We start from the raw sequence: 288,358 nt of genomic DNA on the forward strand, positions 1-288,358 counted from the left end.
TCAGCTATTGCCAAAGGAAATCATGAAAACAGTCATCAGACATATGGGAAGGAAAGGCGTGGGCACTTCCTGTTCACACAGTGCTGTTACACCCTAGTAGGACCACCTTGGGGATTGCCGGCTTAAACTTCACTGATGGTAACCTGCAATTAATGAAATAAAGGTAGTGCAGGGATAACTTTATTCTGGGAGCATTTCATCCAAAATAACATGGACAGGACTGCGTAGTTTTACTGCCAATTGTTTTTAACAGGGAAGTGATCCGCTGTTGCATATCTGGCCTTCAAGAATGCTTTCTTTTCAACTGGCTCATAGGGAAGTCATTTTCTGATTCCTCGCTGGATTATAATTTGGCAAACTCCAGAAGTGATGGAGACATCTGTACTGTCAAGCCAACCTCCCACGCTGAATTATTAGTTCCCGTGTGTTTGTTTCTTCAGCAACATTTTCTGTGCTGAAGTAATATTCGCAGACAAAGGACTCATCATGGACTTTCACTACAAAACTGCAGCATTTACATCTTCTCAGGAGGACCAAGGATGCTCGCCACTTGCTACTACACACACTCCTACTCTGAAAACACTGCCCTTATAGCTGCATGATATCCCATCGTGAGAGGATTATATCACTGACTTAGACCTGCACTGTAAAAATGAATTCTTCATCTTCTTTGTGTTCTTCACTGTTTTCCCAGCAGGGTGATACAGCGAGCAGACTGTAAGACATGGCGATGTGCTCAAAGCTAAAGACCAATGGTAGCACCCCTGCGAAGCCCTGCGCATGGTGACTGGTGATCGCTCCCAGTCAGGTCTTGAGATGTCACATGTTGTGCACGGGTGACAAATGAGACAGTCAAAACCAGCATTGTGTCAATCATGCCTCTGTGAGATATTGGGAAACCTTAAATTTTCATTTTGAACATTAAAATACGTGTGAATCAACATTCCAATATTTAAACAAGTGCTGCCATACTGTCTAGAATCAGATTACCTCATAGCTCATTCTGCTTACATTCCAGCAGAACAGGCACCGCTGGGGTCATGGAAAGCACGCCTGTCAACTGACAAGCCCCCTGAGATCACAGGTGCTATTGTATTATTATCTTTTGGATATGAGTATGTATTTATAAATATGACTTCATAGACACTAGTATTTATAGTTGGAGCCACACTAATTTCCCCTCAAAGAAGCATAGCCATAAAGGAAATTCACTAATTCATGATTTTAGCTGGCAAATATCAAAGTAGTTATAAGTATATACTGAATAGTTGTCCCCCCCCAAAAAAATGTATCTTCCTAAGCTGTAAAATCTGTAAATAAGTTACTTCATACCGTCAAGGAACTTTGTAGAGATGGACAGAAGGATCGAGGCAGAGAGGTGGACATCAGTTTACAGTTTACAGAGTAGGAATGTTGACACAGCATTTTAAGCCAGGACCAAGGGTGGAGGCTGAAACTGACCATGGCTAGACTGTGGGGCACACACCCTCCATCTGTGCTTCTAGTGAGTGAGGATGCTTCTAGCATCCCCGCAGAAACCAGTGGAACAGACACGGGGCCTGCATAGCTCACTGCACAGCCGTGCACACGCACCCAGTGCTCAGTGGCTACCCGTTTAAAAAAAAAAAAAAAAAGGAGAAATCCTTACCTAAATGATTTTAACCTGAAGAACTTGCAGAGCATAGACTAAATTATATTTGAAAGCATCTCCCTCAGAGAACATGGGGATTCAAATAGAAACCAAATTTGACCATATGGGGAAAAGAAGTTAAATGTTCACAGCTGTACTTAATAGCGAGAAAACGCCATGCACTATCCTACTTTGGACAGCCCTGGCATTTAGAGCGCTCAACACACCCTGATATGAACTCTGCGAGGCCACTTTAATCTGTACTCCTGAGACAAGGACTCAAGCATTGTGGGCATTCTAAACCCTGCCACTGACCTAAATCTCAGATAGCCTCTAACAGGGCGTTTAGCTTCTAAGGCATCCTAAATTGGATTGGAAGTAGGAAGAGCTTACATTACTCAAGGATTTGAACTCAAAATCCCTCAGGCTCACATCAAAGGACTTTCCCTGAGTGCTGTATAGTAGGCCGAAGGGGCAAACACGCTCCTAACAAATGGAACGGTAACGCTATTTAAATGGAAACGTGGATAATCAGTGTCTCACAGGCAAACCTGTAACACAGCCATCTTTAGAAGCTAATAAAGAACTTCACCATTTTAAGAAAGGCAATAGCACGCAAAAATATATCAATTCATAAATTGATAGGCTCTACTGTGGCATTTTCAGTAAATTCTATTTTTTACTGTATAATCTGCTTGGGATAATCCTCTCCAGAAATAAGTTGTGAAAAATAAATTTAACTGTCCATACTTGAAGGGTCTTTATAGCATAAGTAGCAAAGAGCTTCATCGAATTAGAAAGCAGAATAAGAGTTAACAAGTCACCTAAATGTAGCAACTGAGACAAACCTTATGAGTTTAGAATTTAACTGCAGGAAGAAAATACTCAGTCCATGTGTTGCAGTCCTGACATTTATAAAAGAAACTTAAAGATGAAATTGTCTTTCAAGGACTTTAGAGCAGGTGTTTGCAAAGTACCCAGGTTTCTCCTCACCATCGCCCTGAGCCAGTCTTTTCTAGTTGGTAGAACACATGCCATTTGTGACTAAGGAACATGTCCACACATGACCTTTGCCCTGTCTCCTTTATGTATTAGTTCTTAAGAAGCTCCCAGAAATCAAGATAAGGTATTCTGAGAATTCCTAAATGCTAACTATAATAAACGCTGCAGTTGGTACCCCAACATTTATTCCATCATAACCTCCTGGATTAACAAGAACATGGCTGGAGGCTGTTCTGACAAGCCAGGGTAGGAATCCTGATGGACATGAATATAAGATCACCCTTGGTTGGAAATTAGCAAATAACTCAAGCTCTATCCATAAATTCTGGTGTTCTGATGAAGTCTTCTGGGAAGTCCTCCTACACAGTGGAGAAATACAGAAAATCAAGTCTCATTTTCAATAGACAAGGAAGTGCAAACCCTTCAGCACTCATAGTATCAGTTAATTAGACTTAGGATGAGCCTACGCTGTGAATGCTCACATAGGCTGAGATGAACAAGCAGTTCTTCAAACATTATTGAACTGTGACGGTAAATCAAACGTCTTGATTACCTGTTGAGTAAAAAGTCAGTTTGCTTATATTCATGTCGACATGACCGTATAAACTCCACACACAGGATAAATAGCATTTTCTCCTGCTTCAGCTCAATCCCTTATTTGCAGCTTGTCTCTTTTTAAGCTACCTTGTCTCCAGCTCTCTGGGTCCCAGCATGCTGGTGGGCTGAGTCCTCTCAGTCACCTACCTAACCTGTCCACCTTGACATGTCTTTTTTTTTTTAAAGATTTATTTATTTGTTATATATAAGTACACTGTAGCTGTCTTCAGACACTCCAGAAGAGGGAGTCAGATCTCATTACAGATGGTTGTGAGCCACCATGTGGTTGCTGGGATTTGAACTCAGGAACTTCGGGAAGAGCAGTTGGTGCTCTTAGCCACTGAGCCATATCTCCAGCTCCAACATGTCTTTTATTCATTGCTTATTGTCACCTACTGTGGCATTATTGTTTGTTTGTGATGAGGTTTCCCTTTGTAGCTCTAGCTGTCCTGGGACAGCTATACAAAATGGAAAAATGTACATGGATATGGAAAAATATGCATGTACATAAAATGTATATGGAAAAATATACAAAGTAATTACAGGCTGAAATGTACCCTAAAGTCATAAAGCTGCCTCAGAGGAGGACTCCAGCTGGTCACCAAAATCCTCCTAGATGACATTTGACAAGAAGCCTACAATGAGGATAGGCCAGTTGTCCCTCTCCGGGAAGAACTTCTGGAACTCATTTGGTCCTGTGACATCTTCTATCTGGTATGTGTAGACCCATAAGTGTATTTTAAGTGAGATGATCACTGTGCAGATTTATGGGATTTAGCTCTGTGCATATCTACCATGCACAATGAATGAGTCTCTGATAGTTTTATCTTCTTGAAACATCTTCTTTGTGTTGGGACCCTTCAAACTCCCCATTTTCTTCTGTTCTCTATGAAATAAGTACTAAAATGTTTTAGAGAATAGCATCCCACTGCCCAGGAGAATCCTGGAAAGGGCTCCCTTTCTCTTTTGGTATCATGTCAAATGAACAGTCTATCACAGAGCTGCTGGCCAGCCCATTCCTCTGCAGAATCGGCAAGACTATGTGACATTTTGGTGAGGATACAAAAGAGAGAAATCCATAGGATGTGGACTTGACACAGAAATGTATTTTTTCTCCCCGAATGTTAGACCTGGTTAGAATCATACCTGCTCTGAATAAAATCAAGTAACAACTCTGTCACAAAGATATCTCTACTCCTCCAGCGACCACAGCTCTCAAGATTTCACTTGAAAAAGGCTACGTTCCTTTCCCAGCCCAGGTCTCCTTGACCGTAGACTCAAATGACTGTGTCCGTGAACTTCAGAACTCACATGTTTTTAAATTAAAAACAATCACCTGAAAGTTGCTTTCTTGATTATACATATATTTGTGCACAGATTAGTTTTTAATGCCATATTCATTGGCATGATTTTCTGTGAGCATGCCTTTTTAATCCCTTTTGCAGATTGCCAAGAAGGATGTTACAGTGCTATTTAAAATAAATAAATAAAGCCCCAACAACACACTCTATTAATCGTGTCTCTCAACTACAAACACCAAAGGCAGCTATTACCCTGTTACTCACTGAAATTCACAGTTCCATTTTTGGTGTTAGAGATTAGAAATCACTCTGATATTGAGGAATATTTCCAGCAAAATACTAAGATTAAATTCTTAGAACAAATTTAGTCTGCATGCTACTTTCCTTCCTTAATTAGTATCAAAGAAGGCTCACACTTTAACATATGTATGGAGTAAAAGCTTCTTTTATGGTTCACTATGTTCATGCCTACTTGTGACTGGAAACACCTTCTAAGTAATGCTGGACCAAGAAGCCATCCCTTCTAACTTCCCTCCCACACGTCTACCACGGCAGGGAGGCACAGTTTGCACTGTGTCTGTAGAACAGAGTGAATGTTAGGAAATGCCACTCGCACACACCCTGAATGAGTCTCGATGATTCTGCAACCTCACCTATTGAGTTGCTTGGCCACAGATTATCAGTCTTTTCTGCTTTGCAAGATTAGTACACAAGGAGGGAAAAGAAATCCGACCTCTGCATCAGCCATGTAGCTTGGAAATTGTCCAGCTGTAATACACACCACACACACACACACACAAAGACAGAAAGAAAGAGGAAAGAGAGAGAGGAGTTATGAGAGAGGTTGTGTGTGTGTGTGTGTGAAAGAGAGAGAGAGAGAGAGAGAGAGAGAGAGAGAAGGGGGGCTATATATGGGGGGTTATATGACCAAAGGACTCAACTCCTGAGGTTATACCCAAAAGACACTTGAAGGAGATATTTCTATGCAACTCTGTTCATAATCATCAAATTATGGACTAAGCCTAGGTGTTCACAAACACATGAATGAGTAGAGAAAATATGGTGTACATATACAGTGGTGTTTTGTTTGCCATAAAAAATAAACTGAACTACTATATTAAGAAAATGAACACCACAGGGGTTAGTTGGTATTGCAGATAGTAAAGATGCTTGCACTGAGCCTAGATTGTGGAAGAAGAGAACCCCTCTCTCTCTCCACCCCCTCTTCCTCCCCCACTCTCTTTCCTCTTCCTCCCTCCCCCCCCCATCTCTCACAGGCATACACACAGTGGCACTACATTCTTACGGTTACACACTTACACACACGCGCACATATGCACACACAAACACACACACACAATGTAGAAGAAAATAGCTCAAATAACTGCAAATGGAAACCATCTAATTGAAATCAAATAACTCAAGACAAACATCACGTTTTTTTCTTATTTGTAGACGCTACATTTTCTATACAGTGATTTTTTTTATATATGTTCTATTGTCTGGGGAACAGAGGGGACATTGAAGGTTGAACACAATCGAAGCATGTGTTCTCCTGGATAAAAGTATCTTCATGAACCCATGACTGTGTATAATAAACAAACACCAATTAAAAAGAAGCAGCAGCAGCAGCAGAGGCCTAGGGGTGTAAGCTGGGGCAGAGTGCTGTGGTAGAAAAGGGGAGAACACGGAAAGCTCACCCAGTGTCGCTAAGAATGCAGGATAAACATCCGCAGGCAGAACGAGTTCAAGGACAGCTGCTTTCACTGGAGTCTGGAGCTGTGAGCTACATTCTAAATGCTGCAGGGAACGTGGCAAAATGCCCTGCATAGGCACATATTATTTTAATAACTGGAAATAAAAAGAATTGCGCAACAACCAAGAACTCTGAAGCTGATCTTTATTAACACTTTATTATATATTGTAGGCCTCCTCTGACACAGCTCTCACACTATTTGCATTTTTACCAAGGAGCTGAGAGTACTTTCATTTTTATTCAAAGCACACTAACATTTTAAATTACTTAGTTTTGATCCAGATCTCTTGCTTTAAAGCACCGCTTTTGCTCTAGATATTTTCCCAAACATTATTTCCCCCCCCCCTAGGAACAAAATAATAGATTTTTAAAAGCTGACCCAACAGCCACTTACATTGCCATAAAAATGCATTCAAAATCATAACATTATCTGAAATAAAATTATTGATTAAAATTAAACTTTTTCTACCTGATCTTCATGGTTGTGGTAATAGTTTACCAGGAAGTCACACACCAAACATTGTCAAGCTATACACACTGAATATAAACGTATACAGTTTATGTTATGTCTCAATTGCACCTTAATAAAGATATATAAAATGCAATCAATGAGGTGTGCATACTTAAATATAACTAAAAGGCATGAAAGGGGAGCTGGAGAGACAGCAGAGCAGGTGGGAGAGCTCAGTTCCCAGTCCCATTATGTGAGATGATGGGCATCGCACATCCACCAGCTCCAGAGAATCCAACACCCTCCCCTGGCCTCCACAGACACCCACGTGCTCGTGATAAACACACGCATACACACACACACACACACACACAGACACCACACATACACACACATACATACACATACCACACATACACACGCATATATATACATACACACATACATACAGATGCTGTACATATACCACACATACATACACACACACACACACACCACATGCCCCCCTACACCACATCCTTTTTAGAACCACAAACTCATTAAATAATTAGAGACAATAAATAGTTTTTAAAAAGCATTCCTTAAATGCATCACCAATTTTATTTACAAAGGCAGCAGAAGAGAAAAGCTCACTAGTTTCTGGAGGACATTACTGGTATACAAACCACGGTTATTTTTCATTATTGAAAATAAACAGCCTTCTCCTGGCATTTGCTTAGCAACGACAGTACTTGTAAAGAAAATCGAGTGCCTTCCTTAAGCAAATAAAACATTACAGAAGCAAAATTATTTTTCAATTGGATTATTTCCGTGTAAAGAAAACCACAAAAAAAAAGCAAATTTATGGGTGGATTTAAGTGAAATTTTTCATATGGTTCCACATTAACTTAGAATACATTATAATAAACAAACACAATTACATATTTATATTAACTATTTCAAATAATGTTTAAGAACTTTTAAAAAATTAAAATAAAATACCCTCTTTGAAAAACCAGTAAGGAGTCAAACTAGATCATCATATCATCAGCATGAGAAATATTTTTTTAAGTTCTTGAGCTCTTTTGTTTTGTCTTTCCACTTGTGCTTCTAGGATGCTGAATTCAAAAGGTAAATACCACACTCCTCTCCCCCCTCCCCACATAATTACCTTCTTATAAATAAACAACAAAAATACAGGTCCTACCAACACCACAGTGTTCCTATGTCATCTAATGAGGCAAAGATTATTCTTTTTGGGAAAAAAAAAAAGAGGGGGAAGAGACATACAGCATCTTTACAGTTGTGCATCGGGGACAACTGCCTCCTCTTCTATCTGCAACAGTGCTTTCGAATGGAGGCTTACATCACATGGCGGTTGGCCGTCCAGCTGATTAGGCAAGGAGAGAAGAGAGAAAAGCACTCAGACTCAGAAACATGAATGCCAGCTCAGGAGTACATACATAAGCAGTCATCACTCAGAGTAGCCGGTGAGGTAGAAAAGCTGTTACCTGCTGCTCAGTCTTAGGATAAAGGTAGGCAATTGTGCCTCTGCGGTCTAGAATTCTTTATTTGCAAAACACAGAGGATAAATGATGGCTAAGTCAGAACACAGAAAATAAAACCTTCAACTCTCTATTACGTGTACTGAAGGAGAGAAAAGGCATGGGCAATGGTTCCAAAAATCAACTATCTTTGGCTTTGGATTAAAGAGAGAAAAGTGCACACACACACACACACACACACACAGTCCCAAGACCCCATCCCATGCCCAGCCTTGGCATTCTCCCAACTTCAGGGTCAGCATTTCAGGAAGGCCTGGACACCCAGGAGAGAAGCTGCTGACAGATAAAAGAGAGTTGACCGGTTCAAATCATTTCCAGACACTCTGCACGTAAAGGATCATATAAATACCTCTGAGTTCAAAAGCATTAGGTTTGTAGATAGCACTTGTAATACCCTTTCACAACAAGGAAGAAAAATGTTACCAGCATCAAAGTTCAAAACTACATATCCAGCAGTAGCTGTTGTCTTACTGAGGCTATGATAACACACAACAGAGTTTGCTACCTTACACTTTATGATGCTCAAACACACACTTAGAAAGTAGCACTTAATTTTGTTTTAAATTCAGTAACACTGAAACACCATATAAACAGATTTAAAGTTCTCTTTTTCAAAATTTTATGTATGGATACATGGTTATATAGTAACATAAGCATTTTCAAAGTTGATTACATTATAAATCACATTAAGGTTTTATCATTGGATGTGGAAATAAGCTGATGATGAAGACTTAATCAGGAGGCAGACCAGTCTGTTCAGAGGACTTGCCTTAACCCTGTATCCGGTTTCCATGTGTCATTAGAAGTTTCTCCAGGTCTTTGCAAACCAGAGTCAATGTCCTGATTTCTGGATACAAGCCCCTCCAGTTCCCCATCCTGACATCCTCTCCTAAGGGGCTGAAACTCATTACATAGCCTCTTTGAAGAGGACAGGACAGGCTATGATCCCTGAACCCAGGACCCTATGGCAGGGATCCTGGGGAAGAGGAGGCAGCTGCAGGCTCAGGGAAAGACATAGGAACCCGTGGTCGCCTCAAAAGACAAGAAATTTTCTCTCTGATTTGCTCTCTTACATTTGAATCGGAGATAGCAGTCATTGCAGTAGAGTTGGTGGTTTCGGATTCTGACTTCGGCTCCTGAGGAAGAGCCTCCAAGGTCGCAGCCACAGGAGACACACTGACAGACAACAGAATGCACACAGTTAGGCAACTCCAGAGAGCCCGGAGCAAGCGCTTGCTCTCAGAAGGTGAGAGATGCAGGGGTGAGGGGATAGGCAGAAGAGGGCAAGAGGATTACAGGGTGCAGCAGCTCGGGGTAAACTCTTGAGTATACTACAATAAAGCAAAGGGGTGGGGGAAGCCAAAAGGCAATTAGTGGATTTAAATCAAGCCTACTAGATTAGACACTAAGAACTCAGCAAGCAAATTTTAAGAGCCAAAAGGATCATTCTGAATATACTGGGGGTAAAGAAATTTTAAAACAAATTGATGATTGGCTTAAAGAAATCCAGTCTTCATTGCTCCAAGGAAATGAATACTAATGCATATATAAGAGCAGGAGAGAAAAACAATCTGGGTTTTCTGGCATTTCAGTCTGGAACAGACCATTCCCAGTGTCCTAACATCACTGACTGATCAAGTATTCTACAAGGGGTGCTTTACGTCAAGGCGAGGGACTTTGGTGTTCTCTATCTCCCCCATTTGTCTGTCTTTCTGTCTCTTTGTGTGTGTTTGTGTGTGTATGTGTGTATATGAGTGTGTGCCTGTGTGTGTGCCTGTGTGTGTGCCTGTGTGTGTGTGTGCGTGTGTGTGTGTGTGTGTGTGTGTGTCTGTGTGTGTGTCTGTGTTGGGTGTGTTCAAACACTGTTCTAACTCATTCTGCTCTGCATGGATACAGCAGAAACTTACATGCTTCGGCAAGCTGCTAACTTTGGAATTCCAGGATCAAAAATGGGGAGACTTTCTTCTGGCCCAATGAAAGTTCAAAAATTAAACCTGTTGTGTGTTTATAGGCAGACACTGTAAAACAAAGAATTACAGCCTGAACCCTTTCCTATATAGAAAAAAATATATATCAGGAATAGGCAGGCTGTGCAATTGTAAAAATATTTACAGTGGTTTTCCTTCCAGACACTATTAAAAGCTATCATTTGAGAAGCTGATAACTGCATGTCTCCCTGTTGCTAATAACACTGGTAAATTAAATTTAAGTCTACCCATGGCAGCATGCTAGAGAACACACGGTGTACTGTAAATTTTATTTATAGAAATCCCAGCAAATTAGAACTACAAAAAGCATAGGCCTTCCAGACTGACTTTTATAAGAAGATTCCAGGTTTGAGAACTAAGTAGTAGCAAGCCATGTGCAAGGCCAGTATAGCACAGACCGACAAACAACAGCACCAAGCTGATTAGTGGCACACCCACAACCCTGGGGCACGTAGAAGCCATGCGCTCTCCAAGCAAAGCGTGGCGTGGCGTGGCAGGCCGGCAAGCTCTCTGACACAGGCTCACCTTAAAACAATGTAAATGATAACAAAGACCCAGGGACTCGATGATCATGGCAGCTCCTTTGCCCAGAATATTATTACAGTAGGAGCACACGCGCTTCCCACTCACTGACCTAGATGTGGAACAAGAACGGAACGGAGGCTTTCACACATGCTGTACAAGGTTGGCGTGTAAAGTCACACTCGGCATTGGCAGCAATGATGGTAACTTAAGAAAGGATCTAGATATCTGGAGGAGAGAAACCTTCAGCAGCCAACCAAAGCATGCCTTCATGGTATCCTGACCTGTCTCCATGGAGGCTCTAGGGATGTGACTGGTCCATTTGGGACTCGGATGGCATTCGCCTTTAGCTACATATGGACTCACCAGTATCTCTGATCTGTTACATCTGCTAGCTAATTAATTCAGTTGGGCTGATACACAAAATTCCACTCGGGGCATTTCACGCTGGGGGCCATGTGATTCTCTGTGGTTTGCCGTCTCTAAACTACTTTTCAGCCCTTCTTATTCATTTTTCGGGTTAGAAATCAAAACAAATTCTTGACTCCACCTCTGTTGAGAATGATGTCATCGCTGCCATGAGCTGGGGATGGGGTTTCCGCTACCCCCACATCTGGGGCTGGTTTCCTACTGCTTAAGGGTCAGTCCCTTCATCACCATCCACACTTCCCCACCCCTCCAGAAGGAGCGTAGTCCCGCAGTCCCACTAAGGAGTGCGGGGGTGGGGGATGGGGGTGGGGGTGGTGCATAGCTAGTGAGAGTTGGAGAAGAGAGCGATCTGCTGGTCAAAGACCTTCCCTGGGCAGAAAGTCCCAAGACTTGTCCCAAGCCCTCCCCCGTCCTGTTCTCACATATGGAGCCCCAGTGGGAGAGCCCGTCAATGGTGGATCCTGTTCTCTGCAGACTCCATCTACCCCAAAAACCTGACCGGAAGCCCTCCTCACCCCTTTCCTTTCCTTTAATTCAACTCCCTAATGTATTCTGTGGATCTTGGTAACTGTAACATTATTTTGGGTTGATAGATATTTTCTTATCTATTACTTAACAGCTCAAAAGTATCCAGATATAAATGGATTTCTACCTCTTATCATTACATTTGCAACGAAAACTCCAACTTCTTTGGGATGACAACAGAGGACTGTACAGATCTGAAAACACAACCCACGTGGACATCAGGGCTTCGCCCCACAGCCCAGAGGCAAGTGGCCATGCAAGATGCCGGCTAACTTTCCCACCTCCCTGTAACACAGGAACAAGCTGCAGGAGCCAAGTGACAAGGCCTGAGCAGAATGCTAGCAGGTCGGCTAACAGTCAAAGCAACCCAGGACTCCAAACACAAGATCAAGTCTACAGGATGGTTTTCTTTAAATACAGTTTGCTGAGACTGCCCAGGCTGTGCGGCCTTTTCATCATGCTCTTCCTTCCCATTCCGTTCCAGTGAGTTTCTATTCGAGTGCCATTAAAAGTCCAACGCTTCATAATCCTGCTCTCACTCATAAATGTGAAAAGCATTCTCGGACTGCTCTATTGTTCGGTGACACCGCATGGTGATCTATCCAGAGAAATCTGCCATCTGAGACAAGGACCCAAAGCACGGGCAACAGAGAGCCTGGCAACGTGCAGACATGCCAAAGGTCTCCGGTGCCTTTACCAGACATCTGTAAACACTGGGCAGGCAGCAGACAGAGGCAGGAGAAAGCCTTCTCAACGGCTTTGATACAAGAACATCAAATTCCATGCACTCGAAAGGACTTGTTCTTCTTTCCTGGATGATTTGGGGAACGTTTTAATGAAGGAACACCCTTAAAGCTAAGACAAGGGGCCTTACCTGTTACGTAGCTGAGAGCCTGACTGCGTCATGGAAGGGGAGTGGCTGCGTGGCGAGGGAGACCCTGGGGAGGTCTTCACGGAGCCAACTGGAGACTGCGGCACCGCAGACGATGGGTTCCGCATATAGGTGCGGTTTGACGTAGACACCAGCTGTGGTGGGGGGCGACTGAAGTCTTGCACAGAGGAAGACGCATAGACTCCTGCAGGCTGGCTGTGCCAAGGGGACTGCCTCCAAGAACCCGGCCGCTGGGAATCCAGATTGTCCAGAGACTCCCCTCTGAAACACAGGAGGTGCGGGGGGGGGGGGGGTCACAGAAGTAACAGGAGTCATGTCACGCTGCTGGAGATTGCCTAACAGATGCATCATTGGGGTGAATATAAGACCCCCTTTATGCACTTTCTAGGCTCGACTAATCTGGTTCCAGTTATGTATACCTTTAACAATAAAACTGTTCTGCACCAGAGGTACTGTAACATTTCATATTTCCATAACTTTCTTTGGAGAGGTCCTTAGACAAAAGACCAAGTATCAAAGTGGGAAGAAAACTACTTTTTAAATACAAGCTAATGCTCACAGTCACTCAGTCCTTAAACAGTTTAGACTCGGTCTTTTAAAATTCAACCAGAAAACATATTTAAGTACACAAGTATTGAACTATACATTTTCACAGACACATTTAACTTAATCTTCATGTATTTTTAATCTCATAGAAGTTACATTGACCAAGCCAGAGGTCCCTGGCTTCAAACCAAAGTCCCCTGACCCCAGTGCAACCCAGGCCTGCCTCCCTGACACTGCCATTGGCCACCCAAGCCCTATGGGTCAGCAACTGTTCAGTGTCTACATGACAGGAAACAGAAGACACCCTGAATACGGGACTGAGCTCTTCTATGAAAGCTCGCTCTGAACGGTGAGTGCTTCTCTAGCTGTCCATCTTGTTAGTGCATTTAAATCCCTCTTCCTAGCAGAAGCTTAAACAATAATTGTTTTGTTTTGTTGTTTTGTTTTTCTTTTTACCTTCACATTGTAAGTAATGTAGCATCACAATATAACCCTCCCCGGGGAATGGATTGAGAAGCACACAATCATCTTCTGAGGGTGGACAATGGTTCCTCCTCCTTCCCTTACTTTCTAAGTCTGCCCTAATCCTCTAAAGCAACAACCCTTAATTGTGAGTCCTTACAGATTTTTCTCAGATATGGGAGGAAATAATTATCCATACATACAAATTTGCATATGTAAGCTAATACAGGCTTACCTAGAGATGTACTATGTAACAGTCATCAAAAATGGGGACAATGTGGTTTTTATTCTTTTACACCAGTTTAATGCAGAGCATCAGCAAATGTGATATACATGGGTGAGGGGTAGGGGGGTGGGGAGGGGGGTCAGAAGCATTTTCATGTCCAGAACTGTCTTCTGAACAATGCCTTTTTGGATGTTAGTGCCACACCATGAGGTAGCTCCAGCAGTCGCTGGAGGGAATTACAGTCCAAGAGCTCTGGCTGAGCCCCATGACAGATCTCTTCAGGAAGTCTCACCAGAAGTGCTGTCCATTGCTAAGACACGTGGAGCTCTGGGACACTCAGAGTCATTAAAGAAACAATGAGTATGTGGTGCAGACCTGAGCTCAGAGGCTCCCAAACCATTACCATCTCTTTTGTTTAAAAGAAAAAAAAAATTGTCAACTCCGGATCTTCGGCTGCTCAAGCCAACACCAGGCAAAGAACAAACCAGACAACCCTCACATGTGGGAGAGGAATTATCTTAAATTTACTGTGCTTGGTTAAATGAGGAAAAAGCACACAACATATACTCCCTCCCCAAAGCACAAGAGTACTGGACTCCTTCCTCTGTACCTCTTGAGGTGGTGATCACACACAGTGCAGCATGTACTTTTTACAAGAATACTTGTACAGTATTCTAACTGCGGTACCGCTATTAATTAGGTGCACCTTTAAGAATAATAGTGTATTTTGGGTGAGGTGGTTTGAATTTCCTGGTTTGGTTTGGGTTTTTTCACCACTGTCCTTGTCTTTTTCTTTGTATGCTTGCATATGTAACAGAATCTAAAAGATAGAGCCCTGGTAAAGAAATGTATACTTGATTTAATTTACCGTGAGAAAATGATTGAAACTGGTGGAGAATTCTTATTTTCTTATGCATTGCCAGTACCAGTTTAAATCAAAGTCTTGATGCTGTACAAACTTCAGAAGCAAAAAGACATACTGCAGTGTGACGGTGGTGCTGAATTTTATGTATTTACTGGCTTCGTTTCTGTTTCTGATAAACTATCTACTCACACAACTTGTGAAGCTTAACTACAGACCCAGATAGACAGATGTAAATACAAACATAGAGGAAGTTACTTGGGGTTGCCTTGTGGGGTGGTTTTTTTTTTTTTTTTTTTTTTTTTTTTTTTTTTTTTTTTTTTTTTTTTTTGGTTTTTTATTTTTATTCTTTTTGGTTTGGTTTTTGAGACAGGGTTTCTCTGTATAGCCCTGGCTGTCCTGGAACTCACTCTATAGACCAGGATGGCCTCAACTTCAGAAATCCACCTGCCTCTGCATCCCAAGTGCTGGAATTAAAGGCATATGCCACTACTGCCTGGCTATCTTGTAGGTTTTAAATAAGCTATTTGTATATCGAAACAATTAGTTCTGCAACTGAAACATGTTACAAATAAGTCTCCATAGCTTAGCTGATAGAACACAGAACAGAGTAACTGCAGTATTGTTGGCGTCTTACAATGCCCATCACTCACTCCAATTCATATCTACATAGTTACCAGCTAAAAAGTTACAAAATTATGTTTTCACACTTTTTTATGAACCCAACTATCATGAGTCCAACCTAGTCATTAATTTCATTATGAATATAAGTATGTTTAATTCTCTTGAAGTTTAATATGCAAGAGTCAAAAGTGTATTCAATTATCTGAATCCCATTTCAAAACCCCACATGCAGATTTAGAACCTCTTCATGATGTGATCTTGTCCAGCTGGCTTCTCTGCTTCACAGAGAAAAACAGAGTAACTGTGCCTACTTCAAAACACTGTTGTCAGTTTAATTGAGAAGGTTCAGATACAACTCACTGTGACACACAAAACAGCACTCAATGACCTCCCCCTACCCCAAGTCTGTCTGTCTGTTATCTGTATGTCTGTCTCTGTCTTTGTCTCTGTCTCTCTCTGCCTCCCTCTTTCTGTCTCCCTCTCTCTGTCTCCCTCTGTCTCCTTCTGTCTCCCTCTCTCTGTCTCTGTGTCTCTCTCTGTATGTGTCTCTCTCTGTCTCTCTCTCTGTCTCTCTCTCTCTCTCTCTCTCTCTCTCTCTCTCTCTCTCTCTCTCTCTCTCTCCCTCCCTCCCTCCCTCCCTAAGGGAGTGGGGAGCTACAAATGAGACCTTTGTCTCACAGTGAAGAGGAAGTGATGGGGAACTGTCTCTTACCTCCTCATGATCCCAGGCAAGCAAATAGGCTCCTTGTTTACACTGGCACTGCGCTGTCGGATCCAGCTATTGTCATTGTGGAGAGACGTTCTCTTCCTCATTTCCTGAAGGATTTGCTGTCTCTCCAACTCTGCTTCTGAGGGGCCTTGATCCTTCTTAGAACTCCTTTGTGAAAAGCTAGTGGTCCCAATTCTCTCTGAATATTTGCTGCTTCCTAAATGAAAACCATACCAAAAGCTTCACTATAAGGATACAAGAAATGACAGAGGATCAGCCTCCAAAGACAACACAACTTCAAACCCAATACTGTTCACACGTGATGATACCACCATCTCTGGGGAGATGTCTGCAGGAGGACAGACAGCAACCTGTGGAAATTCCAGTATACCCATTGGGGTGCACACAAGAGAACCATCAAGGCTGCCTGCAAGAGCCAAAAAGAAAAGAAAAGAAAAGAAAAGAAAAGAAAAGAAAAGAAAAGAAAAGAAAAGAAAAGAAAAGAAACCTACAGACTCCAAAATGTTCATCGAAATGTTTCAATCAGCACACTCATTGCTACAAGAAGTCTGCAGGGAAACAGAATCTTCCCATGTATTTTCTCTGCCCTATGCCCAAGTGTGGCGAGAAACAAGACAAATGCCCACATCTCTAATTGGCTTGGGGGCTAAGCGTTCACAGTGTGAATCACAGAATAAGTCATGACTGCACTGTCTGCACTGTTGGATTTTTCAGTCACTGACATAGCCCTGGTGAGGAAAAAAAAATCATCCACAATGTTATCAAATTTGTTTGTACTCTAAGAAATGTATATGACTGTAATATAACCATTATATTTATTAGTGATAATTATTTCAGCTTTCAGCCCCAGGGTTTGTTGACTAATTTCTTATTTATGTGAAACACAGCCTGGAGGTATCATCGTACCTTTAGTCTGGATAAGAACATTTTAACTAAGGATGTTCTTTCTTCTCTAAATCACTAACTCATTCTAAGCTAAATCAGAATATTTAGCTTATCTAGGTATTTCTTCCATGTGAGCAACGATCAGGACCACAAAAAAAACTTATATACAGCCACACTTAGTATATTAATAACAACATCAATGTGTTCACATTCAAATTAAATGTTTTTCATTTAAGTAAAACAGTCTTCACATAACCAAGTCATCGTCAAATATGTAACAATGTCTAATGTTTGCTAATTCAAAATCTTGGGTCTAGTAAAGGAAAGAAAACACATGCTAACTACTATCCAGGTGAGACAAAACCAGAAGAATGAGCAGCTGTTTCAGGCAGTCACGGTGCTGCAACCAGGTCTCACTTTGGGCAGAGCATAAACACCACAAGCTAAAAGCACACCACACAAGACAAGTGTACTTAATCTGTAATTTTAGCAATAGCTAAGGCCGAGTTCAAGAGAGTTGAGAAATCCAAATAGAAAGAGACCCAAAGACCAGAGGCCCACATTAGAAGTATCTGCCAGGCAAGAACCAGGAGAGGGCATGATAGTTGTGAGCGCTGTTTCCTAAAGGGAAAGTGGCTCCAAAATGCTGGCAAGTTAAATAGGGCCAAGACCACTCAAGAGCCTACTTATCTAGTGGGAATACTGCCTCCTACCCCAGTGGCAACCAGCTCCCACCGGACCACCCAGGTCAACAGGGAATACAAAATGCTTTTCTTATAAAAACTTCCTCCTCAGCAATTCAAAGATAACACATGAAATCCAGATTATTATTTCTTCATTTTAAGAACAGAATAAGCTAGCATTCGAGACTTGCATTGCATCGTAGGTAGTTCAGTGACGGGCTGAATCCGAAGCCTGTCTGCCTGCCCCAAGCCTCACCTGAGCCTTTCTTCAAGTACAAAAACTAACCAATAATTTGCTTATGCATTCCCTTATGCAAATCCTGTGGAAACGAGGCTTACTGCTTAGGGCTTTTTCCTTGTGTAATTCCAGTCAAGTGATGTTAACCAGAACCATACTCTGTCATGCCCCAGGCCCCAAATAATTTTTGTGAAATGAAAAAAAAAAAAAAATCTCTATCACTTTGGATTTTCAGGCCTTTTGCCATTTACACGTATGATTTCAAATTTATATGTAATCTTTAAGTCCTCTACACTATTTTTTGTCCTCATTCTTCAGATGTAAGATAGTCTTCTATGCAAAGCTGTGACTACATTTTTCTTTGCAAAGTCCCCACATTTCCTTAACTATTCAAATGCCCAATACAGAGTTCTTTCCATTATAAAGAAAGCCATAATAGAGCTGGAGAGAGGGCTCAGTGGTTAAGAGCACTGGCTGGGTTCCTCTTACAGAGGAGCTGGGTTCAATTCCTTGCACCCACAAGTTTACAACTGTCTGTAAGTCCAGATCCAGTGGATCCCACAGCCATGCATAGACAAGCATGCAGACAAACACCAATGAGCATGAAATAAAATGTAAAAAAAAAAAAATTAAAAAACAGAAACCCAAAATAAGCAGAAGATAGCTATTTTATTATACTCAAAAAAGCATGTTAACTATTTAATATTAATGTATCTAAAGTTCCCTGCACTTAAAAGAGCCATAGTGTATGATCACACAAATAAGTAATTGTGTTTTAAAAAAGACGATGATGAAGAAGAAGAGGAAGAGGAAGAAGAAGGAGGGGGAGGAGGAGGAGAAGTTTGAATACAAAAAAATCACACTTACCATTTTTCTCTATGAGGGGGTCATTTAGTTCTGTAGTAGATCTTGATTTACTCCTAAAATAGAATATATTAAATGTCTTATTAAAAACATTTTTATTTTCATTCAAAAAAAGATGGTTTTGGTTTGGTTTGCTGTTTCCTAGCTTGCTTGTTTGTTTGAGACAAGGTTTCCCTGTGTAGATCTGTAACCTAGGCTGGTCTCCAACTCCAAGGTCCTCCTGCCTCCGCCTCCTGAGGGCTGGAATTAAAGGCATGTGCCCCTTTCCAGTTTCTCCACATCCTTGCAAGTCTCCCCTTCCTAAGACAATGGAGAGTTCCCAGCAGCTCTGCCCATGCTGGCTCCAGCCAGATCTCAGTTTTGCTAGGTTTACACAGCACCAGCTACCAGACCACCCAGAGGCAGTCTGCACTGCCTCCCCCACACTGCCAGGACCTAGACGTGAATAGTGAAGGCATTAGGAGGCCACAGACCACTCACCAGGATGCCAGATGCTATCCTGGCATTCCAAACAGATTGTAAGGCATAATGCTGACTGTGCAGGCTACTCTGAAAATGGTATTTTCTTTCAGGTCTATAAAAGTACACAGGCTCATTTCCTCATTCTCCTAAACTAAGTGAACTTCAAAAACAGCAATAACACCATATACAGATGTATATACCATGTATATACATCCTGTGCAGTGACCTATAATGCATAATAATGTGCAATAACTGCAGTATATATATATATATATATATATATACTGTTTATATATTATATAGTACTATTTATCATATATTATATAGTATAGTAATATATATAATAGTATATTATATATGCCCTCATTATAAATCCAGTCACACGTTTAAAAGATAGATGTAGATTAAGCTGGCCTTGAATGGACAGAGATACCCCTGCCTCTGTCTCCAGAGCACTAGAATCACAATTCTGACCTTTCACTGGTTTCTCTTGGTTTGATTGCTTCCTTAGTTACTGTCTCACTACCTCCACTCTAGGCAGGCAGTGTCTAAAGGTCAGAACTTTGAAAGTTGATACAAGAGGGTGACTTTCGTATCCTGAGGCTCTTAGCAAGGCATTAACCTTATGTAAGCTGCTGTTGTGTCACATGTTACGTGGGACTAAATACGCCTTCATAGATCAACTCTTCTTAGAGTGCACTGAGAAATAAATTATGTGATGTGGGTGAAACAGCAGTGAGAGGCCTGGGGACGTTTGGATGATCTCTAGGTTCTCTGGGAGGTTTGTCACTATCAGGTCGTTTATCAGGAGGCCTTTCTATCCTACTGTGGGTCCTTGCTATCCCTGCTGCTCCTGCTCTCCTCTGAGCCCTTTCACTCACCCGGGGAAATGTGCCTGTTTCCTTATAGCTAACAAAGAAGGCAAGCATCTGACAGGAAGCATTTCAGCTGGGTAAACAGAGGGGAAAGATCCTACCGCCTGGATATTCATATATGCGCTACTCCAAAGTCCTTACAGATTTCAAAGCCGCAAAATTTTTCTTCTTTTTTTTTTTATTTCTTTTTTTTTTTTTTGATTACTTGAAAACATTAAAGCTTAATGCTTTAGTCAAGTTCAAACACACATTCCTTTTCTAATAGGTGAAATCCTATATTACTGCCTAAACCTCACCAGTGGTCCCCACCATACTGTCCAAAAAGAGGTCACTATTCCTATCGGATGTCCTAAAAACATCGTCATTTTGGTAACTTTGAGCCACTCTTCATGACCTCTCAAAGCAAAGGGCCTCCTGGATACGGTAGGAGTATGTCTCTGTAGTCCCAAAAGCCAGGAAGGAGGAAGGAAGAATGCTAGCCGGGACTACAGAGTGAGCTCCAGGCAAGCCTGAGCTACCTATCTCAAACTTTTATAACATTGTTCTGAGTGACCAAAAAAGAACAACTTTTTGTTAATGTCTAATCTTCTTATAAAGTGACTCCTCCCACAAGGAAGAAGAGTAATACACCTGTTTCCCTTTGGGATTTTTTATGGTTGGTTGGTTGGTTTTTTGTTTGTTTGTTTTTGATTTTTGAGATAAGGTTTTGCTTTGTAGCCTAGGGTAACCTTGGTTTATTATGTGGTTCAGGTTGGCCTTGAACTCACCTTAGTCCTTTTATCCCAACCTCCTAAATTCTGAGATTACAACATCTGCAGAGACTCTAGCTTGGAATGGCCTTTGACTTTAGTTTGCACGATAACTTAGATCTCTGGGGTCTCAGACACTTTTCATTTCTATTTCTTCTCTGCCCATCCACCATGTATTTGGATTTCACTGGCTTACCCGATGCTGAAGACTGCAGCTCTCATGTCCCCCAGATTCTTTGACCAACTCCCCAAAGCAGAGCTAGCTCTCTGCTAACTAACAGCAGATGTGCGGCCAAGCCCAAACAACCGGAAGTTCATGAATGAGCTCAGCACAGAATGCTGACCCACAAAATCATAAGCTAAATTTAAAGATTATTGTTACACATCCAAAACAAATGGATACAAAGAACAGTTTTCAAGATTTCCTTGTATTCCACAAGCCCACAGAGGGCTATAGCAGCTCTACAAATCATCTAGGTAAACTGAGGAACACTCCTCTGAAGCCAACTAGGACTACCCAAGGAAAAGTAAACAGTCCACACACCTGTCAGCCGAAAGCAACCCTGAAGAGTCGTCTTCTCTCTTTGGTAGATCGTAGGAATCAATAGGCCTAAAATGTAAGGAATTTTTTTAATTGAAATATTGACATTTAAGGCATTCCCTGACTTTGGGAATATCAAAATAGTATTCTGGTCTCTTCAGGTAAATTGTTCACGGCTTAAGAGCCGTGCAGCTGGGCAGTGGTAGTGCACACCTTTAATCCCAGCACTTGGGAGGCAGAGGCAGGCAGAGGCCAGCCTGGTCTGCAGAGTGAGTTCCAGGATAGCCAGGGCTACACAGAGAAACCCTGTCTCAGGAGAAAAAAAAAGGGGGGGGGGGGGGAGCCAGACATGCATTTTAATCAGTTTCTACAGAAAATGGACCTACAGGAACTTGATAATCATATATCCACTCGTCCATTTACTGTGTAAGTATACACGGGGTGGGTGGGAGCACCACGTTCTGGAATAATCTAGGGCTACAGAGATGTATTTCAGGAGTTGCTGCTTTGTAATACATCTTCTTAGGGTAGGCAGGCCAAGAGGAAAATAATCCAGGCTAGTGGGGGTGGAGAAAGAAATGGTGGGGAAGCAGAATCCGGTATTCCAGAAGGCCAAGCTGGTGATGTTGGGGAGTTTACATCAAATAATCGGGTTACACATATGTGAGGGGCGTTCTTTCCAGAGGTAACAGAACATACTGAAATCCAAGGCAGAGGGCTATAATTTTCACAGAAGGCAAGTAAACAAGGGACACAGAAAACCTGGCAAGAGCCAAAAGGTTAAGGCCTTAAAAAGACCAAGACAAGCCCGGCAGTGGTGGCACCTGCCTTTAATCCCAGCACTTGGGAGGCAGAGGCAGGGGATTTCTGAGTTCAAGGCCAGCCTCGTCTACAGAGTGAATTCCAGAACAGCCAGAGTTACACAGAGAAACCCTGTCTCAAAAAACAAAACAAACAAACAGTTTTGATGTCAGAAAGCCATCCAAGAGAGGAGGTAATCAAAGGGGCACAATGGTGTTTGTGGTTCAAAGGCTCAGTTGAACTGTTAGATTCACTTGTATAAAGCAAAGATGGCAGAGGAGAGAAGACATACAGGGGAGACAAAACAAAGCCACTCCTTGGTTTGGGGACAACTCTTTCATCTATGGGAACAGACCTCCGGTACTGGTATATTTTGACCGAAGTTTCACGTTCCCTCTCCGCCTGGAGCTTCTGTGCCTCAGCGCGTTTCTGAGCCTCAGCCTCCGCCTGGGCCTGGGCCTGGGCCTGGGCCTGGGCCTCTGCCTCCGCCCGGGCCTGGGCCTTGGCCTCCTGCTGCTTCCGGAGCGCCTCTTCCTGAGCCTCTTGCTCCTTCCATTTCCTCTCCTGCTCAATCATGAGCTGTTCCTGCAGCTTCCGACTGTGGTCCTCACACACAGCATCGTCCTCCTGCTGTCCCCTGTCCTCCTCTCCCGCTCGGGTGCCTTCCCTGTCCACAGACTTGGACCCTTCACTCCAGGTGTGTTCCCAGGAGGCCGCCACGGGCTCCGGGGAGGTCAGAGAAATGCTGTTGGAACGTAGGACCATCAGCTCCTAGGCGGCCAGTAAAAGAAAAAGAAAACCACGTTACCTCTGTCTCTATCATTTCGCACAGATTCGGCTGCAAATGAGAATGGCAAGCAGCCAAAAAGATAGTTACAGCACTTTAAAAAAGAAAAGGAGAAAAAAGAGTCACATGACTAACAGTCTAAGAGCAGAAAGACCACTCCAAAATTCTAAGGAATAATTTTTTGATGCTACATTAGAAAAACTAGGAGAAAGGTTAAAATAGGAAGGCAAATTTCTAATATACTAGGATTCGATATTTTTCCAGAGAGCTTAGAGGTGAGAGCGTGTCTAGGAAGATGGGCTGTGGTGTTCTTCGCTGGGTTCTCCAACAAGGTACAGAGGATGGGCGGGAGAGGCGGCTCGTTGTCCTACCTCATTCAGGTACTTGGAGTTCTCCCTCTCAGCCTCCTGCTGCGCTCTCTGCCACGCCTCCCTCAGCTTCTCCTGCTCACGTTGGTATTTTTCCTATGAGGAAATATGGCGCAATGATTAATCAAGGTCGCCGTCTCATGGGAAGCAGAATAGTTTTCATTAACGATTTTGCTATCTCTAAACCTCCATGTCAGTCAGCCTTTCATGTGACCAAAGTTTAGCCCCAAAAGAAAGATTAAAAAAAAAAAAAGTTCTTGCATTAAGGTAAATACAGATGTCAAGACAGAGTAGTCACACAGATGGAGACTTATGCGCAAGCTTCACTGCTGATGTCGCTTATCGAGGTCTCCAGCTAGGAAAAGGGAGACTGGTGGCAAACCAGATCTCATCTACTGCTAGCTAACAGGGACAAGCGCTCACAGGCTGGGCCGCTCACTGCCTGTGTCCATCAGGGTTGATCCCTCAAAGTTTTTTAAAGTCATCAAAATGGAAAAGAAAGGGTTAGTGCAAACTATGCACACAATACACAAAGTGTTCGCGAGCGCTGCGGACCGGAGCTTGCTTCGGCCCTTTTTAAGCTTGCTTCTCCACGCCCGGTGGCACTGGCCAGAAGAGCTCAGCTGAGCCTCTGTCCTGCAGGCTGTGGCGCTACCTGCAGTAGGCGGTCTTGCTCTCTCTGCCACCGCTCCTGCCGCCGTCTCTCCTCCTCTTGATCCCAAGCCCAGCGACTCGGGGCACTGAGGGTTGGAACCGGAAGCTAACCAGTTTGTGGCACAAGAGAATATGAACACAGAACAACATAACATCACTAAGTCGTCTATTGAAACACACCCACCACACTCGGCAATCATTCATCCCTCGCTGACTTAAACCACAAGGGCGCAGACATGGTCTCACACATCAACAATCTTTCCAGCTTAAGACAATGCAAGAAATATTACTGTGTGGTAATCCAGGCCCACCCAGCTTCCCTTACATATTGCCAACTGCAAAAGTCTAATACTCACATCAGGAGCCACAGAATCGGAGCTTCCTGCATTTCAGCACACCCGCAAGCAAGGGAGAAAAGCACAACGTGAGTTTCCATTTCTCCAAAGTAATTCTTTTCACGGCATTAGACCACTAGCTGTCCCTGCCAGTACACGGAGTGACATCGGCCTTCTGTGTAATGTAGCCACCTTACCCTTCCCTTGCTTCGAGAATCGTCATCCAAATTCAAATTAATAACAGAGGAAACCAGAGGTGCCTCAGACTCTAGGAACAGAGCCGACCCCACGAGTCTTTCAGAAAAGATTTCAGTGACAACTATACTAAAATCAGGGTCTGGTAGTTTGGCTCAACACGGGGAAAGAACACAAACCCAATTATTGCAAATAGTCACCAAAAGTATGACAGGAACCATTCTCGTTTTCCAGGTTTTTTTTCAGCTTTCTAATCGATATGATGTGAGAAGCAACTTCAAGACAGCTTTACCGCTTCTAGTATTTGAAAAATGAGTATTCAAGTTTAATGTGTAATCCAGCGGGCACTGTATTATTATTATTACTATTACTATCATTATTATTATTATTATTATTATTATTTGTTGTTGTTGCTTTCTGAGAAATGAAACCCAGGCTGACCTCAAGTTCACTGATGAAGCAAGCATTGACTGTGAACTTTGAGTCCGTCTGCCTCCATCTTCCATGTGCTGGGATTATGTGTGGACTCCCCTGCCTGGCTAATTTTGTTCATTGATATTTTAGGCACTATTTAATCCAGGCTGGCCTTGAACTTTTAGTTTTACTGCCTAGCCTTGGCATTCTAGCTGTGTATAACTGGCTACACTAGGATAGCTTTTTTCTTTTTTCATCAGAGAGCTTGCATAATTCTAGAAAAGTAAAATTTCAGAAATTATACTACTACCCAGTATTTAGAAATTTTCCTGAAATCTTGGCTATCACATAAATTATTCACTTATATAACTTTTTTTTAAAGTTGTCTTAAGACCTAGGAAAATGTTCATCCCTAAAATAGCTCATTGAAGAAAAGTGGGAGAAAACTAGAATAAAGACAAGGAATTATTTTGTTTTAGGGGGCTTGAATTAGGTGTGTATTGTCACTTCAATTCAATAGCCATTGGGGGGGGGCTATAAATCAGAATCACCAAGAACAGCTGATAAACTCTATTTATGGTCTGAGAGGAATCTTAATCTAATTTAAGAAGAATATTAGGTAATAAACACAACAGACACAAACTCAGTAGGTATCATAAAGCAAATTTTTAAATGTTTCATGAATCTTTAAAGAAATAGTAACATTTCAGATAGCAACAGTAAATCTCCTGTGATGTTGCAACTAAAATGTTAGTTATTACTTTTAAGTTCTTTGTAGCAAAACGGAGTCAGACCCACATTCAGGAGACAGAGGGTTAGACAGATGTGAGGATGAGGAACAGCTGCATGCATCACAACTCACGAGGCAGCTCGTGCAGCTACACCAACATAGAGGATTTCTCAATGCTCCTGTGTTTAGATGCAACCAAATCTCCTTTATTTTAAATTTCCTTTGACATCAACAGAGTCATCATTATCAGCCCCTCCAGCCCCATCATTCCAAAAGCAACAAGTAACTCTGTTCTTCAATAATAGTATCTCCCATGACCAAAGCCAGGGTTGTTTGTTTTGTTTTTATTGGTTTTGGAAGTCTACCACACATATGTTGGTGTAATCTAACGAAAACGCTGTGCAAGTGACAGGAAGCAGGAAGCTGAAAATGAAATTCCTCATGTCTTACTGTTACCCAGTGGAAAAACACAACACGTGTGTGTAACAACATCTCAGTGCTTAGGTTGTTTTGCTTTGTTTTTGTCACAAGGTTAAAAGAGAGAGAGAGAGACAGAGACACCTGGAAAGCTAGACAAAGGACACGCGAAACCCCATTACCACAGAGGTAGACCCATGAGCTGTAAGAAAAGCCTGGCGATCCTGGGGAAAGAAGGGAGATGGGTTACGGTGCTTGGTCACAAGAAGAGCAAGATGGACGGCGGCTGGTGCCGGGAAGCACAGACTACAGAAGGCTGCAGTGAGAGATGAAATCATGAGAACCCAGGAGTAGTTCAGCTTGGCGGTTTACCTTGTTCAAAAAATTGTGATCGCCTTTTTAAATTTTTCAAAGAAATGGATTCTGATGCTAGTTGGAAAATAAGAAAATAAAAACCATGTCATTCATTTTTAATTTCTTACCCCGGGTAAATTAAATGATCCTTGCTATACCTTTCCAATCCTTAGCAATATTATTTTTTTCTTAAATAACAAAATTGGTTGCCACTGAAGAGATTAATTCAAGGCAGACACACACATTTGAGCAGTCTACACTACATTCCAATTAGTAAAAGGAACAAATACTTGTATTAATTATTTTTAGTAGGTCGCATTGCACTTTCACAGCAAGGAGAGGCATACTGTCTGTCATCCTAAAGCCCAAGGCTCTGAGAAACAGAAATAAGCAGTTTTTGTTTAGATTAATCAACCTAAAATTATCTCTAAAAGCATCGAGAGAAGAAGTCAACAAAAAACAAAACAACATAAAGAACAATCAATGAAAACAAATGCTAAAATTAGGGTATGTCTGATTAAAATATTTTGTGGTATTTAAGAACTTGTGCTACTTTAAGTATTATTTCTTTCTTAATTTGTGTTACTCAGAAAGATTAAGAAAATATGATCTCTCCTACAGATCGGTCCCCAAGTCTATGGGACAAACTGGAAAGGTGGAAATACCACCTGATAGTTGTTGATTTTTTAACTAAAGTAGCATAGGGTCCCATGGTCACCATGAAGGTGTCGTATTAATTGGCTGTACTATTTGGGCCACTGGCAGAATAGAACTGGGATTCCTTAGATTTTTAGTATCATGAAGGGACATAAGCAATTTTAAAACTATGTGGATAAAGGGGAAAGAAATCCCAGTTTCTAATTATAAGAAATGAAAGACATGGATAATAATCACTGATAAAAGGGAAATCCACAAATTCTGGTCAGCTTTGTTCAACATATCTATGAACTGCCCAAGCAAATCTAAAGTCACCAAAGCAAACACAGCCCCACTACAAGAGGCCCAAGCCTCACGCTGTGAGAACTGTAGCTTCTTCTGGCCTCTTTCCTGCCTATATCGCCTGAAAACTCTTCCTGGTATGTCTAAGGAATAACATTCAGCATTCAGTAGCTAAATTATTTCTGAATGGTCAAAGCAGAGAGTGAGAACTCTAGCATGGCCGTAGACACTCTGCCATCTCTTCCAAGACAAGTGTGACTTCCCTCAACTGTCACTGCCACTGGTGATCCTATGCCAGGGTCCACTCCCTGCACGGTTGTCCTTTTTAGAACAATGAGGAGGGGGAGGGGCAGCCTCGCCATTTTGTGTTTAATGAAGATCCTTCTGCCAACACTCCATAGCCAGGAAGCTGCTGGGCCTGGGAAAACCTGTTCTCCTTTGGCTTAGGCACCCAGAGACCCAGAGCTCCGAGCTAGCAGTGCAGCGAGCCGGCAGGCTGCTGAACTTGTTTGGCGCTCCTGAAGCATTCCAGGCTGAAACTGACTCCCCTCACCTGGCTGCAATTGCACCGACATGCCAGTCTTGGTTGAAACTTGTATCCAGTTTTCCTTCACCTACAGATATTAGTTTTTATGCCAGATCTTGAGCTGGTGACTTACCATCACAATGGAACAATCACAAACAATCTAAGAGTGGTCTTTACCTTTTGAATCAAAGGTGCTGCTTTCCTCATGAATTCCATTGATTTCTTTGGATTCAGTATACTGGAAAGGGTTAAAACATTAAAAAGAAGCTAATTAACATTCTGTCCGATTGGACTTCTGGATTAAATAATACATATGTCTCATTAGGGAAAAATATCTTTAAACAAGATGGGTTTTTCAGGGTATTGATAAACTCCTCATAGCTTATATATAGTAAAATCTTAATGTTTTTCATTACTCTCCAATACTTGGGAAAGGATTAATGACTAGCTGGAGGCAAAGATGACCATAAGTTTAATCAGTCATTAATATTCTAAGAGGCATGATAGATAAAAAAAATCATTCATTTGGTTTATATTTATGAGTAGTAAAACAGACATTTATAATTCTTTAATATTTAAATCCTTCAAAACTGTACTAATACTTCCTTATGTTAGATAAGTTTATTCAGGTCAAAGTTTAAATTATCAACTGAAATGAACAATTATCATTAGAAATAGAAACATTTTTTTTCAAAAACTGTAATGAAAAAATTCTGCTTTTAATGTTTTGAAATTTCATGCATTATACTTTTTGAATCAATTCACAAAACTGATGATGTCTCAGTCACACAAGCAATCCAACCTATCAGAGTCACCACATAAGAATTAAGATGCTTTGTGAGGCTCCATGGTATGCACTTTGCCAGTAGACTAGAGAGCACACAGATAACCTATAGCATGTAATCGTCCACATTTGCTCTTCCTCATTCACACAGATCTGAGAGGCTTGTGATGATGATGACATTGGTGAGAACCACCGGCAGAGCATCATTATGGGATGTCATTATCATTTCATAGCTCAATGATGATAGGCTGCTAATAAAAACGTATTTTCAAAGCTACACTTAATCTACATATTCAGTATACCCAACTCTATTTTATATAGTATTATATAAAATACTAGTATTATATTATTATATTATTATCTAGTGTTACTCTGTTCTACTTACAGGACTCTGAAGGCTTTCAGAGAAATCAGTTGTTACTGAGAGACTTGAAGACTTGTCTGTGTTGTAAATTCCTGATGTTGTATCGATCCACTTTGTTTCAGGTGAACCTATAATTTTGGCCACACTGGTAAGATTGAGGGTTTTATGCCGTGTAAATGGCAGGGAAGGTTGGTCTTTGCCCCAGTCTGATTGGCACATGAAGATCAAGGAATGAACACACGTAGACAGTAAAGTGGAAAGAATACAGTTACTGAATGCACAGATACAAAATGTACACAGACAGATGTACAGTCAGACAGACAGATGAATCAAGTTGTGTGTAAATGACATGGAGACTTTAGGGCTTTAGCCAGCAGACCACCTTCCCAAGACACAAAGGTTAAAAATCACGGTAGTTAGTAACAAGAAAACTAGCAAATGTGCTGATTCTTTTCTTAAATTGGGACTACATGTTATATGCCAACACCAAAAACTGGCTGGTCTGAAAAGACTCAATGCCCCCTCCCACCTGACCATCATCTTTGATACAAAAACACAATGGTGTGAAAAGCAGATTAAAATGCTATGAGAATAGGCAGGAACAGGTCCTATTGGGAGCTCAAGGAGAGCACTATAGTTAAATATGTACAGAACATTAAATTGGACAGCTGTTCTTGTTTTTTTGAGACAGGCTATCCTGGAACTCACTCTGTAGATCAGGCCGCCCTCAGACTCAGATATCCACCTGCCTCTGCTTCCCCAAGTGCTGGAATTAAAGGTGTGAGCCACCACTGCCCACCTCACTCTGCCATTTTTAACGCTTCCCGTGGTCATGAAGAGCAAGTACCAAAGACACACAGATGCTAAAGTAGAAAGAATCGTTGTGACACCCAGGTACAGGGACATTTGCTTCTGACATGTTCACTCAGACAGACCAGGTACAGAAATAAGCCAAGTGATGGTGTCGAATTCAGTAGATTTGCTAGCGAAGCATTTTCAGAAAGAAGATTCAGAGGCACTGTTCGTGATTTGTCCCAATAACGATAACAAAACAATTGCAAGCACAAAGTTATGTAAAATGGGAGTGGGGAGGGTTAGTGAAGCCAGCTGTTAGACCCACCTGCCCAAGCTGGGTTTCCCTGTTTAGAAAGCCAGACATGGTGGGGAGCGAACTCACCGGACTTTCCATGGCGCCGGACGTCCATTACTAAGTTTCCAGTTTCTTGGGCATTCGCCATAACTTCCTCCCACGTTTTTGTATCCTTATATGAAAACTTGGTGTTATTGATGGCGAGAATTTCATCATCTACCTGCAGCTGAGAAAATTCTGCTGGGCTACCTACACAACATGAAGGGAACAGTTTCAATGAAGAGAAACCCGTACAGTCGTCTGCCCTCTATTACTTCTTCAAATTAAAGAGAATGACTTTTTCATCTCAGCGAGTTCTATTTGCTTCCAGTAGAGAAGCAACACTAATATTTTTATATCTAATATATCATCTATCAGATGTCTTTATATCTGAATTCCTACACCACATGAAGTACCGATGACATTATTTATTTCATAGTCTCTATCTTCAATCACATGGAAAGGAGAAATGGTACTTTCAGCCAATAAAAAAATAATTTAACTATCCAAGGGACAAAGAAAATAAATGTAATTATTTTTAAATTAAAAATGTGAAATACATTATACTTTAATTGAGCATCATTTAGAACTCTTGGGGTGGGGAAAACAAGAAAAAAAAAAAAGAGTTCCTTCAAACCACATAAAACTACTGCCAAAGCACCATGATTACGACAATCTTAAATTTCAAAAGAGTCAAATCAATACACAGTGTGTATAATAAAAAATATGTAAAAAGAGACCTCCTCATACATAGACTGAATATCACTGTAATTTTCAACCCTGAGGGCATATTGAGCAGTTTCTGGTTTTGCCTTGGCATACCCTGGCTATGGAAGAAGTAATCAGCCAGCAGAATTCCAAAGCACCACGAACAGATAAAAAGTGACGGATAAAATACGAACTAACAACGCTTAGAAAACACCATTCTTCGCTGGAGGTGATGGCAGACAGAGAGCCTAGCATGTGTGACACATTTGGGCCAAGACACTGCAAGCAACAACATAAACAACCCACGCATTGGTCTATTGTCTGCCTTATACACCTACCACAAAACACAATAATTCACAGAAAATTTAAGCTAAATTTTAGTATTGCATGTTAACATTTCCACAAATTGAGTCTTTTTTTTTAATTCTCTACAGTTACAAAATAGAGATTCCTCACAACTAAAATGAATTAGGAAGGGAAAATAAAAGATATGCAATTTGTAATTCCAACTCTTTGTCTCGGGGAAGAAACTTCATCTTTTGCCTCCACTGAAATGCATCTTTCTCATGGGTACCCACTACGTTCTAAATCCAGTTGCTTCTCATTTCCCACAATAAACGGAAGAGAAGATAGCACAAGATAGGTCTATAGTTAGGTTTATAGTTAGTTACCTTTTTCAACTGATGCTACGAAGATCCCAGAGACATCCCATTTTATTGTAAACCCAAAGGCATGTTTGTTCCCGGGCGTCTGGTTTATGCTGATTCTCATATCGCTGAACTGATCCTGAAAGTAAAACATGACACGCTGGTATCAGGTGTCCCTGGCACCCACCGGGAGGAAAACCTATCCATGAAAGACGGGAGGCTACACCAAGGGACGCCCGCCCGCCCTCGCTACATCATTGTAAAGCGGCAGCTTCCCACTTTCTTCCTTGGGTTTGATAAAATGTTCACTTATATGTGTATCACTAAGTAGTTTTTTCCACTAAAATAAGGTAAGGGCAAATTTATCATCAACCAACATTTTCCCTCCTTTTAATATAATCCTGCAAACAGGTTGGCCATAAATAAAGTATAGGCTGTTGTTCACCATACAAACAAGTCTAGTTTACACTTATTCATCACCTAAAGCAAAAAAAAAAAAAAAAAGAGTATATTATATTATTTGTTTTTAAAATGACAGCACATTGAAAAATAATCTATCTCCAATATTAAGCATTTATAGCTGAAGCAGGCAAATGCACCATAGTTATCAGTATGGAAATCCATCTGGAATTGACTGGGCTTGTCTCACTGAGCATATTTGTTGGTTCAACCAGTTCATGGGGACACCGAAGCAATGATGTTGCTGGTACCCATGCTATAAAATACAGAACTCTAGTCTCTTATCTGAGAGAAATGAAACACAAAGACCCCCAGAGTAACAGATCACGGCTCCTTTAAAGCATCAGTACCCACCAGCGCCCAAGAACAGCAGCATCTTGGGAAAAGCAGAACATTATTTCCACCCTCCTTGCTATATTACTTAAAAACAAATCCTAAACTGCCCAGGATATGTTTATATTTGCATTCATATTCATATTATATTCTCTCTCCTCTCCCTCCTCACTCTCTTAAGATACTTTATTATTTTAAGTGTGATTTATCTTTATGTGTGTATTTCCTGTGTGCCATGTCCACAGAGGCCAGAAGTGGTTATTAGATGCCCTGGAACAGCAGTTACAGACAGTTGTGAGTCACTCTATGCGTTCTAGGAACTGAGCCTGGGTCCTCGAAAGAGGACCTAGTGCTCTTAACTGCTGGGCCGTCACTCCAGCCCCCAGAATTTTCATAAATCATTTTCTAAACCAAATTTCAGATTCACAGTAAGCTTCCATTGTTAATTCATCTTTCCCTGACCAGCAGATGGCTCAGCAAGTAAAAACATTACTAGGAGCCTGACAACCGAAGTTCAGTCACCAGGCATGAGAAGGTAGGAGAGATCAACTCCTCCAGGTAGTCCTTTGAGTGACACACACACACACACACACAAATAAATGTAATTGAAAATTTTAAGCATCCTCTTTATTTGAGGTAAAAACAGATGCAATGAATTTGCCAGATTAGTCATTTTCTATACTTTCTAATCATAAAGAACTTAGGCACACCAATTTGAAAAATAAAAATCTTCCCAAATCTACTTTCCTTTCTGGATCACAGGCTGCCAATTCTTCATTTTAATTTGTCAGTTACCCTCAAACCTAGAGCTAACCAAAGCAGTCATATGTTTTCTGACTATGTTTTTCACCCATAAAGTAAATTTAAGATTCAAGTGACAGTACTCTGAGAAAAACTGTATATGTGGGAATTACAAGAAATGAAAGGAAGGCAAAGACATAAGCAGGTGCTAAGCTTTATGGACACATGGAAGCAGAGTAATACAGTTCAGTTATTCACTGTGCAACATACACTATTGTGTGTAGATGCTGGAAAACATGGTGCTTAGCACTTGAGAAAAGAAAGATGAATGACGCTTGATCCTAGTTCTTAAGAATAATTGTAACTCTTCAAAATTAGATATGAGGGCTTTCTAAAGCAAGATGGAAACATAGCTAATAGAAGTTTCAGAACGTAGCTAATAAAGTTTCTGTTGGGAGGCCTTCAGAAAGAGTTTAAGTAGAGGCATCCAGATGTCAATGTCACCATGACAGGCATTTCTGATGAGCCACTGAGTCTCAATCTGAAGGTAACAGCTTGGCTGGGCATAGAGCAGAGAAAGTCACTGGTTCGTTCTCCTGCTTCGCAAGAACCACCACACACCTAAATTAGAGGGGACCCAGTGCAAAGAAGTGGTCGTCTTTACCACACAGACAAAACCAAGGGCAGTACAGAGTCTATTGTCATACAAAGACAGAGAGACAAATGATGGGCTACACAGTGAAACCACTAACTAGAGTTTTATTAGTTGAAGAATAAAAGAGGAGAGGGTGTTTTAATAATAGTCTCAAACTACATGTGAAAAAAAAATGCTCTATAGGAGACTGCTATTGAACATCGTCCTTTTCTTCTAAATAAAGGATGAAGGAGGAGCTTCACCCATAGAGGGACGAGCTGTGCAATTACAGTAAACCAGAGAGCTCGTTCCAAAAGGCTATTCTGAGCTTGAAAATAAAGAATCTCTGAACATGTTGAATAAAAGAACAGATGCCCACCTCTCTGAACCTATTACCAGGAGGATGGTTTTGACACGGCTACAGGCTGCCAGACTGCTGTATCTATACTCAGGACATGACACCAGCAAAGAAAGAGCAAGGCAGGAACAATTACTGGTGAATCTCTAATAATATTCAAGTTACCTCATGTATGACGCTGAATGCAATGTCAGAGCCTGCTCTCTCTGACAATGGTTTTCAAGTTTTTCATGGTTGAAGCCCTCCTTTCAAATGAAAATCTTATCCTTCACAAAACATATACATATGTATATGTACACACACACACACACAGTTTTAGTAGTTAATGGTGGTTTGAGGATAAGGGTTATAGGTCACAGGCTCTCAGTTGTATCACCTCTTCTCATAGAATTCTTTAGGGCATTCCTATGAAGCACTAGGTTCATGTACTATTATATCATGCCTAAGACTTTTTACATGTAAACATAGCTACAGTTTGGCTGTGTGTGAACTAGTTAACAAAGAGTTCAGGCAGGACCTCTAATTTCTTAACTTTCTCTACAAAATTTAAGTGTGGTACAAAGGATCTGAGCTACAGAAGACAATCGAGGATTTACCTCTTTGAACTAGATGGAACAAAAGTATAAATTATGAAGGGAGGCCTAGATTATTTTGATGACTAAGAAATGAAATTACCCAAGGAGTTTCAGTTGTCCATGCCAGAAAAGAGAAAATAATAGTTACCCATCAACGGCTCAGCATTTAAGCTAAGAGCAGTTTCCCTCACACTGGCTACAATTGGGACAGAATCCCACTGAACGTGAGATTGCACTACTCCCTCTCAGACTGATGAGGCAGAAGGAGACTTCTAATTGTCTAAGGACAGACAAAAGTGGCCTGATGTCACCAGAGTATGAATTATTTCTCCTAGAGTTGATGAATTATAATTTCCATGGCCCCCCGCCAATGGGAATTAATGAAAATCAGAGTCAGTCTTATGCACAAAGAAAGCTATTCCTTTCCAGCATTTCCAACTAGATAAATGTGTTGGCTTAGGAAAACCTATGCATTTGATAAAATACAACACTACAAATAGATTTGGGTGACACAGTCCAGAGGAAATAATCTTTAGATTTCTGTCCATTAGGTTCCTTAGTGCATGCCAGGTTCTCCTTGGAATGAGAAAAGGAAGGAAGTGGCCTCCAAGTCACAGTCCTGCTCTAACACTGGAGCCATCTCCCCTGACCAAAGACAGACCTAAATCTTTGTACATCCTCTGTATATTTACTACTGTAGAGCAGCAGGCAGCTCACCCTCCCCACTACTGACTCAAGCCTTCCAAGCTTCTATCTACAAAACCCAACTAAAGGGCATGGGTCCTATCAGACCCTACCAATGCTTCTGAAATTGGAAATTGCCTTCAGAAGAGGGCATCAAATCTCTTTACGGAAGGCTGTGAACCATCTAGTTGCTAGGATTTGAACTCAGGACTTTCGGAACAACACTCTTAACCACTGAGCCATCTCTCCAGCCCTCCTGTGGATTTTTATATCCTTGGTTACATGCATCACTACCCAACAACGGTGAGAGTTAGAAATGCCTCTCTCTGCTCTCTTTCCCTTCTGCCCTCAAATACTCCTCTGCTGCCTTGCTTACACTTTTAGTAATGTGCTCTCAAATTTACAGACTATGACCTTGAATGAACCCACCTTCTTTGCCCTTCTGTACAACCCCATCAGAGTTCAGAGGCATATTTCCCCTCATTTCTCTTATCATGTATCTCCAGCCCTTCTTCCCCACAGCTGTCAGAAATCTACTTATAGAACATTCTGATTATTCTACATCCAAATTTTACAATGCCAATATCTCCCTAGTGCCAGCTTGGTTGAATTCAAATTCTGCATTTCTGAAATAGGTTCAGTTCAGGTAAGTTTCAAAACATACACGCCACCTCTCCACAGAATAATTTGAAGAATGATATCATTGTCAGGCATGAGGGTGATGGTTAGAACCACAATACCTGGAAGGCTAAGGAATGGGAATTGAGAGGTTGAGGCCAGTTTGAGATAATTTTATTACTTTGGGCCAGAAGACATTCCAATGTCTATTGGTTTGAAAAATTTGAAAAGCATAGCAATGTTAAAAATAAGTCAGAAGTGGTTGAGATGGATCCGTGGTAAAGAGTGCTTGCTGTTTGTATAGAAAACCCAAGTTTGGTTCCCAGCACCCATATCTGGTACTTTACAACCATTTGTAAATCAGTTCTGGTGGATCCTATACCATCTTCTGGCCTGTGGACACCTGCACACATGTGTCATGCACACACACACAAACACATGCACACAAATTTTTTTTTAAAGAACAAGTCAATGCCAATGTCCTAAGTGTATAAGGCAACCCTCACCTTTGAGCATGTCATATTGGAGGAGGAGGAGGAGGAGGAAGGGGAGAGGAACTGATCAGGATTGGTGCTTAGGGTATAGAAAAATGGAGTGAGGGCCATGGATTTCACTGTCCTGAGGCATGTCATTAAGTGAACTTTCAAGTATCTCACAAGCAAAGCTGGAGACAATCAAACCTCCTTTGAGGGTCACTGAGATTAAATGAAACATTTAAAAGGTGCCAATGCCCATGACCGATGCTCAAGACTTACTGCCTTTGTTTTCCTTGGAAATACATTAAACATGATATACATGCCAATTAAGCTGTTTCCAGATGAACTAAATAAAATCCTATATCACTCATGCATTGTAGTTTGAAAGTCAACAAGACAAAGTCACATTCGGATCCCATGCTAACAGGAGAAAAATTGGGCTTGCTGCCCACCTTCACGGGAAGCTGGCTCTAGTTAGAGGTGTAACAAACAAGGCATGGGATTAACAAGAGTAAGAAACACTCCTGTTATTTAAAGGGATTCCTTGTCAGCACTGGGGAATTGAGCTTACGACCTCATAGTGGGCAAATGCTCTACCACTGAGCCATATCCGTTTCATAAATGGAATCAAAATCACTTAAAAAGTTTCCTACTTTCAAATGTATTGTTATTGTTATTCTCCTTCTATGAATTGTTCTCAAAGGCTGAGGCAGAGATTCTGGAAGATGGATTGGTGTGGAGTTTGAGAGCAGGAGGCTCTGAAAGGATAGAAAACAGAAACTTAAAAGTAAAACAAGCTCTTGAAAGCCAACTACCCAAGGCAAGGTAGTTGAAGAATGTGGAAGACTCTGAGTCAAAACTTTCTCTTTTCTTTGGTCCCTGGTGACCTAAACTGTCCTAGGAAACCTGTAGCTCAGCCACGGGAGGAACAGGAAGCTTCTGTGGGGGGAGGTGAATGCAGCCACGTTCAAATCTTTTCGTGGCTGTACCTTCCCTGCTTTATGATCCAAACCACCCTGTCAAAGATGGGCTCCCATCCTCTGTCTCCTCACGTGCATTCTTAGTATACTTCTGTGTAGCATCACAGAACTTGCATTCCAAAAGCATCCTTCAACCCAAGAGTCCCCACACTCAAGGACCAAAAAGCATCTGAAAGCGCCTCCAAGATCAGGATCATACTTGAGGCTGGTAACAAAGGCCTTGAATGTAGCTGGGGCCAGCCCTGATGTAGGTCAAGTCAGCTTTAACTGACAACTGTATGTTGACTGAAAGGTACAAAGGAGGAGGAAGACAAGGATATTTGCAACAAGGAAGAAGTTAACTTTCGAGGGTGGTTGGTTCAATTCCAACCAGGAAGATAAAATACAGGGATCATGAAAGAGGTGGTTTTGCCTGGCTTTGACGAACTTGAAAGGCATTAAACAGAGATAAGCAGAGTAAACATCTTCAAATAGAGAAGAATAATGACTAACGTATCTGATGTGCCCAAACAAAACTAGCTTTCTTAGACGCCTCTCTTTTTCCCTGATGCAGTAAGAGGTAGGCAATCTTGGATAAAACTCTTGAGTTTGGATCCCAACTCCGATACTTAGTGCCCTGGATGACCATCTAAGCTTTCAGTTGTCTGTGGGTAAGAATAAAAATGATGGTGCTGACATCACAGGGCTGTGGTAAGAGTTAACTTATGTGAAGCCCATCTAACCCACAGCACACACTCATTCAATGTGTTCATACTGAGCATGATGAAGGACTCTGAACTTCATGAAGAACACCAGCACTCTACAGAGTTCCATGAACTTCATTCAAAGGACAGTATGCTTCAGGAGATTCTAGAAGAGCAAAATTACTGAGTCTTTGGTAGAACAAACACACCTGAGGCTACTTCTAACCATTTGCACTGACAGGAAAAGGTCCTGGATTAGAACTGACATTAAACTAAATAACAGCATGGGAGATCCTAGAGGCACAAGCATAAGGCCTTTAATAGCAAAAGCCCAGGGGAGTGGAGAGAAAGACCAGAAGAACATGCTTTTCCAAAGCTACCAAAGCATCGAGGTGTTCAGCCATGAACCTCTGGAGTTACAGAGAGAGCTTGGGCACAAATTTGATGGAATGATGTGCTAGGACTCTGACCATGGCACACATCAGCTGCTGTGTATGCTCAGACTCTCTGGAGTCAGCCAGCTTCCTAAGACACTCTCTTGGTAGCATAGAAACGGATAGGCCAAATAGAGACAAGGAAGTCACCATGGGAAACACAAGACTGCTCAAGAACTCCACCAGCTCCCCTGGCTAAATGCAGCGGAATCCTCCACAGCAGAATTATGACGGCATAAATCCATTGCGATGAAACCCGGGAACGAGCCAGGTTCATCTGGGCTTCTTGCAGTTGCCAGAGTCTAGGACACACCCATGCACACACCAGACACACCCTCTTTTTCTTAATGGGTGAAATTTTCCAGTCACCACCTTGAAGGAGGGGCTCAGCCTCTAGCAGGCAGCACATTCGTCAAGCTGTTTTGTTACATTTGATCTTTGAAAGCCAGAAGGCAATGAACAAATGCATTGGACAAGCGACACCTTGCCTCTGTTTTTAATATTCACCTATTGATACCTTACGGTCCCCAAGCGTAGCACACAGAGGCCCTGTTCTTATCCATTGAGACCTATAATGATGGTGACAAATTCTGAATTCCTTAAAAATGCATTTGTAATTTATAACTGACAATTTTTATAAGCTGGAAAAAAATTGTCTTAGAGATACATTTGTAAATATGCACAGGAAAAATAGCTAAACAATAAGAACTAGAAAACATCTAAAATCAAACAAAAACAGAACAAAAAAAGTTATGTAAGTGCTAACACTGATTATTTCTGAACAATATATTCATCAAGGATTTTTCCCCTCGTAACCCTCATATTTCTCAGATACAAAGTAACTGTCATAGCCAGGAGGCAGGGAGGGAGGTTGAAATTTATTTTTTAATTTTCCTAAACAATTAAAAATCTAATAAACCTAAATAAATATCTATGTAAAACTAATTCATATAAATCTATTTTATTCACATATTCAAGTGACATTTTATCATTTGCCTTGGAAAACAACTATGTTCCAATCAGACTGCAAGGATTTCAGGACCAAGCAAGCCAAGGATTAAAAATGCCTCCATGGGAAAGCCGGGCAGTGGTGGCACTCCCCTTTAATCCCAGCACTTGGGAGGCGGGAGGTAGAGGCAGGCGGATTTCTGAGTTCAAGGCCAGCCTGGTCTACAGAGTGAGTTCCAGGACAGCCAGGGCTACACAGAGAAACCCTGTCTCAAAAAAACAAAAAAGGAGAAAAGAGAAAAAAATGTGTCCATGGGAGGGGTTTATTCTAGCAAGTTGCTTAACATAAGTGTTGTTAAGTTTTGGTTTTTGGTTTGTTTGGTTGTTTTTGTCTTTGCTGGTTTTTTTGTAGAGGCTTTGTTTGCTTGACAAAGACTTTTAGTAGGTTTTATGAAAAGACTGAAAAAAAACATATATCGCCTAATAATTCTGTTGAAAGCCATCTGTTAGAGTATTAAACAGGAAAAAATTACAAACATTCCATTCGTGTGTAATCTGCTGGTGCATTGCATTTGGAGTCCAAATGTTCAGAATCACAGGTGTCAGGCTCTGACTAAACCTCGCTGATCCCACTGAGAGACAGGAGTAAGGGCAAACTCTGCCATTCTGAAGTACAAATTAGTATGAGAAGCCACACAACATTTACGAGATAACAAAATGCTGTGTCCCTAGAGACAAGCATCCAGTAAATGGGACAATTTCTCTTGGCAGCTGGTTGATTTCCACAGAGAAGGCCTTCGCTTACTCACACATACATTACTGATCTGCAGCAGAAACTGGAGACGCGTGGAATAATACAAACTTCAGGCAAACCCTCCAAAAGATTGGTCTACCAAGTCTCTAGAGACACGGCGCACGAAGGTTGTCTGGGATCTACAAAGTGAGAGCTGGAACAGACCGACTGTCCCCACACCCTGCTAAAAATAGGCCATACTATATCTTTGTGTAATATAAATAGCAACCTGTACTTTAAAGCTCCAGGTGGGAACAACTGTTCCTAGATTCAAATCTTGAAGTATCAGAGCCACAAGGCTAAGAAACCTCCTAAACTTACCAGGGACCTGGAAACTTCGCTCAGTGGTGAGCTTCTCCCTTCTCCAGAGTCAGACACTGAATCCAGACCAGACGTCGATGAGAACGATGAGAACGTGGCTTTGGAAGAGGCTGCCTGGTTGTGGGAGAGAGAGGAGGGAGGGAGTGTGGGGGAGGGCAAGCTGGCCACATCTTCTCCTGTGGCTGCCTCCTTCTCGCTGGAGGAGCTGGAAATATGGTGGCTGGAGCCAGGCTTCTGGCCGGTGGCTCTGCCCGAATCAGCTTGCTCTCTCTTGACAACTTCGACGTGGCCGTTGTATTTCCATCCGTCATCCATCTGAATGGGACACGGCATTTTAAACTCAACATTCTGCCAGCCTTAGGGCCAGTCTTTTAAACAGACTTAGTAATATTTCAAAACTGCTAAAGGGACATACATTTGCCACCGCAAGGGAACTACTGTCAAAGGCTTGGAATGCGTTCCTTCACACTACCAAATATGCGTCCCCGCAGAAACACTTGTTCTGATAAAAGCATTACTATGTGTAGATTTCCAAAACTCGCTTTGTGTGTTCACGTCACTGCAGGTCAAAAGACACAACTCCAGACTAGCTCTTTGAACTGTCAGAAATGCCAGAGTGTGGATATCAGTCGTTTATCCATTTGATATCTACTTAAATTGTTTCGAGCTATTCATCACCCCCCAGAAGCACTGCAGCCAACTGGAGCAAGCCATTTTAAATGGAGCTTTTACTTTATAGCCCAGATGCTCAAAAAAAAAAAAAAAAAAAAAAATCACAGGATCAAAGGCTTTAGATATGCAATACCTGCCTGTCATCTTTACAAAGAAAACAGACACCTGTATTTCAGCCTCCTCAAGACCGAATAGTTTGAATGTTGAAAATCTTTGTAAGTCCAATGAGTGAAAAAATTGTTTACCTTGTCCTCACGTTGAACACAAGATTGACCATGCTTTTTCATGCTTCAATAAATTCCTTTGCACTAAATTGGCCAGCTTGTTTTTCTACATCCATTGCCAGTATTTATCTTTATTTCTTATCAAATTACAGAAATGCCTTGCATCTTGGAATGGTCAACCCTTTATTTGCAATGCCTTTTAATAATAGCAGTGACTCAACCTGTCCTGTGCTAATTCTGCCTGCATATGTATATATTCAATCAAATAGGTCTATAGGTCTGTATTTTTCTTAGTAGGCCGGTTGGTAGCCAGGGATTTCCTGGCTGATTTAGGCAGGCTTTCTGCATCCCAAACACTAATTATTTTAAGCCATAATTCTTCTCATCTGAATGTCAAGACTTTAAGATCTTAAATGTAGATGGGCAGAACCGACAGAACCAAGAACTTTAAATATTCAGACCATGCTGGTTCATGTGGGACATAATTCTAAAATGTCCCACAAGTGCCAAACCCCATTAGAGATACAAATGGCCTTTTTTTTTTTTTTTTTGAAAGTGTGCTCAGTCATCAAATTCTAAGGTAGGAAGGAAGGATAGGGTAAATCCTTACATATATAACTCTGAGAACATTTAACAAGAGCCAGGTAAAATTTCAGTATCGTAGGTCAAACAGAGCTGACCACTGGTACTTTCATTAGGTTCAACCTGATACTTCAGAATCAAAAATATGACAAGAAAAAAATTAAATGTTCTGCCTCAAAATGTATCATATCTGGCTCTTTAAAATCAAATCGCCTATTTTTACTAGCTCTAAACTGTTGTGAAAGTTGTTTACGTACATCATCTACATCTTATACATCCGATATCTGCGTCCAACTCAGCCTCGTGCAAACTCCCCAACTCATTGTGCTTGAGGACAGATTAAATGAGCCAGAGGCATTTTTACCGTGTAGGATCTGGGCAGTGGCGAGATTCCCCTTGATGATGTGCCAAAAGGTCTCGCTGTGACCACAGATGTTAACCTGGCTGTATCGGATCTCTGGTAACTTCTAGGGAGAGAAGCTGAAATCCGAGTTGACTCTGTTCTTGTACTCCATGACTGCTGAGAAGAGAGTGAGGATGGACGCTGTAGTGCGGAAGAGGCCTGGTGCGGTTCTGCAGAAGATAAAGAGGCCTGGTGCGGTTCTGTGGACATCAATGGGGCCTGGCGTGGTTCTGCAGAAGGCAATGGGGCCTGGTGCGGTTCTGTGGACATCAATGGGGCCTGGTGCGGTTCTGCAGAAGATAAGGAGGCCTGGCTCGGTTCTGCGGACAGCAACGGGGCCTGGTGCGGTTCTGCAGAGGATAAGGAGGCCTGGCGCGGTTCTGCGGAAGGCAACCGGGCCTGGTTCAATTCTGCAGAAGGCAACGGGGCCTGGTGCAGTTCTGCAGAAGATAAAGAGGCCTGGTGCGGTTCTGCAGAGGATAAGGAGGCCTGGCGCGGTTCTGCGGAAGGCAACCGGGTCTGGTACAATTCTGCAGAGGATAAGGAGGCCTGGCGTGGTTCTGCAGAAAGCGAAGGGGCCAGACGTGGCTCTTCAGGAACAGGATGAGCAAGCAGCTGAACCTCGGCTGCTACACTGTCCTCTCTATATGTAATTGTTATGGAATCTTCTTTGGGCATCTCAGCGGGATGAGCTCTTGTCTTGTCTTCTAGTCTCTCCATCTGGTAACTAGTTTCTGACAGAGTCACTGTAGGAGGGAGCACTCCATCATCCAGGATGTCATCAGAGGAATAGATCCTCCTCCGAGACGTAATTGTAGAACTTTGAGATTCCCTTAGCAAAGAGAAATGTGGCATTATAACAGAATTACGCATTTGACCCCAGATGGGGTAAAGCTAATGATCAAAATGTAAAGCCAATGCAAAAATCAGCACAACACTAACGTGATCATGCATAATTTTTAAGCGTCAGCTGAGAAACTGATCTGACCTTTTACTAAGGAGGGTCTCAAAATGGGTATTTTTAATCATAAAGCTTTAATAATAAAATAAGGAAGGTTTAACACTTGATTATTCACAGGCTTTTAGCTACAAATTTATGCCTTTCAAAATGCTTGAGGTGGCTGACAACTAATCTGATTCTGCCAAGTTTCGCTTCATAAAATTTATAATGTGTTGATAAAAATAATAGCACCAAAGACTCGAGCCTTTAGAGAGATCCAGCCAGTTCATGGAGTTTGACAGAGTCCCCGTGGGCAATTATACTAGGTTCCAGGTTATTATCCAAGCTTACAGAACTGACTGAAGAGCTTCATCGAGCACTTAGGCGGGAGTCACCAGCCCCTCCCTCCCCCAACCTCTGGAGTCACGTGACGGAAGCGCTTCATCACGGCATTTCAGAGACAAGGGAGCTTTGTTTAATTTCACCTGGCGGCATATTTCCCTTGCGACATTATTTTTAAAGCATATTTGCTTTCTCTCTGACCTATCAATCTCCTCCAGGTCCACACAGTTAACTTCTCACGTGAAGTTTATGATTTCACTTCTATCCTGCTATTATAACGCAGAGAATAAATAAGCCCACACATCCACACATCCACACATGCACACATGCACACATGCACACATGCCCTTAGAAATCTAACTTTCCTCTACCACTACAGGTCAACAACGTGTTGTTAAGAGTTCATAAAATTCATTTAAAAGTAAAGCTTTATTTTACTTGACTAATCCTATCTTTAAACTCACTTTAAACAGAGAAATCTAGTGGGTTTTTTACTCCCAAATACTGAGAATACCTCCCTTGTTCTATAGAAGAGCAGAGAATATTGCTCACCAAGGCTAAATAGTATTTTCTTTTGTTAATTGGGATCACTAATTCAGTAATATTGTTTTAATACTTCAAAACCCTGGCTGCTACAGTGCATATGTGGCTACAATTTAAAGCTGGTGGCCACCCGTCCCGCCACACGCAAAGCCTGCATTCCTGACACGGGACCCTTCAAACACGAGGGCTGTCCAGCTCCTTACCTGTCCTGCAGCATTTGCCTAAACGTCTTGGAGCTTCGGTCAGACTTCTCGAGTGCCTGCTTCTCAATCTCTTCCCTCTCTTCCTTTTTCTTCTGCAGGTCTGAAGTGTAACTCTTCCGACGATCTTTCCATTTTGCAAGGTCCTGACAAGAAATCACATCAGCCCGGTCATACCTGAATTTCTACACGCCCTTTTCCTTGCAGCAAGAGCATGCGGGAGTATCCTATTACAATGCTGAAACCGTTTACTCCCACTTGTGCCAAGGTGCCCTAATTTTGCTTTTTATAGCCAGTGTTTCTGTACTAAGCCTTTATCTCATGTGTCTGCCGGAAAAACCTGACCTAATAAGACAGAGCCCACTTTTGTTATCCTAGAAAGTATCACATCAATGTCTGTTTCTCAAAGAATGCTAAATGCTTGCAATTAGGTACTAGATCTGATTGACCGGGAAATATTTTAAATTCAATTTCACAGCACTCCAAACCCCTGATTCACACGCTTACTGTGATGAGGACAGAAAAGTCCTTGGAACAGTCTAGCTCAAGTGAATGTCCGATCTAGTTCAATCCCCAGAAAAATGCATAAGATGTGGTTCCCCTAAACAAGGCAGACTACACAAAAAGATCAATGCCTTGTGTGGCAGTTCTACCAAAGAGAATGAGGGACTAAAGGAAAAAAAAATCAGTTCTCCCTACAGAAGGTGAAATCATAGATTAAACTGGACTGCCCATTAGGTTCAGAGAATAAAGTCCACCTGGAGGAAGCATCGGGAACATCATGCAGGCGTAAGCCCAAACTTGCTTCCCACATCTCCGGAAACATGTCCAAAGGCAGCCAGAACAACACACCTAATGCAGGTTCTCAATTATCCCTAGTTACATAAACCAGTTGTGACACTTGGGGATTGAGGCATTTTGAATGCAACAACTATTTCTCCATTTCCAAATCAGAGAAACACCATACTAAGAGTTCCAAGAGAAATTCCAGTTCAAAGGGAATTTGGTATACCCAAGTTTTCAGACCAAACCAGACCTCACCCCACACCCAGGGCTTGGAAAGCCAGTTTGTCCACTAAGCTTTGGGGGCACCTGGGGCCTCTCCTGCTTGTCTACAACCTGAAACTGATATGAACTCTTTCCCCAAAAGAAATAAAATAACCCAACTATTCCTCTGCCCTTCCCTAATATGCAGCCCACCCTGATAATTATTTTATCAAAACCTCACTGAGTGAGTTGTAAAGTGATGCTGTGTTCTTTGCTGTGTTTTGCAGAGATGGAAATAAGGTTCAGCACACAAGGCAAGGGTCCTAAGATAGAGCCACGCCTGGGTCCTGTGTGCTGTTTCCTGCTCATTAAATCAACTTTCAAATAAGAGGACACTCAAGTTTAGCAAAGTAGTGCCTTCGTACATTAGCACTGACTTTCTCTGGCGGTTTTGCTCCTGCTGTTACTCAACACTTTTACTATTCCTACTATTCCTCCAGTTTCTTTGGGCTGGGAATACGGTTATCAATTACAGTTCTTCATACTCCTACAGCTTACAGTAACTGCTTCATCCAACTGGAAGGGTTAAACCTTCTTCTGTAAGATTCAAGATGCATCTAGGTGTACACCTATATAAATAATTGTATAAGCCAGCTCTGCTGAAATGGTTAATTTTGAATCACACTAGATCCTGACTTCAACCAAAATATTACTCTGAGTTATATTTCATCCTTGTCTCCAAGTAACTTTTGAGAACTCTCCCCACTAATGCCAAGTTCTGAGCTACACATCCTGTTCCTCTCCTATCTGGATCTTGAGCAATGCTCTTTTTCTAGCAGAGGTATAATTAGCAGTCACTCCCCAACTCAGCCACTCCCCCAAGTAAGCAGCCCACTCTCTCCCTAGGAAGAAACTTCACACTCTTTGAGAATTCACAGACTCTTAGATGATAAGCACACTTCTGTATTTTTTACAATAGTCTTTAAGACATATGACAGTACTTTGGTCTCATTTTCTATAATTCTGTACACTATAATAGCAAGGAAAACTGCCTCTTAAGTACACTTCCTTTTAAGAGAAGCAAGAAGTGCGCACCCCGCCCCTCATTGTAGAATACTCACATCCTGCCATTTCTGATCTTGCTCCTTCAACTTGGATTTTATTTTCTGCATCTCCTCGTAGCGCAGCTGACGCAGGCTCTGAACATCCTCTGCGCTAACATCACTCATCGACTTGCTCCTGTCACAGAAACACCCACAGTCACAAAGGTTCTCGTGGCTGGCCGGAGGGTTCACATGGAGACTGGGCTTATATTTAGAAATTCCACCTAAATATCTACTGCCCTACCCAGATGCTTCAGTGATAGTGTCCCTGAAATAGCACCACACCGATAAATGGTGTTTTTCCAAAGCACAGAAACAAGAGCCTGGTGTTCAACTCAGATGTGAGATGTTTTTCTTCTTTTCCACAAAGCAGTCAAAATAATCTTGAACAGTTCTAAAAGTGATAATCCGGTGCTTGCATTTAGAGGGGTCAACTGTAAAATTATCTTGGGGGGAAAAATATCAGTCATTAACATCACCTGTCTGAATTTGTCTATATTCGCTCAACGATAACCTAGTAAAAGTTTGGCTGTTTTTTTTTTTTTCTTTTTACTAGGCCCTTACTAAATAATTTAGTGACTACCTGATATTTTCTCCTCAAGTTCAACACCATGAAACAATGTTCTCAACCATTCTCTAAGATCTGCTCTGCCACTGTGCAGCTGGACTCATTCACAGACCAGGAGGAGTTCCCTCAGCCCCGTGGGAGCCACCTCGGAACCCTCTCCTTGATGAGGCAGAGTTCACACCCTAACTTGCAGCCCCTGTACACGAGTGTGTGCAATCAGGCAATAAAGACGGAGTGGAGGATTTCAAAGTCTTTTCCTCCCATTATTGTAAAAAACGATCTTCTAACAGGCTTCTAATTCTCAAAGAGTATAATGCTGCTCCCTAGCAGTAAAGAGACTGTTCATGTGAGTTAGCGACTGAGTTGGGATACTACCCCTGTGCAGACCTCACAGATGAGAAAGACCTCTCAGGAAGGCTAGGGCCAGCTCAGCCCTGAGAGCAGGGAGTCTAAGACAGAATTTTAAAGGCAGGCTAGCAGAAGTTCTCTTTATTGTACTCTGAGCTTATTATATTGTAATTAACCATATTTTCCCTAATATTACTATATCCTTGGGCACCTACATTTGGTATTCTCCCCAAATCTACTATCACACTTTTTTTAAAGCCATTCTTAGCAGGCTCAGGAATGCAGTTGTAACTACTGTGCAAATGCCTCTGGAGGCAGCAGCCAGGATCGGCCCCTCTTTGACTCATTTCCAATGACTTGTGAACAGGCACTTATGCCTGAGTAGGGACCAGCTGAAATGCTACCCGGAAAGGACTTTAAAAAAAACAAAAACAAAAACAAAAACCAGGCCTCACCAAACACGTTGTTGCTGGTACATCCCATCTCAATCTGCTTGTCCTTAGTGATGGTTAATAGTGGCTCCTGTGCCCCAGCCATCCGCCTTTGAAAGCTAAGACCCACTCTTCACTTTGGTCCCCTCCTTCTCCTCACTTTCAAATACTTATCTTCTCATTTAATGCGCTTTCTTTCCACCTAGACTGCCAGCAGTCTAGGTCGAGCACAACCCTCCCCTGCATTTCCAAACCAGCTGCTTACATTATCCTTGGAAAAGGCTTCCCTCAAATGCTCCCTCCAACTCAAAGGCCGTTTGCTGGTCCCTCTCTGCCTTTCATACCACCACTTACAACCACAGCTAAGCTCTCTCCACTCTTACCCGCTCACCGGCTGTCCTGGCTGGTTGTGTGTCAACTTGACACAAGCTGGAGTTATCACAGGGAAAGGAGCTTCCCTTGAGGAAGTGCCTCCATGAGATCCAACTATAAGGCATTTTCTCAATTAGTGATCAAGAGCATAGGGCCCTTTGTGGGTGGTGCCATCCCTGGGCTGGTAGTCTTGGGTTCTATAAGAAAGCAAGCTGAATGAGCCAGGGGGAGCAAGTCAGTAAAGAACATCCCACCATGGCCTCTGCATTAGCTCCTGCTTCTTGACCTGCTTGAGTTCCAGTCCTGACTTCCTTTGGTGATGAACAGCAATGTGGAAGTGTAAGCTGAATAAACCCTTTCCTCCCCAACTTGCATCTTGGTCATGATGTTTGTGCAGGAATAGAAACCTTGACTAAGACACCATCCGTTTTCCTTATCTCAGTTAAGGTCAACTCCATCCTTCCTCTCTTACTCTCGAGACACTTGATTCATTCATAATGCCTCTGCTCTCTATTTCTAGGATCCAACAACTTCTAACCTCCTCCCCACCGTCAGACTGATCAACGCTGTCACATCATCCACTTGGAGAATCCCAAAGATCTGTCTGCTTCCACTATTCACCTCAACATGCTCAACAGAGCAGGTTTCTAAGTCACAGTCGGTCAATGAACCCTCACCCCAAACTCGAGTATTGGGAATTGGTTCCAATGCTTTGAAGTAATCTGGCCCCCAAAGTCAGGAATCTGGGTGTACAAATAGGTAAAAGTTCTTGTTCCCAGTTGGTTTTTGATGGGTCAATAAAGAGCCAACCAATGGTTGGACAGATAGACTGAGGCAAGAACTTTAGATTTGCACAGGCTAGGAACTAGGAGAAAGGAAGTCGGAGAATCAGCATGACTCCAGGAAGAAGGATGAGATGTAAGAGCTGCAGGAGAGAAAGCCAACCAGCCATGTAAGGCTCTGGGTGAGTGGCCCCTGGCCACTTCCCCAATTGGGCCTGGGGTAGTAGAGGAAAGTTTAAGAGTCTCAGCAGTGAGTACTGGAGGGCCACATTTGTTAGTAAGGGAATGTTTATGAGTACCCAGCCTAGCTATGGGTGTGTGTGTGTGTGTGTGTGTGTGTGTGTGTGTGTGTGTGTCTTTCATTCAAGAATCCAGGCAGTTTCTGAACAGGTGCAGTTTACTCAACTACCACTACACCTGAGCTTCTTTTCCCCAACAAAGTTCTAAGTAGAATCTTCAAGATCTTCAGGGTCTGAAACAATCTGGTCCTTGCTGCCTCTCCACACTCATTTCTAATACTCTGTCTTATTCTCTTGCCAGTGGCTGTCTTGCTTCTCCCCTTGTTCTTCAATCTGCCCAAAATGCTTTCATCCATCTACATGACTTCTCTTCATTTGCAGGTATCCATTTAAATGGTATTAAGTGTTTCCGTCTTCCCATCCTACAAATGTCTGTCTCTCTGGGCTGACTCCAACCCCAGTCCTCTTTTCCTTGGGCATTTACTGGCATTTAAGTCTTTCTTACTTCCCTATTACCTGCTGAGTCCTGTAAGATTTTCAGACATTACATCTGACTGCTGACAGATCACTAGGCTCACAACAAAGCCCAGTCCATAGTATGTACTCCATAAACACATTCAGTCGATGATCTAGATAATATTCTACCACTTGCATATGGTCTTCGTGGTTCTTCCATGTAAAAAGTGAACTACCCTTCCCTCACCTGCTCTAGTACATTAGCTATAGTATTTCTCATGTTTACTAATTCTTGACTTCATCTTCTATAGTATGCACAAGCATGCCTAGATCATCTCTCTCACAAGCCATATGCTACTTGGAAAGGAAACATGAGTGCAGTACCATGCATACAGATACACTCAGTATCTGTGCTAAGAATGAGATAAATCTAAACATAATCAAGCACAGAAAATCCAAATTGACTCTGTGGGAAAGCATAACTGCTCTCCGAGTTTTATAGCACTATATAGATTTAGTAGGGAATCAATTACATATAGACTCTATACAAAAACATGTGTACCTATACATGTATAAAATACTTCTCACTAGGTATAACTGCATGCCAAATTGAATTGCATGCATTTGAAAATATATAAACTCACTGAAGTCATGCCTACATGGTCAAAGAGGCTTTTTGAATTAAAACAAAAATATTCAGTAAGAAAGAAGGGAATTTGCAGGTTACAGGCATGAGAGGGGGTTGGATATGCTACACACGAAGCTGTATAAACTATAAAACAAGAATAAATACTATTTGATAATCCCATAACCTTTCTGTGGGAAGAAAGTCGAACCATTTGTATGAGTCCAGAACCTTCCATGCACTCTTTATTCTCCTCCTGGGCTGGAAAGCATTACTATGCCCTTTCCCATAGTATGTACCCAGCAAAGGTAAGACCGCCTCTCTCCCGAGCAACACCTGAGCACTGAGCTGGGTCTAGCAGCCCAGACACACACCACAGGATCAACGTGAGCCAAACATGAGCTCGGGTAGACGAGGTTTTGTATAGGCAGGGATGTGAGCACAGTCTGTTCCTGGGGTATATAAAGTTACCCCCATTAAAGCAACAGCACAGGCCGTAACAGTCTCCATTAGCTCCAGCAAAAGGCAAGAAGGGAGGACTCCAGAGCTGCTGCCAGACAAACATCCACCCGCTGAACACACAGCAGGTCCCTTCTCCAGCTCCTCGGCCACTGGTCTATGATACCTAGGTAAGGCTGTGCTGGTGCACGTCTTTTAAAATCTGGTGCTATATACTAATTCTATAATCTTAATTTTATTAAAGCGCACATTCTAACTAAATGGAACCTCAGATACTAACTCTGTAAAGCTGCTTTACATTACAAAGGTTTGCCCCAGACCATGGAGATAAAATCTAGAGCTCCCGGAGCACACAGATGAGGAAGTCTTGCGCGTTATCAGCATTCACCACATGACATTAGAGTCTCACGAGATCCTTGAGTGGCACCAGCACTGCCAAGCAGTCTCTGTGAGTTTTCTCCTGAGGCGTGGTCCCAGTCCGGTTCTACCACCTGAGAGCCTCCGTGCTTGGGAAAGCTGCAATCTCTGTCTCTTTCTCCACATCTGTGGAATGCAGATAACACCTCCCTGTCTGCCTCCCAGAACTGAGATAAGTCCTGAAGACTGCATGGGGGACTCATGGAGGACACGCCTAGCAGGGACCACGCACAGGTGAGTCACGCAGCTCTCTTAGCGCTACCCCGCTACAATGGCTTACACTCCCTCACTCAGAAGGCTTCATTTAGATCTTCATTTGTATCTGCTCCCTGCAAATGGAGGTGTATCTTGTCTTTCTGATTAATGTCATCATATTAGGGAAGGGCAGGAGGAAGTTTAAGAAATCATTGTAAATCACAAAGATATCATTTTCTTGTGCTCCTCTGATTGCATATGATGCTTCTGGCACTTTCTGCCGGAAATAAGGACTATCCTAAATTCCAACTTCAGTCAACTTAGAGATGGCTATCCATAGAATAGAGAGAGTCCACAGAGCCAGTATCAGACGCTTTTTCCTAAATGAGAATTTACTCACAGCCTTCATAGAAATTCAGAAAGAGTCAGTTAAGGGTCTCTAGCCTTGAAAGCAATATGAATATGCTAATTTATCTATCTGAACATATATTTTCATTAGACACTATAGAATTTTGTGATTAATAGCCAGTGTCCAAACCTATGTGGAACACTTTGAAATTACCATCAAGTAGAATGAAAGGGTGTAAGGAATTTTCATCTATAGATGTAGGGACTTATTTGGGGAACACCAACTCTATTCACATTTTAGCCAGAAAATCATTTCCTGTAGTGGACTAGCCTGGGTATTGTAGGGCATTTAAAACATACTAAGTGTAAATAGCACACATGCTTGGCTGTAATAGAAGAAGTACTTCTAGCTATACCTAGATGCCATCTGGCATGGAAGAGAAAATCCTCAGAAAATAGCCCCAATCAACTCATCTCCCCATCCCTTTTGCCTGCCTTGATTATATGTTCCGATTGTTATGACCTGATAATTCTACAAAGCCATTTGACCAAGCTGTAGAAGAAAAATATAGCTGCCTTAGCGGTCTTTGACTGTTAATTCACAATTAATTGGTATTTATTTTTTTGATACTAATAGCTGATTTGGTGGTTATTATTTCATTGAAAGGTCACGTACACATGTTTTTAAAAACTGTTGTCAGTAGCACCTCGCTTATATCATCATATATGACCAGATTCCAAACTTCATAAAACCAAACAAATGGAAATTCATGCAACACAAAGACACACACATGAGAACTGACAGTTCACACACAAAGCGTCTTAATAAACATGACGGACTGCATGCCAACCAAAACGTGGAAAAACACTTACCCAGCATGCACGAGCACCCAAAACTGCACAAAATGTAAGCTGGGGTTTAATAGGCAAAGGACCCCCCCCCAAAAAAACAAACAAACAAACAAACAAAAAAACCACTACATATTCCCATTCAAATTGCTCTGTAGCACAAATAAGGCATGCCTATCACGGGTACTTAGTTTTTAATTACAAAAGTACCGAACTTTTCCACTATATTATGTTCGGAGAAAGTTCACCCAGCATAAATATGAAATGGAGTCACTATAAGTAACTCATTTTTAATTTACATTTTACTCTCGTTGCTAGAAATCAATATAAGGAAATCACTAGTAACTTGAACAAAACAACAAACCCATAGGAGAAAAGGGGTGAAATTAAATAAACTTGCAACTGCTTCTAAACAGAGCTGCATTTTCTAAGACACATGAGGCCCCATTATCTGAAAGTCATGAATTATTCATAGTCTCAATTAACAGATTATCTTGCTGTATTTGTGTAGTTACCTTAGCACCACACCACAGGATTTTTTAAATAGCCTTTTCAAGGGAACGCTGATAACCAATACAATTACTTCAAAATGCACGCACGTGAGGTTCCGAACAGGACCCTCGGCATTCTGAGGCTGAATCTTTACTCTTTCTTCAGGGGTGTCTGTGGTAAGGGTGTGTGCACGTTGCTGGGGACTGAACCCACAGACACAGGCAAGCTAGGCATGAATTCTACCATGGAACCCACTCTTGCCCTGGATAATTCAAGTCACATCACAACCCATACACTAAGAAAAAAATGGGTAGGGCCAAGCCAGAGGGAGTTATGTGCTTACACACCTCCAAGCATTTACACTCTTGGTACTTACACCTGCTTTAGGAAACCTGTGTCAGAGATGTGTTTATGCTACAAAGCCAAATGCGATTACTAATGAAAAGTCCTCATGAAAGTTAGTCAGGATGCTCGAAGCTTCACGGGGATTTTAAATCAAGTTAAAACAGCCTTCATATGATGAACTGATGAACAGATATTGAAGTGTTAGTTATGCCAAAGACTGATTTCTTCACCCTCAAATGCCACACTGCCAAGAGTAGGCAATAGCTGCCTATCTGTCAATCATGTCTTCCACATCTAGAGTTCTTACAGTGAATTTTGTGACAATCTTGGTAGCTTCTAAAACTTCCAAACTAGTAACATTAATAAATACTATTAAAATTAGAGATTCAGAGAGCTGAGACAAACCATGGTAAGGAGACAATACCCAGCTCCTGAGGCTGATTAAAATATTGGGTGTCCTTCACCTCTCTTCCTCAAAAACTACTACCGACTGATTTCAGTTACAGAAAGCCAGGTAATATCGCATTGAGAATGAGTAACAGTTTTAAATGGTCTAGAACTGGAAAAAAAAAAGTGAGAAAATCAGCTTTATATTACATTGCCATGTTTATCCACTGAATATTAAATACCAGTAGACCAAACCTAAGAAATGACTTAAATATCTTCTTGTAATAATACTAGAGACTACCAAGATTATTTTTACAATTTTTAAAGTGTAGTTTGTTCTTATAGCTAGCCACATGATACTTAAATTTTTACCCTTGATTCTATAGTCAAGAATCTTGAAAATATTTCCTAAAACTACTGACCATCCCCACCCACAAAGCTCCTCGTGAGTTGAGTGAATTTTGGCGGCTACATGAATTCTCCCATCAAGTGAGCAGTAATATCATGTTCTATCACAGACTTTCTAAGAAGTAATTTGTGGGGGAGACCTTCAAAAAACGAGAAACCAGAAGTTTTGTGTATTGTAGGAATTAAATACCAAAGCAAGCATAGTCTCAGCCCCATGTTTTTGTTACTTTCAGTCATTAAATTAAAAAAGGAAAAAGAAAAAAGGGATGGAGTTAAATTTTAATACAGAAAAAAAAAGCTATTGCTTTATACAACAGTTCATGCATTGGACATTTAGATACAAAAATATTGCTATGGGGTTACAATGTTAATAAAAAAGTAAAATAAAAGTCCCATGCACCGCACACAGCACCCATTTAGTAACATGCCAGGACAGAGGTGCAGTGGGTTACAGAGGAGACGAACAGATATGAGGAATTATTTTTAATGGGAACCATAAACTTACCCATTCTCACCATAAATCTTTTGAAAGAGTCTAAGAAACCAAAAAAAAAAAACCAAACATTAAAAAGGGTCATCCTCTCCGGTGGTGTTCGCTTCTAAGTATTCATCATCTTTAACTTGAGTCTAACTGGAAATGGGCAAATCGGAACAGGCTGTCTTTAACCACTTCTTAATTATCAACTTTTAGTCAGTCTCCTATGTCAACGAACTGAGGTCAAATAATATCAACGTTTTCTAAATGTGCTCTGAGCCAACAAGTTCTTAAGAGAAGAAGGCCTCCGCATGCCAGGAGCTAAGTCAGACCGAGGGCCATTCAGGGTATTCAGCCTGATCAAATCTGCCCGTTCCCACCACAGAGAACAGAACGGCTATCAGGAAGCTGTATGGATCGTTTTAACCAAAATGGCCACAACGACAAACTCAAAAAAATTTGACAGACTCATGCATTTTAATGGAATTTGCACTCATTGAACATTGTAAATAAAAGCGCTATAAACTGGTAGTTCACAAAACCTAGATTGACCACAAAAAATCGAATTAAATGAAATCTGCAATGACATATTTTTAAGAAAATATTTAGCTCAATTTAAAAAAAAAAAGACACTGCAAGATATGAACACATAAAATCGAACCACAGCAAGACTGCCACAAAAGTGCCAGACATGATGATAAAAACCTGCAGACACAATTAGAAAATGCTTTTATCCAGTTTCACATTGGAATGTACTAATGGACGCTTTCAAGCCAGAGGCAAGCTTGGCATACACCTTCTCAAATCATCCTAAGACGTGTAAATATGGATTTGCACTTCTTCCATGAACTGATTAAAAGTTTCTCAAAGCCAAATAATTTTTTTTTTTTTACACGATGCTTCAAAACGGCACACAGCATGCAGGGCTGAAAACGGATGCAGATTTTTTTTTCTATAAGGAAAGTTACACACGAGCATCCATCACAAGCCAAATCCTTGCAGAAACACACTCTGACCTCTCGACCATCAGCCGCTTCCTGTGCCTAAGCCTGCTGGCCTCCCGGATGGCCTCCCACTTCCGTAGGTCAGCCTCGCTGCAGGGACCAGGCTTGAAGCTGACAGGAGGCACAGCAGTGCCCAGCTTCCAAGACTGGATCTTTCGAGTCAACATGTCGTCTTTCTTCTGCCGGTAGGAAGGCACTAATACTCTACAGCTACTGCTTTTTTCTTTGGGCGGGCACGTCCTTTCGAGCACAGAGAGAAATTTCGCTTGGATTTCCGGAGGCAGGGTCCAGGGTTCAGGGAACGGGACTGGTTGGTATCTATCGGGGGCCCCGGAAAGGGGCACTTCTTTCTTCTGAGCTGGGATCCTGCGAACAACCATATCATCCTTTTCTAAATCTGGAAGCACGAGTTCACCTTCCCGACACTGCAAAATTATATCTCGTTCCACCGCATCGTCCGGCTCCGAGAACCGTCTAAAGTCTTCAAAGGCTCGAAGAACACACGGGTTTGCGTGGAAAGCCCCCGTTTTTCTGACAAAGAAATCGTCATTTTCTAAGTCGGGATCCAGGGCTGGCAGCTCAAGGTCGTGGGCTCGATAGCCTGGTGCGGGTGAGAGATTCTTCCTGCGAGTTATGAGCCGTGGGCCAGAGGTAGGATCGAGTTTGACATTTGTTTCCGAGGACAAGATGTCATCAGAGTAGGTTTGGAGGGCCTGAAGCAATAAAAACTGACTGATGCACAGAAAAGAAAAAAGGGAGGGAGAATCGGAGTGAGAATGAGGAGAAAGGTACTTAGGCGGCAGAACAACCAGTATTTATGGGAGGAGGAGGAGAGTTATTTTAGGAGCAACGGAAGGGAGTGCTACAAACAAGACAAACACAACTATTCTGACTTTTCCTGGGCTGTCATCTAAAGAAACACCAGGCTATACCTCCCAGGAAAAGTGAATACTATGAAGGTCAAATGATTGACCTTCAACTCAGATCAAGTATCACACACTGTATACCACAGTGCACATCACAGCAAGTAGAAATAACAAACCGGTCTAGCCTTATAAAAGACCCACGAGGTGGGTTTTGTTTTGTATTCTCCAGACTTTCCCTTCCCAGTGTCTACCAAAAAGTATTTCCTTTCTCCACATCTCCATACACAGCACAACAGTAAATTTAGATAATATCTTAAAAAAGCAATGTTGGAATGGTTTCTCAAAAGGATTCTTGCATATTAACCATGGTGCACGCTGTTGTATTAATAGCACGTTGATTATTCTATAGACTTTGCGATAGCACTCTCACGCGGAAGGCAGTAGGTTACACACTGCGCCTTTACCCTGTGTCATTATGCTCCCGTGACTCGGTACTCAGGGCCTAGGCTGATGTAGCAACAGAAGCGGTCAGAGAAGCCACAAGCAAGTAGCTCATGCAGACAGGTGCACCTGGATTCCTCCAAAGCACTGCTGGTCCTCCTGGCTGCATGGGTGTCCCGTGACCTCATAGCATGTTTGGTAGCTAGTTCCAGCAAGAGTGAAGGTCTTCGGTAGTTGCTGCCTGACCTATGTTCTACCTTTTCTAGTCTACTAAAAATGGTGGAGCTTCGGAAAGAGCCTGAGTCCTCATCCTCAGAGTCTGAATTCCTTCTGCTAGGAAGTGACGAGGAGAAAGGAAACAGAGAAGAGTGTAAGCTTTGAAATCAATGCTAAGATAGAAATAAAGGGGGCCTTTTAAAGTCTAGAATCTGAAATGTTTTATTGTGCTGATGTTATTGTTGTGTTTTAATAATAGAAACACAGGCCACAGGCAGTTTATTAAAAGAAAAAAAAGTATCTCAGGGGTGGAAGGGAGCTTACAAGTAGGTCAAAAAGTCTTTTTTGTTTTGTTTTGTTTTGTGTTTAGAGACAGAGCCTCATTCTGAAGCTTAGACTTGTTTCAAACTTTTAATCCTCCTGTCTCAGCCTCCAGAGTGCTAAGATTCTAGGCATATGCCCCCACGTATAAGGATAAAATCTAAACATCTTTCTTTAATTATCAAAGTTCTACAGATATTAGCAGGCAAATAAACCTTTCTCGCTCCCTAACTGAAAAAAAAACAAGACATAAGACTCCACCAGACTGGTATAGAGAACAAACACTGCATACCAGGAACATGCATGAGACAAACCTGAATCCCTGAAATTCCTTATACCATGGCTTATAAGTCTCTCTTTTTATTTTTTTCCAGTTCATATCCTCTGGGGTCCAACATTTAGGAAGGAACTGATCAAAAGAACTCCCTGGGCTTGGCGTGGCCGGGCTAAGCTTCCGCACATAGAGATCGTCCTTCACAAGGTTGGGCATGCGTGTGATTCTTTCTTCTTCCTCTTCTAAACACCAAGAGGAGGTGGAAGTTTCTTGGACTGTGTGCCAGTTCTCCATCTTGGGACCCCAAGTTCTCCTCTGGGTACTGTTCAAAATATCCAACCAGGTTAAGATACCGTATGAGCAGTCTGTGGCGGAGAACCCGCGAGGCATGCATTCTACCTCACAACGCTTGCACCCCTGAGAATGAAGTACTGTTAATAACTCTGGGCCTCAACGCCACGGCTCCTAGGACCAAAGTCAGTCGTCACAGCATCACCTCAGTCAAGCTAGAGAATAGCTAGATAAACAGGGCTACTTAAGAAGAAGACAAATTCCAAGCAGATTAGCTGTTGCTTTTCTAATACAATTAGCAAGCAGCACGAGAGATACCCAGACCCAGGCTTAATATATTTCTGACCTTGTTAGTGTATGTAGCCCAGAGGCTAACATATCAGGAGAAAATACTTAAAGATGAGAGTTGACAGAGGTGGATTGTGACATGAAACCCTCAGGTCTCTTTTCCACATGGAATCTCTGGTTGGCTAAGTTATCCAAAAACATGTCAGGCAACCTTCACCCACCCGTGTCGGAACCGCTTTCAGAACGGAAAGTTGGATTTGAAGAATCGCCCTTTGCTCTCCTCACTTGACTGGACAGCAAGAGTTTCTTTTCATGTCCACTCGTATCAACAAGAAAGGAAAACAGTGGAAGGAACATGGCAGAGCTCAGCTGGACCACATTGGTGACCCAGTGGGCTCAAACACGCCAATAAACGGCCTGCGTCTAAAGAAGCCCTGGTCATCCATCGGACACTGGAGTCTGAAACACAGTAACTGTCTTCGACATGGGACTGAAAACACAGGTTAGAAAAGAAATTCCGGTCAGTGGTATGTGGTAACTATACTTTAAATAGCCATTCTGTTAACCTCATTAGACCTCATTAGACAGACGGGTCCACAAATTCAGAAAGCACTCCGTAACCACATCATGTGACACTACCTGGAAAATGTTCCGTCCGTTTCGGTGTAGACAGGGCTCGCCCAGCTTCTTCTGTTGTCCTCATTTTTGTCTGGTCTCTTCTTCCGCAAAGGCGCCGGCACGTAGGATGGCTGCTTGCTTTTGTTAGGCAAGAAACGATTGAACGGGAGAGCCGACTTTGGTTCGATGGCTGAAATCCTTCGGTAGGACATATCATCTTTGTTATAATCCTGCATTTTGAATGTAAATTCCCAATCGATGTCGCTTTCGCAACCTATAAAGGCACAAGAACCTGCTTTACTCTCCAGGGATCTCCTGCGGAACCCCCTCCGCCAGCCAGCGCATTCTCCTCTCCCTTGGAAACCCAGGGCTGAGGCTGAAAGGCATGAATATTTTTAGAGCTTTGTCAAGAAGTTGTGATAAGACCCATGAGGAGGGACTTGCAGTCATGATAAGCAAATAAATCCCCAAACCCCTGGTTTCTTTCTCTTTCCAACTTTGCCACCACGATGCTTCATAAATTTGCTCAGGTATATTACCTAATAAAATCTAGTGAGACATCGCAAGTCTACAGGAGCTCAGTAATATAACAAAAGGCAAGAAGCTGTCAGGTTTCCAGGAAGTGACAGGCAAGCATAGAAACCAAAGGAAGACTGAACAAGCTTGAGTGGTGATAGACAGACCCCCTGCCACACATAGGGGCATGGGTCCTTCACCAGAGAAGACAGGATAGATGACATCTGAAGTCCTAGCGAATTATGTCTTATGCCTACACGTGAACACAGAACCAAAGCTTCTCTGATAAGCACAGAAGCTGTAATGGAAACCAGGGATTGTGGTTAAAAACCTACTTAAAAACAGGCTTAACAGAAGAGGAGGAGGGGGGAAAGAGGAAGGGGAGAGAGAGGAGGAAACGGGGAATAGGCAAGAGAGGAGGCAGGAAAAGAGAAAAAGAAAAGAATGAGAAAATATTTGTGATAGATCCCAAGGTCAAACTGAAAGGAGGAAGAGGAAGAGGAGGAGGAGAAGGAGAAACAACAGCAACAACAACCCTTTTTAAAACACAGTAAGAGCAGAGAGAGCAACCACACAAGTCAACTGGAGTAGCCTTCTTCCTGTCCTCTGTTCTCTGTTCTGTGCATTTGTAAAACAAGGGTAAGTGTTGCGAGCTTCCTCCCAGCTGCAGCCCTATCTACCCTCACTGCACTGACTCTCCGCACACCTGCCAGGTTAACTTGACATAAAGCCGGCTGCCTTTGTCACCTGCCAGGCAGGAAGGAATGGCAAACAATGCCAATACGGTTCAAAGGAAGTGGTCTGACACAGCTGTGTCCCAAGAACTGGTGACAGGGGAGTCTGGGCAGAAAGGAGGTGGCCACAGCCAGGACAACCAAAGTCCTTCAGCTAGTTTTCCTGCTTTGTGTGTGTTTAGCACTTTCTTAGGAAAAAAAAAAAAAGATGCTCTCCTTATTAAAACCTACTCATAAAATTTGGAAATCACAGACCATTTGCTTTTTGAAGTTTTAAACTTAAAAATAATATTTTTTTAGCCTACATACAAATACCACTCCTGATATGTTTTCACATAAAACTCATTAATGCACAATTTTCTAATCCTAAAAATATTATCCTAAGTGTGGTTACCACCCACTATAATTGTGTGGGTGGCAGAATATTAATACAGTAATCATAGAAAAGCTTCATTCTCCTGGAACCCAGCTCCCTCTCACTACCCTACTTATAACTGTCTACCTGTATAGTCCTTAAACAAGGTTCCCTTGCACTGTGACTGTGTGGCCCTCTGCCTTGCATCACACACACACACACACACACACACACGTGAGCAATAGGCCACATATAAAGGAGGCTCTGATCTTACACCACCATGTACATTCTGATCAGAAATCCACACTTGCCACAAACTCACACTCCCCCTGTTATACTTTGACAAGTAGATATAAACTCAAAACATTCCATAGGTTCCTTGGTCAGGACAAAGGAACACAATAGGTTGAGATTTTTCAGTCTTCATTTACAACTGTAATTACTCTGATGAATTATAAACTTAGATTGACTTCCTTATAGGAATGATTGTTCATCTTCTTAGAGTCACACCTCAGTAAGGACAGTGACAGGTACAAAGGTTAACCCCAAGCCATTCATACTTTTCTCCTTTCACTACTCTAAAGGAATTTAGTTTTGTTAACGCCTCAGTAACTTTTAGAAAACAAGCATATTATTTGTGATGTTTGAGATTTTGCATAATAAAGGTCATGGGTCAAATATGTATGTCCAGAATAAGCAGACTGAAAATCTTCAAAGACGGCACAAGTTCATAACCAGAACCCTTGTTTCCTTTCTGATAACGATGACGCTTGAAGCTCAGGAAAGACTTGGTCTTGGAAGTGCTGGAGTTTAAACTTCAGAATCTCGTGGATGTCGGTCACATGCTCTATAGCTGACCAATAGCCTCCATATTTGAAGAACTGTTACCTTTGGTTTCTACTTCAACTAAACGCAGACTACCTAGATATTTACTCTGAAACCACTAATACTACATAATAGTCATGGAATAAGAGAGTATTTCTCTACAATTCTTCACAATGTGGAGGGGGAAGGCATGCAAGGAATTTCAGGGAAGGGTTTGACCCCAGTTTTCAAGCTTGAGTGACATTTCCTCTCCACAACAGGACTTGGAGTGACTCCCCCTCCCCCTCTGCTGTGGATTAGCACGGAGCACAGCTGAAGGATGCTTCCTACCTCCCTGCTACCCAGTCAATCAAAGCCTAGAAAAACTATTGAAATACTTGTCCTCCGTAGCATTTCTTAAGTATTTCTGGTAAAATTAGGACAAGAAAGGAAACTACTTGGGAAGTAAAACAGACAGCTCACAGAGTCTTAATGCATTTTGTGTGTAGATGTTTGAGTTAATAAGTCTTATTAGGTACTTGTTGCTAAGTCTCTGTTTCAAGAGTGTCTCACTGACAAAATCCAGTCCCAGTGAGCCAAGGGAACATCTCCTCAGTAGTCCCGTCCAAATACAGAAGAAACAACAACAAAATACCTAAAAACATGGCTTTATGGAAATCTACATCCTGGTGAAAAATCTTTGGATAATTTTCATTTTCCACTTTCTCTTCCCTTCCATTTTCTCTTCCTATCCAAAGAATTAAATGTACAGCCCAAGACACCCACTCACCTTCCTTCCCACCTCTAAGCGTGAGGTCTGAAGAGCAGCTGGTCAGCGATCTGGACCCCAAGGACTCCAAGCTTTCAAAGGAATCGTCCCTCCTGTGGCCGCCTGGAGGGGCAGGGAATTCTCCTCTGTCAGGACTCCAGATATCCCCGTAGCCACTGTCCCGGCCACTTCTTTTCAGGCAGCTCGAATCTTCAAGTGCCTGAAGGAAACAGGGTACAAATCTAAGAGAATGAACATGAACTTGTAGAGATGCAAAAGCTCTCATTAATTAGAGGGGTAAGTTGTTGATGGGGTTTTCCTATTCAACAAAAGAAGAAAACAAAACCGTTTAAAAGTACATCATTTTTTTTCCCCACAAACTGTACAATTCAAGATTCCATATAATGAGAAAATACCTGAAATTATTAACAAAGTTGCATAATCAAAACATAAGATGAAAATACTAATAAAAACAAAATTATAGTAGCCTTGAAATGCTAGTCAATGGGGTGTGTGTGTGTGTGTGTGTGTGTAACTTTCATTTTCGCACAACCTGCTGAGAACACAAAGTGATTTAACTAATCACTGCTACGCAATCATTGATTAAATCATGATTTAACTTTAAAAAGAAATAGTTGAGAGACCATGAGGAAAAAGAGTCGATATTAAATGACAACGAATATTGATGAGCTTTTTAAAGTATATATTAAAGCTATGAACACTGAGAATATAAGAATGAGGTGTGTTACCTGAATTCATCTTCAAATGGTTAAGTAGAAACAGATAGATGAGCAGACAGTGTTAGCAACAGCCAAAATGGAAACACGATGTCAGATGATAAAGATGTGAGGTTTGCGAGTGTTATTACTGTCTTAACATTTATCACAATGCTCTCAACATGAGAAGAAAAGCTGGCATATGCTCAGAACAAATAACCAGCAGCTGTTTCAAGCAGACTTCTGCCTCAATCAGAGCCTTCAATTCCTGAGTCAATTGTCTGACTCACATTTGAAATGCCAAGAATGGCCAATAGTGAGATCTCGTACTGCCATCATTAACCTCACGCCCTGGCATGAACATGGCTAGGGTGGACCTTTCACCTGCTGCTTCCGAGCTTAGGGCCAACAGGCTGTGTCTCAAGACAGGAGGTTGATATTTTAAAGTCAGCCCTTTAGATGCATCAGGCTTTTCAAACGCATACTTCCATACTTATTGAAACCTCAGTGTTAAGTGACTGACCAGCAACTAGGTGACCTGCTATAAATAACCCAGGTCTATCCCTGCGGCCTGAGGACTTCACCGTGACAAGTCCCCCAAAGTGAGTCATCTACAAATGACAATCTAACTCAAATAGAGCAGCTCCCAGTAAGTATGGTTTCATTGCTATTTCCGGTTGGCATTATCATTGCCAGGGAACTGGGAAAGTACAGTCTAAATAATGCTTTACATTTTAAAGGAAGTGATACAAAAGAAATGATAGATTTGCATGCCTCTCATGCCTATGCCCACCAGGTAATGGAATAATAGCACCACAACCATAGTCTTATATACAAAAAAAAAAAAAAAAAAAAAAAAAAAAAGTCTTCTGACCACACTGACTCTGACTTCATTGAGTACAAACATCCTTTAAAGAGGCATTCCTAGCACAAACTGCACTGAAATTACTCACTCTGAGTCATTGCCTTAAAAAGTTAGGAAAGCTATAAAGAGCACTAGTCCACAAATCCATGCCCCTTGTAGCTTCTAACTGCATAGCTCCTTAGTTCAAACAACTGCAAAGGCAGGTTTCCCTTGTAACCAAAACTCCTTGCAATTCCCCTACCAGAGCCTCATCCTCTTCCACAGAAAGGACTGATCAATCTCCAGTCTCCGACCATTATGCTCTCTGGTAGATGATTCAGTCTCCAGCATCTAACACAATATATATAAGTGACGATATCTCAACTTCTGAGTGTTCATATACATATATACTCAGCACACAGCCACATATACACAATATCTCAACCTCTGAGTGTTGCATAGACACATGCTCAGCAGAGGTGTGGATGCACACATATGTGCAATTGTTCAGGCACATGCAGGGATATGAGTGCAGAGGTCAGAGGCCAATCTCCAGTGTTGTTTTTCAAGAGACATCTACATTGTGTTTGGTTGGTTGTTTGAAGGTTCTTGAGACCAAATCAGGATATCTTGTGAGTCGGAGTTTGCCTAGCAGGCTATACTGGCTGGGTAAGGCCCAGAAATCCTACTGTCTCAGCCTTTCCAGTACTGGGATAGCATATGCATATCACCACACTCCACATTATTGCAGGAATGTGAGGGGTCAGATTCTTTCTCAACTTTGCATGGCAAGTATTTAAAAAATTAGCTTACTCCCCAGACCTAAAGGGCTATCAATTTCTTACAATATAAAAACAAAAACAAAAAATAACAACAACAACAAAAAAAACCTTACAATCTCATTGTAATTGGGCCATTCCACTAGGGCCTTATAAATACAGATTTTTACAGAAAAATCAGTATATTTTGCTCTCAGCACTTGGTTCTTAAGTAGTCTACAAGCTTCTAATGCCTGTTGCAATATCAAGAAGCAGCAATACATGCAAAAACCAAGTCATTATATTGTAATATAATAGGGTGACTAAATGCAGGGAAGGTATTTTGAAAAACATGGGTAGCTAGAGCAGAAGGCAATTATTTTCACCAAGACCAAATATTCCTCTATTCTAATTATAACTAGCATTTATTTCATCCTCGCAATGTGTAAGAAACAAACACTAAATATCTTTCTTGTTTAATCTCATCAGAGAAATCTTACAAAGCAAGCACTACTATGTAGATAGTATTTTATCATTTTGAGCATCGATTTTCTCTCAATTCTTATAAAGTACCCTGGATGAATAGTTCTACAGAGAAATTAGTTTTTCCACTAGGGCCTTATAAATACAGATTTTGACAGAAAAATCAGTATATTTTTCTCTCAGCACTTGGTTCTTCTTAAGTAGTCTATAAGCTTCTAATGCCTGTTGCAATATCAAGAAGTAGCAACACATGCAAAAACCAAGTCATTCAGAGGTTCATGTTTAGTTACCAACATCTACATTAGGCAACTCACAACTCCAGTAACTAACTCCTGGGCATCTGATACTCTCTTCTGGCCACCAAGGTGACCAGCACTCTCACATGTATCCCTACACACACACACACACACACAAATATATAACGTCCGCAGTAGTCAATCATAACTCATGCTTGCAACCCCAGCAGTTGGGAGGTAGAGGCGGGAAGATCAGCAGTTCAAGGCCATCCTTGGCAATATAGCAAGTTTTAGATAACCTAGATTGTTTGAAACTCTGCCCTAAAACCAGCAAAACTCTGTCCAGTTTCACTTAACATTTATTACTCATCAAGGAACACTAGCACCATGGTGATATTGGAATGTAGTCACTAGAGATAATTACCTACTGCAAGAACAAATTAATATAAAGAAACCGAGTAATGCCTATAAATGTTAATAGCCCTAAAAATGCCTTTTTACTGCAGGTGGAGTTCATAATGAGTATAGAAACAGTTAAGTTATACAGTGTATAAAAAAGAATGTGTATGCCATCAAATCACTTAAAATTGAGGACATAAAATTCTATACATTGGAACTGGAATAGAAAGCCTTGGAAGAAAGACATAAAGCCAGAAAACAAGTAACTACCCTGCCTATACAGCCCTGTCTAGAGAGGACAAACTCCCCATGTTTGCTACAGAGGTGAAGCAGAAGAGTGTGATGAAGTAACAGTAGTCATTTCATACAGATGTTGATGTTCTTACCTTAGTCAAAGCTTGTCCTAAAAGAGTCTCAAAAGCTTTCAAATTGAGATAGGGACCATTATAGTAGGGGTTATTTTGTGCTTTTCTTCCCAGCCAGTACAAAGTTATCAAAACCTAAAGGGAAAGAACAGGACCGGTGAGTTGGTAACCAAGCGCCACTTCAATTGTGGGTGGTTAAGCTGCGGTGGATAATATGTCACAGATGAGACGCAGACTCTTAGGCGGATGGTACGGAACGCGGTCATTTAAAATATAATGATTCTTGATACAGTTCATTGTTTCAAATTGGGTTCTCAGATCCAAAGGCACAGAACTCAACAGTCAATCACACTCTCTACCCTTGAAGACGAGGGGCTCGTAAGAAGAGAACACAGGGATGGTGGTGGTGCTCAGCAGAATGGTTTCTTAGTGTGCAGGCAACCCTGGGTGTAGTCACCAGCACTGCATGGAACTGGGTCTGTGGTGCATACCTGGGCCCCCATCACTTAGAAGACGGAAGCAAGAGGACAAGACGTTCAAAGGTCATGTGTGTACATGAAAACTGAGAGACATTCAAAGGTCATGTGTGTACATGAAAACTGAGAGACCGCACCGAGATACATGAGAAGCTGTCTCAAAAAAACAGATGAGTGAAACTCGGGGCTGAAGAGCGGGTGGTGAGCGTGTGTGACGGAGACAGAAGGAGCGCGCACACTCCACGGGTGTGGACATCTTCTGGAAGCTGATTTCCACTTCACAGCTTTGTTTTAAGGCAGGGCCTCTCGAGTGAGTAGCTTGCTGTTCCGCTAAGCATGGCTGGCCACGGGTTTCTGGGCAATTCCCTGTCTCTGACCGCCATCTCACAGTAAGAGGGCTGTGAATACACATACGCCACTGTACCCAGCTTTCTACGCTGGTTTCAGGTCCAAGCTCAGGCCTCCAGGCTCGTGCAGGAAGCTCTCTATCCACTGAGGCCCACCTCCCTGGCCCACCAGTGAAACTTGTTATGTCAACATTTTTTCCAATAAAACTATATAATAAACACCTAAAGTCAGTAATTCTCGCTGCTTGATGGCCATATGTTTAAATAGAGCTGTTACTTTTAGGTATCCTTTTATAATTATAGAATATTAAGGACATGATGCCAGCCTGTACTGAATTCTTAAGCAGTCAGTGTCTTCTTTTAATGTCTAATTTGATAATCTCCTGCTTGCTCCCCTAAAATTTTAAAATTGAGTTTGGTATTGACAGATTAGAAATATAACAACCAGCCCTAGAAACTTAATCTTCTATTTTGTGCCAAATTCCGGTCTATGCAAAGTCTAACAGTGCATTATAATACATGCTCTTAGACCCTAACTGGTAGGTTTCTAGGTAAAATTTAATTAGAAAAGATGACACAGCATGTATTCTTAGATCTATTATGACTTTACAGAATATAAAGGAAAAGCTATTTATAACACTCCATTAAATACTGCTTACATTTTTCAGTCTCCTGTCAGTTTCTTCTTGCCTGTGAAGAAAAAGAACATATTGATTAAATAATATCCATGAACCTTAAATTATTAACTATGGCTAAAATTCATTTTCATTATAAAGTTCTATCAGTGTTAAAAAAATCCCTATGTGCTGAAATCTCAGAGCACACAGCACAAGATTCTTCCCATAGCCATTGACTTAAATATTACGGTGAGTTTTCTATAAAAAGAAATCATTTGCTTTTTCTTGTTTTATCCATGATAGCCTGATGAGCTGTTCAATTTTCTTTAAATAATGTTTAAACCCACTCTGAAGGTTTTTAAGCAAAACTCAAAGGATGCACATGACAGAAAAACGGGAGACACACACAAACACACAAAAACCAGCTTTGTATTGAGTTTTTTTTTTCCAATTTTTATTTTTTAATAAAATTATCTTTATATAATTATATACAAAATTTAGTTGTAAATTTTGTATATAATTCATGAAAACAATTCACATTGTTTTAACTTAATTTCTTTCAATTTTCTTTTTATTTTATTTATTTTTTTTCTTAGATTAACTCTTTTTTTTTTATTCGATATAATTTATTTACATTTCAAATGACTTCCCCTTTTCTAGCCCCCCCCCACTCCCCGAAAGTCCCATAAGCCCCCTTCTCTTCCCCTGTCCTCCCACCCACCCCTTCCCACTTCACCGTTCTGGTTTTGCTGAGTACTGTTTCACTGAGTCTTTCCAGAACCAGGGGCCACTCCTCCTTTCTTCTTGTACCTCATTTGATGTGTGGATTATATTTTGGGTATTCCAGTTTTCTAGGTTAATATCCACTTAATATTGAGTGGATACCATGATTCACCTTTTGAGTCTGGGTTACCTCACTTAGTATGATATTCTCTAGCTCCATCCATTTGCCTAAGAATTTCATGAATTCATTGTTTCTAATGGCTGAATAGTATTCCATTGTGTAGATATACCACATTTTTTGCATCCACTCTTCTGTTGAGGGATACCTGGGTTCTTTCCAGCATCTGGCAATTATAAATAGGGCTGCTATGAACATAGTAGAACATGTATCCTTATTACATGGTGGGGAGTCTTCTGGGTATATGCCCAGGAGTGGTATAGCAGGATCTTCTGGAAGTGAGGTGCCCAGTTTTCGGAGGAACCGCCAGACTGATTTCCAGAGTGGTTGTACCAATTTGCAACCCCACCAGCAGTGGAGGAGTGTTCCTCTTTCTCCACACCCTCTCCAACACCTGCTGTCTCCTGAATTTTTAATCTTAGCCATTCTGACTGGTGTAAGATGAAATCTTAGGGTTGTTTTGATTTGCATTTCCCTAATGACTAATGAAGTTGAGCATTTTTTAAGATGCTTCTCCGCCATCCGAAGTTCTTCAGGTGAGAATTCTTTGTTTAACTCTGGACCCCATTTTTTAATAGGGTTGTTTGGTTTTCTAGAGTCTAATTTCTCCTTCCACTGTCCACAGCGTTTTTTGCCCAAGAAAACCCTTGACAAACTGCTTAAAAATCCTGGCTCTGCAGATCATAGTTTAAATGATGGCCCAAAACTAGGTGTGGAATCTGATGCCTTTAACCACAACACCAGGAAGGCAGAGACAGACATATTTCTGAGTTCAAGGCCACTAGGACTAGTAAGCTCTAGCCAGGACTACTTAGTATTACTCAGTCTCAGAAGAAGGAAACAAAAAACAAACCTACCCTATCAAAACCTATCGTGAACTATGACCTGAACAGTCTCTATTCTATTACAGCCATGTAGGACATTTTTATTGGCCTGCAAAAGAGCATGATGCTTATAAGAAAGTCAAAAGGAAACAGATACCACCTCAGTGTTGAAGAGACTTAATGTGGAACAGGGCAGAGGGGCCTCCTGCAAGTACTGAAGTAAGTATTCTCCATCATTGCCAACACAGGGTACCAGTGAGACCCACACCGCAGAAGCCTGAGCAGATGGCCCCCAGGAGGGCTAGTTTTTCCGCATGACTTAAGTAGTAGAAGAAAACATACACACATGCATTTGCTGTTAGCATGTATATGGTGCATATTCCATACATCAGGCCGGAAACATACATAGCACACATTCATATGGAGAAGAAGAGAAATGAGGTGAGAGTGAAGACAGACAATGGTTGATCTCAGCTTTCCCACATCGACAACTGTTCCTTTTCACAGAACAAGCACAACACAAAATGGACTTAATATGCAGCTCCAACCCAGAAGAACGTCAACAGGAAAATCCGTAAGTCCTCACGTTGCTGGTAGAAACATCTGGTACGCTCACTCTGATCTCACTTGGTAAGCATCTACTTAAACTGAGGCCCATAGACAGCCCAGTAAATCCGGTTCCAGGTACATGCTTAAGAACAGTGTTGTTTGTTTTGTTTTTTATCAGTTTGGCAAAAGTCATACTCAGGAGACTTTCTGGTGTCCTTATGAAACACACACACAGATGAACACTAGGTAGCAACGGATTGAACAGCCTGTAACTCTATTCTAGGGTATGGTTCAGTCTCTCAAACAATGAGGGAAGAAGAGTGCAGGATAGGTTAATACAACAGTGCTAAAACAAGCAAAGAATAATGATTGGCACCCTTGGCGCAGACAGCAAGGCCTCTCTGAGGCTGAGAATTTGAATTTTGATTCATAAACTGGCTATCTAACTTATGTTTGCCTCCTAAGGAACCTTCGACCTGTAAATTTAGCAGGCTTATGGGTTATTTCTTAAGATGGGTTCTGGGATCAAACTCAAAGCCTTCTGATCTCAGGGCAAGCACTTTCTCATCTTTCAAGCCCTTGAGAGTTGATCTTTGAGGTAACATATATTTTTCTGCTCGTGTGTTATACTTCAGAAAAAGTAATCTGGAGAAACTTCACAGCAGAAATGCTCAGGTTATAATTTATCTCTTCAACTAAAAGAAAATCATCTTGTAAAACTGAATAGAATTCTGTTTTGGAAATAGTTAAGTGAAGAATATCACTTGAGGTGGCTGTGAACTTGTGGCCCATAATTCTACTGGTGACCGCAATATCGCTTCAAATAGTAAATTATCTAAAGTACAAAAGCACCATGAATGTATAATCTCACAGATGTATGGGTCTCAAAGTGATCTCACATTTATCAGAAGCACACTTGGGCATTAGGAATCATAGAGCCCTTGTGAAGCCCTACCTCCTTTCAAGGGCTTGAAATAAATGTTTCCAGTCCTTCAGCCTCTGACTTTTTACAACGATAAGCTATCTTTGGAAATGGAAGGCAAGGCTATTCCCTGACAGATCCAACAGCAGTGACCTCGCTTTTTGGCCCTTCACTGCACATTCCTTTCTAAGTGTGAGCATTTACAACGTGCTCCAGAACACAAAGGCGCATGGACCAGCCAAATTAGCTTCCTATCACTGAAACCCATAATGCCAGGAATTCACATGGCCCAGGATTGCTGGAGTAGAGTTCACCGTGACACACACACACACACACACACACACACACACCAGTGGATGAAGCCAGGAAGCAGACAGCTCCTGGGCTTGGGTGGCCACGGGGCACACCCCTAAGACTTTGAAACTAGCCAGTGGAGAGCAGAAGCTCACGGTAACAAGCTAAGTGCCCGCATAAGCCAAAGCTGAAAGTAAATCTGCCCTCGAAGAGTGGCCCCAGCAGAGCAAATGTGCCCAGAACTGACCCCTCATGGCACCATGTGGTGGAGGGAGAACTTTCGGAATGGATGTGGGACCCATGGTCGCTATTTGGACCATTTATTTTCAAGGTTTCTATTTCATATTGATAAATGCAAGACCCACAATGTCCCCTACTTCAACAGATAAAAAGAAACACACAAAACAGGAACCCTAACTTGATCAAGACCAGTTCCCAGACTGTGGCCCTGGGAGGGAGGACCTCTTCTGTCCACTCTTCCCACAAAGGCCTCCTGGTGACATTCTCTGCTGGACTCTGACATTTAATTTGCAGCTAGCCAAACATGACAGTCCCTAACTCCCTCTTACTCCCTACGTAGCTTACACTTACAGCCATCTTCAGCCTGCATTGGTTTGTTGGTCTCTGCGGTGCTGAGAACTGAGCTAGACTTCATGGTAGGCAAGCAGTCTGCCACTGAGTCACATGCTCCAGCCCTGCCTTGAGTGCCTGAATAGCTCTGTGTGGGGTTGCTTGCTGCCATCTCTAGTGCAGGAATAAAAAGTCTGCGTACTTTGGAAGTACATAAAAATATTTTATATGACCAGTGTAATGCAAGATACACAGACATTCTTATTCACTGAATGCGCTGATCGGACTTTGGAAAGGCAAGGTGTCAAGAAAAGTCCTAAAGTAAACATGTAGGACATTCTTAATATCCATATGCTGTTGAAAAACACTAAACTGTATTAACTTATTTCTAACATCCATCTGACTCCACTGCTACCCACCGTTAGGGTTGGGTGGGCGGTTTGGGGGATGAATATACCCACGTATGCTCATCGGGGGCCAGAGGACGACATTGGGTGTCTTCTACTGCTCTCATCTTACCCTTCTCCCAGTGAAGCGTGATCTCATTGTTTTGTGAGTATCTTGCCAGTGAATTCTTGAGATCCATACCTGCCGACTCCAATACCATGTTCAGGTTACCATTTGGGGGCTGGGAACTCGAACTTAGATCCTTGTTCCCACTGAGCTACACTGAGCCACCTCCCACCTCCCCATTTCCTCTAACACTAAAGTAAAATGCAACTCTATAAAACTGTGCACCAAAAAAAAGAAAAACAAATACACACACACACACACACACACAAAACAAGCCATATCTTGCATGGTGATATCTGAAAAACCATACAGAATCAAAAGACATCGTACTTATGTTATAAAAGGTTTTACTATAAATTAGACAAAGTGGTTATATTCAGGTAATATTCAAAAATGGATATTAAGTATATGGATAGCCCTTATTTAATCCGTAAACAGGCCCTGTAACAGTAGAAACCACATTTAATAACTATAAAACAGTAAGCAGAGCTAACTACTCCATTGCATTAATTGAATCATTCTGGCAATTCCTTTGCTGCCTGACAAAGGACTGGCCCACCTGTGCCCATCATGGACCTCCGGACCGGGCAGTCTGTGGGCTCACACAATAGTCGTCACCCAACCCAAACAGCTTCGTACCACAGGTAGAAATTGGAAGCTATGACACTCCTTCCATCCTTTACTACTCAAACGATCAAGTCTGAATCAATCAAGAAGTGAATTTCAGCTGGGCGGTGGTGGCGCATGCCTGTAATCCCAGCACTCTGGGAGGCAGAGGCAGGCCGATTTCTGAGTTCGAGGCCAGCCTCGTCTACAGAGTGAGTTCCAGGACAGCCAGGGCTATACAGAGAAACCCTGTCTAAAAAGAAAAGAAAAGAAAAGAAAAGAAAAGGAAAGAAAGAAAGAAAGAAAGAAAGAAAGAAAGAAAGAAAGAAAGAAAGAAAGAAAGAAAGAAAGAAAGAAAGAAAGAAAGGAAGGAAGGAAGGAAGGAAGGAAGGAAGGAAGGAAGGAAGGAAGGAAGGAAGGAAGGAAGGAAGGAAGGAAGAAAGAAAGAAAGAAAGAAAGAAAGAAAGAAAGAAAGAAAGAAAGAAAGAAAGAAAGAAAGAAAGAAAGAAAGAAAGAAAGAAAGAAAAGAAAACCAAATCCAACCCCCCCCCCCCCAAAAAAAAGAAGTGAATTTCGATTGGAGGACCAGGAAAATGAAGGTCTGCCTAGATATCTGATATCTAGGATATCAGATGGGAAGTCCTTCCAGGAGGAGCCAGCTTGGCTCTGAAGGCACTTCTTGAATCCACTCTGTGCATATCCTGATTCCTAGAGACTCAGAACTCCCTGCCCCAAATCCTCATCTGCAAAACAGGAGCCTAGCCTCACTGGATGCTACTAAGATTCAAACTGCTTAAGCCTGGCCAAGCAAGGAGACTTCATGACTATCCCTAATTATCTTTACCTCCCCTCAGCTGGCCTATTGAGCTGGGGTAGTTGCTGGAAGCCAGTCATTGATTCCCTTACACAGATTCCTTTCCCCTCAAGGAGACACAGTTGAATAAGACATAGTGCCCAATACTCTTTCACATTATACTTCTTCTGACCCCTTAGGGTGGGTAGCTTTAAATGAGGATCAGGCATTACTTCCAAAAGAAGGTTAAAAGCAAGGGTGTGGCGCCCTGGTACAATCATCATCCGCATAGATTCACTGGCACCAAGCCCGTCCTCTCCCCCCATCCTTGGTCTACCAGAGCCCGACACAGCCAAACAGCCTTTAAGTTTTCCAAGATCCTCATCACTGGAGGGAGGGATGTCTATATAGCAAAAAAATAAAAAACAAAAAAACAAAACAAAATACTTTCATCATATCTGATAGCAGTTTTAAGAACAAAATGTTAAAGAAAGATAATAATTTGCCAGTGTGTGCCAGCCAGCAGTGATCCACTGCTCTATCCAAAGTAGTTCTGAAAATCTGTCAAAGAGCTAACTCTGGGTCCACATACCACACCCACCACAGCTTTGCCCAATAGCCTGGGGGACCAGGGAAAACTGGAGCCATCCCAACGCGTGGTTTATCAGAGAATTACTCACAGGCTGGCAAAGACAGCATCTGATTGTGTGTGTTACCTCCACTGGAAGACCCAGCCTGGCTGATGGAGGGCCAAGAGACAAGAGGAAATTACCTCAAGTCAGGCCTCACAGCATTCTGAATTCCTCCATGACTCAGAACTCCTTTTTCCCTCGAGACACTGCCCATACCCACATACAACAACAGAAATGCCCCATCTCCCCTTGCTTCGACCCAGCATCATAATTCTCTAAAGACATGACTCCTCCATTCTCCAAAACCATCTTTTCTCCCCAACTCTCGACCTCCATTTTCAAGTCCAACCTCCGTTACTCAAATGCAGGCAATTCCATTCCGCAGGGAAAGCCACATCCAAAGACTCACACTGGAGTTCCTCGTGTTGAGTAGGAAAAGAATTCGCCACAGGTACCCCCCGGCAGACGTGTAAGGCAATAAAGCATCTGGCCTTGGACCAGTGAGATAGCCCAGCAAGTAAGGGAGCTTACTGCCCAGACTGCTGGATCGAATTCCATCCCTGAAACCCACGTGCTGGGAGAAGAGAAACAACTCCTACTAGTTTTCCTTCCACCTCTATAAGCTCAATATGGAATACAAAAAGCCCTTTCCCTCCTACATAAATAAATATGTAGAGAGAGGGGATATGGGGAGGGAGAAAGGGAGAGGGAGAGAGGAGGAAAGACAGTAGGTAGGTAGGTAGGTGGGTAGGTGGGTAGGTAGACAGACAGACAATAGATGGATGGATGGATAGATAGTAGATAGATAGATAGATAGATAGATAGATAGATAAGATAGGTAGACAGTCAGACAGACAGACAGATAATTTTTTTAAAATTCTGGTCCCACCTACCACCACTCAAAGCCTCCACTCTGGCCTCCTCTGTCCAAACAAAAAGCACATCTGAATTCTTGAGGTTCTCCCAGGAGCTGGAGCACAGTCCCACACCACCATGTTCAGACTCCTCCCTGCTACCAGAATAAGTTCCCTTGGCTCCTTCTGCTCACAGAACAACTGCAACAGATCAAATGATTATATCCCCAGGGCGCTTCCCAGAGCAAAGTCAGAGAGCTTCCTGGAGACCCAGCCTAGCTGGCCCTGCCCTGGGTGGCACCAGCTGACCTGGGCGTTGCCTTTGGGAAACTATGTTGATATCAGAGAAGCTGACCTCCCCAGATACTTGGTCCCTCTCCAAACCACCAAATAGTGTCTGCTTTCCAACTATTGCTTCCACCACTGGACAGCTGTTCATAACTTTTGAAAAAGAAATCAAGGAAAAGAAAGCAGGAAATGCTGGTGTTCATAAGAAGCCACAAGAAGAGTGGGGATGTGGGCCCTGTCCTGTTCAGACCTGCTGGCTGTATATAAAGGGAAGGAGGAAGGGAGGGAGGGAGGGAGGGAGGGAGGGAGGGAGGGAGGGAGGGAGGGAGGGAGGAGGCAAGGGTGAGCTGGAGACAGAGGGACAAGTCAGAGCAGATGTCCATCTAATGGCAGGACAGGATGCCTTGGCCTGTTTTGTGTCGCTAGAACAGAGCACAGACTGGGTCATTTGTACATTCCCTACAGTTCTGCAGGTTGGGAAGTCCACGGTCCAGCAACCCGCATCTGATGATATGGAAAGTGAGAAAGAATGGCTAGAGAAAAAGAAGAGAGCCAAACAAGTCCTTGCAGCAGGATCCACTCTCACTTTCTGTGACCTGCCCCTCGATAACTACATAACCAATCTGCTCCGGAGGGCGGAGCCTTGTCACCTTAGGCATCTTACCCCCAAAACCATTGCATTAAGGTTAAGTTCCCAACAGTTTGGGGGACACGTTCAAACCACAATAATTTTTGCTAGTGCGTGTGTGATGTAAATATAATTGTGCATATGAATGTATCCATGTATGAATGGTATGTATGTGAGCAGATGTGTATGTGGATTTGTGTAGTATGAAAGGGGTGGAATGTCCCTATGTGCATATATACATATGTGTACATGTGTGTGATATGTGTGGGTTTATGTGTACACAAAGTGGATTTGTATATGTTTATAAATGTGTGTATGTATGATTGCATTTAATATATGTGTGTTTATACATTATGTATTTTGTTATATATGTGTTATATGTTTGTGTATGTATGCATGCTTGTGTGTGCTCTGTGTAATATATATATATATATATATATATGTGCTATAGATGCTACATGTATTGTTGTATCTAAATATTAAAATGTGTATGTTATATGTCAATGTATGGGTGTGGTATATGTAAATGGCACATGCTTATAAGTGCAGGAACATATGCAGCCTAGAGCAAGACCCCACGTGTCTTCAATAGTTCTGCCTTACTGCCTTGAGATACTGCCTGACCCCAAAGCTCAGCTTTATCTAGTCTGGCTGGCCAGAGGGCTCCAGGATCTTCTGGTCTCTGCCCTGTAATAAATACTGGAATTAGAGACATGTGCAGCCATGTCTAGCTTCTTATCTCAGTACCATGGCTACAAACTCAGTCCTCAAAGCTTGGAAAGCCAGTGTTCTCACCAACTGAACCATCTCCCCACCCCAACATCAGTGCCACAGATATCACAAGGCAGTCCATCTCCAAAAAAGGGAGGAAAATCAAAGGATTCTGATCAACCCTGGAATATACGGAACTTTTCAAGAAATACAAATAAGAAAATTCCCAACACTGGGGTCTCAAAGGAAAGGGGCCATTTCCATTCCCAAAGCTGTAATCCCATTAGGAACACTGCAGCTCCTTTTCTATTAATGGAAGCTCTATTAAAGGAAACCCCATCCATCTACCCATCCACCCCATCATTTAAAACAAACACTAGCACCTTCCACTGCGTCAAATGAAAGGGAGAACAAAAGAAGACAGAGATGAATTCTTATAATAATTTCACTCGTTCTTTCCTCCTCTCAGAAAAGCAAACTGTACTAAAAGAAAAAAGTAGCTCCAATTCCCCTTCCCTCCCTTCCTCCCACCTTCCAACTAGAAAGGAAGCTGCCTTCCTGCTGACAGCTCCCAATGATGTTGGAGTTCTGTGACTCATTTGTCAGACCTACAGAACTCAGCTCGATCTGTTCAGTGTGGGACCTCAAGAACAGCACCAAGAAAACACCACCATCTCTGGAGATCATTAGTGAGCAAATACCCAAGCCTAATATCTACACTTACATATGTGAGAAAAACAAAGCTTTTGGAAATTAATCAGTTCCGCCCTAACAACATGAGGCTAATTCCAGTCATGTATGACTAAGTACCTACTTTTAAAAATAACTTATTAAATTTCACATCCCTCCCACATAACATAAAAGAGTTTTATTTAAAGGGGAAGCGGGGAGAAAAAGCAAGCGTTCAAAGAGCCCAAACACACGATGTCACTTAATACTAACGAAGAATGCTGTTTTAGGAACTGAGGTGGGTTTGGTTCAAACGAATGAACTAACAATCATGTAGTTCTTTTCTTCTATTTTATAAACTTGTAAAGACATAAAGGTAAATTCACAGTTGGTACTAAATACCATCAAATGACAAACAGAACACAATATAACTGCCGAACACAGATTGAGAACAATTGTGTATGATCTGATGTCTATTAAATACTTAGGACACAACTGTATAACCTGTTCAGAGAGAACAGAAGGGCAACCACCCACCCACACCTTTTCTCCTATACCTACCAACACAAGTAGGTAGGTACTTGTAACGGAGTTCCGGAGACAGTAGGTATGAGGTTAGATGTGATGGTCAGGTCATTTCGCAGGTAAAACCAAAATATTGTAGGTCACAGGTAATCATTAAGTGAGATGCTCAAGGCAGAAGAAATTTGCAGTGGGATTTCATTCGGGGGAGTTGCCAATGCACAGATAAAAATGTAAGTTCCATGAATGAATGATATCACCTGAAAGTAAGTATTCCCAGAGGAGAGGCCCGAGGGTTGAGTCCTAAACAACGAAAGGTTAAGAAGCAGGAAACCCAGGCCAAGCAACCTAGAGGAGGACCACCCAGGGAGAGTGGTTCTTCCCATGGCAAAGGCAAACAAGGAAGTGCAAACCCTATCCACGACACTCCTGAGAGTTAGACAGGGGATCTGCGAATCAACTAGTGCAATCTTATCCTTCATATCATAAAACACACCCTTAACATGTTACTAACCCACTAGGAGCACTTCCTCAGCAAAGGAAGATGTATGAGGTCAAATATGGCCACCAAAGGTATCCTTATCAAGCCATTCTTCATGGCGAGATGCATCATACTGGAACACTGAGCCATAGCTCTGAAGGGTGTGGATCTCTCCAGCCCTGTGACCATGCTCCAAGTCATGGCTATAATATGGTTGGAATTCAACCGCAGTACAATAAATACGAGGCATTTAATTGGGAAGCTTATGGTAGTTGATTGGCAATCGTGTGCCAACTGACACACTTTTGCTCAATAATTGTGTGTCATGGAACAAGAAACTGGCATCATCACAACAAGACTTCAGAGCACAAAATAAAAGGGAACGAAAATTAGAAAGGTACTGTGTACTTTGTCATCTTGTGAATATGCACAAAATTAAAATTTTGAGAAACTCTGAACCAAGAGAGCTATTTCTCTTATATTTTGAATTTTTCACCATTTAAAGGTTTGGAACCGTTAAGGTCATTACTTTTAATGAGTCATTTTCCAGCCCTGATCTCTTGACACACTACTGTAGCATACATAACTAGTTACCACATGGACGAGGAATTGCACCTTTATTGAGCACTGTTTAGATTGTTCTGTCTTGCTCTCTCATGTAATCCACTTCAAGCTTGATTAGAAATTAAGACCCAGATTCCAAAAAGTTAAAGAAAGCTTTCAAAAATCCAAACAACTATTAAGTTGAAATGTGGTTCCCAGGTAGTCTCAAGTCTTTGCCTCCTTCTTCACAAACACCTTCCATCTACTTTAGCTTTTAAAAATAATGATAATAATTTAAAAAAACACTTTCTTCCTAATACTAGAAAGAACACATCATATCCGAATATGTTGCTGTCTATACTTTCTCTCCAAAGACTACTGAGGTCAACAGTAATTTCCTTCCTGAGTCTGTCTTCAAAACAGAGAAGACAGAAGGTCCCTTAGAATCTCACTCCATTATGCTGGACAAGGAATTCATCTGAGCTTCCTGATGATGGAAAGTTACCAAAGCTCTTCTCAAAAGACTCAGAAGTAAATGAATAGCATGATAACTATTATCCAAGAGATAAATGAAACTGTGAAGCATTTCCTGCCCCTCACTGCTACCAGCTCTAAATGTGGACTCAGAGTAAGGGAGAGTAGACAACCTTAAAAATAAAGAGAAGCCGGGTGTAGCTCTGTGCGGGAGTGCTTGGTTAGCAAGTACGAGGCAATTTATCCTCAGCACCACATAAAACAAAATTAGATTATAAAAGTCTGCAAGAGTAAATGGAAATCCCACTTAGCTTCTGAAAGTTAACTTTCAGACTGGAGACATGGCTCAGTGGTTAAGAGCACTGGCTGCTCTTCCAGAGAACCTGAGTTCGATTCCATGAACCGGTGTGGCATCTTACAGCCATCTCTAACTCCAGTCCAGGGTATTCTGGCTTTTAATATGTTCCATGTGACGCCAACCTCATATAATCCAAATAACACAGACCAAACCATTCCTATAACATGTTCTGAACTCTCTGCATTACTCAATAAATTATTCTTCCTTGCCTACAAGCAAGACTTTGCCTGAAATTTTGGTATTGAGGTCAAGGAGATATCTCAGCAGGTAAAAGTGCTTGCCATGCAAGACTGATGACCTGAGCCCAGTCCCCAGACTCCAGCTAAAAAGCAGAATGCTTTGGCACACATCTGAAATCACTACAGTCCTACTGTGCAATAGGAAGTCTGGACAGAAGCTAGCCTAGAGTACACAGCAGAGCTGCAGAACGGAGGCCCAGATATGACACAGCTGGGGTCAAGAGCTGACCTCCGACCCCAACAAATATATAAGTGAAAACTATGAACCTCCCTTAAAAAATCCCTAGTTTTCAAGTTTTTCTTTTTTAAAGATTTATTTATATATTATATGTGAATACAATGTAGCTGTCTTCAGACACTCCAGAAGAGGGCATCAGATCTCATTACAGATGGTTGTGAGCCGCTGTGTGGTAGCTGAGATTTCAACTCATGACCCCTGGAAGAGCACTCAGTGCTCTTAACCACAGAGCCATCTCTCCAGCCCCTAGTGTTCAAGTTTTATGTAAAAAGTCACTTCTGTCCCCTGTGCCAGTTCGTTGCTAGCTTCTGTTTAGCACTTACAGAAATGAACAAAAACTATACTTTCATGATTTCATTTGTACTAAGGGTTAATCGGCATAATAATTTTATAGCAATGCTGGTTTTTCAGCCTGAGCAATACTACTATTATGAATCTCATAATTCTTTGTGACACAGAAAATAGCCTGTGCAATGTATGATATAGAGGAGCACTCTTGCCTCTATCCCTTGGGGGAAAGTTCTTCACTTCTCGATCATCAGAAATGTGTCCAGATAGAACCAAAGGTTCCCTGGGGCCAAAGTTATCCATGGATTTTTGATTTATAGAATTAAAGAATTCAACTAATTTCTCTAACCAAAAGCAACCTATTCGGGGTGGGGTGGGGCTTCCTAGGGACTAAAACTAACTAAAGGGTTATTTAATGACTGAAACTTGGAACATGGTATTAAATGCATGAACAAGGCAAAAACAGTCAGGAATATACACCAGAAGAGTGAATGGAAAAGATGCTATCAGATGGGAGGATCATCCCAGGGCTGGATTTGAAGTAGGGGACATTGTGGGTCTTGCATTTATCAATATAAAATAGAAACCTTGAAAATAAATGGTCCAAATAGAGACCATGGGTTCCACATCCATTTCGAAAGTGCTCCCTCCGTCCACATGGATGTTCTGTAAGGTTTGGAGTGTTGAGTGCCTATCTCTTTGACCTATAAATCAGCTTTAGTGGCTAATATATTTGGAAGTAGCTGTTGAAATCTAGGCACTAAACTGGATCTTACATCTACAACCATAAAGATTTTGTTTTCATTTATGTGTGTGTGTGTGTGTGTGTGTGTGTGTGTGTGAGAGAGAGAGAGAGAGAGCCTGTGTGCACGCAGGTGCCTGCAGAGGCTAGAAGAAGTCACTGGAACTCCAGAATGAAGTTTTAGATGGCAGGGAGGAAGCTGCCCAGTATGGATTTGGGAAAACAAACCCCAGTCCTTCCGCAAGAATACTAAGCATAGGCTCCTACAGCAAGGAGGAACCATTTCACACCCAGAGAAAGACAGCCATGTGGGAGCCCCTGCCCAGCCCTTGCCCGCCTCCAGCACCTCAGGCTCAGCCCTCTGTCTCACTACCCATGACAGGAACACTGCTACTGCTCTTCCTGTTGGTGCTTTGGTTATGTCTTGCCAAGTGTCAGGAAAACTCCTAAACAAACCTCTACTCATTCCAACAACAAACTAAAATCTGATTCCACCAAAGTCCAACCTAACAAGGAGTTGATGAGGCTTCCTTACAGAGCACAGGTGGGGTTTCTTTGAGGAGGGTGGGTAACTCAAATGCTGTACACGCTCCGTCTCATGCCAGCACTGACGGTGAGCATCCACTGCCCCCCCCCCCCAGCCTGGGTTCTCGTTCATGTGGTCTCAGCTGTCCTAAAGACAGCAGCTGTCCTGCTCGGGATAGAGTTCTAGAGTACATAGTTAAAACTTAAACCCAAATTTACCTGACCTAGCTCTTACTCACAGCATAAAGAAACTCTGGAAAGCCGAGACATCTACTCCTCCCTCTCCATCTGTACCCTCACCCCCAGCCAGCCAGTCCAGCAGCAGCAGCTGTATATAGGTCAGTGAACTCAACTCAAAACTATATATTGCTACTTACATTTTCACATAAAACTATTTCACATAGGTTAAGAAAAGGTTTTTTAATTGGAGACAATATTTTTCCCATAGCAAACTGGGTGTACATACTTTCAAATTTTTATACATATAATTTTAAATATGCATAAAATTAATAAATTAATATCATATACATAATTGATAAAATAAACTATATATACATATGTGTATGTATTCTGCTTCTTTGAGAAATGTGAAATGTGTCATTTATAAAGATATTTTTAGATTTCCCAAATCTAACCTATGTTAGGCATAGAAATAAATGAAGTAACTACTGTCCAAGAAAAAACATGCCTTAATATTTTCTTTAGATTTACCACCTTGTTTCTCATAATTCCTATAAGGATATTTTCTTTAATCTTCTGCATGATTACATAAATACATACTACCTTCAACTCCATGTGTGCGTGCGTGCGTGCGTGCATGTATACATGAGTGCATGTGTGCAAGTGTGTGTGCATGCATGCAAACATGATCGGTCTATTTCCTGCTTGTGCATTCATCTAACGGTAAGAATTTCAGAATATTCTGAGAGTATTCCCAAGTGTCCTATGTACACCACTGGAGATGAGTAAATATGCTTGATTTTAATTCCCTAACCGGCTTTCAAATTCAGGTTTAATATATCCGTGCACGCCTATCAGCTTTCAAATTCAATATACTTTGCTAGATGCCTTTTAAATTGACTTATGTATTCTGCAGTAAATTTCCATCTCCTCGACTTATTTACTTTTATGGTTTGGTTTTAGGGGTTGTTTTGTTTGTTTTTGACACGAGTCTTATGCACTAACAATTCTAGTTGCTATAGGGATTACAGGTATGAGCCACCAATTCTCATTTTATTGATGAGTAATTTTCCAAAACCCTCCCAGCATAACAAATGAAATTATTTCCCCAGCTCTCTTGCTCCCAGTCACATCTGATCCCAGCCCAATTCTCCTAGTGCTTCGCAGGAACCTTTTCTGCATATATGTTGCTTCACTGACATCCCTGGCCATAATATAGAACTGAAGTGGCAGGGCCATCCAATCCCTGAGAATCTTCCTCTTTTCACCTGTGCTGCCCTAGTAAGGGTCCTCGATGGCAGCTTCAGAGGCAAAAAGCAGGGCCCAAGACAAACAATAATTCCCTGTCACAGAAGCTCCTGGATTCTAGCTCCTCAATACCACATGACCATGACCACCATGTTCTTCCACAGATGTGAAACAGTACCTGCCTATATCGCCTCCCCTAACCCCAAGAAGCTCCCAAAGGCAATCCTAGCTGGGATTAGAGGGCTAGGACCATAATCTGGTGAGCCAGCTGGAGGATGTTGTTGCAAATTAAAAAGATCGAAGCACTGAGAGCTGGGTTGATGCGATGGCTCAGTGGCTATAGGCGCTTGCTACAAAAGCCTCGGGCTATCAGAGATTGAGTCTTAGAACCCATGTAAAAACGGAAGACGAGCCTCTTCTCCAAAAGCTGTCTACCTTCTGATCATCCGTACAAGTGTCATGGTGGGCCAGCTCACATACGTCATATGCACACACAATAATGAGAATTGTGAAAGACTGAAAGCCACTGCCCTTGAAACACAGCAAATTAAAGGTCCACCTCAACTCAGATGATAGCTTCTTCCGCAAACTTGGCGACTTTTGTAAAAAGGAAATTAAACCGAAACGTAATTCATCTAGCCTTATCCAACTTGAGTTTAAAAATAAACAATAAAAAAGCACAAAGAACCTCAAAGTGGGTGCAGAGCCTGGAGCTACTGCCAAGGGTTTTCAAGTGTTGACTAAGAAATGAAAGAACACTCAATGCTGTTCACTGTGCTTGGGCATGCTTCAGAAAGCACTACGGAGTGCTCTCAGGGTGCTCTGGACTGGGGGACCTGAAGGTCAGGGAAGGTCACGGGATTGGTTATTTAACTCTCCAGAAGCGGCAACACCCCATGGTTTCCAGGGGAGAACACCTAAGCCAAAACAGGAAAAAGGGGGAAAAAAAAAACAAGCACAACTCTTTAGTCACACAAAACAAAACGTTTCAAGCAGTGCTGAGGAAATTTCTGTCCTAAGTGTTCTGGAAGGCCAGGCCGATCCCCGCCTGCTTTAGCGGTGCTGTTCAGAAGGGTAAGACACTGCTGTCACATGCCGGAGCTTTCTCATCCTTGCACTGCTGTGTTATGTCCCTGAAGACCTGTGAGAGGCATCTGGACTTAGCTTTCTTGTTCCCTAAACTTCCTTCATTTAGCAGAGTCTGAACTAAATGTCAGGAAGAAACATCTAATGTGGGGGAAAAGTAGGCACAGACGCAAGGGCAAGGGCACCTCACTGGAAATCCCGCCTGCTCACAGGATCCATGGGGTTTGCATAAACACAATTTCTTATCAATGGAAGCAGAGAGCACCAGAGAGAAAGGAAAACCAACTTTTTAAAAATAGACGCAAAACATGTATAAGGAAACACGTACAATGGCTGCACAAAATATTAAATTGCCATCATGGAAGGGCAGATATGTCCTTTATATTAAAAAAAAAAAAAAAAAGTATCTTTCCTTAAATGTAAGAAAAATGTAAGAGGCTCCTGGCTCTGGGTTCAAAGAAGAGGAAAGTCAACATTTAAAAGTCATGAATTGGGCTGGAGAGATGAATTGGGCTCAGCAGGTAAGAGCACTGACTGCTCTTCCGAAGGTCCTGTGTTCAAATCCCAGTAACCACATGGTGACTCACAACTATCTGTAATGAGATCTGACGCCCTCTTCTGGTATGTCTGACGACAGCTACAGTACACTCACATATGATAATAAATAAATCTTAAAATAAATAAATAAAAATAAAAGTCATGAATTAAAATTTATTTAGGGGCTAGAGAGATGGCTCTGAGGTTAGGAGCACATGCTGTTTATCCTAGAGGACTTAAATGTAGTTGTCAGGACTCATATCAGTTAGCTAACAGCCACCTGTAACTACAGCTCTGGGGAATCTGCCCCATTCTGGCACTAAATATACTTCATGTAAGAACATACACAAGACACATCTGTACACATAATTGAAAATAAAATAATCATATATATATTGTTTTCAGTTGTAATCTGTTATGGTCACTGATAGCAGAAAACTAATAAGTAATTATTAAGACATTCTTTAACCATAATTCTAATATATAAGTTGTTTAAGTGAGATTTCAGGGCATATAAAATGATGGCTCGAAAAATATGAGCACTTGATGATGCTCTTACAGAGGACCAGAATTCAGTACTTGGTGCCGAAACAGTGGCTCACAACTATCTATAACTCTAATTCTAGGGGATCCAATACCCTCTTCTTGCCTTCACAAGAATCTCTCTCTCTCTCTCTCTCTCACACACACACACACACACATAGTACAAACATACATGCAGTCAAAGCAATTATATGCATAAAATGAAAATAAATGTTTTAAGTAAACTTTTAAATAATGTAATCCCAAATTTCTGCTTAATCTTCCAACAGAGTATAAGAAAGGCACCTAACGTTAGATTGTGAAATTACTTCAGATTAGGTAGGAAGTATTACACTAATGAACTTACACCAGTACGACAGATACTCCTACAGATGCAATAGATGCACCTATAACTTGATGGTAACCAATGGCTGTCTAATTAGCCCACTCAAAAGAAGGGAAACCATGCTTAACACTCTTGTGCTGGCTTGGATATGAATGGCTCACGTATTTGAATGCTTAAACAACAGGGAGTGGAACCATTTGAAAGGATTAAAAGGATATATATCCTTTGACATATATATGTTTACCTGGGCAAAAGACACAGCTCAGTGGAAAAACTCTTACCTAGCCTTCACAAGACCCTGAACTCACCCTCCAGCCCCAAAGGGAAGATCAGTGAGAACTTTCCTATGAGGAAGGCCTCCTGCATCTGTCGTTTTCACCCCTTGAGAATTAATTTCAAGGGGAATTAACCCTTAGACATAATTACTTACTTCTAACTTCTTAATGATACCCTTTCTGTGTTTATTATCTAAAGCTAGAGACACATCGCCCACATGTAAAAAAGTCTTTGAGGAAATAATAAAAGCAATTGCCCCAAAATAATGAGTTAAATAAGAATCATTATGTTTTAACCTATAATTTTATCTCTTTTCTTTTTCTGAATTTTATGTTGCTAGAGACTGAACCCAGGACCTCAAGCCTTCTAGGCAAGTGTTCTAAAATTGTAGGACAACCAAGTCCTAGTTTCATTTTTGTTTAGATTTAACATGAAGAAACAAAATTATTTCACTTTCATATTTCATACTAAGAAAACTGTTAAGTACTGTTTTTATAAGATAAAATGCTTTTAATTTCTTATAGTATGAAAATGGCCAAAGATTAAAAGGAAAATGTGAGTTTTCTCTAAATCTGGTGTTTCCATGCCTTGTGGTTTAAAGTTATTGATTAAAAAAAAAAAAATCTCAATTTATTCTCAAAAGCAAATAAAGAAAAGAAAACTTTCCTCTAAGAGTATCCAGAGACCCCCAGGGCCTTTTATGCTGCCAGGTGGACACTGTAGACTGGTCACCCAGCTTTGCCACCTTCCATGACAGAGAATGTCCGGGCTGAGTCCTGTGGCTGCCTGTCTCCCTTTTCCACATTTTCCCCATAGGAACGTGTATCTTCCAGTGACAGCTCCTTCATTTCTCTTAGACTTAGTCCTCTCCAAGGATAAAACTGTTTCATCATCTAAGTGACGTGCCTTCTTCCAATACTCTCAAGACCACCACATTTCAAATCACAAAGTCATTACTTCCTCTTCAAACAAAACTGTCACGTACAATGTACATACTTCTGGGGTTCTAGGAATAGGACAGAATAAATTTCTTCTATAAAAGACATTAGTAAAACTCCTGGTATTTTCAGAATATTTGTGTCTTGTCTAACATTGAGGTTTTTTGTTTGTAGCAACTTTTTTAATCCTCACGTGGTCCCTCCACACAGGGTCTAGTGTTACCTTCATTATGTTTTAAAAGAATGAGAATAGATACGTGGTGTATTAGACAGGGTTCTCTAGAGTAACAACACCTACAGAGTGAGTGAGTGTGTGTGTGTGTGTGTACACATAAACACATTGCATATTATATCATATATACAGAGAGAGAGGGGATGGAATTTATTAGAATGATTTAAAAGCTATAGCCAGCTAATCCAACAGTGGATGGCTACGAATGGAAGTCTAAGGATCCAGTAGTTGTTCAGTACATGCAGTTGCTGGTCTTCAGTATGTGCTAGAATCCCAGAGAAGTCGGCTCCAATGCCAGTGAAAGAATGACTTGCTAGCAAGGTGGGAGCAAGCAGGCAAAGATCAAAAGCTTCCTTCTTCCAAGTTCATATATGCTTCCGGTAGAAAGCATAGCCCGGATTCGAGGTGGGATTTCCCAGCTCAAATAATGTGGACTAAAGATGTGTCTTGCTACCTCAAAGATCTGGATTAGAAACAAATCTTACTACTTCACATTAAACAAAAATTCACCACATGTGTACTCTCCATTTTGATGTTTTTAGTTGATTCCAAATGCAGTCAAATTGAAATCCAAGAATAGCCATCACAGGTGGGAAGAAGCTGACAGAGTCCACAGATGATAGTGGCTAAGACCATGGCTTCCTCTCCTAGACAGCTTTCTGAATGAGGCCAGATGGAGCCTAAGTCCAAGAATAGTTGTCCACTCCACCCATTTGATTTGTAGGTTTCCCCAAGACATGAGGAAAATTTGGATGGCATACATATAGTTAGTTGCAGTTGTAATGGAAGCTGCCCAAGTCTACAACATACAGTAGTGTTATATTCTCCTAACTGAGCTTGGTATCAACTAGATCCAGAAAGAAGGCCAGTTTCTTACAGATAGGTCATGGCATTATTCTTGGAAGGGTACTGTCCCTACTGCCAATTGTTCCAGAATAAAATAGTTCCCAATAGAATATCAAAACATTTCTAGAAAACATACTGAGGAATGAATTCTTGTCTACATTTTGAAGGGGGGGAAAGACAAGGCCAACTTATTCTCATGTTTCAACAGTAAAGTATACTTTTTCTGTGCATAGTGGCACAGTTTTTTAATTCCAAGACATAGGAGGCAGAGGCAGGCAGATCTCTGTGGGTCCAGGGTAAGCCTGGACTATATAAGGAATTCAAGGCCAACCAGGGTTACGTAGTAAGATCTTGCCTCAAAAAAGTGGAAGGTAGTTAGTTATTCATGACCTATGTATTGATGAGTATGAGGAACATGACCATCCACTATGATCAAAATCATGGTAATCGTCCACCAAGGGAGGAATCTGACCACTGAGAGGCATGTGATAACTTCCTAAGTGTCTTACATCTGGGTCGTGGCAATTATAACACAGTTACATTCAATTACCAAATTACATTCAATTACCAAATTTAAGACTATACACAAACTGGATAAATTTGATTATGAGTAAATCATACAATAATAAGACTGGAAAATTCAGGCATACAATGATAATTACAAAGACCTTCATGGAGAAGAAAGTAGGACAGAGTGGCCACTTGAATCTGGACAGTCACCATTTGAACAAGCAGGAAAGCTCAGGTATGCACAGAGAATACTGTGAGGGTGCCCTTGTCTCACAGGAGGCGTGAGGGAGTCGTTTTTCCCCAACCCCTTCCTTAAACCACGTTAGTATGTGATACACCCTTCCTACTGAGAGTGTGGTCTCTAGTGCCACGCCCCACTAAAAAGAGTTTCGCCAGGCAGTGGTGGCGCATGCCTTTAATCCCAGCACTTGGGAGGCAGAGGCAGGCAGATTTCTGAGTTGGAGGCCAACCTGGTCTACAGAGTGAGTTCCAGGACAGCCAGGGCTATACAGAGAAACCCTGTCTCAAAAAACAAAATATACTCAAACTATATGTCTCAAAACTATAAATAAATACATAAATAAATAAATAAACAAATAAATAAAAACAGTTTCAGCTCCCACACCTCCCAGCCAAGGCCTGCATTGTAGCACACTCCCATGCAATATATGCACATTGAAATCTGAGAAGGGCTTGCTCAAAGCACTGACTCTAGGTAAAGTCCAGTCCATAACTTCTTACCTGTAACTACCAAACATACAGATATCTCCATCGTCTCCAGAACATTCATTCTACCCAAGCAGCTTCTGGAAGCTCATCACACACACTCTCTCACTCTCTCTCTCTCTCACACACACACACTAGAAAATTCCTTCATTCCATCACCCTGTCTCTCACCTGAACACTCAGAGAAGCAGAATTTTGTAATGCAAAGTGCAGCTGAGTCATCGTAAGGCCTCCAGTCACACCATCTACTAAGAATGTGGCCTTTAGCCCCTTTACCCTGTTCCCGCAGCAGTTTCATATCTGTCAAGCAACCGACCTATCAACTTGAAGATCACACACACCATATAAAGCAAAAATGTCTCCGTGTCCAATCCCCACACCTGCGCACAGTATCTTTTTCTTCCTTTTCAGATATATAATTAATGTAATCTCTGTATCATATGTATAAATAACCATAAAGCTCAGATAGATTTATTATCAAATTTCACCCATCCAGTAGTTATTTAAAGAACGATTCTTATTTTTATTCCCCCACACACACACAATATTTTCAGCTTGGGCAACTATTAGCTTTGTGTGACTTTGCGAATCTAAACTACTACACTGACAAAGGAAAAGTTCCATAAAGACCTCTTCCTGTTAGCAGGGGTCATTCATGTAGAACTTAGAAATAGTTTCTAAGGGCTTGGTGAGCAAACAGGAGATCCCTGCAAGGAGCGCAGAGCTTGACTCACGCCTTGGACTTTGCTCTTGTGAGTCACTGTCTGACCCCACCCACCCCCATCCCGGCACCACCACCCATCCCCCCACTGCCCTCCCCCACACCACCCCTTGCAACCACAGCAGAGGTTCATCTTACTGGAATTAGGCTGTGCTATTTATTGTTACACTTGATGCTCTGTGATGACCACCTGTTTCAAACGCCAATGGCTGCAGGGATAGCGGGACTTAGAGGCAGCATATTGTAGTAGTTTTTTTTCTTCTTTGATCCAGTAAAATAGGTAATATAACCAACTTATCTTTTCCATAGATTTTGGACTTCAGGGTAGTTTTAGTATAGCGATCATTAAAGCTTTGTATAAATTTTCATAGGCCTAAGTGGTGACAAATATCTTGTTTTGGATTTTCTTATTCAGAGGCCAGTTTACTTGAAGTTAATGATAAAAGTAGCTGCAGTTTTTTGTTTTTTTTTTTTTCAAAACCTAAGCAAAATAGAGTGAGAGAATGACAAACAAGGAACTACCTAAATAAAAGGTATTTATTGGATCTATTTTTAGACAAGTTCCATGCCAGTCTACAAAGGTCAAAGTGTGGCAGTGTGGTCCCTAGCAATTTAGATTAGTAAAGTTTTATAACCCTCGCCTTATACCAGGTGTGCTCCATTATCATGACAAATACGACTGAACTTCCATAAATATCTGCTCAAAATCCATAAATTTGCAAAGGAATTTATGTAAATCTATCAATAAAATTCAAATACTCGGTTATTTCTAAACTATAGTTCACCTAGTCTCAAACACATAGGTTATCATTTAATGTTCCTACAACTAGAAAATCATAAAGATCAATGATCTTGAATTTGATGACACATTTTACTATTTTCGCTTGAAGTTTACAGTGAAGCAGGAGGAGAATCTGAAGATCAGAACGCACAGGTATGTGGCAGGCGTAAGGTGTGGGAATATCGATCAAGTTTACAAATTCACGTTAAAGCTGGCACGGTTTAAAATAGACGTTTGACAATGTCAGGCACACAGCACAAGAAAACAAAATAGAAGCCCAATTTCCAATGCTATTTAAGGCTGTTTAGGCAACATAGTAGAAGGAAGCAACCCGTGACGGAAAACCCAAACGTTGACTATTTGCCCAAGGTCACGGTGCTTTGGAAATCTGTCTTCTCTCTGCTTCAGTTCACTTCAGGCATCTGAAGCAAAAGGGAGAGTGACTGGCAGGGCTGTGTCTCATGTAGAAGTAAGCAGGGAGCCTCCTGACAGAGTCTGATAACGCTCATCCAATGTGTCCAAACCTGAGTGAGTGACAGGAACATTTCTGAGGTGCTCAGGACCCTCGAACACAGTGATTTCCTAATCTTGTTGCTACACCTCACTCCAATCCAGCCTGGCCTTAGAGTCAACAGGTAAGGATCATGACAAGGCTCCTTAACACCCCAAACCAAACAATAATGACGTTTTTGCTCCTCTTTGCTCAAGGTACAAGGTAAGTAGTTTTCTTCTCTATCCATAGGTTTGGAATCTATAGATAATGAATGTTACATATTCATTGGGTGCTGTTTAAAAGGTCCCAGAGGAAAGGTCCTCAGGTGAGGACTCAGTGAGTACCCCCACCTACACCTCACTACAAATCCAGCCCAGCCCCACAGCCCAACAAAACTGCTACTTCTGTCCATCCTGGAAGAAAGCACAGCTAAACCCAATGCCCTACCTAAAGCCTAAGCCAGGTGTCAGAGTCTTCAATAAAGTAGTTATGACTCTCCACCATTTCTTAGTAGTTACACAAAGACAAAGAGACATTATATTTATTTCTCAATAATCTGGGATACCATATACTATGGCTACCTACAGCTAATAATAATGTTACTCATACTGTCTATGGTGGTTTGAATGAGAATGGTCCCTCTAAGCTCATAGATTTAAGCCCTTGGTCACCAGAGAACGGCACTATTTGAAAGGATTAGGAGGTGTGGAGGCTGGAGGGAAGTAATTCACTAGAGATAGGCTTTAAGGTTTTCAAAAGCTTAAACCAAGCCCAGTGGCTGTCTCCCTGCGGCCTGCAGACCTGGAGATAGAACTCTCAGCTACTTCTCCAGAACCATGTCTGCCATGTTGCCTTCCATGCTGATAACGGACTAAGCCTCTGTACCTGTAAGCAGCGAGATAAACTCTTCCTTTGATAGGAGTTGTCACAGTCATGGTACCTCTTAACAATAGACCACAGACTAAGACACTGTCTCCTCCCAGACACAGACTACACTCCTTTGAAAAAAGTAGATTCACCAATTTGGGCTCTTCAATGTCACAGAAATCTGTGGTATTTATAAAAGATTGCATTTTATAAGTCAATACACGTTTTTAGAATTTTCTGTCCAAGATAAAGCAAAAGAAGCCTACTAACAGGCAAACTGCACACCAGTCCTCAGAGAACTTCCACATCTGGGTAAACTGAGGAGAAAATAAAATACAAAGCAGACACATTTTGGGCTAGCAGCTATGGATATTGTTGCAATGAAATCAAACAGCAGAAACCCTGGTACTTGATATTTTGTTCAGGGATGTCTCCTCCAACTGTTCTGAGCCCACAGAGCCAACTCTAGGTAAACTAACAACTGAAGCTGGGTTAACACAAACAGTGCTTAATTCAAAGCAGGTGCTCCTCCCGAGCTCACGAAATCCTACTTTCCTTTAAAGCTTGGGAAAAGCTGGCTAATCTTAGCTGTGTTCCTTCAAAGTATGTCTTTCATATACTTTTCAGATGATAGCACGACAAAATTCATACCAATCACATTTGCGAATATTAGCGCATGCCACTTAGGTTTATATGACAGGTGGACTTTTCCTTTGTATTGAAAGTCTCTCCGGTGACGCTGGCACTGTGTGCATGGGGTACTGTGCATGTTTGCTCGGTGCTTATAAATCTTCCACCCACGTCAGGAGAGGCACGGAAAGGTGTGTGTGTCTGAGAGATGAAGGATGAGGCCTTCCGACATCAACCTCACACAGAATGGCAGAAATTACACCAGGAAATTTCCCCTGAACTGTTACTGTTTCATTAGCCTAAACTCTCTAGAAGTAAACAAATGATAGCCAATAAACAGCTTCTATGTCTATTCTATTTATTACTTGGTAGCCAGGTTACTTTTTAAAAAGGAAAAAAAAACTATCAGCTTGTAACATATTTTTTAAAACATCAATAGAAAGCCACAGTTCCTATGGGTTTTTTAACTTTCTCATTGTATGTACGCAAAACCGTTCAACCTTAACCCTACTACACTTTAAATTATTGATGTCTATGAGTAAAAACACTTCCAATCATATAATCAAGGCTTTTTACACGTTGAAGGGACAAAGTAGCCCAGCCCGGAGGAGCAGTTAAACCTGTTCTTGGTGGACAACTGCCTTGAAATGCATTCTTGAGCTTAGTCAAGATCATGAACAGCTATTCCAAGAAGAGAAAGAAGGTAAGCCCTCCAGCATCCTTTCTGAATAGCACCTTCTGATCTCATCTGTGTAAGTCACCGCTCTGTGCCTGAAATGACACTACAGGAAAATGGGAAGGAGAGAAGACAGCATTAAAAATGAGCCAATAGATAACGCAAAGGCTTGGGTTTGAATGCGCTGCAATGGCATCATCTGAATTTGTGGAAGTATTTCTGGTTTGCCCTTTCTTAAAATGGGGAAATCAATTCAAATTAAAATCTTGACATTTTCAGGAAAAATTCAGTGGAAACTTGAATTTTTAAAAAGTTGACTAATACATCCACTTGGTCCCACGTGTGATGTGACAAAAATGACAACAGAACCTTCACTCTAGTGACTGTGTCAAGTTGATTGACCATAAATTCTTTACTAATGTGTTTATTTAAAGGGGCTGGAGAGAATATGCCCTGCCCTTGGAACGCATCAGCACCAGTTCTCAGCACCCACATAAGATGGCTCACAGACACCTGGAATTGCACCTCCAGGAGGATCCAACACCTCTGGCTTCTGTAAGCACCCACATGCATGTACAGAATTAAATAAAAATATTTTTTTTTAAAAAACACATCTAGTCAAACATCTGTCTCCAGTAGAAAGATAAACTCACCAAAATTCAGGAAAATAAAAACCTGTAATTGACAAACACAATTTAAATAGCCAGAGCCGACTTTCTCCCACCAGGCACATGTACTTTCATGGGACCTAAAAAGGTGAGTAGATTGTGCAAAGGTTCAGAGTAACTCTTTAGTGTTTATTGGGCACTTGCTAAAAGCTGGGAGCTATACTGCTGATTCCCTGTAAGCAGCCCAACACTCTCAGGAAGCAGGGTGCCATCCAAGCCGTAGTGCCTTCTAGATGTCCGGCAAACAGCAATCACCTCTGTCATTTTTAATGATCTAGTTCCAGAATCTAGCATACAGCATGATAACAGAGCAAGCAAGAAATTAACCATTTGTCACGATGGTAAGCTTACAGAGAGGGTAGGCTGATCCATCCCAAGGAGGAAAAGTGACCTGGCTAAGGCCACCAAGAATACAAGTGCTGAGGTTTGGTCTGCTGCTGTGTACTGTAGTACTAGATACTGGCCCTGATTGTCCCTGGGGATGAGGGAACCCTGACGTACACCAAGTGATGCTATGTAACCTTGCTCCTTAATTTAACACTATTGGTTGAATAAAGATGCCTACAGCTGAGCAGAAGAGAGGTAGGCAGAGTTTCGGTTCCCAGGCTTGGGGTCTGAGGAGAACCACAGGGAAGAGAAGATGGCATGGGGTGAGTGAGTCATGAACACATGGCCATGAGGGCTGGCCAGTTGGAGTTAAGAGCTGCCCAGGCAGCTTAACTCAAAGTAATTGATAGGAAAGTAGATATAGCTTACAGGGTAGACATCTGCCCAGCTCTAATGCTGTTTTAAGGCTTATTATAAATATAAAAGTTGTATGTCTTTTATCTGGGAACTGGATGATCTAGGGTAGGATAAAAATCTGAGGTTAAATATTTACCACAACAAACAAGAGTTGGCCCAACTCAGGAGATGTAGCAGGATTTTTCCCTATCCAATTAATTTAATTATTTATACAAGAAGCCTGTGATTGGACAGGGAAAGAGGAGGCGGAGCGAGGAGTGGACGAACTGGAGATGGAGGAGCCAGGTGGAGGAGGAGGAAGATGGAGAAGGAACAGGAGGAAGGCTTACTGTAATTGTTAGTGAAATGTCTTATTAAAGTAACGTTTATGACTTATCATAAGAAATTGCCTCCACCAGGAGCGCCTGCTTTCAAAACTATTCCTTGCCCTTAAGCTTTACAGAAAATTTCACACCCTACACAGTCACCGTATTTTCCACCCTGAAAATCTTAAATGTGCATTTCAGACTCCACCGGATAGAGAATGGTACATAATCACACTATAAGCACATAGAAAGGAAATGTCTGTGTCATGTTTCTAACAGTTCATGTGATTACACAAGTGTCAACATGTAATTATATATACACCAGATATAAATGTGTATTCTGTATACAGCGATAGAAGGAGTTACTAAAACTTCCGCCACCTGCTTTGAAAGACTCATGGTTCAAAGTTCCCACTTTGCTGTGCTTCTCCCCCTTGGCGAGTGGGCGATAAGCTCGCCTCTCTTGGATGCTGCGCAGTTTCACAGAGTGTTGTAATATACCATATCATTACCCTACAACGATAAGTCAAAGGTGATCGAAACCAGGGGTTCAGTCAGTAACGGCTTGGCTGGCTCAGCGTTGCATCTGATGGGGACAAAGGAAAACTGGAGAACGGAAAAAAAAAAATCAGCCTCTCCCCACCTTTACAGGGTGACCCTGAAGTACCCAGGGTGTGATTAAAATTAAAATCCCATTTTCGTATCAACATTTCCACGAGTACCAGAAGATAAAGGGAATAATATATGCTCCTTGTTTTTAAATAGTTTTGTGTGATTTGAAGAAAGTTTTCACGTAAATGGAAAACATAAGAGATCCCAAATGGAAAATCTATGCCCCCTCCCGTTAGGAGAGTTCCTTGATTAAAAAGTTCAAATGATTGTTCTTTTTTTTTTTTAAATCAAAGAACCTAGTGAGTTTATCTATTCTTCCTTTGCTGGGTATCAGGTAACTCAGGCTAGTCTTTTTCTCACTGTGTAGCTGAAGTCTCCAGTTTGCTTATATTGGGATTACAGTCAAAACCTGGCACATCTCCTGTCTTCACCTCCCTGGGATTATAGGCATGCATCCTCATACCCAGCTGACGGGGATTTGAACCAAGAATTTTGTGCTTGCTCAACAAGCACTTTACACACTGACTTACATCACCGACTTAAAGTCCGTGGATTTATCTACACGGTACATTCCAACCATGAATTTGTAGGACTGTTTGCCAAATAGTCAAGCAAACCTTATCATGTTTGTGGACTGTAGGCACCGGTCAGAAAATTCTGTATCAATGTTTTATTATGATAAACAAGTAAATTAACTCTCTAAAACAAAATTTCCTCTTCCTCAATGAAGTGTCTTTTTTACTCGGAGATAAACTCGGACATACATGTTTGCCCTCACACAGATGATCAGTTAAAACAGGCCAGAACATAGCAAGAAACTCGGAGAGAAACAGCACTTAACGCTGACAGCTCGCGCCAACAGGGGGGAACTGAAGAGATGGCTCCGCACTTGTTGCCGTTGCAGATAACCTAGGTCCAGCTTCCAGCACCCACATGATTAGCTCACAGCTTATCTATAATTCCAGTTTCAGGGGACCCAGCACCCCCCTCTGAACTCCACAGGCACATGTGGGTCACGGACATACATGTGAGCAAAATGCTTATTCACATAAAATAAATCTAAAAGAAATGAATAAATAAACAAATAGCTGGGGAGACTACAGATGTGCCTAAGCATGTGTATTATTTTTAAAACGAGATTCATTGAGCACAGGGGCCCTACAGACAATGATTTGAAAGGCAGACGAATGTCTTTTGGCAAAGTACCTGTCTCCTCGGGCCTTGTTAGGAAATGGTTGCTATCTGATGGGGGAAAGGAAGCAATGACCTGTCAAACTCCCCTGGCCTGACGGTGTCAAGTGCTAATCAGATCAGCCATGGAGTGAGACTCTTCGAAGCACGAACATAGATGAGGCTGCCGGTGACGGTGACGACTAAGTCCCTGGTCAATCCAGAGTGTGAAATCGCAGCCAGCTGCCTAAGCAAAGTCAGGCCCAGTGGTGCAGTCTGAGATTTGAAGGAGAGAAAGGGAAGGAAGAGCTGACTCCCAGGAGCTTTGGATCCTGAGAAATACGTTAGGAACTTGAAATCGTGGAAATCAGGGACAAATTAAAGCTCCACTGTACTAGGACTTAGCATGGCCTGTCTCATACTCCCCAAGCAGCGGTGTGGACTCTTGAGATGTGCAAGTGACAAGCACTCTCCAACTTTACCTGCTGGCCTCCACCAGGGCCACAGACCTCTCAGAGGACTTCATATCCCCCTCCCAGTAAGTTGCTGTCCCCTGAAGAGAGGTGCAAGGAGACAGAGATGTGCATGGTGCAGTGAATGCAGTGAACTTCCTTTCTGCCTGCTCCTCTGGAGTTGACGGGAAAGAAAGGGAGCACTTAAAATAGTAACACCCAGTGACAGGTGGAAGTTGCCATGCGCCAGGGACAGATCCAAGTTTGGATAGCGCCAAGCTTGCTTAAGATAACTAAATAAAAATAGAGATGGAAAAATACTCATCTAAAGGACAAACTTATAAAAAATATTAATAATAATCTAAAACCAGGCTTAAATTTAAGAAAAAAAAATGAATGGTTGCTGGAGAGATGGCTCCGTGATTGAGCACCCAGCACGCACACCAAGGTACACACAGGCAGCTGCTGCAACTCCAGCTCCAGAGGATCCAATACCCTCTTCTGGCCTATGAGAGCATTCACACATGTGACATGTATTCACAGAGACACACGTACAAACAGTTATAACAATGGAAGACATAATCATCTTAGTATAAAAAGTATTCATATTAATTATTTTTACCTGCCTGGGGAAAAAAAAAACACAAATACATAACATATAGAGTCAAACACAGTCAGGCTACATTTGACACACTGTTTGCTCAGAGTGCCACCTTGGAACCTTAATGACCTCACAGTGCGGTGACAAACAGCAAGCAGGCCTCTGAGGCCATAGATCTGAACACCTGGAATATCATTTTGAGCTTCCTGTAAGTTTCACGGTGGATAGATATTAATACTAGTTTTACTTCCATTCACTGTTCCTTTGGCAACTAGCAAGTGTTTAAGGCCAGGGGGAAAAATCTTGATTATCTATACCCTGAAGGTAATACATAAGATGAAAACCCAGCAGCACTGTTTAAAGTGTTACTGACCTAAACAAAAGCAGCACTCAATCCACACTAGATGATAATTTCGTTACTGAAATACTGTGTTCAAAAGCACTGCTGTTCTGTAATTATGAACAGAGTGCATCTGAAGAAGTGTGAAATTCCAGGCTGCTGTGCTGAGGGGGTGGAAGGAACAAACATGTGTACAGCCTGTTCAAATCTGCAACTTAAAACGTCTGATAGAAATTGCTTTGAGTAGCTCGGGGAGATGGCTCACTAGTCAGTAAAGGACTTCCTGGACAAAGCACGAGGAACTGAGTTATAATTGCCATGGTGCACATAAAAGCCAGGCACGGGGCCCTGCACCTAGAACCCCAGCCCTCGGCAATGGAAAACAGGCAGATGCTGGGGTCTCCCTGGTCATCCGGACTAGCCTACTAGGCAAGTTTCAGAGCAGTAAGAGACCCTGTCTCAAAAACTCAAGTAGAAACTGATAGAATACACCAGCATCAACCTCTGCATGTATGGGTGAATGCACCTACACATACATAGGTAAACACACACACATGTGCGCGCAAAGAAAAAGAGAAATTGTTTTAAGCAATGTTTTAAATATGAACTTTACATTTTAAATCAAAAGTTGTTAAACATACAAAGTTTTAATGTTGAGTCTGACCCTGCCACCAACTCAGCGCCCTGTAAGACAGGATCTAGGACTTCTCCGATGAGCTAATTTCTAACATAATCAGTCACTCTGTACCTCTCTTTCTGACCTGATACCATCACAAAGACCTTCACTGCTGTTTGGGGGTGCTCCCAGTGTTCTGTGGCACGCCTCTGTGGTCACAGAATAGGGGGAGCCTCACCATTCATTCTCCATGGATTATATATGTTCAGTTCATATATGGTTATAAAGATACAAGGTAAGTTTCACGGCCACACACTGGGTTAACCCTCATCTGCCATTCATGCAGATTGGATCCTGTTTATGTATTAACCCTTTGGGAAGAAAAACAAATAAATATAAATGGATCCTACTGACTTGTGAATAAGACACCATACCAAAACGAGTAGAGTCGTTCACACAAAACCTTCAAACTCCTACTTCCAGCAAAGGGAAGCCCATGAGGAAACGCAATCGTATATGAGTGTGTGTGGTGACAGGAGCACAAGGAGTGCTCTCGTTCTGTTCCATTGGTGGGAATGCATTACAAACTCAATGTTAAGGCTCACCCTGCTGAAAAGCACTGTCCTAGGCTCTGGGTTCCCCGACCACTCAGCACCAGCAGCTCCTGGACCGCTTCCGTCCCCACTGCTCATTCTCAAGCACGTTTCAATTCTCCCTCACTCCGGGTAGCCACTGTCCACCTGTCCTCCACCTACGGACTAAACACCTCCTGTCCCCCACACAGAGCACACTAACTGCTTCTGTTTTCTCTTCGTATACCACCAGCTGCTTTGCAGGAGCGATTCAGCCACAGCACCACACTTGGAATAATCATGCCGCTTGCTACATTTTTGCCAAATCAAATGTTTGTAGTTGAGTCAAACAACCTGGGAATACTACACACACTCACCAGGAGCCTTGCCCCTGAACTAAAAGCACACTGAACTAACACAGGAGTGAAATTATTCGATGGCAGCAAACGTGCTATGACATCATAGCAGTGTCACAAGCCTGTCTGGTCAGAGTCCTTTATTTCCCCATAGCCTTTTTGCTGCCAAAGAGGGTCTTCTAAGTCTACATTGGAATTTCTGAACCCCAGTCTTATGACCACCTGGAATAGAAAAAAATTCTCTGCTATTGAGTCTGTCCTATGGGCTACAAGGCACTTAGTGTCACCCTAACCCACTGGGGAGGCACCCCACACACCAATTATGACAATGAAAAACACCTCCACACATTGCCAAATGTCCCCAGGGAGGAAAAACTACCTCCACAAGAGAGCCACTGATCTAATCGATGTCAAGTCCTTTAATCTACAATATGATAGGTCAAGAGTTGACCTACAGGAGTCTGTGTATTACATAACAATCCAAACTAAAACTTCTCTTTACTAAGCAATCATTTGTCTTCCGTTTCTTGTAATGAAAGGCGCTTTTCCAAAACACAAGGGAAGTCACCTGCCAGTGATCTTCAACCTCGTCTGAGAGGCACTGAGCCTCTCACTGCGGTAGGCCCAGCAAGAGTCAAGCAGGGAGCGTTCTCAAGCAGACTGAGAGCGGCTCTCTCGCCCTCACAGAGTGAGGCACACCTTGCCGTGACAGGCTTGTGGCTTCTACTCAAGCGAGTTGTTCTGCCGGCTTCGCACAATCCCTGGTTTCACTTTGTCAGTAATTTCATTTCACTGAAGGCTGAGCCCAGATACTGATTTCTTGTCAACACTCTAGGTCTGACCACTCCTGAAAGCAGTTCCAGGCAAGCCCTGTAGGCAACACTCTTGAAATTAGGGTCCGACAAACATGTTTCATCCAGTTCCTAAGCTTCCTCAAGTTTAGGCTGCTGGGGTTCAAAGCGATAGATATGACGGCAAAGGAAGACACACTCAGCCTGAACACACAGCACCAGCTTAAGGGAAAGAATACTCCAAAGGCTGAAGTTTCTTTGCCCAGATAGGGCCTAGGAAAGGATGTACTAAGTAGGGAAGAAAATTTAAACAGATAGTTTTTCATTTTCAATGGATGTTATAAGGACCTTGAACATACTGAAAGTAAATATTTTCAGCAACAAAACTTCAGATTGGAACTTTCAAATTCATCAGAAATGTGAACAGACTGACTCTTCCTGGCAGATATCATCACTGTGGAGCTGGGAAAATACCTCACAGAAAGAGGTAGGCAAGCTTGGGACAGGTTGTTCATTTGAAATATTTACTGTTGAATTTTAAAGCAATTAGTCCTGCCTGAGATTTTTACATTAGACTGTTGGGAGACGGGAAAGACTATCAAAAATATCTGTAGCATTATTTTTCTCCATGAAACAGTGGTCCTGTTTAAGATTTCCTGGTTGATTTTAATAGTGACTGAAGCCCCACCAGGGAGGGCAGAAAGTACATACATCTTTATCTAAAGTACAGAGTTTTCCATTTTCACTATTTCTACAAGTAGAAGAGAGCACGCTTCCTCGATTGAAAACATGTTAATTAGGTTCAAGAGGCCAGATAAGAGGGTAAGCATTATTCCAAAATTACATAATGTCCATGTCACATTTACCTAGCAACATAATTTTATTACTGATTTCCTGCATGTAGATTAGACTTGTGGGGGATGGAGGGGAATCCCGTAACAGCTTGCAAGAATTTTCCTGAAACTGTATAGTCACACACGGACACTACTGTCCACCTAAACTCCAGCGGAATGCCCATGGACGTGGGTTCGTCTCCATTTTTACCTTCTTGCCCAAAGTATTACAACAGTGGGAAAGCTCATTATTCTAAAAGCAACCACTGACAGGGTGGCCATAGGCAAGATGGTCCTGCCGGATTTGACCAAGGTGGCTTTCACTAGTTGTCCCTGTCATTTTCCATTTCCAACTACCTAAAAGCTACTTTAAACTGATCATTTTTAACCTTTAAATTACAGCAATAGCCTCTAAATTCACTTCATAATTAAAATGAACAGCATCACTATTAGCAACCAAGCATGCTGGAAAACATTAAAATATAAACCGCCACTCCAGTTGGTTAGTCGGTATAGAGATTTGCAACAAGATCTTGACACAGTTTCAATTACAGATGGCTTCACACTCCAGTCAGTCCTCAAGCCGATTTTTTAAAGAGTCTATTTTGGAATGAGACACAAGAAAGACAGAGAGAGGAAAGATAGTTCCATCCGCACAAAATTATCCCAGCAATTATTTTCACTTAAGCTGTAAGCCTTCCGTTTAAATATATATATTTATATGACATTGAGATACAGCATGTTTCTCCTACATGTAAAACACACCGGTGAGACTTACTTGACGGTGACTCGGTTTGATAAATCCTGTAGATCCCCGGGATGAAAAAGCTGGGCTTCTTTCAATCCAATCTGTTCACAAGCTCTCAAAAAAACGTTTATGTTATCCTGTGAAAAGAATTGGAAAGTGATTGCTTAGCCGAGCTTGCTCTCAGACAAAGGTTACCAATTTTTATGATACAAGTTCGCAACTTCAAAGTCCAATTATAGTCAGCAAAAGAGGCGGTGGCAAGAACAGCCGCATAAATGTATTCGAAAGAGGAAAAGAGAAAAAAAAAAAAAAAAGTCCGCGAGCACGTATAGCCTTTCAGTTTTCCGGAGCATAAAAAGGTGGTGCTATCTTATGCCCGAGCATACACTGTTTCTGTGATCTTTGTGACTGGCACGTTAAACATTACCTGTTATAGGACAAGCGCCTAGCCAGTGAGCAGTAATCTACACTTTGATGTCAGCTCTGCTCTGCAAACAAACGCCCTCTTCCCAGCTTCGCACGGCAAGCTTTACCTCTTTAAAAATAACTCCAGCTACTGACATTCACCCACCCAGAAACTGTTGGCAGGGAAGAAATAAGAGGAGGAACGTTCTGTTTCTATGATTACAAATTACAGAACGGCTGTGGAATACCACACCTGGAATCTGGGTTTGGTTGCTGATCCAGCTCGTGACAGGCACAGAGACCATGCTATCCGGACCTAGGAGACGCCTGGTGCTTATTGGCTGAGCCTTACCATTTGGGGCGTGGCATATTACTCATTCCCTGCACCTGTCTGAAGAGCTGCCTCCAAAAATACTGAAAACCTATCCCCCACCTCCAAGCTTGGCCTCCTATCTAGTTTCAAAGCCCCAGTCTTCCATTTACAAACCAGTGCTTCCACTGTACCATGCCTGCTGCGGGAGACCACGAGGGGTTCTATTTTCAGGGCGCTGCACTGCAACCACACACATTTGGTTACCAGGATTAGCTTTGGCATCACCCCTTACAGCTCTTGAAAAAGAAAAAAAGTATGTTATGTGGCTGAGTTCCTGGTGACTCCGTGTGGACTCTCTGCTTCTGCTTTGCTAGGAGTTGTGGGCAGGGGAATGCCTTGCTTGCATGCTGGTACATGCTTGTCCACTTAAGTTGGCTGGCAACACCGGCTCTGTGGTATGGGCCTTCCTGGAGCCACACCCTCCCACCTCCCTCCCAAGCCTAGGTCCACAGACTAAAAGACTACCTGGCACTCGGAGAAGGCAGTACGTTCTAGGCACAGGCAGCAAAGTCGGGGTGTAATGCAAGGTAAGAGGGATATCCGAAATACTGTGAGAGGAGGCCGATTCGTCAGCTTCAAGTTCCTCAGAGTATAAGGGACTTGAGGAAAGTGCAGGAGAAAAGTGGGCCCACGGAAAGCAACACTGACTGCCAAGGAAGCGAGGGACACTAGATGTCAACAACTGTTTGTGGAAGAGGAAGGCTGTTCCAGGATACTCTCGGACAAAGACAACGTGAGCTAACTAGCCAGGAACTGAAATGTTTGCATCATCTAAAATAAGCTGGCCCCAAAGAAAACAGAAATGTCTAAGTATAAAGTTGAGCAGCCTAAACAGGATCATTCATTTTTATTATTTTTATTTTTATTTTTATTTAATCTTTTGGTTTTTTGACATAGGCTTTCTCTGTATAGCCCTAGCAGTCCTGGTACTCACTCTGTAGACCAAGCTGGCCTCGAACTCAGAAATCCACCTGCCTCTGCCTCCCAAGTGCTGGGATTAAAAAGGCATGTGCCACTACTGCCGGGATAGAGGATCATTTAATTTTAAATTGGCATTATCTATGAGAGGTGAGGGCAGTAAACAAATCAGAGAAAGACTGAGGAACACACCCAAAATTGACCTCTGACCACCATATACATGCATATACATACACACATAGCCACGTGAACATGTACAAACGTGTACACTTAAACACACATACACAAGGCGATAACTTATTGGCAAAATTTCAGTAGGAACACAACGGTACCTTCACTTGTAAGCTTACAGTTTCTGAATGCTACACTATATAATTATTTGAAAACACAAGTTAACAATTTTAATGCCCACTCTCAGAAGAGCAGACAACAAAAATGTCTCCTTAGGCCAATATTCCATATCCAACATGAAACAATTCTCACGTTAGAGGGAAGGAAAAGGAAAAATAAATTGTTAAGCATCTTCCTACCTGTTAATTTGGCCCTGAATGCTTAAATTTATATAAAATTATCAGATGAGATTATAGCGCAGTGGATGAATGCTTGCCTAGAAAATACAAGGCCTCAAGCAAGGTACCTGGAATAAGACAGACAGACAGACAGACAGACGATAGATAGATAGATAGATAGATAGATAGAGAGATAGATAGATAGAGATAGATAAATAGATAGAAAAAATCAAAATAGAATAAACTTGAGAAACTAAGAGTAAAAACGCCCCACATATTTTACAAAAACATAATAGCACTTACCTAATGAACGAAATGTTCAGGTTGATAAGGGAAAAGCCTCACATTCCTCAAAGCCCATCTAAGTATTTAGAGAGAAACCACTTCAAATCGAAAGTGACTCTACTCCATCGGGAACAAAGTTCAAGGAAAAGCACAAGTGCTGTGATGACATCTTAGACTTGAGTTAAAACCTTTTTATCAGCCACAAACGCAGAATGCTGTTTTAAAGGCTTAGTGGTTCTCGGTTTTAAAGCAGACAGACGTCCTATATAAACTCACACATGGCCTGCGCACTGGAAATGAGGTCTACACCAATCAGAACTGGAACTTCCATCATGCTTCCTGGACTGGAGCCCGCTGGTAATTTATTTCCTGCAATTTCAAAGGATCCAAGCAGAGCAGTGCCTCAGGGGATATACAAAATTATAAAATAAAAATTTCATGTCTGTTCCAGCATCAAGCAGCCACACCCAACTCAGCATAATCAAAAGAAAGTGGTTTAGCCTTTACTGGATAGGATCATTTTCACTAGAAACTCCTCAAAACCATAAAACAATAACAACAACAACAGAAGCACAAGTGGAAATCAACCTCATCTAATTGGCCTGGGAGCCAGGACTAGCTTCAGAGAGATTTGTTATGCTTTCTGGCCCCATTTTCTTTATCCACGCAGTGAGTACATACAGATCAAGGGCAAGCAATTCTGTCTGCAAGGAGAGGGGCGTCCAAGCCCTCTGGTTCCTCATACAAATAAATATCCTATAGCTCAAACAAAAGACATTGATCAGAAAGCGCATGCTTTAAGTACACGTGATCCCTATACATCCAGGGCCAAAGGTAACTTTCAAAAAATAAACCAAAATACTAATAACAACAAAAATAATAATAAACTCTAACAGTAGCTCCTTCTCATTTACAATGTTTCTATGAGATGAAAGAAAAGCAAAGAAAAAGTAGAAGGGTTGAGATTTTCTTTTTTCTTTCTTTTTTTTTTTGTTATACATGATACGAATTTTTTAATTTTCAAAGGGTCAACTCAGATCAAGTAGTATCTGCTGATTAATTAAAAAGAAATGCTATTACCATTTAGAAACAAGACTCTTTTTAAAAGGCTTATTTTTTTTAATTCTGTGTGTTGGGTGGGAAAATGTAATAGAATTTGAGAGAAGGTTCATAAGGGGCCTCTTCCTCCACCCCATCCCCCAACTAATCATTAATAGTAGTGGTCCTCACTAAGAAACTAGGATGTAAGTACCAGAAAGTTCTACAACGTTCTCCAGTTTGTACTGGCTCACTGCAGAACCTCTGTTCTTCATGTCATGGTGCAAAACAGATGGTCCTCAAACAGCTGCCTCAGACGAAAGACAATGGTTTCCAGTCATTCTGGAGAGTCTGGAAGGTGGGGACAGCCCTGACGCGGTGGCTCCCACATGGAAGACCCCCTCATAGAGAGCTGTAACTGGGACGTCAGCTCAGGCTGTGGTCATGCAAAGCCATGGTGTCGTGGCTGTTCCCGAGGTAACTCGCGCTCATGTGGCTGGCAAATCAAGACAAACAGCTGTTTCCACAGGACCCAGCTGATAGAGCCAGAGATCTCAGAATCCACCACGGGTTCTGAGAGCGAGCAAAGCGGGAGCTACGCGGCCTGGCTTTGAAACTCTTGTTCCGTCGTTTCTACGGGACTCTGCTGTCACAGAGACCAGCCCTGCTCAGTGAAGACTGCACAAGGACATAAATAAAGCATGACAATCACCAGGCCGCGGTGGAATACTGTTCCAACACTCCACTTTCTGGACACCAGTAATTCAAACCTCGCTCATATTTTAAAAAATTCACCCTCTCTCTCAAGGCCTCCCAATTTCTGTTTACTAACTTATTTGGTTAATGTGTACATTTGGGGGTGGGGGGTGTAGTATGGATACATTACCAGCCACAGCACACAGGTGGAGAAGACCAGAAAAGTATTTTCAGAATTCTGGTCTCTCACTCCACCATGGGTTCCAGGCTCAAATTCCAGTCACCAGCCTTGCAAGTGCCTTTACCCACTGTTTAGTTTTGCTATTGCTATCATGAAATATGATGAGTAAAAGCAAGCTGGGGGAAGAAAACATTTAATTAGCTTCTGCATCCACATGCATGGTCCATCACTGAAGGAAGTCAGGACAAGAACTCAACAGGGCAGGAACCTGGAGGCCACAATTTAAGCCGGGGCCATGGAGGTGTCCTGCCTACTAGCTTGCTCCTGACATCTTGTTCAGCCTGCTTGCTTATCGAGCCCATGACCCCCAGCCAGGGGTGGCACCACCCACAGTGGGCTGCCCTACCACCACCATCATCGATCATTAATTAAATACCATGCAGGCTTGCCTACAAACAGATCTTACAGAGACAGTTTCTTAATTCAGGGTCCCGCCTTTCAGATAACTTCAGCTCGTGTCTAGTTAACATAAAACTGCCCAGCACACCCACTGGGCTTATCACTGGACCACAACCCCCAAAGCCGTATCTCTTGTCAAGGCACGATCAAAATCTAGAATATCATCCAAGTCAGCTCCAGATGTATATGAGGTTGTGTAAATGTACTTTCTGGAATAGAGCCTTTGAGTACAGCTCCTCTCAATACAACTGCCTGCGAATGACCAGAACCCCCAAATCCGTATCTCTTGTTGAGGTAAGATCAAAATCTAGAATATCACCAAAGTGGGCTCCAGCTGTGTATGAGGTTGTGTAAACCTGGAATAGAGCCTTTGAGTACAGCACCTCTCTATACAACTGCCAGTGAAGGAAAGGGAGCCCATCTTGTCCTGAGAGCCTGCTTTAAACATGTGTACTGCAAACAGTTTCAGGGCCAAAGGTGACATCTCAAAAAACAAACAAAGATAAACCTTAATGGTATCTAAAGAGCTCCCTTCTGTTTACACTGTTGCTATGGGGATAAATGAAGGCAAACACCTTCAAAAGGAGGAGTAGGAGGCTTCAGTCAGTGGGGGAACACCTGAACCATCCACACTCCAGGTCAAGGTGTGGGGAGGCCAAACACACAAAGGAACCGCCTCTCCCTAGAAACGCCGGAAGTTTCTCCCTTAGGACCCAGAGTCTTCACAGTTATCTGGCTCCTCCCTCCAGAGGCTTCATTTCACTTTAAACATCATCTTCCCTTTTCCTAGCAGAGTAGCCTATGTGAGCATCGGTGTAGCTTTCGCAGTCTGCTTACCATCTTGCCTGTAGACCCTGGGGGAGACTAAAGATTTTGGCTCTCTTTGCCGGGGTGGGCAGTGATTACTAAAGCTGTTTTGGGGAATGCCAGCTCTGCTGGGAACCTCACTGAGCTTCACCACCCTCTGAGAAAACCAGGCTTGTGGACCTCGGCAGGAGCCTCCCCTACTCCGGCCTTCCAGGAAGATAGAGGAACAACACCCTGCGGCATCTTAAAACCCTCTTGGCTGTGTTGGACAGTTGTAGGCACGTCCTTGCATCTTTCTAGGAACTCAAAGGGTTTTATGGCCACACCCTCAGCTTCATCATTAACCTTGTTTTCCTGCCAATGCTCCGAATTTAGTCTAGGCCTGAAAACTATTTCTCAATTCTAACAACCTATACTGACTCAAGATTCTGGATCGTTGTCACTCCTGTGATGCCCATCTGCCTCTGGCTTTTCATCGCGTCCTTCCCTTTCTTTCTCTCCCCTCTGGAGAGATTATTTTGCTATAATCAAGGAGCTGAGTCCAGACTGGACTTCAGCATTCTGGAATTCTCATTATAGAAGTGAAAAGTCTGTACTAGACCACCTAGCTGACTGGGTATCATTCCTAGGTACACAGGAGTGATTGTGAGAAGAGGAGAATCACCTTGGAAACAGGCCATCGAGACACTCTTACAATAAGGAACATAGAACATGACAAAGTTGGAACATAAAAGTATATAGAGATACTGAACTTCAGATACCTTGGGTGGGATATCCAGATAGCAATAAATCAATTTCAGAGCCCATCAGAAATATTTGATGTTAAAATAGAATTTAAGGAGAGCTAGAGAGATGGCTCAGAGGTTAGAAGGCCGGGCTACTTATTTAAAGGACCTGGATTTGGTTCCCAGAAGCAACAAGAAGCTCACAGCCATCTGAAACTTTACTTCCAGGAAGGCGGTGCCTGCTTCCAAAGTTCTGAGGGCATTGTACAAACATGGGACACGAACATACATGCATGCAAAACCCCTTCACATGTGAAAATAAAAATAACTCTAAAATATAAGAGCTTCTCAAAAAGGAAGTTTTGTTTGTTTGTTTTAGGGAGTTGGTTTAAGGAGTCAGGCATGCATTGGCAGTAGCTAAACTAAATAGTGAATATTGTTGGAAGAGCAAGCTCACCAGCTAGAGCTCAGCTGAGCTACACAGTAACAACCCATCTCCAACAGAAAAATGGGAGAGTGGAGAGGAAGGAAAGAAAATACAACACTAGGGTAATATCTCAGTAGGAGAGCACGTCAATAGCATCACAAAGGCCATGGATTGGCTTTCCAGAACAGACAAACAGACAGACAGGCAGACAGGGAGGGAGGGAAAAGATTCCCAATTAACTACAATATCTAAAAGGCAGTTAAAGAAAAGTAAGAAAGAAAACCTAGCACCCAGAGAATAAGAATGGTTATAAAAATATGAAAAGGATTATAAAACATGAGGAAGAAAGGAAGTTTCCAGAAGGGAGTGTGGGATGCTACAATGCATGGCAATCCTGAGGAATGTAAACTATTCAAAGAATGTGGCGATGATACGAAGTACCTTTAGTGACCATAAAGTCCAAAGGACTAGGGAGTAAATAAATGACTAAGAAACTGGTTCCTGGCGGAGATTCCCCAAATCCAGAAGATCACTGCCCCTCCTCCACTGCACCCCACCCATTAAGATGCTCACTATGGGGGGAGGGGGGGCCAGAAACAGCTCTCACCTTACAAGTTAGAGCAAAATAACAATTGTGCCTCAACTTGTCCCTTTGCTGTCCAGTTTGTAGAAATGCCAAGTATATATCTCAATTGTGTGGACTGTACGTTCTTTCTACATCCTGAAAACAGCGTGAACACAACATGAAGCTGACACAACACTCAAAAGCTAAGCAGAGGTGAGACACGTCTTCACTAAGGTGGCTCCTTCGAGAGGCCCTTAACCAGTAGTATATTCTCTTGTTACATAAGAACGTTTTCTTGTTCTTTTATCAGAGATAGAAAATGTTGGGATGACTGTGCAGAGCCTACGTTAAACAGCCATACCTGTTTTAGTAAGCTTATCAGGCTACACAAGGACTCTCTCCTTTTGTGGTCTTACGTTTTCTTCCTCAGCCCAATCCCACTCTCACATCCATGCCCTCACATTCAGCGTTGCCACCCCCCAAATTAGAGTATACACACACACACACACACACACACACACACACCAATAGCCACACTATCCACAATACACAGATGCAAAAACAGCACTTCCCATGTCACACAGACCAAGGGATGTGCAAGCTGCAACCTCAGCATTCAAGATTGACGCTCACCCATAAAAAAAAGCCACAGAATATGACCGAGGTCTACAGGTCAGGCAAACTCCCAACGCATTATGCTAAGTAAAAGAGGCCAGCTCTCAAAGGTCACATGCGCCATTTAAATGAAACATCCAAAATGGCTATGCTCCTAGGAGACAAAACGCAGGCTGATGGTTGCCAGGGGCTGGAGGAAAAAAAGAAACAGGGAGAAACTACTTAATGATGAAGAGGTTTAACTTTGAAGTCCTGAAATGTTCGGTGATTACATGTTACTACAAATAGCACTAAATGATTAACTTTGAAAGTAATGCTATGTGAATTTCTTCTTGGGAAATTGTTTCTAAGGGGCGCCCTCCCCAATGTGTTTAAAATTGCAATGTTCATTTGAAATGCTGTGTGTCTGGGGGAAAAGCTCAGTTGATAAACTGCTCGCCATTCCAGTAGGAGGAGCACAGTCTGATCCCAGGAACCCACTGTAAAAGGCTGGAGTTGGCGGTGCATGTGTGTGGCCTCTCCATAGGAAAGCCTGGGCCTGGATGACTGACCAGCTTAATGCTCAGGGAGAGGAAGCCAATGAGAAGGCCCATCTCTAAAAACAACGTCGACACATCCTGTGAGATCCATCAGTGGATACAACTACTTGCCATGCAATCCTTCTGAGCTGAGTTTGATGCCTGGAACCCACTTAAGGGAGGGAGGAAGAGAGACCTGACTTCCTAACATTATCCTCTGACCTCCTCATGCATGCTACGGCATGTACACACACACACATACATACATCAACAGGCATAAATATAATAATGTTGCAAAGGGGACTGAATCCTGGGGAACATTCAAAGTTCATCTTTGACTGTACAAGCATGTACATATGTGCACACATACACACACATACACACATACACACAGATGTTCACACATCTGTGTATTTCTACGTATTTTCTATTTACAGTGTATTTCTATGTATTTTCTATTCTACATCAAACCACTCATTATATGTATAGCCTAATTAAACTATACTACACCACCTAAGCTCTTAGCCTATGTCATTCTTATTATTACTTGAAGAAGCAAAAATATCCTCAGTGAAAACTACGAAGTGTGCCGACTTCCGAAGGGCAGAGACAATACATCACATCATCCACATTCCTCGGTGTAAGACTCGACATGGAAATGACTAGTCATTATTTTTGGCCCCTTCCATCAATACTTCCTGAGTAGATAAGGTCCAGAAATGTCTGTCTGAAACAAGAGTTTGTATAGGCTAATAAGGGATGCCCACCGAGAGCTAAGCTCACCATCCTAAACAATTATGAGACTGAAGCTGGCCTTAAGGCTCTGCTTTGAGAGTCTACAAAGCTGAACCCAAAAGCCCCACTCCCCCGTCAACACAGGACTCTTCTTGTGGCTTTAAAGTAGCAGAGGGAGGCACAAGCTTATTATAAAATCTTTTTTATCATTTTTTATTGGATATTTTATTTATCTACATTTTAATGTTATCCCCTTTCCTGGTTCCCACACCCACCCCCTAACACCCTGGGAAACGCCCATCCCATCTCCCCTCCCTGCTTCTATGAGGGTGTTTCCTCACCCATCCACCCACTCCCGCCTCCCTACCCTGGCATTCCCCTACACTGGGGCATCGAGCCTTCACAGGACCAAGGGCCTCTCCTCCCATTGATGGCAGATAAGACCATCCTCTGCTACACACATGGCTGGAGCCATGGGTCCCTCCATGTGTACTCTTTGGTTGGTGGTTTAGTCCCTGGGAGCTCTGGGGGTTGGGGGTTCTGGTTAGTTGGTATTGTTGTTCTTCCTATGGGGTTGCAATCCCCTTCAGCACTTTCAGTCCGTTCTCTAACTCCTCCATTGTAAACGAACCTCTTAACATAAAGAGGAGTACAGGATAAGCACCACCACCTTAGGCTCAGAGACTTAGAAACCCTAGTTCCTTGGCTGTTTTGATGCAGTACTAAAGTCCCAAGATGCTCACAAGCCTAAGCGATGCAGAGATGGGAACCCACGGAAGCAGAGGCATGCAGCTGAATCCACTGGTGTTCTGCAGACACCAGCGGCCAGTCAGCTCCACGCAAGCACAGAGGAGCCATGCGGTGTAGCTGATACCCGGGGGACAGCCTGGCTGCTAAAGCAAGGTCACAAAACTGTCCCTGGCTCTATCCAGGAGCCTGAGAGACACATAGAAACCTGGATCTCATCCCAGATCTTCTCAAGCACATGTTACAGGAATATTCCCCAACAGGCTTCAGTCTAGAGAGGTAATTAGACGAAAGCATTTTCAAATAAAACTCAGTGTTCTTCGCTGTGCACTGAAATCCCTGGACCTGCTGGAGTCCATATACTGTCCTTAAAAGTACTTGAAGACTCATTTCATGATATAGATAGTGATCAAAATTCTGTATGAAACCATTAAGTATCAGTCTAGATTCACATTTCAAGTATACAGATCCCACCAAAAAGTAGCTGAGTCACAATTTGATCAGCTACCCAGTTCTACTGCATTTTCAGATGTTTCGAGAGAGGATCTCACTTGCCTCAAATTCACTAGATTGCCCAGACTGACTTTGAACTCATGTCAACTCTCCTGCCTCAGCCTTAAGCACATCTTGTTCAGCTAATCCTTGGTTTTTAATTTGTGAGGTAGAATCATCCTAAATCTTATAGCTTAGATAGCTTAGTTAATAACAAATACAGTAAAGACAGTGATCAACAAATACACACATTTATGAGGATTATATATGTACACAGTCATCAGAAATGCAGCTTTACATTTTATGAGGAAAGAAAGCAGTCTTGTCTCTTTTCTGCTGATTTGTTTGAGACAAGATCTCATTATATAGCCCAAGCAGGGCTCAAGTTTAAGATCCTCCTGCTTCAGCTTCTGGAATCCTGAGATGACAGGTGTATCTCACCAAGCACTGCTTCCGGTTTTTTGGGGGTTTTTTTTGTTTGTTTTGTTTTGTTTTGTTTTTTGATTTGTAAGTTTTCTTGGTTCTCAAAGAAAAGAGCTTGGCCTTTGCTTAGGGCTGAGGCCAAGAGCAGCGGTTACGCTTTGTAACACAAGAGAACAGGCCCAGGGACCAATGGGAAGGTGGAGGACACAGAGGGACCAGGAGATTATCCATGGCTGCACTGCCAGCAGTGTGGCGGCTGACGTTTTGCCAGCACTGGTTGGCAGAGCAAAAGTAACCACAGTATGTGAGGGCAGAGCAGGGAGCTGGCAGGGCAGGGCAGGGCGGGGCAGCAGGAAGCCAAGGGGAAAGGGCAGGTGCCCCACTAAAGGCCGTTTGCCCACATGTTTAATTAATCTGAGACACAGCACCCTACACAGCAGCAGTAACAGGCTTTGACCAACGGACCCATGAATGAGGGGACAGTTTCACACATTATTCAAATCACACTTTGCATCAAAAGTCAAGTCATACTAAAACTCACCAGCTTTTTTTTTTAACTAAGATACTGAAATGTTTGCTAAAAAGGTCCTTTGCTCCAAAGTACAGCGCGTAGCTGCTTTAAAAAGCACAGCATCACAATGGGGATAAAAAGAGCTTTTATGAAGCAAATTTAAGGAGGGAAAATTGCCTGGCAACACTTGAGAACCAGCTGGGAGTGAGCACTTCCTTCTGCAAGGCGCTGCCCCATCTCCACCCCACACTCACCTGGAGAGCACCAGCCCTATGTCAATGGTTTCCAGCCCCACGACTTGCTGCTTCTCCACACCAACTCACTGTACTGAAGTCCTGGTAAAATACTGCTCCAAACCCCACGAACATGGTGCACAACAAATCCACTCCCTTCCTGACATAAGCCTTAGCCAAATGAACTGCAGTCCATCTTCCAAGACCCTACAGCCTCTCCTAAGGTCAAATTCTCACTTTAGGACTGGAGAGATGGCTCAGCAGTTAAGAGCACTGACTGCTCTTCAGGAGGTCCTGAGTTCAAATCCCAGAAACCACATGGTGGTTCACAACCATCTGTAATGAGATCTGATACCCTCTTCTGGGGTGTCTGAAGACAGCTACAGTGTACTCACATATAATAAAATAAAATTTAAAAAAAAATCTCTAATGTCCTTTGCCCTCTGCTTACGTGGCAGTTTCCAGTTCTTATGTTATCTAATTGGTCCTTCAACTGGCTATTTTTCCTACTGCTGAGGTTTTACTTTTTGTCTCACAACAATGTAAAGTACTTTATAACTATTATCTCATTCAAATTTTCATTAAAAAAACAAAACAAAGAAAAAAAAAAAAACTACGGTCTCCTTGCCTGTACTTGAGATAAGAGAAACTCTAGGCATCCAAGGTCACCAGTCCCAACAATACATTATACTGAGGGACTAGTAATTAATAAGTACTGCATTATAACTCAGATGAATACTGAGTTCTACAGTTCTGTCCTTCAGTACCTTCCTAGAGCTGTGACCCCTTACTACTGTTTCTCAAGTTATGGTGACCCCAACCATAAAAGCATTTCCATTGCTATTTCCTAACTGTAATCATGCCACTGTTATGAATCATAGTGTAAACATCTCTGTTTTCCAGTGGTCTTAGGTGAGCCCTGTGAATGGGCTGTTCCGCCCCCAAGGGCCCCCAACCCACAGGCTGAGCAGCACTGACCCAAGTTCTCTTCCTGGGCTGAAATCCATGTGTCTACTACGGTCACTGCAGCCTAAGATAAATTTTCCTTTACCTTCCCACATCTAATGGCTGCCAACACCTTCACCCACTCTCCTGCCCTTCCATCTTCAAAGAGAGTTGCCTTGGACTGTGTCCATCAGCATCTCCCCCAGCCCTCTTTCTCTACACACAGGCTTCTGACTGCATTGGGCCCACCTGGACCACTTAAAATCAGCAGATTAGCAACCTCGGCCCCATCCTAACTTGGCCTTGTGAAGCTTTCCCGGTTTTCATGGTTTATAATGCAAGCCACCTGAGAACCATTTCGACTAGAGCAATGTTTAAACCTCTTTTAAGGCAGGTTCTAAGTGCTAGATCCTTCCTTCTCGGTAACTCAAGGCTGGAAGTCAAGGTGCTAACTGATTGCCAAAGTCTCATTAATAATGTTTACCTCATAAAAGTAGGGTTGTGGGCTACTAGTGGGAGCTTCAAAAGAGAGGTTGTAATGTGATTACATAGAGTTCAGTGCCTCTGGCATATACATGCGGACTGAGTGGCGGGATATCATAGGATATCATGTGTTACCAGCTTGGTATCTTTGTCTGCTGGCATTGAAATCACACAGCCAATTGGCATCATATGCTCTAGCAATGCACAAGTGTCCCTCATTCAAATTTCACAGGAAGAGATGTGAAACACAGCTGGCCAAATTTAGAACAAAAATAAAATGGCTCTAAGAAAATCTAAGTTGTAAATCTGACGATGTCGTAGATAAAGACTTAAAATATAAATTAAGCTCATAGGCCACATAAACTCACTCAAGGTTCCCATGGCCTTTTTTCCAACTAAAATATAGTTAGTATCTATTCCTGATAAATGTCCTTTTGGAGTTGGGCCCATCAGATCATTTTCACAAATCTTTATTAATTTGTTTCTAAGCTGTACTTAAATTGGACAACTGAATTATCATGATTCAGCCAAATATAAGACATTTTCCTATAAATATTGATGAAAACTAAGGGTCATAGTAATTAGCAGGCCAAAGGTGCAGGTCTCATCACTGGCAAAGCACTTATAACTTATTATAATGTAACCTTTCGCCTAAATAGTTGTCTTTTAACAGGTAGCGTCTACAATAGCAGAAAGCAGGAAGAAACTTCATCATGTATCTTTGTGCTTCTTTCTATTCTTAACACTAGCTAGAATCTATAGCCTTGAGGTATCCAAACTACGGTCACATCCACTTATCTATGGCCAGAGACATCCTATCTATAGAAAGTGAGGTAGCTGATACCCAGTAAGAATCAGGAAATCAGGCAAAGACACATCGCTATGCAAAACGGGTTGGAAGAATGGAGAAAGAGAGGGAAGAAAGAAGTCGGCTAAAGCTCACACAGAAATTCATAACAGGTCTCTAGCCACATCCTCATGCTTCAGGGTTGCACACTTGCAAGCACGTGCCGGCTACTTTTGTGTCAACTTGACACAAGCGATAGTCACCTAAGAGGAAACCTCAGTTTGAGAAAATGCCTCCACAAGATCAAGCTGTAGACAAGCTTGTTGGGCATCTTCCCAGTGATTGATGAGGGAAGGCCCAGCTAATTGTGGGTGGGGCCACCCCAGGGCTGGTGGTCCTGCTCTCTATAAGAAAGCATGCTAAGCCAGCCTTGGAGAGAGAGCCTTAAAACAGCACCCTTCAGAGGCCTCAGCTCAAGCCTCCAGGTTCCTGAGCTGTCTGAGTTCCCTGACTTCCCTTGATGATGAGCAACAGTATGGAAGTGTAAGGCAAACCCTTCCTTCCCCGGGGTTGCTTTGGCCATGGTGTTTCATCACAGCAATAGTAACACAAAGTCAGAGCACTAAAATGCCAATGGCCTTCTCTCAAGTACTAAGACAGCATCACTGAAGGAAGTCAGGGCAGAAGCTCAAACAGGGAAGGATCCTGGAGCCAGGAGCTCCTGCAGCGGCCATGGAGGGCGCTACTTACTGGCTTGCTTCTAAGACTTTGCTCACTCTTCTTAAGGAATCCAGGACCACCAGTCCTGGGGTAGCACCACCCACCATAGGCTGGGCCCTCCCTCATTGATCACTAATTGAGAAAATGCCTTACAGCTGGATGTCCTCGAGGCATTTTCTCCAGTGAAATTTCCTCCTTTCAGATGACTCGAACTTGTGTCAAGTTAACATAGCGCTAGCCAGGACTGCCCCTAAATCAGAGGCAGAGCTGCTTAGAAGCTGCAGAGATGCCTTGCCTCAGCTGTGGAATCTATTGTTTTAGGCCATGTTGATGCAAAATCGTGTGATCAAACCGAGGTGTCCAGGGAATGTTTGCTGTGTAGCTGGTTGCTTTATGTTGGGTTGTTCCAGGTCTAGTTACTCTCCCTCTATATGAGACACTTTCCAGATATGTTCGCCAAGCAACTCAGGCTACAATTTAGAATAGAGGCCTGAGTATTCGGGTCCTAAATCACAGTGTTCTAGTTCTTTTGCTATTTTACCATCTCCTACGTTTCACATTGGAACCAGATCTGAATCTGTTCTTGGCATGAATAATACATGCTTGCTTATGCTAGAGCATGAGTTCTGGCTATAGTGGACATCTGCCTGCTTCCTGCCAGGGTGATTATAAAATAAGCTTCTAATGCTGTAAACAATCCCCTAACTAAATGCTTTCTCCTATGAGAGTTGTCTTGGTCATGGTGTCTCTTCACAGGTACAGAACAATGGCTAAGATAGTGTGTGAGACCTATCCCAGCGGGCTCTGGGTGAGCATGGCTGGGGTCTTCCATTTCTTGCCCTGCAGCTTACTAACTTCCCTCTCGGTGTTGCTCTGCCATAGAAGTGCATTGGGAAGAAGATAAGGATCGGCAAGCAGGCCCGTGGAGAGAGGCAGTCTGTGGGTGAGGCACTTCAGCACATGACATTTGCAAGACAGATTTCTTCAGATCCAAAAACTCACAGGTATTATAAGGAGTACCTAGCAATGGCTCCCTAACAAGGCAAGCTTCTATAACAAGCTAATTCTGCACTTCTTATTCAGGAATAAGAGGGGGAAAAACCAAAGTCTGTAAAAAAAAAAAAAGTATAAAGACATTGGGGTATAAAAATGTCAAAAAGCTGGAATATAGTACATTTTTAAAATTCTGTCTGCCTGTCTGTTATTTTGTGTGTATATGTGTATGCAAATGCATGCCAACATGTATGTATATATGTGCTTGTCTGTGCATGTGTACACATGTATGCCACAGTATGTGAAATCAGAGGATAACTTTCTATCATGTGGGCTCCAGGGTAGAACTCAGGCTTGGTAGCAAGCATCCTTACCCACTGAGCCATCTTGTCAGCCCAACCCCAGATGATTAATCCAAGACCCCGAGGTCCGACACACTAGCTCCACCTTAGGATTTTGACATCTGTAAATTAAATAGTTTCCTGTGTTTTCTCATCTCATCTTTCTTCTTCAAATATATTCAGGACAAGTATAAAGCTTTAAGGTAAACTGCCAGTAAGTCTGCTTAAAGTTGCCATAAATTCAAACATTCTGACTTCGTTACCAGCTATTTAAGATTCATTCACCTATAGACACAATCATGGAGCCTGTTTCCGTCCATTTCAACTATCCCAAGGCCCTGAGAGCAGGCATCTTGACAGAATTAAAATAAAGCAGATGCTCCAAAGGGAACAATTAGTGGGATAAATACATAAAATATCCATAAATAAAATGACCCAGCCAGACTCTCCAGAGTAAAAGAATCAAGAGGGTGGATATAGAAAAGGACTTCTTGGGCCAGCAAATGGCTCAGCCAGCGAAGCCGCTTGCTGCTAAACCTGCCAACCTGAGTTCGATCCCATCACCTCACCTGAAAGGAAAGGAGCATCTCCTGAAACTTGTCTTCTAACCTTCACAAATGTGACCACAGATGTGCACACACACACACACACACACAAATAAATAAATAAAGTAATAAAGTAATAAATGTTAAAGTGGAGGCTGAAATGTCCCAAGCTGGAGACCCAGAGAGTGCATGGTGCTATTCCAAAGGGTGACGACCTGGAGAACAGGGAAGCTGACTGGTCCTTCCATTCAATCAAAAGGAGGACAAGTTCCCTCTCCGTAGAAAGGTCAGCCTTCTATGGGCATCTTCACCTGATGGGCAAGGCCCACCCCTACCTGCCTTCCTTAATCTACCAATTCAAATGTTAATGTCATCTAAACACACACTCAGAAGCAATGCCAGGAATCGCAGCTGACCAAATATATCTGGGCATCCCATATCGCAGTCAGGCTAAGACAGAAAACGAGCCATGCCAGCAACTGAAAAGCTCACCCGCCTTTCCCTCGTTCTAGTTTCTGGTAGTCTGCTCTTTAAGTAGCAACGCTAGCATGCATTAGCAGCCTTATTCAGCTGGAACTCACGCCCTCAAATCACCCACCATGTAAAGCACACGGGGCACGGCTTCTATACTCACAGATACTCTGCACCCACAACCGCAGCAACCACTCACCTCAGAACAGCAAATTACACTGTCCTCAGAATAGCCCCTTAGACGCCCAGCTATGCCAGCGAGGCTCCCTGCAGTCTGGCTTCCCCACTTCTCCTCGCCCCAATCAGACTCAAATCTTGTATAAACCCCGACTCTCTTCCTTCGATGCAGGAAAACTCCCACCTGCCTAAGATCAGCCTCAGAGCCACTTCATGCAGCCCCTCGTCAGAATCATTATCCACTTACATCCTTTCCCCATAATGGTCAGCATCTAAGTCTTGTATTTTCTTCCCTGGAGTTATTAACGTGTATCAAAACATTATCCATTTACAGCATCCCGATGCTGCTCTCACCTCGCTGCAGGGAATGCCGGCCGGCCGGCTCCCACAGAGGAACTTTCTCAGCCTTCTTGGTAGCCCTGTCCGAAGTGTGGGAAAGCGGCCTGACCTCACCGTAGGCATTCAATAAATGTTTCCAGGAAGGGAGGGCCTTCCTGAGACTTATCAAAGGACCGGTGCCTCACATGGGTTTCAACCCTTCCATTCTCATTTGTTCCCCAAGTGGCAATTCCTACAGAACAAAAATTACCTCAAACGGGGCTGTTTCCAAGTTTATTTGAATGAAACTATGAGCTAATCCTCCTCAGAGACTGAATCAATCGTCTTTTCGGATTAATTACTTTTTCAGCTCCACACGTTAGAGTATTGCTTTAGCAATTCTAATTCATTAATGTTATGAAAGAAAAAAGAAGCTGCCCCCAAGGCAGAAACTTGACATATAAACGTGGATCTCAGACTCAGAAAACAAGCAGGTTTGGGAGCTCCGGGGAAACGCTCCTGAACTTGTGCCAGCAGGTGATTAAGAAATTTGTGGTTGGAAATAAAACAGGAGTTTCCTGCTTTGCTAAGCTACATCATCCTTGGGTATCAGCAACAACTCAGGAGAGCTGTGGGATGACTCAGAGGCTAAAGGTGCTGGCCCTGGGAGCCTGGCATCCGGAGTTCAGTGCCCAGAGCCCACGGAGAGGTGGAGGCAGACACCAACTCCACAGTTGTCTTTTGACTGTCTATGTGTATGTGTCCGTACAGACACACACATGTAAAAACAAAACAACTCAAGGTCGATGATGTTTTAAATTCCCAGCCCATACGACACTTATCTTTTATTGGAAGGAAGAAAGAAGCAAGGAGATGAGAAGGTTTGACGTCTCCTGAGAGTGCCTTGTAAACAGGTCACCCACCATTGGCGTCTCTATATACCACTTCTATGGAAGTGCTTAAGCACTCCAGCATTTATAGCTAACGTTTCTTACCAACAAGATAAGATGGCTGTCACACGTGCCCTAGTCAATAGATGTGACGTGGGGACTGCTTCAAAACATCGAAGGCAATCCTCAGCAATCTCAGAGAAGCATGCATTACCAAAATAAGCCAATCAATATAAAGCCATGGAAAACATTTTTCATTCATAATACCATCTTATTTTCTGCAAATGCTTAGCTTTTATGCTGTGATTTCTTATTTTTAAGATTTATTTATTTAATATATGTAAGTACACTGTAGTTGTCTTCAGACACTCCAGAAGAGGGTGTCAGATCTCGGTATGGATGGTTGTGAGCCACCAATGTGGTTGCTGGGATTTGAACTCAGGACCTTCAGAAGAACAGTCAGTGCTCTTAACCGCTGAGCCATCTCTCCAGCCCTATGCTGTGATTTCTTATATGAGTAAGCAATATGATAATATTAATACTACCATATTGTTTATTCTTTACATAGAAGACTCAGACCTTTATTTAGTGGTGTGGTGCTAGGTTTATAGAGAAACGGTGAATCTCCATATATGAGAGGCTATTAGGCATTTGAGACAGCCTGGGCTACATCATGACACTATCTCCAAAGAGAATAAATAAATATCTCTTTTGAATGTGATTGACAATAGAGCCATTTTAGCATTTAAGTCGGTTATATGACTTGTAAGGTGGTTTGTGATCCCTTAGGAAACATTGCTTCAGTGTAGATTAACAATGAAAGCAATCTGCCAGGCAGAGGTGTGAATGCCTTCCATCCCAGTACTCAAGAGGCAGACGAATGAAAAAGTGGATCTCTGAGTTCAGGGCCAGCTTGGTCTACAAAGGACATCCCTAATTCAAAAACCTAACATAATAGTAGATGATGTAGATGATGATGATGATGATGATGAAGCAAATTTAACTATTTTAATCAAGCTTATTAATATCATCCAGTATTCATTGTCTCTATCTGGAAATGGAGTTAGAAACAGAGATTCATCTTCTAACTCAATGGAGCATCAAGGTCTGATACAATAGATATAAAACTGATCTATGGTGGCCATATGAGAGAAATAAAACTGAAAGAGCATGAAAACTCACGGACGCATAGAACCTTCACCAATTGTGGTGAAATAAAAACCTGGGAATAAGTAGCGGCTGGCCCTCTCCCCCTCCACGCCTTCCCCAGCTTATAAAGGCTTATTCATTTCTATCCTTCTGAAGATGGGGAACACAGCTGTCAGAATCACTCGTCACTTTGGCTTGCACTCAAACAGGCAAGGATGCACAAGTCAGACAGAATTCCCTTTCCACATGTTCTGAGGTAGTACTGAGAACTCTTCAGGCTCATCCACAAAATCAGCAGAAAATGAACAAACAAACAAACAGAATGCCCCAAGGAGAGGACAGATCCCTGTAACCTAAATCGCTATTTTATCTTGCTACATAGACACACAGACAGAAAAGGCTCTGACTTGTTTTCTGGATTGGTTGGTTGGTTGGTTGGTAGGTTGGTTGGTTGGTAGGTTGGCTGGTTGGTTGGTTGGTAGGTTGGCTGGTTGATTGGTTGGTAGGTTGGTAGGTTGGCTGGTTGGTTGGTAGGTTGGTTGATTTGGTTTTGTTTGACTATTAGTGAACTTGTCTGAGAAACACATGAAACTCAGAGCCTTCTAGCATGCTAGGCAAGCAAGGTTATACCTCTAGTCCCAGTGTTTTCTGTTCTTAAACACTGGAGTATGTACGTGAATGCATCATTTATTGTAATTAGGGAGATAATTCCTCTGTGCCCCACACGGGTCAGTGGTTAGCCAGAGGGGTTTCTTAAGAAGGTAGTTGTTCGGAGAAGAGGACTATGGTCAGGGGCATTCGTTTCCTTTAGCTCATTATATCTGTACTTCTTGAATTATCCCATAATAGGAGAAAAATGAAAGAAAGAAATGAAATAGAGGGCTTTTTCTTCCTCAGAGAATACTTGTGGTAATAGAACAAATGCACCATTGCCTACAGGTTTTCACTCTTTCCTGAAAAGACAAAAAAAAAAAAAAAAATAAAGAGGTGGGTGGTGGTAGAAGAGTCAGTCCACGCATAAGAGTAGTAAGGTGGCCGTGTCACCTTGACAGCCGGTTCCCAGGTCAAGTTTGCACAGCTTCTGGGAAAGAACAAGGCCAGGCATAATATGACTCCACTGAGTCACATGATCCCTGACAATGATGATCAGTGCACATGAGAGTAACGGACAAGGGTGACAGTGTCTCACAAGCACACATTAACCCAACAGAAAACAGCAGTCAGAAAGGACCTGAATCTGCTTTGTCCCTGGACCAGCCATGACAGGCAAGAGAAAAAGTGAACACACCCAACAGTATCCGCTAGCTCAGATCGGATCTTTGTTGGTCTCCTCCACTGAGGAGTCTGCCTTGTCAATTTCAATCCCCCCTTTTGCACACCTCTACCCTTAAGAGTTAACACTATTAGGCTAGATAGCTTGAAGTTGGCCTCATCAAGCCCTCTATGGAGCTTAAGTGGGCCCTGGCAACTTCCTGAGTATTGGGATTATACAGATGAACCCCATGCCAGCCAAGAGCAAAAGAGTAATTCTTTACATCCAACATGTTCAGTTCAGCCCCTATTTTCATACAGATTTGGACGCACCAAGAAATGTTGCCACTGATCAAGCAAATAAGTCCAGTTGCATATTCTGAGGCATCACTACTTTCCAAAGGGAAATCACAATTGAAATGGAAAAGAAGGGCGAGGTTGTGGGGGGAGTGGGAAGATGAAGTCCACAGGCAGAGTCGGTCCCATGATCCTTGTAGAAAAGCCTGGTGCTCACTGCCTGGCTTCTTCAGCTATGTAGCTCTCAAGTGGGGATGGTTTTATCCCGTAGGGGTGGGTGGTAATGTGAGAAGGCCGTTAAAGAATGTTCAGTGCCCAAGACAGAGCTCTCAATAAAAAATCATCTGCCCCTCATGTCAGTGGTGCTGAGGGTGAGAAGCCTTGATTTACTTACAGTTTACAACTTGGTTTGTAAACAAATGCATTGTCAGGTGTCCTGGATGGCGGACAGACTCGGGGTTAACAACTTTCCGGCTGTTTCTACACATATCGTGTTTAATGCGCGCTACCGTATCCGATGGTAAGCATTATTCTGCTTCAATGGCTCTTTTCGGCCAGCAGGGTATCTTGCCTGTTCCTTGGGGTTTTATTTTGTTGCTGAACATTTTTTTTTTTATTCCCACATTGTTGGTATTGAGTTTCTGTATGTGGAGCATACCCACACTAAGCAGCACAGAGTTTTTTGGAAGATATGGACTAACTCCTGAGTTAGTTAAGTTGTTGGGTTTTAGGGTTTTTTCTATTGTAAACAGTTTTGTGATTAATAGAAAGCAGAGAAGAAATAGGAAGAATGTGACTGTTTATGAATAAGACTTGATCAACAAGTCCCTCAAGCTTCGTGACCTGAGTTTGATCCCAGAGACCTACATGGTAGGAAAGAAACAACTAGTCCACACTCAAACCATGCACAAGCCACACACATACACACACACACACACACACATACGCACACACACATACGCACACACACACACACAGAGAGAGAGACTAATTAACTAATTAAAGGTAAACACATTTAAAACTTAGTCAGGTGAGACCAGCCTTATCACTAAAACACACAAGAGAACGGCTATTTTCTAATCTTCCAGAAAAAACAACTTCATGAATGTTTCGATTGCTTCCCTTGCCACATTTCATAGCTCAGAACCTACTCCATGCTCTGCTCACAGGCCTGTCTACAAGGGAAAGGCTGTTGCTTTGAGTTTAAAAACTAAATAGATATAAGACATAGCTCCCACAAGCTGAAAAAGTATAGCGAAAAAGACTTAAGGAGTCGTGGTCAAAAGGACAGGAAACACCACAACTACTCAGTTTACATTTTCACACAGAAGTCCTGTCAGTATTCAGCATATTTGGTGCATCTACCCCTACACAAACACCCTTCACAGAACCCACTTCAACCTACATACCTCTGCTCTGGGGCAATCCCATATACCTAAACAACTATTTTCTCCGAGGAGGAACTCGTTCTCAGGCTTACTGAGAGCCTGAGGGGGAGTCCTGATCCACTCAGAATTCTCTGAACCTCAGGTAAGAGATGCCAAACAAAGATTCCTGTTGGGAACAGCACAGGAATGAAGCAAGCTGAGCTGGCGTGTGTATGGTTGCACACCGACTTACCACAAGAGGCATCTTCAAAATAAACTGTCTTCACCTGACATGGCTGAAAACATTTCTAGGCTTCGCTACTCAGAAAAGCATTGTGCCGAAAGCTGGTAATATCCGAATGAAGCGCTTCAGAGGCAGTCAGTCACCTGACAGCAACCTCTGCGTGTCTCTGTCACTGTGAGTGAGTGAGTGAGGAGTGTGTGTGTGTGTGTGTGTGTTTGCACCTGTCTCTTTATCTCTAGATGAGTCTCTTTTTCTGTTTCTGTATTTCTGTCACTGTCTCTCCAACTCTCTCCCTCCCTCCTTCTCCCTCCCACCACCCCCCCCTCTCTCTGTCTCACACACACACATATACACACAGGCAAAATTATCTGATTAAGAAGGCTTTTTGACTGTATCAGCATCAGTTTCCTGGTCTGGACGTTGTTATCTGAGGTGTCTCACTGAGGATCACTAGGATAATGGAGAGGCCCTCTTTATGTGTTCTATAAACCTACATTTATTTCAAGTACACAATTATCAACTAGAAGCATTTGTCTATGTGCGTAAGTCCCCTAGGGCTATCACAACAAAATATGAATACCTCACGGCTTAGAGCAATGGAAATGAACTTATTTATTGTCTAGGTGTTCAGAGGCAGGAGTCCAGCATCAGTCAGTTAGGAAACTCTTGCTTCCTGTGAAGTCTCTGCATACCTTCCCAGGCCCTTGCTGGCTGCTGGAAGCTCATTAGCAATCTTTGGTGTTCTTTGGATTATGGTGCTCCACCTCAATCTCATCTTCATACGACATTCTAACCCTATGTGTGTCTTCTTACAATCATCATTCTTTAGGGGCACCTCTCAGATTAGTAGCCCACTCTACCCTGAGATGATCTCATCTGTAATCACAGGTAAAAATGATATACCTAAAATACAGACACATTCTGAAGTACTGGGGCTTCCGCATGTCTTCAGGGCAAGGGCAATGCCCCTTCAACATATAGGCCTACTCAACCAAAGACTAAATTCTAGAAGTTATTAAATTCTACAATGAAAACATGGTTAATTGCTTGTTTTTTTTAAATATTTTTATTTTCTATATTCTTTGTTTACATTCCAAGTGATTTCCCCTTTCCCACATCCCCCCTCCCCATATGTCCCATAAACCTTCTTCTCTCCATCCATTCTCCAATCACCTCCCTCCTTTTTCTCTGTCCTTATATTCCTCTCCAATGCTAGATCAATCTTTTCCAGGATCAGGACCCTCTCCATACTTCTTCATGGGAGTCATTTGTTATGTGATTTGTGCCTTGGGTATTCAGAGCTTCTGGGCTAATTAATATTCACTTATCAGAGATTGCATTCCATGTGTATTCTTTTGTGATTGGGTTACCTAACTTAGGATGATATTTTCCAGATCAAACCATTTGCCTAAAAATTTTGTGAATTCATTGTTTCTAATTGCTGAGTAGTATTCCATTGTGTAACTATACCACATTTTCTGTATCCATTCCTCCTTTGAGGGACATCTGGGTTCTTTCCAGCTTCTGGCTATTATAAATAAGGCTGCTATAAACATAAGGGATCATGTGTCTTTATTGCATGCTGGGGAATCCTTTGGGTATATGCCCAGGAGAGGTATAGCAGGGTCCTCCGGAAGTGTCATGTCCAGTTTTCTTAGGAACTGCCAGACTGATTTCCAAAGTGGTTGTACCATCTTACAGCCCCACCAGCAGTGGAAGAGTGTTCCTCTTTCTCCACATCCTCGCCAACACCTGCTGTCTCCTGAGTTTTTGAACTTAGCCATTCTGACTGGTATAAGATGAAATCTCAGGGTTGTTTTGATTTGCATTTCCCTAATGACTAATGATGTTGAGCAATTCTTAAAGTGCCTCTTGGCCATCTGAATTTCTTCAGATGAAAATTCTTTGTTTAGATCTGTACCCCATTTTTAATAGGGTTATTTGGTTCCCTGGGGTCTAACTTCTTGAGTTCTTTGTATATATTGGATATTAGCCCTCTATCAGATGTAGGGTTGGTGAATATCCTTTCCCAATTTGATGGTTGCCATTTTGTCCTTTTAACAGTGTCCTTTGCCTTACAGAAACTTTGTAATTTTATGAGGTCCCATTTGTCAATTCTTGATCTTAGAGCATAAGCTATTGGTGTTCTGTTCAGGAACTTTTCCCCTGTGCCCATGTCCTCAAGGGTCTTCCCCAGTTTCTTTTCAATTAGTTTCAGTGTGTCTGGTTTTACATAGAGGTCATTGATCCACTTGGACTGAAGTTTAGTACATGGAGATAAGAATGGATCAATTCGCATTCTTCTGCATGCTGACCTCCAATTGAACCAGCACCATTTGTTGAAAAGACTATCTTTTTTCCACTGGATGTTTTTGGCTCCTTTGTCAAAGATCAAGTGACCATAGGTGTGTGGATTCATTTCTGGATCTTCAGTTCTATTCCATTGATCCACTTCTCTGTCACTGTGCCAATACCATGCAGTTTTTAACACTATTGCTCTGTACTATTGCTTGAAGTCAGGGATACTGATTCCCCCAGAATTTCTTTTGTTGTTGAGAATAGTTTTAGCTATCCTGTGTTTTTTGTTATTCCAGAAATATTTGAGAATTGCTTTTTCTAACTCTGTGAAGAACTGAGTTGGGATTTTGATGGGGATTGCATTGAATCTGTAGATCGCTTTTGGCAAGATGGTCATTTTAACTATATTAATCCTGCCAATACACGAGCATGGAAGGTTTTTCCATTTTCTGAGGTCTTCGATTTCCTTTTTCAGAGACCTGAAGTTCTTGTCATATAGATCTTTCACTTGTTTGGTTAGAGTCACACCAAGATACTTTATATTGTCTGTGGCTATTGTGAAGGGTGTCATTTACCTAACTTGTTTCTCAGCCTGTTTATCCTTTGAGTATAGGAAGGCAACTGATTTGCTTGAGTTGATTTTATAACCAATCACTTTGCTGAAGTTGTTTATCAGCTGTAGGAGTTCTCTGGTGGGTTTTCGGGTCACTTAAGTAGACTATCATGTCATCTGCAAATAGTAATAATTTGACTTCTTCCTTTCCAATTTGTATCCCCTTGACTCCTTATGTTGTCTAATTGCTCTAGCTAGAACTTCAAGTGCTATATTGAAAAGATATGGAGAGAGAGGACAGCCTTGTCTATGCCCTGATTTTAGTGGGATTGCTTCAAGTTTCTCTACCTGTAGTTTGATGTTGGCTACTGGTTTGCTGTATATTGCTTTTACTATGTTTAGGTATGGGCCTTGAATTCCTGTTCTTTCCAAGACTTTTAGCATGAAAGGATGCTGAATTTTGTCAAATGCTTTTTCTGCATCTAATGAGATGATCATATGGGTTTTTTCTTAGAGTTTGTTTATTTAGTGGATAGCATTGATGGATTTCCTTATACTGAACCATCCCTGCATCCCTGGAATGAAGCCTACTTGATCATGGTGGATGATCGTTTTGATGTGTTCTTGGATTCGGTTGGGAAGAATTTTATTAAGTATTTTTGCATCAATATTCATGAGGGAAATTGACCTGAAGTTTTCTTTCTTTGTTGGATCTTTGTGTAGTTTTGGTATCAGCGTAATTGTGGCTTCATAGAAAGAGTTGGGTAGAGTTCCTTCTGTTTCTGTTTTGTGGAATAGTTTGAAGAGTATTGATGTTAGGTCTTCTATGAAGGTCTGATAGAATTCTGCACTGAATCCATCATGTCCTGAGACTTTCTATGACCCTTTTTATTTCTTCAGGTGTTATGGTACTGTTTAGATGATCTATTTGATCCTGATTTAGTTTTGGTGTCGTATATCTGTCTAAGAAACTGTCCATTTCCTCCAGATTCTCCAGTTGTGTTGAGTATAGGCTTTTGTAGTAGAATCTAATGATTTTTCCAATTTCCTCAGTTTCTGTTGTTATATCTCCCTTTTCATTTCTAAGTTTGTTGATCTGTATACTGTCTCTGTGCCCTTTGGTTAGTCTGGCTAAGATTTTATCTATCTTGTTGATTTTCTCAAAGAACCAGCTCCTGCTTTTGTTGATTCTTTGTATGGTTCTCTTTGTTTCTACTTGATTGATTTCAGCCCTGAGTTTGATGATTTCCTGCCTTCTACTCCTCCTGGGTGAAATAGCTTCTTTTTGTTCCAGGGCTTTCAGGTATGTCGTTAAGTTGTTAGTGTATGCTCTCTCCATTTTCTTTTTGGAGGCACTCAGGGCTATGAGTTTTCCTCTTAGCACTGCTTTCATTGTGTCCCATAGATTTGGGTATGTTGCGTTTTCATTTTCATTAAGTTCTAAAAAGTCTTTAGTTTCTTTCTTTATTTCTTCCTTGACCAAGGTATCATTGAGTAGAATATTGTTCAGTTTCCATGTATATGTGGGTTTTCTGTTGTTTTTTTTGGGTTTTTTTTTTTTTTTTTTTTTGCTATTGAAGACCACTTTTACTCCATAGTGATCTGATAGGAGACATGGGATTAGTTCGATCTTCTTATATTTGTGGAGGTCTGTCTACCAATTATATGGTCGATTTTGGAGAAGGTACCATGAGGTGCTATGAAAAAGGTATATTCTTTTGCTTTAGAATAAAATGTTATATATATATATATATATATATATATATATATATATATATATATATATATATCTGTTGAATCTAATTGGTCCAAAGCTTCAATTAGTTTCACAGTGTCCCTGTTCAGTTTCTGTTTTCCTGATCAGTCCATTGAGGAAAGTGCAGTGTTGAAGTCACCCACAATTATTGTGTTAGGTGCAATGTGTACTTTGAGCTTTAGTAAAGTTTCCTTTATGAATGAGGGTGCCCTTGCACTTGGAGCATAGATGTTCAGGATTGAGAGTTCTTCTTATTGTATTTTTCCTTTGACCAGCAAGAAGTGTCCCCCAGAGTCTCTTTTAATGACTTTGGGTTGAAAGTCAATTTTATCTGATATTAGAATGGCTACTCCAGCTTGTTTCCTGAGACCATTTGCTTGTAAAATTGTCTTCCAGCCTTTTACTCTAAGGTAGTGTTTGTCTTTGACACTGAGGTGTGTTTCCTGTATACAGCAAAATGTAGGGTCCTGTTTACATATCCAGTCGGTTAGTCTATGTCTTTTTGTTGGGGCATTGAGCCCATTGATGTTAAGAGATATTAATGGGGCTGGAGAGATGGCTCAGCGGTTAAGAGCACTAACTGCTTTTCCGAAGGTCCTGAGTTCAAATCCCAGCAACCACTTGATGGCTCACAACCATCTGTAATGAGATCTGCTGCCCTCTTCTGGTGTCTGAAGACAGCTTCAGTGTACTTACATATAATAAATAAATAAATCTTTTCAAAAAAAAGGATATTAATGAATAGTGATTATTACTTCCTGTAATTTTTGATGTTATGTTTTAAATTTGATTGGTTATCTTCTTTTGGATTTGATGATAGAAGGTTACTATCTTGCTTCTTCCAGGGTGAAGTTTCCCTCCTTGTATTGGTGTTTTCCTCCTATTATCCTTTATAGCGCTTGGTTTGTGGATAGATATTGGGTAAACTTGGTTTTGTCATGGAATATCTTAGTTTCTCCATCTACGGTGATTGAGAGTTTTGCTGGGTATAGTAGTCTTGGCTCGCATTTGTGTTCTCTTAGAGTCTGCATGAGATCTGCCCAGGATCTTCTAGCCTTCATAGTCTCAGGTGAAAAGTCTGCTGTGATTCTAATAGGTCTTCCTTTATATGTTACTTGGCCTTTTTCTCTTACTGCCTTTAATATTCTTTCTTTGTTTAGTACATTTGGGGTTTTGATTATTATGTGACGGGAGGTAGTTCTGTTCTGGTCCAATCTGTTTGGAGTTCTGTAGGCTTCTTGTATATTCATGGGCATCTCTCTCTTTAGGTTAGGGAAGTTTTCTTCCATAATTTTATTGAAGATATTTTCTGGCCCTTTAAGTTGTAAATCTTCACTCTCATCTATGCCTATAATCCTTAGGTTTGGTCTTCTCATTGTGTCCTGGATTTCCTGGATGTTTTGGGTTACAAGCTTTTTGCATTTTGCATTTTCTTTAACTGTTGAACCCATGGTTTCTATGGTATCTTCAGCATCTGAGATTCTTTCTTCTATCTCTTGTATTCTGTTGTTGATATTTGCATCTATGTCCCCTGATTTCTTCCCAAAGTTTTCTATCTCCAAAGTTGTCTCCCTTTGAGTTTTCTTAGTTGTTTCTACTTCTGATTTTAGATCCTGGATGGTTAGATCCTGGAAACTTTCTTGTTTGTGTTTTCCTGTAATTCTTTAAGAGATTTTTATGTTTCCTCTTTCGTGACCTCAGCCTGTTGACCAAAGTTCTCCTGTATTTCTTTAAGTGATTTTTGTGTTTCCTCCTTATTGGCTTTTGTATTCTCTTGAATGTCTTTCAATGATTTTTGTGTTTCCCTTGTAAGGGCTTCTAACTTTTGATCCATTTTCTCCTGAATTTCTTTAAGTATGTCCTTCATGTGTTCCTGTACCAGCATCATGACCAGTGATTTTAAATCCAAATCTTGTTTTTCTGGTGTGATGGGGTATCCAGGACATGCTGTTAAAGGAGAATTGGGTTCAGATGCTGCCATATTGCCTTGATTTCTGTTAGTGACGTTCCTGCATTTGCCTTTTGCCATCTAGTTCTCACTGGTGTTAGTTGGTCTTGTTGTCAACTGGACTCACCAGTGCAAGCTGCCTCTTCCCAGCTGGCCTCTGGTGCACAGCTGACCTCTTGCACTGCCTGGAGACAGGGTGCTGTGGCCCAGGCTGTTCAGATCCAGAAGCAGACACCTGAAGGCTCCTGCCCGGGCCCTGCTGGACTCACCAGAGCACACTGACTCCTCCCAGCTGGCCTCCCGGGTGCCCCTCTGGCCTCCTGCAGGGCCTGGAGATTGGTGTTGTAGCCCAGGTTGTTCTGGATCCCAAAGTGGAGATCTGAAGGCTCCCACCAGAAGCCTCAGGACTGGAACCTAAGCTCTGTGGGGCCGGACCCACTGAAGCAAGCTGTGTCCTCCCAGTCTGTCTCCGGGTGCACACCAGGCTCTTGTACTTCCTGGAGACCGAGTGCTGTGGCCCAGGCTCTTCAGATCCCAAAGCAGACACCTGAAGGCTCCAGCCCGGGGCCTGCTGGACTCACCAGAGCACCTCATTGCTTGTTTTAACAAACTCTTTTATCCCCTGTATGCGTCAATCACTGTGTTGGGTGAGGTGAACAGAAATCTCAGTACTATGAAAAGTCTGGCCTCGATTATTCAATATTCTTGTCCAGTCCCAACCTCTTCCCTACTCCTTAAGAAACACGCGATCTTCACAGTTTAATGTCACTCTGCTCTGTGTTAATCTAGTGTCTTGCTCTGTGGCACATTCGCCTTGGGGTATCTTCTTGTTCATCTGCTAATTGAGTTGTGTGGTTCTCCCTCCCTGACGTGAAAGTTGGAGTCCATACTCTTTTTTGCCTCTCTTATGACACTTCATACTAGAAAAATGCTCAGCCCAACAGGCGCCTGATTTTCTGTTAAAAGAAAGACCATCCATGCATCATTGAAGGTTTGCTTGTCAAACTCTTGGTCTTGCCTTGCAGTGTTCTTGCCAACAACCCTTTTCAGATGGACGCTGGGGTTCTACCTCACACGGTTTGTGACAACCATTGTGACAAGTCTCAGCTGGCAGAAGAGGCATGATGCTCACTTCAAAGCAATTCTGTAGCTGATGTCACTCTTACACACTCAGAGCCCAGCGAAAGCTCTCATGTATTGTGCTTAAGCAAGCATTCTATTTAATACAGAGGAAATACATTTCGTTTTTTGCTTCTAAAGATAAAAATCCAAACTGGAGAGATTTTTTTGATGCTTGAAATAGAAATACTTGGAGAGGGTTTGGGGCTTAAAAATAAAATACATTTGTTCTTGCATCTAATCAAACAATCTTAAAACTGAATAAACACAACAGTAGCCAACAGCAACAAACACCACAATTCAGGCATTCCAGATTCTTGGGGTGTGTTTGAGATCAAAGGCTAATTTCATTTAAAATGCTGGTAATTGATCCAAAAATGAAAGTTCAAAATCAAAAAATTAAACTAACTAAGAATAACCAGGCCACTGGAAAAGCTAGTGTAACTCAATACAATTCATACATTTATTTAGTAGAGGTTGCTTTATAGGTCGTTCTCATATAAAGCATATTTATTTTACTAAACTGATTGTTTCCTTCTGGAAAGACTTCAGGGACACATTCCTTTAATGTTATTCTTTGAATAACTGGAAGAATATAAAATTTTATGTGAGTGAGTGTGTGTGTGTGTGTGTGTGTGTGAGAGAGAGAGAGAGAGAGAGAGAGAGAGAGAGAGAGAGGGAGGGAGAGGGAGAGGGAGAGGGAGAGGGAGAGGGAGAGGGAGAGGGAGAGGGAGAGAGAGAGAGAGAGAGAGAGAGAGAGAGAGAGAGAGAGAGAGAATGTGTGATGGGATTTTTACCTAACCAAATTTAAGACAGTACAAATTACAGGTCAGCTCCCTATTCGTAGAGATCTAGAATAGAGGCAACATGAGTAGAGAGAGTGTCAGTACTGGAACCAGTGACCCTGAGAATAATTTTGTATGCATTTCTAATTTTCATAGAAATCTCAACACTTCATTCCATTGCTCCAAGACAGATATTTTCCAATAATAAATACTTGGCCAAAGTTAGCCCTGTCAAGGTTTTAATGAACCTTTGATACCTCCTATAAACCAAGGAACTGTGGCATACCTATCTGTGGTTACGCAGGCCATTAGCCACGGCTGTAAATTCATGAAAGGCCAAAAATTTTTTTAAATAGATTATTATAAGAACATTGAATAACCCATAGATAATTAATTTAGCTTTACATTCCAATTATTACATGCAGTACTTTCTGAGATGTTTTTAACTGACTTCTGTCAGCAGATTCCTTTTCATTGCTTTTAATTTAATTATGTAGTAGGGGATGTGTGCACATGGGTTCAAGCACCCTCAGAGTCTAGATGAGGGTGTCAGATCCCTTGGAGCTGGAGTTACAGGTGATTGGGAACCACCTGATATGGGCACTGGGAACTGAATGGATGACATTTAACTCTTAAGGGACCCTGTGCCCTTCACTGCTAGACCATTACTCTATCCTACCAGTATTGATTAATAAGGCTTATGAAATCTTCTGGAAAATTCTTTATCAACTTTATTTCATTTTAAGTTTTTCCAAAGGTATTGACTCATGTTATCATTAGTGTCCCTGGTGCCTTAAACCTCTAACTAACCACGTGATGAAAGTGTGTGGTGTTTCTTAATACTTAAAAAAAAAGTCTTCAATTTAAAGGCTGAGGGTTAGAATGCTTGCCTAGAAAGTGAAAGGCCCTTGGTTCTATTCCTAGCACCACAGAACATAATCATAGTGGAAATAAAGGTAGGAGGCGGGCTGGAGAGATGGCTCACAGGTTAAGAGCACTGACTGTTCTTCTGAAGGTCCTGAGTTCAAAGCCCAGTGGCTCACGAAATCTAACTGCCTAACAAAATCTAACAACCCCCTTTGGGAGTGTCTGAAGACAGCTACAGTGTACTTACATATAATAAATATCTTTAGAAAAAAAAAAAGGTAAGAGGTACCTGAACAATTATGCAACAACACAAAGTCAGACAAATTAAAACAAACAGAAGGAAGTGTTGAAAGGCATCTAAAAAGATGGTTGTCTGGCCAGACTCCCCCCGCCCCCCCCAGCCCCAAGCTCCTAGGGACTGGACTACTAACCAATAAGTACACATAGAGGTACCCATGGCTCCAGTCACATATGAAGCAGAGAATGGCCTTATTGGACATCAGTGGGAGGAGAGGGCATTGGGCCTGAGGGGGTTCAATGCCCCAGTGTAGGGGAAGGTGAGGGCAGGGAGGATGAGGGCAGGGAGGACAAGAGTGGTGGTTGTTTGGGGGAGCACACTCCTAGAGGCAGGGGGAGGGAGAGGGGATCTGGAGGGGAGACCTGGAAAGGGGATAACATTTGAAATGTAAATAAAGGAAATATCCAAAACAACACACAAAAAAAGAATCTAGAAACAAACAAAGAAACAAAAAGACAGTTGTCACTCCTTTTAAAGCAACAGTAATTGTAGATGGGGAAGCCTTCTTTGGCCACTTTCTTCTATTTCAAAGACAGTTTTAAATTGATAGCATCCCAAGTCCTAGGTGTCTTGAACTATATAACACATTATAATGCATGATAATACGAGAGTGACATAACATTGCACACAAAATTATGTACAACTGTCATTTGTTAATTAAAAATAAAATGAAAAGGAAGAAAACTAGCTTTGAATGCAATGTATTACTTACCAAACCTGCTATTGGGGTAGACAGTCTATTGATCTTCTTAATGACTCCAGGTTTGAGCTTATTAATCAAACTGAAAGCAAATAAATAACACAGGCAATTACAAAAATGTCGATGTGGTTTGAGTAGTCTTTGAAATAGTCTCAAAAATTCTGAGTAGCATAGCTATGATCCCAAATGTGTTGTTCTGAGCCAGAGGCCTGTCAGAAAACAAACAACTAAAAAACAAAACAAGACAAAAAAGTTAAGACAAAACAAAGAACTTCTCTGAACAGAAGGATGGGAGGGTTCTTTGGCTCACACTTTATATAGCCAAACCCCACTTCTTTAGAAGTAGTTTCACATGTATTAAACAGAGGCACAATTTGGTTCCGTTTCAACACGCAGTTAAAAAAAACCCTCATCCCAATTCCCTTCATTTGGTCCTGAGAATACTTTTTCCCTATTCATAATTCTCAATGGGATTTTTTTTTTTTTTTTGCTTTGTTTTCTCATCTGGGTCCTTGTTTTGAAAGATGGCCTCCAACCCACACCGTTTCACATGCAAAGGGTACTGAGGAACTCAACCAAATAATTGACTATTTCTTACTGGTAACTCATTCGTGCCCATGACTGATTGCTTTGTTACCAGAGTGGAATGACTGGGTGGAAGTTAAATGTACCAGAACTCCTTCAAATTACCCTGGAATCTAATACTGAGCACATTTCAGTTAATATGACACACACTGCAGAGATATCTATATCTCTGTACACCAAAGCAATAGAAAAGAAACTCATCTTTGGCAAGCATGCTGATGCTACGATTCTGCTTCTAAATCTCAATTGGTATGTATTCATTCTTTTTATTCACTAATACAATGCCAGACAGAGTAATAATTTAATACTACAATGTTTTCCCATTAATGCAAGTTTGGATAATTAACCATTAATTGCTGTCACAAAGCAGTATCTTGATATTGTGGGGGGGGGGAAAAATCTAACAATTATTCATCCCCCCAAACAAGAAATTCTTTACTCTGTGATGAGGTCCAATAGCAAAGCAAAAAAGGAAATAGAAATAAAATGATCTACTGCACTGGTATCTCCTGTGCAATGGACAGTTATTGTGGGAGGGTGGGGGTGGGGTGTCCTATGGAATGTCACCCCTCCCACATTCCAGAGACTTCTATATACATTCCAGTATGCTAAGAATAAAAAAAAAAAAAAAAAAAAAAGACAAAAGTCTCAACTTAATAGCCTTTAGAATGTTGTTCAACAGGATTCAGAATTACAGAACACTGGCTTATGAAGATTTAGCCTGGCAAACAAAAGTTGCTTTTCTGTTTTCATAGCCTGTTCACACAAAGATCTGTAGACAACTTAGTTACAGATACAACCACCCCCTTGGCTTTGGGGATGGGTGTCTGGGAATGGAACTCAAGGCCTCAGGTGTGCCAGGCTAGTACTTTACTCTGAAGCTGTACCCCAGCCCCAGTCCATCAGCTCTAAGTTAGCCCCTTGGTCCGGAATCTGTGAGTCCTAACTTCTGAAGTATGCATCGCAAGCCATTGAAGAAGCTCCTTTTCTTCTCTGACCACATTGCTTTCCTTCATTCAACAACTGAGAAGATAGAAAATAATTAAGTAAATTAATAACAAGTGGCAACTAACTGTACATTAATCCCTCTAGTTTGCCCTTCTTGACTGACGGCTTCTATAACCCTGATATTTCTGCATTTCTGTGACTGTCAACAGAGCATAGGAGAGCTAACACACGATGCATCGCTTGACTACTGCAGAATTCTGACATAGTCGTTCCAACAGTCTCTTACGGTTATTCACCACTCCCTTGACAGTGGTAATTTTTTTAGTGTGTTTTCCTTAGACTATAATCTTTCAGTGACATAACTTTGAAGCTAATATGAACAGGAGTCACAAAGTATCTGAGGAAAGGCTGAGCACCACCATTGTCCTTTCAGAGGAAAGGGTCATAAACTCCTGTCTCACCCACTGAGTCACTGATGACTCGGATCTGGTCTCTGTTTACACGTTGACACGACTTATCACTTTTGACATATAGTGTCAGTAATTTCAAGAGCATTTCCTATTCAGTTTCTGAAATGAATAATCAAACACATTACTGTCAATGAACAAAAGGACAGGGTAAGTAAACAGCAAAGACTGATACCTTGTGGTAAATTAACCAACCCCTCCCTCGTCGCCCTCGGCAGAGCTGGCCAGAGAGATGGCTTAGAGAGGACATATACACAATGGATTAGCTTTCCCTTCCTAGTCTTCAACCTTCTCGTACGTGTGCAAACACAGAAATACCCACAAGGAAACATCCAGCGCTCTGGAGAACGCACACTCACTCTCAAAAACTCTGAGTCACTAGAGGAAAACACTGTTTTATTTCATCCATCACAAGGCTCACAGTTGTAAACACTAGGCTAAGGAGGAAATGAACATACGGTTTTGACAAATACTGGGCATGCAAATCACTTGGTGAGTTATGAATTATGATTCTCAAGGAAGAACTTTGAGGATATCTCTTGCAAGGATTAAAAAAAATGTTTTATGAGATCTAAAATTAATTCCATGAATTTAAGCACACTTAATGGAATACAGGCAGGGTCTCAAGTTAAAGGAAATTCAAGTACCATGTATGGAAACACTCTTTAACAAAACAGAAATGCTTTACATAGTAAGTGGTCTTGAATTTCACACGTGGGCTTTCTAAAGGGACACCGACTTCAGGTCACTGGCTCTGAAGCAAGAATCAGATTACAGGATAAACTTCCAGATGCTCCCATGGTCTGTGTTCTTGGCCTGCAACCCTCTGTTCCATCCCTCCAGCCCTGAGTAGAATTATATCTTTATCCCTCTCAAGCCTTCCCTTCTATGGGGGAAACAAACATAATTACTGCTTGCTTAGCACATCAGAGGGTTGTTCTTTTGGTAGGATTAAAACTAGAACACAAAATAACTTGAGGTGCTCTCACGGTTAACTCAATAATTTTCTCAGCTTCTCCACTGCTATGGTCTGAATGTTTGTGACTCTCCTAAAACTCCCAAGAGTTCAAATAGAGGGCAGGGCAGATGGCACCTCTTGGGAGGTGGCAAGATGACGCTGCACCTCCTGAATGCAATTAGTGCCTTCAGTCAATAGGCCTTGCCCGTCTACTATGGGAAGTTGCGGTGACAAAGTGGCACTGACAAGATGTGAACTTGTAAAGGAAGTGGGCCCTTACCAGACACCCAATCTGCACCAGCCTTGATCTTGGACTTACAAGGCCCCAGCACTGAGAGGAATAACTTCCTGCTATAATATGTAAGCTACTCATGTTCCAGCAGTTGTTACTGTAGCCCAAATGAACTAAGCTCTGTCTCAAGATGTCTACAATTCCTTCTTCATTCCTAGCCCACAAAGACATTGTCTAATTCCCCCCAAAAAGACTGTTGTTAGAACTATGCTAGAACACTGGTTCCATTCACAGACCTTTCTCTCTGTGGATATATCCTGACTTCCCTATTCAGGTGTGACACTCAGAAAGCCATCTATAAAACTGAACGTGGCTCAGACATGAATGGTTTTAAGAACTTGAATTTGAATTGACATTGGGCAGTGGTGGTGCACGCCTGTAACCCCAGCACTCTGGGAGGCAGAGGCAGGCGATTTCTGAGTTCAAGGCCCTCCTGGTCTACAGAGTGAGTTCCAGGACAGCCAGAGCTATACAGAGAAACCTTGTCTCGAAAAAACCAAATAAAAAAAAAAAACAAAAAACAAAAACAAAAACAAAAAAAACAACAAAGAAAAGAATTTGAATTGACACTCTATTATTGGCTAATCTTCAAAAAAAAAAAATAGTTCTAACTGCCAAACTTCATTTTTTTCCCTCTTGATCAGAAAGCTCTTCAGCCAAAGTACAAAATTCTGGGATATCTTTTTTTACTTCCTGTCTTCAAAGATTTTCAAAATAAATGAAAAGACATTTCTGGAAGAATGGATTGATACACGGAAGGACTTGGTAACCTATGGGTTCCTGTATTAGTCACCCACTCAAGCACATTTCTAACACTAGCTGTTATAGTTTGTACCAATGTTGTTCTAACAGCAAAGATACAAATGTGTATCTTTCACATTACCAAACTTTTATGATTTAGGTTTACTGTTTTGAATTTTTTTTCACTGTTTTTTTATTTTCTTTTTTTTTTATTCGATATAATTTATTTACATTTCAAATGACTTCCCCTTTTCTAGCCCCCCCACTCCCCGAAAGTCCCGTAAGCCCCCTTCTCTTCCCCTGTCCTCCCACCCACCCCTTCCCACTTCCCCGTTCTGGTTTTGCTGAGTACTGTTTCACTGAGTCTTTCCAGAACCAGGGGCCACTCCTCCTTTCTTCTTGTACCTCATTTGATGTGTGGATTATGTTTTGGGTATTCCAGTTTTCTAGGTTAATATCCACTTATTAGTGAGTGCATACCATGATTCACCTTTTGAGTCTGGGTTACCTCACTTAGTATGATGTTCTCCAGCTCCATCCATTTGCCTAAGAATTTCATGAATTCATTGTTTCTAATGGCTGAATAGTACTCCATTGTGTAGATATACCACATTTTTTGCATCCACTCTTCTGTTGAGGGATACCTGGGTTCTTTCCAGCTTCTGACAATTATAAGTAGGGCTGCTATGAACATAGTAGAGCATGTATCCTTATTACATGGTGGGGAGTCTTCTGGGTATATGCCCAGGAGTGGTATAGCAGGATCTTCTGGAAGTGAGGTGCCCAGTTTTCGGAGGAACCGCCAGACTGTTTATTCTGAGACAAGGCTCCATGAAGCTCCGCCTGGCCTCAGCCTTGCTATGCACACCCGTGGGTGTGACTTTACTCTTCGGGGCCCCTTATTTGTCAGCAGTTCACAGGACTGAACTCAGAAGTTCCTGCACAAAAGGTAAGCACTCTCTTCATTGACTTATATGCTCATCCCATATTTCTTTTTAAAAAGACACAATGAAGATGTCACATCTTCCTAACTGAAGATACTAATATCTTCTCGTGGCTTGATTAGACTGATTATCACCAATAGGGTATTATTTTATTTGCTTACTTTTATTCTAAACAGGAATTCTGCTCATTAGATATTTGAATGCTTACTAAGGACAGCCCTGGGCAGGTCTCAGTCACAGAGCAAGCAGGTAAGCACCGGAGATTAGAGGAGAGCCCTGAAATCCATCTGAGTTTCTGGTTCCTGTAAAATCTTCAAAATCTGTATCTTCTTTAAGGAGTAAATTTGGAAGAAAAAAAGAAGAGAAATCACTTTGCTTCCAAAAAACAAATAACAAAAAACAAAACCAATTCTTTATTTTCTCTGTTCCAGGAACATCAAACTGTATTGTTCTCTCCTGAATTGTCAAAGTCTATCGGGAGAATAACCCATCAGATATAGGCATCTGGCCTGGTTATTTTCAGGTGTCAAGATTATAGGTCAATAACTTCTGTCTACGTTCATATTTTAATATAAAAGCACGCCAAGTTAACCACATTCTCCTGGGTAAGACAGCCAGCATCTGTCATCTAAATTTAAAAGTATAAAAGCATTTGGTATAACACTTTATGACTGCATTAGTGTTTTTAAACATAAGAGATAAAAAATGCTGTGCTTGGGCTGGAGAGATGGCTCAGCAGTTAAGAGCACCAACTGCTCTTCCAGAGGCCCCGAGTTCAATTCCCAGCAACCACATGGTGGCTCACAACCATCTATAATGGAGTCTGATGCCCTCTTCTGGTGTGTCTGAAAAGAGTAATGGTATCCACAAACATAAACAAATCTTTAAAAAAAAAATGCTGGGCTTAACTTTATTGAAAATAAAAACTTAATAAATGCTTAGGTGGGTAACCATGAGGACGAACAGCAAGTCAAAACCAGTGCAGGTGTTGTCATTTTTTCTATGATGGCACTTCTGCAGAGCCCTTTCCGTATGCTTAAAGCACGTTAGGGTGCAGGAAGCGGCTAAATAATGCAACTTGTATGCATATGTCTTCAGGGCTCACCAGTTGGTATTTGACAACCAATATGAGGGACAGAGTGCTCTTAGCAGTTCTTAATTGCCTGTAGTGTCTTGTCTATGGTTCGGGCCCTGTGAGATCTCCCTTTTTCCATGTTAGCATATCCATTATGTCATACTTGTTTACGACTGTCTTGTTTAGGCAGGAATGTTGGTGAGACTTCAGGGGTGTAGCTTTCCTGACATTTCTAGGAGATGCAATCTCACAGCAGACTTCCTGTTCCTCTGCTAAGTTATATTTATCTATTAAAGAACAACTAAGAATATATATAACAACAATTAAAGAAAAAGAGGCCATGAATTTCAAAGAGAACAAGAAGGAGTAACTGGGGGGGGGGGGGGGTGGGAGGGAGTGGAAGGGGAAAAGGAAAAGGAGGAAATGATGTAACACTTTCATTTCAAGTGTTTTAAGGGCATGAATGGAAGCTTGGGAACCTGACAGCAGATTCTCCTGAGCAATCTCTTACAGAGACTAATGGATTAAACACCAGGAACTTTCTTTTACCACATCAGAACAAACAACATTTAGACACAGAGCCCACAAAGAAAACTCATAGATCACACACCTTTTACTCCTAAGAGACAACACAGAAAAAACAAAATCTGTGTAAGAGGCAACTGACAGGCTAAGCTTCATGAAAATTCAAAATGTTCATTCTCCAAAAGATGCTGACCAGGAAGTGAAAAGACAGAATGATAGAAAAATATGTTCAGGAAGGATGAACTGTTACCTAAAATGAATAATTTTCAGAACTCATTAAGTTTAAATGCAGCAAAACACTGACTGAAAATAGAAACAAAGACCTTAACAGTTCCATCAAATAAGATGCACAAGTAAGAAAATAACTATGAGGAAAAAAACTCCATAAAGTCATCAGGGAAATGAAAACTGGAAAAAAGCATTGCCACTGCACACCCACTAACCTCTAAGGAAAGCCACAACCAATACCTGACAACACCAAACGTTGGCAAGGAAGTGGAGCAACGGGAACGCCCATTCACTGCCAGTGGGAGAAGGAAGCCGGTGTTCCAGATTCTTATGGCACCAAACATACTGTTACCATATGAGCCAGGAGGAATACGCCCCAGTGTTTACCAAATCAGCTGCAAATGCATGACCTCACAAGCAGTTGCACATGGATGTTTATAGAAATCTTTTGTCGTTTTGGGTCTTGGTTTCTCTGTGTATCCCTGGATGCCCTGCAACTCGCTCTATAGACCAGGCTGACCTTAAAGAGAAGTCTTATTCATAATTACAGCTTAAAACCATCACAATATCCTCTCATAGTAGGTAAATTGGGGTAAATAAACTGGTCCACTCATAAAAATGGGATAACATTCAGCCCAAAACCAGAACGAGCTATAATGCAATGTAAAGATACGGAAGCAAATTAAATTCATATTATTAATGGAAAGAAGCCAGTCTGAAAGGGGTCTATATTGTACCATTAGATGGTTCGGTGATTAAAATCAGTGACTGCTCTTCCAGAGGTCCTGAGTTTAATTCCTAGTAACCACATGGTGGCTCACAACCGTCTGTAATGGGATCTGATACATAAAATAAATAAATATTTTTAAAAAATAAAAATAAAAAAGGTGGTACACACCTATAATCCCAGCACTCTGGGAGGCAAAGGCAGGCGGATTTCTGAGTTTGAGGCCAGCCCGGTCTACAGAGTGAGCTCCAGGACAGCCAGGGCTATACAGAGAAACACTGTCTCAAAAAAAAAAAAAAAAAAAAAAAAAAAAAAAAAAAAAAACCAAAAAACTAAATAAATAAATAAATAAATAAATAAATAAAATAAAAATAAAAATGGGTCTATATTGTATTATTACTATATAACAAAATATATAGTAGTATATAATATATATTATATATTATATAACATATATTATTATGCTATAATATACATAATAATTATGTATGTGTATATTATATATATATTATTCATGTTATACATACAAAATATATTATTGTGTTATATAATATATTATAGAAATATTATATTATTATTAACAATATATTGTAAAAATAAAATATATTATGTAACATTCAGGAAAAGGTAAAACTATGGAAAAAGCCTATGGTGTGGGGAGAGAAAGCTAACCAGAAACTATTCTGCATGATACTATAATGCTATATGATACTATATAAAATATTATACTATATTATGATACTATACTGTGATAAAGCACCCCAATTTTTGCCACTATAAAAATGGTGTGATGCATCTTCATTTATCCCCCTTTTACCTTCTTCTCTTTCTGAAAATGAAAGCATTAGCGTAGAACTAACATATATCAGGAAAGGAATTTGGCACCATCAACAGCTCACACCCTCACCAGCGTCCCTGTACCCACCTCTTGGTCCCCTCATACTTTCAACAATAGTGACACTTTCCGCTCGGCATGTCAGATGCCTATAGCATAATCTTTCATAGTGCCTCAAGCATTTCAATTAAAAATATTAATCAAACTGGGGATGTGGCTCACTAGTAATGTGTTTGCCTAGCGCGCATGATGCCCTGGGTTCTGTCCTAAGCATTATCTGGGTGTGGTGGTGAGTGCTGCAACCCCAGCTCTCCAGAGCAGAAGGCAGGAGACTCACAAGCTAAAAGCCATTCTCAGATAATGTGGCAAGTCCAAGGTGGTCTGATTTGAAGAGAAAAATAAAAACAATTTTTACCAATTTTATGTTTCAGGTATTACTATTTTCCATGATGAGAAGGCTTTAAAATGTTGTTCTTCCCCTACCTGTAGTCAAACTCTCAAAAGAACAGATACTGGGAAATATTCTCTAAGTGATGAATGTCTTAATCGTGTTAATCAAATAGCATGTAGTTATTCGAGAGGCGTTGCACAGTTGTTTCTCTGAGACTTGAGTTCATATCCAAGTGTTCACCTTCAGATATAGAGCTTGGTGCCACACTGCAGACGTCTTCTCACTCTAGGGGGCGCTGGGGAGGGGGTCCAGGGCCTTTACCCTAGAGTGAGCGTGAGCTCCTGCTTTGCCTCCGAGCTGTGCCTCCGAGACCCATCATTTTAAAAACGATGTACATCATTTACTGACTTCCAACAACAACAGCAAAAGGATCACGTGGCACTCTAATTCTCACTAACAAAGGTAGAGGTGTTATCTATAAATGACCATTTTCTCATTTGTCAAGGATTTGGTCACTTGCCAGGTGGCGCATGCCTTTAATCCCATCCTTTGGGAGGCAGAGGCAGGCCAGCCTGGTCTATAGAGTGAGTTCCAGGACAGCCAGGGCTACACAGAGAAACCCTGTCTCAAATAATTTTCCTACATACTGAGTCCTTACATAGAGTAAGGTTTTTAAGTGACGCACAGCCAACCATTTACCGAAACACCACAAACTGACTGGTTCATCTTGTCTCCGTTCTCTCCCAGCTATTTTAACGTAAATTCTTACACATGAGATTATATTGCTGAACTTTTATTTTATTCATTTACTGTGCATATTATTAAAAGCAAGTCACACTTTTAAAGTATTGTACTTAGTCGATTTTGTCAAGTGTTCTAATATTAGGACAGGCGATTTCAATATAATTTATTAATAGAATTTTTCCTATTTCTTGCCTGTTTACTAGTCTACATGTGTGCTGAAATAATTACAAGTATTGGCCGACAGTAGTGGTGCACGCCTTTAATCCCAGCACTTGGGAGGCAGAGGCAGTCGGATTTCTGAATTGGAAGGCAGCCTGGCCTACAGAGTGAGTTCCAGGACAGCCAGGGCTACACAGAGAAACCCTGTCTCAAAAAAACAAAAACAAAAACAAAAAAATAATTACAAGTTATTGGGGAAGTCTGGTTAGATTTTGTAAGAGTGCTATAATTTGAATGGGAAATTATTTCCCTATAGACATATACTTTGGGCATGCTGGTCTGTTAATGGGCTATATAGTGCAGCAATTGCAATCTTGGGAGCTTTGGTTTGACCAGTGGATTAATTGCTCAATGGATTCTTAACAAGATGACTAGTAGGAGGTGTGGTCTAACCTATGCCAATGCATCTGGTCCCCTGCTCCGCTATTCCACACTTGGCACTCTGGACACAACCTTGAAGTGATCAGCTCCTCCCTCTAACTGCTAGGAAACTGTAGCTCAGCACAGACCAGCAAGTCAACCCTGGATGGAAACCCCTGGATGGAAACCCCTGAAGCCTCGAGCCAAAGGATGTTGCTTTTCCTTGGTGCCTTGTCACAACAATGAGAAGCTACAAAGGAGAAGCTAGGAAGTAACTGAAGAAGGCTGGCCTCCAGAGGAAGTTGCTCATCACAGCAGGTGACCTGGGAAGTCACATGGGAGCTATTTTCCTCCTTTATAAATTCAAGACCAGAAACAGCTGCAAAAACCCCACCTTTTCCACCCCACCAAAGCCTGTGGCCCTCCTCAGGCCCACTGCGCAGATGTCTTAGGGATTCCCCAGTCCCTGGTTTCACTGTAGAAGTCCCGATTCTAGCAAACAATCCATGTTCTATAAACATCAGTGACGAGCGACATAGTCCTCTATGTTGTCCACCGCATTAAAAGTCATTCTCCCATTGCTGAGAGTAGTATCTGTATAACTCTCTTATTCTTATTCTAGTGAATGAACCTCTCAAGACTGGGCCTAGTAGGCAGTAAGAGAGTTCCAGAGAAAATATAAATACAACCAGGCCCTCTCACAGCAAGAAGTGAACATTTAGCTCCAGTTTTCTAAGCAACAAGCAAAGGGGGCTGAGGGTGGGGCTAACCTGGTAACACTGTGAGAAGTTTCTCAGTGAAGTGACCCATGTGCTCACCAAGGCATAGTAAAGTCAGGAGTTATGAGCATGGCCAACAGTGACAGAGCAGAAACTTGGGACCATTCCAAAGAGGGGAACTACAGACTGACTAACCAGCGACACACCCAGTGAGACTGTCTTCAAACAAATCTTACTTCACAGAGGAATAAAAAATGTTTTCCTCAGACGACTTCCAGGACTGCCACCACAAGATGAGTAACTGGAGATTGCTAACTGATAGCAGTATCTAGATGATGTGTGTTCAGAACACAGAAGCAATTATGCCAGAGCAAATGAGCACTGTGGATATTCGTGTAGTGACAACTTTTTCTACATATTTTGATATATGTAGTTTAGCAGTCTTTATGAATACTAACCAACACTAAAGAAACGAGAGACTGCATGGATACCACGGATAAGACTCAAGAAGCCAAAAACACCTAAGAAATCTAGTGAATTTTTTTCATTAATTTAGGAAAAACTTTTTTTTAACAGAAGGGTTTTATGCCCATTTCATTGTCAATAAAGCCAAGAGAATGTATGTCTAAAATAAACAGCATAAGAACAGGCAAGGAGGTGGTTCGGTTGAAAAACTGCCTGACTACATGAGGCCCTGAGATCAGATCCTTTTAGCACCCATGCAAAAAGCCAGGTGTGGGAGCTCATAATCTCCACACTTGGGAGACAGGGATCCATGGAACTCACCGTGCAACCAGCCTCACCAAATCAGTCAACTCCAGATTCAAACAAACTGGAGAGTAATCAAGAGTGTAGCCGATGTTGATGGCGTCTACATGTCCATGCGTGTACGTGTACACACCACACACCACACACCACACCACACACACACACACACACACACACACACTCTTTCAGCTTTCAACTCACTAAGTACCAAAGTCAAACTTGCTAGAACAAAAAGTATTGCTACAAACACACTCATCCCCATGTCTGTCAACTTGCCAATAAACCGCACAGGGTAGTGCTTGTTACTCAGACAGGCATCCTGTCTGAAACAGCGGGACAGAGGTTGTTTCCAACTTGGGTCTGAAATGATAGTCTACTATCAGTTGAGTGAAAGCTGTTAAAAAAAAAATCTTCTCCAACTCCTAACTTGGAAGTCTCAGAATGCCATTTGAAAAAAAAAAAAGTCGGTATTGAAGGATAAAAGTTTCTGAAAATACTAGATAAAATAGTAAGAAATTCAATAATGGTAAAAATTGTGGATGCTAAAAATAGCAATTACAGATCTAGATGCATACATGCATACATTTATGTAAATACATCCCTTATTAACAGCATATATTTATAATGTATTTGCCTGAAGTTAACTGTCGGTTGTCACTATTAACGTAGAACTTACATTTACTTTAATTTGTATTAGTTTGGATCAATGCAGAAATTATTTCTATTCTAATTTGTTCTAGTTTGAGTCAAAACAGTGTTTCTAGTCAATTTTGGACATTTTTACTTGTTATGATATACATCTTACCCAGGCTCATCTTAGCCCAGGTATAGTAATTTTGAGAAATCATTTCAAATCACTCAGAGCCAGAGCTGGTCATGAGCTGTGGTTAAATACAGAAGACATGTTACAGTGAACAGTCAAAGTCGAGAGATTAAGAGACTGCAGCAGACTCTCAGCCCTGCATGAAACATCTCCATCATATCTCCTCCTTCCGAGACTCAGGGAGCACCCAAGAAGAGGAGACAAAAAGATGAGAAGAGACAGAAGTGGAAATCCTACAGCGTAGCTGTCCACATGAACTCACAACAGCTTGTGTATACACAAGACCAGCGCAAGCTCAAGCGAGACAAAATGCCAGCATGGAGTGGGGAGATGGTCATGAAGTCCCACCCCTGGCCGAGGAACTATTGGCCAATGAGGATCCTAAGAAAGGGAAAGTCAGTTTTCATCAGACATGCGACTCCCGAGAGGTTACCCATGCTCCAGTAATCCTACACACATGCACATTTAGGTAGCGCTAGATGAACAGTTAGATGCAAAAACAAAACGAAACAGCAACAAAACAAAAGCCATGACATTAGGAGAGACTAGTGCGGGCAGGAGGAGTCAGAGATGATAGAATGGGGAAGGGACTTGATCAAAACACATACACATGTTAAAAAAAAATAGCATAGGAGGTAACACCATCCAACATGTTTAGTCACATATTTACAGAGGCTCTATTCACAAGATGGATCACTAAATTATTCTGAGCAATGGTTAGTCATTAGAAACATGTAACCTATAACAGGACTTCTTCAAATAGAGCATCTGTTTATTCTACCTATTGTAAATCTAAACAAATCTCTACATTTCTGTACAATGTCATCTAGTTCCTCTGCAAGACTGCAGAACTTAGCATTCATGGATGGATGCTTTCCTGTCAACACCCCACCCCCCCACCCCCGTTTTTTTAAAGATTTATTTACTATTATATCTAAGTACACCGTAGCTGTCTCAGACATACCAGAAGAGGGCATCAGGTCTCATTATGAGATGGTTGTGAGCCATCATGAGGTTGCTGGGATTTGAACTCAAGACCTTCAGAAGAGCAGTCAGTGCTCTTAACCGCTGAGCCATCTCTCCAGCCCCTCCTATTAACCCTTAAGTAGCCAGACTCAGAGCAAAAGCAGTTTTGGGTCACATGCTTTTAGGTATTTTCTCTCCTCTATCTTTTCAAACACATAAGAAAACACTTAAATCACACAATTTTTAAATCAAGACCATTTCCTCTCTGCCATCCACCTGAACAGGCCAATTAAGGATGTGAGCAGAGTGAGGAGGAGAAATATCCTTTCAACTTCTACTGTGGCCCTGAGGGTGCTTCTCCTGGGTGAAACCCCAGAAAGCTGACATCTCTGTAAAGCACAATTGATTTAATCCCAGCAATGTCTTATGAGGTGAATTAAGGAATCAATAATATTAATTATTATAATGCCAAAGGAGTTTGGACAACTAGCCACACACTTGTTCCCATGGCCATCTTGTACCTATCTATACCAAATTCTGTAGCTTGTGCAAACCTAAACTGTCATTGAGCCCGGCAGCTCCAGGAACCAGGCAGCTCGAAGGCCATGATCCCCACTTCACAGATGAGCAAAATCAGGCTCAAGCATTAAAACTGTAAATAAAAGTTGAGTCACTTGCGTGAATGTCCAACAAGGAAAGGGAAGCTGGTCCCTTCACTTGGACTCCTCATTGCAAACAGCACCCTTCAAAGGGAGAAGACTCAAAAACATCTAAGCAACCAGAAAGCCAGCACGATGGGACAAACTGGCTACATGGGCCCCACCCCCCAAAAAGAAAGAAAACATCTAGGTTCCAGTAGTCCACTCCCAAAGTTTACAAGCAGACAGATTCCATAAATATCTACGTGATAAGAGTCTAGATTGGAATTATCAAGTGCTTTCAAAAAATGTGGGTGGGTACTCAAGTACATTCTTATAATTTGTTTGCTCACTTCTGCAACTCATACTTCCCTCTGGGGTTTGATTTTTTTCCCCTCACAGGCCTGCTCTTACCCACAAAGGTCACCTATCTGGTTAACCATACTATGCAGCCACTGGAGACCCAAGCCCAAAGCAAACAATGTGGACCCCGTACCATCATCCATCAGGGCACCAGTCTGCTCAGCGTCTGGAATGCTGCTCACAATAGTATCTATCAACTGAATAAATAGTCGGCGACTCAAATTGATTTAGGTAATGCAATGATACCACTTAAACCTCAAAGAAGAATTAGCTACTCTGACCATCACGTCTTATGGATAAATAGGATCTTTTATAATGAGGCAATTAGATACCAAGTAAGTTATAGTCAGATATAATCAGCTTCTTCCTCAACAATCTACCCATAAAGCAATAACAGACTCTTGCTTATTTACTAATTAAAAATAATATATATTATAGACACTACCTTTAGATATCTAAACCAATAGCCCCTTCCTTACAGGCTCACACCACAGAGATGCTAGCTTGCAGGGATCAAATCTCACTTTGGACCAAGGGCACAAACCTGTGACTATAGGGAGCTTGCCTGAAATACTTACTCACACAACAGGACACCGTTTTCTAGAGAGGCTCGGAAATCCGTTGTTTCAAAATTCTTCTCAGTTACAGCCTGAAAGACAGATGGGAGTACTAATTAAATAGGGCTAAGAAACAAGGCAAATTTCTAATTTTCTTAACTAATAAGCATTTAATGTTTAATTTGAATGATTTGCATGTAGCACCAGAAGCCATTCTTCATAGGAAATTGTGTACAAGTCTGTGTTACCATCTTTTGCTATGAATAAACACACAGAAACAGCAAGAGTTTCCTGAAGTAGGATCATTTTGCTAGCTATGAATGTCAAAAAGAGCAAGGGTATACAGAAGGGCAAGAAGGGAGAAGGGGAAGGGGGAAATGATGCAATTATATTATAATCTCAAAAAATAAATACTTAAAAAAAACTAAACTGAATTTCCTTAAAAGAAGAAACTATGGACCCACTAAGAGTAAATATACACAATTACAATATAAACTTGACATAGCATTTACATATGCACATCATTGATTTCAAATCTGTCTTTAAATTCTTCATTCCATTACAATGCTAAGTAGCAGCAACCGCCAGCCAGCCCCCAGTCACTAGGAACCAGCCCCCAGCCCCCAGCTCCCAGCCCCCAGCCGCCAGCCACCAGCCCCCAACCCCCAGCCCCCCAGGCAAGTGTCCAGCAGCTGGGGGCAGGAATCCTTGTCCTACCAGCCATTCTGGGAGAAAATGTTTTTGTTTGTTTGTTTGTTTGTTTATGGGCAATCATGAATTTGAAAGTCATGAATCTTGCATCTTCCAGTCAGCTAAAGGGATTGGGCACATGGTGGGAGGCCTGTTTACTACACCCACCTAACCCACTATTGTGGCTGCCTTTGGCAGTTCGCCTAGAACTCCTAATTCCGAGCTGTTCGGTGGCAAAAGCACAGTCCCCTTTCTACTCAAAATTACCAGAACAGAGCATGGTGGTATGGGTCTACACTCAGAGAAAAAGAGAGAGACATACATCATTTCTCTAAGTTGGTTTTATAAGAGTCTGGATAGGCTGTGATATCCTCAAACCCAGAAAAAAAAGGAATCGATCACCTACAGTAGAACCAGACAGCATGAGCATGAGCCTGGTGTCTCTGTCCCTGCTGGGAACACTGGGCTAAAGATTAACAATAAAAAGCAAATAGCTCTTCCCTCTAGGACCTAAGTCACCTAAGTAAAGACATAAAAGCATAGCATTCTGCTTAGACAGAATGAGGTACTCCTTTGAGAATTATTTTGAGCGGCCCACCCAAGGATTAGCTCAGATCACCTGTGCAACCAATTCCAGAATTCCCCCACAAACAGATCAGAAACAAACTCAAAGTGAGGGTGGGCCCATGTGAGGCAAATACCACACTAGCTCATTCTTCAGGAATCTCCTATCTATGAAATGCCTAACACATCTCTAATAAGAGCAAATCCTCAGAAGCACCAGCATAGGACGGCCATGACACACTCAATTCAATCTCCATGGGAAGTGGAGGCCTTGAAGAAAGAAGGGTTGTGAGCTTCAGATACAAGGAGAGCAGTGGATAGCGACAGTCACCACAGCACATGGGCCAGAAAGCAAAGTGTCCCAAGAAAGGAGGGAAGGGGTTCAAGTCACACACAGCTAAATTCAACCCCACTTCCACTACCCAAGAGCTGTGTGATCTTAGACATGTGAAACCACCTCTCACCAAGTCTGTTCATCTAGAACAGGCAAACCAATCACCTGCCCACTCATGTGGAAAGGCTGAGAGATTTTACAGTATGGACTGAGAGCAGTCAAGAGGGCACACTTTGTCCGTGACACAATTCAATCCTGCATTTACCACGTGTCGGTACTTCAATAATTTAAGACCTAGCCAGACTGGATTATGCCTAGAATACTATTTAATAAACTTGAGATACTGAAAATAGAGCTACTCAGAAACTCTACCTACCCAGCAGAGCTTATTTTAAAAGATGATCAAAATGGAGCTAGAAAATTGGCTCAGTGGTTAAGGTGCACTAGCTGCTCTTCCTGAGGAATCAGGTTCTGTTCCCTCCAGACACTCACAACCATCCATAATGCCAGGGCCAGGGGTTGAGTGCCCTCTTCTAGCCGCTTTAGGCACCGCATACACATGGTAGATGAACATGCACGCATGATGTGTTAATAAATATAAAAAATATTACAGAAAGGCAAAATCCTAATATGATTTCTGCCCCTTTTCCTATGTCAAAATACTAATGTACACAAGCTTCCATAAATTCAAACAATGATTAAACCATACTTTACTTATGCTACGCTTAAAAATATAGCCTGACAACATGAACGTGATGACATTTTTCTATTTATTTGCATGCACGTGTTCATGGGTGTGTGTGGGGGGGGGGGGCGCGCGTGCACTCAGGCCAGAATAGAGTGTCAGATGTCCTACAGTTCGGCTTTTAGCTAATTATGAGCTGACTGATGTGGGCACTGGGAATATAACTCAGGTCCCCTTGGAGGGTATCATGAGCCCTCAACTCTTAAGCCATGTCATGAGCCCCTAGTCAAAGATTTTTTAATAATAATCCATATGTTGAGGACATGGAAATCTGGTAGGCTCAGTATCTAAAAAAGGCCAGCATCCCAAAAAACCAGTGTGTTTTATGTATCAAAAGTCTTAAATCTAGTGGAGTTTTTTGGGTCACTTAGGTAGACTATCATGTCGTCTGCAAATAATGATAGTTTGACTTCTTCCTTTCCAATTTGTATCCCTTTGACTTCCTTATGTTGTCGAATTACCCGAGCTAGTACCTCAAGTACAATATTGAAAAGATAAGGAGAAAGGGGGCAGCCTTGTCTGGTCCCTGATTTCAGTGGGATTGCTTCAAGTTTCTCTCCATTTAGTTTGATGCTGGCTACCGGTTTGCTGTATATTGCTTTTACTATGTTTAGGTATGGGCCTTGAATTCCTGTTCTCTCCAAGACTTTAAGCATGAAAGGATGCTGAATTTTGTCAAATGCTTTTTCAGCATCCAATGAAATGACCATGTGGTTTTGTTCTTTGAGTTTGTTTATGTAGTGGATTGCATTGATGGATTTCCGTATATTGAACCAACCCTGCATTCCCGGGATAAAGCCTACTTGATCATGGTGGATGATCGTTTTGATGTGTTCTTGGATTCGGTTGGCAAGAATTTTATTGAGTATTTTTGCATCGATGTTCATAAGGGAAATTGGTCTGAAGTTCTGTTGAAATGTAAATAAATTATATCGAATAAAAAAAAATAAACCAAAAAAAAAAAAAGTCTTAAATCTGGGGCCAGACAGCTCCGTGGGGAAAGGTAATTGCAGCCAAGCCTGATGACCAGAGTCTGATGCCTACAACCCACATTGTAGAAAGAGAACCTACTCATATGAGCCGTTCTCTAAACTTTATGTGCAGGCCATGTATAGTATGCATGAAGAGCTCACACCCCACCCCCTGACACTCCCAAACCCCCCCACACACACGCAATCTAAAAAGTCTGAAGTCTATACAGCCTCAGACCAGAGTAAGCAGACCTAGGAATGTACACTAAGACAAGACCACACAGGACATACAAAATTAGTTGTACGATATCATAGAATAAATGACAGTTGCAAGCATCTCAAATTCCCCTGCAATGGAAGATTGGTTAGAACAGAATAGCTACAGATAGATACACCAGGAAATGTATACAACATTTTAACTCATATAATAAAGGTAGATGATCTCTTTCAAACCATCCTTAAGATGTTTTCTATAATTCTATAAGAAAGCAACATACAAACAGAGCAGAGCTAGACCAATAACAATGATTCATAAGTGGTGGAATTAGAGCTGTTCTGGGTTTTATTTGCTTTATTTTCTTTAATGATCACAGGCATCTGTGTAATGAGCAGATTGACTTTGAAAGACCAATCGTCAAAAGAAGTCAGACTCCATCGGGCATATAGGCAAATTCCTAGGCTTCTTACATGTCACATGGGAAGGTAGAAGAAGGCACCCGTTGTTACAATGGGCAGTTTCTCATTATCTATGCAGCTCACAAATCATTAAACTCAGTCCTCCCCCTCCTCCCTCCTCCTCTTCCTCGTCCTCTTCTTCCCATTTCACCACTAAGAATTGTGAAGCGCAGAAGCTGAACTTTCCAGAAAAGCATCCCACACAACAGACTCTAAAATCCAACAGCAGCTCCTGGGCGCCCAGTGAAGGAGTGACAGGCGCCTCAGATGGTGAGGCGGTGGGAAGATAGAAACAAATGAGTTGTGCTCACTGAGTGCCAGCTACGTAGAGTTTAGACGTCTAAAATCGTGTACTTCACCATTACGCCTTCAAAATCGATTCCGAAGGGTTGAACGTGTATAGAGAAACTCAAATTTGTTTTTAAAGTTTTTAATCATCCGATTTCAATGAGATGCATTGTCTTAACACAAATTGAGTGAGAGTGTGCACGAACATGTGTGTTCCTATGTGTGTGTGTGTGTGAGAGAGAGAGAGAGAGAGAGCAAGAGAGAGAGAATAAAACTAAAACATTGATGCTGTAAGATTTTATACAATGAAAATTCGTTTTGAATACTTTAAACTTCTCTAAATATTTTATTACTATTAGCATGCCTTTACTCCCAGTACTCAGGAGGCAGAGGCAGGTGGATCTCTAAGTTCAAGGCCAGCCTGGTCTACACAGTTTCAGGACAGTCAGAACTACATAGAAACCCTGTCTCAACACCCCCCCCTCCAAAAAAAGAATTAAGAAGGAAGGAAAAGAAAGCTTGCGTGTCTGTTCTGTACTGGTTATCCCACCCCCCCCCCCCCCCCCCCCCCCCGCCTCAGTAAGCCAAAGAAAACCGATTAACTTCTAAGCAGCAATTTGTACAACCATATAAAAGTAAAGTCAGCTATAACCCTGCCTAAAGAACTAAAGTGAAATGATACAAAACTCTTTATAGAGTTTTAAAACAAAGGAAAGCAGAAATTTAGAGTAAGGATTTCTTTCAATACAAGAGGTCACCTGAGCTGCACGCCTTAAAGTCACTTCCTGTCCTGGCTGGTCCTGTGTGTCAACTTGACACAGGCTGGAGTTACCACAGAGAAACGTCAGGTGAGAAGATACCTCCATGAGATCCAGCTGTGGGGCATTTTCTCAATTAGTGATCAAGGGAGAAGGCCCATTGTGGGTGGAACCATCTCTGGGCTGGTGGTCCTGAATTCTATAAGAGAGCAGGCTAAGCAAGCCAGGGGAAGTAAGCCAGTAAGAAACATCCCCCCATGGACGCTGCATCAGCTCCTGCTTCCTGACCTGCTTGAGTTTCAGTCCTGACTTTCTCTGGTGATGAACAGCAATGTGGAAGTGTATGCTGAATAAACCCTTTCCTCCCCAACTTGCTTCTTGGTCATGATGTTAGTGCAGGAATAGAAAACCTGACTAAGACAGTTCCCAACATCTCCAGGTACCCAGGTAAGGCCAGGTCGGGATTCTGGCACCCATGAGCCTGTGCTCAAACTCCCGCTCCTCCAGCCTACCTACTGACTGTAGATACCGCTTCCCAGTTTGCGCTCATCTGTGAAATGGAGACTAAATGTATCTAACTTCCAGTGGAATCAGACTGAGGATTAAATGAGATGATACACACAAGATTCACAGCACTCGACTGGTTCGGAAGCAGTCCCAAATAGCTATTACTGCAGTCTCTATCCAGCCAGAGAACATTCTGCAGTAGAGAAAAAGCTTTCTCAGAGGAAATGGGTGACTAATTTGCAAGGTATTAACATAATATTCTTTACTTAAAGAGTCTGACTCCAAAGCTACTAAATCAATTCCGTATCTGGAAATATTGTAAAAATTATAATGATCTATAAAACACCTCATAGCACAGTGAAGGCGGTTTGTTTCTAAAAATTAAATTATACTTTCAAATGAGATCCCATTCTTTCATTAGGGAAAAAATATTTGGAAGAAATCAGAGTTCTGAAAAAAAAAAACTGTCTGGCAGTTTTAGTCGTTTGGGTCTTCAAAGGCTGGGAGCCTTACTCATTAGTAAGCTATTTAAGGTGTGATACATTTTATGTAATGAGGCTGTGATTTAAAGGATTAAGTAAATAGAGACCACAGGCTTTCCACTTAAGTTATCAAAAGTCAAAACAAACAGGTGTGATCCCCTTGTGGTTAGCCACGCCTTCCGTTCTATACAACCTCCCTCTGTCTCTGTCTCTGTCTCTCTCTGTCTCTGTCTCTCTCTGTCTCTCTCTATCTTTCTCCCTTCCCCTTTTTCCATGTGGATCAGTTAAATAAAATCAACATCACCTTAAATAATTCGAGGCTTTATTCATTCAAAGATAGGGTTCAAACTCAGACCCGTCTCACCTCACAGCACATAGTCCTGATTAAATGACACCTGACTGTCAAAAGGAAAGAAATATTTGCCCCCTTTCTTCCTTCACAGTACACAAAGGAGATCTGAAGGCACCTAGCCTGCTCTAGAGCAAAGGCCCCCAGCCTAGCCCCGGCTCCTCCTCCTTCAGGATGGTATGTGTCCCCATGTGGTGTGTTGTCCTCCTGTTGGAAGGAAGCCATGGCGTGACAAATCCAAGCCAGGGCTCCTGAGTGAGATGCCTGCTGAAAGTCATAATTAAGCTAATGGCGTATAGGAGGGACAGAGCTGGCGCCGGGACACCCTCTTCACATCACTGCTGCCAAACCTGTCGAGCAACCTGTAGCCTCCAAAGCCATTAATAGGGAGTTTTTAAAGGGCGAATCTTGTGGAAGAAAATATCAGCTAATGACAGAGGCCACAACCGTCAAGTTCATAAGCATTCAAATACAGCATTATTTGTTACCCACTGACTAAATTCAACAAATTTACCTTTTGAAACCTTTCTCGTCTGACTGATGGTCTTAGTCCAATCCTTTCAGTGGATAAGATTTCTCACCAGTTTTGAGCAACAACTTTCCCCAAAGTTCCATAACTGAGTTCTAATTCTGACCATATGAACCATACAGCTTAAATTCAAACATTCTAGAAACTTCTCAAAGACCATTTCATGTGTGCTTGGGTTGTCAGAAAAACACCTGCTAAACGCCTATCAGCAAGCTCACAGCCGAAACCTTTCACATCATCTTATGAAGCCATTGAAAAGTGTCTACCATCCCGAAGGTGATCTCTATATGTTTGTATAAGTCAAGGCAACAGAAATCAGGGCTTGGATGCCTTTGCTTAGAGAGGGAGAGAAGAGAGAGGGTCATTTGCTGGCCAGCACCAGGCTATGAGCTTCCCTTGCACTAACTGCTGATTCCTCCCACCTGACTTAGCAGCTACATTCAAGATTATGGTCCTTAAGATCCATGTCCTCATCAGCTGGGCGGTGGTGGCACATGCCTGTAATCCCAGCACTCAGGGAGGCAGAGGCAGGCGGAATTTCTGAGTTCGAGGCCAGCCTGGTCTACAGAGTGAGTTCCAGGACAGCCAGGGATATACAGAGAAGCTCTGTCTCAAAAAAAAAACCAAATCCAAAAAAACAAAAACAAAAAGATCCATGTCCTCATCCTGTCAATCAGTTCAAATTCCAAAGAACTTTTGACATTAAAAGCCACAGGAACTACATCATGAAACCATTCACAGAAGACAGGTCTGCCTTCATTTTCTGTTTGGACGATAACAGAATATTTGCATGTAATGAATGACCTCCTAAGGAGATGAGCCCTTCCACAAGAAGAAGCTGCAGGCTACTAGGTACAAAGGGAGCTAACAAGCTTCCCAGTCCACCTCTAGAGCTTGCAAGGAGTCCAACCCCAGCCCCCTCTCCATTTTGGAAGCAATCACTGCACATCCCCATGACTCCACAAAACAACTCACTTTCCGGTGACATTCCCAGAATCATGTCTGTCTATTGCTGTTTATAACACAATGATTTAACTACACATGCCCAAAATTCACGAATACAAGGATGATAGCTCACAGCACATATTAGACAAGGAGAACAAGGGTCTACCTCATACCTCTTTCCTCTTTTTCAAAGTAAATTTATTGAAATTTATCTGTTGTGTTAGAAAAGCTAATTTTCCTCCATAATTTAGACTGAAAATTTTGACAATCAGGTGCTCACAAAGAGCACCCCTGTTGGTTTCTGGTCAAATGTCCTGTCTGCTCGCCGCGCACACCGCGGGGATGTGGTGGAGCCGTGGGCCGCAATGAGATACAGCAGGCCAAACAGTTCCACGTGGGACTTTAAGATAGGGAAGGGGTAGCGGGCAGGAAGGAAGGAGAGAAAGAGAGAAGAGAAAAGAGAAGGGGGAAGAAGCACTGCCTGGTTATATACCGGCGGTGACATAATTACAGGTAAAGGTAGGCTATGGAATTCTGGGTAAACGGCAGCTGTTGCCTTGGCAACAGACCTATACATTGTCTTAACTGTGGCTTGTATGACATCACAAGCTTTGCAGGCCTCTGGTACCTACAACCCCTCCCTTCCAAAGAAGCAATAGGAGTCAGCGATACTTAGATGGGAGGTCCCAAACTCCCTGGACAATGAAACAAAGCGTCCTAACTTCTTCTGACCTTGGTTCCCTCAGCTACAAACCAAACCCAGCACAGATGATGCCAATCTATTCTAGCTCTGTGCTTTGGAGCCCATCACCCTTTCTGACTTTATGCCTTGAATATGAAATGTCTCCCATAGGCTCATGTGTTTGAACACGTGGTCCTTGGATGATGTTCTTGGAAGTTGTGGACTCTTCAGGAAATGCGGCCTCACCAGGAAAGGTGAACTACTGCTGGAGTTTGTAGCTTTCCCTGTTTCTCCTCAGGACTCTGCTTCCAAGTCTACAAGGATACAAATCAGCAGTCTCAAGCTCCTGCGTTGACAGCCTACTGCCATGGAGAGAAGTCCCTCAGACTGTGAGGCAGAATAAATCCCTGCTCCTTGAAATTCTTTTTCCTTGTCAGGCATTTGGCTATAACAACCAGAAAAGTAACCGATATACCGGGGTTGATATATAAAGAAAAGTAAGTCGCAGAAAACTTGCTGACATGGAGACTTGGGTCGGTAAGCTTTGAAGGTCAGATTTGGTGACCTCTAAGTACAAAGCGGAGCCTATCTCCCATACCTCACGCATCCCAGTGCCCACCGCAGGCTCTGTGTCACTCAGCTTCTCGGGCTAAGACGTACCTGACCTGTGCATACTCAGGACTCACGGGAAATCCAATTGTTCCCCCTAGGACTACGTACAGGCAAGAAGATAAAGCTTTGGGTAACATGAGGTGGATCTCCAGGAGAAGAAGGTGACTCAAGTTTTGGAGAAAGACAGAGCTTTGATTCCTAGACTCACTTACTCACATAGCCAACAACTTACACAGGTGACAAACAAATCCTAGATCTGCCAGTTGCTCAAGAATAGAAACCAAGGTCTGGAAAACACATCACTCTAGTGCCCTGGCATGTGTTAGGTCAACTTGACATCTGAGAGAAGTCATCCGAGAGTAGGAGATGTTAACTGAGAAAATGCCTCTGGAAGACCAGGCAACAGGAAGACAAGCCTAGGAGACATTTTGTTTTTTTAACTAGCGATCAGTGGGAGAGGGCCCAGCCCATTGTGGGTGGGGATACTCCTGGGATGGTGGTCCTGGGGTTTCTTTAAGAAAGCAGTCTGAGCAAGCTACGAGGAGTAAGCCAGTAAGCAGCATTCCTCCATGGCCTCTGCGTCAGCTTCTGCCTCTAGGTCCTCTCCTCCTCCAATAACTGTCCTGACTTCCCTCAGTAAAAGACTTGCCTTGAGGTATAAGCAAAATAAACCCATTCCCCCATAACTTGTTTTTGGTCATGGTGTTTCATCACAGCAACAGTAACCTTAACTAAGACACTTTGGTGATACATCCCTGTAGGTGGTAGACCTGCTATTTGAAAGTTTTCCTGGACTAGAATTTAGCTTCCCATTTAAACTGTCTTCTAAATAAACAAATTTTTGTGTCCATTTACTGAAAAGTTAATAAAAAATAAACCCTCTTCATTTCCCCTTTAATAGTCTAATCTTGTTTTGAAATATGTGGGCAAAATGGTATTTTAAGGCTAGGCATCTCTGCGAATAGTGGTTAAATCTCTCAACAGCAGCGTGTGAATTGGTGAGCTGATATTGTATATTCAGCAAACAGCATAGCTTCAAGAGGCATGATTCCCCCATCACTTGCTTCTATTAACCTTTGGCATTACACTACATACTATCCTGGAATGTACCAGAACTATTTTTGCCAATACTAATATCATCTGATAGCAAAACCAAAGCCAACTCACAAGTCTTCCAAGTTTGTGGTCATCAGAACTGCACAGATCACCAATTCTAAACAGAATCCAGTGTTTCATGGTGGTCACAAGCCTAAAAATTTTTTCCAAGGCCACTGCCCTCTTCAAGACCTTCCTCTAAGAGTGTGGGTGTAGTAATTACACCTCCCAGTGCAAGTTCCTCAGGCCCGCGGGCCCACACAGGGAAAGAAACAGCAAAGTCTGAAAGAGTCTAAACACTTGAGGTTCTCTTTAGTTATTAGGAAGTCAAATGCCAGCTAGCCTGCATTCCTTGAGCAAAGGAAAGAAGTAAGTCATTTGTGATGCACAACAAGTTACACCCCAAGCACCATAATCCACTTTAATCTTAGAGTTCAAGCTAATTTCTCAAAGTGGCTGTAGCAATGGAGCCCAAAGATAAACACAAATTGGAAGCACTATAAGAAGAAAGGAAGATTCCCTCCTGTGCTGACTGGAGGCACACATTTGCTTGTGTCACAAAAGCCAAGACTACATGAGCCCTGTTAGCCACAAGTAAAGGTCTCTGAAGATACCAAACCCCTATAATGTGTTCTTTTTACATGTCTATTTTGCTAGCTCCTACTACTTCTAAAGGATAAATTTTGTCTCTCCAAACATAGGTCCACACTCCAATTTAAACTGTTGCAAGTGGTGGTTTAGAAAGCATGCAAGAAAAAGTTTCCCCAAAGCCCTGCCTAGTGCATGAGTTATTTTTTTTCCAGAACAACGAGTTTTTAAATAGTGGGTATACAAGTCATAAGTGGATGTGAACATCCATTATCAGAATATTTCAAGTATAGTTATCATGCTTAATATAATCATGGGTTTTCAAGAGTCAAAAGATGCTGTTGTTTTGTGCAGAAACGTCTCACACACCATGAACAAGTCTCAACAATGAGCAGCTTACCTCCCCGTGAATTCCCATGAGAGTCATCACTGTGGGAAACATTTGTCCTCAAAAATGGGGTGTCTACATTACAGTTGCAGGTGAAGAGTCACTGCTTAGTCCTATATGGACTTCAAATTCAGAGATCTGCCCTTCGGTGACAATGGTATAGTTCACCCTTCAGTGTAAGTTTGGCATCAAGAGACAGAGTTCTGTCTGTGACATAAACATCCCGCTCACGACTCTTCAGGGATGTCCACTCCTAAGTTTGTCTGTGGCACTCATAAACAGCAATGTAGCTCTCCAGGAATCTACTGCCAAGCTCCCAATAACCAATTCAACAAGGAATCCCAGGAAGCAAAGAGATCGTTACAATTCTATCCCTACTTTGAACTCAAAGAAAATGAAAACCTTTTCTCCTTATGAGATCTCAGACACAAATGTTTATATACATTGTTCATGTTAACCAAAAGAAGTGGGTGTAATCCAAAAGCTTATCAACCAACGAATAAATAAACTGACCACAATTAAAACCATATGGTGAACTATCACTCAGTAATTGTTATTCAGATAAGGAGCTGATACACGGTACAACATAGATGATTTCTAGAAAAGGGCACAAGGAAAGAAGCTAGACAAAAAAAGGTCATGGTGTAACAATCCCACAGAATTAAGATCTCTTCAGTTTACTTATTATTTTTTCCATAACTTACTTCATATGTTTTCAACACATAAAGACCTAAAACTATAACAAATAGGACCCCAGCTCCAGGCCACACAAACTCCCATTAGTTGTCTTCTGTAAGTGAACCACATTTCCATCCACGAATTTCTATTAAGAAACCCCTTCCTCAAGCAACTTACACGGTAAGTTCTTTTCCTTAGACCCTTGCTGATCCTTAAGAGATCTCCATCGCGTTTCCAATTCACCTCAGAAGTTTAACTTACTAATTTAAAATATCCTCGACCAAGATCTAATTTTATTTGTACTTACAAGAGTGATTTGTTTAAAAGTTAGAGAATAATTTTTAAACACCATGTTGGAGCTTAAGATATATGTACCATATACATAAACCCATAGATTTTAATTAATTGGGTTTCCTCCCCAAATACTGATGACCTTAGGAATCCTTCTTCGGGGAACCCAGTGACTTCCCTTAGTAATGCTGATGCAGTATGTTGAGAACTATAACTTCTCTTTGAAAACAGAGAACAGTATCTGGACAGCATTACTGATGTCCCCGCTGCCCTTTTGTCTGCTTGCCTGGCTCGTGAACACCACCTTGTCACGATGCTCATTCCATAGAAAGGACTCTCTGGACAACTCTAAACTGAGTGGAGAGAGTAGCCACCTATGGCACTAGTGAAATACAGCCCAGGTCCTGGGCCTTTCTCTGGAAGATTCCGGATTCAAATAACTTGGGCGGGCTGAGTTCTCCTCTGACTCAGTGTGTCACTGAGACCTGACTCCGAGAACTGTTGGGATGGGAAGGACTTAGGGCCTGCCACGAAGGCCGGATCCCGCCGGTATGTGTTTGATTCTGAACAGGTACCTGGGGCTTCCTTATGACCGAACAAATTTGCACCAAACTGTCACATCTACAGCAGTAAGCACGTGGGCTCCTCCTTAGAAGACAAAGGAAAACAAAGCCTGAAATCCGTCTCTGTTCTCTGCTGCCCCCGTCTGGTAGATTCCCAGAACTGCAGGAGTCTAAATATTAATGACTGGATCCAGGCACAATATTAAAAAGTATTTCAACACAGCTCATTGTGAGGTTTAAAACACAACATAAGGTTATATTTGGTGCAAGTGGTAAATATTTACCACAAGACTTTAGCCTTTATTATGTATACAAAGGCTTTTAATGTGCTCCCACAGAACCATTATTGGACACTTTGTAGATAAAAGTTTGTATATTATAGAATCGGTTCACTTGTAGGTTTGGGATCCTCCACGGAACAACTTCATATAGTTGAAGTAATTTTAAGAATAGCTGGACACTTAGCTCAGTGCTACAACACTAGCCTAGCAAGGAAGTCTAGTCCTGGCTTCAATCCTCAACACTACAAACGTATACGCATTTTTACAGAAAGAAATCCTGACATAAGAAGTATTCCGATGCCAAACACGCACTCCATCTTAAGACTTCTGAAAGTCTTCTCAGTCCTCTTGACAATTTCCCTCCCCCAACAGGAGACTTTCCTGGGGCCGAGCAAGGTTGACTTAGAGATCGCTTCCCGGGCCTAGTGTTACCATAAGGCAGGCAGTTCAGATCCTTGCTTGACTATGTATCCAAACTGGGCGGGCCTGTGGCAGGATGGGACTGGATGGGACTGGATGGGAAGCGGGAAGGCATGGGTTAACCAGGAAAGCTCCAACAGGAGGATTTGCTTCAGATGGGCTGTAAACCACTCTTTACTTCAAACTCTAAGGTTCACCTTCCTTACAAATGTTCCTCACAGAGGCAAATTGTATTAGACATCTAGCTCTGGCCCGTCCTTGGAAGCCATCCTTCTGCCTCAGCTTTACTCCCCCTGCTGAGTATGACATCTAGACGAATCTTGACTCACTCCTCACCTCCTATCGGACTGGGTGAGCAGCCCTCTGAGAGACAGGCACACCTCGCGTCTGGGTGAAATCCTCGGATTTACGGATTTACGCTTTCTGCACTGCCCAAACCCAAGCCTCGTGGGCTTTGTCCTTCCCCCTCGCTCCAGAGCCACATAACCCGCCCACGCCCACGCAGGTTCTAGTCTGCGCCTGACGCAGATATGAACTCAGGCTCCTCCAATGGACGGATGGCTGGCTCCGCCTTCATCTTCTGTCGCTTGAATACATCTCAAAATCCACTTTGCACTCCTTAAAAATAGCAGTCTTGCTATTTTTTCCAAAAGTCACATGGACCCATAAACTCTGACCTTCCTTCAGGTTCTTACCTCTCGGTCCCCACGCATGAGTAACTGGATTCCACCCAAACCCCGTGCTCCCTCTCCCTCCTCCACTTCCCCAGTAATTTTAAGAATTACTTGAATTCCCCAGTTCAGATGGCCTCCCCAAAGATGGATGTTCCTGAGTCAATCAATCCTTTCCTCCCAACACCTTCTGGGACACTGAGTTTCTAAGCCACCAACTGGGGAATTATAATACCACTTAGCTTTAATTCACCGTTTCTTAACACTGTTCTTTTCTGTCCTAGATCAAAAGTTTTACTGAAGTCAGGAATGCCTGCCATAAGGTGACAGGCCATCTACACACACTATAGTACATGTGCAATGGGTAATGGGGATTCATTTTTAAATCTTTTAAATCCTTAAAATTTGAATTTGGCACAGGAAAAAACATTTAAGAAAGAGAGACAAAGACAGAGAGAGACAGGGGAAAACCCGGCAACGGTCAGAGCAACCTTCACTAAGGTCTCCCTCCTCCTCAGAGTAGTGACAATCCTCCTACACCCTGGAACAGAGAACAGAGGCAAAGGGGGAAAAAGCCGGAAAGGCTGAAGAGCAGCGAAGACAGGAGGGTTGCAGGAGCACATGAAATAATCATCAGCCAGCCCCGAGCGGAGCAGATGGCGGCCGCAGACAAGGCAGCCCCGCGCAGGCCGAATGAAAGTTTGATGAATTTCCTAATAGCGGCATGATGAAAGCCCGTAGTCCAGAAATAGGCTAAAAATAGAACACATGTCAGGGCTACACAAAGCCCAAGAGGGCCCCTCATTAAGAACTCACCTGTATTTGTACAATACAGCAAGTCTGAAAAGCTGTTGAGTCAAAAACCTGTAGGGGATGAAAATCCTAATAGATTATGTGATGAAGATGAATATTACGATGTTGGACCCTAAGGTAATACTCTGGGGGCACTGTACTAATTCAACAACAACAATAGTAGTAATAATAGAGCTAAGCATGTACCTGACCCATCCTTAGAACTACGTTCACTAAATGATCCTGACTGCTCACCACCACGATGGGAGAACTAAGCAGCGCTGCTATAACTACCTACTGGCAATCCTCAAAATGGGCAGATGGATTTCTACAAGAATATACACAGGGTCCTGTAGACTCTAGCTTTTACAAGCCAAATATCTTCTTCATCAGTGCTCTGTCACTATAGTGAAATACGAGATAGATTAACTTATAATGAGGAAAGGCTCACTTTGGCTTCCATTTTTAGATGCTTCAGTCCATTACCCACGGGCCCCAATTGTTCCGTGTATGGCAAAGCAACACATGGAAGGAGCCTATAGTTGGTCAAATTACTCCCCTCACAGTCATGAAGCAGAGGATGTAAAGGAAAGAGTCAGAGTCCCAAACAAACTCTCCAAAGCATACCTCCAATGACCTCTCCAAAGCATACCTCCAATGAACTCCCCAAAGCATACCTCCAATGAACTCCCCAAAGCATACCTCCAATGAACTCCCCAAAGCATATCTCCAATGACCTCTCCAAAGCATACCTCCAATGACCTCTCCAAAGCATATCTCCAATGAACTCCCCAAAGCATACCTCCAATGAACTCCCCAAAGCATATCTCCAATGACCTCTCCAAAGCATACCTCCAATGACCTCTCCAAAGCATACCTCCAATGAACTCCCCAAAGCATACTTCCAATGACCTCCCAATAGCATACCTCCAATGACCTCCCCAAAGCATACCTCCAATGAACTCCCCAAAGCATACTTCCAATGACCTCCCAATAGCATACCTCCAATGACCTCCCCAAAGCATACCTCCAATGACCTCCCCAAAGCATACCTCCAATGACCTCCCCAAAGCATACCTCCAATGACCTCTCCAAAGCATACCTCCAATGACCTCCCCAAAACATACCTCCAATGACCTCCCCAAAGCATACCTCCAATGACCTCCCCAAAGCATACCTCCAATGACCTCCCCAAAGCATACCTCCAATGACCTCCCCAAAACATACCTCCAATGACCTCTCCAAAGCATACCTCCAATGAACTCCCCAAAGCATACCTCCAATGACCTCCCCAAAGCATACCTCCAATGACCTCCCCAAAGCATACCTCCAATGACCTCCGCAAAACATACCTCCAATGACCTCTGCAAACACCTGGACTCTGGTGTGCACATCTTTAGCACACAGGCCTCCAAGGTCATTTGAGAACAAGTCTAAGCCTAGCACGGTGGCACACCTGTAATCCAAACACTCCGGAGGCCAAGGACAATGTGACGTCTAAGCCAGCCTTGTTGCCAAAAACCAAACTGAAGATAGCCATTGAAGCTACATGGAAGCAGAGGTCCTACGTGGTTTCTGGACATGATGTGGCCATTGCCCTTCCAAACACACTGCAGCCATGGTTATCTGCAGGAGACCTGAGCAAGATTGGCCCTGTCACCATGTCAGCATGCATGAAGGAGAGGTGCATGAGGCTCGACCCCTCACTGAGGGTCTGGGGCTAAGAAGAAGACATCACAGGGGCATTGTCAGAACGCAGGGTTTTAGAAGGAGGGGTAGGATGCAGAATGACAGTGCGGAAAACTCATCACATACATGTAATAAAGTGTCAAAAATAATACATGAAAAGCCCATTTTAATGAATGACCCACAAAGATACAAATGAGATCAGGAATACTTCCCAAGCATTCCCAAGCATTCCTAGGCCATTTCCCAAGGTGATTTAAGAGGACAAGAAATCCATCTGAGAAGGGCCTCCGTGAAGGAAGAAGCTTGATCCTGGCTTGTGCAGACCACAGCACGGAGTGAAGGAGGAAAGTAAAGGGGCGTTGAGCTCTGTAAAGACCAACGAAGCTGTTGGGTTAAGAGAGGGTCTAACTCAATCACTTAACAGTGCAAAAGACTCTCCAGGATATGACTACAGCCAACCAGAGCACAGGCGGACACTGGGAGCAAACGTCAAGGGGTTGGAAGCTTCCAGAACCTCACAGGCCCCCTGGATCTTCCCTGTATTTACCATAAATAATGGCAAATAGACCCTGGAGGACCGGGGTCGGTGCAGTAAAGGATGGGCCCTTGTAACAGCGAGGGGCCATGCTGTGGGCAGGTTAGCCAAAGGGTCACGTTCAGCTATTTCTGTGTGAACCTCAGGATAACTGTAAGTAGCCACTTTGTGAGACTGAGACAGGTAGGGTGTGAGCGACAGCACATTCACTTGGAAGAACAGAAGCCTGGAATTCTATTAAAACAAAGAGCATCTGAGCTGGGTGTGGTGACACGGGCCTTTGATCCCAGCAAGTTGGAGGCAGAGGCTGGCAGATTTCCAGGACAGCCAGAGCTACAGAGAGAAACCCTGGGAGGGAGGGGAGGGGGAAAGGAGGGAGCTTTGTTGAAAGTCTTTTTTTTTTTTTTAAGATTTATTTTATGTAGGCGAGTACACTGAAGCTATCTTCAAACACACCAGGAAAGGGCATCAGATCTCATTACAGATGGTTGTGAGCCACCATGTGGCTGCTGGGAATTGAACTCAGGACCCCTGGAAGAGCAGACAGTGTGCTTAACTACTGAGCCATCTCTCCAGCCCCGAAAGTCTTTTGTTGAATAACTGACTTTTTAAAAATCTCCCAGTTTTGCTTGGAGTCCGTTTAAGATCTATTAATCAAAACTCGGGATTCATGAAATCTAAAACGCAACTGTGGCTTTACTCGCAGCTTACACTAACTATTTATAAATATAACCCATAAGCAATGTCTTACCACTCTAGGTTGCTTTCCCATTGCTGTGATAAACACCATAACCAAAAGCAACTTGGGGAGGCGAGGGAGGGTCTATTCCAGTTCGCAGACGCTCCATCTTGGATGGAAAAAGTGAAGGCAGGAACTAGAGACACCCTGGGAGTGAGAATGTCACCTAGTGGCTGGCTCCCGGGTTCAGCTGACTTTCTCACACAGCTCAGGCCCACCTGCCTGATGGCGCACCCCACAGTTCATAGAAATGTCAGCAAGTTAGTACCCTACCCAGACTTGAGAGTTTAGCCCTACCAAGGTCATTTTCACACAGCATGGCTATAGGGAACTCTGCCCAGTAACACCGACTTCCACCCCCCACCCCCGCACCCCAGTCAGGCTGTCCCACTCCCAGGTGAAGGTGACCTTTCTAAGAATGTTCTCTTGAACCTTAAGAAATGTCCTCTGCTGCTTCCTCCTAGCCTAAAAGAAGTAATGTTGTATAGAACTGTACAAACGGAGCAGTTATTAACAGGAAGATAAAGACTGAATGAGTAGAAATCTAATCCCAGATTTTTCTTCAAAAGGAGCTGAAAAAGCAGCCAGTGCTTAGCAGATGAAGAAAGGCCCACGATTTCAATGTAAATGACCCCAAGGACTGTTGAGGTCTTCAGCTCAGGCTGCTGGGGACAAAAAGAAAGGATTGGAGCTTAAAGATTCCTAACTCACCCGTAATTTAAGCTACTGGTGAATTCTTGGCGGAGTGGGCTATTAGGAAATTGAGCCTAAGTGAGCAAGCTATCTCACGTGTGAATATTTCTGAAGGTAGACCCTGCCCCAGGCGTCCCCTCCCCTGCTCTCGGCTGCTTTGCAACCATGAAGAAAATAACATTCCTCCTCAGTGCCCTTCCACTGTGATGTCTCTGTGGTCCCGCCATCACAAAAGCAATGGAGCCAGGACATCCAAGTGGAGACTTCTAAACTGAGTCAGGTAAGTCTGTCTTCCCTTCGGTGATTTAATCCAGGTATTTTATCGGAGCACTGTAAAGTGACTGACCCAAGAAACCTTTGGGGGATTTCCTTAAATATGGAGTAAATTTTTTTCGATATATTTTTATTTTATTCGATATATTTTTTTATTTACATTTCAAATGATTTCCCCTTTTCTGGTCCCCCACTCCCTGAAAGTCACATAAGCCCCCTTCCCTCCCCCTGTTCTCCCACCCACCCCTTCCCACTTCTGTGTTCTGGTTTTGCCTTATACTGCTACACAGAGTCTTTCCAGAACCAGAGGCCACTCCTCCGTTCTTCTTGTACCTCATTTGACGTGTGGATTATGTTTTGGGTATATGGAGTAAATTTTAAGAGTTAAAAACAAGCACAATAAAAGCATTCCAAGCAAAATAAAATTCCAACCTCAAGCTTGGGAGGAGAGAAAGTCCTAGAAAAATAAACTGAAGAATCAAGGGTAGTTCATAGACTTTCTAAACAAAGTCCAGAGCAAACAGCTTTAGCCAAAATCTTGAAGCCGGTGACAGGTTGAGGAAAAAGGAACAAGAACCTTTGAGTCAGACACTGAAGCAAAGACTCCAGAGCAGGTGACACCTCCAGGAAAGCCACCGGGGCAGAGGCGCTCCGCCCGCAGCGAGCTCCAGGAAAGCTGGCGAAAGCTGCAACTGATTCTCCACTGCGCAGAGAGGATGCGGAAACCACTGAGTGTTTGTTGTTCAGATCCTAAACAGCTTCCGCCGGGCTGAGGCAAAGTCCAGATGGAAATCCAACAGCACCTGCAGTTCCAGAAGATGCTCACCCCGGCCTGCATTTGTCAACACAGCCCGTGGCTCATGAAAGCCTGGTTTACTGAAAAATTCTTTCTGCTTTTGTGACATATGTCAGAGAAGTGACATAAAACAATAAGCATAGCACTTGGGATCCATCCTTTCAGTCATAAGCCTACTGATGAAAAGAGAAGAAAATGCCACTTTCTGTTCTTTATGAAAGATTTCCAAATACACAAATGAGGGTTAAGTGACAGTATTGCTAAGTGACACAGCCACTTCATTTTTTTCATCATTGGCAGCCACACACTTCATATTTTAACTTAGCTGGATGGTATTTATCCTGGCTTTTTAAGATTCCTCTTAAAATGGATAATTCAAAGTGCCAAGAGACCCTCACCTGATATTGTCTTTTCAAACAACTACAACAAATGTTATAAAAGTAATTATTGAATCTTTACTGGGAAGCAATGGACTTAATATTTTTCAGGAACAGTGTTAAAAGCCATTGATTACTTTTTAAAATACCTTTAAATAAAATGTTTCAAATAAAAAAATAAGATGTATCAAATGTTGTAAGGAGATGTGTACTCATTCTACAACTCTGCTTGTCCAGAGAGAATAGGATTGAGAGGAAAAACAGTAGCACGCATATACACACACGCACACACACACACACACACCAGAACACATACACACACACATACCACATACACACAACACACTACACTCATATATACATACACACACTATACACACACCACACTACACTCATTATATACATACACACACCACACATACTATACACACCACACGCATACCACACACACATATAAATAAATAAATAAATATATACACATACCACATACATACAAAATTGCACACACACTCAGACACATATACACACAACACATACCCACCACACACACACAACATATCACATATACAACATACTATGCACACATCTATACACAACACATACATAATACACACACATATACACGTATAACATACACACATATTTGTTAACCAACATACATAAATACACACAACACACTCAGACACACATACACACAATACATACCTACCACACACACACAATATACCACACAGAAAACACATTATGCACACATCTACACACAACACATACGTAATACACACATATACACATATAACACACACACATATTTGTTAAAGTTAACCAAATGAAAAATAAAAGGGAGAAGGAAGATAAAAATTCCTTTGCCCCTCTTGACTCTGAAGTGGCCCCTCTTTCCTGCAGATCTCAATGGTATTCTCCAGAAGAATACAATGAACAGAGGCTGGATGAATGCTGCCCCCTGGTGGTGGGGAAGGCCCATGCCTCACTAGGGCTTTCTCCCAATTTATCCAAATTCTTTTTTATGATCAATAACTTTCCCCAATTCAAAACTTACTCCTGGGTCAGGAGAAGGGGTGGTGTCGAGGGACGGGGAAGAGTGAAGAGGAGAATCAATGAAAATAAATTTCCTTCAAAAATACCGTAATGAAACCTAATACTATAGATATGCTAGCTGATAGTTTTAAATATTTTTAATTCAAAACAAACAAAAAACTATTCATCCACTCTTATCTCTCTCCCCCTTTCTGGCCTGTAAGGACCCAGCAAGAGGGTACCAGGCACGAATCAGGTGTCTGGACTTTATCAGACAATAAATCTTCTAGTATCTTACTCTTGGATTTCCCAGCCTTCGGATTTATGAGAAATAAATTGTTTAAAACTTCTCTGACACTCTGTTACAACAGCCTGAGCTGACTAAACAGAAGTTTCGCATTTGCATGCCTTTGCCCTGGTTCCCTGCAAGGCCTGGCTTTCTGTCATTCTCCAGACATTGGCTATACATATATAGCCATGTAAATGTATGTACATGTCTGTAGGCTACCATGCCCAGGCTCTCAGGGGTATACATTCTCCTGATGACAATGACAATGTGTGTGGCCACTTTAGGGGCTATAAAAAGTAGACTAAAAAGCTTAGGACCAGCCAAGCTTTGTCACCGGTGAGTTAGTATAGAGGAAGGGATGGTTTTTCTGCCTAGGTTTTGCATTGTTTTCGGTACCTAATTACAGCTGACGGTGAGTGTAGCCGCTGGAGCTCAGAGAAGGGCAAGCCAAGGTAGACAAACTGAAAACAAGCTCTCGGAAGCAGCTGCTATCTCCCGCCCTCTGGTCTGTCCTCCATTTTTCTCCCGTAACCGTCAGAGAGGTGGAGGCTGAAACAAGAGGTCAGGGGTCCTTCATGTCCGTGCAGAAGGCCTGGATTCAGCTCTCAACGCGCATGCATACAGGCTCACAACCACCTGTCGCCAGTTCCATCTTCTGACATCCAGGGCCACCAGGGGCGCGCATGAGCACTAACATATATTTAGACAATCATACACATAAAAGGAAATAAATGGACCTTAAAAATTAATAACGAAGAAATGAAGAGAAGAGGCATTCTTTAAAGTTTTCTCACTTAGCCAAAGACACTACCTTCAAGTAGCAGCTCAGCTGTCATAAGCCTTAACACAGTTTGGTCTGAAATATCTCCTAAGGGTCAATGTGTCAAAGTCCTTTCCTCAACTGACCACTACTAGAAGTATGGCCCCGTTAAACTAAGATGGGGCCTAATGAGTGGTCTTAGGTCACAAGGCACGTGCTTCAAAGGGGATTATGGGTAGCAGGAGCATTCTGAACTGAGGCAGGAGCTTTGTCTCTATGGCTGATGAGACAGAAAATGCTCATGTAATTGAAGGCAGAGGTCTAGAAAGCAGCAGTTCTGAGTGTTACCTTTGGCCAAAATGTGACTCTGGTTTCTGCTCAGGCACATGATACCTTCCTTCCTCTTTTGAAGTACCTTAAACAAGCAACATGGCCAAGAGGCTGCCATGTGAGGCCGTACCCCAAACCAGAGACCTCACGGGTGGGTCAACAGGGCTGACCAACTCACCTCCTCATGCCGCACCCTAATTTCTGGCATGAGTCCTATAAAAAGTCCCTAGACTATCAACTTAATAGAATCCCATTTTGGAGAACCTGCCCCTCCTAAACAAGATCTCTGCCTTCTTCCTACCCCTTAACCTTTCACCTATGAACCTTCGGATACTGGAATATAAAATATCTTTAATTGACCTTTGTTGATGTGAGATTGGCTCTGGGAAGTTAGGACCTTGGAAACTCATTAGCCATCAAAACTTCCCCCAAGCCAGTAGCTCTCAAATTCTTGTCTCAGAAATGTGAAGAGCAAAATTCAAGGACCATAGACTGTCCTGAGCTTTAGGCAAGTTTATTATAGACTCCCAGATGGGTGCTTAGGCAGCAGGGAGGGCTTCCTAACGAGCAGAAGGGTCCCAGGAGGTAGGGCACCCTCAAGCTGTTAGTCTAGGGGACTTCTTACATGACTTATGGAAAACACTGGAGTGAGGTTGGTGGAAGGATACAAGATGGTCGTGGCCCAACCGTGAGATGGCCACCTCTCAGCCTCGGTCCCATAGTCTCCACCTATAGGCAGAAGGACGCTGTGATAATTCCTTTTAAAACTCACCCTTCCCACTGCCCATAAAATCCATTCCTCCAGTTCCAGGGACAATGGACCTAGAAGACTCAGGCTTGGGGTTGCCTTGGTGGCTGTGGTTTATCTAAGACCCTAACACCCCACATTATGCTCATCAAAGGAGAGAGGGAAATCTTTTGTCACCCCCCAGTGAGCCTCTACCTTTCCTCTATTTATCCCTCAAAGTTACAAAACAACTTCCAATGGATGGAAACCTCCAGGACTATGAACCAAAATAAGTCTTTTCTCATTCTAATTCCCCAGGGGTTCTGTCATCTAATTCCCCCAGGCATTCTGTGAGGAAACCAGAGCACAAGGACCCTCCCTAAGACAGCAACTAGGGAAGATGTAAACAGGAGAAAAGGCTTATGTGTAATGCCACACCCAGACAGACCTGTCACAAACTGTCAGTTACTATTTTGAGGGCCTACTCATCCATCTTTCCAAAGAGACAGGACTGTCCCCTGAGTTGCCTTCACCCCACTCCTACAGACCTTTCAGAACAAATATAAGCGTCCAGATCTCACTGGGTATTTAGATACCCGCCTCCCACTTCCATGACTCCGCCCTGTGATCAGTCTGTATTTTGCCTCGTGTTAATCTTTGTAGTTGCTGTCAGTTTATTTCATCCTCAGTGGTAAAATCCTCAGAAGGTAGGAAACTATTTTCCCCTCGGCCATTTTCCCAAGCTTCTGTTTGTTTGGGGGGATGAAGGTTGAACTTGAGACTTTGTGCAGGCTAGGTGATATTCTGACCACTAATTCTAGCCAAAAAACTCAACATGTGAAAAGCTCTTTCTCCCCTCTCTTCCTCTTTGATTCTATCAGAGGAGTGGGCTTCGTGATTGACATATGAGAAGCTCAACCTGGAAGCATCTTGAAGCTGCTTGTGGCACTTGCAGAGGACCAAGTGTTTCTCTGTGCTCACAAGGAGCAGCTTGTAATGCCAGCAGCTCCAGCTCCAAGGAATTGGTGCACTTTTCTGACTTTCATAAATACACACACACACCTCACATACACATACACACACACACACAGAGAGAGAGAGAGAGAGAGAGAGAGAGAGCGCAACTAAATACAAATAAGCTTAATTTTTAAAATTTTTATGTACATTGGGTTTTAATTGAAAGGGTGGTGGATAACCCAGACAGGAGTTACGGACTCCATTTCTATCACTAGCGGTGTGTGTGTTCTTTCTCTAACTCCTTGTTCCAGGACACAAGAACCTGAAAGTCTCATCGGGGGCCCTCTCTACTAGATCCACACCTGTAACTGACTTCGGCAAGCCGTGTGTTCCAGACTCATTCTGAAAACAAGGTTTCACGGTAGCCTGTTCTTCCAGGAGGAACTTTGATACAAACAAGGAATGGCAGAGTCTGGAGGAAATCCAAGTAACTAGGCCACAGGTTTCGCTGCCTCTTATTGACAACGCCTGCAGGCCACCAGGACAGGCCGATAAGATTAAAAAGCCATCTCTGGACTTTCATCTTCCAACTGGTCTCTTCCCGCTGTATTCTTTTAGAAGACAGTAGTGGGGGTAGAAGCTTCACTCTCCTTTCTTTCCCTGTAACCAAGCACGAGTCAGCTCTAGAGGGGGAAATACTCAAACCTGTGGCTGAGCAGCCTCACTCCCAGAAGTCAGCAAGGCTCACAGAAACTGCAGCCCGGGTTACCGCAAGTTCACAGCTGCCCCTGACAGGATGTTTACTGAGTCACCTCGAAGCAAAACTAAATAAAGGCAAATTCCACAAACATATAAATCAGAGGATGCTGAGAGGCAAGGTTTTTTTTTTTTTCTTGTTAACAAATTCTGGGGAAATTCCCAGTATGCTAGTGACTTACGGAAACCTGTTTGAATTTTCAATATCACTACTTCCACATAGTAAGTTACAAGTTATTGAAAGTCGGTGGGACTACCACAGGAACCCGACAATTCTCAATGCCCACCAAGAACAACCCTTGAAGGAACATTAAAAGTTCCCAAGAAAGGATAACTCATTATACAAGGACGACCAGGGGGCCTCATCAACTAAGGAGGAGGGGACGATAGACAGCAATGAGCCGTCCAAGGTCACCCAAGACCAGCTCAAGTCAGAGCTCAAGTCAGAGCGATCCTTACCCCATCGCGCCAGGTTTAGCTCTGCCTCGTGCCAGCTACACAGAGAACTGCTAAGCAGCTCATTATTTTGCTGGCTTTTCCCCAGAAGGCTGACCAGCCCCTACTTCTCCGTAGTAAGACTTTCTTCTGCCTTGCAGAGTTAAAATTGTATAACGTAGAGAGTAAAGAGGAGCAGAGAGAGAAGAAGAATAGGAGGAGAAAGAAGAAGAGGAGAAGGAAAATATAAAGACGAGCTTTTATCAAATAATAGTCATACAGGGTGTGTATATATATATATATATATATATATATATATATATATATATATATTGCCCCATGCCTATAATTCTAGTACTTGAAAATTATGGCAGGAGAATTACCGTGATGAGTTCAGGGTCAGCTTTGGCTGCATAGCAAGTGCCAAGCCAGCCAGGGCTATATACAAGACCATGTCTCAAAAAATAAATAACAGAAAGTAGCAATAAATGGTGCTGGGACACAAGTGGGTATCTATATGCAAAGTAGACAAACAACCAGCCCCTACTTTTTTACCTTACCCTAACACGAGGCCCAAGGACTCTTAAACTTCATCGTTAAAGTGGAATCTTTGAAATTTCCAAAAGGAAACATTAGGGAAGCTAAGCATGGTGGTAGACATCTGTCACCCCAGCACTTGAACAGCAGGGGCAGAAGGATCAATAGTTGAAGGTCATCTCTGCTACAGAGCAAATCTGAGACCAGCCTGGGTACATGTGACACTGTTCAAAGAATCTTTCTTTCTTTTAAGGACTAAAGATCTTTATGGTTTTAGTTATAGGAAAAGTATATTAGATATATGCTAAAGCCGGAATGTAGAAAAGAGAAAAAAAATATGTATTTCTTCCAGATGAAAACTTCTCTTTGAAGATACCAAGAAAAAAATTGCAAATTGAAATCACTGGGAGAAATATTGGCAAAATATATCTGACGAAGAACTAATCCAAAACACAGAACTCTCACAAAGCAATCCAATTTAAAAGATGGGCAAATATGGCCAGCGAGGTAGCTCAGCAGGTAAAGGTGACGACTATCACCGAGCCTTTGGGGGGCTGGGGGCGGCACGGAGCCTACCTGGGGGTCAGAGGACAACTTGCAGGGTTTTATTCTCTCCTTCCACCATGTAGATCCCAAGGACTAAATTCAGGTGACTGTGCTCATCCATGATAATAAATCCTCAACAACCCTACGCTCCTCACGTCCTCACTCCAGATAAAATCGGAACCCTCTAGATGACTTCTTTGCTATTCACTATGTAGTAACCATTATTTCATAGCCATGGTACCTACAGGAGAGGGCTTTTATGTCAAGTCCAGCAAAGAATGCAGGATGTTCCATACAAATAGTCACTAAGAAAAGGAAAGTTAATGCCACTCACCGTTTCTATCACATGCTAAGGAAGAAGGCAGTGGCAGCAGGAAACTCCTAAGCAACCGCATCTGCCTCTTGTCCTTGACAGCCAGTACGGCCATAGCTAGAAGCTGCTAATGTCCGTGGTTCTGTCTGGGCCAAAGCAAAGAAGTGCCAAGAATGTTTCAGCACACTGGTTCACGTCTGGTTTCTTATCTCACTTTTGCTGTCCTACAGCAACCCCATGGGCACGGGTGCCTGGAAGCTCCGTGCAATCAGACACTTCCATGGCCCTGGAAGGTATATGTAGGAATCCCAATCCAACCATCAGGATGGGAAGGCCTAGCTCACAGTTGAGCTGGACAGACCAACCGGCATGCCCTAACCCAGGAAAGCCTTACAAATTCTAGAGAAAGACCCACAGCAGGAACATTTCTTGGGAGCCACTCCTGTCATGTAGAAGTTCTGCTTGCTTGCTTGCTTAATTGATTGATTGATTGATTGATTGATTGATTGATTGCTTTTTAGGCACTCTTTTATAAGAAAACTCCTTCCTAAAACTCACTCTTGGATTTGTGTGTAAAATGTATTCGTCAGGAAAATGGGCTTGGAATCCCCCAGCCTCAATTCTTTGAATGACTACTCATTGATTATGCAGGAACCTAGCCTCAGAGTAAATCTGCCTCTGTCACACACCAGCGCCCAAATTCTTTCCCATTTTGAAAAAGGCAGCAGAGTTTCAGCAGCAGCATCACTGAGCATCAACAGTCACAGAGCATTGGTCCTTGGGGATCTGGGGGAACTCTGGTAGTAGTGGCGGTATTTGGAGTTTAGGGGCTTGGGCCTGAACCCAGAGCCTCCCAATATATTGCTGAGCTACACCCCCAGCCCTGAACCATCTTTAAACACTTAATGCTTCTCATCTCTGCTTCTTTATGTGGCTCCAGCTTACTAGGAGTCTGTGGTTTAATGGGTACGTGGATGATTCTGGTGCAGAAGCTTGAATGACTGTACTTTGGGGTGATTGTGAGCTCTGCTATAGCAAGGCTGATGAAATCATCCTTTCACCATCATGTGTCCATCTGTCTGTCTCAATCCGTCCCAATGTCTAACAGCTCTAGCCATATGGGTTGTAGTATGTGTATCTTTTGGAACTCTGGTTCCTACCCTGTTGTCTCTGGATGTGAGAGATACAGGAAACATGCCAGTTTGGGTCATCATTTTTTAGCAAAGCACCTAAAATACACGAGTTGGGGAACTTGCCAGGGCACATTTGTAAGATTGGACAACACAGATCTTTCTGCTCTTGCTTCTTTTCACTACAACCACAGATGCCTGACGGTCACAGCTCGCTCGCTCGCTTGCGCTCTCTCTCTCTCTCTCTCTCTCTCTCTCTCTCTCTCTCTCTCTCTCTCTCTCTCTCACACACACACACACACACACACACACACACACACCGCTTATATAAAAGGAGCTCAGTGGATGTCTTTTGAATGAAACCGTGTGGGGTGGGTGGATTGTTACCAAAAGAAAGGAAGAAAAGCAAACTCAATGGATATCGATCCCTAAAAGATAGAACACGGTCTGCTTCTGACACAGAGTCCCAGGTGCTGCATACAAGGAACATCTAAAAGATCAGATGGTGCCTAAGCTCAATCTAAACTTCCAATCGTAAGAGTTATAGATTCACATAACCATGCTTCACGTTGTAAAAACGTCTACCAAGATGGCAAGGCAGGAAACAAATTAATAGTTGAACGCAAGTCAGCCTGAAAACAAATGGTACATTATGGAACCCTGGATCAATGTAAAACAAATCTCCAATACAAATAATAATAATAATTTCCAAGGTTCTGACAATCATTGTGATCATCGGCCCACTTGAAACCTACTTTAGCAGGTTTAACTTTTTATTACATGTGTTGTGTGTGTGTGTGTGTGTGTGTGTGTGTGTGTGTGTGTGTGTGTACCTATGCAAGTGCAAAGTCTCCAGTGTGGAGGTCAGAGGACAATTTTCAAGAGTGAGTTCTTCCCTTCTACCATGTGGGTCCGAGGAGTTGAACTCAGATCATAAGGCTTGGTGGGGAAAGTCTTTACCAGCTGATTCACTGCACCAGCCCACAGGATGTTTAATTTTAAAGAAATATTACATGCCAAGCATGATGGTTCATACCTTTAATCCCAGGAACAGGAAGCAAAAGGAGGCAGATATTTGTGAGTTCAAGGCCATCCATCAAGCAGCTCATGATAAGACCCTATCTCAAAAAAAAAAAAAAAAAGAGCGGAAAAGAAGGGATAGATGGATAGATAATGATGATGACGATGATAGACGATAGATAGATAGATAGATAGATAGATAGATAGATAGATAGATAGATAGGTAGATAGATGAAAGAGACACATATATGAGAATAGATAGGTAGATCGGGCAAATTTCTCAAGAATAACATTCTAGGGGTGCTGATTGCACATGTGTTTGATACTAGTACCCTGGAAGCAGAGGCAGGCTGATCTCTGTGAGTTTAAGATCAACCTTGTCTACAGAGCAAGTTCCAGGCCAGCCAAGACTGTATACAGAGAAACTGTCACAAAGAAACAAACAGAGGCATAGATAAACAAATAAACAAAAAAGAAGTGTCTACATTAAAAAGAGGGAGAAGAGGAAGAGGAAGATTACAGGGCTGAAGTGATGGTGGCTCAGCTGAGCACACACACCCCTATCAGGATGCTCCAGGGGCATCAGATACCCCTGGCTTCTATGGGCACCTGCCTTATGTTCATAAATACACACAGACACAACACACAGTATAGTCAAAAATAAGGAAAATAATTCCTCTTAAATTGAGAAAAAAAAGAAAAACACTATAAGAATGAACATAAAACTTTCAGGGCTAGATCTAGTGGGATTTTACGATAAGATTTTCAGCTCCTTAGTAACCTTGGCTACATCATTGATGAGAGCAAGAGATAGAAACTGATCGGATAGAGTTGGGACCCAAGGCAGCAATGCCAAGAGCGTTCTCGCTAGAGGCTGAACCGCCAGAGGGAGTTCCTGTCCACATCTCTTTGCTTTTTACCAAACCGCACTGCACTCCTCGGCCTGGAGGATATTACAACTGCAGGACTGAAAATAAGAAGCACATGGACAACTCTTGGTTGGGTCAGATGGACTGCCCAATTCACCCTTCCCCATAACTCACCTCAGTTTATCATAAAAACTTTAATAAGTTTCCAGGCATTGTAGTACTCTACTTTCTAGTACTCCTTTCTTCTATACAGGAGCATCTGTCTGTCTCTCTCTCTCTCTCTCTCTCTCTCTCTCTCTCTCTCTCTCTCTCTCTCTCCCTCTCTCTCTCCCTCTCTCCCTCTCTCCCTCTCTCCCTCTCTCCCTCTCTCTCTCCTGCTTCCCTTCTCCCTTCTCCCTCTCTCCTCTCTCACAGGCACACCCTCTTTTCTCTCCCCCTCCCCATTTTCCTCTCCCACCTATGAATCGTCTATAGAACATTTTTCTCTAAAACTCACCCTCTATAGTTGATGGATTACAGTGTTTGAATTCTTTAGACAAGACCCCAAAAGCAGGTCAAGAGAGCGTAAGCAGTGGAGAAGAGCACTGTTGCCCTAGCAGAGAACCTAGGTTCAGTTCTCAGTTCCCACAGCAGACAGACAGTCCACAAACACCTCGAAGTCCGGCTCCCTCGTCTGGTCTCTGTAGGCATCAGCACAATCATACACTTAGATATCCACATACACACATAAAATAAATAAATAAATTGAGTAGTAGTAGCAGTAAATCTAAAGGCCATTGGTTTCGGATGGCTTTGGCGACTATCAAGTTTCCAAGGCCTTAACTCTTCAAGACACCCCAATATTCTCTTATCACTTCCAAATGATCTTTACACTCATTAGTCATTCCACATGTGTCTGATTTTTTTCACTCATATGCCCACATACACAGAAATATCACTAGCACATAATACCTGCTCAAGTATTTGTTGAATCAACGAGTGAATAGTCTCAATATAATGAGCCCAATAGCTTATGATCATTTATTAAATTATGATTACAAATACTGGTCAAAATTGAACAGCAATGGCCAAACTTTACCAGAAAATAACTACAACCTTAAAAAACCATTAAATAGATGAGAATAATTAATCAAAAATAGATTTTCATAGAAGCCTTTCCACAGTCCAGGTCTCCAGCCAGCAAGTAAGTCATGACTCCAGATCTTCTGGTCTTTACTAGTGCTTCATGACAGTCGAATGAGCTCTGTCCTTTCTAAATTAGGCAAAGTTGTAAGGAATGGATGATGAGTATAGGGCAAAACCAGAACGGGGAAGTGGGAAGGGGTGGGTGGGAGGACAGGGGGAGAGAAGGGGGCTTATGGGACTTTCGGGGAGTGGGGGGCTAGAAAAGGGAAAATCATTTGAAATGTAAATAAAAAATATATCGAATAAAAAAAAAAGAAACAAAAAAAAAAAAAAAGGAATGGATGATGGGCTCATGCCACACCATATGCAATGTCTCCAAAGCCTTTTCTAAAAAGGAGCAAGCTAAGTTGTTCTTATCTCAGGCACAGACATTGCACCACCGGCATCTGATCCCAAAGGAAAGCTCCCTGAGTCTCACAGTAAAAGCTTCCATTACAGACCCGAAGCTGCGATCCTGAGCCGCGGTCCCAGCACGTGATAGGCTAAAAGCCCCAAAAGACAGCATACAGCCATCAAAGAGCCACCCTCTTATTACAGAAGGTTTCCTTTTCTCCTGTTTTTCAGAAGGGGGGTTGAAAAGGAATGTGGGAGGCTATTCTCAACTTATTTACCTACCACCCCTCTCAGTGGCTAAAAGCTCTTTTAATAATGCAGTGCGTTCTCATCTTTGTTAGCTCCTGAAAGGAGGCTTGGATTTCACACTCACATTCAGTGGTACCTGCTGTGGAATGCATTAAATAAGGAATGTTTTATCCAAAGCTGAGCAACCCTAATCTTCAGGTGTGGACTGATACAAAGAGAGAGACATTCACAGAATTCAAGAGAGAATCAACACCCAAGAATCCCTCACTCCCACTGGGGTGTTACATTACCTGCTACTCTGTTTACAGAGCAGCCTTCCCCCCTGCCTCCAAAGATGGTTAGGAAGTATTCATACTCCAATGCCAAGAAGCCAACTGAGAGAATTTACTCAGTGTCCACTGTAGTCAGGACAGGATGCTGAGGGCATCTTCAGGAGGAATATGGCGACATCTAGTACAACTTACATATACACAAATATAACTATTCTGTGACTTGATTTTGTAGAGAGTCTTTTCAATTGTGTACAGTTTGTGGGAACATTTATAAATTTTCTCCACACATCTTAACTATTGCTTTGCTTCTTCTAAGTTAATGAGAGTAAACATATAAATAATATGTCAATTTTATAAACTCTTCAATTTTATTTTTGCAAGCATTAGGTGTCATTGATCAACTTCCTTGACTAACTTAATAAGTAGTGGTTATTCTTTCTTTAAAACTTAGTTAACATTTAAATACAGGGCCTTCTCTCAGAAGTTCTTTCATTACCTTGAGTTTGTCTATAGCAACAAAGATGACATAGGGTTACCTTTCTTGGTTCAGAATTCTACCAGTACTGTTGGAGAAAAAGTGTCTGATTTTCTCTTGCAACTAAAAACACATGTCACAAAGATGAAGGGGGGGTGCCTATTTGGAAAAATGAAAAAGAACAATTTTCCAAGCAAATTTGGATATTATTCATGAAAACACTTGTCTTATAATAATAATTTGTATGATAAAAGATTTTACAGCTGCAAGGAAATACAGAATACAACTGCTTGAATGTTTTTTTATTACAATTTAACAGGCAGATTAAAAATATAAACTACTGGGGCTGGAGAGATGGTTCAGTGGTTAAGAGCACTGTCTGTTCTTCCAAAGGTCCTGAGTTCAACTCCCAGCAACCACATGGTGGCTCACAACCATCTATAAAGGGATCTTATGCCCTCTTCTGGTATGTCAGAAAGCAACTAGTGTACTCATATAAATCAAATGAATAGCTGGGCAATGGTGGCACACGCCTTTAATCCCAGCACTTGGGAGGCAGAGGTAGGTGGATTTCTGAGTTTGAGGCCAGCCTGGTCTACAGAGTGAGTCCCATAACAGCCAGGACTACACAGAGAAACCCTGTCTTGAAAACAAAACAAAACAAAAAAATCAAACAAATCACACACACACACACATATATATATACATACATACATATAAAATCATATATATATATATATAAACTACAAGTCCAGCTTGATGGCACACACATTTAATCCCAGCACTCAGGAGGCTGAGGTAGGTGGATCTCTGTGAGTTGGAGGTCAGCCTTGTCTACAAAGTGAATCCAGGACAGCTGGGGCTCTTTTACACAGAGAAAAGACACTGTCTGTCACAGACAGACAGACAGACAGATATCACATGGAAGTTGAATGAATTCTAAAACAGGATGTTCATTGCAAAATATTTACATTTACTGGTAGATTTGTTGCAGTCATTTCAATAATTTATCACCTGTATTTTCTATACAACAAAGGCTCATTATTTAAAGGCTGGATGCTACTATTGCATAACTTTAATCAGAATATTGTTCGAATGAGTATATTCCATTTTCTTAGAGGTTTGCCTCTATTCCTTTAAAAACCAGCCAAGTATCCAAATGAGAAGAGTTTGGCTTAAAGTGCCATAGTATTTCAAGGTCATTTTGTGGATACCCCACCCCTTGAGGCAATTTGGAGAAGGACAACTCATCGCAAGTAAATGAACTAAAACTCCAGCCCTTCCTTTCGGCTGCACACTTCTAGTGCATTTACCTTCTGCCCGGACTTCACCAGCAATCATCCACAGAAGCACCCTGACCTCTGCTGCCGGAAACTGGAACTTTCTCATGCCTTGACTTCAATTATAGCTTTCAATGAAACACACGACATCCATGGTAGTGCCTGTGACCCTGTAATTCATCACTTCTTCCTGACCCCAACATGCTAGGCTATGATTTCAATGCTGCATGTTGGTTTCATGATAATCTTTCTAAAGTTTTTGCAAATTATCAAGACGAAGCAAGTCTTTAATGCTGTTGATTGGAAGGTATTTTGCAGAATAAGCACTTCTTAAATTGAGGTCAGTCAGTACATAGAGTCAGAAATACACAAGCACACACACACAAAACATCCTTAATTTCAGACTTAATGTTTAAGAATAACAATGTGAATTTTGTTAAGTCCACTTCCCTCTATTGTTGCTTATTAAAGTTTTCAAAATAACATCTCGATAAAGCAAAACCACAAGGAAGCCATGCTCTCAAATTTAGGAAACTGTAATTTGATAGTGAATGGGTTATTTTACAGGGAACTTTTTGTCTCCGAAATAAAAATCCAAGTTCAACGCTGAAAATCAACTGAGAATCAAAGAGGAAACTACCGATTCCCAAGCTTCTTCTGATCTACCAATGGATTTAAGAAACAAGTTAACTGTAATGTGAAATAGGTATTCAAGTATTCAAAGGCACATATGGGCTGGCAAGATGGCTGGAGGGTAAAGGAGCTGGCTGCCAGACAACGCCCACCTAATGACTTCAGTTGGAGCTCCACATATGTGCCCTGGTGCGTGCGTCATATGCATACATACACCATTCACAAACACACATGCACATAACAACAACGTTAACAACGCTGCCAATGACGACGATAATAATAACATTTAAAACTAAGATGCACATGCAAGTTGTGGCTCAGGCTCAGTTGACAGAACGCTTGACTAGCACGCGTGAAGCTCAGGGTTCAACCCCAGCACTACTCAGACCCACGCTTGTGCTGTACTAGACAGTGCTAGCACTTGGGAGTGAGAGGGTAACGTGTGAAAGGTAATTCTCAGATACATAGTAAGTCCCAGGCCAGCCTGGGACACATGAAACCCTGTCTCAAATTTTAAAACTAAAAATGTAACATAGTATGTGTCAGAAGACACAAAAGTATAAATAACTCTGACTTTCTATCTCTGTTTTGGTCTGTGGGCATGTGCTCCCTTTATGACCATAAAATATTATCTTTTCAATTACAGCTCCATACAGAAACATAGTAAATAACATCATGTATATACATAGGTAGATAAGAAAAAGAGAAATAGTAAACTGTAGCTTAAAACACTGGGACTGACCCAGGAGGTAGAAATTCACAGCAACCCCATACACATTCGGTGCCTCAGACACTTCTGTCCTTAGCATATCAGTCTTTGACTGTGTGAGCACCAGACTGGTGAACCTCGGAATCACAAGGTGGCCTCTGGGCATCTGCCCCTTAAGCTGTCATTTGGTATAAAAAAGGCCAAGTAAGACAAAAGAGAATCCCAGCATTCTCTCCCTCTTCAACAGCAAAGCAGTGAGTAGATCTCTCCTAGAGTTGCCGTCCATCCATTGGACTTTAGGATTCTTGACCACTGCTAGCAGCAAGTGTGTCTGTGGAGATGGTTTTCCAATCTAGACTGACTAGCATTCTCATGTCAGGGTACGGATGGTACAGAGGAGAGAGGAGGCATCGGATGAACAGCTGATGATGTCTGATGATGATGTCTGTCATGTGAGAAGGTAGGGAGCCAGGCAGGGGAAATAAGTCAGGTAGGGCCTTCTTCTTGAGTGACTGTCAAGCACCTACCTGATTCCAAAGCACAGAAGATGACTCCAAAGCCAGGTATTATTGTGAGCCGCACCTTATAACAGGCTGCCCCGGAACTTACTACCAAACTAAAGGCCCAGGAAAAAGCCGGAGAACGCTAACATCCAAAGTGGCTTCATCACCCATTCAGCTAGTTGTAGAGTCTGGATTTTTGTTTGGTTGCTTGCTTTGGTTTGTTTTTGGTTGTTGTTGTTGTTGTTGTTGTTGTCGTTGTCGTCCATCGCCTGTTTTGTTTGTTTGCTTGTTTGCTTCCTTGCTCTTACTAGAGACTAGAAAGCACGAGGGGGGGACTAACAAGATAACTGAGGGTAGAATAATCCCAGCCCCGGGTAAGCAGAGCTGGCTAGCCATCCGAGCCAAATCCACGCGCTTCCCAAATAGAGCCTCCAAACTTCCGGCACTCCTAGAACTATAACATGAGTTAATTCTTTATTAATTTCTTAGTCAACAATATTCCGTTGCAGCAACAGAAAATGGACACATAAATGAGCGAAGAAAGCCACTTTCTTTATTAATTCTTTATTAATTTTTTCTTCATTCTTTATTAATTTCTTAGTCAACAATATTCCGTTGCAGCAACAGAAAATGGACCCATAAATGAGTGAAGAAAACCGCTTTCCCAGCAAGGATGCAGTCTCACACGGGAAGGAGGAAAGAGATTATGGAGCAGTAGGCGTTCCTACTTCACCAACGCTCTTGAACAAAGGCTTCAATGCCCATCTCTGTGATAAGGAGCCATCGTGCCTTGCTCACGAACTACAACCCCACCCCTGGCCCTCAGGGACACTCAAGCGCTCAGGCTGAGCTGAAAGAGAAACCTGGGACTCAAGAGATGTTCTCTCACCCTTGGCACCAGGACCCCTGTTTCCACCAACCAGATCCTGTCCTCTCCTGTATCCTGCGGCCGGTGCCAGGGAGCCAGAGTGAACCCTTACAAAAGCACAGGACCATGAAAAAGCGCCTTGAAGAGAGATCAGGAAATATGCAGTGAAAAGGAAGCGCCATTCTTAGGGGGCCCATAGCCACTCTGCAATCGGAACCCCTGTGTGGGCGGAGGCGTGGCAGCCCACACAGGAAGCCTCTGGAGTGTTTCCCAACAGAGCAGCTTTCATGGGCTGCAAGGCTAAGGGCAGAAGCGCAGAGGGGATAGGATGGCAGTGGCTGCGACAGATGAGCCAGCGGGGGCTCTGCCCGCCTCCTCCTAATCTTACCCCCTCTATCAAGCCATCTCCCTCTCTCCTTATCAGCCAGACTTCCAGAAAGAGAACTCTACCCTGCCTGTCCTCACCTCCGCATCTCCGATCAACTTCTTAGTGGACTCGGATTCGTCTTCGTCCTCTATCCACACTCTGACCAGCCACTACTGAAATCCTAATTTACAGGCTTGATGTCCTTTTTCCTGGCTCTCTTCCTACCTCCTATTGGTACTATGTCTGTGTTTAACCATGTGTACACCGTGAATCTTTTTAACTATCCGATGGGTCTTATGAGCCCCTCTTCAGTTAAGGCCCCACCACTACCCCTGCTTTCCGCAGAGGAGTCAGAAACCTCTCAGAACTTAATCTCCAGTCCACATCCCAGGCTAGAGAATTGATCCTAGTGGCATCTTCCTTTTAAGAAAAGAATTAGACTCTGTAGAAGGTTTTGATATGTATATCAAAACATATATAACCTACATCTTTCTAAAATATTTAAAAACTTCAAGGTACAACTGAAGACTATAGTTGAGTAAAAGGCTTTACTAATACAATTTGCTTACGGTTTAAGTGTGCTACCAATGGTACACGGGTTGGGAAATTTGATCCGCCCCTACAGCTGTGAGACAGGGGTAAAGGGGACCTTTAAGAAATGAGGCATCCTAGGAAGTGACTGGTTCTAGGGCTGCTATTCTTAAAGGGAAGCAAGCCAGTTCTCATAGGTTAGCTTTCCGCAGATGGTTTTCTAATAAACAAGGAAGGCTGACCCCTCCCTACTCTCTGGTTTCCTGGAGGACCAACACAATCTATTCAAGTCACACATAACACACCTGTCATGATGTCATTTGTCTTAGTTAGGTTGCCAATGCTGTGATGAAACACCATGTCTAAAGCAACTTGGGGAGGAAAGAGTTTATTTGGCTTATACTTCCACAACACTGTTCATTATCAAAGGAAATCAGGACAGAAACTCAAACAGGGCAGGAACCCAGAGGCCCGAGCTGATGCAGCGGCCATGGAGGGGTGCTGCTTACTGGCTTGCTCCTCACGGCTTGTTCAGCCTGATTTCTCATAGGAACTGGGACCATCAGCCCAGGAGTAGCACCAACCACAATGATCTGACCCTCCCCTGTGCCCGTCAGCCACTAATTAAGAAAATGCCCACACAGGCTTGCTACAGCCTGATCTTACAAAGGCATTTTCTCGACTAAGACTCCCTCCTCTCTGAAGACTCTAGCCAGGACACCATTACTATAGTAAAATGCAGCCAGTGGGGCCTTGCCTGAGCCAGTGTCATGTTTAGTCTCTTGGCCTCCCATGTTGTGATGTAAATAAATCTCATTTTTTAAATGTATTACATAGCCTCAAGAACTGTGTGGTAGCAATGAAAACTAGATTAATAACTTTAGAAAAGCCCACATAACAAGATTCTCTAAGCCGATTTGAATAAGAACATTAAAATCACGGCATCTTTTTAGATATAAAAAGTTACTTAATTTCTTAACCTACTTCTCCGGTTGACTTTCCTCTATCCTAAAATGTCATTTGCAGATTTAAAACTTTTTTTAAAGAAAATTTGAAATACTATCAAAAAGCACAGAGGAAACATTACAAACAGCTCTATTGACTGTGGCCACCTGTAATCCTAATATTAAGGCTGAGGCAGGAGAATAGTGAGGCCAGGGTCTGTCAGGGCTATATAGTAAGTTCTGGGCCCAACCTGGGCCATACTGTAAGGCCCTCATCTCACAAAACCAAAGAAAAAGAAAGAAAGAAAAGAAAGAAGAGAAAAGAAAAGAAAAGGAAGGCTGGAGAGATAGCTCAGCGGTTAAGAGTCTCGACTGCTCAGAATTGCTAAGATTAAAAATTTAGGAGACAGCAGGTGTTGGAGAGGATGTGAAGAAAGAGGAACACTCCTCCACTGCTGGTGGGGTTGCAAATTGGTACAACCACTCTGGAAATCAGTCTGGCGGTTCCTCCGAAAACTGGGCACCTTACTTCCAGAAGATCCTGCTATACCACTCCTGGGCATATACCCAAAAGATTCCCCAGCATGTAATAAGGATACATGTTCTACTATGTTCATAGCAGCCCTATTTATAATTGTCAGAAGCTGGAAAGAACCCAGGTATCCCTCAACAGAAGAGTGGATGCAAAAAATGTGGTATATCTACACAATGGAGTACTATTCAGCCATTAGAAACAATGAATTCATGAAATTCTTAGGCAAATGGATGGAGCTAGAGAACATCATACTAAGTGAGGTAACCCAGACTCAAAAGGTGAATCATGGTATGCACTCACTAATAAGTGGATATTAACCTAGAAAACTGGAATACCCAAAACATAATCCACACATCAAATGAGGTACAAGAAGAATGGAGGAGTGGCCCCTTGTTCTGGAAAGACTCAGTGAAGCAGTATAGGGCAAAACCAGAACGGGGAAGTGGGAAAGGGTGGGTGGGAGGACAGGGGGAAGAGAAGGGGGCTTATGGGACTTTCAGGGAGTGGGGTGCTAGAAAAGGGGAAACCATTGGAAATGTAAATAAAAAATATATCGAATAAAAAAAAAAAAAAGAGTCCCGACTGCTCTTCCAAAGGTCCTGAGTTCAAATCCCAGCAACCGCATGGTGGCTTACAACCATCTGTAATGAGATCTGACATACTCTTCTGGTGCATCTGAAGAAAGTACAGTGTACTTAGATATAATAATAAATAAATCTTTTTAAAAAAAGGAAAAAGAGAGAGAGAGAGAAAAGAATATTGACAAAGGGAAGAAATACAAACAAGGGGATTCCTGGAAAAAAAATAGCCAGAAGTAATGTCAAGTGCATACAATAGGGATATCTTCAAAGCAGAAACAGACCATTTCTAGTCCTTGGAATCTAATGGGAGAAGTAAATTACCTTCAGACATTATACTATCGGCAGCTAGTTTCATTGTATCTTCAAATGTATCATATAAACTTAGAGGGAAGCTTTTATATAATAAAGTTTTCATTTATTTTGTTTATGTGTGTGTGTATCTGTGTGAGTACATGTAGGTGCATGTGCGCACAGAGGCTGATGGAGGGCGTCAGATTGCCTGAGGTTACAAGGCATTGTGAGCTGCTGGTATGTTACTGGGAACCACACTCCAGTCTCTGGAACAGCAGCAAAAAACCAAAATGCATAGAGGCTGTCGGTTGGAACGGAACTCATACTCTAATGTCAAACAAAATGTCCAAACAAAAATGGAGTGGCTGAGACTAAAGTAATACATCACCAGCCCCAAAATAAGTTGTTCATCTGCCAGATAAATCTGCAGACGGATAACAGCCAAGTGCCCAAATAAGCCAGTTTTAGTCAGCACGAGGACTCCTCAGTTTTAGCCTTTACAAGGGAACTAATGGAAATAACCTGCTTTTTATTCTGTGGTCGACCACAGTTCTTTGCTGACTTTAAAGCCATGTTCTAATGTGGAGCTCAACCTCAACCCTTAACCTATTTGTAGAAGGAGGAATAAGGGAAATAATAATAACAACAACAACAACAGCTATAGAAGCCCCTTACTCTAGAATTGAAAATATTAAAGCCAATTAAGAACTTAAAACTAAATCTGTCATAATTCTGTCTCTTGATGTCTGGCTACTTGATGACACTATAATATTTTTACATATATAACTGTGTGTGGTATGTGTGCATATGTGCATGCATGTTAGAATGTATGTGGGTATACCTGTGTGCACATGCATGTGATGGCTAGAAGGAATCTTCCTCAAGTGTTTACTTTTGTTATTAGTGCAGGAATGCATGGTGGGGGAGGGGACAGTGAGGTCAGAAGACAACTCTATGGAGTTGGTTCTCTCCGTCTTTATTAAGGTTCTGGGAACTGAATTCACATCACTAGATTTGTGCAGAAAGAACCTGGCTGTACCTGCTGAGACAGCCCGCTGGCCCCCATCTTATTCTTTTAAGGCAAGGCCTCTCAATCAAACCCAGAGCTGGAGATAGGACTGCTCTGGTTAGCCAGCTTGTCCCATGGCGCCCCTGTCTCTGGCTTCCAAGGCTGGGCTTGTGGGCAGGTAGCAGCTATGTCCACCTGACATTCCCTGAAGTCATGGGGACCCTAACTCCCATTAGCCTTCTTGCTTGCAAGGCAAATGCTTTCAGCACCAGGTCTCAAGCATTGATTTTATTTAACATTATTGTGTTGTGTGTGTGAGTGTGTGTGTGTGTAAACATGGGTGCCACAGAGTACATATGGAGGTCAGAAGACAGCTTTCAGATGTCTGTTTTCTCTCTCTGTCAGTTTGGGAGCTTGAATTCAGGTCTTAAGACTTGGTGGCAAGTGTCTTTACCAACCAATCCTAACCCTTATTATAATAACTTCCACAGTAAAAGTGGAAGTCTTCAGTATGAACACTACTTAAAATCCACACTTCTCAATTGTTTACTATTTTATTTTATTTTTATTTACTTTATTTTATTTATTTTTATTTTATGTGTTTGGGTGTTTTTCCTGACATATACATCTGTGTACCATTTGCATGACCACAGAGACCAGAAAAAGACATTGGAGGCCCTGGAACTGGAGATACAGATTGTTGTGAGCTGCCGTGTTGTTACTGGGAGTCAAACCCAGGACAGGAAGGTCAGCAAGTGCTCCTAACTGCTGAGCCCCTCAGATCAACATTTCTTAAGATGATAGTTTAAAATACACTAAAAATCGAAAATTTCAATGCCAAACCAAATTCCTTTTGAACAATAAAAAAATGTAACAGAAATAAGAATTAAGCCTGAGATTTTGATACAGTAAGTAAATATCTCACAAATCTAATTTTAAGTTAATATAAAGCCCAGAGAAAAATGTTGATGCCTGCCCCACACCTAGAAATATGAACAGACATTATACACGCACTGTAATCAAGTAACCTGGAAGATGCACACATCACAGAGCGATTCTGAAGCGCTGGTGTGCCCTCAGTATTTCAGTTATCTAGGCTAACGTGTGTGTGTGTGTGTGTGTGTGTATGTGTGACACAAGCAAAAAGTGTGGTATTGTCAGCCACTTTCCAGATGCGGCTGCCGTGGAGGCTGCAGCTCCCCTTTAAACTCTCAACATGAATCAAACTCAGCAAACCTCCGTATGGAAAACGACAGCAGAGAGCTAATTAAATAGAACCGATAAGGAGTTTTCCTTCTTTGTAAACTGGTAGCGACTTGATTTTAGTCCCTAAAGCCACTTGTTTTCTTCACAGAGGGGGATTTTCCCCTTTCCCCTGACACTTAACAGAAAATGATCAATACTCAAACCAAATTTTAAATATATTATTTATTTATATTTATTTATATTTATTATGTATATTTATTTTATAAAATATACTTAAATATACAAATATATACTTAAAATACACTTAAATATATTATTTATTTATATACATTATTTCAACCTAACAACTAGAAATATGTTAATCTTAATTAACAACTATAATAACCTATGAGGAAATATGCCTGATGTATAAAGGGCATCATGATTAAAAATGAAAGGGTTTCTTGAGCTGAGGACAAAGATGACGTCACAGATAAAGTGCCTACTGTGTAGCATGAGGACCTGCGATCAGGTGCCCCGTACTAGGCACGATGGTACACATCTGTAATCCCAGCACTGGGGGGTAGGGATAGGAGGATGCTCAGAGCTGGCTGGTCAGCTATCATTATCCTGGGAGCTCCAGGTTCAGTGGAAGGGCTTCCTCTCAAAAAGTAAGGTGGCAAACAATAGAGAAAGACATCCAACATCTACTGTGGCTTCCACACGCACTTACCACACATATGCACACACATACAAACACATACACATGTACACACCCACCCATGTGTGCATCTGCAAACACACACACACACACACACATATGTACACATAACACACAAAAATGATTAATAATAATTTCCTTTAAAACATAAAATGAAAGCATCTTAGCACTGACATTAAGAAGCTAAGAAATGGGTCTGGAGAGATGGCTCAGCGGTTAAGAGCACTGACTGCTCTTCTGAAGGTCCTGAGTTCAAGTCCCAGCAACCACATGGTGGCTCACAACCATCTGTAATGAGATTTGACACCCTCTTCTGGGGTGTCTGAAGACAGCTACAGTGTACTTACATATAATAATAAATAAATCTTTAAAAAAAAAAAAAAAGAAGCTAAGAAGGTCCTTCTTCAGTTTCCATTCTTTCATCTGTGAACTCCCCCTAACCATCAGGAATGCAAGAGTTAAATAACACATACAGGAAAGTAGTTTTTAAGTTCCTAACCACCAGTATGACACTGAATCTGAGGTGGCCAAACAAACCCCATTGCTCACATGATCATCTTCCAAACATCAAGCATTATCACAAATCATTCGAAAAGTGGCATAGGGCCAGTTTAATGGGTAAAGTCACCTGCTGCCCATGGCGACCCGAGTTCGATCCCTGCGACCCACACAGTGGATCAGGCTCCTCTGCCATGGGCTTATTGTCACCGATAAACTCAGACTTGCCACCAACTGTAGGTCCAATGCCTCTGGCCTTTGTAGGCATTTGCACACATACATACCCAGACATGATTAAAACTAAAATGAAAATTAGTAAAAAAAAAAAAAAAAAAAAAAAAAAAACAAAAACACACATACCTCTTCAATAACCATCTGATAGCATGAAATGGGCAAAAAACTAAAATCTTGAATATACAATTCAGCTATTTCTATTTTTTTTTGTTTGCTATTTTTGCATTTTTTGTTGTGTCTTTTGTTTTGCTTTGTTTTTGTTTTTGATTTTGTTTCTGAGGCAGGGCCTATCTGCAGTCCTGGTTGTCCTGGCATTTCCTATATACAGTAAGTTGGCTTGGAACTCACAGAGCTCCGCCTGCCTCTGCCCCTGGCACCCCACCACTACACCTGCAGGGTTACGTATTTTGGGCTACTTGTTTGTGTTGCTATAACGCCAGGATCTAAATAGTAATATAAACAAACATTTCATAACTATGTTTAAAGTGATTTACACTCATTTTTAGAAGAACATTATAAACTAATATTTGAGAATCTAACTAAAATGGATGCTTCCAGAATCGTAAGAAATGCACACACGTATGCACATGCAAAAAGGAACCAACTTAAAGGTTTATGCATGTGCTAGGGCAAGAAAGAACCACACAATTCATCTTTGGAGGCTTCAAAAGCCTTAATTCTAAATAAACAATTACACTCTCCCCAAAAGTACAGGGAAATTTTAGTGACTATGAATGAGAAAAACATCAGAAAATATTAGTAAAGGCTAAAAGCATATATCTAAAATTCATAATGACAAAGGTTTTTATTCTAGAAAAGGTCACCTTAACATTAAAGCATCTGTAGCATATGTCATGACATTTATCGCTTAGAGAAAAAGAATTTAAGCAATTTTAATAAGCCAAAAGTTAGTGTGGTATATAGTTCAATATCTAGTTGTGGTAAATACTCTCAAAACCAAGACTCTAAGTGCCCATAAATTCCCTTTAAAATACTAATAGTAAAACTATAGCCCAGCACAGCATAACTGGAAACAGAAGCCTTTGGTTCATTTGCATTTATAGAGACACAAGTCAGAGACGCACTAACGGGAGATCCCAGCAAACGGATAAGACAAGAAAACATGATGAGCTGGAAGAAAAGCAATTCAATGACTATCTGGAGAAATCCTGGTTATACAGAGAAAAAACACATCATCCTTAATTAGAACTAATTACCCAGTTAGAGGATTGAGTTCCATAATAGAAGATAGGTTCTCAATAGCATTTTTTTAATGCTGAAATAAAAAAGACACCATTAGGGTTGGGGATACAGTTAAGTGACAAACTTAGTAAGACTGCTTAGTATAGGTAAGGCCCTGGGTTCAATCCTACCACCGGCATAAACAAACAAACAAACAAACAAACAAAAGCTGTGAAGTCTCTAGATTTAACCTGGTAAATAACAACTTTTGCCATATTTTTTTTTTAAATATTAAGGAAATGTTTTACAAAACTTGAAAACTAAGGTAACATACCTTGTTCACAGATGTGATAAAACATGGTATGGATGGCAGCTCTCCCCAAGTTGGTCTAGAAAGTCAAGTGATTTTAAAAAGATCCTGGCAGGATTATTCAAAAAGCTTTCCAGGCCGAGCAGCAGTGGCACACGCCTATAATCCCAGCACTTGGGAGGTAGAGGCAGGTGGATTTCTGAGTTCGAGGCCAGCCTGGTCTACAGAGTGAGTTCCAGGACAGCCAGGGCTATACAGAGAAACTCTGTCTCGAAAAAAATGAAAAAAACAACAAAAAAATAAAATAAAACAAAAACAAACAAAAAGCTTTCCAGGCAAATCAGAAATCAGAAATGGAAAACTCACAAATTCAAAGTCAGGCACACATCTGTAATTTTAGGGTGTAGAGGAAGGAAGATCAGGAGTCTGAGGTCCCTGTGGCCTACACAATAAGCCTTGTCTTAAAAGAGGAGGGGTTATTAAAGCAAACAAGAGGATGCATAGAACAAAGATACCTAAAGGCACATATGCACGACGATGCCAGAATAGAATTCACTGCTTTGCATGCCAACCTAAAAGAGTGAGACTTAGCTTAAAAGTTTCTTCTAGATGAGGCTAGAGAGATACCTCAGCAGCTAAGAGCATTTGGTGATCTGGCAGAGGACGCTGATCCAGTTCTCAGCCTAACGGTCAGAAGCCATAACCATCAGTACTCCCAGTTCCAGAGGATCTGACAACCTCGTCTGTGTACACCAAACACACATGTGGTGTGCACTTACACACATGCAGCCAAGATGCTCATATACATAAAATTATAATATATATATATACACATACATATATAATCTCCTATATTTTAGAATGCAATAAGGTAGGAAACAAAAGGCCTATAGCTTGAGATGCAAGAAATTTAAAAAAAAAACATACAAAATAGCTAAATCAATTTCCAAAAAAGTGAAGATATTTCTAGCATCTGATATTCCATTTGCCTCTAAGTGAGCAACAGAGAGACAAAAGCAGGACCATGTCCATTTGGACCAGGACACAGTCTTTGGAACTAGTAAAGCAGGAAAGGACAGAGTGGGTGCACGGTGCCAGGAACACTGGAGACACGAGGGAACAAAGCTGGCTTTCATATCACGGGCAAACAGAAAATGTAGCTTCGTTACTTTAACATGAATATTAAATATAAAGGAATCAAAAGGAAAAATGCTTTTATGACATGGGTAAACAGAAAAAGATCATGTGACTATGACTTCAGAGTGAGGCAATCACTGATCAAAAGAAGAAACTAAATAGAATTAAAAAGTATAAATGAAGGCATTCCAAAGATATTTCAAACATCTAAGTATAACAAAAGATTATAGCTAAAAGTGTACTCTATAGAAGGGACTAGAGGGACAGGGAAGCCAGCAGTTGAGAGCACTGGTTCCTTTTGCAGAGGTCTCAGGGTTGGTTTCCATCATTCACATGACTGATTACCTACACCCATCCTAACTCTAATCTAGGGAATCTACCCCATCTTTTCCTGCTCTGGGAACAGGCATATATGTGTTACACATATATACATGTAGGCAAAATACTCGTACACATTAAATAAAACTTAAAAGACAACCTATTTGCTTTGTAAGAAAACGCCTGTTGCAACACCATGAGACAGGTCTGGAAAGAGGCTATGTCACTCCTTGATTCACTGTGTGGGTTGGTACTCTTTCTCTCTTCTGCCTGGCAGGGATATGGACCATAAAAATCCAAGCTTGTATAGTTCAAAGCCTATAGGATTATCAGAGCAACCAACGCTTTAACTGTTCCTTTGCCAGACCACTAACTCAAGTGCTGATGTCACCCAAACACAACACAAAGAGTACACATTGCACACACATGCACAAACTATTTCAGACCCACAGGATTAGCCAGAAAAAAAAGCATCGCATCAGATAATATGGGTGACGGTGAGGACGTTAGCTGGCTAAGGCTGTTAACACAGCCCAAGCGAGCGACTTGGACTCGCTGAGAGTTGTCACACTGTACGCGAGCCTCAGAGTCTAAACTCTCTGTGTGTCTGCAGGACCGTCATTACACCAAAAGTTAATCTCTGCATGAGGAAATCAATCAACCAATTTCCACATGAGTGGTCTCGCTATCACTTGATTACTGCTAAGAAGACTATTTCCAACTCGGTTGCATTCTGAAACGATGGAAGTTAAAAGCTCAACAATCAATTGGAGGAATGCAGAGACACTGTTACAGATTGATTCTGGCTCATCACGGCTGTCCTGACTCACTCTGTGAGGCGCGGGAAATGAAGGACCCTGAAGTCTGGCAGTGCTATGGGGTAGAAGCTACTGGTGCCCATCTCTGAAACAAATCTTTTCACACCCAACAGGGTTGATGGAATCTTCCAAGAGCCACATAGTTTATAGGAAAATGGGAAGCTGGCTTCTCTCCACGACTTCTAACTCTAACCCTTCTATAGTCCACTGACCACAGGCTAAACATGGCATCTCAGAAACCACAGCCATGACAACTTCTCAGCAACACAAGGCAGGCATCCATTCCAAAGCCATTATTCAGGAGAAAGTGTTACAGTCCAACATTTTGAAATTAAACACTTCTTATATACTGAAAGTTGCTAATTTTTAAGATGATTTCAAGGGTAAATAGCAATTTTATAGTTGAATAGAAACTGGCAAAAGTAAGGTGACATAGTCTTTCATTTTTACTACATTTGATTTCCTCATTTGTGTGTCTATGTGTATGCAGACACACACTCACACACACATACACACGTACCATGATGTACATGTAAAAGTCAGAGGACAGCTTGTCTTCTGGGCCCTCTTGTCCACGTGGATCCAAGAGATTTAACTCAGGTCACCATGCCCAGCAGCAAGTGTCTCTACCTGCTGAGCCATCTCTCTGGTTCTCAGACAATACAGCCCACCTACAAAAGGTCTAAAGTGGTTTTTAAGTGCAATGGGATGATGTAGTGTACTCAGTATAAAAATCCACGCCAAGATGTAGCTCAGTGGGGCTGGAGAGATGGCTCAGCCATTAAGAGCACCAACTGCTCTCCCACAGGTCCTGAGTTCAAATCTCAGCAACCACATGGTGGTTCACAATCATCCATAAAGAGATTTGACACGCCCTCTTCTGGAGTGTCTGAAGACAACTACAATGTACTTACATATAATAAATAAATAAATCTTTAAAAAAAAAAAGATGTAGCTCAGAAGTAAAGCATTTGCTTAGCATGCATCAGGCCCTTGATTCTATCCCCAACAATAAAATCAACATACATGTACATGTATATATACACACACACACATATATACACACACAGAGGAGAAACATACATACATGGATGCATATATATAATATATATATATATATATATATATATATATATATACACACACACACATATACATATATACACACACATACATACTTCCTCTCTCAATATCAAATCCAAGCCCAGCACCTGCCTGATCCCACGGTTCCATGCACAGTCTTTGGGTATCAGGGAAGCAGCACTACGGGACTATTTCCCAATAGCACGTGGAAAACAGGGACCAAGAGTCAGCACCCTGCCCTCACAGAACCAAGCTATTGTCCAGTTTCAGCAGCAGTACCTCTTCCCCGTACTCAGCCGATCAGTCAGACTGCTCCCCCACCCTGGTCACACCCTTTACGTCCCTTGGTACTCCCCTGTTTCTTCCTGTCCATTTATTAAAGCTACCTTCCTTTAAATTTTCTCCCTCCCTCCGTCTTCCTTCCTCCCCCTGTAACTTTATTTATTTGGTTGGTTGGCTGGTTGGTTGGAGTTAGGGCTCCCACGCAGGACTTCACACGCACGAGGTATCTCTACCTTTACACAGCACACTCTGGCTCTAAAGCGACTTCATGGGAACCTTGTGAATTGTCATCTGTTTCCTGCTAGACTTCTGACACATTCTCCAAGTTTCTTATTTGGTGAGAGCTCAGAGGATAGAGTCTAGTGATTGATTAAAGAACTTTTTTATATAAAAAATAAACCAATTTGTTGCTAGTTTATAATTCTCCATGAGAGAACACTACTCACTACTGCTGTGAAGAAAAAGACAAATGAAATTAAGTGATTTAGTTTCTGCTTTTCTTTTTCTATTAATTTATTATTTGTTTGTTTGTTTTTCAAGACAGGGTAACCTTGGCTCCTTTGCTCTCCTGGAATGCTCTCTGTACACCAGGCTGGCCTAAAACTCAGAGATCTGCCTGCCTCTGCCTCCCAAGTCAGGGACTGACTAAAGACATGGGCCACCATGGTCCAGTGTATTTTATTTTCTAACTCAAAGATCAGTTAAGCATTACATGATTAATGATCATTACTAAGTTGACACTGATATAAGCACTTCTAATCTTAATTATAATGGTTAGTGATTCCTGATCTGTGGATTGTGGTACCAGAATTGAGGTCTAACTTTACCAGAGTAACAGAAAACTAATTATTGGACTATGGTCTTAGACCTAGAGTTTATCTGACTTAACCACAAAATGTCAAATCCATTCCAGTCGGCATCGCTTGTCCAGGTAGCATGCTTTCCCTTACTCAGAATCTCTTCCGTCTAGAAGTAACAAATCTAAGGAACTAAATTTCATCCCCCGCAATGAAAACATAAGAGTAAAGACATGACTGCAAAGCCCTGACCTCCTGTGGTCTGAAGGCTCTGTGCTGGCCGCTTTGGTACCTCCTTTGAAGGTACCCAAGCTTGAGGCAAAGAGAAATAACTGGTCATTGTAAGTAGAGGAGCACAACAATCTCATTGAAGGAGTTACCATTGGAGGCACATATGATGCTGAGGAAACCGAACCGTATCTGAATCCAGCTGTTGTGGAGGCTTCTTCCTGAGACAGGTGACATGGCCACGTGATGGCCACATGACTGCCAGTTTTCATAGCTGCAGAATAGTGTTTGGAGCAGCCTGACTTAGCATTAAATATATGTAATAAATGTTAATTACCTTCTCTTTTTTGAAGGAGCATTTCAACACACACACACACAAACACACACAGGTTTGACAAAACCTATTCCTGGGCTACGGAATTGTTCTCAGCAGGAGTGTAATGCCATCAGCACATGTGTTCATGTGGAGGGAGGGTACACACACACATACACATACACACGCACGCACAAGCACATACATCAGCTTCTGCTTCCAAATTATCACTATCAACCGGCTGCATATTTCTCTTCTTTGGTCCTCAAGACACAGACAGCAGCACAGGAACTTAAGACCCTGACACACACGGACAACAAGACTCAGGAAGGAGAACACAGTGTAGAAACTCCTAGAAGACAGACAGTGGACGGAGCAGAGGGACTGGCTGGGTGGAGTGGCGTCTGCACTGTGGAGAAGGCAAGTGGATCCTGCCGAGGCTGGGACTGCAAGTGTTCCCAGGAAAGCCTTGAATGCAGAGAGACACCAAGCTGGTCCTTCTAGAGCAACATCATATGAAGAGCTGGGCTGGCTACACGGAAGAAAAAAAAAAACGGGACAAAACCACCAGACACTTCAAAGAGGCTTGCAACTTAAAGACCAAGGTTAAAAGGAAAATGAAAACAAAACCGCTAAGTACAACAGATAATGCAGGAACAGCAGAAATGTTAAAGAAATCACTGGACGCTACTACAGGAATGGCAATCGTAATAAAGGAAAAGTCTAGGAAATGGAAACACTGGAATATGGCATGAGAGACACGCATTGTCTACCTGATATCGCCAACCCCTAAGCAATGGAAGTACAACACATCCAACTAGAAGCATTCCTGATTCCCTCACAAATCGCATGGACTTTCGGGAAAGTTCTTTACGGTGTTGGCAAGACTTGCTCATGGTTCTTCAAGTCGGGGCCCTTCAAGGCCTGGACATGCCCCAAGCTAGAGATCTTTGACAAGCTTTTAGTCCTAGGCCAAATGCTGAGACACTGGCCACGTGTTAAGTTTGTGCCCCACAACAGCCCACCTAAGTTGTGAGTTCCCCAAAAGTGCTTAGTGTTACAAAGTATTTTAACATCACATTGGCCATCCTAAGCAATGAGCGTTGCCGTTAGCAAACTGGATATGGAAACCTGAATTTTAAGTGACTTGGCAGTCATCAAGGAGCCAGAAAAACATCTGGAAATTATTAAGCCAAGAGGAGTCATTTCCTTACATAAAAAGGATTACTAAGAGTGGCAGGGTGGCTGTCAACCACATTCCTCTACCAGACCTAAGTCCAAATTTCAAAAGCATCAGCTACTTGGCAAGTTGTACCTTTCAGGTCTGACAAGCATTTTCCAAGTCTAAAAATGTTTGCAAATTGGCTTAAAAACAGACAGTCGTATAAACTTTATCCTTTGAATAAAATACCTAAAAAAATGCACTTTCCTTTATTCACGAACTATAAAAGTGTCTTCTTTTCTAAAACGGCTCATTTTTAGGAGAGCAGCACAAAGCATCCTTCTTGGAAAGGAACTGGCAATTGTCTTTTCCAGACTGAATGCAGCAGACGAGGTGAATTAACAGGGTGAGTGTCTCAAGCACACAAGCACGTAAGGGGGACCTCAAAGAAAAGGGCACATAAAAGACAAAGAATAGTGGAGACAGACATATAAATGCCTGTAGAAAGACATCAAAAATAATGTATTTGAAAAAAAACTTAATGCATGAATGTACACACCCAGTTCATCATACTTGATGCCACTTAAGAAGGAAGGAACACTGAATGAAAGAACATATAAAAGCATTTCCAGAGAGAGAAATGTGGAATTGATTTCCTCCACGGTAAACAGTCTCCTAAGCTAACTAGCCTTACATTTTTTTATAAGTCAGTTAATGGGTTTTATGGATCATTTTAAAAACTTTTTTTAGGTTTATTGGTTTTTATTTATGTTTCTGAGTCTTGGGGCTGCATGTATGTCTGCGCACCATGCACCTACGGCACAAAAGGAGGCTAGAAGAGGGCCTGAGATCTCTGGCAACTCGAGTCATCTATGGTTATGAGTCACCAATTGGGCTGGGATCGAACCCAAGTCTCTCCAAGCTAGGTACCAATCATCTTAACTCTCAACTTGACTGGATTTAAATCACCATTAAAACATGTGTTTTGGTGTGTCCAGAAAGAGTTAAACCTTTAAAAGGGAGGCCTGGTGTGTGTGTGTGTGTTTGTGTGTGTGTGTGTGTGTGTGTCTGTGTGTCTGTGTTTCTGTGTGTGTGTGTGTGGTGCACACAGACAGATCTCTTGAGTTCAAGGCCAGCCTGGTCTACATGAATTCCAGGACAGCCTGGACTACCCAGAGGAACCATGTCTTGAAAATCAAAAGGAGGAGGAAGAAGAGAAGAGGAGGAGGAGAAGGAGGCTGGAGAGATGACTCAGAGGTTAAGAGTACTGGTTGCTCTGAGTTTAATTCCCATCAACCACATGGTAGCTATTCATGTACAATGAAATCTGGTGCCCTCTTCTGGAGTACAGGCATACGTGTAGGCAGCACACTATACACAGTGATTAAATAAACCTTTAAAAAAGAAGGGGAAGGAGGAGGAGGAGGAGCAGCAAGGCCCATTCTGAAGGCAGACAGTGCGATTCCATGGCGCCCGAGATTCTACAGAAGGAGAAGGTGAGCTGAGACCCAGCAGTCATCTTTCTCAGCTTCCCGGTTGTAGAAGAAATGCAACCAGCCACCTACCTCACATTCCCGCCACCATGACACACTGTAGCCAAAAATGAGCAGTTCCTTCCATGGCTTTTGTCATGTATATCGTACCAGTAACAAGAGGAGTAAGTAAGGAACAAGAAAGAACTGGTAGTGGACCAGTCAGAATGAAGCCAGGGTGGGGTAGCAGAATTCAAAAGCAGCATCCATCTGCAGTGCTCCCGCACTGTTCGTCCTTTCCGACTTCAAACCCTTAAGGTAAATGGATATTTTATTGCATCTTTAAGAAGTTGGACTGAGGAGACATCAGTAGATAAAATGTTTGCAGTGAGGACCAGAGTTCATATCCCCAGAACCCACATCAAAGTCAGACAGGCTGACAGCAACCTGAAATCCCAGCATTTTCCTGGCACCCATGTGGCGGCTCACAAGGCCAGTTCCAGGGGATCTGACACGCTCACACCAATACATATAAGGAAATAAATAAATTTTTATTTTATTTATTTTATTTATTTTTGGTTTTTGTGAGACAGGGTTTCTCTGTATAGCCCTGGCTGTCCTGGAACTCACTCTGTAGACCAGGCTGGCCTCGAACCTGCCTCTGCCTCCCAAGTGCTGGGATTAAAGGCGTGTGCCACCACTGGAAATGTCCCTTTGGTTCAAGGCTTGGTGCCCATCTGGAGACACTACTTGGGGAGGTTTTGGAAACCTTAGGGTCTTGGCTGGAAGAGGTAGGTTGGGGTGTGGGGTTCCCTTGAGGTGTGTGTCATATCATAGGTGCCCCCTTCCTGACCACCATTCCAGCTGCTTTGCTCTGCTGCGTGACTCCTACCTTGATAGTCCTACTCACCCCTGGCCCAGAGTCAAAAGATGACCTTGAACTTCTGACCTTCCTGCTTCCACCTCCCGAGGGCAGTTTCCGTGGCTCTGGGGACAGGTACAAGCCTTCTGCCAACTGCTCTACATCTTCATTCCCACAACTGTCGGGTTTTTCCATTTTTAAATTTAGCTCAGGTTGAGAAATAAGAAAAGTAAGCAAGGTAAGCAAGCGGCACATACAGGAGCAGCCAATAACACGGCAGGATATACGCACGTCAACACCTCAGGTGCTGCTACCAAAGACACCCAGAAAGCAGGTGGGCAAGAGGAAAGAGGAGAGGAGAAAATGCAAAACAACAAAGCAGACGAGAGCCTGGAACGTTCTAGTAGGTGAAGCAAAAGTCAGAGAGTGCTTCTCTCAGCTAAGAGCCCAGTTCTGCCAGCATGTGCTGTAGGAGGTTCTGGGAAGAAGCTCAACAACTCTGAGCCTCTCTCCTCACCTGTCTAAAAAGAAGTTATAGTGATAGCAAGCACCCTTTCCTGAACGTCATGGTGTGTAAGAATAATAAAAAGGCAAGATGAGAGACAGTCAGTGCAGACCCACGCAGACTCGGACAAGGGTCTTTGTTCAGACCTCCCTTCCCTTCATTCCGGAACAAAGCTCCTTTGAAATCATCCCTGCTTGGTTGTCTGTAGCCTTTCAGAACAATTCCTCTAAAAAACGCATATAAAGTGTAGCACTGTGACAGATCAGGGAGCCCTGGGGTCTTCGTTGGAACATGAGGGACACTGTTTGCTGCCCTCAGATGTTTTATTATTTTATTACTTCCCTTTCCAAAGGGAACCTTGAGCTATGACCCCAGGTAGCAATGAACTTGCAATCTTTCTGTCTTACTTCCTAATTACTGGGATTGCAGGCACGCATCACCAAACGGGGTATCACTTCTTTTATCTCTAGAGGCAGTGAAGGCGTCTTCTGCTCCTCTTGTGTGGTGGTTTGAATAAGAATGGTCCCCCACAGGCTAATATATTTTGAATACTTAGTCCACCATTAGAGAAACGGTTTGATAAGGATTAAGAAGTATGGCCTTGTTAGAGAGGTGTCCCGGACAGGGTGGAGCTTTGGGGTCTCAAAAGCCCATGCCATTCCCAGCTAGCTTTCTCCACTTTGCCTCCTGCTTGTGGATAAGGATGTAAGCTCTCAAGTACTGCTCACCAGCACCATGCTTGCCTGCCTGCGGCCATACTCCTCACGATGGACTCACCCTCTGAACTGTAAGCCCCAATAAAACTCTTCTATAAGTTGCATTCGGTCAACTTATAGTTGTGTCTGTTTGCAGCAATAGTAAAGTAGCCAAGACAGGCTGCCATCGCAATCTGGGATCAGTGAGAGCTTTTGCATGAACAGATTCCCACGGTCCCATGATAATGGTCTGCCCCCAATGTGGGATGCCAGCTAAGAAGACTCGCCTTCACCCTGCACATTGTCTTCAGTGTTTTCCTTACTGTGCTTGTTTCTTTGGGGACATGTTTAGAATCGACTGAGCAGAGTCAATTTTTCATGGTTTGAACTTGCTTTTTAACAAGCATGACTAGAACTTGCTCGATCTTGAGCTGGGAAGGAAAAAAAAAAAAAAACCTAAATCCCAGCATGACAAAGTTAACTTCTCCTGTTGAGTGAAGCAGTGCCAAGAAGTCAGTTACATCACAGGCTAAAAAGATCTCAAGTATTAAACATTAAAAGACATGCGTTCTTTAATCCACATGCTTGCCCAGAAAATACTTACTGAGTACATATTAAATACCTACCACTATTTGGAGCTTGAAAGAGAAATGAGTCCTTACACATAAGACATTGATGTTCTAGAGACTAACAAGTGCAAAACCAAGTCCTGGAGAGAGTCATGAACATACAAGCATAGAGTGAAGGAAAGGTATGAGAACGCGACAGTCACCGAGAGAGAGCCAGGTAAAGCCAGGTGATTTCTTTCTCCAGAAGAAATGCACCCTAAGCTAAAAACCTTCTTTTCTCATTTGGGGAAGAGTAGGAAGAGCCTATGGAGGAGGAGGGAGGTTGGAAGGAAGCAGGAAGAGGTGAGTGGGTCATGTGGGGCCCTGGAGCCTCTGCCTTCAAAGCTGGGATTCAGAGCTGGAAGGTGCGCACACAGAGGGTAGGTGCCTGCCCAGCACCCATGAAGCCTGAGGGATGGTTCCCATAAACTGACAAGTTTCTCCCCATCAAGAAACTGATCAGACACTAAGTCAAAAAGTAAAGACACCAGGTCTCTTCTTTTTGTTTTCTTTTCCTTCTTTTTTATATGAAATAAAACTTTAAGCTCTCATGAGAAAAAAAATTACAAAGCCAAAGTTTACTATGAGGTTGGAAACAGCTGTATAATTTGAAGCATGATCAACCACCAACAAACAAGATACATAAATGTAGGCTGGCATATGCCAAGTCTTTTATGAGATTTCGTATCAGATATACTCCTTAGATATGACTTAATATCATACCCTAACTCAAAGGAGAACTCAATGTCACCATATAAAAATGTTCCCAGGACTATGACTATTCTCTCTCTCTCTCTCTCTCTCTCTCTCTCTCTCTCTCTCTCTCTCTCTCTCACACACACATACATACATACACATACACACACACACACACACAAGAATTGTTTAACAGGTAGAGATGCCTGCCACTAAGCCTGACAACCTGAGCTCAATCTCTAGAACCAACCTGTCAGAGAACTGTCCTCTGACTTCCGCAAGCACATCAAGACACATTTGTGCATGCACACAGAAGCACATGCACACACAAACACACCAATGCATGCACACACATATGAACACATGAACACACATATGAACACATGAACACACATGCATACACACTCATATACTTGGATACACATATACACATTTACACACGAATGCACACATACACACACAGGAATCCATACATGCCTCACACACAAACACACATGCGCATAAGCATACACATGCATGCACATGTGCATATACATAAAATCAATAAGCAAGTATTTGGGTTGTTTAAAGACATTAAAATAGGTGGGTGCTTGTTGGGAAGGAGCGTTTCAGTGGCAGAAAAAGAGTGAGAGGGTAAGAAAGTAACAACCAAAATGCATTAAGACATATGTTTAAAACTGTCAAAGAAGAAGGAAGGAAGGAAGGAAGGAAGGAAGAAGAAAGAAAGAAAGACAGACAGACATTCTCCTTTTGGGCTGGAGAGATAGTTCAGCAGTTAAGAATGAGTACTGCAGGCCGGGCAGTGGTGGCACACACCTTTAATCCCAGCAACTGGGAGGCAGAGGCAGGCTGATTTCTGAGTTCGAAGCCAGCCTGTTCTACAGAGTGAGTTCCAGGACAGCCAGGGCTACACAGAGAAACCCTGTCTCGAAAAACCAAAAAATAAAAGAATGAGTACTGCTCCTGCAAAAGACCCTTGTTCCGTTGCCAGCATCCATGTGATGATCTGCTCACAACTCCTTCCCACTCCAGACCTGGTGTTCTCTCAGGGTCTCCACTCTCATTTACACTACAAGTAAGTGGAGGTGTCCCTGCCAGTGACAATTAGCACTGCATGCTGTGATGGCCCTCAAACTATCTCATTGTAACCAGCAAACTTCTACAAACTCTGCCCACTAATCCTAACCAGGACTTTGCTAAGCTCTTCCTTCTCTACAGTGCTTGAAGATGAAGAGAACGTCCTGGTTCTCTGCACCATTGTCAAGAGACCCCTAAGCCCTGGGCTGAACATGCAGTGCCCAGGATGAGAGCCAGTCTTCCAGGAGGCTGTCTATGGTATTGTATAATCTTTGAGAAGGCTGTCAGTTTGCCAGCTGTGACTCATCTCTGGGCTTCCTTGTAGATTCATCTTTAGCAAAGGAGCCGGGTGGCTAAGTAACTCTGGCTCGTTCTTTTGCAGATATGACAGCTATTACCTTTATTAAGCTTCAGTACCTCAAACATGTCCTCACAGAAGCACACCCAATAATTACCTTTGGAAACTGGGGAGTAAGCACAGCTAGCCCTAACTTTATCATTTCTTCCAGGCTCCGACACACTCTAGATCGGTAACAGGCTTAAGATCTAAAAACAACAATTAAACAAACCAGCCTCTGGCTGGACGGACGCAAACATTCATTCATCAAACATTTGAGATCTGTCTGTCCAGAACTTGTAGAGCAAGACGACAACGCTTGGCATGTCGAGTCTGAACGTGCTCTAGGTATCCAGGGGAGGAAGAATAGTACAAGGAGTATCAGAGCTCACTGAGTTAAAACAAATCCAGAGCTCACCGAGTCGATCTAAGCCCTCCCTGTCACATACATGGGAAAGGACAATGCCTCACTTGCTTAGGAGCTGACAGATGTGAGGATAGCCTTGCACTTTACCTATGGCTGAAGAAATGCCATCAGCTGAGTCGGATTAGCCTTCTGTGACGTCACTGAAATGAGGTAACTCTCCTTGTCTTGGCTTTGCCTTCCTCAGGGAGTCAACTGTGACATAAATGGATAACCAACGTCCTGAGAAAAAGGGCATCTCCTTATCTGCTTATTTAGAGGAAAGAAGCCACTATGGATGTCCAGACTTGACCAAAGTATCTGAATCCTGCTGTGGGTAGCAAATTCACTCCCAGCTGGCCCTCATCACCTTTTGACCCACCTCCAGGTGAGGTGATGTTGTTACATCGAAGGCATAGGCTGTCCTTTCTATTACTTTATGTGCACATCCACTTCTAGATTCTAGTCCGCCAGAGAAGAATCCAGAAGGGCAGAGGTGCTGGGGCCCTCCCAGTTCCTCAGAACTTGAGCTTTCTGCTCACGCTTCCTGGAGTCAGGCTATTCTGGTAACACTGCAGCCTTGGTTCCTATTTGAGAATCTGTTCTCTTCCCGACAAAGAATTTTAGGAATTCCTGGCCTGGCAACACCCCCCCTCTTTCGTAGAAGCTTTAGTTGTTTGTGTGTTGTTTGTTTTACTTTCATTTTCCCAGAGATAGGGTTTCTGTGTAACCTTGGCTGTCCTGGAACTCTCTCTGTAGGTCAGGTTGACCTCAAACTCACAGAGATCCACCTGCCTCTGCCTAAATTCTGAGATTAAAAGCATGCACCACCACCTGGCTTCTAGGAGTTTTTTTATCAAACAGATACTTTGTTCAAGACAGAGTGGAAAGTCACACAACAAAGGAGAGGGAGAGGGGGAAATACAATTAGAAGGTTTCTTGGCTATTCAAACACAGTAATCTATGCAGCTAGAAGTTCTCAATGACAGCTCCACTAGAGAGGTGGAGCCCACTGGGCACTTCTGGAATTTTCTTGAGTAGGAAAGACACACACTCTTGTCCCTTGACTGATGTGCTCCAGATGCACTACACAGCTCCTACAGGTGGGCACTCAAAATCTATGTTTCACTGTATATACAACATTTTCTCAGAACATTCTGCTATAAGTCACACCCTGGAGTTACATTGCATGCAAAGCCCATGTGTTTAAAAGCTGCCACGCCCTAGCCCAACAGACCAGTGTACTAGGGTCTCAAAGGCTGCCCTGTCAGACTCAGTAGGCCCACTTGGGCTGCCCCTCGGTGCCATCACAAGCTGTGCACGTGGCTTTACAGCGGTGACCTGGGTGTGCTGTCTATTAGCTTGTCTCATGTGGCATGCTTCTCTGGAAAGGTTCAGGGAAGGGACTAGACTTATTGACTGAAACAATCACAATAGCCGGGGCCAGGCAAACAGTAGGCGTCTAGTACTAGTACGTGTTTCCTGGATAACTTAGTGTAAGACTCTCGGAAAGAAACTATCAAACAGAAGACAGAAAGCAGAACACTGTGTCTGTGAGGCGGAGCACGGTCAGGGCCAAGAAGACATGCTGAATGAATCCACAACTTACACACACAGACACGCAGATGAAATCCAGGCCTACAGTGAGCCCTCACAGAATGACTGCACCAGAGTCCACACAACTCGCTGATGGGAGAAGTGAGTTCTGATGGTTAGAGCTCAGCGCTCTAAATCTGTTACAGTTGTAGTCTCGATAGTATGCCTGCGCTCGCTCGGGATCCCTGCATCGCCAGGGATCATGCCAAAGACTCAAGGGAAGAAGAACACTTTCGTGCCCTCGGCGACTTGTCTCTGATGGAAAAACAAATCCGATTGTACCAGACAGTAAGAAGAGGGGCGATCAACATGGAAAAAAGGGAAGAGATGGCAGAAGTGAAGTCTAACTTTAGAGACTTCCCAGAAGGGTGGTCTAGCCTAAGTATGAAGTAACAAGGAATTCCTCAGTGATGGGTGGTCCTGTAGCTGCCAATATGGAAGGAACTGTACTGTGTGCAGAGGGAGACACAGCCATTCTTAGCACAAGTGCTTTTCAGTTCCTATCTCCTTTAAACGCACAAACGCCATGGGCTTGATAGAGAAAACTGCATAAGTAGTGAGGAAGAAAATGACTGGAATAAAAATATAACTAAGCAGGGCAGAGGACAATGAATGACATGGTAAAGGACTGCAGCCTGGCCTGTAATCCCAGCACCCGGGAGGCAGAGGCAGGCGGATTTCTGAGTCCGAGGCCAGCCTGGTCTATAGAGTGAGTTCCAGGACAGCCAGGGCTACACAGAGAAACCCCATTTCGAAAAAAGAAAAAAAACAAAAAACAAAAAAAATGAAAGTAAATAATTTTCATATGATTTCCCAGAAAATAAGGAATTATTAAGATCTGGCTTGGAGAAAATTTGTATAAAACAGCTAGTATAAGAACTGCCTATATGACTTTTCTTTTTAATTGTGTACATGCATGTATGTATGTGTATGAATGTGTGTATATATGTATGCATTCTTTTAATGTGTGTATGTGTATATATGTATGTATGTATGTGTATGCAATTTTTAATATGTGCATGAATATGTGTATGTGTATGCAATTTTTAATATGTGCATGTATATGTGTATGCAATTTTTAATATGTGCATGAATATGTGTATGTGTATGCATCCTTTTTAATGTATGCATGCATATATATGTATGTGTATGCATGTATGTATAGTCATGTGTGTATAAGTGTGTCTTCTTAATGTGTACATGCATTGTGTATGTGTGTGTATGTATATGTGCATGCATGTGTGTGCATGTATACATTCTTTTTAATGTGTGGGCATGTGTGTATGAAACCTTTTTAATGTGTGTGTGCATGTGTGCATGGGGTAGGAGGCATGTCCATTGTCACATAGGTGGCCAGAGAAGTGTATTGGGTCCCCTGGGACTAGAGCTATAGGTGGCTGTGATCTGGGACCTATACTTAGGTGCTCTGACAGAGCAGTGTTGAGCTAAGTGACTTTAATGGTAACCCATATAGACCAAAAGAAGTGGGAACTGTTCCACCAACCATGAGTAATTATGTCTATTTGTAGACGGTGAAAGGCAGCAAGGTAGCAAATGGAAGTGAAGACCAGCTATGGCCCACTGGTTAGACCTGGCATTTGTCTTATTTGAACATGACTTGAACAAATAGGTTGCTGGTGATTGACTGAGACACAGCTATTTGTTACAAATATACTCTATTTACATATCTCATTAAGTTCACTATACCAAAAAACTTTTCAGTTCAACTTGGCAAGTGAATGACAGGTGGTGATGGTGTATGCCTTTAATCCCAGCACTTGGGAGGCAAAAACAGGTAGGTGGATCTGTGAGTTCAGGGCCAGCCTGGTCTAAAGAGTGAGGGCTGCACTGAGAAACCCTATCCTAAAAAGAAAAAACAAAACAAAAAACAGAGGAGGAGGAGAAAAAGTAGTGGAGGAAGGGAGGGAGGGAGGGAGGGAGGGAGGGAGGGAGGGAAGAAAGAAGGAGGAAAGGAAGGGAGGGAGGGAGGGAGGGAGGGAGAGAGGGAAAGAGGGAAGGAAGGAGGGAAGAAGGAAAGAAAGAAGGAAGGAGGAAAGAAAGGAAGGGAGGGAGGGAAGGAAGGAAAAAGTTACATGTATTACAAAATATGATTCTCTGAATTTTGAAACATTTTCAAATGAATATTTTGTCACTCTGTATTTCAAAAGCAACAGCACACGTCCAAGAGTGTTCTTCCGCCCTCTAGACTACACTGGTGCTCAGTGAGCATTCAGAATCTTACAGACCTGAGGTCCACAGCCATGGTTAGCAAGAACACAGTTCAGAGAGAACTAGGGGTAGCATTGTGCTTATACCAGTGGTGGACCCAGAAAGCACAATTGTTTAAAACCAAAGGATTCTTTAAATTTCTAAGCTCCTTCAGCACAGAGGCAAACCAAACGGGCCTAAGGACGGAACATCTTTGAAGGGTAAAACTTGGGACAGGTGGAGGACCAGATCAATGGGAAGTAAACAAAGAGCCAGGGCTCTTCTTATTCTGGTGCCAGACCTGGCAGTGTAGCCAGGCTGGCAGCCTTCGGTGCTTTCACAGGATGATAGTGATACTGAAAGACTCAAACCAGGAGATAGCAGGAAGGGCGGGGGAGCAGGGGAGCGTTGAATCAAGGGAGCCTATTCCCTGCCAGCCATAAACACAGCTCTGCATACCTAGAGAGCAAAAAGAACTCACAGCCTGGAAACCAGTGATCAAGCTGTGAACAGCAGCCCTGGTTTTTAATCTCATCAGTACTTTATCTGTTTAAGTTGAGGGTTTGTCCCTAAGCAGACAGAGGAAACTATTAGGTATAGGAAATTAAAAGGTACAGCAGAAGCGAACTAAAATTAGCAAGTCTGGGTGGTGTTTTCAACCGCTCCATCATCTACTCTATGACCTTGCTAGGAGGGCTTTGCCTGCAAACCACTGCTCACGCTGTTTTAAACCAATGTTTAATCATAAACTAACCCTGCTACATTATTAATATTCTAAACAACATTTCCACCCAGATAATCATCTGATGTCATTCTGCTGCAATATCTTAAAGGGATCCAGTTCTAGTTTGTTTTCGCTGCAGAATTAGTTCCTGGGTGGACAAACCTGCTTAGTATCTTCCTTTTTTTTCCCTTAAGGATCGAAGTATACTTCCAAATAAAGCCAAAGAGAAGTCGGCAGAGTGACAAGAGTCCTCACATGCCACTTGCTCCACAAATCTCCCCAAAATAAACTTTAATAACTTTCGTTTTTGTTTGAAGAATGACACATTGTGCATTGGTTGTGGCAGGGAAGAAATGGAACTGGGAAGTTCATACTGACAACATGGAGTCTGCTCATCATTTAAAGTTTTACAAGGGTACTGGACTCTCTTGACCTTGGGAAAGTCAAAACTGCAGCTGAAGGGGTGGCCAGGTAGCTCAGCGGAAGAGAACCTGCATTGTAAGCGAGGTGGCTATTGTCAGACCCCAGTTCCACCACAGTAGAAAAATATAGTTCCATATAAAACTTTAGGTGATGATTTAAACCAGCAGGCTATATTCTAAACAATACTACAGGTTATAGCACATGTCCATTCCTGTATGCATGAGATGAATGAATCCTAAGCCACGAAGAGAAAACCCACAGGAAGAACAAAGCGGAGAATATTAACAAACAAGAAAACTGTAGGATACCATCTCATTCATGGTCCAGAATGCTTCAAAAAAAAAATACCTCGAAATTAACACTTTATCTTCAAACTAAGGGTTCTTGAAAGCAATAGGCTGTGGCAATGAAAGTCAGACACTCTGCTTCTTTGGGCAAAGGAATATCTTAAATACATGCCTTAGTGGGGGGGGGGGGGGGAAGACAAAGTACAAAAACAAACAAACAAAAAAACCCTAACAAGAGAAACAACTAGCATGACTTCAAATGCCCAGAGTCCTCCTAAAAAATAAATGATAAAAATTTTAAATAGGAATATGAGGCCAGGCATGGTGCTGCACACTTTAGTCCCAGCACTCTTGAACCAGAACAGGCGGGCCTGGAGATATGGCACAGTGGTTAAGAGCAGCAACTGACTGCTCTTCCAAAGGTCCTGAGTTCAAATCCCAGAACCCACATGGTAGCTCACAACCATCTGTGATAAATAAATAAATCTTAAAAAAAAAAAAAAAGAAGAAGAAGAAGAAGAACCAGAACAGGTCATCTCCAAGAGTTCAAAGCCAGCCTGGTCTACATGATACCAGGATAACTAGGGCTACCATGTCTCAAAATAAATAAATGAATAAACAAATATGAATACAAACCCATTCAAATACCTTTAAAAACACTTAACAGTGGTCCAACTAATGTGAGAATTGAAAAAGTTAATTTTAATTTCTGTAACTATATTAAAGGGATTTGACAGTAACTTTAGAAACTCGGTACTCTTCATAAACAAGGAACATACCAAATTGTCAAACCATTGCTGCTAAGCCTTTCCACAGACTGGGGCTGAGGGGGAAGAAGCACACACATATGATTGCCTTTTATACCATAGCACTTGCAAGGAGTTCATAGTACGCAAACTGTTCACAGAACTCTTCCACAATTGTAAGCACGCTAAGACATACAAGTAGTAGTGACTTTCTTAAGGTCCAGATACTAACCACTGGGTAAGAAAAGCATGATATGCACAGTTTCAGAAACAAGTATAAGTCTTGCAAATACCAACACCACCCAGGAGCTGTGAATGCCCCAAAAGTGCCAATACCACCCAGACGGCGAGTGTGCATGGAAGTGCCCCGGACCCCTTCCATCCCACACACTACGAAGAGAGAGATCAGCAAGGTCAGCTCGCTTTCTGAGATCATGCAGAGCAAACCCTACTCGTGGAAAATTACAGGTGAAGCCCTGACTTTTCCAGGTTTATGAATGAGCAAAGTTATTTCTCTTAACTCCATTGCTGGGATTTTTCCACTCTCATTTCGGCTCTGAATACACTGTTTGTAACTTCTCCCAGCCTTCCATACCCTCCCTCCCATCTCTCCAAGTCACCTTGGCACAGCTCAAAGTTTCAGCCTATAAAGGCACCAAAAGCTAACGTTTGAGACATTTTTCTACCGGCTAGAAGTGAGGTCACTCGCCATCTCCTGGCTTCTTACTAAACAGAAGGGCAACAGTTAACATTTATTAATTTTATGTTTTCCTCATAAGTACATGATATTGTGTGTGTGTGTGTGTGTGTGTGTGTGTGTGTGTGTGTGTGTGGATGGATGTGGATTCCGATGGGGGTGGAGGTGTATTCTTGGATGCCACCATTTTGGTTAAGTCACACTGGCTACTTCTGCCTCAGCAGCCCTGCCTGTCCTGGAGTTGTAGTGACCTTTTCCCCATGGCTGCTAGGGACCTAAATGCAGGTCCTCAAGCTAGTGAGACCCTACATGTGTTTCTTTAAAACATAAAATAAAATGGCTTTTTAAAAAAAGCTCCCCTTATATTCTTGGTAGCCTAATTTGAATTATTAGATATACTGAGGGGCTGCAGGTGTGATTCAGGAGTAGGTCGCCCTTATCTAGCACGCCCCAGGCCCTGAATTAAATTCCCTAGCTGTTGGATAAAGCAGCATGTGGCGCCAATAACTCCAAAATGACGTCAATGCTGGTGCGGGCAACAATTTTATAACAAGCAGTTATTCTGAGTCCCACTTTGGGAAGGATTCTTTTGACATCGCAGAGAGTCACCTTGCAAATCTAGGATTGTAACTCGGTCCTAGAGCCCAGGTGTGGGGTGCCTTGAGTTGATTCACAAGCACACATATGCACCCCCTACCTCCCAGGTTGTCAACAACAGAATAAAACATGCTAGTTCGAAGGCGACCATGTCGAGACTATCTCTCCATCACGAGAATAAAAGAAACAGATCTTGTCTGTGAGGCACAGCTGGAAGAATAGCAAGCGTCTGTAAAACAGCCTGGGGTGTTTCAGTTTCTCAACTCAAGAGAAAGAGAGGGGGAGAGGGAAGGATGACAGGCCCCCAACTCTCTAGGTTCACAGCCCATACTGAATACACTGGCAACCCAGGTGCGTGATAGGCATCTGCATTCCAAAGAAACGCACCCGAGGTCCCCAGCCTAGCTCTGTGTCCTGTTTTTTTTAGGAAGTGCCTTCACGGAGACCTCCGGGATGCGCGGTACCCAAACCTAGTGGACGCGCGCTGGGAGATCTGCAAGAAAGTCTGAGGAGGGCTAGGCATCAGAGATTGGAAAAGAAAAATTTGCACAGTACCCAAAACTGCCTCTTTACTCAGCCTAGGTCACTGGACGTAAGCTCAGATTGACTGGAAGACTCCGGCACGGAAAGTGCAAATTCATCTGCAAAGAGCTGTAAAAGACACTCACCTCCACCCATCGCTGAGCCTCCGCGAATGCAACAGAGCAATCGGCCTCGGCGTCCTCCATCCCTTCCATGACTAGGGCAAGAGAGGGAGAAAGCTGCTCAGTGGGTGCGCGCCGGGACCCAGGGCTCCCACGCGTCCCCCTCCCTATGTAGCTGCGCAGTGGAACCTAGTAGAACTTGCAGGAGTTGCTTTCTCGAAACTCCAGAAATCGGCTCAAGTGCAGCCTCCCTGGAGCTAGAGGAGGTGAAGAGGCAACTGGAAGCGGTGTGCAGAGGGAGCCGGGACTCCTGGGAACTTCAAAAGTCGCAAGCGCTGTCACCGCCCTCGACGGTAGCCCCGCCCAGCCCCACCCCCTAGGGGCCGGTCCCAGCTTCCGTCCTTGCCCCTCGCCAGGGTCCTTGCAGCCACCTCTCTGGTCAGAATTATCTGGGCGGGGAGATGCGCCCCAGCCCGCATCCTTCCCGCCTCTACCCGCCTTCCCAGTCCCGGGCTCTCTCGGGAGGCGGCGCCCCTTCTGCCTGCGGCCTGACATACCGGGAATAGCTGCACACAATTGCACCTTTCCGGGCCAAGAAACTTCCCCCGCGGGGACGCGGAGCCGCCTGGCCTCCCCGCCACTACCCTCCGGCTCCACGGAGCCTGCTGACGGGTCCCAGATGCTGCGCGGTCCCCGCCACCGCCCCGGCTTCCGGCCGCAGGTGAGGGTACCGGCCTGGGCACTGGCGGCTGCTCCCCGATCACAGGTGGGTCCGTCGGGAAGACCTGTGACTTCATTTCCCTTCTCGACACAAGGGGCTCGGTGAACCGAAGGAACTTGGCTTTTCTCCCACCTCGCCCGCCTGCTTGGCCCAGTTCTGGACATTGGCCCGCCCTCACCCCGAGAGTCAAAACCTGTACCCTTCGTGGTGTGGCAACGGTGACAGGTTTTTCAGTGTGCGCAGAGAGCCTGAGTAGGTGCTCGGGGCCAGGCCGGCAAGGTGCACAGGTGGCCCAATGCCTGTGACCTCTCCTAGGCTACTCTGGGGACTCTCTCCGGGCTCCAACCAGGGTACCCAGTACTTGACCTATGGAAGAGGATAAGATCAGCCCTTCTTTTCTGGAGGAGAAGCAACCTTTCATTCTTTTGTTTTCTTTTTCTTTCTTTTTTGTTTGTTTGTTTTCTTGATTGGTTGCTGATTAATTTTTGTGTAATTAAAACTTTTCTTTCAAACGTATGGTAGAGAAACTTGTCTACAGAAACAGCCTAGCTTCTGTGTTTAATGATCATTAGCACCCGGCCTTATCTCACTATAGAGAGGTTTAAAGTCAGATACTTCTCACCTCTTAATGTTCCATAACACTGTTTAAAAAAACAAAAACAAAAAAAAAACAACAACAACAAAAAAAACACTATCCTGCATTATCATAGACCATTTTCACATGTAACCAAATAAAGTCAATAAAATTGCTAATTCATAATCAACCCAGGCTTGGATTTCCCTGTGATGCCAAAACATTGTCTGCAGCTGACTTACCTAGACCTAGAGGCAATCAGAGAATCTGCATTCCATTTGATTGCAGATTTTTTTTTTCCCTAGGAGAGCCTCCTTCTCAAGCCCCTTTCTTCCTTTTTTGGAATGGCATTGTGTGTTGAGAGAATCAGGCTGCCTTCTGGATTTGTCTTATGGCTTCTTTGTGGTGTCTTCAGCATATTTCTCTCTCAGTACTTCCTGCCTCCTGGAAGTTAGATCTAAAGGCTGGATTGGAACCCATTTACTCTTATGAATGAAGACCATCTGGACTGGGGTGATGGTTTCTGTTTATCCTGAAGCTTTATTTTTGTCCAATCCTTTTTTTTGGCGCCGTCTGTAATCAGTGGGTCTGTTTAGAAGAGCTGGCTGACGAACTTCGGGGACTGCTCTTGCTATGGTGGGAGGCCACTGACTGGACCATCTCTGCCTGCTGCCTACTCTCTTATTAGGCCAAATCCAAGAGGAGAGTGGAATGGTTAAAGAAAATAGGAAGATGTTTCTCTCCTTTACTCTAGTGCAGAACTGCTCTGTCTTTAGTAAACGTGAAGTAAAATCTTAGTATAATGCTAAATGGTTTTATTTAAGGGAATGGGAAGGGTTGATGTTTTGAGACAAGCCCTCATTAGTGTAACCTCTAATAGCCTGGAATTCATGCCAATCTCCCCTACCTTGGTTGGCCACTCCAGTGCTGAAATTACAAATGTGAGCTACCACCCTGATAAAAACACAAAATATTGGGAACTGGAGAGAGATGGCTCAGTGGTTAAGAGCACTAACTGGTCTTCCAAAGGTCCTGAGTTCGAATCCCAGCAACTGCAAGGTGGCTCACAACCATCTGTAATGAGATCTGACAGCCTCTTCTGGTATGCTTAAGACAGCTACAGTGTACTTAGATATAACAATAAATTAAAAACACACACACAAAATATCATACTGAAATACATAGAAACATCAGAGCTTCTGTATTACCAGTGCATTGGGATGGGAGGTTCTTAGGATTACTGTATAAGCACACACTATCTGAAGTGCCTCCTGTGGTCACAAGGGTTTGAACGAGAGATGCCCACCCTGGTCTCAAGTATTTGAACACTAGGTCCCCAGCTGTTTGGAGAGGTTATAGAACTTTTAGGAGGTGCAGGTTTGCTGGGGAACTATGAAGAACTATGTCACCAGGAGTTGGCTTTGGATGTTTACAGCTTCACCTTGCTCCTAGCTGGCCCTCTCTGTTTTCTGGGTATGGCTGGAAATCCTCTCTTATGGATGGACCCTAAGGCAAATAAACTCGGCCTTGAGTTGCTTTAGTCACGGTGTTTTCTCACAGCAAAATAAGTAACGAATGCATGCTGCGAAGCCTGGTGTCTCACTCCGGAGACGGCTGCCCAGGACGTGAAGAGCACAGTCCTGGGAACCTGTTTTGTTTTTTTGTTTTTAGTTTTATTGAGACAGGGTTTCTCTGTGTAGCCCTGACTGTCCTGGAACTCACTCTGTAGACTAGGCTGGCCTTGAACTCAGAAATCCGCCTGCCTCTGCCTTCCTCTGCTGGGATTAAAGGCGTGCGCCACCACTGCCGGCAGTCCTGGGAACCTAAACAACTGATGTTACCAGTTACCAGATCTCCAGTTCCATCATCTGGAAAGTGTGGAGACGGCAACATCTTGAAAGGATTGTTTTATAATAACTAAATATGATGGTGGTTCTAAAAGCCCATGAGTATATTTACCACAAAAGAGGTATTATGGGGGGGGGCACTCTGTGTGTGTGTGTGTGTGTGTGTGTGTGTGTGTTTGAATTTGATTTCACATACAGAATTTTCCTACTGAATGGGGATGTCATTTACTTGTTCAAATGAAGATATTGCAGGAAGTGTAGAACCTTGAAAATGGTTTAAAGTCACTCAGTCACTGGCCGCTGCTCAGCTTAAGGAGTTGAGGCGGCAGGTTCACCACTCAGAACACATAAGCATAATTCTTTGCTTCCTTATTTCATGGAAATTAAATATCTGAGACCAGTGAGATGGCTCAGCAGGTAAAGATGTGTGAGACCAAGCCTGTGCCTGAACTTGATCCTGAAGCTCTTAGGGCAGAAGGAGAAAGCAGATTCCTATAAGGTGTCCTCTGATCTTCACTCCTGTGCTGTAAAACATGTGTGCACACACACACACACACAAATACAAACATGATGAAAAGTTAAGCATCCTGCATACACATAGTGCACATCCACACACACAGGCATATATATACACACACACACAAAAGAAGATTAAACGTTTAAATGTTTTAAAAAGTTAAGCATCAAAAAAAAAGTATTGTCCAAGAAAAGTTAGGGTACTTTTCAATATTTTCAAAACATAAAGGAGGGCATGTGGCCCATACCTTTAGTCACAGCACTCAGGAGCCTGTGGAAGGAAGGCAGGAAGCCCCAGGCCAAGCTGGGCTACAGAAAAAATAAATAAGTAAACAAGATAGTTGCCACCCTGTTTTCTATGCATTAGGAATGGAATGCAATGTTCACTTAATTGGTGAAACGAGGGTCACAGTCTTTCTGGAAACGCATTTAACAAACATTGCTAAAAATCCCCGTGGTCTAGTCAAGGAAATGTATCCTAAAGATACAAGCAAAGACAGAAATAGAGACTGAACATCTGCCACGGATGCAGACATGCCCCACCCAAACCTTCCTTTTTAGGAACCCTTGCAGCCCAACACTGGGAAGTATGGTCACACAGCTCACAGCTGTCACACATCCTAGGTTGGCCTCACCTGGGGTCATGCTCTCTCTGAGCAGCTGTCTCCTCTGTTGACTGAATGACTTGAGATAGAAAACTAACGTTGGCTGTCCATTTCAGCCTTGTGAGGGACAAGGCTAGTTGGTGGATCCTGCAGTTGATTGATTTATTCGTCTTATGTAAGCTTCTATTTAGCTTCCCCTATCCATGCAATCCCACTCCTCTTTCTACCAGCTCTGATCCCTACTCCTGTCTTGTAGCATAAAAAAGAAAGAAAGAAAGAAAGAAAGAAAGAAAGAAAGAAAGAAAGAAAGAAAGAAAGAAAGAAACAAAGAAAGAAAGAAAGAAAGAAAGAAAGAAAGAAAGAAAGAAAGAAAGAAAGAAAGAAAGAAAGAAAACACAATTTGCTCCACTCTCTAGAGGATTCAACACTGAGAATCTTAGATTAAGTGGTTACAAAATCAGAATCCCAAAGAAATCAAGACCTCCCCCTAATTGAGGAGGCAGAATAAATAGAAGTTCCTCCCTAGAGTGAGATATTATGCCATCATTAAAACCGTAAGACAGTTATTGATGCAGAAAGAGGCTTAAAATACACTGCAAAGAACAAGACAGGGTGCATACCCCTGAGTTTCACCTAACTGAGAGAGTAGAGCAGGAGGATTATTTGAGACAGAAATCCCAGACCAGACTGGACAACTTAGTAAGCCCCTATTACAAATATATACATTGATTAAATATATTTCTAGGAGGAAAAAATACTATATATATTTTTTCCTAAATGCAGCACCTTAAATCAGGAATACATTTTTGAGACAGAATCTCATGTAGCCTGGACTAGCCTTAAACTTGCTCTGTAGCAAAACTAGACTTGAACTCCTGATTTTGTCTTAGTTTCTCACAATGTGGGGTTACAATCATGTGCCATCAAGACCAGCTAACAGTTAATATTTTTGAAATTAATGAATTTTGTTACATAGTTAAAAAAAAAAAAAGGAAAAATCTAACAATGGCTATTCCTAGTAGCCCTGGCTGTCCTGGAACTCACTCTGTAGACCAGGCTGGCCTCAGAGTCAGAGATCCACCTGTCTGTGTCTCACAAGTGCTGGGATTAAAGGTCTGACCCACCATACCTAGGTCCCTCCCCCATACATCAGTTCTATAAATGAGAAAACTTGTCTGACACAAAGATACATTCACACTTGGCTTTGCATCTCATGCCACAAAGTTTAATTGCCCCTCCCTTCCCTGTGATGGCAAGTGATATCAAGCTCACAATTTAGGGGGTCCTGCTGGACTTCATCTCTCCTCTCCAAGTCTACCCCATTCCGAGGGCCATATTGTTTCCCTTATTGTTTTCCAGTGGACTCTGTTTCTTTCCACCATTGCTACTTCTTTAGTTCAGTTCCTCAGCATTCTGTTAGATTTCAAAATAGTCTAACTGCACTAAAAATGAAGGTCTCACATAGTTCTTCCCCACCATCCCCATCAATTAAATATCCATGTATTTTTTATTTCTTGGAGCTTCTTTTCTTCATAAACTGTACATTTTTTATTTCTTTTTGCTTTATTTTCTCTTTTTCACTGTAGATCTGCATAGGAGTTATTACCAATAGGCACACAACATAGTCAACATTAGGCTGTCTTGAAATTTACTCTGTCAAAAAAAAAAATTAATCTATCACTTTTTACTTTAGTCTCAGGCAGATTCGTAGGACAAGGGCAAAAAGCAGCCACATTTCTTGCCAAACTGTCACAAAGTTGACCTCTAGCATAGTTGGCCTGTTAAAGTCCTCACTTCCCTTTCCTGTTAAGCTGGATCTCCACAGGCTACATAGCTCTCAGCATTGTCTTCTAAGCTAGGATGGCTCATCAACCCAGTGTCTAGCATTCAACTGTTTTTCTAGTCTAAAGTTCCAAAGTCTTCCACTAATAAATAAATAAATGAATAAATAAATAAATAAATAAGTAAGAGTACATGGTAAAAGTCTCTCTGATCAACACCCCACTCCTGGTTCAGACTTCTATGTTAGATTACTTTTCTATTATTGTAATAAAGCACCATGACCAGTGTAATGTAACTTATAAAACAAAGCATTTAGTTGGGCTTACAGTTTCAGAGGGCTAAGTCCATGAAGGTAGAGCAAAGGCATGGAACAAAAGGAGGAACAGTGGAGAGATCATGTGTCAAAAGGCGTGGCAGCAGGCCCAGAGCACCATGGAAGCTACTCCAGTCCTTTAGAAACCTCAAAGCTGCCCTGGAATGACACACCTCTTTTAGCAAAAACACACCTCTCAATCCTTCCCAAGCAGTTCTGCCAACTGAGGACCAAGTATTCAGATGTGAGCCCCATGGGGACTCTTCTTATTAAACTACCACACCAGGCCTCTCCCTTTTTGTTTTGTTTTGTTTTGTTTTGTTTTGTTTTGTTTTGTTTTGTTTTGTTTTGTTGGATTTTTCAAGACAGGGTTTCTCTTTATAGCCCTGGCTGTCCTGGAACTCACTAGACCAGGCTGGCCATGAACTTAGAAATCTGCCTGCCTCTGCCTCCCAAGTGCAGGAATTAAAGGCGTGTGCCATCACTGCCTAGCCAGGCTTCTCCCTTGAAGTGTGAAATTTGCATTTCCTTTTTATCTGCCTGCCTTTCTCCTTAATGCTGTTTCTTTCTTTCCTTGCAGAAACCTTAATGCTGGTTCTGCAAAACCTGGCTAAGTTGGATATCTTTATGCAAGCCCTTTCCCAAGACTTCATGTTGTTGACTTCCTTATTGAGCCAGGTGTCTGGTTGGTTCTTGATTTATAACTCAATATATAGAACTGTGTCTAGTGTAAGAACAACAACAACAAAAAAAAAAACAAAACAAACAAACAAACAAAAAAAACCATGACTGATTAGCCAGGAACGGTGGTGTACACCTGTAATTCTAGCATTTAGGAGGCAGAGGCAGGGAGGCCAAGAGTTCAATATTATACTTGAGTATATAGTAAGTTCAAGATGAGCCTGAATTACCACAGAAGATCCTGTCTCAAACCAAAATCAAAAACAAGAAACAAGAAAAAGAAGAAAAGAAAACTATTGATTAGTATTGCAGCCAATGCAAACATTATTTTACTGCAGAGGTTCTCAATTGAAGTACTAAAAACAATTTGAACTGGATAATTCTTTGTTAGGAGGGTCAGTCCTGTATTCTGTAGGCTGTTTAGGAGCCTCCCTTTCCTATTCCTACCAAATGTCGGGACAGCCCCTATAGATGTACCAATGAAAAGTCTTCAGATACTCACTGCTGAGTGTCCCTCAGGGCAAATCACCCATATTAGTAATTCTGTTATTCTAGGTCCTCAAAGACAGATTGGCTTTGTTGGAAAACACTTTGATACATCAGAAGTGTATCTTAGATCCATGTTTCTTGCTGCATATGAGTTGAGTATGGTTGAAAAGACTTAAGATGAATAAGATAGAAAACTTCTTTGAAGGAACCTGGATGATGTTTGGGGCAAAGGGAAGAGGAACCTGGTAGTGGGCAGAGTTGAAAACAACAGACAACAGTAAGAATTAGCCCAATAAAATCATTCAAATTTTTACTGAGCCTGGCCATTGCTCATGAGAGTGCTTGCCCTTGTGAATTCACAGACAGCTAACATCTGGATTACATGCTCATTTCTTGTGCTTTCCAGCAGCATGATTAACAAGAAGAATCACTGCTAGAAAGTAGATAAAGATTATAATATATATAACAATAATTATAATGATCCCATCTCTAATTAGTCCATGTCAACCCATAAAAACACATCCTTCAGGGTAAATGATGAGAGGATTATGGTGTCGACAGCCCTTAGATAAAGGTGTTCAGACAGGAAGGTTCAGTTCTGTCTTTGGGCATGAACACCAGGGGAGGGAGAGAAGCCACAATGTTATAGATAATGGTTAAGAAGTGAACATAATGGGGGAACTGCCCACGCCAGGAAGCCTTGAGGAGCTTCCCGAGGTGCATTCCATCGAGTTTGCTCACCAACACACATGTCGGAGTTCTCAGCACAGCCTGTGAGGAGGGGTGCTTTGCCCTGGAGCACTAAGGCAGGGTTCCTAAATGTGCCATCTGATTCTGTTGCATGGTTAACCAGCCAAGAAGGGAGGGACAAGATGAGAAGCTCCTGTTTCTTATCGACCTCCTCCCCCCCCCCATGGGCAGACATGTCATTAAGAGATCAACTGAGATGGAAACTTTCAAAACATGGGGCCAAACCAGCAATTTAAAGAGCAGTGGGTTATTTTCTGCCAACAGTAAAGATCTTAAGATGTTTCTGAATCTCTCTTTTCTTCTTCTTCCTTTTTTTTCTTTTTCTTTTTGAACATAAAGAAGAGTTTTACATCACACTCAAATTATTCACATAAATTTAAGGCATCTCTCTCTCTTTTTCTCTCTCTCTCTCAGTCTCTCATTAGGGCTGGAATTAGACAGCCATATTGTAATTCTCCAATCAAGAGCAATGACATCAAAGGGACTTACCCTAGAATTAGCTTTAAAATAAACTATTGGGGCTCCCGGGAAAGAAGGACTGAGCATGTGTTTACAGAAGTTCTCTCCCTGAAGCTTAGTGAAATGAACAAAATAAAGATGACATTTTCCCTAGAAAGATATTTTTAGTAAGGATAATCAAAGCCCAAAATAACCAAATCCCCTTTCCCCTACAACATATTTACAGTTTTCTTTATGTCTTTCTGTTTGGGCAGAGACTTTCTACCTAATCTTCCACTAACTATATCCAATAGGAGAAATAACCTTCCTGTGGCCTCTGTTTGTTCTCCTAAAAAGATGGGGAAAGATTTAAATATTATTTATACTCTAGAACTATGATAACTGCCAAGTATTTAGGTGCACACCTGTAATCTCAGGTGCTCAAGAGTCTGGAGCAGTGTAGGGTTATAGGCTTGAAGTCAGTCTGGGCTATATTGAAACCCTGGTCCAAAAGATCAAAAATAACAAAAAAAAATGAAAAAGATGTAATTAAAAGATTAAACTGCAGAACTGACTGGTCCTCAAAACAAGGGGCTCAGGCTGTATCATTTGATCATAGTGATAACCCGCAATCCATCACTGCTGCACAGTGTGAAGAATCTTTACACATACACACACACACACACACACACACACTATGAACTGGATTTCCTGACTACATTCATCATTCCAGTATGACTAGGAAACTTGTCTTTAGGGAGACAGGCACTCCCAGCCCAAAAGTTAGAACATGCTTGCCATATAACCAGCCCAGACTCTCCAGGAAAGAAGGTGAGGTGCTTTTCCGAGATTGGGCATCAGTTTGAATGTTTAAAGGGAACAGGACCCAAATCATAGGGTCTCTGTTTAGTGTTTTGTGAGTTCTTGGACAAGACATAGAAATGGCTCTACTATAGACCTCATTGGTTCCTACTGACCAAAAAATACTAGTCAGACCAAACTAGTTCAGCCCATTGTAATTGAAGCTAAAAACAAATAATAATCCAGAACAAGAGCTTTCTGGAGACAGAGAAGACCTCTGTCTATCTTCTGCTTTATTTCTGTTAGTGAAGAAATTATGCAGAGTAAGAAGCATTGTCTAAAACTCTGAGGTGGCTCAAAGTCTCACAGCACACAGACACACACATGTCTTGGTACACATGCATCCATGTGCATCCATGATCTTCTGCTAGATCTTAAGAACATGAATAATAGTTTTTTGGGCATACAACCGGAAGAATTAAGGGTGAAAGCTTGAAGCTATGTTGCATTTATCGTGGACAGGAAAAAGTCATTGCTAGAATGCTGACAACTGTTTCATTCTGCAAGTATAGATATTTGCCATTTCAATTTCTTCCACCATAGCTCAGACTCTGAAGTGTGTAACCTTCTACGGGGCCTGCTCATTGCATGTAATGGGTCCCAGAGTAGGTAGTGAGTACAGTGTTTTCCAAATAAAGAAATGGGCCCTCAGAAAGGTCTATAAAATATTTCATGTAAAGAAACAAGATACAATCCACTCTAATCAAAAACTAATTCCCTTCTCAGTTGTAGAAAATTTGGGTAAGGGGTGTACATTAGCTTTTCCAAAGTGGTACTTGAGGAGTGATTAAGTCCAACATGAGACAAAGGTCCCCTAGGAAGGCCACTGCCTGTCACAGACAGGGAGACTGAAGCCAAAAATGAGACACTAACAGAAGCCAACCGCTGGATCAAGATGAATGCTGTAAGAAGGCAGATGAGCAACAGGAAAAAAACCAAGCTATAGTACAGGTCATAACCCCAGCACAGCGTGGGAGGTTGAATAAGGCCTGAGACTGAGTCAAATCTGAACTACATGTAAGATATCTAAAGAACAAATGAGAGGGGGTTAGGGAGAGAGGAAGAGAGGGCCTTTAAAAAGCATGTGCTACCATACCCAGTGTTCAGAAAAATAATCTGTAGTAATATCTGGTGCCACCAAAATTATTTGCCAAAGAAATCACTTACCCATAAAGCACTAGTACCTTGCAAAGAAGTTTGTGAGGTGCTAAACTGAAGGAACTATTCTTCTTATGCATTGATAAATCACTCAAAGTCAGATACCAGCAGTGTTCCCTCTGTTTACTGCTGTATTGAGTGCACTTAATACCTCGTTAGGGTAGAGGTTGTAAATCAGTGGGATCCCAGCCCTAAGCATCGTTGCTGGTTTGATCTCTTGAAAGGAGCTCCAGGCTTACACTTCTTACGGTTCTTAAAAGCACAATTAGAGTTAGGAGTGTTTTCATTTAAAAGTGTACTTACAGACAATTATAAGATTTAGAGAAGAAAGGAAAAAAGGGTTTCAAAGGAAAAATCCAGCAGGATTCTCGTGGTAAATGAACGGTACACAAACCTAGACTCAGTGGCTTTGAGTGGCTTGGGTGACATTTTGGGTGACATTTGTGCATGCCTTTCTTCCAGGGAGAGCTTGAGAGAAACTGAAGCAAGCCTCATGCTGTCATCTCCCGGTGCCAGGCACAAAGAGTGACTACAGACTGGCAAGAGAAAACCCAAGCTTTGCAGTCTTGGCATTACCGACGATCAGAATCCAGGTTGTAGATGTCTGCAAACTTGACTTGATTTTATTCTGGTGGCAGAATTTAGTTCTTGTTTTTCCATTAACGCTTTCCGTTCTGTCTACATGATCTCCAAAAGAAAAGCCAAGTGGAGATCCACTCCCTTCACTGTTTTAAAGCAGCAATATATGCAAAGAACCATTCTCGGCTTCCCTGTTATGAAGATATAAACAATCTACAGAGACACACTTCCAAATCCCAGGGCTCAGAATGGTATTCTCAGTATAAGACTTCCAATTGTAAAAAGCAGAACTATCACATATTCTTCCCCCCCCCCCCCCCAGACAGGGTTTCTCTGTATAGCCCTGGCTGTCCTGGAACTCACTCTGCAGACCAGGCTAGCCTCGAACTCAGAAATCCGCCTGCCTCTGCCTAACAGAGTGCTGGGATTACAGGTGTGCGCCACCACCACCCGGCTACATATTCTTGTCTTTAAAGCATTCATTAAAAAAAAGTAAAATAGGTTTAACCCTACACCTGTCTATAAACTAATTTGAGCTAGCCCTGCGATTCTAACAATTTTAAATATTAAAATCCACCCAATGTGCATAAAAGAAGCATTGATAATAACAATAATTTGAAATGTTAAAATATTGGCTCAGGGTGATTTCAATCCTATAAATGTAGCTAACAATATATAATATTGGTTATATATAAACATTCTTGACCTACGAAAGTAGAAAATTCAGTTAAAAATGTTTTCCTAATGAGCAGTGTGCTTAGGTATAGGATTATCACAGAAAAGATCAAAATTCCAGTCATCCTTGCTAAATTGCATGTCTGCTAACTTCAGCTGTTTTGATTTTTTTTTCAGTCAAATTATTTCTAAGAAACAGAAGTGTGCCGGGCTCCTTGGTGCGCGGGAATGAAAGGCGATCTCTTTCCATCTCCTTATTAAATTCTCTTTTGAAAGGTAAATCTGGTGATTCAGGAGATAAACTTCGAAACCGCTTTCAATGTAGCCTATTGTTGTCTGTGTGAGGGGAGAAGTGATGAACGGCAGCCCTTATGTGCTCCACTAATAATTCTCCTACAAAACCTGCAGCAAAGTACTTTTGCTTAAGGTATTGAATTGTGCCTAGACTACTCACTGCCAAGAACGAGGCAAGGTCTCTCAAGGAAAATCTGAGCTCTGGGCTGAAGAGATGGCTCAGTGAGCAGAAGTCCTTCCCACCAGCCTAAAGTTCCTGGGGCCCAACATGTAGAAGGAGACAATAACATTTCACAAGTTGTCTTCTGACCTTTTGAATGTGTGTGCCTTCTTAACCCCATAAATAAACACAGTGAGGGGAGGAGGAAAAGCAATCGGAGTTCTGCTAACAATGGAGTGATTTTAGACCACTGTTGAAGATTCTGAAAACTCTTTTTTTAACAGAATCACGTTTTGCATGATAACTGCAATATACGTCCATCAGTGAGGCGCTGAGAACAGCAGAATTGCATTTATGAAGGTCAGAAGTTTTAGAATGAAGCAGTTCCCATCATATATCCACTTAGAGACACCTGGGTTTGGATATAGTTTTGGTGCCATGGCACGTGTGATCATAAAAAGAGAAAGAGGCTAAGAGAATGTGTTGTACGGTGGTGTGGGGGAAGGGGTGTCTCAGTGGGCCCATGCCGAGGCATCCCTTCCCCCAAGGGACCAGACACACACTGGCATAGTATAGAATAGAGTTTATTCAGGGCATGGGATGGGAGTTAAGGGGGTAGTGGAGGCAGAGAAAGGCAGGGAGAGGGAGAGAGGAGAAAAGCAGAGGCTGGCCATGACCACGTGGAGAGAGGGGGGAGGGGAGGGCTCAAGAGGGCAGAGAGGAGAGAGGAGTAAGAGGGGTAGGAGCTATAAGAGAGAGAGGAGGGCCGATCACCCACTTTTATACTAGGCCAGGCCTACCTGGCTGTTGCCAGGTAACTGTGGGGTGGAGCTTAGATAGAATCCTAACAGTGGCCCACCCCCAGGCTTTGTGGGTTGGGAATGTAACTGCATTGTGAGATGTCAAATGAGATCTGAATATACTGTCCAGACATGCACAGTTGTGAACCCTTTATGGTGACCAAACTTAAAATCCTCAGCATGGATTCGCCATGACTGGATCCTGGTATCTTTAAAAGCAAGAGAGAGACAAGAAGAGGCCCTAGACACACTTGGTCACCAGCTTGGCTCAAACTGGAATAAACTACAGTCCCAAACACGTGTGAGAGATTATTTTTGCTTAGGTGGATTCACTTGTCCACGTCTTTGAGGTAGGAAGACACACGCTTTTGATCTAGATCTGGAGGCTACAAGACACACCTTTAATCTGGGCCACACCTTCTGCTCGGGGCCTATCTATAAGAACATGGAAGAAGGAAGTTTTCACTGAGCAGCTTCGAGATTCTTCGACTTTTTGTTCATAGCCTGACATGGTTGCATTGTTGTGATGGATTAGGTGGACAGTAGTCTGTAAGCAATTCTAATACATCTTCTTTGTGTGTGTGAAGAGATTCATTCTGTAAATTCTGTTGTTCTAAAGAGCCCTGACTAATACACCATGCCATTCCCTCCAGTGACTACAGTCTCTGGCAGCAGTAGGCCATCACCAATTAATTAACCTTACACTCCAGAGCCATGAACCAAAAAGAAATCTCTTTCCTCAAAGCCTAAGCCGATCATGGGAATGTGTGATTGACAACATAAAGCATATTGCTGCTGTGAGAAATAGTCCTTACAGGGTACTAAGAAAGTTTTTTTTTTCTTTCTTAAAAAGTCTATCAGCTAGAATCTGCAAATTCTGTGGAAAACACACCTCTTCTTGATGTCCAAGGTCAGCAATAATTCCACTGGGCTCCCCCAAAACTCACTACTCAAAGTGTGGTCATGGAACCTACAGTTTTAGAATCATCAGGGTACTGACTAAAAATAGCACAATTTCCAGCACCTTCCAGCTGAGTCAGAATTTGCATTAACAAGATCTAGGATTTCATATGCTCACTGAAGCTTAAAATGTTCAGCTGGATAATGCCCCCCACACCCTGGGTCTATTACCTCGTTCTTTCCTAAGGGACCTTCCAAAACCCCCTGGTGGTTGTCCCAGCTAAGAACTTCATTTCTCTTGCTCAACTAAGTACCTGGAAGGTTTCTGTACTCCCTGAACTGTCTTCTCCTGGTCACTTCTCAGTCCACTGTAGAGGCAGGGGGAGGGGAATGTTGGGAGGGGGGGGAGTGTCTGGCTGTGACTACGTGTCAAGTGTGGCACAGAGCTCTGAAGATGACGTTCTGTGGATTTGTCGTCACATGATGATAACTAAAGCTGGTCCCGGAGATGGATGATGTTATCCTAAGTTTCCAATTCCAATATAATTTATGATCAAGTAGAAGAACCTGGTTGTTATCTTTAAGTGAGATAGTAAAGATTTTACCTAAATAAAGAGAAAATAGAGCCCCTCTTCTAAAAGACAATCATTTTTATATAAAAGTGGAGTTGGAGATTGAGTGAGAATGGGCCCCATTAGCTCACAGGTTTGAAGGCTTAGTCAACTGGGAGTGGCACTGATTTTGAAGGATTAGGAGATGTGGCCTTGCTGGAGGAGGTGTGTCACTGGATTTTGAGGAGTCAAAAGCCCAGATCAGGGCCAGGCTTTGTCTGCCTGCTGCTTGCAGATCAGGATGTAGAACTCTGTTTCTTCTCTGGTCTGATGACAATGAACTAAGCCTCTGAAGCTGTAAGCCAACTCCCAAATTAAATCCTAAGAGACACCTTGATATGTGACACCAGAACAGTGACTAAGACGACTGGTCTTGATAAAGCTATGTACAATAGCAACTGCCATTAATTCTAACCCTCAGGAGGCAGAGACAAATGGATCTCTGGGAGTTTGAGGCCATCCTGGGCTATATTGGGAGTTCCAGGCCAACCAGAACCACAAACTGAGACCCTGCCTCTTTTCTTTCCAAGGTCTTAATTTAATTTTAACAGTAACCATTGGTGAGAATTTAATTCCCACCCCCCTAGTTCCAAACATCTTTTGGCTTGGGAAGACAGTAAGAAAGTAGGCTGGTCATGGAATCACACTGGACAGTCTTAGGACTGTCTGGAATCTTCTGACGCACATTGCTGACAGTGAAGGGAAGGGAAGGGAAGAGGATAGCGCAACAAGGAACAAAGTGCACGGACAAAGGGCAAATCGTCAGCCTCTGCAATTACGTCCTGCATGGCTAGGACTGCTGCTAAGACAGGATATATTAGAACACACACACACACACACACAATGATGCTGAAAAACGGACAACTGGAGATCGGAGTCCCGGGGCTCTTCAAGTCTCCATTAAGGCTCACTGGAGCCGTAGATGGCATCCTAGCCCGGGTGCTGTAAGGTGGGGCAAAGTCATTGGCATCAGCCCACGTGGTCCCTCTGGTCCCAGCCTCCTCCTGGTGTTCCCACTGTCCAATCACAAGCCCCTCCCCTGCCTTCAGGCTCGGACTGGACCATTTTCTGAAAGTCTGAAATGAAGAAGAAAAGAGCTAAAGAGGCAAGAGTGGACGTTGTGTGCTGGAATCATGGAATTCTGTAATTTGCAAGGCTTGGGAATTTGGAGTTGAAGCGGTGTCTGGGGCGCCCTCCCGAAACATCAGCTGAGTCACGTGTTCATGAGGCGGTGTCTGGCGCCTTACCATCACCCTTCCACCACAGGAAGGGGAACAGGAAGTTCGCATCCCCTGGGAAATGGTTTCAGCGCAGTAGTCTCTTTTATTGGGTATGCAGTTTGGCCCGCCAAGGCTGAAGGAAGAATTAAACAAGCGAGGAGAAGGCCCAGACCACTTAAAGACTTTGAATGCTAAGTTCAGACAATAGGCACCCCCCACCCCCCACCCCGCAGGACTTGCCTAAAGAAAAGCTGCAGTTTCCGAGGGTGGGAAAAATATACTGATTGGTCAACTGGATAATGAGGACCTGTCAACCATCCTCACCGTCTTCCATCTAGTGTCTGGAAGCTGGCCTTCAAAAGTTCTTCACTAATGTGGAAACCCATTACTAGAAAGCGAGAAGCACGCTTGGACGGTAAGCATGGAACGATTGTGACTGAACTGCAGGAACACAATTTCCTGTCACTAAAGGCTAGCAGCTGTGGGTAACCGTGCCGTACGTGAAGTTCAATCAGAAGCCTTACCCCATGAAATGGAGTCCCTTCACTATAAACCCCACCTCCCACCGTAAGGATGGGTCCGTGTTGGGTTTCACAGACTAATAAATACCATGGGCACAGCATACAGGAAACACACCGAAGAGAGGCATGGAGACAGAAAGATAGAGGCGCACCTTTCATCTCGAGCAGCGGAGATGAGAAGGAGGTCCCGTCACTGACAAGGCTGCCAACACCAAGTCCTGTGCACCAGCGTTCCAACTCACACTGGCTCTCCCTACAAGGCCCGGGGAGGACCTTCTGTGGACGCCTATGGAGCTGGATCAGACCACAGTGTGGGGCTTTTACCTTGTGAACTGGGACGGTCTCAGAGGCCCAGGGAGACGGTAACCCAGGAGCCCAGCACCCAGGACCCTCCTCAGATTAGGAGCAAACCCACAGTTCGCTAGTCTCTCACGTACGTGCTGACAAGCACGGCGAACAGAAGACATGCTAGCACACGCCAGAGCACCAACTTAAACAGGAGCCCCCATCGAAGAACGGTGCGAATGGCTCCCAGAAACAACCATATTTCATGAGACCCAAGTCACTGGTGGGCTACCTTTTAAGCTCCCCTTAAGGGTGAAAACAAGACCAGTTCTTTTTAGCAGCACAGGTCCATAGGTGACGGGCTAACGTGCATGCTTCATTGACTAGGATGATCAAGCACATTCAGACATCTGTAATCTCAGGTGTTCCCTGGCTTATCAGGAAGCTGCTTCTGGGGCTGGGGAGATGGCTCAGCGGTTAAGAGCACTGACTGCTCTTCCGAAGGTCCTGAGTTCAAATCCCAGCAACCACATGGTGACTCACAATCATCCATAATGAGATCTGACACTCTTTTCTGGTGCGTCTTAAGACAGCTACAGTGTACTTAGATATAACAATAAATAAATCTTTTGAGTGAGCGGGGACAACTGGAGTGAGCAGAGGTCCTGAATTCAAATTTCCAGCAACCACATATTGGCTCACAACCATCAGTAGAGCTACAGCATACTCATATACATAAAATAAATAAATCAATCTTTTAAACAAAAAAGAAGAAGCTGCTTCTGACAAATGCATTGATTCAGGTGGGCACCTAGCTGATATCATCACGCACTTTTACCTGGAACCCAAACTCCTTTCTGTTCTTTACCTCGCGAACCAACCATCTAACATCCTTTGCTCCCTCTGTCTAATAAGCCATGCTCCAGTTAAGAAAGCTTGTGAGGAACTCCGACACTATTATGGATGACAAGAAGTGCATACCAAAAGGAGCCTGCAATGGTTGTCTCCGGAGGGGCCCTGCCAGAGCCTTACACATACACAAGCAGATACTAGCAGCCAACTATTGGACTGAGCGTGGGGCCCCCAATGGAGGAGCTGGAGGGCAGACTGGAGGAGCTGAAGGGGTTTACAGTCCCATGGGAAGAACAATGATGTCGGCCAACCAGATGCCCCAAAATTCCTAGGGACTAAACCATCAACCAAGGGGTACACATGGTTCCAGCCAAAAGTGTGACAGAGGAAGACCTTGTTGGGCATCAGTGGGAGGAGAGGTCCTTGGTCCTGTGAAGGCTCAACTGATGCCCCAACAAAGGGAAATGGGTTGGGTGGGGGGGCATATATTTGGAGGCAGGGGGTGGGAGGAGCGGTTGGGGGTTTTCGGGGAGGGGGAAAACTGGGAAAGATTTTTAGCATTTGAAATGTAAATGAAGATTATATTCAATTAAAAAAAAAAAAAAGAAAACGTGTGTGGGCTGGAGAGATGGCTCAGAGGTTGAGAGCACTGACTGCTCTTCTACAGTTCCTGAGCTCCATTCCCAGGGACCACATGATGTCTCACAACCCAGCTATAATGAGATCTGGCGCCCTCTTCTGGTATGCCGGCAGAACACTGTGACCATACTAAATCTTAAAAAAACAAACAAACAAACAAAAATACTTGTGCGGCAATACTGGAAGGACCCTAGTTTTTTCTGTTGCTTTTTTGGCCAAAGGAAAACAGAAGAGGTAAACGGTGCTTAAGGAGCCCAGGTCAGAGACCTACAAATGTAGGCATTCTTGAGCAGGTGTGGACAGACGAGAACCTAACAGACCTGGCAGTCTTCCCTTCCTGCCATCTATCTTAAATGGGTAGCTTTGAGGAGAGGGAACTCTGTCTTCTCTCCCAGTTTGATCCCATCTTAGGGAGCTCTTTTATAGCGGTGCACACCCAGCTTTTGGCTGGGATTGTCCCCACCTCCCTAAGGACCAGTGTTCTTCCTCCTAGAGATGTGGTGGTTTAAGGTATCACAACTTCCCCTGTGGTCCACCTCCTTCCCTGGATCACGCTAAGTCTGCTGGAGAGACACTGACAGACTGTGTTTGCTAATGGAAGATGCTAAGCTTGGAGGTGATTTGTTAGCAGTCAGTAGATAACCAGTGTAAGCAGAGGGCAGAACGCTGGCCTAGGCGCCGACCTCTTCACTCCTGTATCATATCATGGAGAAGGTGACGACACCTATATCAGCAGAACACGAGGGCCGGGAACTCAGAAGGAAGAACACAGCTGGGTGTGTCCTGGCAAGCGCAGAACTTGGCCCTTCTACGAAACAGCACAGATGGTTACTAAGACTTAACAGCTGCCTCAGGCAGGCAGGAGGCTGGCAGATTAGGACAGGGCACATCCTCTGTTTAGGAATCCAGCCGTGAGGATTCCCACCTTCACCCAGAGGTGAAGCCCGCACTGGACTCTGCTTACTAGAAAATGGCTCAGGGGGCGTGGCACAAACATGGCATCTGTCGGGAGCTTCCTTGTGTGGTGCACTTACCTTAGAATGCTCACTTACGGGGAGGGACGGGGGGGGGGGAGGGGTGCCTTCAGATAAGGCCCGCTTCAGACTAGGTTAGAAAGCTCCTCTGTCATATAGGGGACATGTTGTCATGGAGTACAAGAGACATACCTTAGATTGGGGGGGAGGGGAACAGGCGGCCTCTCCAAGGCAGCAAGCAGGGGGAAACGGCTTGTTTCCTTGTTTTCATTTTGTTGTTGTTGTTGTTTATATTTTGTTTTTTCAGGTCAGGGTTTCTTTGTGTAATCTTCGCTGTCCAGGAACTCATTCTGTAGATGAGGCTAGCCTCTAACTCAGATCCTCCTGCCTCTGCCTCCCAAGTGCTGGGATTAAAAGCATGCATCACCACTGCCCAATGGGGAAAGAGTTTCCTGATTCTACTCAACTTCCATGTCTAGAATTCAGTCCTAGTTGTGGGTCCAGAAGGAAGCCAATATGCTCTGGACAGCGATCTGAAGAGGAAGAGGATAGTCTCCCACCCACAACCTCCTCACTTCAGCTGGAGTCAGAGTCCACAGGATGCCACCACCAGTGTGTGAAGAATCATAAGCCTTGATCTTGAAGAATCAAGCTCTAGTGTACAAAGAGGTCCTGAGTAAGCTTTTTATGCCAATAGCAGCACAACTTAAAGTTTTTCCAAGAGTCTGTGAAATGAAATTGGGAGATAAACATTTGAATGCCAAGATGACGTGAGACTAGCCAGAACAGAAATGTTCTTCAACAACTTCAATGACCTGTTTCATGAAGCAACCATTCTAAGCTCCAAATAGTCCCCCAAAATTTGAGGGTACAGGGAAGCACTCAACAGGAACCATGGGAAAACAGGGACAGCAACTAAGGCAGACTTGCCTGGGAACATTTTTTTATATATATAACCTTCCTAACAGGAGAAGATGTTTTGTTCAAAAAGTAGCAGTTCAAATTTGTAAGAAATTACGTAAGGAAACTTACGTAAAAATAGGTCTGTAGTCATCCTAAAAATAAATTGTCTCTCTTCTGATAAGAGGAGTGACAGATATGGCCAGACCAGCTTGTGAGGTATCTTTGAGATAGATTTCACAAATGGCCTGGTGGAAGAACATGAGGGAAAGAGAGTATAGGAAAGAGGAGAGAGGGGAGGGACAGAGGGCGGGAAGGAGGGAGGGATGGAGGGAGGGAGGGAAAAGGAATTCAGAGTACAACTGGAAAGGCAAGAAAGCTGGAAGGAACACACCTTTTTCAGCCAGTGTGTATTGATCTCAGCAGATTCAAAGCAGGGGATGCAGTTCTTTTCTAAAAACACTCTAAGTCAAGTGAAAATATGATGAACTGCATGAAACCAAACCTGCAAAGATCAGCAGGGTTTCAAAACCACGACTTCTGAGGCTGGCTACTGGTGTGGCACAGTCTTCTTTGGAGGCCATTGGTAGAATTCTCAGGCAGATGCTGTGACCAAGCAGAAGGCCCAAATGTTGTTGTTGCAGAGGACTACTCTAGAAACAGACTTCATTGGGTATCTCAGAGCGAAGCAGACTCTGCCCGCAAGATGAAGGCAAGGAAAATGGCAGACAGTCAAAGACCAACTGGCTGTCGAGGGCTCCCTTTGGGTTAAAGGCTTAAAGAATACCCATGCCAATGATTAGCTAAAGGAATGGAGAAATGAGCTATTTTATTCAAGACAGAAAGAAGCCTTCTTCTTAGACAAAGGGGAGGGGCTGGTGATGTCACATGTCCTAGGACTGCAGCTGGAGCTACAGGAAGTACAGGAGGTACAGGTGCTGTGCCCAGGCTCTGAGACCAGACACCTCCAGGGACAGAACAAATAGCTTATTTTGTTTTATCATTCCCCCTGACTGGTTTAACATCCCACATTGAGCACCAGTGGGATACAGGGAGGGAGACAGGAGAGAACACAGAAGTGGTGATGGGTAGTAAACCTCCTTCCCTTCCCAGCCACCGCAGCAGGGGTGCTGCCCAGTGACTCCACTAAATTTGGGGCTAATCTGTAGGGGGACAGTAAGGATCTTGAGAAATGATCAGGGAAGCTACGGGGACTGCTTTCTCTATGGATCGCTCAGTGCCATAGGGTGATAATCCAAAGGCTTTCAACCTAACCCTAATGGGCAGGAGACTGGGGGAAGAGGCCATCAGATGGAGAGCATCCCCCATCATTTGGTACCCAGAGGGAGAGAATCAGGAGCCGGTGCTTCTCTGTTCCTCGTGTTTCCCCTGGATCAGTTGGGTGCACACGAGCCAACAGGTCAGATGTCTATTTCAAACCAAGCCACACCCCCAACTGCGAGCTTTCTTGCCACTCTTGTTCAAGTTGTTTACTTCTACTTTAGAGTACTCAGTTGAGGTGCCAAAGCTGGGGACGCCAGGATGGGGAGGTGTCAAAGTAGGGTCTGCCCCATGGGAGAATTGAGATGCTCCAACAGAAGCTTTTGATAGTAAGTGATTCCTGCTCCTCCTGGCTCAGTGAAGAAGAGCGTCCCTCCAGGGCGTGTTGCAGTAGGCCTGAGGTAGCTGCTGAGAGGAAGATGGAGTGTATGTGGCTACGGCTGGTCTCTGCCCGAGTTCCTGGCAGCTGCCAAACAGCACGGACCTTGTTGGAGCACGGTGGCTTCGAGGCTTTGTGAAGCAGCATCAGCAATTGTGCTGGAATTAAGGGCATGTTGCCGCCCCTGCTGTCCAGGGGCGAACTGTTTTTAAAAAAATTTAAGTAAGTTAGTATTTAAAAATATTTTTTTAAATCTCTGGTATATATAGATCAACAGCTATTTGACCCCCTTGATAATATCCCCTCCCCCCCCCCCCCCCCCCGCATCAGGAACTCCTAAACGCTCCCCCCCCATACGTGTGTCCCAGCTACACAAAAGTCAGGGGTACAAGGGTCAATTAAACTATACAAGTTCTTGGTCAGTCTAAGTAAGAGAGTGAAATCTTGTCAGGAAGAGATGGGGTAGGCAGGGAGAGAGGGGAGAAAAGGGAAAGAGGAGATAGAAGGAGGAGAAAGGGGGGGGACAGAGGGAGGGAGCTATTGAAGAAGGGGGAGGGGGAATAATGTAGCTAGCAGGAGAGGGAGAGTGTCTTAGGGTTATTATTGCTGTGATAAACTAGCACGGCTAAATGACTAAAGCAACTTGGGGACAACAGGATCTGTTTGTACTACACTTTCACCTCACTGTTCATCATTGAAGGAAGTCAGCACGGGAACTCAAATAATGCAGGAACCTGGAGGCAGGAGCTGATGCGGTGGAAGGGTGCTGCTTACTTATAAAAAAGTGCTCTACGCCTGCCTACGACCTGATCTTATGGGAGCATTTTCTCCATTGAGATTACCTAGTCTCCAATTATTCTAGCTCATGTTAAGCTCACATAAAACTAGCCAGCACAACTGAATGAACTCTTGTCAACTTAACACACAAATTTATCACTGTTAAGCCACCAAGTTTTCTTTCTTGTTTATCTCTGTGGTAGTTTGAATAAAAATGGCTGCCCATAGGCTCACAGGGAGCGACACTAGTAGGAAGTACGGCCTTGCTGGAGTAAGTGTGGCATTGGAAGAGGAGTGTCACTGGGGGAAGGCTCTGAGGTCTCAGACGTTCAAACCTGGCAAGTGTTTCACTGCCTCTTCCTACTGCCTGAAGATCAAGATGTAGAATTCCTGTCTGCCTCTCCAGTACCACGTCTGCTGCAAGCTGCCATGTTTCCCTAAGGCAATAATGGATTAAACCTCTGAACTGTAAGTCAGGGTGAATGAAATGCTTTCTTTTATAAGAATTGCTGTGATCTTGGTGCCTCTTCACAGCAATTAACCACTAACTAAAACAATCCCCAAGATCACACATTAAGAAAGATGTCACAATATAAACCAAACCAACACACTTATTTGTTGGTTTGTTTTTGTTTATTTGTTTGTTTTGAGATAAGATTTCACTGGGTAGCTTTGGCTGTACTGGAACTTGCCCTAGCAACCAGCATGGCCTTGAACTCACAGAGAGATCCACCCACTTTTGCATCCGAGAGCTGGAATAAAAGGTGTGCACCCTCACCACCTTACTCCACACCTACAAACTTACAAGTAGGCTTCATCCCAAAGATACAGGGATAGTTCAACATACAAAAACTGATAAATATAATCTACTATAAAATCAAACTAAAAGACAAAAACCACATGATCATCTCATTAGAAGAAAAAATGCCTTTGACAAATTTTAACACCCCTTCATGAACAGAGAGATTAAAGATACAAGGGTCATATCTCAACATAATAAAGGCAGTTTACTGCTCGCCCATAACCAATGTCAACTTAAGTGAAGAGAAAGTTAAAGTAATTTCACTAAAATCAGGATTCAGACAAGGTTGTCTACTTTCCATACCTATTTAATACAATACTTGAAGTCTTACCTAGACCCGCAGGAGATGACAGGAATTAAAATTAGAAAGGAAGAAGTCAAAGTATCTGCATTTGCAGATGATATGGTAGTATTCATAGGTGACTCCAAAAATTACATTGGGAAACTCCTACAACTAGTAAACACTATCAATAATGTAACTGTATACAAAATTAACTCAGAAAAGTCAGAAGCCCTCCTATATAAAATGGCAAATGGTCTGAGAAAGAACTCAAGGCAACAGCCCATTCACAAATAGCCTCCATGCTGGTATGAATGAAAATTGCCCCTGGTCTCAAAGAGAAGCACTATTAGGAGGTGTGGACTTGTTGGAGTTGGTATGACCTTGTTGGAAATGGGTCACTAGGGGGTAGGCTCTGAGATTTGAAATGTTCAAGGTAGGCCCAGGGTCTCTCTCTTCCTTCTGTTTGTCAGTCTGAATGTCAGTCTTGGCTCTTTCTCCAGCACCATGTCGGCCTGCATGTTGTCATGCTTCCTGCCATGACCCTAATGGACAAAGCCTAGGAACCTGTAAGCTAACACCAATTACATGCTTTCCTCTCAAGAGTGGCCGTGGTCATGGTGTCTCTACACAGCAATAAAACCCTAACTAAAATAATTGTTATTGTTGGGCTCTATATAAAATGATTCATCTCAGACCAAAATATAGCCTAAAAGAGGTATGCAGTTGAAAGAGATATAACTCATTAAGGTTGGGAAGGCAGGGCCACAAGTATATGAGGTAGTTGGTCACATCAGATCCCTAATCAGGAAGCCACCAAGACCAGCCAGGACGTAGGTCTGAGTGGCCCAATCCCACTGACTCTCTCAGCATGGCTCTAACTTAAAGGTTCCACAGCTTTCTAAAACACTGCCATCAACCAGGGACCAAGTGGCCAAACACCTAAGATCATGAAGTGTTTCATGTTGAAGCCATATGTATTTTGTATAACTGAAAGCTGTTATAATTTTCTAGGCAATTTTAGTTCATTTAGTGATAATTTCCACTATAAGTTGTATGTGGTGAGGGGTTCTCAACCACATTGTCCATTAGCCAAGGAACTACAGACAACAGCATGTCTTCACTGTCTTGGAGGGCTACCTTGGAGTATGTAGCTGTCCACTGTAGAAATGTTGCAGTGAGGACCTTCACCTAACAAACAGATACAAATAACAGGTTCAGAATAACCCAAAGACACAGATTTAGAGTAACTTTTCATTAAAAACAAAAACAAAACAAAAAACCAAACCAAGTAAGAATATGTAAGAAATGAAATAAAAATATCTATGACCTCCTATGCCTTAAGAGTCTTTTTTGTTGCTTTGTTTTTGTTTTTGAAGACAGGGTTTCTCCATGTAGCCCTGGCTGTCCTGGAACTTGCTCTGTAGGCCAAGCTGGCCCAGAACTTGGAAAAAGATCCACATGCCTCTGCTTCTCTGCTAGGATTAAAAGCATGTACCATCACTGCCTGGCTCAGTGTTCAAGTTTTGATATTACAATATTTATATATTTGTCCATCATCATCATTATTATTTTATTTATTTATTTTTACAGTCCAGTCATTATCTCCCCTCCCAGTCTGCCCTCTGACTGTTCCTCATTCCATTTCTCCTTCCGGTCTCCAAGAGGATATCCCTCACCCCGACCCCATCAAACCTCCCCACTTGGGGCCTCAGGTGTCTCGAGGGTTAGGTGCATCTTCTCTCTCTTAGGCTAGACCAGGCAGTCCTCTGCTGTATATGTGTCGGGGACATATTTATGTATTTTAAGGAGGTCAAATTTTATATAATAAATATAAAAGGATAATTATAAAAGGAAAAATATTTAAGGAGGTCAAAATAAAGGAAATGATGATCTGCTTTCTGCTATTTGAACAGAGCATAGTCCATACTTAGGTTCTGATAATAATTTAATGAAAGTACAAGGAACAAATCTGTTTGTTTGTTTGTGTTTGTTTTTACATCCTGACTGCAGTTTCCCTCACCTTTCTCTCCTCCCAGTCCGTCCTCCGACCTCCCCTCTCCCTGCTCCTTTGTCTTCAGAAAAGGGCAGGCTTCTCATAGACATCAAAAGACAGGCACCTCCTTGTTGTGCCCATTCAGGAAGCATTCTCAAATCCCAAAATACCACCAAGGAGCCCATTCTGATGCAATACCACTAGGGCCTTTTTTATTTAAGCCGGAGCTTGGGTTCGCTGCTGACCCTAAGGAAGCAGGCTGGGAGGGTGAGGCCCTGAGCCCACGGCAGGACAAGGTTTTATAGGAAATGTGGAGCAGGGGGTGGGGGGTTCCAGCCTGGCAGGCATCTACTTGAATGACTATGGTAGTAGCTATGTAAGCCAACAGGTGGGTGCTCTGAAGTAAAACCATGATCACTTACAAACGGTCTGAAAGTATATCTGGAACTATCAAACTAATCTTGATTGGCTGTTGCTAGGGAGAAGCCAGGGAGTAACTCTGGGGTATGGGCCAGAGACAAACTATGTGGCTCTTCCTAGAATTTCTTGGGTTCAGCTGCAGGTCAGGTTCTCAGGCTCTTTTTCTTTGAAAATAGAAGCCAGTCCCAAGATGGAGTAGGTCTGGACTCTCATCCTCTCCTATTAAAGCTGCAGGAGGCAAACCAGTAGAAGGAAAATGGTCCCCAAATCATCCAACAGAATCAGATACAGCCCCTGCTCCCACTATTAGCAGTCCCACAGGAAAACCAACCTACACAACTGTAACATGTATACAAAGTGTATAGGTTAGACCTGTGCAGGCCTCCTGGTTGTGGGTTCGGTCTCAGTGAGCCCCTATGAGCCCAGATTAGTTGATTCTAAGGTTTCCTTGTACTGTCTTTGTATTGACCTGTCTGCCTTCTACAATACTTCCTTCCCCTCTTCTCCAGGATTTCCTGAGCTCCAGCTAATATTTGGCTGTCTTATCAGAGAATATTAAAAAATAAAAACATCAAACATAAAAAGCCCTATAAACCAGCTCTCAAAACATCTTACAGTGATTACAAACTTTTCAAGTGTTTTCTTTAGCATCAGCAAAGGAGTTAATTAACAGAATTTATACCCAAGTCATTGGCCTTTTCCAGGTGTGATGACAAGGACATACAAGCATCGTTAATTTAGCTGTGAACTGGTTATGGCCCCATCCCAGCTCTGCCTGACATTAACTACAGGACAACCACATCCCAAAATGACACAGTAGGTTCATATAATTTATCTACACTCTCCTGAACACTTCAAGCAATCTCCAGATCACTAGGAATACCTAATACAATGTAAATATGACATATAACTGCTAGATTGGCTAAGGGCGATGACAAAGGCCTGTGTAAGGATGTCAATGTTTCTAAATGTTTCCCATCTACAGTTGGTTGGGTCTGAGGACACCTTTGAAACTTACATATAGAGGACTGGTTATACAGGATATGTACATACATAGATACATACATACATACATAGATATATACAAACATACATATGTATGAGAACATGTGTGTGTGTGTGTGTGTGTGTGTGTGTGTGTGTGTATACACAGATCTGTGCAAGAATTATCTAAAATAGATGCCCTTGGGCTGCAGAAGTTCAGTTTCTAGTCCTACAGGCATGAGTTTCTTTGATCTTTTCCTAGTCTTTTACAGCTTTCCTGGACCATGTAGCCACAGAGATCATTTTTGGAGAGATGATTCAACATGGTGACAATGATGATGACAAAGAAGAGGAAGACAGAGGTATATGGGGGTCAAGAGAGCTATAGGTTTGATGGTTCTTGGCCTCTGAAGGAATTAGGTTTCAGCTTGAGCTCCAGAGGAGGGATGTGATTTCATGGCAACTTTGGCTCTGATGATCTAATACAAGATTTCAAAAGCTTTTTCATTAAGATGGGGGCCTGGACCTTGCCTTCCCACTTTCCTGCACTTCCAAGTCTTGAGACAGAAACACATAGTGAGACTGTAGGAAGGGCAGACACCATAGGACTTAGGACTCAGTGCTTGTACCCAGATAGTCACCAACCCAGGATCTTTGAGGGATACTTGGAGAGTCATGCAAAATTGGAATCAATTGGAATCCCCCAAATCAGCTCCAGATTGGGAGTCCCAGGGATCTTTTCATTGGATAACAATATGGCCTGTGACTCCCCATTCTAGAGTCTGAGAAGACAATGATCTTGACTCCAAGGTTTCCCAGGAAGGTCTCCTGTCTGCATCTTCAACCTTAGCCAAATCAGATTCAAGACCATCTCTGTGACTAAGATCACTAAGCCAACATGGGCCAGTGGAGGGGCACTGTACTGTGGTGGACAGTGAGGACCAGAGAGAAAACACAGCGACCCATCAAGAAGCACAAGATAGTTGCAGAAGTGATCCAGACTCTCAAAGATCTCTCTCTAGCTTTGGGTGATCTTTTCTCTATCATGGATTTGCTCCTAAGGTGGTGGTTTCAGCCCTGGTAGCTTTGCTATCCTTCAGAAGCCTTCAGGTCCTTTCTACCCCTTCCCTTCCTATTGCCAACAAACTCAGCTTTCTCTATCACCCTAGAGTCTTAAGTGTGCGGAACATTTAATTGAGCTTATGGCAATCTGTCATTCGTCCAAACTGACCAAAAAAGCCTTTATTTATGCTGAAAGAACCTTACCTAAAATATATTTCTATAAGTAAAGTTTCTGTAGATCCTAGAAATATGTTTCTCTTTAATTTTTACAAACACTGATAGAGGAATAGACAGCATGTGATGTTTATTTTGGAGACTAGAGCAGCAGACAAGCATTAGCTGATAGAAATGTCTTTAAAATTCATTATTGTCAGTAAGTAAGTGAACAGTATGTTACACATGGCCAATGATAAGACTTAGCTAATAATCACTATATATAAATCTAAATGAAATAAAATATTATTATAATTGCAGAGTTTTGAAGATATTAAAATTTGATTTGCCATGGAATATGTCAAACTTCTTTTTTTGTTTTTGTTTGGTTGGTTTTTTGTTTGTTTTTCAAGATAGGGTTTCTCTGTGTAGTCCTGACTGTCCTGGAACTCATTCTGTAGATCAGGCCTCAAACTTAGAAATCACTTGCCTCTGTCTCCCAAGTGCTGGGATCACAGGCGTGTGCCACCCCTGCCTGGCTGTCAAACTTCTGATTTAACAAATATGGAAAGTATAACAGATTAACCATGTTCACTAAAGCACCTCTGTGTATTTCAAGTAATTTTTTCTTACAGTGTGGGAGTTCAAAACTAGCAATTACTGTTGATGAAAGATGCTTTAGATGCCAGGCAGTGGTGGCACACGCCTTTAATCCCAGCACTTGGGAGGCAGAAGCAGGCAGATTTCTGAATTTGAGGCCAGCCTGGTCTACAGAGTGACTTCCAGGACAGCCAGGGCTATACAGAGAAACCCTGTCTGTGGGGGAGTGGAGGGTGAGGGAAGATGCTTAGTCAACTCCCAAAGCCCTTCATGCAAATACATTTAGTCAGTACTTGTAAGACTGTCACTAAGACAGAGTTGGTGCCAGGGACTAAAGGATTGCTGTCATAGGCCTAACCATGATTTTGTTTGGAGGAATGTAGACTTTGGAATTTTGGATTTGGAAAGCCATAGAATAGACCATTAAGTGGGACTTAATAGGCCATTTTAGTAGGAATATGGAAGACATGGGTGCTGAGGAGGATTTGTACTTTGGATATTCTTCTTATACTTTGGTAAAGAATGATGCTGCTTTTTGCCTTTGTGCAAAGAATCTGTTTGAGGCTAAGGTAAAGAGATTTATATTAACTACACTGACAAAGGAAGTTTCAAAAATCCCAGCACAGACTTTGTCCACTGGTTTACTCTCATGAAGAGTGTTTTGATCAAGTGTAGCAAGCTTAGAAAGAAAAAAATTACAAAATATATGGCTTTAATAAAGGAATACCAGGAAGTGAAATGGAGCTAAATCCTGAGTTCAAGGATATTAAATAGAATTAAGGGAGTGGTAGCCTTGGGGGCAAGATCCCACCAGCTAATTTTATTGTTTATGTGTTTGCAGTTGAATAAGGAATAATTATATCTAAACATTATTATGACCTGGTTATTGTTTTCATTTTTAATCGGAAATGAATTATAATTAAGAAATGTAGGACATGCCGGGTGGTGGTGGTGCACGCCTGTAATCCCAGCACTCTGGGAGGCAGAGGCAAGCAGATTTCTAAGTTTGAGGCCAGCCTGGTCTACAGAGTGAGCTCCAGGACAGCCAGGGCTATACAGAGAAACCCTGTCTCAAAAAACCCCAAATCCACTCCCCCCACCCCCCCAAAAAATGGAGGACACACCTGTGATCTAGATCTTGAGGCTGGAAGACACAGGCTTTTGTTCCATATCTTGACATGTAATGACACACACACTTTTGATCTTGAGGCACAGTGGCCATGAAAAGTGTATGCCCATGCATGGTGGTGCATGCTTTTAATATCAGGAGACAGAGGCAAGCAGAGCCTGTGAGTTCAATGCCAGCCTGGTACAGAGCAAGCTTGGAGAAGAAAGGCTTAGGTTCAGGGTTGGTGGTACACACCTTCAATCCCAGAACTCAGGACACAGAGGCATGCAGATCTCTGACTTCAAGGTCAGCTTGGTCTATAGAGCAAGTTCCAGAACAGCCAAGCTTAGGCAGTGAAGGAAACCACTGGAAAACAGAAAGCTGGTGATAATGTAATATAACAAGTCCATGTTCCAGCCCTAGCAAGCAGCAGAACCTGGCAGTTTCAGTCATATGGCTTTGGCTTTAGGGTCAAGAGCAGACTGGGGCAATTAATGCTAGTTAGCTGGAGCTAAGGGATTAGCGGTAATTATGAAGAGATTAGCATCACTGAGGTAAAATCTTCTGGGAACTGTTTTCTGAGAGTACAAAAAGCTGTGTTCAGAGATAGAAGCTGGACTTGGTAATGTAAAAATTACCCAGATGGTACTGGTTTTGAAGGTACGAAGGGGTCATAAAAAACAGCTGAGGCTTGGCACTGTGAGAGGCCATGAAAGGCCATTGGTAGCCCATTGCTGATAGCCTAGGACTGAAGGGGTCATGCCAAAAAGCTGAGGCTTCACACCATGAAGATCTATGAGAGGCTACTGGTGAAGCCTAGTTACAGTAGCAGACCTCAGTGTACTGGAGATGCCCGTACCATGGCATGACCACCATGAACAGCAGGAGTAAAGCAGCCAGAGCCTAGAGTGCTACAGAGAGCAGAATGGGAGAAGTGACAGAAGCCCTTTGGAGGAGCCCAGAAGATCATGAGTGGACAATGGAACAAGAGGCCGTAAAGCTGACGTTGCTTTGGATATCCCAAGATGTTAGAGATGCCAACGACACGGGATACCTGCCAAGGAAAGCTGCTAACAGGAAGTAGAACCAGCTTGAGACAGAAGTTGTTGCAGGCACCAGAGATGGAGTTGTAGAACTGAAGAGTGCTTTGCTATCAGACAAGGACGTGCAGTTTAGTTTGAGCAGCTAGTTTCTGTCTCGCTTTGGTCCAGTATTCCATCACTATGATGTTTTGGAATGGTAATGTATATCCTATGATGTTGGAAGTATGTGATCTATTTTTTTTTATGATTTGATTTTATAGGGGATTGCAGTTAAGAGATTGCATGAATTTCAGAGAATACTTTGAACTTCAGACCTTGAACACTGTTGAGACTGTTAGCCTATGGGGACTTTTGAAGTTGCACTAAATGTATTTTGCATTATGCTATGGCTGGGTATGCCTCCATGGATTCACATGTTTGAACAAGCCTATGTGACCGGGGAGTGGAATATGGCGGTTTGAATATGCTTGGTCCAGGGAGTTGCAATATTAAGTGTGGCCTTGCTGAAGGAAGTATGTCACTGTAGGCACTGGCTCTGAACCTGTAAGCCAGCCCCAATTAAACGTTTTTCCTTTATAAGAGTTGCCTTGGTGATGGTGTCTCTTCATAGTGATAGAAATCGTAACTAAGACAGTACTGTCTGCCCAGATTTATCATGGTGATTCACATTAAAGAAATGGGCCACAAGTTGCTCAGCCTTAGTCTCTGCAGTTTTCTACAACAAACCGTTAATCTGTCCTACAGGAGCCAAGTCTTGAAAAAGAGACTAAGTACAGTACTGAAGGGTACAGAGCAGATGTGGCAAGAACTTAGGAACAAGAAGGGAGAAATTTCAAGTTGTCTCACAAGGGACTGTTCAACAATATGGGCTATTGTTCAGCCTGAGTTCCTCCTGCAGAACGCCTCAACAGAGCAAGCCAAAATGAGTCACTTATGCAAAATGATACAGAATCAAACAGGAACTTTAAAAAAAAAAAAAAGAAAGAGATCCTGAAAAAACAGATGATTTTTTCAATGAAAACTGAAAGTTACAGGTTAACATTGAGTAGAAATAGTAAGCAAATATCCTCTTTTGTGGCCCTTAGACCTAAACAAAACTTGAAAACAAAACAATGAAACAAGCAAACAAACAAACAACCCCAACCAATTAGCTTTTTCCTTAGTGTTCTTCACAGTAAAGTTGGAGGAAGAACAGTTCTGGATACTGTCCCATGACTTTAGAACTAAGATGTTACATATAGTGAGAGAAATACAGGGAGGCCAGACTAGCTGCACTACAGGCATGTAAACATGTGCATGATGTTACTAGAACAGAACACTTGGCTTTAATCACGGGCATGGCAAAGGCATTGTGCAGGTATGGTGTCCCGGTATAGAAAGTAATAAAAATCATTTCACCCCAACTGTCATCGGCTTATCTAAGGCTGTCAGGACAATGATGGAAAAGTGGGAAACTTAAATATCCTCCAAAGTAGCCTCCCGATTACACCTTTTTTTTTCCCAATCAATTGATTCCCCAAATATTCATATAAGTCACTTGGGGACCTAGTTTAAAATGTGGGTAGTGAGGTAGAGTCCTAAACATCGTTTATTAAGTTTTCGGGTGCTGATGCAACTAGACATTAAAGACACTATTCATTTTACAACACACTGCTATGACATACTTGCTAAAAGACACTTTTGCCACAAAAATGCCTCAGGAAGCCACAAAAATTCAATGAGTCATCTTTAAACTACACCCCATTACTGGTCCAGCATTTCATTTAGGACAAGCTTGCCTTTTCCCTACTATCCTCAGTCCAACCGAAATCTGCTTTTGCTGTCTTGCATCTGAGAAGAAATGTACATACTGTGAAACAGAGATTTTAAGTGTGTAATTCAATGAGATTTGATAAATGTACATACCCAAGTAGCCCTCCCTTACACAAATCTAAAACACCCCATTTCAGTAACTCTGGGTCTTAATCCAACCCTATAAATACTCTTCCGCGTTTTTCAGAGCCTTATGGTTGTCTTTAAAACCTTCCTTCCTTAAAGCGCCCCATACACACTTACATAGCATTCCCGATCTACCACTGTGGGCTTCTTACGAGTCCTTCCCTCTATATTCTGAGGCACCTTGGTCCCAAAGATCCATCCATGGTTGTCAGATTGGTCTTTCAAAGTTTAAGTCCTCACTCTTCTACTTAAATGCCACCTGTGACTTCACATTACACTGGCAGCAAATCCGAAGTCCTCTCCTGTAGCACTCTTCCTTCTCTGACCCCACTTCCTGCTACTTCCCTCGCTTCCTGTGTGCAGGTCACATGATCCTTCTCTCAGGACTTAGAACTTGGAGATGCTGGAATCACTCAGGTCTCAGCTTTGGTCAACTTGTTACAGAAGCCCTCCCTGTCAAGAAGAGCTAAAGACCATTCAGTGACTCTCCAGCACAAACCCTACTTTAATGGTCTGGTCTCCATCACAGCTTTGTGTGTCCTTTGTGTGTTCGCTACCTCTCTCTAACACAAGAGCATGAACACCGTGACCATAGCATTAGTCAACAGTGTTCACAGCTGCTAACTCCTGTTGCCTAGAATAGTTAGCATCTTGTTGCAAGTAAATGCTCAACAACTGTTTTCTATATAAATAAAGAAAGATAACATGTAATGTGTATTCACACTGGCAGTGAAATTCTGGACCAGTGATGTTTTAATACATGATCTTGAAATATCAAAAGAGTAAGAGCGCATTCATTAGTCCTGCAGCAAGAGAAATATACTCAGGGAGGGAAAAGCAGAGAACTGACCTTTAAGTTGTAGCAAAACCAACACAAAATACAGGTAAAGTCAAAGTTTATTCACATAAAGTTTAATTAGTCAAGTTAATGAAAATATTAAAAATTTTGAGTTAGTTATGGCATCAGAAATTTAACTTTTGTCGCAGATAATACAGTTTTGGTGTTTCTGTCAGGGTGCTATGCTGCCGAGAGAGCAATTGCGTTAAATCTTAACTCATCAGGGTCACGCTCCATGAACTTCTTGCAAACTTCTATGGCATCCTATGGGGGCAAAAGGATAAGTTTTCAGTTGATAAATTCTGTATTTTTTTGATTCACACTAATTTTATTCTGAAGACTTCTTTTTCCAATATAAAATGAAAGCTAAAAACGTCAAAGAATAAACAACTGGCAAAGTAATTTGCTTAGCATAAAGTATAGCAGATACTGCCACCAAGTTCCTCTGCCTGCCTCCAGGACTGAGGGCCAGACCCAGAGTCTTGGCAAGCATTCGACTCAAGCCCTGCCCCTCCCTGTTTTTTCAGAGTCTTACTAAGTTGCCCAGGTTGATAAACTTTCTCTGTAGACAAGTAAGTAATTTCCCATCCCTCTTTTCCAATTTCCCCAAGTAGTTGTGAATATTAATCTTTGCCATAACATCCAGCTGATAAAGAGGTTAAATGCGCAGGAGGCAGAACTCTGCGAGTTCAAGGCCAGCCAGTGTTACATAGCAAGACTATCTCAAAACTGAACAAAATTTAAAAATCAACTTTTAACTTAAAGAGTTATATAATGCCTTGCTATTAAGCCAACAATTTGTTCCCATTAAGGTTCTATAACCCTCAGGTCAAGTCACAACTGATTTGATATCACAGATTCAACGGAGGGTGACTTATAATGTGCAATTCTTTTGCCTTTTTCAGTTTTAAGCTTGTTCACACAGGGCTCAGGAACAAAGCCTCTTGGTTGTATAGTTTTAAGATGAATGCAAACTTTTGTTTGGGGATTTCTAAAATGATCGAGGACCAAGAAGCATCTACAGAAAGAAAGCATGCAGTCATTTTTAAAGATGTTTAAAGAAGACAAGAAAGTCAGAAAAGGTTAAAATGGGCCAGTTATTTTACTGTTACCTCTAACAACGTCTCATCACTAGTTTTCCCATGGTTAATTGGAAATGGTTTCCGTCCATCTGTGGAAAATAGACAAATAGTTTAAATTCTTTCTTATTCTTACCTTCCAATTCCTCTTAACAGTGAATCAAAGAAAGTTACATAGTTTAAGTAATAATATATCTTAAAATTAAGATTTTCAAATATGCAATCAATGGCTTTAGTTTCCCCCAAATATTGACAATTAGTATATGTACACCATTTACATTTAAAGCAACTACACATCTGGATCAACAGCAGCCCTGAGCCAAGGTTTCTTCATTAAGTAAGTACGTTATACGGCTGCACCTGATGCTTCAGTGATGTCTTTCTAGGTCACTGCTTGATGGGTCCCTGGCATTTACAGGACATGTTTTCGGATAGGGTACATCTTATCTTCAAGTAAGTTTTCTGCTTTATGTATAGGTCCATACAAAAGGGAATCCCCAATTGGCCTATCATAAATCTTTCTTGTTACCTTTGTTTTGTTTTTGAGACAAGCTTTCTCTATGTAGACCTACCAGGATGTCTTGGACTCTGTAGACCAGGGTGGCCTTGAACTCACAGATCCCTCTGCCTCTGCCCCCCAAGTGCTGAGACTAAAAGCTGCAGTCACCCAACAACCATTTCTACTCTTAAGAGATATAAACACTTTTTCACTTTTAAAGCTAAATCAGAGATCTTATTTACATAAGAGTGACATGATTTTATAATGAAAAGCCATACTGGTGTGGCTTAATTGTATACTATCAATGAACGTACCATAAAGCAAACATTCAGCATAGAACTATTTACTGACTAAAATATTTATGCAAATTCACAATAGTCTTCAGGAAGCAAGTCTTTTCTGTGTTATGAAAATGTGCACAATAATAAAAGCCAATGCTAATCAAAGTGAACTCGATCCAGATTCAAACTTTATTACCTCCTACAAGAGATTGTTCCCAAAATAGAAAATAAATACATTAATAAAATAAATCCTTATGACAGATGCATATTCATTTCTCAGTACTCTCTTTGCTCTACTGTTATAAGAATAGATAATATTCATTATAGTCTACCTCAAACAAGTTCTGTTGTTTTATGTTTTAGTTTTTATGTGAAGGCAAAACTATGTAGGTAGGTTTCACCTTCTGTTTTGTTTTGAGACAGTCTTTCTCTGTGTAGCCCTGGCTGTCCTGGAACTCACTCTGTAGCCCAGGCTGGCCTCGAACTCAGAAATCCTCTTGCCTCTGCCTCTGCCTCCAAGTGCTGGGATTAAAGGCATGCACCACCATTGCCCGACAGGTTTCCCCTTCTTAACTAAGTAAAAAATTAAAGTGCATATTTCCCTGGGTTGTATAATTTATATTCTGATATATTAATAAACTCTACGTAGCCATAAACTCTCCTAAATAATTTTTCTTTGGGTACAGGAGTTTAGCATAATGTGGAATTTCAACCACCCTCATTAAAAGTAGATACTGAACATTGTTCTTGAAATGTTGAAGAAAGTAAGCACAATGAAACTACATTTCATTCTAACAGCAGTTTAGAGCAAAGATAACTGCGAGGCTAGAGAGCCAGCCTTCAGCTGGATTTTGTATTGCTGTGAGGACCTGGGGCCTGAACCAAGTGTACCAAATATGCTAGAAAAGTCTTCTCCCATTCAGCCCTCTCCCTGTTTTCTAGACACTTTGTAATTCAAGGGAGACTCATGGCACTGGTCAGACTGACTTGACTTCACTTGTAGCCCGGATAAGACTTGAACTTACGATCCTCTACCTTAGCCTCGATAACTAGGGACAGTCTCGGCTCTATTTTTATATGAATGGTAACCACTGGCCAGGCACAATGACTCACACCTTTAATGCCAGCACTTGGAAGGTCATCTCTGTGAGTTTGAGGACAGCCAGGGTTATAGTTAAACCCTCTCTAAAAAAAGGAGATGGGGATAACTTGATGAAAACTCACATATTTAGATAGTCTCAAAGGATCTCCTGAAACAATACTAACTAAACCAAGTAACGAGTGCTAATATCACAAAAAATGATCCAAGTGGGCAATGGCCTTCTTCTACCGTGCACTCGAGGGAATGTAGCATCACTATTACAGTACTCTTGTACTATATGATCATGATGAAATAGCAGACAACAAGGATTGAAGAAAAACTCCAAAGTAAATGTGCTAGCTTCTTAAAAATGCATGTCACTGACTCAAAAGACAATAAAAGGGATTCGGGAAGACCAAGTTCCAGCACAGGGCCACCTAACCTCCACAGTGACCCCGGGTCCCTGTTGTAACAGGGTGCTCTGAGCCAGACCCTCCATGACGCCACAACAATGGGTATATGAGAAAGTATCCACCTCTGTTAAGAAAGACAGAGAGCTAGGAAAGGGCGCTACAGTGTCATGTCTGTAACTATTCCCAAATGTTTTAGAAATACTAACAGGATCTGGCAAACCTAGGAGGTAAATGGAAGCCCTATATACTATTCTCGTATATAGTTTCCATAAATATCCAAAATTATTCCAAAAGACAAATTTTTCAAGCTTATTTTTAACAGGCAATAATTCATTAGTTGACATTTCTAAAGTTTGTTTATTCTGTCTACTTGGGATTCATCCCTGAACTTCTATCTGCTAATCTGTCCAGAAGGAGTGCTTCGTTTTTACATCTGTAGTACTTCCCTCTACATATACTAGGAACTTTCTGAGGCCCCAAAGAAAAGAAAACCAGAAATAATTTGATTCTTTTTATGAGTTAATTTTACAACTTAGTAATGACTAAATAGTTAGTGTCACCATCCTCTTAAGCAACTGTCCTGTAGGTATTACTTGCATCATGCCTACAATCAGATGGTCTTAAAATGAGATTATACAGGATGGAGGTGGCGCTCAGCGGCAGACTGCTTGCCTGGAGTACACGAGGCCTTAGGTGCAATCCCAAGAACCAATAAATACGGTGATTTGGTGATTTTTAATTTGTTTTCTTAAAAATAGCATTCTCTTAATCTCTATTTGTAATTCATGAATTCAGTATCAATTATTCAGCTTGCTCTACATTCCTTTTGAATTTATTAGGGCCATTACTGTCAGGCACCCTTTGGTAAGAGCCGACTGGTGCTGAAGGCATCAGTAACTGCGCATATTTATTGCTTTGCAGTGATCTCTGTTCTCTACAACCCTTTCAACACTGGCTTTCTTGACATCTCTGAATTTCTTTACACTCATTTTAAAAGAACCTACTTTCCATAGGCTTCTAATCTTACATATTTTTAAATTTTGCATTGTGTGTGCAAGTGTGCAGGAGCAGGCTGTCCCCTGGCGCTGGAGTGACAGGAGGTTGTGAGCTGCCTGATGGACCTGCTGGGGACCTGTGCTCAGCCTTGCTTGTATGTCGCTGTCTTCTCTGTAAATTCTCTTCATTTCAATGCTAACATCACTCTTAGATCTCTGATTATATATTAAATATACTGTTTCTGTCATCTCTTCCGAATCTCCTTCCTTATGCCTTGTTTTTCTTCCTTGCACACAAGGGAAGGAACCCAGAACCTAGCTTATGCTAGGGAAGAGCTTGACCACTGAGTTCTACTCCTCTACCTTCAAATCTGCAGAATGTGTATGGCGAATTTCTGCTTCAGAAATCAAGCAGAGGCATGAGGTCTTCAGTGACTATTGTGGTAATCTCCCTGATGCAGATTCCGTAGAGCTAGAGAGTCAGTGCAGTGCAACAGCGCCCACCAGTGGCCCTGCAGGCCAGTCCACACGCCTGCCACCTGCAGGCCAGTCCATACACCTGACAATGGCTTCTTTTAAGATTAGTGCGATTCTGATCCAAATCACAACACTACTGCAGAATGCCCATTAAAGTATATGACTTTATTGCTACATTTCCTGTATAACTTTTTTTTTTGTTTTTTTGTTTTTTTCGAGACAGGGCTTCTCTGTGTAGCCCTGTCTGTTCTGGAACACACTCTGTAGACCAGGCTGGCCTCAAACTCAGAAATCCACCTGCCTCTGCCTCCCAGAGTGCTGGGATTACAGGCGTGCGCCACCACTCTCTGGCTCCTGTATAACATTTAATCTGAGCTATTTTAGAACACTGATGCCTTTAAAAAAGCTAAGAAAATCAAAAGTGGCAGCTAATGGATCTGTAGTAGAGACGAGAGAGCACTACACATGCATGGTTAGTGAAAGCGCTTCTCCTGTGTTTCTTTTAGTTAGGGGTCTCTCTCTCTCTCTCTCCCCCCTCCCTCCCTCCCTCCCTCCCCCCCTCTCTCCCTCCCCCTCCCGCTCTCTCTCTTTCTCTCTCTCTCCCTCCTGCTCTCTCTCTCTCTCTCTCTCTCTCTCTCTCTCTCTCTCTCTCTCTCTCTCTCTCCCTCCCTCCCTCCCTCCCACTCTCTCTCTCCCCCTTCCCTCCCTTTCCTCCTTCCTTATACTGGAGACTTCTTTTGCTTTTTAAGATTGGGACCATATCTCCTATCTAAAGTTGAAATTATATGCATTTTCTCTAGTAACAGTTCAACTATTTGTAAGTAAGCTTGGGTGTAACAAAATATTAAGGATTTAATCATTGTGCTTTGCCTTAAATAAGAAGCCATTACCAGACCATATATAGGGCAGTACAAAAAAGCCTGAGAAAAGAGTGATATTCATTACTGAACATATACATTTTAAAAGTAAAGAGAGTTCACTCAGATATGACAACTAACTCAATAGCTTAATCAAATGTTGCCAAAGCAATTCACAGATGTTTCTTATTTATTTTCTGCTTTACCAAAATGTAAAAGAGGTATATAAACATTCTCAAATTATAAGGTGCTAGAATATCAAAAACATTCTTTGGTAGTTAAAAAGATACTAAAAAGGAAAACGATTATTCTGCCAACCCAATTTTAGAGCTATCAAATTCAGGAAACAAGTTAGAACAACACCCATTTACAACAAGAAGAGCCTGGTCATTACTCTCCCCAGAAGGAATTAAAATAGTTCTTACCTAATTCATAGAGATGCCCATCTACATGAACTAACGCAATAAAATGAAGATCTACTTTTTCATCTATACTTGGTGCCTGGAATAGGAGGGAAAATGTATTATATACATTAGTAGCTAAAACAAATCAGTCAAGTACAAATAAATGTATATAAATGGTATCAAATGACAGAAGACAACATTTATCCACTATAATTCCAGGCCGATTACTGATGTGAGCAGAGTGACCATGTGTACGTCTGTGACGCCATGTCCACCATCAACAGCGAAGACATATGCTTTAGTTTCTGCCTAACTGGAAGTGCACACCTCGTCTACCTTGGAAACCCCAGTGTCCAGCACAGACACTGTCTATGTGCACAGCACATGCGCAGTGCACACTGTTCAATGACATGGTAACTGAGCTCATCTATGCAATTATAAAACTTTAAACAATGAATGTTAAAACAGTTTTCATAACTCTTAAAGTTAGCAACTCTTTTGAAGTTAAATTTTAGGATACCAGAGAGTAAGTTGTCTGTTGCCTGAGCTTAAAAATCTCATGCTTTGAACAATGCAGTGTAAACAATCTCTCCAGATTCAAAAGGCTTATAAATGAAAAGATGTAAGGAAATAGTCTGGTGATTATAACTGTAGAAAAGAAAAAATTAATATACAAAAAACTGTAACTTCTATTTCTTCCTTCTCTTAACTCTTATTAAACTATTTTAACTATGCCTACATTTAGACTATTTAAACTATACCTACAAATTAAATTTACACAAGTAATACTCACATTTCTTAGATAGTTGAATAACATAGGTAAAGTACAGAAGCTGGCATTTTATGAAATATAGTAGATGTGTTAGTTATTTACCAACGCTAAGTTGAAAGGAAGTGGAATCACAGTTAAGAACTTTAACTGTTTAAAGCAAACATTTTGAAGTAGCTCAAATCAAACTGTCTCAATTGTCTAATATCTTTTTAGCCAACACGATATCTTATAACTAAAAAGTTATTTCTACCATCAAATAATTAATTTTCAATAGTTTAATATAAATGCATTGATGCAGAAATTAAAGTTACAGAATAAGCACTACTTTTTTATTCATTACTGCTTTATTTCATAGAGCATTGAGAATGCCTCCAAATATTTACTGACACAATGACTTATTTAATCTTATTCTTTTGAAATTATTTCCCTTGAGTTATGAGTGAAAAAAAAAGTCCTCTTAAACTGCTAGGGCAAACTACCTCTTGTCTATTTCTGTCTAGAACTAAAGAACTCCACAGCTGTAGAAAGCAACATTACAGTTTTACCATCATTCTATTCCTGTATTTCTCTTTACTACAGACCTCTCTCATGACAGGAACTGATATTAAAATTTTAAGACAATCTAGTCCACTAATTTGATAGTTTTGTAAAGTCTTGTCTCCTAAAGATACTGAAATATGTTTCGTATTTTCCACTACGCTGGACAAAAGCCCAATCTTTCTTGGATCTAGTAGTCCTTCCAACATGGCAAAAAATGTCTGTGATTACTCAATCTGGTATCATTTTATCAGTTAGAGGAGAATCGAGTTTTTCTAGGTTGACCCAGGACAAATCAATATAAATTCATTAAAACACAAAAAATCCTACAAGGAATTTCTTAACTGGGAATCTTATTTTACTGACAATAAATAAGATCACGTTTAAAGAACATTAAGTATTCAAAGGCTCTGAGTTACAGTTTTCATAAATAAATGACTTGAACAATGGCCCTTAAGATCGAAACATCATAGAGCTTCCAGTCTTCCTGCTGCCCAGTAAGGTGCAAGGTCACTAGAGGTTAAGAAACGTCACCTGCAGTTGGAGTCCTGAATACGTACCCAGAGCCTGGGAGTTTTGGGTTTCATCTGTTTTAAGGCTTGTGAGTTAATCTACTTACTTCTGTTTTTTTAGGTACTTTTTAAAAAAAATTTTCTTTCACATGTGTAGGTGTTTTCCCTGATGCATTTATATACCATGTGCGTGCACTGTCTACAGAGGCCAGAGGAGAATGTCAGATCCCCTGGGGCTGTAGATACAGAAGGTTGTGAACTGTCACACGGGAGCTGGGAATTGAATTGAGATCCTCTGAAAGAGCAACCTGTGTTCTTAACCACTAAGCCATTTTTCCAGTCCCACCCCACTGAGGTTTATTTAAATGACACTGTGAAAATATTTGTGAACTGTTAAGTGCTATATAAACCTTATATATTTTATTAATATATTATCACAAATGTAAGCAAGTTTCAAATCTAATATATCAAAATTATGCACCAATGTCCCTTTTAACTCAAAGTGGAAATTAAAATACAAATACCTCTCTCTCTCTTACCTTCTTACTCTTGCCTCTCTTGCCCTGTTAGGTTCTTCCCTTTCCCCTTCCCTTCCCCCCCACCTCCACATGGTCATGGCCGGCCTCTACTTCTCTATTCTCTCCTTCTCTCTGCCTTTCTCTGCCTCTGCTACCCCCTTAACTCCCCTCTCCATGCCTTAAATAATCTGTATTCTGTACTAAAAATAAAATAAATAAATGCAATATAATCTCAAGCCAGGTGTGCAGGCTCGTGCCTATAACCCCAGTACATGAGAGGTCTCATGATCAAGAGCGTGAGGCCAGAGCACACAGTGAGCTCCTGTCTTACAGCAAAAAGCAAAACCCTCTAAAGCAATACGAAAGCCTTCCAACTCTTCCTAAAAGGTAAACGTGTCAACTTTCTTCAAGACTTCATTAGTTCTGGCAAGCTTTATCCTTTGCCTAATTTCATTAGTCGGAGAGTCTAAAGTCTGCCATCATTCAACCACTATTACAAGTATTCCAGGAAACCCAAGACTAAGCAAGCATCGAGGTCCAGCATGCCCGCCTGCCCAGATTAGCAAACAACGGAGCAAATATGAAAAACAGAAGCTATAGATTGGGACGTTTTGCATTACTAATTACATTTTTGTATCTTTTAAACCAATTTAGAAAGCTTCTTTATCAATCCCAAAGAATTAAAAAGTGATATAAGGGGCTGGAGAGATGGCTCAGTGGTTAAGAGCACTGATTACTCTTCCGAAGGTCCTGAGTTCAAATCCCAGCAACCACATGGTAGCTCATAACCATCTGTAAAGAGATCTGGTGCCTTCTTCTGGTGCATCTGAAGACAGCTACAGTGTACTTAGATATAATTATAAATAAATCTTTAGGCTGGAGCAAGTGGGGTTGACCAGAGCAGAGGTCCTGAATTCGAATTCCCAGCAACCACATGATGGCTCACAACCATCAGTACAGCTACAGTGTAGTTATATACATAAAATAAAAAAGTGATGTAAATCAATTATCAATGCACTCATTAACTACTAAATATAAATTTCACATTTGGAAAGGTTTAAGGTATAATTAATTAGAGGGCACTGATCTATGCTAGGCACTGATAGAACGCTACATTTGCACTGACCAATCAATTACACAGATCGAGTCAGGTAGGTTATATTTGCGTCTTATACTCGGGAACACAGAGGGTAAGGCCTTAAGTAACACATGGGAATGGCTGACACTTGCTGGCCCTGGACTACAACTCATGCAATGCAGCTCCAGTCCATGTTCTTAAGCACTATGCTATGGAAATATTTGCAAAGCAGTAAGGCAATGGAATTAATATGCAGCAATAAACAATAATACACAAAAACATAAAAATGGAAATGGCAAAGTTTTTGACATTCTCATTTATGTTTAGAATTTTTAAATACAGAAAATCTCCATACATATAATTAAGTGCATTATCCCCTGGTCAGAATGTACAAAGTTACATTGTACTTTGTTCTTCCAGTTCACTTTGTATCTCTCACTGGGCCAAACAGTACTTAGCACAGCAGAGAAGCATAAATATCAAATGGATAAATGAATAAAAATGGCAAATCAATGTTGTAATCTGGTGAGGAGAGAAGGAGGAGAGGGGAAGAAAGGGAGAGAAGGAGACGGGGAGGAGGGGAGTAGAGGGAGAGGAGGAGAGGGGGAGGAGAAGAGAGGGAGAGAAGGAGGGGGGAAGGAAGGGGAAGAGAGGGAGAGAAGAAGAGGAGGGAGGAGGGGATGAGAGGGAGAGGAGGAGAGGGGGAGGGGATGAGAGGGAGAGAAGGAGAGGGTGGAGGGGATGAGAGGGAGAGGAGGAGAGGGGGGAGGGGAAGAGAGGGAGAGAAGGAGCGAGGGGGAGGAGGGGCGTAGAGGGAGAGGAGGAGAGATAGGCAGAGAGTACTAAGAAGCAGTCTGTTGATACGCAGTACGAGTGGAAGGCATAGAAGGACCACACTGCTATTTGATGGAAGCAAATGCTTGAGACAACTGTTGACTTGATAGTCTGAAGGCAATGTTAAAAGGTAAATGAGGGGAAGAAAGGGACAGGTCACTGCTTTTAAATATTAACATGTATGCATAACTAAACTTCCTCTTGCTTCAAATGCCATAATGATTTATAGAAATAACAAGTATCTATGGACATACGGCATACACCAAAGCATTCAGACTCTGTATGTTTACACGGGTTCTAGCAAAGCACAGCCACTGCCTCTAGTAGCTTAGAACATCAGAAAGGTAAGAGTTTGGCTGCTTAATTCTGCACTTTATTTTATTAATGTATGAGAACTATTGGAATTCTATCAATTTGGATATTTACAGCAATATATATGCATATTATAATAGTTGACATAATTTTAGCTTACAAGAGAAATAATAAAATTTGTAGGACACCTATATCAGCACACAAGAAGCAAATTTCCAATCTCCTAATTAGAAAAGATCTTTAGAAACTGAACTGGCAGGAAAGATCGGATCAAGATTAAGCCAAATACCTAAGCCACGTCAAGGAATAAAGCAGCTGAGATGCGACACACTACACCATGAAGGGTTTAGAGGACACTACACCATGAAGGGTTTAGACTGAAGACAGACTAAGTACAGCATCCAGGGCATGGCAGGAGACGGCCATGCTCAGAAATATGAAACAATAAAGGAACAGGTGGCAGAACTCAGAGGGCGCACAGCATTTGTTGACCTAAGTTATCTAAGTGAAACCAGAAAGCTGAAGGATAAAGAAACACACACTCACTTTAACAATTCACAGAAACTTAAGTGTTATCACAAATGCCAATCAGTACTCAGCAATAGGCAGGTACCCTTAGATTCACAGAATATGGAGTGGAAAGATGGATATTCACCAAGGTGCAGGCAAAAGTCAAGCCAGACTGCAGAGCATGGAGGTATGCTTGCAATTTTATTGGGGCAGAGAAAGCTAAATGGTTGAGTGAACCAAGAGAAAAGCACTTTAAAGACTGAAGACGTCTAAGGAAAAACAAACACACAAACAAAAGAGACTGCCCTTGTCACTGGGAGAAGAGATGGAAGATTGACTACACTTACAACAGAATGGAGACCCAAAGATGGCAGGCGTAAGAAGGGTCGCCAGCGACGAAGACGGAGAGATGGACTGGTAGCCTTTGCAGGGCCTACATGGTTACGTTTGCCCCAGGGCAGGGATGCATGGTGACACAATGATGAGGCCTTCGCTCTGCAGTGGCTAGAATGAGGCTGTGGTGAGGATGGCGAGGAGGACTACATAATTAAAAGAGAGAATATTTTACTTAGACCACGTTACTGGGAGATTGTGTATCTTTAAAAGCAACGTATGGTCATACTTGTATTCATATGGTTGAGTACTTTAAATAATTGTATTCTAGTCAAAGATCACATGAATGTTGGGTAAAATGGGAATTTATAACAAAGCACAAGTTTATATGCTGTAACTTTGAAGTGCGCATCTGAAATTTTACATATCTTCATTTTTATTGCACAGACTCATGAAACTAAAGATTTAAAAGCCACTAAAATAGTATTGCTATATATATCAGGTTTTAAAAATGTAACACATAAAAATTATTCAACAGACAAGACACATAAAGAACAAAAGTTGAGAAAAACCTTATAATAGGCACTGGTAAAAACAATTATTTAGAGTATAAACTCTAAAGAGAGGAGTAAGCCCTTAAAATTACACACAAGAGTAAAGCTAATCCCTCTGGAGGTGGTGACCTGAATCAATTGTCCTTATTATTAGCTGACAAGTTATAAGGAAGGCATCAGAGCCTATTGTCCATCTTTTGAGTAAATAGTAACATCATATAAAATGTACACCACTTATTCTGCCAGGTTCTCTTTGAAGTACTTTCTATCTATCTGTTCACTTAGTCTCACAGTAACATAAGGGATCATTACAACCAGACACCCAGTTTACAGGGGAAGCAGAGCACCAATAGGCCAGTGCAGAGCAAGGTCATGCTACCAGCATGGTGGTGGACTGGGACGACTGGATGGGATTCTAGAGCCCAGTGGTCTTAGTCACCAGCAGAGCCTATGTGGCCAAGAGAGTGCTTCAGGGGCCAGCTTTTAATTATACTAGGTTATAGTGAACCCAGGAATAATCCTCTTAAGAATAGATACTGGGGAACAATTTTCCAAATGCTGTTGTTCCAGGCCATCTTATAATCATCACCTTCAACAGATAACATCTACTGTATATGAGACTTATTTCTAGCCTGACAAAGTCACCATCTCCATAAGTACAATAAGAAGAAATGAAAATAAGGGTTGCCAGTTCTTCGGTGACAATACATTTCATCAGTCATGACATTAGGGAAGCAACTTTAGCTTGAAATGATCTCCCAAACGCTTCAGATTCGTAAAAGCCTTTGTTGGTACTCCTAAAACACTAGTCAAAAATAAAATTGGCATTTCTACCCTGGGGGTTTAAGAAAAGTTCAGCATGTTAGCATTCATGTTAATCATCCGTAAGAAATATACAAAGGAATCCTAAGCTTGACTCCATGTGGGAAGAAAGGTGACTATCAGAGTGTTTGCTCTATGGCTCTATCATAGATGGCTGCAATCAGTCTGTATCCGTCCACATGAGGGGCAAAGGGAAGAAGAGAAACAGTAACCAATGAGGGGACAGCAATGGAGTGAAGAGAGACGCAGGAGCGGAGCCTGCCGAGCAGCGGAGACACATCCTTTCAGCATCTGGGAAGGACAGAGCGTTGTGACAGTGTCTCACTGAGATGAGGATGGCAGCTCGGGAGATGAAATGCAAGGAGGTGTTCTGGACCAAGAATCATGTGAGAAACAACCACACAGATAGCAACAGGCAGAACACGGTCAAGACTAGGTCTGGGATTTGATTTGTAATCTTTCAATTTAATGAGTTATTGTTATCATCCCATGGGTGCTGGCAAAAGACATGAGATTTCTGTTAGATGCAACTTTACTATTCCTGGCACAAGTTAGACTGACAGTCATGTGAAGTCACACGAGGGTAACACAGAAGGTCCGGAGGATGCTACACGTGCACTAGGCTGCCTGGCTGGAGAGGAATGCAGGCTGGAGGACGCCATTGTGTTACAGCAGACAGTGGACAAAGCAGCACTGTCCTGAGGCAGACACCCACAGCCCTCCCTCAGGTGCTCACCACAAGCACACCTTCAGGTAATGATGGTCTCATTCTTTTGTTTTGTAAAACTTGTAATTTCAAAGTTACAAAAACACAATTAAAGGAAATATCCAGATGTGTCTGTGAAGCCCCATATGCTTTATCATTTGTACTTATACTGTATCCTCTCATAACTTTTCTTCCTGAGGTAAGTACAACCCATTAATTGGTATAATATTCCAATATTTTCACACATAAGCATAAATATCTCTTTGTATCCATGAAGGACTGGCTCCAGAAATTCTAGTATGGAAAAACCTGTGGATATTCAAATCTCTTATATAAATTCTTATATTAGTATTTCTATGTGACCTGCACACATCTTACCATATATTCAAAGTCACCTCAGTTACTAGTTATAACACCCAATACAATATCAACCCATGGGAAGTTACTATACTGAATCATTTAGAGAATAATGACAAACATCTGTAGATGTTTAGTGAGGCACACACCCATACACATACATATACTCCTCTCAATTGTATGTGAGTGTGCACGCACATAAGCGCAGGTACCTTTGGAGGCCAGATGACAGCATCAGGTTCTCTGGAACTGGAGTTAACCTTAGTTCTGAGTTGCCTGAAGTGGGTTCTGGGAACCAAACTTGGGTACTCTGGAAGAGTAGTACGACTCTCTTAAACCTTAGCCATCTCTTCAGCCCTGCAACACATATTTCTAAAGAAAATTTCTGACCTACGGTGGGCTGAACCTACAGATATAGGTATGACAAAGATAGAAGGTGTACGCAGTGTAGAGCAAGGGAAATCCCTCATAGTCACAGCAGTGCAATAACCACCCAAGCTTTTATACTAGCAGAATGCGCTCATCTGCCCTCCAACCTACGCGCACATTTTGTTGGTTCTTCCGAGGTCTGTAGGAGGCTGGGCACAGTGGTGCACACCTATAGTGCCATAAGGGAAGTTGACACAGGAGGATCACTTGAGTTCAGAGGTTCTGGGCCTTAGTGTGCTATGCTGATAGGCTGTCCACATTAAATTTGCCATCAACACGATTACCAGCTTAGGAGGGTCAGAAATGGAACAAATCAGGCACTTCTGTAGAATTCATAATTAATTTATCATGGTCCTGGCAGATTTTTTCTTTACAATATATAAATATCTTCTAAAAAATATTTTTTAGTTATTTTAAAGTGTGTGTGTTTGGATACGTGCAGATGAGTGCAGGTGCTTGAAGAGACTAAGGTGTCAAATCCTCTACAAGAGCAGTAAACACTCTTAATCACTGAGTCGCCTTTCCAGACCCACTTATCAAAACATATTAGAATCTCTGTGTGTGTACGTGGCACACTTGCAGTTTCCCACTGACGCCACAGGCAATTCTGTATACCCAGGAGGAGTTAGAGGTGGGTGCTGAGAATGAGCTTGAGTCCGTTAAGAGAACAGCATGCATTCTTAAGCACTGGGCCGTCATCTCTCCAGCCCCCTTTCCTATACTTTGTCATCTTTCTGTGTATTATATTTAAAGTGACCTTCTTATAGACATCCTCTAGATGAGCCAAGTTTTTTAACTAAGCTGATAAATCTTTCTTCCAACTTATAATGTCTACATGTAAATGATTTACATTTTATTAATTGCATGCCATTTTTTCCTATGGTTAAATTATAATCTATCTTAATTTTGTTTTCTCCATTTATTCTCTATTCTTTTGTTTTTAAAAATTATTTTTGTGGGCTGGAGAGACAGCTCAGCAGTTAAAAGCATTGGCTGCCCTACCAAAGGTCCTGAGTTCTATTCCCAGCAACCACATGGTGGCCCATAACTACCATAACTAGTGACATCTTAGGCCTCCTCTGGCATGCAGGTGTACATGCATATACTCACACATTAAATAAAAAACTCTTAAAAATTATTTTTGTGATTCTATTTATTTTTGCTATAGATACGGTTATATATGGTTTCTCTCTGTAGCCCTGGTCATCCTGGAATTTGCTCTGTAGATCAGGCTGGCCTCCAACTCAAGAGATTCTCCTACCTCTGCCTGGGATTAAAGGCACACACCACTACTGCCCAGCTAGAGTGTTCTTTGCAGTATTAGAACCTCACAGCAGTATTTCCAAAATATCTCCTCACAGTCTTTGTACTATCTTCATGTATGGCATAAACATCCAGTATCTGTTACTGTTTATTCAAACAATTCAAGCTTCATTTTTGGTTTTGGAGAGGTCTCACTTTGAAGCCAAAGTTGGCCTCAACTTGCAATGCCCTGTCTGAGCCTCCCAAGTACTGGGCTACAGGTGAGTGCCACTATACCCAGCCACACAATGCCTGCAAGATGGCTCAGAGGCTCAAAGCACCTACTTGCTCTTGTTTGATTCCCAGCAAGCAAATCAGACAAGTCACAGCCACGCGAAATCTAGTTCCAGCGGGACTTGATGCCTTGTCCTCTGTGAGCACTGCACTCATATGTATGCATGCATACCTACACTTAAGAATAAAAATCAATTTTTAAAAAGAATATTTTATTTACCTTTACTTGCCCCATCTCCAGTACTTGTAAATTTCTGCATAGGTCCAAATTTTTTCCTGTTATCACAATGTTTCTGAATAGAGAAATTCCTTTATATTTCTTACAATGGAAATAAACCAGGAATAAATTCTCTTCATTTTTGTTCCTTACAAAGGTTTTATTTCTCCATTTAAAATGCCTTGTCACTGAATTAATTATTTAAAAATAGTACCTTGTGAGCTGGGCAGTGGTGGCACACACCTTTAATTCCAGCACTTGGGAGGCAGAGGCAGGTGGATTTCGGAGTTCGAGGCCAGCCTGGTCTACAGAATGAGTTCCATGACAGCCAGGACTGCACAGAAAAACCCTGTCTCAAAAAAAATAAAAAAATAAAAAAATTAAAAAAAAAAGTACCTTGTGTTCTAACTTGCATAGTTTCTGATGAGAAATCTGCTATAATTCTTTGTTTATCTGATACACCTGTTTCTTCTGGGTCTTCTGAGTAGTTTGAACAGTTTCTACACGTATTTTGTTCCCATAAGTATGTCTCTGAGGTTCTTCAAGTTGTGATTTGGTGTCTTCACTTCCTTTTGAAAACAGTTAACCATCACGTCTTCCAATGGTTTAGATCTGAAGGCCTCACTTCCCTACTCTTTCCCATTCCCTCTGCCTTTCTTCTCTCAGCATTACACGCCTATGGATTAGCCATTGAGACTGCTCAAAGCTCCTAGATGTTCTGTCCTTTCTTACCCAGCACTTTTTCCTCTTTTGTAGGTGAAGTTACTTAAGGAACTTTTATTGCCTTGTCATAAAGTTCAGAGCCTTCTTAAAACCATGTGCTTGAGTTCAGGCACATTTGTGCCAGGAGGCATATGTGGAAGACTGAGGATAGCCTTGACCTTGGCCCATGGTTCACCTTTTGTGGCAGCCTCTCTTGTATTTTTCTTCTTGTCCACATACCAGGCTAGCTGGTTCACCATCTTCTGGATTCTTGGGTGTCTGCCTCCCATCTCACCGTACGAATAATGGGATTACAGACACTCATACATGAGGCTGGCTTTTCTGTGCTGCTCACAAGTGGCTATACAAGCCACTGGGCTATCTCCACAGCCTAAATGCATCTTTTTCTTTTTCTTTCTTTCTTGTTTTTTCTGTAACTACTGGAGAGTTGTGCCAGGCATTCTTCACCCCTGGTCCCAACTCTCAACATTAACTTCTCCATTTAGTTTTTTTCTTATAGTTTTCAACTGGACTAGCAATTTCCATGTATTAATACATTTTGTCACCCATCTTGTTTACTTGAACCTTTAATGCCATTATTACACATTCTTTGATAGTTTGAACATCAGCATTGCATATGGGTTTAATTCTGTTGACTGTCCCCTGACAGAATATTAATGATTTTTTTTTGTTGTTGTTGTTTTTGTTTTTTTTTTTTTTTTTTACTACTTTTGGTTAAAAGTCAGCCACCTTGTATAGTATCATAGAGACAAATAGTCCTGACATTTAGGCAAGCCCCATCAAAACCTTAGAGCAGTGAGTCTAATCCATCCAGAGGTTGAGCTGTTCAGTTTTGCTTTCGGTAGAGTTACCCTCAGTGTAAGAGTAGATTAAAATCTAGCATTCTCACTGTGTGAAGAATAACTGGGTTAATGGAATCTTTTTTTTTTTTAGCTCTGTTGCATAAAAAGTTCTAAGCTTTTGCCCAAAGCTTGTGCCCAGAGGTCTTTCATTCATCATCACATCAACATTTACGGTTCTTCCTTAACTTTCTTTGTTCTTATTCAACAAACCAGTACGTAGCTCCTTAGCTCCTCTATATCAAGCACAGGTTTCCAAGGATTCCACCTCATAGAAAATATCTCACAGAGAGGGATCACAGAAGAAGTTTGTTTAGGGTCTTTAAGCTTTGTTCTCCTGAAGAGCAGAGCCCAGGTGAGTGCCTTCACACAGGGGTCCGTTTGCCTCCTTTATACCGGCACCTGAAGATCCTTCCTGCCTCGTCTGCCTGCAGTCAAACTCGTGAGTAGCCAATGAGATCTGGGGAGAGTGGGGGTTAACTCTTCTTGGAGAGCTCACAGAGAGTTTATAGTCTCCTGAGAGCCTACAGCAGTTTGTCTTTCATGATCTGCAAACGTTTATAGCTCTTTCTTCCTTTTTCATTTAATAAAACGTGGCACTCTGTGTTTCCTTTCTCATCAGTAATATATTTGGGGTGCTTATATACCTCAATACTTGCATCTTCACATTTCTCAGTGCAACATACTACTCTTTAAACAGAGCTACAAATGATGCACCAGGAAGACACTGTTGTGTTTTTAGAGTGTTAGCTTTCTACACCTGTAAGTTATGTTCTAAAAAATATTTACAGAAATATCTCTATATGCTGACCAGGCAACGGTAACCACATCTAATTCTCAATATTGTATACTAGACATTCAGATACTAAGGCTATAGATTCTCACAACAATCCCATAAGAAAAATTTTGATTATTTCTAAACATGAAGATATAATTTTTGCTCAAATATTGTCATATTATTTATGTGTGATTCTAGCTCTCTTTCTGTATATGTTTTTGAGTGTAAGCATAAAACAAAGTCCTAATCCTGGCTAATTGTGTTTCAAACATCAAGAATTCTACCTTTATGTGTGGCTAACATTCTACAGTATTAAAATGTGGATGATATATTATTATACTGTCTTGTTCCCCATAATGTAACAGCAGTTCAAGTGGCTCTTATGAAAAAGTGTTTCAAATTTTGGAGCATATAGAATTAAAACAAACAAACAAACAAACAAACAACTACCAAGTTAGCATGCCATTTGTAATGTGAACCAGGACTAGGGATGCCCAACCTGTACTGAAATGACAGTGAAGCCGTTATTCAGGGTCTTACTGCCTCTACACCAGACTTAAGGGTTTAATATGTAACTTTCTGTTTTTTTGTTTGTTTGTTTGTTTGTTTGTTTGTTTGTTTGAGACAGGGTTTCTTTGTGTAGTTCTGGATGTCCTGGAACTTGATCTTTAGACCAGGCTGGCCTTGATCTCAGGGATCCTGATTCTGTATCCTCAGTACTAGGATTAAAAGCATGTACCGCCACGCCAGGCTAATAAGTAACTATTTGGGGCTAGAGAGATGGCGCAGCACTTAAGCTCACTGATTGTTCTTCTAAAGGTCCTAAGTTCAATTCCCAGCAACCACATGGTGGCTCCTCATAACCATCTGTAATGGAATCTGATGCCCTCTTCTGGTGTGTCAGAAGAGAGCAACTGTGTACTTACACACATAAAATAAATAAATCTTTAAAATGTAACTATTTGAAGTTTTAAATATTGGAGCAGTAGCTCTAAGTTTTCACTCTCTTTATAACTGCTTATATCTCATAATGATAGTCTCTTTCACATAAAGGACTCCAAAGTCATCAGCAATTATCAATTAAAATTAGTAAGAAGAACAAAGTTTGCCAGGACATTAACAGAACCCTATGTCCCACTGACAAACTACACTGGTATCTTGATGGTGTAATGAGACGATCTACAGCACTCTACATACAACGTGCAATGATGTACACTTTAAGGATATTTTGGGTTGACTCCAGATTACTATAACAAAATAAAATAGAAAGTCATGCAATGTTTTATTGTCCATGCAAAGCCATGTTTTTAACTAGTTATAGTCTATTAATTATCTAACATTATATCTAAAAGTATCATAGACAGATCTTAAACATTTTACTACAGAAATGCTAACAGTCATCTGAACTGGTGGATAGCGGTGCTCTCAGGCACCTTCAATTAGTCAAAAACTAACAAGGTGTACCATAAACTTCTGCCTCAATTATAGTTCCCCAGACAGACATTTTCTGGAGATCCAAAGACACTATAAAGATAAAATATTCTACTCTTCAAGCAGAACAGCATTAAAAACACTAACTTCAAAACAAACAAACAAACAACGATGATGGCTATAATTAGTATAATTCTGTCTAATCTAAGAACAATGATGTATCTGGCTGGGCCAATACCATGAGTAGGGCTTTTCAATACCCAAACTGGATTTATAATAGCTGGCGGCAGTATCACTGTTTTCCATAAAATAGATAGCTACTTCACTCCACCACTGTCATGAACTTAACTGACTCACACATGCATCTTCATCAATTCTACCTGCATTCCCCAAACAGAATTCTAATTTCCTTTCTGATTGTCAAACTTAAAACTATTTGCAGGAAGAAGGTAAATAAAATAAAAAAATCTCAGGTCCTTAAAGGGAAAATTTCCTTTCACAAATAATATGCGCGTACTCTATTTTTAAAAAATGACACAATTATTCTTCAGATAATTTAACACCAAGGAATTAGAACTGCTTTACAGGCCAAAATGAAATTATCTAGAACTTTATAGCAGAGACAGAGAACCTCCTAAAAGTAGATTCTCTACTATATCTTTCCCTATGCTTGGTAAATTATCATAAAATGCTACAATAAAATAAGTATAATTTTTTATACAAAACATTTTTTCATTGAAACCTGTCATTGTTTATAACATTCATTTCCTGAGCATGAAGACCCTTAAAACAATTACTATTGTCCAAAGCATATACAACATAATTACCAAAGGACTATGGCTGGGTTAAGGTTCGCTGGGGACAGGGGGTTGGAGAAGGGGTCTCAGCACATACCAGAGCTGTGCCTGAACCCTTCCTGTCTCAGTCTCCCGTGTGTGCACTGAGTGCCTGCTGCTCTTGCAGAGGACTGGGGCTGGATTCCCTACACTCACTCACAGGCAGCACACGAGCACCTGCAACTAATTCCAGTGCCCCTTTCTGACCTCTGCAGGTACAGAGCATGCATGCGGGCCACAGACATCCAGACAAACAAAACACTTCATATACAGTAAATAACAAAGAAATGCTTTTAAAGAATAAAATTTGATTTCTTTATTTTCTTTTATTTACGTATTTGCTTCTCTTTTTGGTACTAGGAAAGCTCTGTGTTACATCCCCAACACCAACTGATTCGTTTGCTTTTCAGATTTATTTATTTATAGAGAAGTCTTAGGAAAACTAATTAGATCTTCAAATGGTAGTAAATACCGTTAAAAAAAAAACGGAAATAAATACCATGAACCAAACAAGAGCACCTTTCTTTAAAAAAAAATTAGCTTCTTATACCATAATTATGATTTGTTAATAAAATATGCACCTGCCTATAATTGAGTATAAAAAATTTCCTTTTGGTATTTTTATTTGCATGTATGTGGGTCTGTGTGAATGTATGACACATTAGTGCAGTGCCTACAGAGGCCAGAAGAAGGCATCCGATTCCCTGAGACTAGTCACAGGCCAGAAGCTGACAGGGCTCTGGAAGAGCAGCAAGTGCTCTTAGCCTCTGGCCGTCATCCCCCTGCCTCACAGGGTATTCTTTTAACACTACAACTACCACTGAGTCTTAAAAATAGAATGTGGAAAGAAAAACAAAAACCTCTTTAGGGATGCACAATACAGTAAAAAAGATTATAAATACATAATCTTTTCAAGGTACATATGTGCATATGTGTGGAGATATATATATATATATATATATATATATATATATATATATATATATATTCATATTCATATTCATATAAGGCTTCCAAAACTAAAAATCAGTATTATTAATTAATTTTAAACAACTTTCTGCAAATTTTAGGTTAGATTTCAGCACAATAAACTGAATGGGAGGAAATTTAAAGTTGGAAAATAATGTCAGATCCATGCAAAAGATGAAAACTTTTCTCTGTTCAAGGGGCAAAGATGAAAAAAAAAATCAAGGACAGGCCAGAAACCACATCCATAAGCTAGCACCGTAGTCTACAGGCAATGTCTCCTCAGCATACGGGGCGGGTGCCCACAGCCTCAGGTGTTCCTGGCTCCCCACACAGGGCTGACGTCTGCGTGCTCACTTGAGGTCCTGATTTCTAATGGTATAGGAAATGCAAACTCTGTTGTCAAGCTACCCAGACTAAGTCTCAGAAATTCTTCTCATATAATTTGAGAGTAGACCCAAACCCTGTCTCGAAAAACCAGAGAGAAAGAGAGAGAGAGAGAGAGAGAGAGCAAGCAAAGTTCTCATATCCTAAAATGCCTTCTGCTCTGTAAGGCTAGACCACGACGAACGATGAGTGACATGAGACCTCGCCATCTCTGCATGTCAATTCTGTTTTTGTAACTAAGGCAGGTTCCGATGGGGGACTACATCTAGTTAGATCTGAAAGGTCCGTATAGATTTTTCCCTTCAAGGAATAGCTTACCACTCTCATTTCTAAACTTTGGAAACTGGAAAGGGAGGAGAGAGGACAGAAAGAGGTAAGGCCTCTCTCCGTTCAGGGAGCCAGGGAGCAGTGGAGAAGCGACCCTGGAAGGAGAGGCCCACAGAGCAGGAGGAGCTAGCCAGAAGGCCCGCAGTTTCTTACTTTGAAAACCAAAAAAATAAAATTAAAAAAAAAAAATGAACTTGCCAACAAAAATGTTACTCCAAGTCATGGAAAGGAAAACAGGTTGTGGAACGTAAAGTAAAATCTAAAAACGAGCAGAAAAATTTCCAACTTTAAAGAACTTACTTTACATTCAGTTATGTGTTCATCTGTGTGTGTGTGTGTGTGTGTGTGTGTGTGTGTGTGTGTGTGCAAGAAAACAACTGTCTCCAAAAAGTTGTCTTCTGACCTCCACATACATGCCCTGGTATTCACTCACACGCTTGCTGATGCACACAAAATAAAGGTAGTGAGATATTTTAAAAACTTAAGCATCTTCACTTCAGTTTACAATGAAGGCAGAAACTGTATCTACACAATTAACTAGATTCTAACAGAGTCTCTCTCTCTCTCACACACACATAGACACACACTTGACTATGTTTCTATGAACTCTCCATGTTGATTTAACCAATAGAAAAATTGAAAATACTATTATATTTTATGTATGTGTGCTGACAAAATAGTTTTTCTTATTACTCTCTAACATCTAATATCTACCAATAAGAAATCTACAAATTGATTTTAAGAACACAAGAGAATATATATAGGTTATATGCAAATACTAAACCAATCTATTCAAAGGACACATAAAATGAACAAAGAATAAAAGTTAAATAAACGTTTTACACAAGGAATTTTTTTTCTGTGACTATGCCTGGAACAATCTATCCACCAGAAATACTGAGACACAACTGTATGTGATATACCCTTAATTATATATACCTATCTGTGACTATATACTCGAAATCAGAACCTTACCCAGCAATTAAATAAACTTGTGTGTAAAAGTCAAAAACACTAACCAGAACAAATAACATATTTCATTATACATTAAATTTATTTTATTTTGTGATTTAAACTCATTTCACAACCTTACTAAAGAACTTTGAAAAGTCATTAGCAAGAAAACATTATTTCCTTCTGTCAAGCAATGAAAAGTTTAAAAATAGAATTTAAGACTGGCATCAAAATACACTATTTACACGTATGAAACTGTCAAAAAAGTCAATTAAAAAGGGGAAGCATTCAAGAATTTAATACTAGCATTGGCTATGCTCAAAGACATTAGTGACTGAAATAGAAGATCTTTGAAGAAAAAAAACCTTTCTTATTCACGTTTACAATGCACAGCTTCTAGCATAGAACATATTTAATTCATTTGTTTACAACCAAGTAAAGGAAAGGCAATTACACTACGGGCTGCAAACTTTAGGTGTGTCTACCCCTCTAGCCTAGCAATCACAACTATGAGGAACCTCTTTGGAAGAATCCGCAATGAACATTTGGGTAAAGAATGATATTTAATAAAGTCTATTTTTAAGTTGAAAAACTAAAAATCTAATCATAAAGATTAAGGAACTCAACAGTAAATTATGATCACTCACCTGAAAGTACACAAAGATTTATTTATAATAAAGTTTTGAATAAGAACTGTTTAGCCTATTCTAAAAGACTGGAACTAAGTATGTAACTAATGCTAACTGTATTTTTTGGTATATTTTCAATTTTGGCATGTTTATTTAAGAGAATAAACTTGTGTGCTTTTTGCAAGCTAAGCAAACAATACTAATTACTGTAATAATTACCTGGTGGTTCTTGTTGGCAACAACCTGACAGCAGAGCCTGAAGGCAAGCAGCACTGTCCTTCCTTCCCGCTCATGCACGGTGCAGAATTCTGTCTACTGTTGCACTATGCACTGTTCACTAATGATTAAAAACGCTCATGCTTTCAGAGTCATTGTATCTCAAAAGAATCTTTTATTCTGCCAGGCAATCTGGTAGATGCCCAGGTTATATCATCTTTGAACCTCCTGCCAGCATTCTGACAGGACTGGGTACTTATAGTCAATATGCTTATATCTAATTGTAGTCACTTCATATCAGTACCTATTCAAATATTTAACCACACATTTAGCACTGAGCCACATAGCTCAGTAGCATATATATAGAACAACACTTTTGTTGATCAAAACTTTGTGTAATATAATCTCAGTAAATTTTCTAACATGGCACTTCAAAGACAAAAAAAATGATAAAATCACTACAGAGATGAAATTCAAGTTCAACTAAAGCGCTATCAGTTTCCTGTTTCTCAGTCAGTCCATTTCCCACCCAAGGTAGAGTGATTATCACTTTAGTTCAAAGCATAAAGCGGCTACACAATCAGCCTATCAGCTTTCTACTATGTTGTGTGGCCTGGCATGGGGGCACACACCTGTGATCCCAGCACTTGGCTGGCAGGACTAGAAGTGGACCACGCAGCGAGACTGCCCGAGCTCAAGTTCTGGCTAAGCCTTGGGGACAGAGGCTGAACCTCACCTTGCGGCAGCTGCTTCATCTGTAAAGGGAGATAATACCTGTAATTCCTAAAGCTCCTAGAGAAGCAAAAGCACACACTGAGTCACGTCTGTACCATTGTTAAAGGGACATCAACCTAAAAACACTTTTATTCTGGCTATTCTAGAATAGAATACAAAACGGTGATATAGCAAGTGAAAGATCAAAGGATAAACAGGCTCCTCCTCTGAAAACTGAATGACTAGTATCCCACTCTCCCAGTGTTTTGTTGTTGTTGTTTTTGATTTTTGGTTGTTGTTGTTTTAAGTTGAGTTTTAAAAACAAAAGCAGTATCTTTCAGTGAGTAAACAAAGTTAAGTGAAATGGGCCTATTGTCCAAATTGACAGACATTAATGGTGTGATAGTGAAAAATATCTATGAAACAATTCAACGGTGGCAGCAGACCATAGCCAATCTTCTGGAAAACAAAATAAAAGAAACAAACAAAAAATCCAAAACACTAAAATGCAAAATATTAGTGGCTCAACTTAATGGACTTCTCCTTTGGTTCACAAATCTCAGCATACAATACCACCTCCCCCTCAGCCCCTCCCTTCTCATAATGTTCTGGGTGTCAAATGATGCCATCTATGTCTGTGATTAACTTCAGTACATACTACTAACTAATGGCTCCTCTTCCTCTGTCCATTCCTTTGAACACCTAAGTGGCCCCAAGTTTATTTTTGCCTCCCTGTTATTCTCTTCTGAGAGTTCCCAAGCTCCTGCCCAAAGACAAAAGATTAAAAATATCTGCCATGACCTTAAGACTTATACACATAAGGTCATTGTCTTTCATAGGCCCAAAACACTATAATTCACAAAGTAAATACAATTTCATGATCTAAACTCAATTCATAAACCCCATCTGATAAACACTAGACATAGCATCTATGGTACTTCTGCCTATAAAGTCCAAGCTTCCTTTGATTTGGTCTCATTCTCATTGCCATTCAGATAAAATTTTCTCAATGCCTGGTAAAATAATATCACCATCCATATTCACTGCCTGCCCGTTCAATGCTAGGCAGAATTCTTAAGCAACTTTTGAGATTAACACACTAATCATTATAGTAACCTAACTACAGTGTAATAAGGTAGGCATTATTAGCTTTAGTTTACACAAGGAAAATATCTTGCCCACATTAATAAGCAGAGGACTCAGTATGACAACCTATATCCTATGTTCTAAACTTTATACAATTTTATTTTTTACTGAAGCCTGTTTCAGCCAGCCTTACACTGGAAGCGGAAAGCATGTATGACAACCAACGTCCATGTTCTCAGAGAACCCACATTTTAATAAGTGAGCAAGATGAGGAAATAAATGAAAGGAAGAGCACACTTGCCATAGACGGGGAAGGAAATGGCATTTGATGATAGAATATAATATAGGTAGACGATGAAGAAGGCCGCTCTGGAAAAGGATTGAAGACGGGATCAGAGAGGTTAGAAAGGGGCCACGCCATCACTGTGGTGAGAAGAGGCATACCAGAAGGCTCCTGTGTTTACTAGGTTACCAAAAAGGCCAAATATGATAGTAGCCTGAACATTATACTACAACTAAAGTTCTATTACTAAATTTCTCTTATTTGATAGTGTCCTGGTTAGTTTTGTTTCAACCGTTTTGCAGGGTGGGTATTTTTTTTTTTTGCCACAAGCTAGACTTATCTGGGAAGAGGAACTTCAACTGAGAAAATGCCTCATTCTGTTGGCTTGTAGTCAATCAAGCCTGCACAGCATGTTCTTGATTAGTGAAACAAGATGAAGAGAAAAAATGTCCTTGGTAGAGATTTAAGCTGGTTGTGAAATGGATTTGAAAATATATAGTGTGGGCCTTTTTTTTTTCAGTGACAAGAGGACATTAATATATACTTACTAGGGGACAGTAGTAAGATCATCTTGTAATCTGCAAACCAATCCCACAAAACAGGGACCTCATATAAAAATGCTCTAGTTCAAATATTTACTGTAGAACTCCAAAAAATATTCTAAGATTTTGTCTTTTGTTTTTAAGACAGTGTTTCAGTGGGTCTCTGTAAGCTTACTATATAGACCATGTCTGAAGCTTACTATATAGACCATGCTGGGTTAGACTTCCCAGAGAATCTCCTGCTTCTGCCTCCCCTAAGTGCTGAGATTAAAAGTGTTGTGTCTGACTGTATATCCGTATCATATGAACATAGGTAGTAGCTACAGAGGCCAGATAAGAGCTTCAGACAACCTGAAACTGCAGGAACAAGGAGCTATGAGCTAGCCCATGGGAGTGCTTGGTCTGGAACCCAGGTTCAGTTCCGGAAGAATTAGTCTAGTCAGTAAGTGCTCTTCCTGTTGAGCCATATACCTCACCCATGAAACTATTTTTTTAAGTTTTCAGAACACAAAAGACATTTCTAACCCAATACTAGAAACAGTAAATATGTAGTGAGCTTTATGTGTAAAAACCAGTTGTGAATAATTTGAAATATGTAAATAAACAGATTTCAATCCTAGGCCTAAAAACCACAAGAAGAGATAAATTTCCCTGCCTCATAAGCTAAGGTGCTATTATTTACTTATAGGAGGAATTGTGTATACCGTTAAGGTAGAAACAGTAGCAAGTAAAGTATGCCAACAGTTTAAACAGATCCCGAGTCTAGAATTGCTGAAATGTGGGAAAAAGTCTATCACTGTTTGTTTACAGTGGTTCTCGCTATGCAGCCTAGGTGAGCCTGGAACTCATTTTGTAGATTAGGTTACCTCAAAGTGCTGATCCTTCTGCCTCAGCCTCTGAAGTACTAACATTGTAAGCTTATACTACCACACATAGTTTAAAAAATATATATTTAAGTAGCTAAAAGAATATGAAAGATAAATAAATGCAAATCACTGAAGTCACATGAAAGGGTGCATAGAAAAGATAAAATATATCCAGGTTATAGAGTGCTTTATGTAGAGGGTCACATTGAAGCTAATTCTGAAGGCTGAGGAGAAATCAGAAATGTAATGCCATGAGAAGGAATATTTTCAGAAACAGAAATTATAAGAAAGAATAGCAATAAAATAAAAGATTGCTAGAGAGAAGTGTTTTCAGAGAAATAGCCAAAGCAGTCAGAGTTAGGAGAGGCCTGCAGACAGGCAGGCTGAAGAGGGCCACACAGTCATAGAAATGTGGGAATGGCCTCAAACTCTGTTTTTCAACCTGATATATCTTAGAGCTATAATGCACAGAAACAATAGAGATCTACCAGATTCTCAACTATGAGACATGATAAAGCAGGCAAAGAGATTAATTCTTGAGGAAGTAAAGCCTGTGAGAAGCCCTCTAAAAACCCTACCTTCCTTCCACTCCACTTTGAGGACCATTGCACTAGGAAAACAAAAGTCTGAGTCACCAGCTGGATCAGATGCCAGTAAATGACAGGAGGGAAACCTGTAGAAACATGAAGGGACAGAAAAGAAGGCCCAGATAATAACCTCAAGCAAGGACAAGTGCATTCTAAAATGTCAGTGGGTCATTCCTGCGGCGGCATCCAGGATCACAACGTCTGGACCAAAAGAGATGTGTAAACCAATGACGGCAAGCCAATGAACTGGATGAAGCTGCAGAAGGGACACAGAAGAAGGCACACAACGTCCTTGGAAGTGACTGTGTCTGAAGTGCTTTATTATAAGTAACTGGCATCTTACAATACTCTTCTGTTGGTCTTCATCACTAGTTTTAACTGAGCTCCACAATGCTGCAACCCATACTTCTTCCTAAGGCCACAGCAAGCAACGCAGAAGCACGGGACTAATTCAAAGCTGCCCACTACAGTGGCCGACTGTAAACTCAGTCACACCGACAGTCTGCAATGTTAAAGGACAAACCTCAGAGCAGCTTAAAAGGGATCATTGCAAGGTCACTCAGTGTTTCAACTGGTCAACCACCCACAGCCATATAGTCTGAAGGAAGAGTAATTAAAGCTATATCATAGATTCAAAGTATTTCTGTCTTAAAATGGATTTAAGACTAATCTAAAAATCATCCTGTGTGTGAAATGTGAGTTTTCCCTCCTGTTTATTAATATATATTAAATGTATAAAATAACAGGACATTTATCATGACATTTTCATAATTTCTCCCTTTCACTGGCTCCCTTCTTCTTCCAAAATTATCTCCGCCCTGGAAAGTGTTATTTCAAGCCACATATGAAGAAAATGTACAGTTGCCCGGTGCTCTAAATACACCATTGGCTTTAATTAAATTCTAGTCACTCTAACTAAATATTTTCTAACAAAGTTCCCACAAGAGCAAGGGCTTTAGAGAAGCAGAGAGAAGGAATGGATGAGAGAAGTCAATAAAGTCAAGAGGAAGCAACTGAAGGAGCAGGGGTGCGAGCGAGCGGGTGAGCGAGCGGGCGAGCGAGGGGCCCAGCAGAGCTCCGGACCAGCCTGAAGCCGGGACCATCATGGTGGCCCAGAGAAGATTCACTGAGCAACACTGTTTTTTTCTGGAAGCCTGGCATGACAGTGGTACCCAAAGGCCATACAGGCTAAGCTGACATGTAGACGTCACAGGGATCTGACAGGGAAGCAGCAGGCCACCTGTCAAAGTAAGGAGCAAGCCACCTACAGCAGATCCTGGTGAACCTATGAGCCAATCTGGCAACGTGGACAGACAGTAATGTAGCATGTTAGCAGCCTGGGCAAAACATTTCGTTTGCTATCACTCTAGGGCTGCTGCTGTTGCAAAAACAAATCCTGAGGAAAAACAAAAAGAACTCCAAAATAGGGAAATACTTTCCCACAAGTCCTACAATAGAAGGTCAAATTTATACACAGCAACATTTTTTGAAAAGAAATGTGAAATACCTCAGTCTGACCTTCATGTGCACTGGTTTCATGAGTAACTCGAATAGCCTGTAATAAGAATATAAACTATTTACAAAAACATAAAACAATTATATCTTTTCAATGAAAACAGCAACAAAGCTCAGTTTTTACCATCTAGAATCCTGTAACAAGATGGGAAATTGGAAGAACTTTAGGAGCAATTTAGCACAAAACCTTTCAGAATTGTATCTCAGTAAGCAAATGAAGTATTGTCCTTTTCTACCCACAAATCCCTTAAGAATTAGGAAACTGACTAGCTCATCATTTCTAATTTGCACAGTGCAGGGAGATGGCCGTTTAGCTCCCTTAACTGTTAGAGCAACACTTAACACTTTATTCACTTGAGACTGGAATAAAGTGGGCATCTCACAGAGACTGAGGACGCTGAGCCAGCTGCCTCTGCAAGGTGCATGCTCCTGCAGCTCTGCCTGCAGCTATGCTTATTCATGCATTTCAGTTGGCAATTTTAAAATGTGGTGCAAAAGGCATGCATTTATGAGAAGCTAGGGAATTCAGTTAGCTAAACTTAAAAATGCTCCAGTCAAACTCACTACTATCAAAGATGCAGGGAAATGGACATAATAAAAAATCAGGGGTAAAAGTATAATTGTTATGTAGAGCAATTTGGTGATAAGTATTAAAGCCTTAAGGCATGCAAACTGATCAGCAATTTCTCTTCTAGGTATTAATATGTATTTAATGTACATGATTATATGAAATTAAGAATGGTTCTAAAACCTCAGACAGTAATATATTTTACTTGGACTTGTAATAATTTTAAGTAGTGAAAAAGAGAAAACTTTTAGATTTCAAATAGCATTTTACTAGTTAAATATACCATACAATGGAAAGCTACTCAGCCATTAAAATAATAATGGTAAATATATACTTACTGGTGTTAATACGTTTGTGATAAGTGAAAAAAGCAAGTTATAAAACAGTATTACAGTGTGATCAAATTAAAAAAACTATTGTGTCTATACATGTTTTCTATAAAACATCAGTGACAGCTGCCTTTCATTGGTGGAATTACTAGCAATTATCATGTTGTTTACTTTTATGCAAAATAAGGATGTTGTATAAAATTCCAAATATTTTTAAACTTAAAGCAACTAAAATATTTTGGAATACTAAACAAACAGTATAAAAATGTCCAACATACTTCTTCTAAGTTCAAAGAACTTATCATCTATTGATGTTATTAAAAGGCAAAAGGCCTACAAAAGAAAAATAATTCTCAAAAATAATAAATTTTTAAAACAATCACTTTAAAGTGGATTAGAGGGGCCAGCATCTAATTTGTAAACTAAATTATTTGTTCATCTGCTCTGGACACAGGACTGTCAACTGAGCGACATTACAGGCATCTCAGGAGCAGCCACCCCAGGAAAGCCGAAGCCCTTTCTATGGCTATGACAATGATGCTTCCCCAGATAGGGCTTTATGACAAACCGCTAAACTGAGCCTACGGCCCTGTACAGTGCCCTGCGGAGGTTCGAGAGAAGGAAGGTACTGACGTCATACTTCTCCAGGTACTTGGCTCTCTCTTCAGGGCTCATTGACACGGACTCTTCCAGGAACTTTTTCAATGTTGACCCTGATTCTGAGAATTTAAAAAATGATTAAAAATTTAATTTTAATTACAAAGAAAATTAACAGTAAACGTAGTATAGTATATTTTTTTTTTTAGGTAAAAATTCTTAACTGGTAAGAATCTAAGAGTCTTGGGATATGTAATTAAGTCAAATACTCTTTTGCTGAACCTGTTCATCAACAATATGAAGAGTGGGAAGGATTTATTTCTTTCCTGGCAGCGTATCCGTACATACATTCCCATACCATTACTTTATAGTTGGAGGGTTAGAGCACCCCCTACTGTTTAATCACGTTAACACATCTGCAGAGGAAACATCTGAAGAGAGGGATTTACCGAAGTGCATCTTGTCCTTGTTGTTTGCAATGGCGTGGATCAGTCCGATCGTTCCACAGGCATTGCTGATGGTCTGTTTCATAAAATATACTGATGATGTAACATCTTGTCCTTGAGATTTTATTTTTTCTTCCTCTTCTGTTCTGAAGACTTCATACTATTGGGGGAAGAAGTCAACAGTCCACATGCAAAACCTACACACTGAACACGACAAGTGTGTCAAGGAAGGTATGTACGGAGGGTGAGGTGCAGCCTAACCTAGGAGACTGTCCAAAGACTGACTGAGAAGCAGTAGTAACTGCCTTACGGTAAGGGACTGAGAAAGCAAAGGCATCTCACATGGGTTATTTACTCAGTGCTCGCCTGTGAGACACGAGGGTCTCACTGTACTACTCAGTCCAGTCTGCAGCTTCTGAGCTCACGCAGTTCTCCTGCCTCACCCTTTCCAGCAGCAAGGGCTGCAGGCTCTCTCCATGGCACTCAGCCTCGCTCACCAGGGTTAAGGCAGTCACTGCACAAAGCTGCGGCGAGCCAGCCACAGCTTTTAAGAGAAGAAAGCTAAAGGCAGAAGACTAAAGCTTTATCGTCAACCGATAATCATATAGCTTCTATTCTAATAAAACATTAAGAGTCCCTTCCTTTTTATTTTCTTGATTATATGCAACAAAGGCATCATTTACTTTTAAAGACTATTTTTTTTATTCAACATCACAAATCTGTGTTTACCAGAAACTGCATATCGTGCTGTACAATTACCTTTTCTGTAATAGGGAAGAGGAGTAACACTGCGCACACCGGTCTTGGCACCATGCTAAGAAGTTCAGGCTCCATCCCGTACACGTCGACGAACTGCCAGTTAGGATGCAGGCCTAACTGCTTGAGAAACTGGTAAAAGAAAAAGCAGCAAAATGTTAACCGGTCAGAGAAAAAACCCTTAGAGTGTTAACAAGGAAATGATCAACACGTGTGGACTATATATCTGATACATAAAAAGGAATGTGATCAAGTGTTACTAATGTTCAGTAAGAATGCAGAAAGCAGTACTACCAAACACAGACTGCACCACATAATTACGTACAGTCCTTATTTATCAATATACCAGAGCCTGAGAGGTCAAAGAACATGGTAAAGCAAGTCTACAGTGAACAGGGTAGGCAGAGAGCAGTTCCATCACATACCAAACAGTTAAAACCCGTAACAGGAAACAAATCTGCTTTCAAAAGCTATAACTTTGACATTGAATATGTTAGCCAGGACTTCATCAAAAACATACAAGTCACCTTAAGAACTTATTTCCAGGCCGGGCATAGTGGCGCATGCCTGTATTCCCAGCACTCTGGGAGGCAGAGGCAAGCGGATTTCTGAGTTCAAGGCCAGCCCGGTGTACAGAGTGAGTTCCAGGACAGCCAGGGCTATACAGAGAAACCCTATCTCGAAAAACAAAACAAAAAAACAAAAGACAAAACCAAAAAAACAAAAAATAAAGAACTTATTTCCAGACTTTAGTGCAGCAATTAAATAATGAATTATTATTTTAGTACAACAATTTATACTGCTATCTAAAAATAACATCTGGGGTTTAAAGACAGCTAAGCATTTTGCCAATAAGAAAAGGCTACATGTGCACAGACACACATGCAGGCAAACACTTCCAAGATGGACAGACGGCTGGATGGAGAGGCAGCTAAGAATCTCCCCTGGGAAGAGGTGCACGACATACAGTCCATCAGCTCTCCACCAAGCTGCACGGTCTATACGTACAGATACAGAGAGCAAGAGCCCCTCCACTATGCCATTCTTCCCCAGATCTCTACTCAGGATTTCGGGCTTCAGAAACAGATCTGAAAATATTTCCCTTTCACTTCTTCACTTCTTCCAGATTTACTGGCTTAGGTCAGTCAATATTCAATCCTTCCTAGAAACCAAAAAGGGATTTAAAAAAAAAAAAGGCTCAGTGTTAAAGGAAGAGACTCTTACTTATCTTTTTCCCATTGCTAAGCATTATATCTAGCCAAATCACAGACACTCAAGTTATATTGCTTGAATTGAAATAAATACACTTTAATAGATAACCTGGCATCTATATGTCTGCACGTTACATTAGCTTGTTTATGACAGACCTTCAAGGTATACTCCCTTTCCTGCCAGTTAAAGAAGATTGGGACAGTCAACTCCTTTATCTACAATCTGATGTTCATTAAATCAACTCTGCATATTGCCACGAGAGCAGACATCTCTGAGGTAGGCAAGCATACAGCATTTGGCAAACCTGGGACTCACTTGGTGTGGACTATGAACACACCTCTTCTGATAACAAATTTGGCAGCTCTAGACCTTTCCCTACAAGCCCTATGCACATAGCCCTTTCTCTGAACAATGCACTCAGCAACCTGTTAGCATGCACAGCCCACCCCAAGGAATGGAAAGGCTGATCCAGTCTGAACTGGTTTGGGGTATATGTGCTATTGCAAACTGTGTACTTAAAGTGGAAATCCTCTACTTACTATCTGTCCACACATAATTGGGCATGGATATGATTAAAATCAGATACATTATAGAAAGGCGTATGTATAATACAAAAATGATGTAATTTAACATCTGTCAATCAAAATAGAGAACCATTCAAACTACATCCCAAACCAAACTCTGCCTTCACTTGAAGGTATAAAAGGAAGTCACGAACATCAACTGGGCCTTGAAGGGCTTCAATTACATGGCTCTCTGTGCCTGCCACAGGGAATCTGACCAATCATCACTTCACTGATGGAAGAAAATCTTGCCATCAGTCACTCATCGGGAGCCATCACATGACACAAGGAATAAACAGGTTAAGAGTAACTACAGCTGGCCATGGTGGCAGACACTGTTAATCCCAGCACTTGGGAGACAGAGGCAGGGGAATCTCCATGAGTTCAAGGCCACAGTTAGTCTCTATGAGTTCCAGACACAGTTAGACCTTGTCTCAAAAAACAAAAAAGGAATTATGAAAATGAAAACAAACACTAGATCTGTATTTAAAACAAACATGAACATTTTTAAAATACAATCTATAAAATGTCAACCACAATTAGTATAAACCCAGCCAGTTTTATTGTCTTATTTAAAAAAAAAAAGTGGTATTCTCATAGTCAAGTTTAAAGGTAAATAAAATCTACAGAACTAGAGCAATTTTTCTTAAATTTGCAAAACTATGAGGAAACGCAAAATAATATTAAAAACTAAACTTGTGGCTGTGGGGTCTCAGGTGAGGGAAGTGCCTGCTTTCCATGTCATATGAGAACTTGAGCTCAATCCTTCAGAGTCCGTGTAAAAGGCTGGGTGTGGCACACTTGTGTAATGCCACAATTTGACAGGCTACCACAGGCGAGTCCCTAGTCCTTGATGGCCAATATACTAAAACCAGGTTAAACAACAAAAGAAAAACCAAACCAAAACAAAACAAAAACAAAAAAACCCCAAACAAACAAAAAAAGAAGATCAAAGGAAAAACCCCAGGAAACTAACTAGACCCAGGAAAAGTTCTCACAACTACTGATATAAGAAGTTGTCCATATGCGCATTTACAAAACTCTCTCAACTAGAAGCGTGTTTGGATGGAACAGCAGGGGGTTATAATCTCTAGGACCAGTCTTCTGTCTTTTCTAGTTTAAATACTAGAAAATAAAATAACATCAACAATTAAAAAGATCTGATTAGTTCACTAAAATCCTACAACTTTAAAATTTTGTTTAATTAAGAAATATAATTTATAAATTACAATATGCAGCCATAAAGCAATTTTTATTTTTAAAAAAATGCCTGTTTTTAAAAGAAGATAGTATAAAAGAAATCTATGCAGTCCTGGTACTATTTTCGTATACTATTATCATTATTGTATCATAATAAATTTAGTAGTCCTAAGAAAATTAACTTTGCACTCTACAGTCCAGCCACAGATTTGCCCCCATCTAGGGATAGTTAAATTCAGGCTCTGGGCAGCTATAATCCCCAGCACTCAGAAAGACGGGGCAGGAAGATCAACAGTGCACGGCCAGCTGGGCTATACAGACATATGCAGTCTCAAAAAAAATAAGAGAGTTTTCCTAAAAGAAAAAAAAAAGAAAAGAAAACAAACAGTAAGAGTCCGGGGGAGAAATCACTTCCTTTTAAACTCTGTCCGAAGACTGCTTTCTCCAGCCTTCTCTAGACCAACAGTGGGGTCAGGGACTGAACCAGGGTCTCAGCTTTCTAAGTGAGCAGCTCCCTGGGTGACAGAGATCCACTCAGGACAGCTTTACTCCTGCTTGTTACTGCTTCATTAATGAGTGTAGTTCTGACATAATTACACTTGTCTAGCAACTGTGAGTGAGAGTACACTAGTAGGAACTGCATGTATGCATGGAACTAGGAAAATAAGTTAAATAGGAATTGCAGCTTAGAAACTAGCAAGACAAAGTTTAACAGAGTAACTCAAAATAGGACAAGATCACATTTCCTTAACCCCAGGATAGGAAATCACTGAAAATATTTTATGTGGATGTTAAAGAAAAGAGAGTTACTTCACTGCAGGTTCAATGTGGACTAAGGACAAATTATCAAAAGAAGACACACGCTGGTTTCCTTGGAAGCACCATTCAGGACAATATAGCAACAGCCCACAGGACCAAGCAAAGATGATGCAGCATGGATTATGGTAAAAGCCCTGAACAGCAGTCTCTGCCATAATGCCTAAGGACAAGGGGAGGACCCAAAGACAGCGGCCAGAGACCACAGGATTTAGAGCAGCAGCCAAGTGGAAGATTCCCCTCAGGCTCATGGATCTGAACATCCACATCAGGGAGGTTTAGGAGGTGCAGCCTCGTTCCAGGAAACGCATCACCGGAAGTCACACCCTCCCTCTTCTTTGTACCCTGCTTTGTGCTTGTGGTTCACCATGCAGTTCTCAGCTTGCTGCTCCAGCCATGATGCCTGGCACTTGCAGCTAATGCTTCCCCACTGCCATGAACTCTTACCCACCTAGAACCATAAGCCAAAATAAGCTTTCTTCCCTGAGTTGTCTTGGTCATGCTGATTCATCAGAGCGGCAGAAAGGTAACTAAAACACGTGGGCATCCTGGGGTGGCCGAAGACAGTGCTAATATGAAGAAAGAGCAATCAAGTTTGTTCTCCACGCTTTGAAGGGAAGACTGATGAACAATTTAAGGAAGTTATAAGAAGGCAAAATGTCCCAGGAAAAAAATTAATAAATATCACTTTATTAGTTAAATGCTATTCTCAAGCTCCACAATAGTGTGGGGGGGGGGGACAGAGACAGAGAGACAGGGACAGACAGAGACAGTTAAGTAATTTCACAAAGTAAAAATTTTGAAGAAATTAACTGAATATGGTAGCTCATGCTTACAGGAAGCAAGAGTTCAAAGCAAGCCTCAGCCACTACAAAACCCTGTGTAAAAAGAAAAACAGGGAGGAGGGAAGAGTAGGAGTGAGAGAGGAGAAAGAAACCAGACAAAAAGAGACAGGGAAGGGAAAGCAGTAAGGGAGACTTGAGATGCATACTTTAGTATGTCACACTTGCACAAAAAAGACAACTGGATGTATGTCCTGAACTTGAGCTATACATGACCAAAAAATACTGCCAAAAAATATCTAAAATAAGGCGACTCGAGCTAAGGATAAACAAGTGAAGACTCTGAAGCAAGAAGAGACGGCATCCAAACACTGAAGTTCAGCCTGTAGAAATCGGCAGAGCCTCCTCACCTGGCTGCAGTGAGGACCTTGCGGTGTAACCTAAAAACAACCAGTGATGGCCATTAGTGCCTGAAGCAGAAAATTACAAGATGCTGTCTGCATTTTTCTAAAGCCAAACAAAAGCAGGGATGATGGCTTTTAGGGGAGAAAATAAACACATCTAGTTAGAAGTCTAGGTCAAGGTGAGTGGCTAGCGCTGTGAAGACAATCTACACAATTAGAAAGATTACAGAAAAGGACAGACAGCCATGGTCTCAGAATACACATACAGTAGATGAGAGATATCTACTCAAGAGAATCAAGAGACACAACGGCATCTTCAAAATGGCATGGCCAGGGAGAAGAGTCACTAGCACTGCCTTTGGGAGACAGAGGCAGAAATTGGTTTAGAGAATGGAAACTCACGTTTCTTTTTCAGCTATATTGTTTGAGGTATTAGCAGTACCCAGATGGAAATATCAAAGTAGTAGTTAAATATGCAAGTGTCCAATATGGCGAAGAAGGAAGAACCTAGAGGGACACTGGGGCCATCGATATGATGGCAAGTGTATAAAAACAACAGATCAGGAAGCATCATAGACGAGTGCACCCAGGCTCTAGAAGGAATGGCACTGTTTTCCTTGATGCTGTGATCAAAGCCCTGACATAAGCAACTTAAGAAGGAAGCACTTGTTTTGGCTTGCTCGCAGTGTGAGGCGACAGTCCATCAGGGCAGGGACAGCATGGCGCCTGGAGTGCAGGGCAGTTCAGGAAGCAGAGAGAGGAATGCTGGCCATCAGCTCACCTTTTTCTTTTTCTTTTCTTTTTAAACTTTAAAACATCATTTAAATCATATACTTAAAACACGCATGCCACAGCAACCTCTACAGGCTAACTTTCAAGAGTTGGTGCTCTCCTTCTATCGCGTGGGTCCCAGACTAGTCTCGGGTCATCAGGCTTGGTGGCAGGCACCTGCACGTGCTCTACCACCTCAGCTGCCATATTGCTTTTTCACTCAGTCCCAGACTGCAGACCACACAATGGTACCCACATTTTGGGTCTTCACAACAAAATAAACCTAATCTAGAAATCCCCTCATACAGATATCCCACCAAGTTGACAATCAACGTTAACCTAATAAGGGAAGTCCCCAGGAACCCCCAGAGAAGGAAGAGTGGAGACAGTCTAAGGAGTAATTGGGGAATTAGAAACATCAGAATCATCAGAAAAGTAAACATGTAAAAGCATGAGGTTTCAAGAAAGCAGGTTGCTCTTCTAAGAGGCCAAGAGATGCAGTGTAAAAAAGAGTGGCCATGGGTATGTCAGAGGAGCGGTCACTAGGAAACAGTGGGGATGGCTGCAGTTAAGAAGAATGGGTGCTGCGGCCCTTCTTAGAAAGGGGAACAAAACACTCATGGGAGCAAATACGGAGACAAAGTGTGGAGCAGAGACTGCAGGAAAAACCATCCAGACTGACCCATCTGGGGATCCATCCATTTGCAGTCATTAAGCTCAGACACTATTGTAGATGCAGATAGGAGCCTGATATAGCTGTCTCCTGAGAGGCGCTGCCAGAGCCTGACATACACAAAGGCAGATGCTCTCAACCAACCATTGGACTGAGCATGGGGTTCCCCATGGAGGAGTCAGAGAAAGGACAACTCCACAGGAAGAACAACAATATCAACCAACCAGACCTCCTAGGGTCTAAACCACCGACCAATGAGTACACATGGAGGGAACCATGGCTCCAGGCGCATATGTAGCAGAGGATGCCCTCGTCCAGCATCAATGAGAGAAGAGGGCCTTGGTCCCATGAGGGCTTGATGCCCCAATGTAGGGGAATGCAAAGGTGGTGAGTTAGGAGTAG

The 288,358-nt window shown here is 42.0% G+C and overlaps 2 protein-coding genes and 1 pseudogene across 6 annotated transcripts; 1 reads left to right on the forward strand and 2 right to left on the reverse strand.

Moving 5' to 3' along the window:
• Positions 1-7,993: 7,993 nt before the first annotated feature.
• Lmo7 (LIM domain 7) lies at positions 7,994-215,543 on the reverse strand. Of its 4 annotated transcripts, XM_052190776.1 has the most exons (31): positions 215,266-215,543; positions 149,949-150,019; positions 135,067-135,136; positions 102,121-102,227; positions 67,546-67,576; positions 66,085-66,198; positions 62,284-62,482; positions 59,106-59,358; positions 57,928-58,209; positions 55,782-56,501; positions 54,796-54,825; positions 46,588-46,705; positions 44,483-44,625; positions 42,416-43,286; positions 40,574-40,888; positions 31,561-31,675; positions 30,230-30,391; positions 29,074-29,180; positions 28,082-28,142; positions 26,458-26,514; positions 24,351-24,376; positions 23,996-24,100; positions 23,344-23,436; positions 22,541-22,956; positions 21,388-21,453; positions 18,761-18,813; positions 16,070-16,283; positions 12,620-12,898; positions 10,795-10,903; positions 9,355-9,457; positions 7,994-8,106 (listed from the first exon to the last, which is right to left on the reverse strand). In XM_052190776.1, exons 1-31 carry the CDS (start codon positions 215,332-215,334, stop codon positions 8,084-8,086), a joined length of 5,382 nt encoding a protein of 1,793 aa, XP_052046736.1. In that variant the 5' UTR covers positions 215,335-215,543; the 3' UTR covers positions 7,994-8,083. The 4 variants fall into 4 exon arrangements, with proteins under 4 accessions (XP_052046736.1, XP_052046735.1, XP_052046733.1 ...); XM_052190775.1 differs by lacking the exons at positions 55,782-56,501; positions 57,928-58,209; XM_052190773.1 differs by lacking the exons at positions 55,782-56,501; positions 57,928-58,209 and having other exon boundaries at positions 29,074-29,258.
• A 26,999-nt stretch (positions 215,544-242,542) lies between these two features.
• On the forward strand, positions 242,543-243,389 carry LOC127691154 (HCLS1-associated protein X-1-like; annotated as a pseudogene).
• A 5,699-nt stretch (positions 243,390-249,088) lies between these two features.
• Positions 249,089-281,667, reverse strand: Uchl3 (ubiquitin C-terminal hydrolase L3). Of its 2 annotated transcripts, XM_052190778.1 has the most exons (8): positions 281,539-281,667; positions 280,783-280,939; positions 280,370-280,455; positions 278,832-278,879; positions 260,554-260,745; positions 255,155-255,230; positions 250,160-250,218; positions 249,089-249,311 (listed from the first exon to the last, which is right to left on the reverse strand). In XM_052190778.1, the coding sequence occupies exons 1-8, from the start codon at positions 281,611-281,613 to the stop codon at positions 249,228-249,230; spliced, it is 777 nt and encodes a 258-aa protein (XP_052046738.1). In that variant the 5' UTR covers positions 281,614-281,667; the 3' UTR covers positions 249,089-249,227. The 2 variants fall into 2 exon arrangements, with proteins under 2 accessions (XP_052046738.1, XP_052046739.1); XM_052190779.1 differs by lacking the exon at positions 260,554-260,745.
• Positions 281,668-288,358: the final 6,691 nt, after the last annotated feature.

This window comes from Apodemus sylvaticus, chromosome 8 (assembly GCF_947179515.1).
Source record: "Apodemus sylvaticus chromosome 8, mApoSyl1.1, whole genome shotgun sequence".
Taxonomy (NCBI): domain Eukaryota; kingdom Metazoa; phylum Chordata; class Mammalia; order Rodentia; family Muridae; genus Apodemus; species Apodemus sylvaticus.

Excerpts from the sequence above, each read along its gene's own strand:
- Lmo7 (XM_052190776.1), bottom strand. The coding sequence starts at position 215,334 with ATGGAAGGGATGGAGGACGCCGAGGCCGATTGCTCTGTTGCATTCGCG. Across the intron at positions 28,143-29,073 it reads CTGAAAGCCTTCAGAGTCCT|TATACTGAATCCAAAGAAAT; the intron begins GTAAGTAGAACA and ends AACCCTTTCCAG. Across the intron at positions 9,458-10,794 it reads ATCATTTACATTGTTTTAAG|TGTGTCTCCTGTGGCTGCGA; the intron begins GTGAGCCTGTGT and ends GTTGTCTGTCAG.
- Uchl3 (XM_052190778.1), bottom strand. The coding sequence starts at position 281,613 with ATGGAGCCTGAACTTCTTAGCATGGTGCCAAGACCGGTGTGCGCAGTG. Across the intron at positions 280,456-280,782 it reads CAAGGACAAGATGCACTTCG|AATCAGGGTCAACATTGAAA; the intron begins GTAAATCCCTCT and ends TTAAATTCTCAG. Across the intron at positions 249,312-250,159 it reads GTGATGAGACGTTGTTAGAG|GATGCCATAGAAGTTTGCAA; the intron begins GTAACAGTAAAA and ends TTGCCCCCATAG.